Here is a 288,358-nt window from a genome sequence, read left to right as displayed (position 1 = left end):
AATCAGCAATTAATTAAATAGCAGACATTTTCATGCAGAATTTACACCTGTTGAATTCCCCCAGGACTGTCTAAGCCTCACAAATGTATTGAACCAAACAGTCAGAAAAGCCACGTAAGCAAGCTTAGCATTTAAAATAGACAATTAAGTTTTAAGCTCATTTAAACATTGACCATTCAGAAAGTTCAACGTTTCCTGAACAGTGTTATGTAGTGAAGAATTATGTCAAGAAAACAAAATAGTACAGATGGTGGCAAAAAGAAGCATCGTGAAATTTTATCTGATTAAAGTACAAAAATAGTATTCATACTTAACTTTTCATATGCACTTTATCCCAGCTGAAAGATACCACCTATCTTTAAATAAACATAGCCCAATCTTATTTAGCAATGGATGTTTTCTGAAATGTTTGCAAATAATTTAAAAAAACCTATATTTAAAAAGAATAGTTTTGTATGCTTCAAAGCAATTGTCAGGTCTCGGACTGACAAAGACATATTTTCATGTCTTTTTTTAAACAGAGGATTCTGATCCTTCCCATAAAATAAATTTACATCTATTAACCACCTTAGTACGCTGATGACTGCTTTGTATTAAATGCATTGCTAAAGCAAATATCCCCACAGATCTGTCAGGAGTTATTTTCAAATCCAGGAAATTACATGGCACCAACGTAAGCAAGGTATTTTACAGTCCTGCAGCATCTCAGGAATGTTTTCAAGGTAAATATCACAGCTTTCTCAACAGATTGTGTAGACAGACAAAAAAACCCAGCCCCAATTTTATCATTTCTTGAGACTCAACTATACATTTTGGACCTGTGTTCATGATGTAACAAATGAGTACTTTGCCTCCTTACTTGGACACACAGGAAGTAATAAGAATTTTATCTGCCTGACTTTAGATTGATAAAAGAAATAAGTAAACTAAAAATTGACAGAAAAGAGTAGTGAAAGAAAAAAAAGTAGTGAGCTATGCAATTTCCTACATCACAGAACTCAGTATGAAATGAGATTTTTTACCAAAAGAAAAAAAAAGAGCCACCACACTGTCACATATACAAGATATTGTGTTGCACTTTATGTGCACACTACTATAACACACCTGAAACTTCTATTTCTGGACTACTTTATAACATTAATTTTATGACTGAAGCTAAAATTAGAGCCCAGCCTTCAGTAGACTTCCACCAACAGAAATGACTGCATGTTAACTCAGACCATTAGAATAGTCTGAATATTATATCATTAAAAATAATTAACACCATGAACACTGTAGCTATTATCCAGCAAAAATATCAGAACGTGATAAAATAATGAAGCAAAGATGTGAGTCACCCTGGACTGTTCTTTATGTGCAGAAAATATATTACCTTCAGAAAAGGTACATACATAAAAGTGTGCAACACTTGTATTTCTCTTAAAATCTAGGATTTGACTGAAATGCAGTCTTCTAGTTTTCAAAAGTTCTGAACAAATTATGACATCCCACTGAGAAGCAGCATGACATTACAGTCATATAATCAACTGATAGACGCTGCAGAAATCTATAGAAGAAATGGGGATAGAGCTGACAGTAATGAAGAGGTGCACAGTCTCAGTTATCTGCCTGAAGGTAGGGTGCATTCAGCCAAAGATCCTGATAACATGCACTTGAAGTGTGCAGTGGGAGTGTCAAACTTGACTAAAGCTTGGTACCAAAAGAACACCTTTGTTTCATGATTTTGCTTACAAATCAGAAACCTGAAAAAGAAACGTGCATTTCTTTGCACTACACCACATTAATTCTGCTTAGAGGTTAAACATCTCCACTGAGAAATTGAAACAGTTGAACAGAAACCATAAACTCAGATGTAATTAAGTCAGATCAGCAAAAAGGAAACAACAGTCACAGTTTAACCATTAAAAAGAAAATTCTCAGGAAAATCAACATTTCATTACAAAAACACTTCTTTACTGCTAATTCAAAATATTCTAGATTATTCCTACTTGTGAAGTAAGATTTATTCCACAACTTCATACTTATCCTTTAAATATAAACAAATTTCTCCTTTCTCTAATCTTTTAGATTTACAAGTAGTAACAAAAACATCTCTGTTATTCATGATGTAATTTCAAATATTAAGTCTTGAGATGTATTATACAGCTTGAGACAACTCACATGCCCCTTTCTCTGTATCATTTCCATTCATTTTATCACTCTTTGCAAAGCATTACAAGAATTAACAAGTTTCAAATGACTGTGCCAGAGGGGTTTTATGTGGGCTCGAATTTATTGACATTATTTTCTGTCAGGTATAGAGAAAGCAGATAAAATAAAGCAAATTAATTATTCTCTAGGAATTATAACTGCCATAAATGCTTTGATGCAGAAAATAACAGTAAAAACGTTGGGTCTAGTTCAAATACTCACTAAATATATATGTACTATATATATACATTGGCAAAACGTTCATTAAAATTCAGGCATAGTGAATTCATAAGATATTTACCTTGAATGCTGGTAACAGAAGCTAACAGTCTCAAGGTGCCACTGAGAATTCAGAATGACCTCCTAAGTGCTCTTCTTAATATTATTATTGAATAACTATCTATTAGAAGATACTAATAATTCTCCTCATTTACAGGAAAGCCTCTTAAATACATAGCTCGTTCAATCAGATTAAATTTTGGAGTTCTTGAATTCAAGATTTTTTTTTTCTCTTCAAGTTTTCTTGCCTTCTAGCTGTACTCCACTCTTGTTAAGTTTAAAATATTTTTTTAACATAATATTTTTGAACTTGGAATATTTACATTTATTTAACCAGATTTTTCTACCTGTTGTATTTGCATGTCATTATTGCTATAATTTATATTACACTTACAAAGATGATACAGATTAAGCTATTATCTAAGGTCATGACTTTTTTGTTTAAAGGCTAGAGATAAATTGGAGTTTAACTGACAATTGTGTAGATCCATTGCTTATTTTCTGCTGCAAGTTCCACTCATTATCTAGTCTAACAGTGAAGAGTCCAAATACATTTTACAGCACAAGGCAGGACACATTCTATGCTAACCCCCCATCTCTGCATTCATGAGACAAGAGCAGTACCACAACTACAAGAAAGGATATCAGTAGTAGAAAGTAGGATAAAAGAAGGAATAATAGCAAGTGATAGAGCTAACCACCATTCTTGGAAAGCATTTTCTTGACTGAAATTTAGCAACGGCCTTGGCATGATGTACTGCAAAACACAGTTGTACCAAGAGAGGCTGAGGGCAGACACTGAATTTTTCAGAGGAATTTTGTACTCAGTGAGATGGAGAAGATCAGATTTAAAAATGCTTCAGAAGTCAGTGTTTCTAGAAAGAAACTTTTCTACCATATTAAATAAACTATTTATTGCAATCAAGAAGTTCGTCTTGTTCCAGGGACACGTTTTTCTTTAGCATTTATCCTCATTTACCTTTACCTGCTGCTTCTGCTGGTGGAAGAACAGGGTCAAAATTTATTATCCTGAATTCAGGGCAGCAATGAAAACATTTCCCTTAGGAAAAAGGATGGCTGATGACTTACTGAGAACAGACTCTGAAAAACAAAATAATAAAATCAGTACACTTCAGCTAGTAAAGAGAAATTGTACAGCTATGCAAAAGACTATGTTAAGTGAAGACTGCATGGCTGACATAACCCTCATTCTGAGTTGTCTTTTCAGAAAATGTAATTGAGTAACTGGGTAGAGATTGTGGACTCATGTCACTCTTAGGATAAGCTTCACACCCACCATAAGAGAGCATCAGTAGTCTCCACTGCCTTAAGAAGGGGGCTGCACCAATCCTCTGCCTCTTGTAATCACACATTTCCCAGAAGATGAAATCTTGCCTTCTTTTAAAATTTTAACTAACAAGTACTCTTATTACTTGCTTAACATACCAATTGCATTTTTATAAATGTATTCAACCTTCAACATGTCCTTTCCCCTAAAGCTGTTCATTTCAGACTGTTCAGAAAAGTTCTAGTACTACAGGTTGCCGTCAACGAGCCATAATTTTAAGGTTAAATGATTCACCTTCATGCCCTTCATTATTGCTAGACCAGTTTTATCTGCTGTATGGAAAAATCTCATAGTTTGTTATTTAAGTCTTTTGAATACCTCCCTTTAAAAAGGTCTATTAAAGAAGTGGGGGCTTTCTAAGGAAGCTAAGGATTATTGATGCAAAAGCCTATTATGAAGAACTTGCTTTAAGGTAAAGCCTTGCCTCTTGAGTCTCATTGATTTCATGGCTGCCTACAATTTCACAAGCACTTCACTCAAAGAATTATAGAAAATAAGCAAACAAATGTGCTTGGCTGAATGCATCTATCTCACAGAGACACATGGGACATCATGAACACACAAATACATAATGTACTTCTGCTAGCAACATGAGAAAACAGCAAGAAGGCATCTTTTCTTGGAAAAAATGTGCATGCTCTAAGCCACCAGGACATACGATCTAATTTAGCAATCTTGTGGGATGAGGAATCAGCAATGAAAATAAAATTAAAAACAGAACAAGCAAACAAAAACCTGAGAATTGTTGCTTCCTCGCAAGGTGCCAAAGTCATGACAGTCTGAATTCAGATGCCACTGCTTGCAATGCACTATTCAAAGTTACTTGGAATTCTATACTCCTTGTGATTTTTATTTCTTGGGTGTTGTATTTTGCTCAAGCTTCAACAGACCATATGAGTTAACAGAAGAGCCTGTTGTGATTAAAAGAAAAATGGAAGCTTGTCAAACTAGCAAAATCAAAACATTAGAACAGCAGATGCTATTTAAGGTTAATTTTAAGACTGTCTGTACTGCTGTCAGCTGAGCTTCTTTCTTATTATATTCAGGATTCAAACCTTGGCTTAGATTTTGCTAGAACTGGAAGTATGTGGATTTTATATATAGTAGTTCTTCCTCTGGTAATGAGTTTCCTATGTTTAATCATCTGCATTATACCCAAACTTATGTATGAAAACTGACTATTTACGCCTGGTCAATTTGCCCAGATCTTCCCTCAGCTGTTGCCATCCTGGTACACAATATTTCTGTAAATACATTGAAATTTGACAGATATTGAAAGAAAAACACTCTGTGATCATAAAGATCTTGTTAGTGAAAATGTGGTGTTTTAGTAATGTACAGACAGTATTGCTGTCCTAAACCTGGTACAACAGGTATTTTCTTAAGACATATAACAGGCAACAGAATTCTTTCTCCAGTTTCAAATTCTAAGGAAATCAGATTTTTTTTTTTTTTTTTTTTTTTTTTTACAGAATATTCAATAAAAGCCATTTGTCCTACCTGATTTATTTCATAGGTAATCCCAGAGTCAAGCTACAGGATGCCTAAATTGTTTACCAGTAGCTCAGCCTGATAATCCACCTTCTTCCTTATTTTCCACCACTTTCTGATGTGACAAGTTGTAATCAATATCACTCAATGAACAAAAACTAACAGTTTTCACACCTCTGGATTTTCTTAGTCTTCACTGTAGATGATGTGAAGGTTATATCCAAACTTTCTCATGGAGAGAGAAACCTAGGCTACAGAACCACGGCCTACATAATATCATTACATCCACTAGATAATATAAGGGAAAATTCCTCCCAGACTTTATCTAATATACAGTCAGAGACAGGCCATGCATTAAGCTATCCTATCAGACCAAGATTATTGCTCTTTTCACATAATATATTTTTGTTTGGATGTTTAACTTCAGAAGGAACAAGAATTTCCGAAGCGTGGTCAAGTATTCTACCATTATTTCTATCTGCAGAGCCCTCAGACACAGCATTGTATTTATTTCTGCTCCCCAAACCCTTTCAACTGTGGCACCCATCTCTTTATAGTCCCTGGCTGCAGCTAGTAGCCTGCCCACACAGTAGCAGGAGCCTGTTTAGAGATGTGCTGGAGTGAGGCAGGACAGTATTAAGACAAGTGGAGAGCATTTTTCAAAGGTATTCTGTTCTAGACAAACTGAGGAATGTTAGGTTTAAAAATGTCGTTTTTCTAGAGACACTGATTTTTAAGACATTTCAGTTGTATTAAATGCTTTTAAAAAGAAAACTATCTTTACTCCATGAGATAGAAGTCAGACCTTGACCTGAAACTGCATGAATTTATATTTCCACTTAGATTTAAGCCCTCTTTCAAATAATTGCTCAATAAGTACAGTTCTCATTTCCATCACTTACCAGGAAAGCTGTCAAAGCCAATGTTAACTTCTATTTCAAATTGGAATGAAGAGATTCATCTTATTCGAAGGACATGTTTTTGTTTTGTTTAACATTTATCCTCATTTACCTTTATCTGCTTCTGCTGGTGGAAGAACAGGGTCAAAATTTATTATCCTGAATTCAGGGCAGCAATGAAAACATTCCCCTTAGGGAAAAGGATGGCTGATATCTATTACTGAAAACAGACATTGAAAAACAAAATAATAAAATCAGTACACTTCAGCTAGTAAAGAGAAATTGTACAGCTATGCAAAAGACTATGTTAAGTGAAGACTGCATAGCTGACAACCTTAACTCAGAGTTGTCTTTTCAGAAAACGTAATTGAGTAACTGGGTAGAGATTGTGGACTCATGTCACTCTTAGGATAAGCTTCAGTACCCACCATAAGAAAGTACTAATTGTTTCCACTGCCTTAAGAAGAGGGTTGCACAGATCTGCTTCTTCTGTGCAGGCTATCAGCCTGCCCACATATGAAAAGGAGCCCAGCCAAGGATGTGCTGAAGTAAGCAAGATCTTACTTTGCAATTTGAAAGCATTTGAAGAAAAACCTTCCATTTGAAGAAAAACCTTCAGAACTGACTCAAATTCTCCATCAGTGTTTCACATTTTTCTCATATCTCCTTTCTTTTATAAAGATCAATCAGCCAAAATGACCCCACAACACAGTTTGGATGCCCTAAGACATACTACATAGGTTACTCGAAAAGTAAAGCCTCCTATTTTATTTTTTTTTTCCCCAGGGAACCCACAACAGATGCAAAGTGCACAGTAGCAATATTTTATAGACAAAATCCTCAGTTACAAAAAACTATTCTTCAACATAATCACCACCGTTAGCTCTTCATTTTCATTAGCAGTGATCAAGATCCTGCACAGTCTCCTCGTAAAAATCTGCACCAGTGGAGCTGACCCACTGCCACCACTGCTGAAATGTACCACCCACCACCTCAGTATGCTTATATCCACTGTTAGGTCTCCATCGATGCTCTGTAATGGATGCAATCTTTTTCTGCATGGCTGAATTTAATTCTACATCTCTGTTCCAAGCTCACTTCCACATCAGATACCATTTTGTCAGGCTGTCCCTCCGCTGCCATCTGTCGCATGGCAACAAAATGCAACTGAATATTTTTAGGAAGGTTCAACCTCTATTACCATTCCACCAACATCCACCTCTGCCATCATGGGCCACCATGGTAAAATAGGATGCATTACTTTTGAAGCAGCCCTTGTACTTCAGGCTTTCCTTCTGTCCTTAAAATCAGGTTCTATAAATGTTTTGTCATTTTTTTATTGCAGTGCCCCTCAAAGAATTTGTTTTTCTCACCTTGAAAAAAACCTTTTCTTTCAAAGTAAAAATATAGCAATCAAAATAAACTGATATGAAACTAACTTTTCAAAGCAAGTTTAATTAAATTGGAGTTTTTCCTCTTTTTCACATGAAATAATGTACTGCCATGTTTTTTTTTCCTTTTCTCTCTCTCCTCAGTGAACAAAGAATATCAGATCTTCAAAGTCAGCATTCTATAGTAAATGCATTGTTTTCAGTTATTATTAGAGTTAAGTCAAAAATTTGTATTTCTTGGGCAAAAGGTTATCAATGCACCTTTTTAAAAGCCTTCAATTGCTACCTGTAATCTTGTTTGTTTGACACTTCTACAGAACGTCTTGAAAATTAGTCTTTAACATTTTGACTCAAATATTTGATGACTATCTACATCATTACTATTCACATAAACCCTTAAGATTCAAATAGGCTTATTGTACTAAGAAAGCAGCATTATGCTGCATGAGTTGTGTTGCAGGGTAAACAACAATATCTATATCTAAAATTCAATTCAAAGTTTCTCTCAGTGCTTCATGCAGTATAGCATAAGCAAATTTAACATGGAGATGCGTGCATCCCCCTACACTCACTCAAAGACCCAGATCCTTCTCCAAACTCATCTGAATTGTACATCATCTGTGCAGTTAAAAAAAAGGGCTATTTCAATGACTGTTATATAACCCCAGGCCAAACTCTGGTAAAAAGCTCTGTGTGTATTTGCCTCCAATTCCAGTAGCTAATACACACCCTCTAAAGCTAGAAAAGCAGCATGAGAACCTTGCTGAATGGCACTGTCTGGAGTCCTGCATTTTCCTTCATCTATTTGAAAGAAAATGGAAAAAAAATTTTTAAAGTCACAGAAATATGTCAGGTGCTGCTTTAGGCTGTAATTAGTAAGACTTCATGCAGTAAATTACACAAGCTGTGGTATGGAAGCATATCTACATTAAACTGTAAGGATAAAATTCATTTTCTGTCCTCACCCAAGACTTGAACGAACAGGTATTTACAGAACTGAAAATGTCCATTACATATAGCTCCATGACTACCTCATTTCTACAAGGAAAACAAAACAGATCACAGTGCACTACAAAAGAACGAGCACGAAGGCTTAAGGAGACTGTAATTACTAGAGCTACCAGATGCTGTCATTTTACAGTATTTCAGTTTTCCCAGCCTGATATTTTAACAGTAGCTTTAAAGGCAAAAGAAATAAAGATGACATCTCAATTGTGCAGCAAAAATAAGTCATACTATATCAAGACATCCACTGTAGACTCTGTTTTTATCACTGAGTTTTTTCCTTTGTAATCTTAATGTACAGGTTTCCTTGGTGCCAGGAAACAGTCAATAAGAAGCTTTTGTTCTTGAAAAGCACCTTTGCTATTCCCAAAACTTAACAATTGTTAGTTAGTTCACGGAAGCAATAAGATCAGAAGACAAGGACAGAGGGAGTGTGGAAGAACTCCTTATTGCCTACCTGAGTCCACCTTTAGTCTCGTATCTGTCACTAAACCATAATGTGTAAATAAGATGAATACACTGGAAGTAGTTCTGCATTATCAACCTGTGATTAAAAATCCATCACGATTTCAGAGGCCTCTATTAACACTAGCTTCCAAACTGCAAAACTCTGTCCCTATTGACAAAACCACTAAAAATAGTAAAATGCACCTTCCTTCTTCTACTGTTTATTTCAGATCACATCCCTTGCTCGAGTTAAGCACTGTCTGACGTAAGTTTTCTGCAACTGTAAGAGATACAAATTTTTAAATCGAATTCATTGGGCTCAGCAAGCTTTACTAAGTAGCTAGATTAAATACAGGATATTAAATTTCCTATCCAGATTTTGTTGAGAAATTCATGATCAGACCAGAGAGCTTCAATACAAAATCTGTTCAAAGCTGAGGAAGGACCGAACATTCCTCAATTCTCAGCCTGTAACTAAGTTAAAAAAGGTAAGAACCATAGATTCATAGAATGGCCTGGTTATAACCTGAAATATCATCTCTGAAATATCATATAGATCCAGCCATGGGCAGGGCTGCCAGCCAGCAGCTCAAGTTGCCCAGTGCCCCATCCAACCTGGCCTTATAGATTCATAGATACATTAGGTTGGGAAGGACCTACAAGATCATCTAGTCCAACCATCCTCCTATCACCATCCCTACCCACTGAACTACTAAATCAAATCCCTTAGCACCTCATCTAAATGCTTCTTGAACAGCCCTAGGGATGGCCTTCTATGCCTTCAGGGCATCCACAGCTTCTCTGGGCAACCTGCTCCTCTGCCTCAGCACCCTCAGAGTAAAAAATTTCCTCCTAATATCCAATCTTAATCTCCCCTCATTCGAAAAAAAATCAAAACACTTCCACTCCATTCTATCGCTATTACACCATGTAAAAAGTCAGTCTCCCTCCATCCCCTGAAGTTTACCAGATCTTGGGAGATCTTTCCATGCCCCTCTCTGTATGTACTTTTAGCCTCTTCAGTCTTCTGCTCCTGGTAACCATCTCTTCATTCGTGCATACAGATAATTATCACCTCCACATAAGCGAGACTACTGACAAAAAAGCATATACTGGCATTCAGAGAAGAAATATGCCCAAGTTAGCTTGATACAAATGTTGAGAGTAGTGCATTCTTCATTATTTGACACTTCCTGCATTAAAAGCAGATTTTCTTTTAAACAGCTGTATAAATGCTTATAGCTAAGTGAAAATTCTTTGAAAAATTGATTTTTGTGCAAAACCATAAATGACAGCAGATGATAATCCCAGATTTTAAAGCACATTAATTTACCCACAACTTTATAACTACAGATGCATATTTATATTCTTTTTAAACATAACTGTGAGGACTCCAAATGAATGATCCCACAAAATAGTTCTGCTTGCTTCCTACACAGGAATTATTCCTGTGTCCCTTTCTTACTGGTTGAGAGGACAGTGATTTTATTCTGTGGGTAAAACGTAAGTAATAATGGACTTGTTTTACTTTCAATAACTACAAACATTAACTCAAATTTATCAACAATCCACTAAAAGCTTGTTATATTAAATTTCTTGATTACTACAAATACCGAGGGCATCCAATAACTTTTATTTAAAACAGCCAGCTGATGCTGAAATATTGTTTTAAGCTACTTGAGACATCAGGTGACTAGTTAAAGCTATACTAATAATGTTCTTCTACACATAAAAAAATGTTAGTATTGAAATGAGTTTCTTCTTCAATATGGGAATTTTGCAGAATCACTGAATCACGGGAGTTGGACTGATAGTCCAGCTATGGGATGGTCAGCAACTGAAAGCTTCAGAGTTAGTATTTCCCATGGGGTTACTTCAAATGAAACCAAAGAGATTAAGAAAACAATTCAAAATCCTCAGAGAAAAAAAAGCTACTTACACTGGTCTCCAACAAAGTCTCCAGTGGTTTAAATTATTTCACTATGAATTTAGCTTTAGGTTTTTTTTGTGTATGTATGCTAAGTTACGACTCCTTTTGAGAGCCCTTTATGTATTTGTCAGCAACTAATTTATGTTCAGACTACAACCCAAAAGAGGCTTAAAAAGAACAAGGATGTCTCTGCTGAACACCATGCAGAGTCTCAAAAAGAACAACAGGAAAGACACCTCTGGGGAAGGACTCACTCTCCCAGCAACTTCCTACTTTATTACCAAAATCCCTTTCAAGTACAGAAGAATGATAACTCTGCACCATTTCTGTTTACAGTGCCAACATAGCTGCCAGCAACATGCAATGCAGTGGATTTTGAAAACCTGAATCAAGACAGAAGATATTGGCCTTCTTTGGCAAATGGCCAGCTTTCAAGCAATCATCCTGCAAAGAGATTTTGTTTTAATCACTTCCATTCAGCTTCAAAGCTCTGGACAATGAAAATATATAAATGATCAGGTTTGCAATCCATAACCAATTTAGTATGTTTGTAAATAAGGTTTTACATTAGATGCACTCACCAGAAGAATATAAACAACTCCTCAAGGAAGGTGGTCCCATCTGTCAGTGATGAAAGAGATGCACAGAATCCCATGGGTCACTGCAACTAGATTCTAACACCTCACACGCTACATGACTTTCCTGACAGCCTTGAAGAATTTTAGAGAACTGTAGAGGCTATATGCTGTGCACTATGAGAAGAGAAAAGCCTGAAAACCAGGGAAATCACTCAAAGCAAATCCAGCAAGGAAAAAAAAGAGTAAAGGATACTTAGGATTGGAAGGGACCTCTGGAGGTCATCTCATCCAACCTCCCTCCTTCCAAAGGGACACCTAAGGCAGGTTGTCATGCTAAGACTGTAGTTCAGACTGAATGTATACTGCTTGTAGATCAAGAAGAGCAACTGGCAGAAGACTGGCCTAGAAACAGCACTGCAGGTGGTCAATAGGTAATGGATGGATGGAAAATGTCCGCACATAACATCACAAGGCTGCATTCTTTTGAAAGACATACAGTCAAACCAACAAAAACAGAATAACAAACAATACTTGGTAGGTTTATTCAAGTTGGTTACTACTGACCTTTCCGTCTTCAGTACCTCAGCTACAAATCCTGAAGTAGATGTGTGCAGTTGCAAGGTTGATAAGCTTTCTGAAACAATATTCTTGATGTTCTCCTCTGAAATATCCTACATGCCTCAGTAGCATTAAACAAAAACAAAAATGGCACATGCTTCTTCATCACTACAGTCATCAAGCTCTTTATCAAGAAAATGATGAAATTATTCATATTCCTGTACAGTTCCTGGTCATGTCAATCCACAGAGAAGCTATACCAGCATGACATGCATGTCCATAGATTATTTTATAACTCAGTTTCATCCTCTACACAAATATAACATACACATTCCTCATAACATCACTCGGCTGTAAACCAGAAATAAATGAAGTCTATTTGGAAAGATGGTTTCCTCTTTCTGGAAGAAGTAAATAACCATCAGCAGTTCACATGCCAAAAATCTAAGTATTTCTAGTCATAAATCAAGGGTTAGATTGGGTACACAAACACCACAAGAAACATTAGACCGATCAACTGCTCCATAGGTAAGGTGTACAGCTTCTCAAATTGTACAAACAGTGCTGACTCAGCAGCCTTGGTTTCACAACAGTATGATGATCCTAACACGAATAAAAGTGTCTCATGCAAAACAGCAAAGAGATCACACACAAAAAAAGGAACGATTAAAAAATCTGCAGAACTCTAACTCAAAACGATGATTATTGTGAAAGCAAAAAGTTCCTGGAACCTGTCAGGGGAAAAAAAAAAAAGAAAAATGCCAGTGACCAAAGATTCTTTTCAAGGCAAAACAGCAGAGAATTGGTCTGAAACCTTCCCAAAGCCTTTTGTGAATCAATTCCAGTTTCATAGCTTTTTCTTTCTGTATTAGATGTTTTAGGGTTCTGATCTACCCAAATACATGATAACAGATTCCACTCCTTGTAGTACTGGATGATAACCTTTCAAGTCTTCTATCACAATGAAGGGCAGATAGGTCACTTCCAGAGAAATACTTGGGGAAGTGTACAGAGAGCTGTTCCTCATGCCTGTGCTGCAGAATGCCCTATTTTAGCTCTAGCAGCCAATCTAATGGGGATTGTAACAAACTCACAGTGCACACTACCACAACAAAGCCAATAAAAAAGAAACACGATGCAGACACGCTTGTCTGAGAAGTCAAGAGATGAGCACATCTTCTGTATCCCTGCCTTTTTCTAATCAAGCAAATCTCCTATTCTTTTGCTCCAAGTATTCTTATGTTACTCTTACTCTTAAGGTCTTATGACCTTATGTTGATAAATAAATGAAACAAGTTTCACAAACTGGAGCATCTTTTTCTTCTGGACTAACGTAAGAAAGAACATAGGAATTATTGTTACTCACTTGGATTCAGTAGCATTCGCAATGACACACCAGTTAGGACTTTTTGCTCAATAACCTGAATAAATATCAAATAAATGACAGTTCCTGTGAAGTAGATGATACTAAGATGTCCACAACTACTTTGATCAGTACAAATGACTAGCTAAGAAATGACACATTCTCCTTCAGGAAAAAGGGTTAATTTTAGTAATATAAACTTAAAAAAAAACCCAAAAACATAGCTGTATATGCTGAAGATGAATAAGCAGAAATCAGTGACACATCTGCAAAGTACATCTACTGCCCATAAAAAAGTTTTTGTAAAAATCTGGATGAACTTCTCAGAAGAAAAAAAATCCAATCGTGTTTTGAATTTACAGCTTTGTGCTGTATTTCACACACTAATCTCTAGCTGTGCATTCCCAAGAAGAGCAGGAAAAGGAAATTCTGGTACTTGAGGCTCCAGACTGTTAAGACTGAGGAGTCGGGGAGCTTGGCAACAGAGGCATGAGTAATCTTTAACATCCCATCCATTTAAGGACTCTCAGTGAGCTGAGGTTGCAACTAAAAGTGATAGTACAGCACCTACAGTAACTGATCAATTTAAGAATGTAATAAAAAAAAACATTTAGAATGATTGAAAGTAGTACAGAACTTCAAATAAAATGCTTTTTTTCCTTTCAGGATTACTCTGTTTCACAGATAAGCAATGAGTATCTGTTACCTAGAAGACCCCTGGAGAGTAATTTTTACAGTGTTGTATAGTCTTAATTCAGGGTAGGCTTCAATTCCTTGAAATTTCAATTTCCTTGAAACACTGGCATCTCAGTAGAGTTACAGAAATAAAAGTACCCTTTCATACAGTTGAGTGAGAATTTTACCTGAAAAACTGATGGAGAAGATATCCAAATTAAACCAGCATTGCTATTGTTAAAAACTATAAAAGACTTCCTCCCATCCCCAGACAAGAAATTTACTCCTAAATGTAATTGTTATATATCACTATCTGCATCTTGCAAGGCTTAAACTCTTTTAGACAAGCGTACTCTTCACTGGGGGGATGGCTAGGCCCAGAAGGCAGTAGTGGAGTAAAATCCATCTGGTGATGGATGACCAGTGTCGCTTCCCAGGGGTCAATATTGGAGCTGGTGTTGTTTAACATCTTTTTTGATGATGTGCACCCTCAGTAAGTTTGCAGATGACACCAAGCTGGGAGGAAGTGTCGATATACATGGGGATAGGAAGGTATTACAGATGGATCTGGACAGGCAGGATTAATAGGCTAATGCCAATTGTATGAGTTTCAACAAGACCCTGTACCTGGGTCACCACAACCCCGTGCAACACTAAAGGCTGGAAATGCAATGGAAAAGAACCTGGAGATATGTTCAGCTGGATGTCAGCTAACACGAGCCAGTACTGTGCCATGGTGGTAAAGAAGGCCAGTGGCACCCTGGCCCTTACCAGAAATAGCCTTGTCAACTGGACTAGGGAAGTGATCATGGTTACTCCCCTGCATTTGGTACTGGTGATGCTGCACCTTCAATACCACATTCAGTGTTGGGCCCCTCACTACAAAAAAAAGCCATAGAGCACATCCAAAGGGCAACAAAACTGTGAAGGGTCCAGAACACAAATCTTATGAGGAGTGCTGGAGGAAACTGGGGTGGTTTTATCTAGAGTAAATGAAGTTCAGGGGAAAGACTTTATCACTCTCTACTACTATCTGAAAAGAGGTGGTGACGAGACAAGGATCAGCCTCTTCTCCCAGGTAAATGGCAATAGGACATGAGGGAATGGCCTCAAGATACACCAGGAGACGTTCAAGCTGGATATTAGCAAAGAGTGGTGATGCAGTTGAACAGGCTGCCACCCAATGAAGAAGCGGAGTCACCATCCCCAGAAGAGCTCAAGAAACATGTAGACAATGCAGAAGGTAGGGACATGATTCAGTGGACATGACGGGTTGACAGTTAGACTAGATTACCCTAGATGATGTCTTTTCCAACCTTAATGATTCTATGATTTGTGCATTTGATAGGTAACTTTTTGCCTGAAAGGTGTTAGATAGAATTTGTATTTGTTTAAAGCATGTTTTCTTTTTTTTCTTCCCAGATCAGGAGAGAAAGGGAAGGGAGAAGAAAAGAGTGGAAGCTTGTGATGGTGTGCTCCCCCAACACCTTCCTCCTTCAGCTTGGGCATTACACCCAAGGCCTTCCTCAGGACTGATAGCACTGTTCTGCTAAGAGAGACAACCACATTTTGTACAAAACTGGGTGGGGCTGAAAGAATGTGCTTCAACAGCTGAAGGTCAACTGTGGATTCAGCCACACCTAGGCTTCTTGTATCTGTGCCTAAAGGAGTACAGAAAGCAATACAGTCTGCTCTGAACCTCATCACTCAATGGGAAGGTCCCCGGATAAGTGTTTAACCCTATCAATCTATGCTGTTAATAACCAAATGTACCAAGGAAAAGCACCGTTCTACCTTTCTCTGCTACCTTTCCCCACATCAATTTGTGCAATATCTTCTTCAGATCAAGACTCTGCTTTATCTCCACAGCTACCCTCTCACTGCTCCTGTCCAGATGATAAAGAGATCTTCCAACTCATCCCTTCCTCCTCCCTAAGGGCTGAGATCCCTGACAGATCTAGAACTTCTGCTGCCATTCAGAGAAAACCTCCAAGTCTCGCTACAATAATTCAACTTGCAAATACTTAGGATGCTGTTGGTGGCAACTCTAGTTAGTATCACTTAAAGGAAGCATCCTTGGTGAATTTAGAGCCTATGAACAAGTAGAACATGAGTAATATCACTGTCACTCCTAAAAAAGATCAAATCCAATGAATCAACTGTGTGGGAACCAAAATATCATAGTAACAGGCACTTCAGAACTACATCATAAAGTCTCTTTTGTAAATATTATGGGTTAAATCTTAGTCCTATTGAAGTGAAAGCTCATTCAAAAATCAAAGAACAGAGTAGTAGCATACTTTTGGGAAATAATTTGATCAAAAGCTTTCCTTGCTAGCAGAGTCAGGCCTCCTCTCACACCTTGCTCTGCCTGCCAGCAGGCTGCACCTGCTGTGCAGCCTTCAATAATTCACTCACCTCTCACCTCTGAGCCATCAACCTCTCTCTCAGGCTGAAGCTATGCTTTAAATAGCAGACAGGTTATGTCTTGCAATGTCAGCTTCTACTCAGTACCCAAATGCTGCTGCCTTATGGCTTCTAGTAACAACAGCAGAAGTGTCACACCTATTTTATCTTTAGAGAGTTGGAGATGATTACGTTTGTTTTGCTGCTGCCATCCTAACAACAGTATCTTCTCCTTCCACTCGTGAATCCAGTTGACATAAAAGACAAACTGACTAACGAAAAGTGAAGCCATGAAAGGAATTGCAGATCTAACCACTGCAGCCTGGTCCATGTGCTGTAGAGCAGTGTGACAGCATGTACAAAATTGAAGTAGTGCATTCTGAATAACAAAAGAATAGCAGACACTTGTAAAGAAAAAAACCATCATTGCTACTAAAAGCTGCTTGCAACAATTTCATCCTTCAAACAAGGAACAAGTTAATCTCTATGAAACCAGAGAGGGTCACCCAAAGTTGGCAGTCACATCACTGAGCACACAGTTCAGATGTCCGTACAAGCAACCAAACAGAAAGCATTTTTGCAATCAAACAAGCAACTGCTGGAAAACAGTTTGAAGAATGTGACAGAAATCATGGCAACAGCACCACATGAACAAAGCCTACATTTTCAGTAAACGTTTATCCCAGTGACACTGCCACTACAACTACAACCCGAGGCCATTCAGACCTGTGGAAGAACTTCACTCGAAATACTCAGACATGGAACTGAATTGTTTCCCTGCACTAACATCCTCATGAAGCTACAGTGGGCTCCTGAACAAAAAGAGGACACGGTGTTACAAACAAACTTTCAGATTAATATTTGGCTTATGTGAAATGACTACTGATTCTCTTGGCATGGGTCACAGAGAGAAAAAGGTTCTGCAATAATTCTCATCCACGGATGTCTGCATCTGCCCCTTCACAAACACTTAATGCATCTCTCATTCTTTCGCAGCATTGGCATAGTTGTCCTGAATCCTATCTATACTTCAATGCTTATATTTTCTTACTGACCACAAAAAGACTTACTGCTTTCAGCTACTCTTCTCACAAGCGTAAAATATTTTCCTGGTGAAAAAAGAGCAGTATAGTTCATTCAGTTCCAAATAACGTCAGTATCTATTACATATTTCTGCAGCTAAAACCTAGCAACAAAAAAGAAAACAAGTATTCACCTCTTCCTTAAAATTACATCAGCATACAAAAATATAGAGATTATTTTCTGTGACAAGGCATCAGTCTAAAAACATTTGACCTCTCTATGAGGTTACATCCACATACATAGTAATGACCCCTACTGAGACCTGCATTAGTTAGCACAGCAAAATAACACAGGATTTAGTGCATAACCTTATAGGTGAGCTTACATAGCCATAGGAAAGGACACTGAAGCCATAGATAAGAAGCAGAAATGGGGGACAGGGAAAACTCACATCTCTGTACTGGGACTGGTAAAGAAGGTTAAAGAAAAATTAACTCAGTAGGATTAAAAACTTGATGAAAAAAATCTAGCAGTGTTATTAGCATTTTTCTTTCCAATTCCTTTAGAGTTTTAATTTCCTCCTGTTATCACAAATTTGCTTTTTAAATCAGCTGAGGGTATTATGAACAGGAATACAAGCAGTATTTAGCTGTAAAGTATCACAGAATACTTATGTGGTGGGTAGTTCTTCCACAGATGCTCAGAAGCAGTTTTAGTGTCAGCTAAAGCCAGCTTCTCCTTAATCCTCTTTGTTTTTCTATTCTAACATCTGTTTGGAGTAGCAAGGGGTTAACCTCATCTTTCGCTCTGTTGACTACAGTACATTATATTTACAACCTCGATTCTACATATAAGGCCTTGATTTTCTTTTTTTTTTTCCTTAAAATATTTCTTCTGCTATGCTTCACTTCTTTGTTCTTTTCTTGTACTTATTTTCCCTGGAAACGTCTGGGACATCAGCTCTAGTTTTGCTTCACCTGACAAAGACCTCCTCTGAGATTTCTAAGTTATATTTCTGACTTCTGGAAATGACATGCCAAAAACTGATTAAGCAAAATATTAATCCTTTACGAGGTTGAATAAGTCTGAAGCGTGCTCCTCGTTCAATAAAATTCTACTTTGGTGACTATCAACATAAGTTTTTGAGATCATTGGAGTACTGACCATTCTCGACAAAACAGTTGTTTGGCTCTTCTCACAACTAACCACCATCTTCTTTTGCCAAAGAATAAGCAACACCAGGAAAGAAAGCATTGTTGCTTTATACAGTCAGGCACTGACACAGAGCGTGCACTGCATCACCTTACAGCACACTCATAAGGTAAGGTAGCATGAAAAAAAGCATTCCATACCACATGAAAGATCAGAATGTACTGAAGTTAGCTGAAAGTGGTAGCCTATTTTCTCATATTCCTCTAGACCTCAACATCCACCTCCTGATCTAACAATTCGGTTCTCCTTCCAATAGACTTGCTTTTGTCCTTAACCACTGTATATACAATAGGAACATTAGATATCAATGCATTTTTGAAATATCTATTTTTCTTTATTCTAGTCTGTCTTTTCTTATCACATGAAATTACATAGTTCCCAGTCTTTTCTGTAGGGAGCAATAGAATTTACATGTTTTATGCTACCGCTAGTACATTTTTCCCTACATTGCTCCCTGTGGTTCAAGCAGGAAGCTAATATGCAAACCCAGTTCCTTTGAGGTAGAAAGCAAAATTACATACCGAGTCAGACTTATTACTTAGTATACTCTTATTTCTAAACAAGATAATAAAAATAATAATCTGTTTCTTCCACACTGAGGAATAATAACAAAGCATGCTTATTTCCCAGGAGGTCATAGAAGTGAATGAAGGTCTAGTTTCTGTATTTAGAAATCCTCAAAGCTGTCACCCCAGAGAGCCATATGCCAAGACAACCAATCTGTTCCGTTTTCTTCCCTTTCTTACCTTTACACCCTTGCTCTTGTGGTTCTTAGTGGATCCTGCAGCTCAAACACTACATGCATTAATGCTTTTCTGCTTTACTCCTTCCTCTATGGTAGGGCAGCACAAGCATTCAGTGAAGTAAAATAAAACCAAATGTTGTTCTAGGAAAAAAGAAATAAGCTGCTGAAGTTGTTATTGCCCCTATGAGACTATCGGCCAAACTTCATCTTTAGACCAAAAACTCATCTGAGGGCACTATTCGTACCTAACTTCTCCCGCATAGAGGCTGCTTCAGTGCTTGGCACAGTAACCCTCCTCTCCCCTGTGAAAAGTCACTGTGGTCAGCAGCTTCCAGCAAGTGGAAAGAGACTCCACTAAGTAGGGTACACCAAGTTCTGGAGTACACAGGAACTACTTGCTCATGAATACACACAAGAGGTGCCTAGGCCTAAGGAGCGGGATCACACACACTTAATATGGTATCTCTTGCCACAAGAGACCTCTACTGTTCCTCAGAATGAGCTAATCCTCAGCCTTGCTAAGCTGTCAACTTCTAATTCCCTACTCTTTCCCTTACAGTTTAATATTTCCTTCACGTTAGCATTCTTCCTCTCAAACTTTTCACAGTAATGTTAAACTCTCAATCACACACTGCTGGACCTCCAGCTGGGAGTTGTGGTACCTCCTACATGGAATCTCACACCCTTACGTATTTAAATTCCCCTGCCTAGGATGAAAAGGGCTTTTGTTACAGAACCTACCCAAATAATCATCCACATCTAAGCGTTCAGCTCAATTCACTCACAGTACAAGCAGGCAGCACGAGACCACCTCCAAACTAGTTGGATCTCAGTGATGCTTTCACTGTGCTCTGCGGGCTGAAAGAGCCTTCTTCACACGACCGTGTTCTGCACATGCAAGAAAGAGGGCCTCTATTGTCTAGAATTAATAACCATTAATTACAATTATACTTTTCAGCACAGTGGCATACACCTGGTGAAACTAGAAGTCCTCAGAAAGGATGTTCCCTCAGACTGTGAACTGAAAACTGTGTCTACCTTTTTTTTCAGTTCAGGTGTATCCTGAAGCACTTAAAATGATCAACAAGATCAAGTCTCCAAGTTCTTATCCTTGGGAGATGAAGGTGACCTATGGTTAAAGGCTATAGAATATACTTTTCTGTTGTTATGCATATCATACTGCTTTTTGTTTAGAAACATGCCAGGATTAAGCCTCAGAAGCTAGATCCCATTGATGAGTATTACTAACACTACAGGACACTTTCTGTGCACTGTAATAAAAGCACATTTGCTTTATGTCTCCATCTGCAGAAAAGTCATGTGGACCTGAAACCCCTGTAGAACAATAGTAATAAGTATTTACAGAAATAAGAACAGTATTTGAAACACCCTTAACTCCAAAAGCATTTCTATAAAAAACAGCATTCCCAGATCTTCAATGCACACTTATCTCCTCGTGTAACAAGATTCTTCTTGAAGTTACACCTCCCTGCAAGAAAATCTTCCTCTAACCAAGGTGTATAAAAAGAAATAAAACTGCAATGGTAGGAAATGATTTTCTAGTCTCACCAGCAGTTCATGAAGCATGCAGATTTCAGGTCACTGAGGAATCCATTTTGAGCTTTGTTTCTCCATAGAACACCAAGGTCTGTCAAGACAACCGAAGCACAGAAGTAAAACGCTATACCTGTAAATGCCTAGGTGAAAACATGCAATAATTCAGAGGATCAGAGCTTTCTGTTTGAAATTTAAGTCAAAATGAAATAAGAGGCCTCTATTACATCAGCATTTAGCTTCTTGTTCCTGTATAACTTCGCAATCATCCCACATTTTTAATCATAATTTAGGCAGACAAAAAGCCCCAATGCATTCCACAGATTCTGTTAGTAAGAATCTACTAGGAAAAAAAAAAAAGGAAACACAAAAGGAAGAAATGAAGCCTCTGCTGTGAGAACTCATACCAGAAACACGAAGAAAAAAATCACACAACTTGGAAGACCTACCCACTGTAAGGTTTTGTAAAGGACTAAACAAGAAAACCTTTCCATAACTGTCATTTATGGCCATCCATAGAAAACATATCTGAACTCCTCGTAACAAGTAGCTCCTGTAAGAGCCACGTCACGTTATCCATCTTACTAGAAACTTTTCATTCCCAAGAGATAAAAACAAATACTGGAGCTATGCCAAGACCCATGTGGTTCCTGACAGAGCACCCACGGTTGTTCTAATTGTTGTTGGTTTGTTTTTTTTTTTTTACCAAAGCAAACAACATGAATAAGGGACAGAAGGAAAATAATTTCAGTGAATTCAACCATAGCTTTTACATTGAGTATGACACTTTTTAAAGGAGCTTCTCTATTAAAGTCAGAACCACTATAGACTCAAGTTACCTGAAGCACAGCAAGTCCTTGTATCCTAAACTACAAACCCAGAAGCATTTAATTGGGAAAATATTAGAAATCAATTTAGTGAGCCAGAGAATCATAATTTCCTATTTACAAAAGACTTGAAAGACATGAATCTGAAATATAGGAAACTGAGCTTAATACAAAGGATATTAAATTTCTTATGTAAATGCATACTAGCAAGTGCTGAATACTAATGCGAATGCATACTGAATCTTTCTTTCAAATTCTTATGAATTTACAGTTTTCTTCTTCATATTGATACCAATTTGTTCATTTTTTTTATTATTATTATTTATTTTTACCAGAAGTAAAACATTAAGAGATATGTAAGATGAACCCTATCAAAAAAAAATTCATCCCTGATAAAGAGAGGATTTGTTGCCCAAGGTTACTTTGGAAAACTGGTATCTAAACCAAAAAAAGCATAGCTTCAGTGATTTTCTGCATCTCTTACTAAATTACAATTGCCTCAGAGCCAGTCATGAGTCCTTGTTTATTCATTGACATCCTCTATTCTAAGAATAAAGGAAAACATCACCACTTACCTGCATTAGTGATTAGCTACCTATAAGAACTCAGCCACTTCTGTAAGTCTTTCCACTTTAAAGATTAATAAAAATACTAGAATGAGCCTAGAAATCTGATGGATAATCAAAGCAAGTCTTAGAGCTATGGGTGCTCAGTTGCAAACAGTTTGATGCTAAGACATCTGCAGCTCTACAGGTACACATCTAGCACTGATGTCTACAAAAATACCTTGTTCCAGAGTTCAGCATCTCACACCAGTGCTAGAACACTCCTTTCACAAGTCTTTAGGTGTCTGAAACACAATTTTGTTAAGCTCCAAAATCAGGTTACAGTTCTTACTGTCAAGTCTTTCGGCACCATAAAGATATACATCTGTAATAATTCTACCTTTAGATTTATTTGGTTTTAATCACATCCTATGGAAAAAAAATTCCACTGTCAAAGAGTATCGTAATGATCAGTGAACAGTAAAGCGTGCAAAAATTAAGGACTGACAAGATTAAGCATGCATTTAGAGAGACTTCATCCACAGGATGCTAAGAAAGTTCAAGTTCAAATAGCTTATCAATGAAAGACTCAAGTCTTGCTCACACCATAAAAGTTACCAATATGCTGTGACAATACAGTCTGAGAAGTGCACCATGAAAAGATTTGGGTTTGTCCCCAGATGCCTAGTAACTGCATGATGAAAACAGGTAAATCAGTTTAGTCTAATTTTCAGAATGGAATTAACCTCCTGAGAAGTCAAATCAATATTCTGCATGTCAGCAAGTCCAACATTTTCAAGTCTCATTTGCATCAGCAGTCAATGCAAGTAATATCATTATATCAACATTACAAAACAAAAGAAAAAAAACATCTGATTTCTCTAGTATTTTCTGTGCCAGTCTCTCTCAAAGCAGACTGTGGGACCATGGGAAAAGAAAGTCAGGGAATTTGAACATATTTCCTATTGAACTTCAAGGAAGATATAAATCTGAATCCCAAATACTTAAAGTATAAGCTGACTTAATTTGCTTTTCTCAGGCCCCAGATAGCGCACATCAAAGAACTATCAGCAATAACTCAGTTTTTCTACTCTCTCCAGTGTTTTGCCTCACACATCTTTCACGCTCAACAGCTTTCTTAATACAACAGAATAAATGACAAGTAAATGTCAAGCAATGCGCAAATCACAACTATGAATTAGATTAGTCCACTAATACAGAGTTTCAATAATATATTGAAGATGCTTCATCCTCTGGAGATGGTGAGTTTTGGTTGTTGTACATTGTTGTTTGTTGAGTCTATAAGGATGCTGCATTCAATAACATGGTATGTTGTGGCCAAGAGGTAACTTCACTAACCAAGTTATCTGCAGAAATAACAAGAATTACACAATAAAACACATGCAACAAAAATGAGCCTTTAATGGTTTATCTGGTTTACATTCAGAAGCATGGGAAAACAGGAATCTAGTGGCTCATCCTGAGGTCTTGTCCAAAACACACATTGAATTTCTCTGCACAGGGACCATTTAATGTTCTCCAAACATCCGTTCTGCTTTTGAATGGACTCCCCAAGCCAAGCACAGCACACAAGACACATGACCTAAGTTGTGTCAAGACTAGAGTAAACTTCTCATGAAAGGACAATTAATGTTTAACTCACCTTCCATCATATTCCACGTATTCCATCATATATCACATCACGTTTCCAAGATGGAACTTAATACAAAATATTTCACCTACAAAAACAAAATTTGACAAACACCATAGCTTTTCACTGTTTCCCCCTTCTTCCTATTTGAGGGGACAGTTGATTTACCTAAGAAATTGAAGGTTACAAGTTAATGATTTAAATGCCATAGGCTCTCACACCCAAGACCCACTCAATTTTGGGGGGCCTCCTTCCTTCTAAGTTCATCAAGTCTTTCTTTTTTCATTGGAGTGGAGTAGTGAAACAAACAGCAAACAGCTCTCTACTTACAGACTAAAAAGCATAATGACCTACATAACTTACCCGAGGCTGCATTGTCCTCTAGAGTAGAGGAATTGTTTCCACCTCAAACTCTATTATCATCATTTAATCACCTTATGCTGGAAAGGAAAATCTTCACAGGCTGAGCTATTTGAGGGCCAGAAAAGTACTAACACCAAAAAGTAAGTATACTATGAAGAGAAAGAGAACACAAATTATATACTACGTACCCTGTAAGGGAAAATATAAGCAGCCAATGACCAAAAGGAAAATCTAGTTGTAAATATATAACAGGAAAAATGTAACAGAGAGCCAAGCATTCAACTAAAGGTCTCAGTTGAAACCCCTAAACGTACTCGAATTCAGTCTTCAAGGAAATATTTAGTCACTTCAGACCTCAAATTCACACAATCCTCACAAACGAGGCCAAAAGTTACCAAATTAAATATCAAAAACAGAGTGAAGGTCATTAAATAAATACAGGTAAAGACATTTTTCCTTTTCATATAGGAAGCCTTACTTGCATCACTTCTTCCAAAAACATAAATCTCAGTGGAAAGTTAGTCTGAAATTAAGTAGCAGATCGCTCTTGATATCAAGAAATCTCCATGTTCTTTGTTTCCTGCTTCTCACAGAACCTAGCAGCCAAATGCTTCTTGTTCAGAACACTAATCAAGTCACAGCATTTGAGACTTAGTATACACAAATGTAGATACTCCATAACCACCATCACTCCCTATATTAGTTCCAGTGCTTGACAGAGCCCACTATTTTGTGCCCGTGTAATGTGTACTCAGATTACTCTTCATGCAGGCACAGAAGAGCCAGAGAGAGAAAATTCTATTCCCCAGTTCAGAGGTAGAATATTTGACTGCTCCCCTACGCTGGCTCTGCATATAGGTGTCTGAGTTTGTACTAATGGCGGGCATTAAGCACTATTACTCTACGTTTTAGACCTCAGAATTCATACCGAAAATTCTAATGAAGCGTTTTTGTTTAATCATTACCTGGAAAAATGTGTCAGATTCAGAGACAAGCCAACAATAATACACTTCCATAGTTACCACAGATTTAATTTACAGCAAATGAGCACTACTCTGCATCATCATTCAGTAATGTTGAATACACTCCAGTGACTGACAAAGAGAGCAGCATTCGTTCCTTCCAAAATCATATAGTCACCCTGAATGGCCAGCTGCACTGCATGTCTGGTGCTACGCTTACAGAACTATTTTATTACCTACAAAAATATCTGCTAATTCCTACTTTTCATCTACGTCTCGCTATTATTCACGTTGTTATGAGCATTCAGCATGATTCTAAAGGTCTTCTCTCTGGCAAACACCCCTGTATTAGAGAATACTTGTTAAAACATAATTCTCCTTCTTGTTTCAAATAAAACATTTTAGGTACTGTTATTCATTACAGCATTCTCCAAATAAATTGCACAGTACAAAATGTTTTACCCCCTAAGAGAAAATGACAGCAACTGAGACTTTCATTAGCATTAGTTCCCAAACAACTAATAAAGAAACAATTCTTTAAATCAGCTCACATCCAGCAAAGCAGCAGTCATTACCTCCCACAGCAAGTCCAACTTTTAGCACAGCGTGTGTCATTTAGATACAAGTATCCACAGGATAATGAAACCGTACTGCAGTACAAATGAAAAGCCAGCCTTCCTAAACACCAGATATTCAGGTTGGACTACTCATCCCCTTCAGTATTTACAGACAAGGTCTCTAATAAGAGGACATTGTCAGAAGAGTGACTATGGCAAAGAGAACTTAGGTTGGAACAGCCATCTCAGTACCCTCTGGCTCAGCTCTCCACTTAAAAGAAGACACTTGCCCAAAGCCAACTCCTGGAATGTCAACTCCTCACCTCACTGCTCAACCGATGGCAGTGCGTGCTCTCTCACAACCCACAGCACCCTTCAGTGCTTCAAATAACTTATTTTTTTCCCTTTGCTGTCCACCTCCAGCAAAAGCCTGACCCCTTTCCACCAGCTCTCGATCAAACCGGATCATCCGCCAGCAAAACACTGATGTTGATTTTCAAGTTAAAGAGCAAAGTCATCAGCTATGTGATTCCACTTCTCATTTTCCCATGTTACCATAGCTACAGTCATTTATACAGTAAATAGTTTACTGCATCCATACTCATATTTGTAAAACTCAACCTTTAGAGTAATTGCTGCCAACTTTCTCCATAAGCCTCTGCTTTTCCCTGACTCTCTGCTCTCCTGCTCTTCATCCATCCATGCCTTATGAGCTCACTACAAGGTGAAGGCCATAAAAAAACCATCAAATCCTATAAAGGAATAAAAAAAACAGATCAACTCCAAGCAAAGTTCCTACAGTGTGACAAAACACCTGTAAGTTGTGTTTCAACAACAAAACAGCACACGCATGCAACAAAAACAGCATTGCAGAGGATATCCAAGCATTAAAAACTGAGCTTACACCACAACAAATCTGTTACACTAGGTAACCTAGCTTCTTATATGTGCATGTATTTTTGCGTGCAAAATCTTCACGGGGAAACAACTGTTAACAAAAAATCTCAACAGTAGTAATAGTTAAAATCAGTGTATGCATACTCCCCATCGTCTCACTGGTTTTCTTGACCTCACGTTTCCTCAACTGCTTCTCTGGGTCTTAACAGACAGCTTTGCCCAAGGGTATACAGCAGATACTAGCATCCCAAGACCAAACGTGATGATGAAGGCTGCTTCTTCCATCTACCATCCACCTGGACTCACTCCCACATTTGCTCAGTCATGACACATTGCCCTTTTCTCACTTGTCTGCATATTCACAAATACGTAACTTTTCCCCTCCACCAGCCCGTGCTCTCTTGATCTCCTAAGTACTCTTCAATATCATATCCGGCAAGCCTGCATCCAAGGCTCCTCCCAGAACACCAGAACTGTATGCCACTAATGCCACAAATGCCCCACACTACACAAAATAAACACTTGTTCCTACTAGCTGTATTAAAACTGTGTATACAGTACGAGTACGCAGCAAATTAATCACATCCATCCAGTCATTAACAATTTGCTGTTACAGCTAAACAAAGTAAAAACAAAACTCCAGCTGAGTCAACTCAACCTGCAGCTATATTGAGAACCCAATACAAAGCCTAACACGTAACACCCCAACAGTAATACTTGGATTTCAATTCAGACAAAAGCTTACCTTCCTCCTTCTTCTGCAAAATGCATGCATTAACAATAAACAAATACTGGACAGTTTTCTTAGGATGAAAAAATACCTGTAAGAACCAAACGTTACTATTCTGAAACAGAATTGGATGCATATATACATATAGGCATTTCCTGTTTACTATCATACCTGATATCTGTGCAGCCTTCTCAAGTGCATGCCCAAGGAACAAGTCCTAGAGAATTGATTTCAGTATATAAAAGAAATTAAATCTGTAATTAAATTCTAATTCATAATTAACGGTCTCTTTACATGACAATTCTCATCTACCTGTTAAAGCCTTGCTTCATTCTTATTCAGAATTAGAGATAAGAAGCAATACCTGCAGAGCTTAATTAGCCTGTAAGTATTTATCCAAAGAACCTAATGAGGCCAATGTGTCTGAGAATAAAAATACTTGCTGCACAAGTCTATAAACAATGATTAGTTATATAACTAATACTGATATTTCCAATGTGAAAAAAGCCACCTTGAAGGTGTTTATCCTGTCTCCCCCAACTCCTTATGCAGGGCAAAGTTTTCTATTCTAGTCAATAAGGTAAAGCCACTTCCCTGGAGACTACGAAATTGCAACTGTAAGATTACAAACTAATTATAAACCTAGATTAAAAATCAGGTCTGATTTTTATTTTCCATATAAATAATCTTAAAATTTGCCAAAAATAAAAGGATAGTTTAGCATAGCAGCATATATCTGATCTAAGACTATTAAAACACCTATGCCCAATATCCCTGATTAGCACAGAACAGTGATTACATGAATTCCATTTATTACTGAACAGATTCCAACCACTACACAGCAGTCTCCAAAGTTTTTATTTGTTAGCATCCTCAGCTGGTAAACGTTATAAAAATAAACCAATATTTGATAATCTGTTATTCTTTACCATACAATTTTCTTCTTTGAAACAAAAAGAATATAGAAATGAAATATTTTCTGTGGACATCCCACAAAGTATTAAACTCTGCTTTCCTTTCACTGTTGCAGAAAAAAATGACCATCACTGAAATATGCAAACGTGTTCTTGGCAGCCTGTTCTTCCTCCCCTTAAAATGCAACATCCTATGCATGTTCATGGGAACTTAGTAAGGCCTGAACTGAGAAGGATGGCTATCTGGAGGAGGGGGAGGAGGCAGCTGCGGAGTGGGCAGAAACGGGTACGACGAGTTGTACATGTTTGGGCCTGTCCAGATCAGATTGGGATTTGAAGGAGGAAGGTGAAATGGATGCATCTCATGAACAGAGCCAAAAACCGGAGGAGGAAAGGGATACTGTTGCATCACTGGATGTTCCTTCCTATGAGGTTGTGGAAACACTGGAGATTCCTGATGCATTCTGCTGCCTGAAGAGTAGAGGTGTGGTGGTCTAATGGGTGGTCTAGGAAATCCTGGGGGTCCTGATGGAGAAGGAAACGGATCCCCAGAGAAACTTCTGCCGTGGTATCCCCTTGGATAACTTGAAGCAGGCTGCTGCATTGATTGATGAAGTCCTTTATTCTCACCTTAAAAATAAAAATGCTTAACATCATCCAAAGTTTAAGTTCAGTGCTCACAAATCTTTCAAAATTCTTTCGTCTTCAAATACGAACACAAATACATAATCTGTATGGAGAAACCTACAACTGGGTAGAGACACCCCCACTAAAATCATGCATGGAGCTGAGGAAATGTGAAGAGTGACCTTTTCAAACAACAATACTGACAAATAAGATTAAAAAACTCCTTAGATGTCTACCATTTAGCATCTCATCCTGATTTACTAGAGAAATATAGAAAGCATGATCCTGAGGGCTGCAAATACAGCCATCACAACGGGCATTTCATGTTTTCTTTCACGCACTTTCCTCCATATTAACAGAAGTGAACACTCAAACTGAAGCTTCAAAATACTTGCAGTTTAAAATAAGATTTAGAAGTAGCACACTCTAAAACAGAAGATAAGTCAGTAGTCCTTATTTCATCTTGAGATTCCCACATGTCCATTTTGCTGCAATATGTGCTATTGGTCAGGCTGAATGAGGCACTGAGCAACCTGATGTAGCTGTAGATGTCCCTGTTCATTGCAGAGGGCTTGAACTAAACAGCCTTTAGGAGTCCCAATTCTAACAATTCTTTTGATTCTGTGATTCTATCACTTAACCAATATAAAGCATGTAAGTATATTTCCATATATACCCTCCAAAATTTCAAGTTAAATTAACACAAGCAAACCCATGTGCTTATGTGCAGAAGGTCAGAAGGTAGAAGTTATAGTTCAACAGTAACTGTCCAAGTAAAACGTCAAAACTTATTTTAGCATTGACTTATTAACTAAAGCATATCTAGGCAGACAGATAGGACAAACAAATCATTCACCACCTATCAGAGGCCTTGCATCCCACAAAGGTGATAAACAGCTTTCTGACCTGAGTCTGTGTAACAGCACAAGAGACAAATACTTTCAAGTCTAATTTGCTTGTTGATTTTATTAAATATATCAAGAAAAAAGGGCAGGCCATATCTTTTTTTTTCCTACTGCAGAAGTCACATAAGCAATCGTTTAAGGTTCATAATAAACTTACTGCTATTTTGTATTCCTGTTCTTTCTCCTTCCTATTGAAGGCAATAACAAGGAGCCAGTATTAATATACAGAGAGTTTTATGAAAATGCAACCAAGCAAAACTCCAGTTGCAATTGAGTTTCTGTTTCAACCCGCCAGCTGTCCTTGCTGCTGAATTCCACAGCCAGAAGGAAACTGCAGACAATGTCAGCTTTAAAGCATGTTATTTACAGAAAAACACTGCTCATCATAACTCATACTCCCTTGACACACTGAGACAGTTCCTCCTGTTGTGTTCTCACTCAAGCAAGGTAGTTTAGTAACAGTCTCAGCAAGCCCTAGGCAAATACAGCTCTGCAATTAATTGGCAGAATAGGAATGATAGAAAATATGCCTTATGCAATGCAAGGAAGCAGAAACCAGGAGAAAATAGCCATCTGCAATGAGGGGGATAAACTGTACACAGAAGAAAGCAGTTAACAGGACAGTTGCTGACACCCCAGTTAAGGAGAAAAGGAATTCAGTGGGAGGGCACTGTCTAGCAGATGTACAAAGGAAAAGCAGCAAAATCCTGATGGTAGGAGTCAGTCTGAGAAACATCAGAAATCACATCAGAAATGAAGCAGTAAGCCGATATACGAGCACAGCATGAGAAAGGAAGAGTGGTCTGTAGTACTTAAAAGGAGCAGTACAAAAAAACCCCATAACTGAAGCAGATCAGCAAGAATAAAGAAAGAACCATTTTTCAATCAAAATGGCATTCATAAAGATTTTTTCATCATTAGAGAGGCATGAGAAAAAGACACTGGAAAAACGTGGCTACTGCAAACAGAACACAGTTGCAATTGCAGCCAACCTCAATGGCTGGGGAAAGAAACTCGGAGAAGACTGTGTAATAAAAAGTAATAGTTTCTACTGAGAAAAACTATACCAGTTTATCTCTCTAATGACTATGTCAGGTGAAAAGAGGTTCTAAGTGAGCTAGACAACTTTTTAAAGGAGAGATATTAATAAGTCTTGGGTGAAAACAAACTTCTTTTTCAGGTAAATAAATTCTCCATTGAAGTTATCTGCTCCCCAGATCTCAAAAAAAAAAGTTTCCAAACACCATTCGTGGCACTCATCTGTATTCTCCCTGCACTCAAAGTCTTAGGTTGAACTTGGACCACAATGATCTCTGCAATAAGCAATTTCCAGACTTCAAAAGGTGGTATCTGTTCTATAACCTTACTGTGTTAGTTGATACTATCTTCAAGTCTCAGCTGACAACCCTCCTGCTCTGTACTACTTCCCTTTCTCCATTTAACGTTCAAACAGAAATTGCCTTATTAAAAAAAACATTAACAGCCACAAATTCACAAATACAACTTTGGAAAAAAAATGGAAACACTGACAAGCTGTAGGAAAGCTTAATTTTTTAAGGTAGATACCACTGTGTTCTCCAAACAGTTTAAGAGATGACAGTATTCTCCCATAGCATTCACTCACTTGATGCATTTGTGTCTGTTTTGACTTTCTTCCTTCCTTGACTTTGAGGCTTCTTTTTCTTTTGTTTTGCCTCTCTTTCTTTTTCATCATCACTGAAGTCCAAGGCCTGGTGAAAAAAAGTTAAAAAAAAAAGCTATATAAAACAAAACTGCATAGAGAATTTCAGATCTACAAATAAATCTTCGTTTAGAAAATAATCCATCCTGCAGTCAGCTGAGAAGAATATTATTACTGCTCTTTATTATTTTGCATTCGGAGAGTGTGGACTAGGTAAATTATGGATTTTCTTCTTAATTTATTTTATGACCAACAGATTTATGACTCACAGTTAAATTTAATTTCATTAAAACCAATACTGAGAATGCGGATATATTGACTACTAAAGTTCCAATAACATTGCTCCTATTAAACTTCCAAAAGCAACGTTATTCCAAAAGAAATTTAAGGCGAGAAGAATGCCATAATTTACAACAGATTCAATTTCACTGGAACTCTGTTCCTTTTGTGTGAGGGTTTGCTTCCTTTAGAAGAAGAATGAAGTTAATAATGGCAGGAAAGAGCTCTGTCAGTAACCAAAGACCAGCTCCTTTTTGTGACTCAAGGGAGCAAAAAGATCACATGCTGTCATCATATTACCTCAAAGAAAGGCCTAGAGAAACCACACTACTGTGCTTGGAATTTAACAAGCTGGTAAAGAAGAGTACGGACTAAGTATTCCTAAGAAAGGTGGGAAGCATGAAAGGCCTAACACAGATTAATTTAAGACCTGTGCAAAAATAAACCTTCACAGCAACAAAAAGAACCAGCTCCAGAACTTACACGCAGCTCACCACTGAGTTTGCCAGACGAGCTTTAAAACCAGTCACCAGCAGAACATGTTACATGTTAGTTGCATTTCTACAAACCAGCACACACCCACCAAGTCAAAGCAAACACAAAGGTGTCACATGAAGCAACTAAGTTGCTGTCTTTGCCATTACTGATTTCCTTTAAATTCTCTTCCTTTGTTCCTATAGTGAAGGACAGTAAATAAAGCTCCCCCAGTAATTTCAGGTTCTAATGCACAGAGGATATAAAAAAAAACCAAGCTGCTAATTAGTTACTCTGCACAGAAATTTGTCTGTGTATTTTCTGCAATCAAAAATAACAAAAAACAGTAGTTACCTCAGGTGGTGGTTCTTGGTCATTCTTCCAAGATGCATCTGACCCTTTTTCCCTAAAAGAGAAAAAAAAAATTATTTGTAAAGAAATATTAACTTAGGTGTTAACTTAGAACTTTACCACGTATACCACTTGAAAAACATGGCTCCGTTGAATTGGGATGGTTCACTGCAACGTTATTACACTAACTAAAGCCACAGTATTTCTCCTTGAAAAATGGAGCCACATACTTACATGGCGTTCAATGGGATCAGCTCTACTTGCTAAGGGTTGTTACATACTTAAACAAGTTAGAAACAATCAGGCAGCAACATCAAAGCACGGGGCAGCCAATGACATCAGGCAGCTTTGGCTTAAATATCTTGAAGAGCCCACGGGAATACAGGAAAGTCACCTGGAGGTGCTTTGTGCCCCAACCCCTAAAGCTCAATCTCAATCTTTATGCATCACTAGAAAGCCACGAAGACAGCACTTTTGTCATTATCAGCAAACGTTGGAATGCAAATCATTTTAAATGTAACTTCATACACTGCAAGCAAATGGCATGGCAGCTCTCGAATCCTGAGGACAGGCTTCAGTTCTAGATGTGGTAAGCAGATGCCTAACATGTGTGCAGTTACTGTACTAAGCAACAAAGTTTACCAGTGCAAATCAAAGACCAGCTGGCGCCCAAACGCTGCAGAAAATCAAAGCAGCACCATGAGAGTTACTTCAGTATTTGCCAGAACAAAGAAAATAAGAAAAAGGTTTAAACACTTCCACAGGAGGAAATAAGAAAAAAATCTGCAGATACTCAAGTTGTAATTAACACAGGCATTAAGGACTACATTTTTTTCTATTAAATAGTCAGTAGGCCAGATGAGAACTAATACTAACAGAAACTGCCACACGTGACAGAACTTTCTTCAAACTGTAGCTGCTTCAGGTAATTCATGATGATTAAGATAATTAAGGTGTAATAATGGACTGCTAAACATTATTCTTATATTTCAGTCTTATTATTTGAATAACGAGTCCTATTTGTATACAGAGTCAATGGATAAAGGAAGAGCATCTGTCCAGGCAACACTGATAGTGGGATCAAGGGAGCACTTCCCTGCAGGGCAGGCTGAGTGACCTGGGGTTCCTCCTTCTGGGGAAGAGAAGGCTCCAAGGAGACCTTACAGCGGCCTTCCAGGACCTTAAGAGGATCTAGAGGAAAGCTGGGGAGGAACATTTTAGAAGGACAGGTAGCAACAGAATGAGGGGGAATGGCTTTAAAGTGGGAGAGGGTAGATATAGGCTAGGCATCAGGAATAAATTTATTGTGAGGATGGCAATACACTGGAACAGGCTGCACAGTGAGGTTGTGGATGCCCCTTCCCTGGAAGCATTGAAGACCAGGCAGGATAGGGCTGCAAGCAACCTGGTGTGGTGGGAGGTGTCCCTGACTATAGCAGGGAGCTGGACCTGGGTGATCTTAAAGGTCCCTTCCAACCCAAACCATTCTATGATTCTATTTGCCTCAGGCATACAAATACAACTGAAAAGTTTCTGATCATCACCCCCTACAGCCACCAACAAATTGACAGCAAGCCATTTCCATGCAGAGCTGTTCTCCATCTGCTTAAGAGATTCTTTTATAATTAAGTTTCAGTTCTGGCCTTGTAATTGAAAATAGTAAGTAAATGCCAGCTTGTTCAGAATTCAAACAAGGTATTAAACGACATTAAGGATGCCACTAAACAACTTCCTAACAACAGAATGCAGAAGAGTTCATCTTGCCAAACTCATCCAAATATACGTGTGTGGGAGGGTACAAGCATGAAAATACATATTTTTATTCCTCAAAAAAACCTACTAATTCTGTTTACAATATTTTAGGTAACAGTAAGAAGAATTAAAACTTAATATTAAATTGAATCAAGAGCTACCAAGCCTCAGTAATCATAATGCTTTAGAAACTTGCAGTTATTCCATACTTTTCTGAAAAGCAGAACTGTATGACCCCGTTATTACAGTACAGTTGAGAATAACTAAAGACAATTGTGTCAAGCTAAGTCTTACAGTTTCTCACTCAAGTCTAAACTGAAATTCATAATTTTCAGCTATATTAAGAAATCAGACTCACTGTTGTAGTTTCTCTGCAAATATATACTGGGTGAAGTCCTCCACTGACGGAGCAAAATACATGTTGTCTTGCACATTAATACCTCTTGCTTTAATATGCTCAGAGCTGTTAAACCGTAATACATAAAAGGGATGTTGAACAGGACCAAACACCTCAAATACCTGAAACACACAATTCAAATAGCCATTATTAGATTACGCCTCTCTCTGTACACAACTGCAAAGCTTCAAGATGTTTTGTATTTAAGAATCTTGAGGTGTTTTCAAACTGCATCAAATAAGTTACCCTCATGTCATACCTTTATTGCTAAACAAGTATTTCCCTAGCTACTGTGAGTCAAAACATGGAAAGTTTTTTCATGCTGATTTCATCCTTTGCCCACCCAAATGCACTGCCTTCAACTTCCTTTACTTCAGTCATCTTTACCCTTCATTCTGATTTCCTCTCTCCATTTTGCTTTCAAATCCAAACACCTGATCACCTGATTTTTTTTTTTTTTTAGAAATAAGCACTTTAGAAATAAACACAAGATGCCTTTACGTTAGTTCCCACATCCATTCTCCAACTCTGTGGAGAGAGTATTGGTATGTTGTGTTGAACATTGTGACTTCATGCTACATTTTCCTATGTTCCACTCACATCTAGCACTGAGAGATGTGATGGCAGTGACAGATGCCTTTCTACAGAAAATACACAAAACTCAGTCCACCATCACTCTCTGCAAACATTCTTCATCACAGTTCCATAAAGCACACGCTGGCCTAAAATGACAACATCAGAGCACAGCTACATAAATATTTCCCATATTTCCTGAAACTCAACTCAAATTCCCATGGCAACAAAAGAACACAGCTTATTAAAGACATCGTATCTGAAAGTAATCACATGCATGTTCACCAAATGTCAGAAATTCAATACATGCTGTCATTCCATACGGGTGCAATGAATTCCAGGATAGGATGCTTGAAATTAAAGACCAGAAGCAATGCTGACAGGAGTCAAAACCACAAAGAAAAGTAACGGATCAAGAAAACACTATTTCATTTAGATGACCTGAACAGCATTCATTGGAACATAAACTAATACCTTGAATTTAACACTAGAATAACATGTTATTACACTTCACACACACCTTTCCTGCTGCTTGTCGATCCTCTTTGAAGATAATGCTTTCCTCGTTAATTGGAGGTAGACCTCTCAGAGACTCCACTATTACTAAAAGGGCAAAAAAGAAAAATCACAGAGAACTATAAGTAGCAACAGCATGCAATCAATTGCAAGGAAATATAACAAACCACATTTACAAAGCAAATATAGCTTCTCCTAAAAATTCTTGTATGCATGCACAGTAGCATCATTTGCGTGCAGATACCCAGTTTGTAACTCCTGCACTTGCAGGTCATATAATAGTTTCATACTACATTTGGGCCTAACTCATGATTAGTGATAGCATGAGCAGCCAAGCTGTGCAAGTCACTTCAGTACCTTGAAAAATGAAGCATTTGAGACTTGAACGCTTTGAAAGAGAGACAGAAGTATTCTTCCTGTGTTAAATACATACATTGAAATACAGGCTATGATTGAAATACAGGCTATGAATGAATTCCATTTTTCTGTTTTCCAGACTCAAAGGGATTATCTTCACTGAAGCTTTTAGAATCATTTACTTTCACCTTTGTTTTCTGCTTATCTATCCCATTATGCAACGGAAATATTCTGTCTTGACTCCCAGCAGGAGTTACCTTTAAAGATGTCAAAAGACACAGCAGCATTAAACTCAATTCTGATTCTGAAGGTGATCTTCTCCACCCTAAAACATAATGCTCAATTAAGCATTCTCAATGCCTCTCAATCAAAGTCATTCAAGCACTTAGTTTTTGGTAGAGTCTTACGTTGACACTAATAGAACTCTCTCTTCTAAACTTACATAACTTAAGAAATGCTTCCCTGAGCTAAAACGCTTCAAGCTTTTCTGCAATTTAAAACTGCAAACATGCCAAGCAAGACTACAACAATGCTACATGCTTTATAGTCCAAATTTTGACAGTTAGGTTGCTCATAGCCCCACACAGCCTGGCCTTGAATACTTCCAGGGAGGGGGCATCCATACCATCCAGACTGGGCAACCTGTTCCAGCGCCTGACCACTCTTACAGTAAAGCATTCCTTCCTGATACGTGGCCCCTATCTACCCTCTCCCAGTTTAACGCCATCTCTTCCTGTCACTCTCTGTCCTTCTAAAAAGTCCCTCCCCAGCTTTCCTAACTATTGCTTCAGCAGAAAATCATCTTTACAATGAATAAGAAAGGACAAGAAGAAAAACAGGACAATCAGTGAAGAAACCACCACCTTCAGCCAGCTTCTTGTACATGAATGAGATGAACCCCAAGCAAATGGGACAGAAAACTACTGCAAAGGAATTGCCCATATTATCTAGAGCCTTTTATGATAAAAGGAATGTTAGTAGAAAAGGTTATTCTTCTGTTTCCCACTCAACAGAAGTGTACTGTTTTTGATTTCTATGTTTCATAAGCAAGTCGCTTTAAAAGCAATTCAAGCAGCACAGAGCACTTCAAGGAAGTTTAAGACAAATCTTCTATTTCACACACCAAAAAACTGAGATCCTAGGTAAAGCTGAAAAAATCTTGAAGTGCCTACTGCCCACAGAAAAGCTTATGTATATTATGTCTATTCATAAGTTCACTTTCCAGTACCTATAAATAGCATTAGTCATGCTGCCCTATGGCTGCTGACAGTAGCTGCTTGTACTCGGTCAAGGTGGCAGAAGTGGGATGAAGAGGGGGCAGGAAACAGTGAACGTACACAAAGTACCAGTTCCCAAGAAGCCCTCCCCACAAAACAAGGCTTTTCTGTCCTCATTTATTAACAAGCACTTGGGTCTGTATCCGTGCTTTCAATTACACATATCAAATATTATTCAAATATAGCACATAAAACATCACAACTTCTTGAAATACTACAAATAATCTTACTGTTGCCAGGATTCATAGGAAGGCCATAACACAAAGCAATGAAAGCCTTTTGATGAAACAACTAAAAGCCACACGAGAAATCACATACATATAATACTATCTTACATTTATCAACACTGCCACCTAACTAAAAGAGAATTCAGCACAAATGCCATTCTGCAGCCTGGTCGTTAGATCAGTTCTCAACCAGAAATCTGCTGACCCTTTCCTGAACCAAGGGCAGAGAATCAACAGAAGGGCTTAGCAGCAGCGTGACACAAAGCAGCAGTACTGAAACCTTGAGGGAAAGAGTTAAGACACAGCTAACGTAAAGATATACAAAAATAGTTCAGTTCAAAAGTAACATTTAGTTCAAAGTATGTTGCCTACCTAGCTGCTCAATGATACTGGAAACTGTCCCAAAAAGCTTCAGTTCAACATTATCAGGCAGAACTACGGTTAAGTCTTCAACAGGAGGCAGTTCCTGAAAGTAGCAAATCATTCAGAATGAAATCACACTTCACCACTGAAACAGAGGAAAAGAACACATTTTGACCTATTAACTGAGCTATGTATCTGAACTAGAGCAAAAAATGTGCATATAATCACAATTTTCTTCCCTGACAACTTAATTCATAAACTATTTCACACTGGGTTACAAGGACATTTCAAAGGCACCATTTTCTACTTACATCAAGGGGCAACTCATCTTTTGTTCTAATGCAGTACGTTCTGTTATCCTTCTCGTTTGGCTGATCATCATCATCAGACAGAGCTGAAGGAGAGCACGAAGAGGACGAAGTGGTGGATGAGCTGTCTGAATCGGTGTCACTGAATGGGAAAAAAAAAATGGCCTTAAGCATTGACACAAGCAAACTTCTGAAAGTTGCACTTAGCCTTTATTATATGACCTGGCAGCTAACAACGCAGAATTGAGAAATAACAATGAACAGAATACAGCACAGAAAGGCAAAATAAAGTTTGACAGATCAAACTGTGGAGGGATGAGGGAAAAAGCAACTCCATGATGCTATGTGAGGTAGCTTAAAGCCTTCAGATTAATGCTTACAATGAACTTACAGCAACAGATAGTGGAAGCAAGACTACAGGTAATGCCCCAGGCAGGCAACTCGCTCTCCGTCCTTCGTGACAAGCTAGGAAAACTTGAAATGAGCTAACAACACAGACCCACATCCAAGCTGCACACCAGCAGCTGTAAAAAAAAAAAAAAAAAAACCTCAAGAGGAGACCCTCAGACTTCCCAGCCACCTCCCCTAGTTTGAAGGCGCCCACCTCGACCCGGCGTTACCAAACCGCAACCAAAGGAAAGCACAGATCTCCCTGCAGCTCTGAAGAAGCGTGCTGCTTCCAGAGGCCCATGCTTAACCCCTCCATCACGAACCCACACGCTGAGGGGGCTGGGGGGAGGTGCCCACAAAGCGCCTCACCTCCCCGAGTCCGAAGCGGCTGCGGGCGGCGTGCACGGACGCGCTCCCTCGGCGGAAGGCGGCCGATCCGGGCTACCCTTCTCACCGTCTGCGGGGCCCGGGGAGCCGGCCGACCTCTGCTCCAGCTCTGCACCCGGTTCATGGCCGGCGCAGCCGGGCTCCACCGTCAGGGTCTGCAGCCGCTCCAGCACTTCCCGCTGCGCCGCCATCTCCCCACGCGACTTCCGGTCGCCTCACGGCCAGCGAGCCCGGTGAGGGGGCAGGGCGCATGCGCGGGAGGCGTGCCTCGGCTGTGCTTCCCGCTCTTTGCGGGCTCCTCAGTGAGGCGTGACTGACGCCGCTGTGATTCCCCCGAAGAACGTTCGGGCACCTGTGGGGTGCCTCACACAACATGCCGGGGGATCCCACATCAAGGGTCACCCCTCTTAATGTCCAGTGATCTGGCAGACACGTAGCTTCCCTGCAAGAGAGAGAAGGGAGGGATTCCTCCTGCCCTCACCTGGCTTTGGGGTGAGGCAGAGGCAATGCATTTCCCAATACACTATTCCCACATAACAAACTTCCCCTCCAGCCCTGCACAGAGCGTGCTCAAAGGGTATGCAAACCAATTGCTTCACCTCCAGACTGTCTGAGCAATGCTGATGAAAGCATCAGAAGATTGCTTCACAAATACCCCAAGCGCACTGACATGAGCTCCTGCCTGGAAATAGACATCTTTGACTATTCCACTCTTTATCCACAACACACAAGAGCACACATCACCTGAATTTACTAGGAGCACAAAACACGTATACGTAACTGTATTTTCACTTACTGCTATCTAAAATAATACGCAGGCTAGGCAAGATAGACTAAGATCAGTTTCCACAAAAAGTTTAAACATCATGAGCACATGGTATTTTTTGAACTGTCTATACATGTCCCCCCCCTACATATAAACAACAGGCAGAAGTGCACTCTCACTGCATAATGAATCAAAACACCTTGGTTGGGAATTCAAACAATACAATACAATGGAAAGTACCACAATAATAGTAGAGTTGCAAAAGCTTTGGCTACAGCAAGTGAGAACAAGCCCAAATACAGCAGCTATAGATACAGAAATGAAGGGGGAAAAAAAGGCTACTTACCTGTGGATGACCTCAAGTAGGCAGGGAGCTCCAGCGAAATATTCTCACCTCCACTGCCAACCCTTAAATGAGGTCTGGGAAGAGGTGGATCCTGGCTCCACCTTTCCAACCACTCAGATTGCACACACCTGAGCTCCCCCAGGTTGGCCCTGCCTTCCCACCAGGTGCTCTGATGCTGTTTCAGGCCATGATGGCATTTCTGCTGCAGGAACTTTCTCCAATGACCACACTGAAGTCCTGAAGTACGTAAAGCATATGGTCTAAATATTACTGCCCTGCTGTTCAGTAAAATTGGCCTTTGGAAAATCATACAAGGATGATGCACAAGGATTAAATATTGCACATTCCTAAAATCGGTTTGTATTGAATCTCAGTGGCAAATACATTCTCATCCCTAATAAAATGAGTAAAATTATGTATACATACGAAAGTAGAAAAAGGCAGAAAGCTATTAAAACCCAACTCCCCAAAAATAGAACCTGTAGGGATTTAATTTTAAAATAAAGGAGCTTATTAATTTTAAAATAAGGGAGCTTATTATTAATTTGAGGGGGTTTAAAATGTATTTGTCTGCTTTTCACAACTGAGACTGGAGAGTCACACTGGATTTTCGTGCAGGATTTGAGTTTCTGGATGGAAGTTGATCAGCATGGCTGGGAGGTAATTATTTCCCAAAGAAGACAAAGCTTTATATACATTTAATCATTTTCTAGCAAAAGGAAGGTGTCAGTGTCATTGGTGTCAGTCATTGGTGTCAATATGCGACTGATGTTGTTGAGTCATGAGGTAATGAAAATCAATTTTATTTCCTAAATATAAACCTCTTATAATGCAAAAGCATATTCAGGTTTCTACTTGCCCTTATGTAAGAAAAATCATTCAACTGTCGTGGTCTGTCTTTCCTGCTTTTTAAACTATTTCAGTTAAGTGTTTTGTAGTTGTACACTGGCAACTAGATTGTGCTTTGACAGTTCCCTCCATATTTGTGCAGAGCCCACAGCATTTTTCCAACAAGAAGATGCTTCATTTCATCTGAACACTGCAGCTTGGTCTCCAGCATTTAAGATAGCATTCCTGTTGGAATGAGGGTAGTGAAAAGCATGGTGTACAGTAAACATCATCATCCATTCAACCAGGATATTTTTAACTAATCTGCGACATAGCAACACAAGCATGAAGATGTTCTGTGAAAAGAATAATTTCATAGATGAGCGCTTGAATCACAGTAGCAGTAAAACTAACCTTCAAGATTTAGACAGTTGGGAAATATTACTGCTAGGACTGGAATTCAACATCAGCTGTCAAGACAGGGCTAAACACGACCGTAGGCCTGTTTTCTGCCTGCAGTTTCTTTGATTAAGCTCTCTGGAGGTGTTGTTTTATAAACGTATTTGATTGATTGCTTCTGCTAAGACTGGTGTGTATAATTGTCTCCATCATACTTTTAAGGCTAAAATGACACCATTCTAATTATTATTGCAACCTGCTGCTAAATTTCCTTGCAGTTGAGGAATCAGTTAAGAAACATAGCTTAATCTCGATGTTTCTCCTGGACTTGAAGGTTGAAAACTGCCCAGAGATTTCAGTATATGGTTTTTTTATGCCTTCAGTGGGAAGTTAAAAACAAACAACCATGATTAAGAAGGAAAAGCGTGTTTCCTAACAAACCTAAAACATGAAAATTCAGTCCTGACAGCTTCATCTCCCATATACTCTTCCCTTTCTTATTACCACCCAATTTACCTCTCACCCAACTGTAGCCTTATTAACTGAAGCTGCGGTCGGTTCATAGTGACAGATTGCTCCTCATTAATAGATTGTTCAGAGATGTTGTGTGAGTGGATTAACAAAATAATTTTGTTTTCTTCTTACCTAATATCCTGGGTTGGGTCAGAGGAGACTCTTGAGAAGATAACTTCTTCTGACCACTTGTCACTATTTCGGGTCGAGAGGTGTCTGAAATTCTGTTAGCACTGATTCAAGAATAAAGCTTGTGCTGGAGAACGGAATCACATCACCAAAATACTTTCACATGGGCAAAGGTTTAAAAAAGACTTTGGCCTTTTTGTTAGGACTGGTCAGAGCAGAACGTGCTGCTCCTTCACACAGTGTGAGTATAGGCAGCTTGTCAACTCTCCAGCTTAGGTCAGCACTAGTCCTTCTGCAAACGTAGGGAGAAAAGAGGAAGAGATAATGTATGAATTTGATGAGTGCAGAAATAATGATACTGAAAAAGCATTTGATACTGAGAAAACTGCAGTTACAGTGGGGCTTTTTGCCACTGCATCAAAAAATCACATCTGTATGTGTCTTTGCATCAAGTTGCTTCTTCTTCGTCTTTCACCTAGCGGTCCATAGCAAAAGGATGGCCCTTCACATCACTCCTTATAATGCTTCACTTTTTAAATTGATAAAAGGAAAGAAAATTGTTCCTACAGTCCCTGAAATTGCTTTCATTCCGACCTACAAAAATAGGTACCTACATGAGCTGAATGCCTTGTAAAATGACCAGCAATTTTAAGCGCTGACATCCGAATTGCTACACTGGCATCTGAGTATAATTACTCCAGGGAACTGAACAGTCCCCTTTGAACCTTCCTTGGGATTCTGTTTGCAGACTCAATATAAATAAATAAATAACCCCTCAGAAAACTATTTTTTTGCTCTTACAACAAGTAGTCTTAAGCTGCGTGTGGACTTCATCCTTTGCAGAACAGATAGCTGCAGTGTCTGAGGCACGGACTCAGATATGGACGATCCAAATCATTTACTACAGGTTCTAACATCCCTTATATACATTCACAAGTTTCCTCTTGTAACTTTCCCGCCTGCCTTTACATGTCAAAAAAATACTTCTCAAAGTAGTAATGACTGTAGCGTCTGTTCACCGTTACATATTCATGTTGTTTCTTATGTAAAGTCAGTTTTTAAGGGGATAATGCAGACTTAGATTTGCAACAATTATGAAAACACTGCTCGCATCTCAGAGCATTTTTTTCACCGTGAGTTAAACAACTGAAAGAGAGGTTGGGGTAATCCTGGTCAGGAGCAGTGAAGGGAGAGGAAACCAGATTAGCAGAACTTTCTGTATCACTGTTGCTAGTCGCATTTAATTCCATTCAGGTGAATCAATACTGTAGCTTGCACAGCTGAGGTATCTTGTTCTGAAGTGTGATTTAAATAGTTACAGCACAGAATAATTTGCTCACTTCAGAGTTTCAAATTATTGTCCAGAGTTAACGTGAACTCTTTATGCATGAACAGTTGGGGAGCTATAACAAGATGGAAAGAAGCAGTGATTTCAAAGTGTACCGTATATTTTCCCAACTCATGTGTTTTCATATACAGAAAAATACACAGCTCCATTTTACAGTCTTATATTCTTCTTTTACTTTATTCTTCCAAATATAACCAGCAATTTTCTGATGGCTGAGCTGCCCACAGTCAATTTCATCAGGACCAACTCAACTCCCTTCACTAATGGGCTGAATGCATCACCTCATTACTCTCTCAGAGTTTGTGCAACTCATTTATCAACTTCAAGAACTGATTGCATTCTTTTTCTACTTATGATATTAGTTCAGTGTTTGATTTTATAACAGTATAAGCATAGCTTGGTTAGTTGCCAAACCAACTGCATCCAAGCTGCATCTCTAAATGCCACTGATTCTAGTGCACATGAATAGCTCAGGCATTTCAAATATCTGCATAGCTGAAATCTGCATACTGGACACGTGGGGAGCCATGTTCGAACAGAATAGTATGCTTTGTAAAACTGAGCGTGGCTTCCACATAAAGACCTCAAGATAAAAAATAAGGACAAGAGAAGTTTCATTAACCTTGTTTGCCTGATTATTGAATGTGCTCGTGCTTCAGGCACGTCTCCCACAAACTTCTGCACAGCTTTTGTGGCGTTTCAACATTTTAACTGACTGTCTCTGGAACGTGGACAACCTTTTTTTTCCTGTCCTGATGAGCATTCTCTACCAATCCATTTCATTTTGGCTGCACAGCCAAGTGTTCTTTCAGTGCTTGCAATAATGTTTTTGGTAGACAGGCACTTATTAAAGCTTCAATATGTGATAGACATTAGTGAATAAATTAAAGAAAGGCATTTTTAATCCACTTATGTAATAATGGAATCTTAACAGATCTTTCTGCATGCAGATGGTTTGCTTTAGATTTCTCTACGTCTCGGCTTGTATTTCTTACAATGTAGTTTCAGAATTTTAACGCAGCAGAAACTGACACTGCTGACAAAATAGATGGTTTTGCCCTGCCCCCATTTTTCATTTGCTGGCCTGTTCCTTGTGCCAGCACTAATGTTCACACAGACACCAATGGCTGAGGATAGCGAACCAGTGGAATTTAACACACACAGGTTACTTATTTGCCAGACCAGTCCCAGACCCCACATGTCACTGAAGCATAAAGGGGCTTCAGGATATGAAATGAGCAGGTAGGAAGGAGGCGAAAACATGACTATCACGTTCGTTGGCAGTGCCAATCTGCACTGGATTTCAGGGCAGTTTAATTGGGGAAAAAAAGACGAAACAAAAGAAAAAAGAAAAACAAAAACATAAGAATAAATGAAACAAATGCTGCACAGCACAGTTTTCACCACCAGCCAACCGATGCCCAGTCAGTCTCCAAGCAGCAGCAACAGCCCCCTGCCTACCTTCCCCCACATTTATTGCTGAGCACGACACCATGTGGTACGGGGCATCCCTTTGCCAGTCTGGGTGTGTTGTCTTGGTTTTGTCTCCTCTCCTTCCTTGTGCACCCCAGCTCCTCACAGGCAGGGTAACATGAGAAGCTGAGAAGTCCTTGACTTGCTGAACAGTGATTACACCAACAGCCAAAATATCATCAGTGTGTTATCAACATTATCCTCATCATAAATCCAATGCCATACTAGCTACTAGGAGAAAAATTAACTCTATCCCAGCAAAAATGAGGAGAATATGTGGCTAACCAAGAGACAAGGCACTGAAGAGTTAAGGAGCAACATCCAAGCTCCTAACTGAAAATTGTGCCTCCTCCCTCTCACGATGAACTAGCCTGTTAATTTTTGTCTTTTTTCCCCCCCTGAAGACCATTGTTAAAAAACAGAAGAACAAAAGGACTGAAAAACTCAAAAACCTCCCTTTGAGACAAAAACTGTTCTGTATGGAAAGCCAGAAAAGGCACATCTTTGAAGTGTTTGAAGAAAGCAGACTAACCTAAGATAACAAGAAGGTTCAGGAAATCAGCAGGTGAGAAAGCTGCAAATTTAGACTCATTGTTGGATACTTTTGAGAAACTATTATGTATTTATGAATTTTATGCATACTTATTTGTCCTTCACCTTCCTTTTGGTACTCAGGGAGCTCCTTTCACAAAATGCACTGATTTCTCCATCTGTTTGGCAGGAGTATGATTATCTTGGCATTCAAAATTAACCACTGGGACAGCAAAAAGAAATCGAAAACATCTCAGGAAACAGAAACACATCTGCCTAGCAAAAGTAACTACTGAAAGCACATTGCCTTAGTGCTCGAATCTCATCGCCGATTCCTCACTAGCAGGTGTAGCCAGTGATCACGGAAAGATTCTGCTCACAAGGAATGTAGGGGGTGATCACAGAAGAATTCCACCCTCAAGGGGTTGCCAATAGTAACCAGATAAGGGAGTAGTGCTAATTGTGACCAAATAAGGTAATAATGCCTGTAGCACCTAGATAAGGAGGTAATTATGCAAGCGCCTGAGGGGCGTAAACGAAACTATGGTAAACTATAAAAGTTGTTGTTAAGAACAAATAAAGGCCATTTTACCACCCACCACATTGGTGTGCACCGAGGTAAATGGACAGACCGATGAGTCCCTAACGAACACGAACACCTGAATGAAGCCGACGGCGGGTCCGAAAGGCTTCATCTGGTGACCCCGACGTGATAATTAGGGAATAGTGGTCGGGCCACAGGCGGCGTGGCGTTCCTGCTCTCTTCCGTCTCCCTTGGGGAAGGAGATGATGACCCTCGGGTAGAGGGGGCTGCGGCTTACGAGAGTGGAAGCTGGGTAGCGTCGGAGGGGGCTCTAAGCGCGCTAGAGCCCGTGAACCTGCCGAGGACCCAGGCGGCTATTTGGTGGCGATCCCCGGTAGCTGCGTCGTGGACCTGGAAGTCATTCGGCGGCGATCCCCGGTGACTGATTCGTGAGGACGCGACATGGAGGCCGTCATAAAGGTGATTTCGTCCGCGTGTAAGACCTATTGCGGGAAAACTTCTCCTTGTGGGAAAACGTCTCCTTCTAAGAAGGAAATAGGGGCAATGTTGTCCCTTTTACAAAAGGAGGGACTGCTTACATCTCCCTCAGATTTGTATACCCCGGGGTCCTGGGATCTCATCACCGCAACGCTTTCTCAGCGGGCGATGGTGCTTGGGAAGTCAGGAGAGTTGAAAACCTGGGGGTTGGTCTTGGGGGCGCTGAAAACAGCGCGGGATGAACGGATTACATCTGAGCAGGCGAAGTTTTGGCAGGGTTTGGGGGGAGGAAAGGTGTCTCCCACAGATTCCACAATGAGACCGCTTGTGGAGCCTCCAGATGGAGAGAAGAAGGACAAGATGCCCACGTGGCAAGACGCTAAGGTGGCGCGCGGAGAGGCGACCGCGCCCAAGACCGCGGAGCGGATTGCGCCACAGGCTGCTGAAACATCCCGCAATTGTTGCAAGACAGATAACAGCTGCTCTTGCTCAACTTCTGCTCCTCCTTCTGCCCCCGCCGCCCCTCCTCCTTATGTGGGGAGCGGCTTGTATCCTTCTTTGGAGGGGTTGGGAGGGGCGGAGAAGGAGGGTGTGGCTATGTTATCAGCGGGGCGGGATGGTGTGCCCCGAGGGGTTGGACGGAGGGCGGAGTCCGGGTGCTCTGACTCAGCCCCTGGGCCGGCTTTAACTGATTGGGTTGGACAGAGGGCGGAGTCGGGGGGCTCTGGCTCAGCCCCTGGGCCGGCTTTAACTGATTGGGCAAGGATTAGGGAGGAACTTACAACAGAGAGCACATCCGTAGTGGCAATGCCTGTGGTGATTAAAACAGAGGGACCGGCTTGGACCCCTCTGGAGCCAAAACTGATTACGCGATTGGCTGACACGGTCAGGACCAAGGGTTTACGATCTCCAGTCACTATGGCAGAGGTGGAAGCTCTTATGTCTTCCCCGCTGCTGCCGCATGATGTTACGAATCTTATGAGGGTTCTACTAGCTCCCGCCCAATATGCTTTGTGGATGGATGCGTGGAGTATCCAGCTGCAGACGGTAGTGGCGGCAGCTACCCGGGACCCTCGACATCCCGCTAACGGTCAGGGGCGGGGGGAGCGAACCAACTTAGACCGCTTACGGGGTCTGGCGGATGGAATGACTGGGAACCCAGAGGGCCAGGCCGCACTTTTGAGACCGGGAGAGCTGGTTGCCATCACAGCGTCCGCTCTCCAAGCACTCAGAGAAGTTGCCCGGTTAGCGGAGCCTGCTGACCCTTGGGCAGACATTACACAGGGCCCATCCGAATCCTTTGTGGATTTTGCCAATCGCCTCATAAAAGCGGTTGAAGGGTCGGATCTCCCATCAGACGCACGGGCTCCTGTGATTATTGACTGCTTTAGGCAGAAAACACACTCAGACATTCAACAGCTTAAAAGAGCAGCGCCCTCCACACTAATGACACCTGGAGAGATAATCAAATATGTTTTAGACAGACGGAAAATTACCCCACTCACAGACCAGAGAACAGCCGTGGTCGCGATCCTTCATGTGCGCAGTCACTCTGATGTGCCAGGATTTTTTACAGAGGGGAATATCGAGGCTGACGCACGGGCCACCCTCCAGGCATACCCACTGAGGGAAGCCAAAGACCTCCATACGGCCTTCCACATCGGGCCTCGTGCTTTGTCCAGAGCATGTAATATATCTATGCAGCAGGCGAGGGAAGTGATCCAGGCCTGTCCTTACTGCAATTCGGCCCCTGCGCTAGAGGCTGGAGTAAACCCCAGGGGCCTGGGACCCTTACAGATATGGCAGACAGACTTTACGCTTGAACCGAGAATGGCACCGCGCTCTTGGTTAGCTGTCACTGTAGATACTGCTTCGTCAGTGGTGGTAGCAACCCAACATTGTCGTGTAACATCAACGGCGGCTCAGCATCACTGGGCCACAGCTATTGCCGCGCTAGGAAAACCTAAGGCAGTAAAAACAGACAATGGGTCATGCTTCACCTCAAAATCCACCCGAGAATGGTTGGCACGGTGGGGAATAGCACATACAACGGGAATTCCTGGGAATTCCCAAGGTCAGGCTATGGTAGAGCAAGCCAATCGACTTTTGAAAGACAAGATCCGTGTGCTCGCGGAAGGAGATGGCTTTATGAAAAGGATCTCAACGAATAGGCAAGGAGAAATATTAGCAAAAGCACTGTATGCATTGAATCATTTTGAGCGAGGTGAGAATGTTAAGACCCCAGTGCAGAAACATTGGAAACCAACTGTTCTCACTGAAGGGCCACCTGTCAAAGTACGTACGGAAGCGGGTAGTTGGGAGAAGGGATGGAACGTCTTAGTATGGGGTCGAGGTTATGTAGCGGTTAAGAATGCGGAGACAGATAAAATTATCTGGATTCCTTCTAGAAAGGTCAAACCGGACATAAGTCGTGGGGATAGTATGACGAGGAAAGATGAGGCGAGTTCTCTTTTTGCAGGCATTTTGGATTGGATACCCAAAGAAGGCGAGCGAAAAGGACCCAGGGAAGAAGATGAGCGGGAAGGACCCGGAGAAGAAGCCCTTGCTGCCAACGAGAATGAACAGTATTACAATGTGACCACAGTGAATCCATACATAAGAAGTTGCAGCTTATGAAGGAACACGTCAACAAAATCGGCGTGGAAGAGGACCCAATTGGAGATTGGCTGCGTGGACTGTTCGGAGACATTGGGGGATGGACTGTGCATTTACTGAAGGGTCTGCTTTTGGGACTTATAATTATGTTGCTTCTGCTAGTATGTTTGCCTTGCTTCTTGCAAATTCTGTTAGGTTGCGCGCAACGGATGATTGATCGTACAATCAATTATCACATAGAGTATAGAAAGATGCAGAATAGCTTGTAAAGGAGCGCGTAATAGGGTTGTAGAGGCTAGGCTATTTAGCGTATCGGGATGTAACGGGTTAAGGCTTGCCGGAGAGGACAATAGCATGTATAGGCGTAAAGCGGGGATTTCGGGATGTACGCGAGTAGAGTCCTCTCTGATTACAGTAGGGAAATTAATGCATCGGGAGGGGGAAATGTAGCCAGTGATCACGGAAAGATTCTGCTCACAAGGAATGTAGGGGGTGATCACAGAAGAATTCCACCCTCAAGGGGTTGCCAATAGTAACCAGATAAGGGAGTAGTGCTAATTGTGACCAAATAAGGTAATAATGCCTGTAGCACCTAGATAAGGAGGTAATTATGCAAGCGCCTGAGGGGCGTAAACGAAACTATGGTAAACTATAAAAGTTGTTGTTAAGAACAAATAAAGGCCATTTTACCACCCACCACATTGGTGTGCACCGAGGTAAATGGACAGACCGATGAGTCCCTAACGAACACGAACACCTGAATGAAGCCGACGGCGGGTCCGAAAGGCTTCAGCAGGTAAGGTCCGTGGCACACTCTTTCCAATAGGAGAGCAACAAGCAAATAGCAAAGCTCCCCAGTAAGGCCTGTGTCTGTAAGAAGCAGCTTTTTTGGTAAAGAAACTTCGAATTCATACCTCTGAGCTCAACGCCTATAGCAAATTGAAAGTCTTGTAGACAAAGCCGTCTTCCTGCCAGTAGAACACACTGGAAACAAACACAACTCAGAGCAATTATGTAATGATTTTTCAGAGGTAGTAGAGATCAAATCCTCTCTTTTTGATAGTGGTATTTTTTTGTTGCATATACAAGGTCCTTTGGGAGCCAAGGATCAGAGACCTGGCTCATCAATTCCAGTCTCCTGCAATCTTGGACAATCACATAACTCTTGTTTGGTCCAGAAGGGCTAGAACAATATCCACTCTCTGCATCACAAAATAGAGGATATCTTTTTGTTCCATGAACTGTGCAACAAAAAGCAATACTAACAAGGCATGCTAGCCTTGTTAACTATGCGTTCCTTTAGACAGTCAACATCATCTATTCCTGCAGACAAGTTACTCAGCTAGGTGAGCCTTTGTCTAAACAAAGACATGTTTTTGAGTTCTTTCTCAGAGCTGCAGCTCCGGGGTGCCTGCTTCCTGGCAAGCAGAAATCCTGAAGCATTGGCTACTGCATAGGAACTCTCTGCCTGATCTACTTAGGTGCAGATACAGAAGCAATGCTCTGACGTACACACTCAGATCAACTTATATATCCACAATTGTCATGATATTGCCTAAGAGTCAGATATATGTGTATTGCATAGGTATTTTGTTTTATGTGCAGAATTCCCCTGAGACATATTTTGCTTTTGCTGTTCAAGATGGAATCAGAAAAAATGCTGGATAAGTATTGGCTGATGCATGCACTAAGTTAGCATATAAACTTTGTTTCTATTCTTAACAGAAGTTACAGTTGTACAGATCTATCCTCATCCACTGGACAAGATCTGTAGATAGGTTCAGACATTTGGGAAAGGGTAACAACCAAGAGCAGAGGAGATCTCTATTAGTGTGCAAGTGAGGGGAAGACAATAATCAAGAAGTAGGGATGGCTTCTGCAGTCCACATACCCATATTAATTTCAAAATTAAAAATAATAAATAAAACTAGCCAGAAGATAGAGTACAATTGAATTAAAAAAGAAACATTAATTTTGCAACTGTATTATTTCAGTACTTTTTTTTTATTTACGTTTTTAGAATCTATTTCATTTACTCCTAGTAACCTTCGTACACAGAATGAGAATAAACTGCAAAGGTTCTTGAAGGACAGTCACTAAAGCAAATAAACAGCATGTACTTCATTTGATTTATTACTTACTGTCTCTTGCTATCAATCCTTTCTGCGCTCAGTCCCTTCTTTATTACTTTTATGCCATATATTAAAATTCATCTTTTATTTAAGATCAGTAACCATGTAGGGTAGGGTCCTGTTGCCCCTCTTGAAGCTGACCAATATTAAATAAAGGAATAGTATTAACACAACCTTTATTGTGCTGAAAAGAGTTTGATTAGGTAATGCAGTGATTAATCAGCTAGGTACTCAGACTATTCTTCTCAATATGAAGCTGTAAGTATAAGGAAAAACTAGGTTTTCATGTCAGGCAAAATTTTCATTTCTGTGCAAAGTATATTGTGATGTTCATCATGCATCCAAAATGCTAGGTAACATATAGATTCCAGTAATATCAGTAAATTCAAATGTGAAACTTTGGCATTTTATCAAATTGCTGATAACTCCATATGATATAGTCGTATCTGAAGGAAGCATTTTCAGAGCACAAGTTCAGCAATTACAGTTGCTTGTTCTGACTTAAAACGTTTTCACAGGCAAACTGTTCCATTTTCTGATCTCCATTTAGTTACCATATAATCAGGATAAATCTACACCAGCTGATCCCCTTTTGAAGAAAGACAGCATTGATGTATTGTTGCATTTTTCAAGTACTGTGTTTCCTGGACATTTCAGTTCATGAGATATAAAAATTGGCTGAGAGGTCTTAACAACAGTACTTCTTCATGGTGTTTACCAAACAAAATGTATGCTTTAGGCACATATTCACTGACATTCATATGAAAGTAGAAGGCCAGCTTACAGAGAAGTTTGGCAGGCAAGCTGGGCAACGACCAATTGCAATTCCTAGCCTGCTTGCAGCCCGTTACAGAGTTGTCTTTGCTACCTGCTATGAACTGCCTGAATGGGAGCTCGAATCCTAAGTGTTCTACACTCTCAGGAAGGATTTGCTAGTCGTAACAGTTGATGTATTTTCCAACAGCAGACTCATACTAAGGCTAAGCAGAAATAACATCCTTTCCACTCACGCAGGTGAGTATAAGTTTAGACTCCCTGACATCTAAACAAGGTTTGTGTTGTGTTGTTTTTTTAAAGCATTTAAGTGAGAGAACTCCCCTGCTTTATTCCTAAGTCCAGTATTCCTCTTGTCACTCCATCGCAGAAAATGGATTAGATCAAGAACTTCTTGTATTTTACATCCTGACCTCCCAAAGAATACTAACAGCTTCTTGATCTCTCTGCCATCAGAAGTATTGATATTACGCATCAAAGTCAAGTACTCAACCCCATACCTTTTCTCAGATCTTCTGGGGGATTTGCTGGTTCGTAACAGAAAGGTGTTGTGTTTTTCATTGTTTTGTCTACAACCTTATTTTCTTGCAGTATGATTTAAAGATAACATTCCTTTGATGAAAAATTGTTATCCATTACTTCTCAGAATTTGTGACCTTCCTCCAAATACATTCTACTTCACATCAGCCATAACTATTCATTAGATGAGTATAGGTATTATCAGAATAGGGTGATACAAAATAAGAGAAAATAGTGTTTTCCTTGCCACAAAAATCTGCAAGTTTTTCTCAACTTCCCTCAAGGAACACAATGCTCTTTCAGAAGTGGAAGTAGATCCTGCAGGACAGTTTTGGAAGTCTGGACAGTCTAAACTGTTGCCTCCATGTTGACAATTGAAAGCGCAACTACAGAGAGCAGGCCCTTGAGTTTGGGACAGGGCTCCAGGGCATTTACCTAAGGGCACCTAGGTACTACCTTCTACCTTCTGTGACTTTGGTAGATGCTGGCTGTGAGGATGAGAAGGTCCTGAGTAGAAGGAGTGCTGAATTGTGCCAGAGTAACAGAGGACCCAAGCAGATAGGACGGTTGTGAAGCAGTGGAGATAGTTGATTTGTGTCTGAAGGAGGGTGGAACATTTTGTCTGACCATTCTAACTCTGTGCTGTCCCACTCCTGCCATTCTCACCCCTTTCTTCTTTCAGCTGCAAGCCCTGAGGAAGAAGAAGAAGAAGGTATTTTCCCATAATCCGGGGAATTATAACCACAAGAATTCTGAGATAAGCACCCACAGCTGTTTGCTCAAATTTGAGCAATCTTCCACCATTCCTCACATTCCTGGAAACAGCAGAATCTGCTGTTTTGTGTGCAACTGCTACAGCGTATGATTTGAAGCCTTGCACTTGGCTTCTCACTGTGAAATTTCAAGCATTCAAGGTTGTAAATGGGCCTTGCTGATGGAACTGGGCCCCGAGATAATCACGTCATTCAAGATTTAAAATGTCCTTTCAACATTACAACGTGCACAGAAAGCCTTGAAAGAGTCATTACTTCTGGTCAACTCATGGAAAAGAAAGAATGAGTGACACTTTAGATATGAGAGACATTACTCATGAATAAAAGGACTTGCAGAAAGCCCTTGAGAGAAGAACAGATTATTGGCCCCTTGAAAGGGAATATCAGCTTCCATTAAATGAGGCCTTGAAAACAAATTTATGTAAGTGAAATTCTAAGAACTGGTGACGAAGATATTTCACATCAGCACTGTTGGATGTATGGGCTTCTTATCTGCACATGTGTACTTACAGTCATGCAAGGCTCTTAGGTAAAGCTTAGAACTTATGGAAAGCATTGCATCGAGTACCACAATAACTAATATAACTGCTTTATAAAACAGTGTGATACAGACTCGCATCTCAAGCCACAAGCCAACTCTGATCCTAAAGATAACAACAGTGCCAAGTGTTGGCTCAGCAAGTAGTCTGAGAATGGCTTAGTTAGATTGACTTCTTCAGATTTTTAGTTTTCTTGCAAAATGAGGCTGACCTGAATAACCACCCTGCAGCAGACCTACCTCGTTTGATTAATAACTGAAAACTGTGCTGGTGTGTCAAAATGCTGCTGGCTGTTCCAGCAGTGCGTTGGAAAAGAGCACAAAGACTTTTTCTGATCTGATGTCCTGGCCACTTTTTCTTCCTTGTGGAGCTTATTTTCGCTACAAAAATCGTGCTGTTCTTACTTCCTCACTTCACTTTCTTATACCAGCAAGAAGACGAAAGTGGTAGGCAAGGAAAAATTATATCTGCAAAAAGACTAAGGCCCAGTTCTCTTCAACTACATACCCCTGGAGTGAAGTTACTACCTCCACTGGTGTGAGATGATTCATATTATGCAGTCATTCCTATTCCTGGTTTAATAAAGATGGAGATAAGCAAGCTATTTATAGGAGTCTACCTGAGATACCAGGAAAAGGCAAGTAACTGTGGATTGCCGTGGATTTCAAGACTCTTTAATTTCAAAGCTTCTTTTTGGGATGAAGCTTCTACGTTGTGCAAGAACCACCACATATGCTCCAGCTAAGGTAAAACTATTTTTACAGAAATATTTTGTTATGTTTTAGCAATATATAATTACTAATACAATCATTAGTAAATGCAAGACAGTGCATGCTTTTTTCCCCTACGCATATTTATTCAAATAAATTTAGGTAGAAAAAGACCTTGAAGCTCCATGTGGTTTTGGCTGATGGTAACAATGATATGAACTGCCACAGAAGTCTGTTTTCCATTGCGTCCTAAACTGACAGAACACTGTTTCAAATTTCTGTTTCTCTTGAGTGGTTATAGAATTAGTATCAGATCTGTATTAAGCTATATTTTTCCAATAATTAAATACGGGCATGAAGGTGCAGTGTTCAATATCTAATGTTAGCACCACTGAACTTGTAAAGATAGCATTTCTTCCTGTTAAGGCAAAAATCAGAAAAGCCAACACTGGCTCCTAAGATATGTTTTTGCTTGCAGGTTTCTGTCTGAAAACACTTCTTTCTTCTTCCATTCCTTGCTCTCTCAGTGCGCATTCCTAACACTGCTGCAGCAATCTTTATCACACAGATTCAGCACAGAAAGACTGAAAAAGTTTTAGACACAGTCTTCGAATACAAGGGCTCTTCCTGTCAGCTCTGATTTTGAGTCTTAACGGGGATCTATTTTCATCATTTTCTCCTGTACTGTCCACATATGGCTATTTGAGGAGACAGTGTGGAGCAATAGACATCAGTAGTAGCAGCAAACTGTTAATCTCATTGTCTGTGGACAGTCGGGGCATCCCATAGAGATCTTTGTTCAAGATCGAAGTGGCATTTTGAAGGATTAATGGATGTAAATGTTTACCTTTCCAGGCAGATTCAAGCCACATAACTGTACAGAACAGTTTCAATTATTCAGATGACATATCTCATTTGAAGCAATGTCAGTACTAATTAAGTAGTATTTGGAGATTATTGACTATCTTTGAATAGAATGCAATAAGGATTCTTCATCTTGAAGTTTGAAAACCCCAAAACTAAATGCAGAGGTATTTTTTAACTGTTAAAGGTGAATACTCCATTGCCAATGCTATAGGGACTACAGTGATATAGCATCTAAGATTTGAAACGTTACGATACACAGCCCATCTCTTTGACAAGAGGCAAGATTGCTCAGATGTAAGATCTTAAAACCTGTGCAAGCTTCCCCAGAGAGGCTTCTAGAGAAATCTATATGCAACGCTTACGTTTTGCTAGGAAAAAAAGACATCACATCACTCAGCTCATATATCACAGTCCCGTGAATATGTTACCAGCTTTTCTAGGCACATCATCACTCTAAAATATAAGCACACACACAAAAAAAATCATTCTTAGTAATGTGGAGAGTTTAATGCATGCAGATATATGACTTGAATAAAGCCAGGAAAGGCACAGAGGAACTTTTAATTAAGGAATTATGTTATGTTGCTTCCTAAAACATGTATATACAACACTGCATGACCCTCAACTCAGTATCATATTTTTGGCATGTTTTCTATTGATGACACTATGGTTTGCTGTCCTGTCATCGTATGCTTTATACTGTGAGCATAAGAAACAGAAAAGGGGAATATCTAGAGGTAGATAGGTACAGAGAGGTACAGGTTTGAAAAGGTAACAGTTACTCTCAGTTGTGAAACTCAAGTTTGGCAAAAGTAGAGTTGAGAGTTCTAGCACTAAGAAAATGTTCAGACAGGAGCAAGACATTAAATAATCACAGCCTGGGAAGTTCTTCTGAAGGTTACTATTACTGTGCCAAACTGACCTTATTCACTTTCCTGGTCTACTGTAGCATGAAATTAAACAAAATTTTTATAGACCAGTTCTGGGTTCCCTCTCAGTATGTGTCTACATAGGGTATTCACGCGTCAGAACACAGAGTTAAGGGATGTCAGATCATGAAGAATGATTGAAATGAGTCATTAGTCAAATTAGTGGTTTTATGGAGACTAAGAAATGCCATGTCCACGAGGGCATGCCTTCTGAATCTTCTGTGGTGGGAGTGTGCACGGACAGCACAAGTTATTAGGATGTGGTCATTCATGCCAGACGCCTGAATTTTCAGCAACCTGGGCTAAACCACCAACGTAGGCCAAATCTGGTCTGAATCAAGTTGCTGAAGATCTGGAAATCCTAAAGAAGCAACTGCCCAAAGTAGGACCAATGTCCTGAGCACTGTACAGATGAGCTTATTTCAACAACACCGACTGTGCTAATGCTTAGATTATTATGCACCTAGAAGTAAAATGAACATCGCCAACACACAGCTACCAACACGTTCACTAATGAAAGGGAGGAAAACTCACGCTGTGGATAGTTTGACTTGAAGACCTGGATGTCTTATAAAAATTGTAGAAGTCATTAAGAAAAATCCATTGTTTTCAGAATTATTATTTCCCTGCTGAGAAAACATTCTCCAGTCTGCAAAACCAGCATATTAGCTTAGTGTGCAGAATAATCTCATGGCATTTAAATCAGCTAGGATGCTCAAAACTCTAGGGAGAAACCGAATGTGCAAAGGTGCTTATTGATGGGAAGGAAACAGGCTTAGAGAACAGGAAGTTGCTGTGGGGTTTTTTTTTGATAGTCAGGGTTTCATCTAATCCCACAGAAACGGACTGCTTAATGACACCTTTAACTCACACTGAGTAAGAGCGAAGCTGGAGAGACCCTTGCAGCTACTACTGAGAATGTATTTGGTACTGCACAAGGTTGAAATCTTAACTACAGACTCTCAGAAGTTGCTAAGAGAACCTCGTGCACATTTCCTGAGACACATCAGCTTAACCGTGCTAAACACGTACTGCTCTGAGCTGCTCACATCTGGAACCTTCTGACTGCTTTCAGCTACAATCCCAGCCAGGGCGATCGGGCAGAACACGTTCTCTGAGCACATAACATTTTTTGGTGTTCAGAGATTTCTTTACTGTAAGTGACAGATCCAGTTCCACTTACTAACCTCGTGCTGCATAATAACAACCTTGTCAGGATGTTTCCTTATGTATGAAGCAATCTAGATGCAGAAAGTACATGTTTTTCAAGCAATACCTTCCAGTATAAAAGGCAATTAGGCAACTCTGTAAAGTGCACGTCTGTCAGATTGATTTGAAAAAACTATACTTCAAACAGGAAATAATTTAGAATAATAATCATTTCAAATATGAAATGTAATCAAGGAGAGGGCAGCTGAGACAAATTTGATCTATTTACAGTGGAGGCAGGTGAGACAGTTACGTTATCTCCATAAATTCAGCTTTGTTGCTTTCTGTGAGTTGTTCAAGGTTTCAGAAAAGTCATACCAGAAAGTGGGAAGATATCCCCATGGAAAGTTTTTTTTTTTTTGTGTGTGTGTTATGACTTTGTTTGTTTCTTTAATATTAAATTATTGGGAGCATGATTTCCTACCCTTTCCTACGTGAATGCTAGTACATTTAAAAGGATTCCTTCATCGTTACTCAGTCTGCAGTGAAGCTGTGCTTGCTTTCAGCTCACAAGGTTCTGTAGGTGGGTGTACATGTTTAAATAGCGCCAGGCTTGCGAGGAAGTGATATAGATAATTATGCCACACAATAATGAACAGGAATTGTAACCTTGAAAGCAGAGCAATGGCTATTTTGTTTAGACTTTACAGCACGGTTTGTCACTCTGACAAAGCCAACACATGACGTGGATTTTGAGTGGTGCTCATAATTGAATCAACGCTATCTTGTCAGAATATCGGCCATCTCAATTCCACACTGATAAATAGAGAAAATATAATTATTATGCTAAATGGGTGTGACGGGCTCATAAGCAATTATTTTCACCACGCTTAGCAATCAGCTTCCTGGTTGTCTAATACAGTCTGTCAGTATAATTAAAACTAGCTGGATGGGGGAAAGAAAAAGATCACTTGTTCTAAAAGTAACAGAGGTAAGGGGAAGCAAAGCACCAGGTTGGACATGCAGATACTATCTATCCATACTATATACTGATATATACAAAAGCCAGGGAAACAAAGGAGGCAAAGAGCCACTTATGGAACAAATCTAGTAGCTGATGATTCTGTCTGTATAAATCATTGTTGCTTAAAGAGAAAGGAACCTTACAAAAAACCAAGTGTGCCTGATTTCAGTTAGGTTGCACAGTTATATCTGCTCTTCTCAAGTTCTGATTTTAGCATTGCTGTGGAATGCTCTTCCAGAAGCTCACTGGCAACATGACTGGCACTTATTATGGAGTATTTCATTAGAGAGCTTATTTTCCTGCATTTTGTGCTAACTGCACCCAAAATAAGCTAACTGACCATTTGCCAGCATCAAAATTTCAAGGAAGAGCTGTAACTTCCATATTTTCTCCAACCTTTTGCATTTCATTCCCCACCCACAAATGCATTCAGCATACTCTGGCTCTCTGTACTTTTCCTCTTTCTTGAAAGAAATCAAAGAGGAACTTCCAGTATCATAAAACTCATGTAGCTTGTGGGCATGAACTACAGTGCTTAATCTAATACCTTCTGTCCGTTACCTAAAAGAATTTCAGTTAATGGTACTGCAAAAGCAAATTATTGGTATTGCAAAAGCAATTTGTTCTCCTTTAGATTACTTCCAGCACTTTTGTTTAATTTATAAGGCCTACAGAAAAATACCTCCCTAAATAAACAAGAGAAGAACAAAGAAAAACTCTGCTATTGCAGAGGACTTGCATCCATAACCAAGGTCGTCTCTTCTAACACAGTACACCCCAAGAAGAGCCCAGAGAAAAAGCCACTTCAGAAGCTGAATTTCCAGAAATCTCAGACTGCAACTTTTTTCCCATTCTAATTAAACAGTGTTTGAGACATAGTAATGGATATGGTCAAAATTAAATGAGACTTGGTGAGGTTAAAAAATATACTGCACACAATCTACACACGACGCTTGATATGGATTGCAGAACTGGGAAGTAAACCAATGCTGCTTCTTCACAGTGCAGTGACAGAGCACTGGCACAGGCTGCCCAGAGAAGTGGTGGAGTCTCCTTCTCTGGAGATGCTCCAGACCTGCCTGGATGCCTACTGGGCAACCTGGGTTAGGGAGCTGCTTTGGCAGGGGGGTTGGGCTCCACGATCTCTAGAGGTCCCTTCCAACCCCTACACTTCTGTGATTCTGTGACTTGTTCCTTCCTATTTATAAACATATTTTTTAAATTGAGTTTTCAAAACGGTACAGTGGCACGTGGCAAGTTTAGATCATTGCCATGGTGACTAGAGCTTGTTTCCCAAGCTTAGTCTTTCTACAATAACAAAGTTATCGCCCACACATCTCTGAGCTTGTTATTCCTTGTATAAACATTTTAATACAAAATGCCACAGAATAAGCACAGTATGCATTGGATTGGACTTTTTTTGTGCGCTTAGAGCAGGTCTTTGACGTGTGAAAAAACAACAAAAACAGAAAAGAGTGAACTCCACATGTATTATTGTGGAAACAGAATCACCAAGGTCGGAGAAGAACTCCAAGATCATCTAGTCCAAATGTCCACCTATCACCAATAGTTCTCTAAACCACGTCCCTCAACACAACACATAAACGTTCCTAGAAGATCTCCAGGGTCAGTGACACCACCACCTCGCTGGGCAGCCCCTTCCAGAAAAGTATTTCCTAACATCCAGTCTGAATCGCCCCAGCACAACTCTAAGTGATCCCCTCCAGTCTTATCACTACAAGGACAGGAGTTTAGCAGGCATTCAAGACTTTTTGCAGCTTTCACCTAATTTTATACGAAAACGCCTCTGGACACAATTGAGAAAAGAACACATTTATATACATATATTTGTAGGGTGAATAACCCAAAATAATATACCCACAGAAAGTAACGGGGCTTGATGTTACATTTCATATGGCTTATCTGGGTGGTAAACAGACAACCAGCAAATAAAGAAAGGCTCACCTGTCACTGATGGTCGAGGCTCACCCAGAACTCCACAAGGGAGGGACCTCCAACAAAAAATCTTTCCCCAGTGGTGGTCAGCCCTTAAATGGGGTCTGGGAGAGGTGGAGCCAGACTCCACCCCTTCTGGTCACACAGGTGCATTGCCTTCACCTGTGCTCCTGCAGCTGACTCAGTGCTCACCTCAGGTGATCCATCAGTGGTTCAGGCCATGATTCAACAGTTCCCATACAATATTTTCCCATTTTTCTGAGATTGTATTCAGCTTAGGCAATTTACAATTTTTTTTGTATCCATCACAGCCTTATAGATGCTAAGATGTTATTTTTGTTTTTTAGTTGAATTGTCCTTTAGGAAATGAGATGAAAAGCTGCATTTTCAATTTTGTGATTCTCCTGCCCCATTCTACATAGAACGGTCCTGCTGGGACTTCGTAGTCCCTTGCCATAATTTAGGAGATACTGTGTGATAATGGGATACCCAACTAAATGAAGTCCCATATTCCATGAACAATTTCTCTAATACTGTCACCCACAGGCATGGAGTGCTGTAACATTTCATGCAGAAAAATCACAGAAGACAAATTGTTTTAATTTAACCTAGAAGAGCTGGAATTTATTGTGAGTTTTCCTTGAACATCAGAAATATTATGAGAGTGGATAAGGGCTGTCAGTGTATCTTTGTAAAATAAGAAAGACACAAGGAAATTTAACTTGTTTGGAACAAAATCGACTGTTATTTCACCAATAGCTTTTGGTTTGTTTGGGAGAAGGGATTATAAACACATGCTACAGTTAACTACAGTTAATTTCATGGTATTGTGAGAACATTGTATTTAACTTGAAAAATACTGAAAATTAATTTTGCGCATATAAAACTGATGTTGTTTTCTTTTTTCACAAGTATTTCTTTGATTAACTTTTCTCAAGACAGAAAAAAAGCATGTTTTAAACATTTTACAAACCCTTGAGAGTACAAAAATCTTTTTTTTTTTTTTTCTGAATTAAATCCAACTCTGGAATTTTCACACAATCCAAACCATTTTTTTCCCTGATCCTTTTTCAGCTTGATCACAAAACAAAAGGATCTGTTATCACTTCAACACCTATTTCAGTGTCCATTTAAGCTACTTTCTGTTTTCCCTCACATGTTCACCATAATGTCTATTTACCAAAGGGTTTCCTTGCTCTGTTGGCAGCCTGACAGCTGTATAGAGTTGGTCACACATAATGTTTCTCTCTGACCTCTAGTCATAAAAGACATTGATAATAAATCAAAAAGTTAAAAGGCTTGTTGTCAAAACTACTTCTGCCCCTCTTTTCATCATTCTACCAGTTCCTTATTGATAGCTGCCTTCTTTAACTTCTGATATTCTTGCTTTATTTTGTGTAGAGTTGTGATAATGTGATTTTATGGGTTCGGTGCTTACCATGACAGAACGGTATTCTGTCCTTATTCATCTTACTTGAATATAAAAGTACTCCTTCCAGCTACGAAACTTCATGAGCTCCAGGCTCACGAAGAAAGCTTCACTAAAAGACCTATCTAAAGGTAACATAGATCACGTACATATGGAGGTAACTCCTGTCTTGGCACTTCCAATTGCCACCCATTACCTCCATAACAGTTGAAGGCAATTACAAATGTGGGATGCACTGTTCAACAAGGTCGTAAAGAACACAGGTCTCACACTGCTATTAATTCTCTTTCCCTATGGACTTTGGGAGACCCCACAGGGGGCCTTGATACGTAATAGCCAATCAACTGTTAGTTCTACATTTAAAGCTGCTATTATCACAAACTACAGATTCAAATCAATTCCGAGATGTTGCTGGAGGGGACCGGCAGGGAATAAAAACTAAGACGTTCAAATAAATGGCTAGTGATAAGAATTGTGCTGAACCTACACCAAACTGTTAAAACTGAAATGTAGAGGAGGCTTTATTTTTACTTGAAGAGCTTAGGGCAGAGAGCGTGGGGACAGAAATGGGCCAGCTGTTTTGTGTACTGACACAGTCTGTAGCCCGGTTATCTTAATCCCCCAGGTTGCAGAAGACAAACATAGCAGCTGTTACCTACATCATCTAAAACATACTCACAGTGCATGGCAAAGTCCCAAAGAGCCCCATACCACAACAGGCTACATTTCTTATGGAAAATACTGACCAACTTCTCTACAAAAATAGTTTGCTGGGTTTATTTCATACACTGTTTAACCATGCATTTTTCTTCCGTGACCACCATAAAGTGTATCTTAAATTTTAGAAAACTGGCCATCAAATTCTTTGCATGTTGCAAGTGAGCGAACAAGGGAGACCATTTGAGCAGAAAAAATATATTTTTTTTATAACAGTGGGATGAAACAGAAGGAAAACAAATGAAGAAACTCCACAAAAGAGAAGGAGGATAACTGGGAGTAGGGCAGCGTTAACACGGTACCGATAGACGTGGCAAATAAAGGCAAAGCCACCGACTCGTCCTGCACTTTTCTCTGGCAAAACCAGTACTGATAACGGAGGGGAACTCCATTTGGATCTCTCACACTGTATGAACCAGAACTTACTGGGAAGAAGGACTTCAAAATATCAGTTTAGCCCATTTTCTCCTTGAACATTCATTTTTCAGTTAAGCGTGACTGGGTCAAAGTTCTGTTTTACTGTGAAACTTTTGAAAAATCAAGTAGCACCATTCAAGAAGCACTTAGATTTTTGTTTCAGTGACTCCTACTCAAAATGATCAAAATGAATGATACAATCCAGCCTCAGTGGGCGCAGTAAATAAGTTCATACTCACTCATAGACTCTCTCCGTGTAGTAAAATCATATTCTGTGGGACTTCACAGGAGAGGCATGCTGAGTGACGTGAGATTTCATAGGTCAAGCTAGCCAAAGTGAGGAGACTCCAAGTGAGCTCAAAATTGGATTGTGCAGCTGTTCAACACAGTAGCAGTAGTTGCTGGTAAAAGTCTCACACCAATTTAAGCGAGGCAGTTTGTGCCTACTTGCGTTACTCCTATTAATAAATCACCAGAATATATTTGGAGCAAGCTTGAATATCAGAGCTAGTTGCCTGGCCTCCTCTTCAAACAGGAATCTCTACCACTACACTTTCCTGAATGCATACCTACGGATTCAGAGACATTACCATTTTCTTTTCTCATTGGATGTACCCTGCAGCAATCAGTTTCTTCCAGGTAGTTTCCAATTAAGGGGGACAAAAATAAAACCACAGGAATACCAGTCTTTGGAATCTGGAGACCCACCCCATGGCTGTAGAGCTCACTGGAAAAACACATGCCTCCATGATTACTGAATTTCTTGGAACTGAGTTTATAGCTCCTGCCACATAGCATACAAGGACAGTTTTGTATGGAAAAGCAGTAACAATTGTCATCACATAAGGCTTAAACAAAAAGAGGAACATTTGAAACAATAAGCCAACCAGCGGTGCCAGGTAAAGGCCAATCCAGTCTTGCGAAAGCAGCTATTCCTAAGATGGTGGACACCCAAAATCCAGGTCAGAGCTAACACTAATGGACAGACAAGTATTTTCCCTACGATTATTTTAATAACCATGCACAAACAACACTTGCATCTTTATTATGCAGCTAGCATTATTGCTTATATATTCATCAGAAACACTGCTTCATCTGTAGCCTTTTAAAAATACTTTGCACCAAGTAAGCACAGTGTATTAGAGCAATCAGAACTCTTTCAAATTCAGCTGGCTTTAAAGTTGCAGAAGTATAATTTGTGCTGTCAGCATCTGCACTGACAAGTTCTTTCTCCAACACGAGAACTGTGCTAAACTGGATTTTAATTGCAGAAACTAATACGTTTTATTAAAAAAATAAAATAAAATTGAAAATACCAGAACAGAGTGTGTGACAGCGAGGAGTAAGTGGCAATGCTTCAAGAGGGCTACTCGGATCTCGCCTAACGGGTTAGTAACACGGATACATCACGTAACACGTTAGCACCAAAATGTTTACAGAGTAAAAAGGCTTTCTGCAGAGACCCGTGTCTTTCCAGAGATTAGCACAAATCAGATCGCATTTCTCAAGATGCTTAAAGAATTGGCATTTGATAACATCGTCTCAGGTGGTGCTTTAACGCCGCAGTAAAATGAATGGAAAGCTGACAATAACCACGGCATAGCAAATAAAATTGCCAAGAGATACAATTTGCAAACACACAGTAATTCACAGCTCGGAGATAAAAAGAACCAACCAGCTCCCTAAACGCTTTACTTAAAGAGAGAAACTGCTCCATTCCGTGAAGCAGCCTTTGAGCCTGTAGTTCACAGGCACACACAACGCTTGAGGTTGGAAGGGAGGCTCAGCCGGTCTGACCTGCTCCTGCAGAGCGCAGGACCTTGCCCAAATGGCTATTTTAGGACCTTGGACATCATTTTCTCAAGGAACAGAAGAGTTAAACATCCAAGGACGTATCCTCATCCTAGGTAAAAGGGACCTAAAAGACAACTGACAACCTTCGTGGGCTGATCTCCCTTACGTGCCTTATCTACATCACAATCCCAGCAGTGTTAGAAGAGCAACCGCCCCACTGAATGAATATAAGTTATAATAACATAAATTATATTTTATAATAACAAATACTATAAGTTATAACCCTAACAGACAAAACCCACACTTGTAGCAGTGAATAATCTGTGACTACGTATAGTTGTGGAGAGCCAAAACTACGTTCAGCAGTGCTAGTGCCCTCTTCCATTTTCTGAGAAGCACATTAAAGTCAGCAAGCTAGGCAAGCTGGCATGAGGAGCCCCACATGTAACTGTAATAATAATGGGATAAAAAAAATAGAGAAGATATTCCAGTCATCTCTTAAACGAACAACATTTACTAGTCTGTAAGAGAAAGAAGTGAGCACTTCTGCTTTATAGCCAAATGCATTACAGACAGTGAGAAGCTCGTAGGCAATCACAGAGGCCATAAGTAAGGAAATAAGTTGTCACCAAGTGTTTCCCAGAAGCTAGATGCCTCCAGAGACTGGTCACCAAGCAGGAACACTGAGTGCATGGACTTAGGTGGCTTTTAAATTGCATGAAATCAAACTGTAATCCCCTCCTCCCCCTCCCCCCCCCCCCAAAAAAAAAAAGAGAGAAAAAAGGCTGAATAACAGCACGTAACAAATACATTTGCTTCTTTTCCATACCCTGAAATACCAACTCAGGGCACATTCCTTCAAATCCTGTGAAGCCTTTCACCCACGTGTTCAAGCACAGGTAGAACAGGACCTTGCAAGAACTTTTTTTTTTCTTTTCCACAGAGAACTTTTATTAAGAAAGAATATAAACAGGATAATAAAAATGGTGTCACTTTGGAGGGCAAACAAAAGAAGACTGCACAGTGAAAAACAGCAGTGCGGTATCAGTGTGAACAAGCAGAGCTCTGAGCAGGTTGCTCCTCCTGCCAGAAACAAATGTTCTGTATTTTGCACAGAAGTGAAAGGAAGCAGACCCAAACTCTATTCTCTGCATCTCCAAAAGTCAGCATGATTTGTGGGAAGTTAGTGTCCCCTGTGCAGTGACCTCGGAAACCATTGCATCTGGTGCAAGTTTCTTGCAACAAAGACTCATCCACAGCAGAAAAACAGAGCTTTGGGAATCATGGATCAGCACAGGAGCAGGATATTCAGGATGGATGTATTTCCAACCTACATAGGCTTTGTAAATTATGGACTTACACGGAGGGTAGATGCTGAGAAACTTGCCTACCAGGAGCTTGCTGAGCTCACGTTTCCAGCACTGCCCCCAGCAGAGCTGAGTTTTACCCAGGAGCATCACAAAACCAAATTCCTGGGTCTTCCTCAGGAAACACCTTCCAAAGGTACAGGGAACATCACAGAGCGTGGAAGAAGGGAGGCAGAACTCAGCAGTGCCTGCCCTGGAAGCCGGCCATGCCTACGTGGGTTACTCACTCACATGTAACCCTCAAACGCCCGCCTTCATCCTGCACGGATTGCTTTGGTGAATTCTTTTAACCAAGAAATGAGGACACAGTTGAACTGAGGCAGTAACCTCAAGCACTGTCAAGCACTTACAAAGAATAAGCTGGAGAAAAGAAAATAATAAAAGATTGCCATTAATTTATTTCTGTGATAATCTGAAATCCAAAATCAGTTTTCTGGGGTTATTTTTTTTTTTAAGGAAAGAACGTGAACTCCCAGGCAGCAGCTCACCACCACTCAGAGTGCTCAGGCCAACAACTGAGCAAATTCTCCAGTCTCGTTATTTCATCTCAGTACATTCACATGAATGAGAAATGAATGAACACAGCTGGGTTTAAACATATACGTGGAAGCTGTGGTGTGCATAAATGCCGAGACACCTCACAGATCCCTCACTGCACGTGTTTCTGTCAGATTCCTTTGGTTTCTAGCAGTCAGAAAGAGGAAGGGAAGTCTTCAGGCTTTAGGGATAGGAATCGGTACACGCTCAAGCGGGCAGAGTTAGACAGAACAGCACAGAGGAGGGACACATATCAAAACAGAATGACTGAAAAAATGATTCAGAAATGCGAAACCCAACAATTTGCCCTATAGAGAAATGCAGCATATACAGGTTGAACAGCTGTGCTGGAGATCTGAAAGCGAAAAAGGATTAGTGCTGTAGCCAGGCATCCAGAAGAAAACGTCTCCAGCAGCTTTTGGGGCCTCTAGAGTCAGCTCGTACAACCAGGGACAAAAATACTGCTCTCGGTAGATGCCATCTGCACTCTGCAGATGTCAGGTCAGCACCTCAGGAAGGCTTCTTTTATCTATGTCCTTGTAAGAGATTCTTTTCAACAGCAACGATTCTGCTTCTGAATTTCTCCGAATGCTCTCTCCTGCACCGTGCTCACTGCCAACGCGGGCAGCACGAGCAATGCTGTGTGTACAGACCCAAACCCTTGGCGGAGCCTTCGGAAAGGCCGGCGTGGGATGGACTGTGCTGCCGGCCCATTGAGCACCTGCGAATCTTAGCACATGCTTTTAGGCCTCCATACTCCATGTAATACATCTTACACATTCTATGTTTTCAAGTACAGAAACTTCCTTTTTTAATCAAATTATCTGTCAGTAAAGAAATACATGGGGTTATAATGCACAAGAACACGTTGCTACTTGAATAGTCTATGCGGTTGATAAGACCGCACAAGGCAGGGTTCTTGACTTTTAAATACTGGCAAACCAAATGATTTTCCTTTCCTAGGCAGTTATCCACATCGAATTTAGAGAGAGTATTAAATTCCCCATCACATCCCAAGATCTTTTTGTTCAGAAAGGTTTCAGGTTTGATTCCCACTGATGCTACATTTACACCTCTTTTAAAGACACTCTTCCATGTCAGAAGGGTATAAAGCGACCTGTAAAAGAGACACTATCTTGTATTTTAAAAAGCTGATGACACAAAAAGGCATTGATTATAGAGCAACACTATATGACGTAGAGCCTCAGCTGGCTGATATTGTTTCATTTACAGCAGCCGAGTTATGCAGGTTTCCCTCAGCTGGGGATCTAGTTGCGTACAATTCGTGTAATCACAGGATATATATTTTAAGCAGTAACACACAGAGCTCTCCTGTGTATTTGTGGCAAGTATCCCCCCACTTCAGTCAACTGTAGGAGCCGTGAGTTTGGAAGCAAAGCGTACCAACCGCAACCACGCTGTATCCTTTAAAGTCCTGTCCATCACCTTGGAGATAATCCGGGTTTATGTCACTGCATCCGAACACAGGATGTGATGAGGCTATACATCATTTATACAGATCAGCGCTAACTATTATGAAAAGATTCAGGCAGTTGCAGCTGTGTTGTTTGGTTGTTTTTTTAAGACCTGAACCTGTCTTGTGACATCACCTGCGAGGTTGGAATCACACCTTGGTCAGGAAGCAAACATTGCCACTTCCTGCCAGATTCCTGACATCCATACGTGGGACATCAGGAGAGTTTACATGGTTCATATGCTGGGGACCAACAGCTAATTTCATGCCAGTCTTCCGGCGATGGCAGATAAAAATGTTTGTTTAATTAAAAAGCCCGTAATATTAACATCAGCTATAATCATGTGGGATTAAAGGCTCATTTGTGCTTTCATTTGCTGTCGTTAAAGCCAAAGTTATCCCATTGCGCTCTGCGGAATTACTCCAGGTTTTTCTTCTTGTAAATGAGAACAGAATTTCTCCCCTAATCCTGCCTTTGAGCCTCAGCAATCACAGTCTGAACTGCCTCTCTGAGACAAAGGCACATCCCCATTGAACGTAGTCTAAAGGTTACTCAGAGTCCTTTTGTGCATGCCTCCGCTGCTGGCACAGGATTTTAACACCGATCAAAAGACAGATTAAGAACAACTGAAAACAGAGAAAGGAACACCTCTTCATGATGAAACGTCCTGATTTCCTGCTGGGATGGGTGCCCTCTGTAGCAGGTCCTCCCTGGGGCTCATATCGCTCCTAATGCTCTTAGATTGACAATCCTGAGAACTACTTATTCAGAAAAATTAAAAAAAAAAAAAAAAAAAAAACAACAACAACAAAAAGATTAATAATATTTTTAAAAGATCAGTAAAAGTGTCTTTGTGCTAAAGCACGTCTTTGTGCAAAGGAACAGGGCAAGAGATAGTAGATGAAAACTGTAGGTAGCAGCACGTCCAGCTACTTCTTATTATAAGATTCAGATATAACTGCTGTGAACATTAAAGGAGCGAGAGGGGCAAAAATGCACAGCACAACATTTCAAAGTGACAACAATCAAAGTTCCTCGGAAAAAAGAAGAAAGGCATTACCCACTGTGTACTTGTTACATAACCACGCTTGTCCTTGGGCACATTTCACCCGCGGGCGCACTTCCAAAGGTTGGGTGCAGAATTATTGTTCCTTCTTTATATTTTGTCATCATCCTCACTATTTATTTTCTTAAACGCGACCGGGCTTGCCTGCTTCAGGGAAGTTTTTGAGACATCTGTGTGCATGGTGGACATGGCTATCGTCTCGTAATCTTCTTCACGGGAGCGGAAGTGGCAGAAATGAAACAAAAACTGCAGGTCCCTCTGGAAGTTCTTGTTGAGAAACCCATAGAAGATAGGGTTCACGCAGGTGGAGATCATGGCAGTGAGGTGGCAGAGCAGGAACAGCAGATTGTGGCTGCAGGTAGCAACGGGCAGAATTTCGTGGTTCCAATCAAACACGATATTGAAAATGGTGAGAGGCAGCCAGCAAACCGCAAAGGCGACCACTATCGAGATCAGCATGACGTTGATCCTTTTGGTTTCAGAGGATCTGTACTTACTGTCTCTCATCTTGTCCATCATGGTGCTCCTCTTTTTCAGTCGGAAGTATATCTGCAGGAAAGGCAACAAAGAGAAGCGCGTGGGATAAATTAACCTACAACCATAGCTGTTCTAAGATAAGCAAGCATCAGACAAGAGGCACATATCAGAGAGGGAGCTCTCTCTTACCTTTAAGTAGCAAATAAATATAAAACAAAGCGGTCCAAAGTACTGAATCACCAAAAGAGTGGTGGTATACGAAAGCCGGGCAGTGTCCAAGGGGAAGAGGTCCAGGCACACGTATTTGTCCTTATATTCATCAAACGTTATGTTTCTGAAGGGTTCGTCTGTTAGCACGTGGTAGATCAAGAAAGGCAAGGAGGAAGCCGTGGCCAAGAGCCATATGGCAGCGATCCCCATGTAGGCATGCCTGTTGTTTGGCCTCCAGCCACGGGGGTTGATGATCAGCTGATGGCGTTCGATAGCAATAAGGACTAAAGAGAAGACCGAGACGGTGATCGAGGCGCACTGCACAAAAGGGTTCAATTTGCACATGGCCTCCCCAAAAATCCAATGGTCCATTAAAGTGTACACAAAGGTAAAGGGAAGACACATGATGGTCACTAGAAGGTCAGAAAAGGACAGGTTGACAATGAGGATGTTAGTAACGTTGCGCATTTCCTTTTGTTTCAAAATGATGACAATCAGAGCCAGATTCCCAGAGACTCCCAGGATTATCACGGTCCCGTAAGCCAAGGCCAAGGTGAAGACCATGGCCAAAGGCACGTGGCAGTCCTCATCTTCAAACTGCAAGATCTGCGAGCTCTTCTCTGAAAAGTTGACGTGTCTGGAGCTATTTCCCAGAGGATCAAGAACCGAAGCGTTCATATTTTTTCCAGCTCACTCTTCAATATTCCTAGCCACCACAGGTCTCATCCAAACCGCTCCTGACCTTTGATACTTGTTCGTCAGCCCACCAGGACCCCCTCAGCAGAGCCCACTTCTCGATGCCGCATCTTGCTGGCAAGACCTGAGGGGAGGAGGAGGACCGGTCACACAGTCTACCCCAGCACCCCAAAACCCTGCGGTGACCGCCACCCACCCCCACGCACCAGCCCCTTGGCACCACTGGGCTCGGGGGCCAGGGATTGCTGAGCAGACCGGAGGCAAAGGCACTGTGGGAGGCTGGCGGTCATGGCCTTGTGTCCCAAGAGGGAGCAGGGGCTGCAGGACAGGGAAAGGAAGGGAACTGAGTCTAAGTGCGGGTCTGCAGGAACAGCCCTTCCCAGCCCTGCCTCTGAGTGACAGAAAACAACAGGGTGTGAATCAATTTCAGTCTTACACCTGAGCAGCCTTTGTTTGAGGCTTCACGTCTCCTTCCTGCAAGTTGAACGGCTGCTCTAAGTGCAGTTATACCCAGCTATAGCACAAAAGAGGGGAAAACTCCACCCGAGGGCTAGAAAAGCTACTAAAAAACCAAAACAAAACAACCCTACATTCTTTTTTACCTGAAGTACACACGATGCTGAGTGACTAAGCTGCCAGAAAGCGTTTTTGTTGGCCTTTCACACTGTTCTGACACTGAGTCAAAAGCAAACCAGGACCTCCAAACACCTCAGTCTTAGCTAGCGGGGTTGCACCGCGAAGAAAGAACAGAACAAAATGAGAAACAAAAAATATCAGCAGAAATTAAACACTGCAGACCACATACCCACGCAGCACATATAGCAGTGCCTAAATAAGAACCCCTTTGCAAGGCCTCTGATATTAAAAATCAGAGAAACTCAAGCATTAAAGGCAAGAAAAGAAGAAAAATCAAATAACCTGACACAGTTCTACTCCAGCTTGCTGTTATCAGCAGCCACCCTGAATCTGGAAGTTTCCCTCAGCCCCCTCTCCCATGTGCTAAATTTATCGCTCACTTAACCTCAGGTTGTGCTAATGAAAGCGATGCCACTTAAAATTCGCACAAGTGGGCTCTAAACCTGGCTCCATATGGCACTAATCACTAAAGCTGTAATAACAGAGCTCACTGGAATGTACTTCAACCCAAGTGAGAATGGGTGAGCGTTGCTCTGAAGCCATACTGCGTGTAAGTCTAGGTGCTGCCTAAGCTGACATCTTGCTCGCAGAGTTAACAGCAGTGGCCTGGGAGAAAAAGCATCTCAGCTTGAGGTTTGGCTGCTCTAATTTTCTAGCTAGCCAGAGCAGGCACCTGAGAATTATTTCTCAGAATCGCTGTCTCTGCTAACTAAATTCACCAGGTCTCCCTAGCCCATGTAGACTGCTTTGGGGTCCAGCAGATAAAGGCTCCCCCAGGGCCTCCTGAAGCATCACTTCAGCCAGAGTCACAGGAAAGTGCTTTATCTGAAGGACAAGCGTGAGAGCTATGTGGAATCGGGACTCCATTTCCAACAGGTCTGATTTTGCTCCAGCCTGAACATCACCATCAGGATTTAATCCTGTCCCTGTCACTTGCAACGCACAAGACTGGCAGCGCAGCAAGGCGTCCTTCCACCCAGCCCTCCCCTCCAAAGCGGACCTGGCATCGGTCGGGGTGCAGCTGCCTCTCCTGGGACAAGGCGCTGCTCCCCCACCTCACCCCGTCCCCTCCAAGCTCTCCAAGGGTTTCGGACAAAAGTTTCGCACCCACTCGTCGGAAGGGTAAAGGAACTGACCGGCAACTCGCTATTAGGAGAGTTATCGAGGGGAAACCCAAAACGCTGGCAGCCCGAGCCGCTCGCAAGCACAGCCTGGCACTGCTCCTCCCTGCCTTGTGGCACCTGCCCCGAGAAGCGACCGCGGGGAAACTCACCTCGCAACTGCTCCGCCTATCCGCGGTCTCCTCGGGGGCCGCAGGGAGGAGAGGGAACGGGGGAAGGGGAAGGATCCTCCGCCGCTCCTCCAACCGAGGTGCCAAGGGTTGGTGGGGAAGGCTGGAGACTCCCCCTTAAAGCCGAACTCCACCTTATCGCAGCATCACATGGTGGGGCTCTGCAGAGCAGGACCCGAAAATCTCGTTGCGAGCACATCACCTTTCAGTTACACATCTGGGGGCGGGTTGCCTAGTAATTCTGAAATACATGCAATTAAACATCGAAACAAAAGAAGAGGGGAAGAGAGCCGGGAGAGAGGGAGTTTCGCATCGCTCTTAGGGCAGCTCCGGCGCTTTGTTTGCAAGTTATTGCCACCGTGTGGCCAGACTCAAGTCGGAGGAAAAGCTCTGCTGCAAAGCGAAGTTCGGCGCTGGCTTTTTAAACCAGCATCACCTCCAGCTGCCGGCAAGCAGACTTGGCCTTGCAGGCTCAGTACCAGTTACAGCAGGTTAGTGCGCTGCTTGCCGAGCAGCCTCACGGAAATGCTGCGTGAGTCACTCTGTCAGACATGTATGCTATATATGATATATGCCACAACAAGGTTTTACTACAAAGCTCCTGCTCTGCCACGGTTGCTCTGTGCTCACCTCAGATGGCTGAACCAGCCCTCACCAAAGCTTTTCAAGCACTAACACACGCTGACCAACAATCGCTCTAATAACGAGATGCGTTCTTTTCAAAGGCTTTCCATTCTGCCGTGCAGTAAACGCCTCATAACATCAGGTAAGTTGCGAAGGAAGCTCAGGTCTCAGCACTTCTCAGCTCTTCTGTGCATGCCCGGTCCCGGCACCACGCTGAGCGCCTCCAAGCGGAGCACCAAGCTCACAGAGGCACCAAGAGATTCCTCAGGAACTCCTGTTGTCTTGCCAGTCATCACCAGGGCACAAATAAACCACAAAATAACCACAGTGTAAGAGCCCATCCTCCTGCCTGAAGTATGTTATTCGAGCACCACAGAGTAAAACAACCTTGAGAGTTGCCTGCGGTTCCTACTGCGTGTAAAACAAGCCGGAGTCACTGCCATTTTGGGTGGAAACACAGAAGGAGTTTTGTTCGCTTGATTTTACTTCTACTATTTGCTTTTATTGTTTTCATTCTCTACTAATGAACTGCAGTACTGCTGAAAGTACGAATTCCCTGTTTGGCTGAGAGCATGTTTATCCTGCAATGACTGCAACCACACCAAACATAACAGCACTTCATTTGACTGCTAATGTCACTAACACAAAGAAGCTGCGTGAATAATTGTGTGGTTAATCTTGTCTGAGTGCCTTGCTGCTGCTGTTCTGCTTTCGGCGACGAAGTGAAGCTAACCAGTGCAAAACTGCCCTGTTTATATGTGATGGTACTTCAAAATGGATTCAGATGTGACTTAAATTATGGCTGCCTGGCTAAAATAGTAAGTCTTCTTTTCTGCTGCAGCCATACTCATGTTTGAGTATCCAACTTGGCTTCAAACAAAGCAGAAATAGGCCCTGCACTTCAGCACGATCATGACAGTGCATGGCACGAGGCAGCAAAAGTGACAAGACCCATCAGATAACAAAAATGCTCACCCTCCAAGTGTTTTATTCATTTAACCAACTGATTACGTTAAGACATTGTTGTTTGTCTCACAAAATGCATCAAACTCCGTAGTAGCTACGTCACTGGCATCAAACTTTGCATTAACATCGGACTCTGGCTCACAGCAAGTTTTGATTCAAGGCAGCTGTGCACTGTGGAAGTTAGGTGACTTTGAGCTTGATTTTTCACTGGCATTCCTCAGTTCTCTTTGACATTAGCTGGAGCTTTGTGTCCTCATGCCTTTAATAGCTAACATTGGGAAGCCACATTTTCAAAGACATTAGGACGATTCTCAAGGATGCATTCCCCTCAGGAGTACGAGGGAAGAAACACTCCAGCGTTAATTTGTATTCCTTGGCATGGCCGAATTCTGTCCTGTATTTTCTGTTGTGCCCTTCTGACTCACAAATCTCTCACTGATACGCTGGTTTTCTCTGCCAGCTCCTCCATCATCATCATCTCTGACTTTCTCAAGGTCTCCTCTAAGGTTTCAACAGCCCTACAGAGGGAACCTGTACTGTCATCTGTTGCCAGTGCTGATACATCTCTAGTGTCGATGCCTTTCCTATCTCTCGCTCACCTCTTTTATTATTCTGCAGTATTACTGGCAATTCCAAGGTCAGCACAGAGGAAAGGTTTTTTGTTTTGTTTTGTTTTTTTACCTTACAAAGTTACAGTGGCATCCTACATAAATCACAGCTGTGGGAAGCAAATTCCCATTTGTGGGCTTTGCCAGAGCCAACCTCAGGTTGGTTTCTTTGTTTTTGAAAGGCCATGTCAGTTTGCTATGGCCAGAAGTACTCATGAAAAGGTTCAGTGCCTCTAAAGCTCCTCACTTTCCCGAGGGGAACCTGTCAAGCAGCAGGGTCAGCAGGGTGGGAAACTGCCTCGATTCAGGGAGCACCCAGCTAAATAGCTGCCCTGGGAGATGGTCTTAAACACAGGGTGGGTTTCTGTCTTCAGCGCAAAAAGTTTCCAAGCACCAGAGCACGAGAAGACAGTCAAAAATGTTAGGAACTGCTGCTCAGCCCTAAAAATGATTAATTCGGTTCTCCTTTATGACTAACAGGAGAGCTGTCCTAAAGTGATGAGCTGGATTGGCACGTCACTTCCACCTGGCAGCTCCCTGTGCTCCACTTGCACATGCAGTGATTCACCAGCAGTGGGTGGCGAATAGCACAGGCGCGGATGAAAAGAACATGGGATGCAATCTTCCCTGCCGTACAGAGCTCACCCCGTGAAGGTTATTGTTCCCTTAGCTCTCACCCCCTAAAATGTGTACTTTAAAAACGCAATTAAATCAGGAATCTAGCTGGACTTTCAGGGTTGTGAAGCCATTTCACAAGTCCGTTGATGCAGCTGGTTCGCCTGCGTGCAGTGCACTTTTTTTCACCTGCTAATTACACTGATTACGCGAATTACACTGACAGCCTTTCTGCAGTACTCTGTTAATACCAACTGCCTAAGGAGGGCCTTGGCAGATCTAAAAGTCATTCATTCCATTCCCGTGTCACACCTGTGCTCCCAGAGACCTGCACGTCCCCTTGTAATTGGGCTATGATCAATGCAGCTTCGTGTGCTAGAGGACAGCAGCTGGTGCAGACCACAGCACTGCTTTTCATCCGGTGGGATGTGACGTACCCAACCATTTTTAGACTTCAAAATATTGGTCGCTTAAAAAAAAAATAAGAAGAAAAGTGTCCAGCCTTCCCACTGACGGCCCAGAACAAATTAAAACCACCTTTTAGATATTTGCATCTGGGGAAAACTGAGTTACTCACTTCAGAGAGGAAAACTGATGGGGGAATCCATCGCCTCCCACCCGCTCTGAACTAATGAACGCGTCGATAAATGCCACCGAGGCTGTGCTCCAACCGAGGTGAAGGGAACAGCACGGTGCTCAGCGATGGGCAGGCCTCCCCACAGCACGGGGAGCACTTCACCTTTGCGAAACGCTGCGTCCTGATACATACAGCCCCGAAGGGAAGGGGGAGGAGGGGGAGGAAGGGAAGAAAGAAAGAAAGAGAGCGCATCCCTTCGGCGCTGCCGAGCCCGGGATTTGTTTACGGTCTCGCTGTATTTCCATGGAAACTCTAATTGTCATAGCATGCAACGGGGAAATAACAGGCTCCGGCCCCGCACGGAGCGCTCTCCCGAAATGCACCCGCCCGGCATCCTCAGCAGAGCAGCGAGCCCGAGCCGCCGCTCCCGCAGTCCCCGCGTACGATGCGGCTCGGAGGGAGCTCTGAGCTCCGCGGCTGCAGGTGAGCGCGGCCTCGGTTGCCATCCTATCCCATCGTGTCTCCCATCCTATCTCATCCCATCCCGGACGCGGGCTGCCGGGAGGGCACCGTGCCGGGCTGTCTCGAGAGGGACGCGGGAGGGCAAGGCAGAGCCCGTCCCGCCCGCGGCTGAGCCGTTGTCGTTCGCGCAGCGCGTTGCAAGTTTTACCGAGGTTGTTTTGTTTTGGGAAGCCATGTTCTGGTTTTTTCCGGAACAGCCTTGCAGTCCTTTCTTTAGTTGGGCACGGATAGAGGCGTAGGGCTGGCGCTCACCAAAAGCCGTTTTTTGGACGGGTGAAGCGATGTCAGTGAGAACTCGGGCCATTCCCAGCCCAGCTTGTGCTGCTGCATTTGAAAAGCGGCTGCGATCGATCTTCAGTGGTTTCAGCCTGGGGTTTTCAGTTCAGTCTGTGCTGAGATGAGGGCATCGCCTTCCAGCTCAGTGCTTCCCTTAAGCTCTGGAGGCCAGGTGGGCACAGCTTGTCTGCCTTAGCCACTGTGCACCACCTTGTGTGAGTTGAGAAAAAGACTCTGACTTCTCTTTCCCTCGACACTGCTGTATTAGGACAGAAAGGGACTTCTGAGACCGTAAATCGTTGTCAGCAGTGTGCAGGCACCCTGACACAGACTGAACAAGGCAGTGGGTATTAATACTGTGGGATATGAGATGCTGTCCGTAAACAAGCCTTGATTTGAACAACCCATAGAGTTGAAGGAAGATCTTCTGAGAGGGCAGTTACCTTTGGGGGAGTAAGACTGCCTGCCTAACTTCCATGTTCTTGTAAATCTCCCTTGAAGCAGGAATAGCCAGTGTGTTCATTCTGCTGAACAGTGGCTGATAGAGTTTGTATTTTAAGCAGCAGCTTCAGGTGGAATACGAATTTGAAGATTTTAAATATCAAGCTAGCACACTTGAGGCTACCAGATATCTTAATTCAGCCAAACCTGAGAAATGAAATTTCAAGTTCTGCCTGTCACACACAAACCTTCAATCAGCTGCAGCTGGGTACCTGCAGACTGATTCCGTTTGATCTTGGGTGCTGGAACACTTGGGCATTGTAGTGCATTTAGTGTAGAAATACACTTCAAAAATGAGGACAAATGTACTCAGAAGAGGCTGTAGCACTTAATTCTGTTCCCCCACAGTGGGCTTCTCAAGGTCAACCATTGCTTCTCGTCTTTGCAGCATTACACCCACTGAACACAGGAGATAAATTCACTTTCCACACAGCGACGAATCCTGTCCAAGTCAGTCACGCCAAGAAGCTTAGGTAGGGAACTGCAGTTCTGGCACGTGGAGCAACAAAACTTTCACACATCCCTGGCTGTCCTGGGAGGTCTTCCAAGTCTTCATCAGCTGAAGAGCGTTTCATGTATTTGTGAGGTTTTTCTCAGTATCAAGATGCTGCTGGATTTCTTTCCCTCTTTCTTATCCGTCTTCCTGTTCTCAGGAAGTGACTGTGTGGTTAGGCAGTGAGATCTGGACAGGTCCAGCTCTTGGCTAAAGGTTCATTTCCCTTTCTCACACAACTCCTGCTTGGTTTCGTATCTGCAAGCAGTCAAAGAAATGCTCAGCTCACGATGGCCTCTTCATCTGAGTGAAATACAAACTGGCAAAGGAAGGCAAGCAAAAAAGAAAATTATCTAGAATTCCACCGATGGCTTTTTCATTATTAACTCCTCAGCTGGAAAGGTTTTTCCTCCACACTTCTCAGCCTAGATAATGCTTTTGTACAAAGATAATGGATTGTTCTCCCCGAAAACGATGGTCAGGTAGCATTTCATACGGAAACAAAATGTACAGTTGAAATGGTTTTCATGAATAATAAAAAGTCTGCAGAACTATCGGTCATTACCCAAAGCCATGCATCCTCCATGCTGAATAAAATACTTGTATATGCATGAGATATAATTCCATAAGATGAGGTAGGGTATGTATTTTATCCGAGGCAGAGACCTGCTCACAGAACTGTAGGGGTTGGAAGGGACCTCTAGAGATCATCAGTCCAACCTCCCTGTCAAAGCAGCTCCCAGCCCAGGTTGCACAGATGGGCATCCAGGCGGGCCTTGAACACCTCCAGAGGCTTACTCCTTAAGATGGCTCACATTTAAAGAATAGAAAGGAATTTCAGGTGGTTGTGAAAGTCTGCAGATGATATTGTTTTCAGATGATTGCTAGCAACACAGAGACACTGAAAAAAGAATAAGTAAAAAGCAATATACTTTTTTAGCCAATAGTTCTGTAAGGAGAAATTCCACCAAAGTGGAAACTGCTGGTAACAACAGTATCAAAATAGAGAGACCTTGGATCACTTACAGTCTTCAGTGTGCTTCCTTTAAAGATGGCTGAGACAAGGGAGGCTTCAGGTCATGTGATTTATCTGTTAAATGAGTTTTCAGTATTTCACATGAGACTGGGGAAAAAATCAAACAGAAATCATTTGCATCAGTGCCACCAGCTCATACAAACACAACTGTAATATTTCGATGACCCGAATTCATGTATCCACTGCTTACATCTCCTTTAGATGTTCTTAAAAAGCACTTCAGCTCAACACCTGGTGAAGCTGGCAAGGCTTAGTTCTCCCCAACACATCAGCGAAGATGTTGAAAGCTTTCCATCTTATTTTTAAGTCAATATTTCTCATACATTCAACAGACATATGAGGAAATACGTAGAGGATGGCTGGTACAGGCACCATATTTGGAGTTCTGTCTTGGGGTGCTGACAGTAGGTGTCTTTAGAAACTGATTGTTTTTGAAAGCTCTTACCTACTTTGTGTCAAGTTTCTACTAGCAAGCTAAGAAATACTGCGACGGTTGCTAACATATGTCAAAACTTCATATGTTTTCAGGTGCTCTCATTATAGTTTGCTGTCATGTAACGACTAGGCACATGCCCAGATGGTAGTTGTAATTTCCTTACTCATTCAAATGAGCTGTTATTCACATGAGTAATCTCACTGACTGTAAATGGATTGCTTCTATAGCTAACTGCTCCTTCAAGAAAAGTCTGGCAATACGGTCTATAGCAAAGCACAGCTAAAAACCACCTTCCTAATGCCAGTCTTAAAGTTTTAATCGTGCAATCGTAGAATGGTTTGGGTTGGAAGGGACCTTCAAGGTCACCTAGCTCCGACCCCCTGCTCCAGGCAGGGACACCTCCCTCTAGACCAGGTTGCTCACAGCCCCGTGCAGCCTGGCCTCGAGTGCTTCCAGGGAGGGGGCATCCACAACTTCACTGGGCAACCTGATCCAGTGCCTCACCGCCCTCACAGGAAATAATTTCTTCCCAATATCTTGTCTAAATCTGCCCTCTTCCAGTTTAAAGCTATTTCCCCTCATCCTGCCACTACCTGCCCTTCTAAAAAGTCCCTCCCAATGAGCAGCCAGCTACTAGATCTGGGTGTGCTGAATGCCTCATGAGAAAACCTACTGAAAATTTTTGCATTAGCCTGAAGTTATGCCATTGCCTTACAGCATAATAACACCTCTAATTAATTCACTTGTAATTTTACCTTGTATCACCTTAATGCATTTCTCTACAGTCTACTGTGCACCACTATCGTATTTCCTTCGGTCGCTCACCACTGCCTCTCTTGTTCCAAGCAGGACTATAGAATGGATTTAGGATTCAGAGACTATACCAACAGGACACCTACCAAGAACACTTCTGCTGCTACAAAGAATTTTTCTGCCTGGGAGGACTACAAGAGCAGCGTCGATGACATACAGTACTTTCTTATTGGGCTGTACACTCTTATAAGTCTGGCTGGCTTTGTGGGAAACCTGCTTGTACTGACAGCTCTAACCAAACGCAAGAAGAAGACAATAATAAACGTTCTCATCGGTAACCTGGCCTTTTCTGACATCTTAGTTGTGCTGTTTTGCTCTCCTTTCACGCTGACGTCTGTCCTGCTTGACCGGTGGATGTTTGGCACCGTCATGTGCCACGTAATGCCCTTCCTCCAGTGTACGTCCGTTCTGGTTTCAACTTTAATGCTAATATCTATTGCTGCAGTCAGGTACCGAATGATAAAATATCCCCTCTCCAGCAACCTAACAGCAAAACATGGCTACTTCTTAATAGCTATCATTTGGGCCGCTGGCTGCGCCATTTGCTCCCCTCTCCCGGTTTTCCACAAAATCGTGGACCTCCACAAAGCCCTCAGTTTAGGGGCGCTGGAGAACAGGCTCTTGTGTATTGAGTCGTGGCCCTCTGACTCATACAGAATCGCCTTTACCATATGCTTACTGCTCCTGCAGTACGTACTGCCTCTGGCGTGCTTAACTGCCAGCCACACCAGTGTCTGCAGGAGCGTGGGTTCCCGGCTGTCCAGCAAGGAGGGCAAGTTCCAGGAAAATGAGATGATAAACCTCACGCTTCACCCGTCCAAGAGCGCGGGCACTGAGGTGCAGCCCTCCAGCCACGCCAGCTGGAGCTGTGCCCTGCTCCAAAAGCACCACAGAAGGTACAGCAGAAAGACATCAACTGTGACGCCAGCTATTTTAAGGCACCATCAGGATGCTGATTTCAGAGACCTCCCCGAAACCTCTGGCACAGAAAAAAGCCAGCTTTCTGCCTCTAGTAAATTCATTCCAGGGGTACCTATCTGTTTCGAGATGAAACCGGAGGAAAATACAGAGATCCAGGACATGATTACAGTATCCCAATCGATCATCAGAATTAAAACAAGATCCAGGCGAGTGTTCTGCAGGCTGACAGTGCTGATCCTAGCTTTTGGTTTTAGTTGGATGCCTCTTCACCTTTTCCACATTGTGACAGATTTTAATGCCACTCTCATTTCTAACAGACATTTTAAATTAGTATATTGCATATGTCATTTACTTGGCATGATGTCCTGCTGCTTGAATCCCATCCTCTACGGGTTCCTTAACAACAGCATAAAAGCTGACTTAATGTCACTTATTCCGTGTTGCCAAATACTGTAATTTTATGAGCCTCCAGATAAAATAAAACAAAGAAGGTTGGGCTTCAAGCATCCTAATGCATATAGCTGTAAGAGCTGTATTAAGCTTAATTAGTCTGCTTGTGATTAGTTGCATCTCGTGTCAATGGGTAGCTGTAAGGCTGCATGTATTTCTTGCATTGGCCAGACAGTATGAGTGCATTGTTATGTTCTTCTATCTGCTGCACTTAGGAAATCATGCCCAGTGTACAAAACCAGAGGACAAATTTCATTACCTGAAATACTGTCAGTCTGTACTTTGGAAATACACAAAATATATGACGAGTCATAAATGTGAAAATACCTAGACTTATCAGTATTAACCATCATACATCTAATTATAATAAATCACATATCTTTTACTAAGTCACCTGTTGAGACTACTTCAGTACCAACTTTGACTGTTCTCTAAATTAACAGAAAGTCTGTTCCTGGAAGGGATTGGAAAAATATTTGTCCCTTTCTCTTTACCTTATTTTGCCATACCTTCACACTACCTTCTGCTGCTCCTTCCCAAGCTGCCTCATTCCCTGAGACGAGTCTGGGGGCAGTTAGTATTGTTGAGATTATTTCTGTCTCGCTCTGTTTACCCGTTACAACTGACAGCCTTAGCCAGTTTTCACTCTGGCCTGTCATTTCATGGAATTATCAGCCAGGTTTGAACTTACCTACAGCCATGCCTTTGTGCTTGCACTCGATGGCTCCATGGACACGCAGCATGTTCCTGATCAGAGTAAGACTTCGTTATCTGGGAAACCAATAGTGGAAAGAAAAAGAAGATAAGTACTTTCTCCTCCACAGTTAAATCATGTTCATCTTCCCTAAGTCATAATGCATTTCATAGCAGAAAATGAAAAAAAATATATATATACACACACACACATTTCCCATGGGTTACTCTTAATTTCATAACCCACCTCAGCCCTCAGGGTTCAATAAATGTACAAAGCTCTGAGTTTTCAGCTGTCTAATTTCTCACCAGGTCTGGCTGGTGACTCTTTCTCCATTTGAATTCCCAATCTGATAGTCTCTTTAACATAGCATTTCCAGTCCGTAAAATGAAGTTACTTTTATAAATGAGTGGATGGGAAGGCTTGTTGTGACTTTTTTTTGCCTTGAGATATGGCCCTTGTCCCTCTTCTTTCTGCTGTGAAGAAACAGGAGCCTGTTAGGATGTGCCCCTCAGACGGGTCACTCTCAGGCCAGCACACCAAAAGCTTAGTGTGGGCTGACACTACAGTCTGTTTCTATAGGGGAAGACACTGGAGCCACTGCGGTCCTCCAGAGTACTATGGCACACCAGTGGCTGAGGTAAAGGTTTATATCCCATACATCTGCATCAGTCACAGTCCTATTGGGCACTGCCTTGTTCGAGCAGCAAGGAGCACCAGCTCTAGGCAGGGCAGCAGCCACTGAAGAGCAGGCAGTGGAGAAACAGTAGAAACAGAGAGGAAAACCACGCTGCTGCTGTGTTCCCTGGTGGTTGCAGCCTTTGCGGGCATGCTGCCCTGCTCCTGGAGCCCGGAAGCTCATAATATGATGTTTCCTCCCCAGCAGCATGATCTCCTGAAGAATGAAAGATAAATCACTCACCTGAAGGTGTGGGAGAGCCAAGAAGAGGAGCGCAGTAAGAGAAAAAACTCTGCACTACTGATCAGGCTGAGGCAGGCACCGTCTGTCCTTGTGAGAAATAGGATAGGTGGCATAGAAACTTCCCCTTGTGCTGATGTTTGTGATAATTAATGTTACCTAAACATTATTAATAGATCACACAGCCCTTCTGCAATCCCTGGGGTTCCATCATCTATCATTGCACGTCTGGAAGTAAAAAAATGAAGTTAAGTCATTTTTCCACAGCAGCCACAATATCTATCTGTGCAGCATAACAAAACCAAACAGCCATAAACAGCACAGCCTGTGGAAAAACATCCTTCATAAATACAGCTGGGACCAGGAACTTAGCCTTTGAGTTTGAAGAAAGCCAAGCTATGCCTATGCAATTTATTATAAGTCCTAGCAATAAAACATAGTGATAGCATCTGGAAGAAAAAAATTCAGCCTGGGAACAGCCTTAATGCAGTGACTGTGGTGCAAGACAGGCCTCTTCTTCTTCTGCCCTCACAGGCTGAGGTAATTATATAAAATCACGAGACTCATGGAAGTCATTTATCAAGATTATTAGGTAAAGTTGGAGACCATTTTTGAGCATGATGCATCATTTGGAATCTCTAAGATCAGATTTTTCTTCCACTTAATGTCTTTTATATACTTCTGAATCAGAAAGAAACAAACCTTCCTTTCTAAGGCACGCTACAGAACGGAGGCTCCTGAAATGGACTGGTTTTGATGCAGCTGTATACTTCTTTTTCTTACCAGAGGCTAATGTAACTGGTTAAGCACTGCCTTCCCAATGAAGGCAGACAGAGCTGCTGGTTTTATTTGTTTTCAATTAAATTTTGATAGGAAGGGAAATGAAAGTCAGAAAGAAAAAGAAACAAAACAACACACATTCCTGCTGAGATGATCTAGCCATCCTGTGCCAGTGACAAGGGAACGCATCCGAGCCAGACCCTGCTGAAGTATCTGCCCCTGATGTCACCACTGAACGCTGTTAATCCCACACCTGACCAGGAAGCCTATAGCAAGTTTTTAAATGTTAGGAAGTAACAAGCAACAAATGAACACGTGTACATGTCCCTACCCCTCTCAGACTGCTTCTCTACAGTACAAGCATTTTCTTTCCAACCATGTGATGAGGACAGTTTTTCCCTGTGATGGTTCACAATGCACCATTCTATGCCATTAAGATGATCCCTGTCATACTGCGCTATGCCGTTATCCCAATTGGAGAGTCCAACCCAGGCACCTTAAAACCCTGCCATCTCAGAGAAAACTGTGACTTCTGCTGTACTCCAAAGGTTACCACGACCTCCTGGTCTCCTCAACAAACTTTGTCTCATTTTATAGTATGTTCATGGAAGAAATAGCCATTGATTTTGACACACAATTGGTCAAAATCATTATTTCCCCAGAAAGAGTCCTACTAGTGACAGGAAGATGTAGGCATAGTCTGTGTCAAAAAGCTAAGCCACGCATTAATGGTATAACTAGCATCACTGCTAAAAATATTTTATAGTTATGCAGTATTTACATTAATCTTACTTGTTGTTGAAGAGAAGTACTCCATAATCTTTGAAATTCAATACCTTTTTTCATTACAGACTAGTATAAGGAAATACAAGAACAGATAACGTTGTCACATTCAAATTTAGTTCTTTCAAATAAATAGGAACACTCCTTTGTGCCTTGTAGTCAAATTCTTATGACGATTCAGTTAATAAAGCACTCATCTGGGAAATTAACAGAATAGTAATTTGACATTTAAGACTGAAATACACTGCTCTTATGTCCAGTTGATCACATATTTGCTTTACCTTATCAGGAGAAGGGTCACGTCTATACTACTTGATTGCCACAGTAGGACACTTTTAGCAGGAAACATTTACTCCTGTCCCTGCGAACAAAGCAGTGCACAGAAGGATTTTCAAGGCTACTTCTAGCACAAAATTCCCTCAGAGGATTAAGTTGGCACTGGTCAAACAGACCCAAAGGTTTTCATCTCCTCATAGTCGGAAGGAATCAGAAAGACACCAACTCCAAAACAGATCACTAATAATAATTTTAACTACATAACTGTTCGTGGGTTTTGTTTTGTATTTTTTTTTTTGGGGGGGGGGGGGGGGGTGGTATGACAAGAAAAAGAGCTGAGCAATACCCCTGCAAGAAGCAACTCTTCATAACAAATGTCCACATTTACTTAGGCTGAGAGAGAAGACAGTCTGACTCCTTAAACAGCTAGTAATTCTCTCGGCTTCATGAGGACCTCCATGCAATTAGGGTTCATTTAGTATTCATAAGGATACTGGCCTCTTGGCCTGGGGGTTAAAGAGCCACACAAGAGATCTGCATGCAATATCAACCTTGGCTTTCTGCTGATTTTTTCTTCTTGTGGCGTTAGAAGTGTAAGCTGTTCACCGCAGGAATTAAATTCATTTTTATGTAACTACTGGGACTCAGTACAGGCAAAACAATTAGCTATTTTTTAAGGCTCCATCAGTTCCAACACACATCCCATAAAGGTAATTGTTTGAAGCCCTGATGGTACATTCCCTGAATTATTATCCTGGAGTATCAGAGCACATTTCAGATAGCATAGCCCCCTCCGGTCCTCACTGCAAATTGTGATGGGTGAAGTTCAGAGCTCTATTCCTACAGCAGAACTGAACTGCAATATGCTCCACACGCAACCATTTCTTAAGGTCATTTGGTGAGTAAAGCTCATTCAGCGTGCAGCTGATCTCTCACTGGTTCTGTAGGAGCCCACACTTCAGAAAACAACTCCTCCAAGGCCATTAACATCATGTTAGGTCCTGCCAGCTCTCCGGGCACATAACACGTCACCTCCTCACACACTGACTCAAGCACCTTTGCATTGGAATACAGATTGAAGACCAAACACATCTGTCAAAATGAGAAGTTGAATGGACCAAGCTACCCCTAACAAGCTATGGGAACACTTCAGCATATTTAACTGACATTTCCTCAAATACTTGAAAAGTAAAGGCTTATTTCCCACAGTCTGGCAGTTGCTTTTTCTGAAACAACTTCTGGCTCTGAAAGTTTATAAAAAAAAAGATATGACTACACTCAGAATTTTACGACCAGGAACAACAGGGAAGAACAGAATAGAAAAAGGTTCTGTTTAAAGATGGATATAAATTAATAATAGCGTATTTCCTTTGCTTCTATTACTGACTGCATGCATTGCCATAAACTGATTTCTACTTTCCATGAAATAACTTACAGGGGTAATGCTCACAGTAGACTTCAAGCAGAGCAAACCCCATAATTTGCAATAGTAAACAATAACTAAAAGGCAGAGTTCACTTAATTGCCATAAGAAACACAAATAGCCTTGCTTTGCTTCGTTTAAAGCAGAAATGAAGGCAGCATCCACTACACACTTTGAGCAGTAGTATTCATAAAAATAAATACAGTAGAACCTTTCTAAGAAATAAGACGTGTAATCAGAATCATAGAATGGTTTGGGTTGGAAGAGCTCTTTAAGATCATCCATTTCCAGCTCCCTGCTATAGTCAGGGACACCTCCCTCTAGACCAGGTTGATCACAGCCCCGTGCAGCCTGGCCTTGGATGCTTCCAGGGAGGGTGTACCCACACCATCACTGGGCAGCATGTTCCAGGGTCTCACCACCCTCATAGTAAAGAATCTCTTCCCATTATCTAATCTAAATCTGCCCTCTTCCAGTTTAAAGCCATTTCTCCTCTTCCCCCCCACCCTTATAAGAAGCTCTCCCTGTCTTTGCTGCAGAGCCCCTTCAGGTACTGGAAGGAGTTGGCTGATTCTGTGTTTCTATCCCAGTATAAATTCATCTTCATTGCAAAAGATCCTGTTTCCCATATGAACCATACATTTCTACTCATTTTCCTGTAGCAATTAAGTCACGTTAAGCACCCCAAAACGAAGGGACTTCATAAGCCTCCGGAATTCCTTTGGCAAAAGCAAGCATTGTGCAGTTGATCTGCACAGCTACACGTCTCACTGTTGGCAAAGATGATTTCTGCCATACCATTCAGATGCTGTTTGGCAACATTTGGCAGAGCCAAGTTGCAACAGCATCCACCCCCTCCTCCCCAGCCACGGGCTGTGGTCACAGCAGCAAGCTGCGGGGGACCTCTGCTGATGACTGCAATTTATTGCCCAGCAGCTGCTGCTTGCAGACCGGAGATAATAGTGTCTGGAGCTTCTAATGTTACATATACATATTAAATTTATTAATACTTTTTCAAGTTAAAGAACAAAAAAAGGCTCCATTTCTCTAATTCCACCTTACAAATAGAACTTCTTGAACTAATAAAAGCTTCAAAGTACAGTCGTACCAGTGGCAATTCTGCATGGCTGTGGCATTTTAAAAGGGGCTATACAAGCTTACTCCTAATCAGTCAAGGTATGAAAAACGCAATAGTGGAAGTGTCATTCAGTCCTTTAAATTAATGCTATGTTTTCATTTGGAATTGCACATACCATTCTGTTCACCTGTACCTGAATAAACAGAAGATGTTTGAAGAATCAGATAAACTCCAGCAGGTACATTACTAGCAAAAAGGTACACTGACAATTCTACATCTGTCAGTACTGCTAAAAACAAATACCTTAAAGTCGTGCAATAGCAGGAAAAACAAACAAAAACACAACTTAGAAAAGATCCAGGTAAAAAGCATATTTGCGAGAGTTCACTCAGCAGTTAGCAAGTGTGAATTAGAAAAGACAGCTCAACTTCCCTACCAAAATTGCTCCATTACAGAAGAACAACAGCACAAAGGAGAGCAGTTTCCCAAAGAGTGAGCCTCACAGATAGATGTTTCAGTTGGGTTCCTCCAATCACATCAACCCAGCGAGAATCTAAGGTAATTTCAGAGTGTGTCTTCCCCTTCCTGTCACTAAGAGGTAAACATCCAGTTGTCAAAGAGTCTGTGTAACTCACTGAATGACACAACAAAACAAAGACAACCAAACCAAGACAAGATGTGTTTGGCATGAGAAATACTTCAAAAAGCTACGGTGGCAATTATAGTTTGGGGATAGAGAGGAATGACACAGTTCTCCTTGCTCACATTAGCATGATGCTGCACCACTTGCAGCCCAGCTGCCCTGCCTGCTCTCTCTGTGAGTATTCAGGATGCATAGAGCAATACTGCCTCTCTCTTACACTGCTACTTACCCTGAAGTATGAAAATCTACTTTATTTTACAGTCGTACACTTTCAACTCTGAAAAGAACTTTTGCCAAATTGTGAAGTTTCTTAAAACCTGACACTATTTGTCCATGAAAACTGCATCCCTAAAGGAAAGAATCTGCTCATAGCATTCATTGAAATGTTGCTTTTAAAGTGTCTGTTCTTGCCGCGTTGTTAGGTAGCACTTAAATTGTGCTGTGGCAACAATAAATCGCATTAGCTGGTGATGAATAGGTTATTATTTGAAGTGGCAGATGAACAGAACAAACAGCTTTACAGTGAAAGTGGCAAAAGCCCATCAAGTATAAAACTGTTCTCCAAGACATTAGACTTTTAGAAAAGGAACCCAATTCTTCCGGCTGAAATCATCACATTTAGGAACAGGATTTCTCTGAAGAGTCTGAAAAGGAAATCGCTTACCTGACAAAGGATATTTTGCACTTTGAAATTTAAACAGCAGGTGAAAGGAGCAAAAACAGTACATTAGCAGACAATTATAAAGCCTGCTTAAAATCGTGTGAAACAGAATGGAAAGTACTCTCAAATAATTTCAGGTTTCCTCTCTGTTTGAGCTATAACACCTTTATGCTGATTTTATTACCAGTGGGAACTACTGACAAGTTATCCTCATAGGACTTAAAGGCGAAACAAAAGCTGAAGAACTTCTTCCTGTTCCTCCTACCACACCTAAAGTAATCAACAAATGTGAAACACTTGACTTTCAAGTCATGCATTAGCCTGGGTTTTAAAAAGGGTCTGCCTCCATTTCCTTTGATCAGGCTGCCTGCTGGGAGATGGTGCCACTGCTTCCTAAGAAGTCCTCATGTCCATCTTCTAGAAAACATCCCCCTCAGTGCATATACACTTCCTCCTGTAAAAATCTGACAGGCCCTACAATCCTGTGAGCAAACCACAGAGAAGGCCTCTCTGGATGTTTCTGATGGTATGCTGTGACTCCCCAAAAAGAGCTATTACAGAGAAACCACCAAATTCGCAAATCATTCTGTATGTGCATGCCCAGCGAGCAGTAACAACCTCCGCACTCAATCGTGTGCTTTCAGGATTCATTAGTTATGGGACAAGCAAGATTACTGTAATTATTTATGCCCTGTTTACCACTGAGGGAGCCCAGAGCTCCTGCTAACTAAGTACTCTCTGCAAACTCAGAACGTGTTCAGTTCTCACATCCAGATAAATTATAAAAATATTGAAGAGAACTTGGCTCCTAAAATGCACCTAACAGAGCAGCGAGATGTCAGCATGTAAACATCCTTCATAAACACATTTTTTATCTCATAGGAAAATTGCATATGAGTTTCAGTGATCAAATGGAGAGCTTCCCTCCATAGACAGAATCAGCTGTGTGCAGCATGCATCCACCCAGGTGCTCCCAGGCTGCACAAATGCAGAGTGCCCAGCATCTGAAGGGATATAAAAACACATTCATGTTCTCTATTCCTCTCCTTATTCTGCCTCTTTGCAGCAGCTACCTTATGAGGCCATTTGTTGCAACTAGCCAGCAGAAAATGGTCAAAAAAACCCAAAAAACAAAAAAACCCACAACAACAACAAATTGCTGAGATGAACTGGAAAGCTGAACAGGAAAGGAGATTAACTTCTAAATGCATGCAGCTGGGCATAACACTGAAGCTTAAGTAAGCAAAGGAATGTTCTTCTGAACTTACTCAAATCCTATTCTGGTGCAATTTTTGTTTATTTATTAAGAGCATTAGAGAGAAGAACTGCAGGTTAATTTAGCTCTTGGATTCCATGTGGTGCCATACAATAAACTTGCATCTCCCTGTTCTGGCACTGTTTCTCTATACACTAATTGAGACTGCAGTAGAGGACATGTATTTTTAATATCCTTCCAATTTCCTCTGAGAAATTAAGGAAAAGTAAATTTAGAAGAAAATCATAAGGAGATTAAATGCTACCTCTTCTTTTTTTGCAGCACCGAAGTCACTGTCTGACTACATTATTTGTTTTGCTTCTCTGCTTATAAAAAGCAAATTGTTTCCAGATGGTTCTAAGGAGGATTATCTGCCTGTAAAACAAAGGGAGGAAGGGGCAAAGTGTCTGGCTTTACCTATCAGGAAACAGATAAGTGAGAAACTCAAATTTATTGACGTGCATCTATATTTGCCCATGGAGTTCATTGTAACACTGAGTAATTTGTGTAAATTAAGCAGATTGTCTATTTCTTGTACCAAAGTAGGCACAGAACTTTGTGCTGCGAAGCTTCTAGTTCTGGTTGTTATCATGAAAATAAAAAATGAAATTAAAAATAAGAACAGTATTTGTACAATTGATATGTTTCGTGACAGATATCATGACTGGAAGACATTCAGACAAACAAGTTCCTTTCACGCAATAAATTCTTCTCTTTTTCTGCAGCCCTGAGTTTTATTCTCATGCAGTATGAACAGGCTATGTGAATACTTACTGTAAGGCTCCTGTGTCTGGTCCCATCTCAAGAAAGCCAAATAAACTCGTGTCCAACATCATCAAGTGCTTCAAGGTTTCTGGAGAAGAGAAGAGCCAAGGTGGTTACACAGCTCAACCACCGATCCCAGGCCACCCCAAAACAGCTTTGTGGTTTGCAGACACAAGACAACACCACGTTGAATTTTAACAAACCTCAAGCCAGTTTGTGCTGCACATTGAATTTGGACGATTTTGATACGTAGCAGTTCTGCTTAGATTTTAGTGCAAGTCAGGGTTACGTTTGTTTGCAGTGCAGGGAAAATATGCTACCATTTTTGTTTACTGTTTAATAAAGCCTACAAAATTGTGAGTATGGAATTTTGTGGTTTTCAGCACTCTTGATGGATTAGGAATGATGTACACAGTGTGCTTTTAAGTGTTTCCTGATACCACATTACGAAGTTCAGTTTAGTTCACACATCACTCTTCAAACTTAAAACAGCCAAGGCATCACGTTAAGATTTCCTACCAGGATGAACTTAACCCTCTCTAATTTCACCACGCCTCTATTTCCATATATATATATATATGTTGCTACAACACAGCATTTCATTACCCACGAGCTAGAACTCTGCCATTTAAACACCAAGAAATCGATGTGCTTGAGCAGGTCTTAAATGGTAGAAGTATGGATGAGAGTGAGATGCTTGTGTGGAAAAGTGTAATAGCTGTACCCAAGATTCAGTGCTGCCTAGCAGCTAGGAGCAGACAGTTGTATCTCTCCCAGATATACTGTCTGCACTGATGCAGCAATGCTTAGTAACATTTCACACAGCCCCAGAAGACACCATTCCTTTCTATGAATTTACTTTTACAGCTGAAAACAACATGACAAAATTGTTTTTGTATTCCTAAACACGTACAAACCTATTGTGCTGTGTCAGTTAAGGTCACTGTGGTTTTAGATTGCATTAGCCCAGAAGTAAAGGGGGAACTATTTTGAGGGCACGGCTTCAGGGTGAGGTCCCAGAGCCGGACCCGCGCGCCCGCTGCTTCTGCTCCCGCCCGGACCGCTTTGGCGGGAACACTTCCGCTGAGGGGACGCGTCCGCCATGGTGCGCGTGGGGGGGAGCTGCTCGTGGTTGCCGAGCGAGGGGCTAAGGGGGGGGAGGGGAGAGGCGTGGGGCGGCATACGGCTTACACCGCTTATCTCCTTCCAGCCCAAACTGGCGAAAACCAAAGGGGGGAAGCAAGAGAAGAAAGCCGTGCACCCGTACAGCAGGAAGGCTGCGCAGCTCGCGAGGGAAGCGCATAAGCAGGAGAAGAAAGAGAAGTAAGCACCGCGCGACTGTGCTGTGAGGGGCAGGGAAAGAGACCGAGAGGTGCGGGTGCCCCATCCCTGGAGGCATTCAATGCAAGGCTGGATGTGGCTCTGGGCAGCCTGCTCTGCTGCTTGGCCGCCCTGCCCGCGGCACGGGCTTGAATCTACCTGATCTAGATACCCATAGCGACTAATTCTTGCTTAAGTGCTTATTTTTGTTCCCTTTCAGACCAGAAAGAAGCAGTGTTACCTGGTATAGGAAACCTGCTCTGGCAGGGGGTTGGACTCAATGATCTCTAGAGGTCCCTTCCAACCCCTACAATTCTGTGATATTAACAATAAACAGCCCATCTCCTGGAACATCGCTCTCCCGTTTTGATCTACCCTTTATTACTTTACTTCCTGGAAAAGGTAACTTTGTAAACATAATTGCTTTTTATCAAGAAAACTTACAGAAAGGAAGTAAAATTATTTATAAATAGGTTTCTTACTTGATTAAGAGATGTAACAGCACAGGTAGCCTTTCTTTCCCATGGAAGGGCAGCAAAAGGAGCTGGTCATGGCAACAGCATTCTCCAAATGAAACAGACGCCCTTTTATTATGTATAGTGGGCTAACCTGAGGAAAAGGCACCATTTTATGGAGAGCCATTAAGCACTGGCTGCCCAGGTGGTTAATTAAGGGTGTGCTTCTAACAAGCCTGTGAAAGAGCACCTGTTTCCTCCTGAAGGCTGTGTGGGATCAGTGAAGAGTAGTGTCTTCACAGAATGTTCCAGTTCAAGATTACACAGTGTAGAGAGCTGTCTTCTCTTTTAAGCCCTCTTTGTTTTGAATGTTTAAAGTTTTGGGCTTTTTTTGTCCTTTTTAATAAGCAGTCATGCTCAACAGTTTAAGATTAGAGGGTGTAGATTGCTGTCTTAGGTTCCTTTTCCATGCTTTCTTCTTGTTTCCACTGTGAGTTCTTTAGGCTGATAGTAACCAACATAGCTCTTTGGTAATCATACAGAAACTGTTCTGCCAGAAGTAGTGTGTCAACCTGGACCATCCAGAGCTTATTGTGATAGCAGTATGTTCCATCTATAAACTGTCCAAATCAAAGAGGGTGCTGCAAGGTTGAATCTGACCTTATCCTTTCTTCCCTTGAGTAAAGTATTGTGTGGAAGGAAATGAGAGGAGCTGCCTTTGCCTTGCCTTATTTGATTAGCTTCCCTGCTGATACTAGTGTTTTCCAGCAGGCATTTGAGGTAGTGCTCTTAGGAAGATACATTGAGATAGTATCTGATCCTGTCTTCTGGCATTTTTCATTCTGAGATAAGTTGTGTACATCTCAACTGAGGGCTTTTCTGTCACAAAATAAGCTTGATATGTACACAGTTGCCTAGACAGATAAGTGATCTGTTGACCACTGCAGGTCCAAACGGTGGCTTCTAGTGTTTTCAACCATAAACAGATGGTGTTTGTTATTTATGATTTTTTTAAAGAGAAAACTTTTCTTGATGGAATTGTAGGGTTTGGAAGGAACCTCTGGAGATCACTGAGTACATTCTGTTTCATTTTCTTAACACATTAACTCTTCACATAAACTTTAACAGCTCACTAAGCACTAACTTTGATTTTTTAGAGGTTTATTAAATAGTAGCGTGGTATTTTGTTCTACATTTGGTGGGTATTTCTGTTTGCAATTTGACCGTGACTTCCATCTGAAGAAGAAAAAATGAAGGTAACTACTTGTACTGTACTCTTTCCTGGCTAACATTTGTTTCAATTCCTTAGGTTGAAGACTGAGAAAGCTTTACGTTTGGGTCTTATTGGTAAGCAGAAACTCTTACTGCTGAATGCATTACTCAGCTTTCTATGATAAAATTTTGTTGCTGACTGTGTAGCTATTCCAGTTGGAGTTTCTTTCTCTGCACTGCGACTGTAATTGTAAAGTAGACTTTGTAGAAGTGCTGAAGCACCTGACATATCCTCTGAAGTATAACGTGGGAGAGCTGAAGTTGGATTTTTGACAAAAGATTAGGCTGTACAGAAAGGTTAGATAAAGCGTAATTAAGCTTGTTCATAGTGGGTCAGTGTAAGCCAGACCTGTGCTTTTGGATCTGTATTTGTCGTCACTGTCTCCATGCTTTTCAGAAACACTTGTGAGAGAATATATAGATGAACAAACACATAGTGCTCCGAAGTGAACACAAGACTTCAAGACAATATAAATTGATTTTCTTTTATTCAGTCTATTTAAAAACTGTGCTAACAGGAACTCTTGTTCAGCCATGGTTCTGATTTGATTTCTGTCAATGGTTTACAGGCTGGTTCGGCCCTATTCCGTGACTATTGGTACAGGGGACACACAGATCCATGCCCTGGGAAAGGGGGAAAGGGAGAAGGGCCTAGAAACAAAACAGCGGCAACAATCTGAGGAGGAAAGCTCATTTACTAAATGAGATAACGGAAAGCAAAATAAGACAATATAATACAATATAATAGGAATTCAAAATAAGACAATATAATACAATATAATAGGAATTAAAGCTAATACATTAAATAAAATGAGCAAGAGAGAGTGTCCAATAAACCAGAGGCCTTATGCTTAATGCTAAAGGTGAGACAGCAGCGAGCACCTGCTGCTGGGTTGATCCAGAAGGAAAGGGAGGGTCTCATGACATACAAACAGTTTTTATTTTTCCCTCTGAATGGAAAAATGTAAAGATACAAAGCAATGCAAAGTCCTCTGGGGAATGTAGTTCTTCTGAGACAGATATACCCATAACTATTGATGATCCACAGAGCTGGAGCATTAACCCTTTAACTCCCAATACCCTACATGATGTTATGATGTGGAATACCAATACCAAAAATCATAAAACCATGACATTCCACCTCTTAATCCACATCACTACATCATGCTCAATATATGTATATATACAGAACAATGATTACCATGTTTTAAATACACACGCCATATATACACATGTATATTCATGGAATTACTGACTGCACTCCCCCAACATCAAATTCCCCTGTGGTACACATTGAACATCCCCATTCTTCTGCATCACCCACCAAGTGGACCCAGGTTCCTGAGCAAGACAGTTCCACGGAGAGGTTTGCCCTTTCCAGAAGCTGGAAGGACCCAGACTGCTTTCCCAAGTATGTTCTTTACACGTACCACAGGGACCTTATCTCCCTTTACAGTAGGTAGAGATCTGGATTGGGCAGGACCATCATGATTGATGAATCCTCGAGTGTTGACCAACCAGGTGACTTCTGACAAACGCATCTCGTATTTATACTTTTGCCATCTCCCTTCCCCCCAAAGAGGTTTCATCCTCTTGGCTTGTTTAGTTATGGCACATGTATCACAGTCATGGATAATCTGTGCAGTAGCATGCATAGTTGAGTCCTCCCCTCAGTATCTAACCCACTTATATGTTGCATTCCTTCATGGCTGGAGGTCTCATGGGCCCACCAAGCTAGAAATAATTCACTGTTATTTTGCCAGTCCAGGTCTGCCTGAGCCACCTTAACTTTTGCAGCTCGATCTACCTGATGGTTATGTTGTTGTTCTTCAGTAGCTCAACTCTTGGGCACACGAGCATCTACATGGCACACCTTTACAACCATATTCTTTATTCGGGCTGCAATGTCTCTCCACAGTTCAGCAGCCCAAATAGGCCCCAGCACAAGCTGTCTCCTGCTTAATTTGCTCAAAAGCCTGCTGCTGCTCAGGGCCCCTAGCAACATGATTCTTCTTCTGTGTTGCCTGATAAAGGGTGCTCACAATGAGACTAGCTTGGAACATGCATTCTCCAAAAGCCCACTACACCCAAAAAAGCTTGGGTCTCTGTCTTACTAGTGGGTGGAGACATGGCAATGATTTTGTCACTTAATAGTGAAAGAAGCCAGTTCACAGGAGGATCTGCATTATTCTCTCTCCTTTCTTGAAAACTTCCCCTGCTGTACTGCCCCACACAGTGATATCATCAATGTATTGTAAGTGCTCAGGAGCACCGCCCTGTTCCAATGCAGCTTGGATCAACCCATGGCAGATGGGTTAAAATACCCCCTTTTCAGGTAATCAAAATCAAGTACACATGGAGCCCCTGGGCCAGTCACAATAGGATGTTTTTGCCAATCTTTACCAGTGGGGCTTATTTCAGCCTCTGACATGGTCAACTCTTGGGAACCCCCAGTCACCCCAGAAATATAGAAAGATTAATTCTGTCCCTTGGTGACTCAAGGGCACTAGAGTGCAGTGGGTACAGGTGTCCACCAGTGAACCAAGCCATTGAATCCACACAGTCCAATACACTCTGTTATCCCTTTCGCCCACCTGGCTGGGGGGCAGGGGCTATTGTGGCTGGTAGGTACCTCGCTCAGTTCTGAAGGAGTACCATTCAGACAGGAGGGTGTCTCGCTCATACTGGAGGGTGTGTCTTTCAGGTTGGAGACTGACTTGCTTAGACTGAGGGTTGTTGAGTTGGGACTGGAGGCCATCTCTTTCAGTCTGGAGGGCATCTTTCTCAAACCGGAAAGGATCTCACGTGGTCTGGAAGGTGTCCATGTTGGATTGGAGAGCGCCTTGGTCAGACTGGAGGGTGTCTAAATTGGGCTGGAGTCTGTTTGTCAGCTAAAAGACTCTTTCTGGATCTGGAGACTGTCCCTTTCAGCTTAGAGACTCTCCCACTCTATTTCAGAAACTCTGTGCCTTTCTGGGATAGTATTGAATAAGGTCTGATTGGCATAAGTCGGACCCCAAACAATTTGGGCCTCCTCAGATCTGTCTGAGCTGCAACATACCTGCCTCAAATATCTACTTAGGTTCTTAAGATCTTGCAGGTGTTAGGGAGGAAAGCCCCATGGCACCAGTGATGCCCATTTCTCTAAAGTCTCTCCTAAGTCCCGGTATATTTTCAGCATTAAAAGGGAAAAAAACAATGAAATGCAGTCCCTTTAAGAGCAGTTTTAAAAGATAAAGCTTTTCTTTTTCCTCTTTACTAAAACAAGCTGGCAGTACCCAAAAAAGTTTACAAATATCCCAGAAAAATTAGCAGTACATGTGGACTTTAAGGCCATGTTTTGCAGTACAGCAACTTCAGTACAGATAAGCTTCCTAACGAGAGGAGATTCACTCTAAAAGTACGTCTCTATCTGGCTAAGACAGCTAGTTTGCCCCATGTTGGGTACCTGTAGGGTGAATACCCCAAAAGAATAGTACCCCCACAAAATAATGAAGGTGCACAGTCTATTTTTGTATGGCTTATCCAGATGGCATAAAGACAACCAGTAAATAAGGAAAGGCTCACCTGGAACTCCACAGGGGAGGGATCTCCAACAGAAAATCCTTTACCACTGGTGGTCAGCCCTTAAATGGGGTCTGGGAGAGGTGGAGCCAGACTCCACCCCTTCTGGTCACACAGTGCATTTCCAAAAGGAAAGAGCCAGTCTCTCATGTCACACAAACAGTTTTTTTCTTTCCCTCTGAGCAGAAAAACGTAAAAATACAAAACAGTGCAAAGTCCTCTGGGGAATGTAGTTCTTCTCTTCTGAGACAGGTATACCCATAACTATCAATCCACGGAGCTGAAGTGTTTCCATTATAGCTGCCTTCATACCCAGCCAGATCTTTATGATGCCATTCAAATTCTTGAAGAAAAAAAAAAGTTCATTTCATAAACTTTGAAGAACTTTAATCTTTCCTGGTGCTGCTGTGACGATATAATCAGCATTAACTTTGTTCTTGTAGGAGAAAAACTGCAATGGTTCCAAAGTCACCTTGACCCCAATAAAACTGACTACACAAAGAAGGAAGCTTGTGAACTAATCGAAGAGTAAGTCTGGGTTTAAAAGAGAACAGAAGAGCTTGATTTGCCTTTAAAAATAACGTTGCTAAGTAAGATCTCTGTAGTAACTCAGCTCTGAGTTGCTTTTTATGTATGCCTGTTAATAATACCAAGTAGCGAACTTTGTTAAAATTGAAAATAGTTCTGTACTAAAATGTATTTATTTGCATTGAAATTGTTGAAATGACCCTTGTGCTTTTATTAAAGCACATCCCTGCTTTTGCAGTGTGGAGGACTAATGATGTGGAAAGGTGTGTAATTGTCTGGGTTTGAAAGTTGGGTTATTCAGTGAAACTTAAATGGACGAATTTAATTCTACTTTTTAATCCTTTTATTTTCTTTGCTGAGAAGATAAATCAGTACGCAGGTGGACAATGCTGCAAATTAAATAAAGAAAAACACAACACCTTTCTGGAAGCAGCAGGTGATTCAAATGTAGTTCTAAATGGAGCTTCCAATTCGAAGATTAAAGTTGTTTTTATTAGACTTGAACTATATCTGACTAAGTTTGAAAATATAATTTGCAAAATAGCTCCTTTGATTGTCCAGGTAATTGTTTTGCAAAAATGTCACAGCTGCATCTAGCGTGAATGAACTGTTTTTCCTTCAGATACATGGAACGATTCAGTGCTGAGTTGGAGCAGATTGAATTACGGAACAGTATTAAAGGTAGACAGGGAAGACAGCATGGATCAAGGGAAGCTGTCATCAAGCAGACCATGGAACGTGAACGGCAGCTCTATGAAGGCTATGGGATAGGTATGTAAAAGCATTAGTCATAATCCTGTGGTCATAACTCTCTTCCTGCTGTCAAGGCCAAAATCAAACTAAAATTTCTAAGTATTAGGTTTTTCCCTCCTCAAAGGAGTTAACTAACTGCTAGGGATTTATGGAGTACCTTACAGAGAAGTTGGGCAGGGTGAAGCAGGGGCACTTGGGAGGGAGTGGAAGGATGACAGATCTGACGTATTTCCTCTCTATTAATTGACCTTTGCCTGTGCCTTTAGTACAGGTAAGTATAATATCTTCTTCGAGTGCAAGTGGCATTTAATGTACCAGTCTCAAATACATATTGCGTTCAGCAGCGTGCCTGGATCTTCGTGTTAGACAAAGATCTTTATATAAAGAATGCATTTCAGTCCGTGTGCATGCTTTAATGTGTATTGGCATGAAGGCTGTTTTCCCATATGGGGAATAAACAGCGTTTTCCTCTGCAAATTAATTAGGTTTTGGGTGGGCTTGTGCTAACGAAATCTGTGTGAACAGCTTGCTTTAATACCCCTTCAGTAATGAAAGTGTTAATCCTGTGGCCCAGCTTGTACCTTTCCACCAAAGTATACCAGTGACACGAGGGGCTTCAGCAGTTTTAATATCATGAGAGAGTGGGCGTTAGGGCTTATGAACCTGAAGACAACCAAAGCCTCCACAAACTCAGAGCAGAAAAGGCCTTCAGGGGGAGGCCTGTCGTTCCTCTGCATTCAAGGTGTGCTACGTGTGGGAAAATGATCAAAAGTTGTACTGCTGATACATTTCCAAAGCTTGAATACTTCTGGAGCATTCCTATTAGAATTAATGTTGGACTGTTACAACATGCCTACTCTGCAGACTCTATTCTAGAGGCACAAATGATGGTCACCAAGTGGGAAAAACACATTTTCCCTCTTGTTCTCAAGTAGAGGTGCTGTGCTTCCTTTAAATTATGGGAGGTGGTATCGGAGGGAATACACGAGAAGGCCCTAACACTCAACCTCAAGTCGAACACGAATTCTGAAGATTTCAAGTTAAGCCTTGCTAATGAGGTTTGGATTGTGTGTCATATTCCTTTATTGTATTTTACCAGTAGAGTAAATGAGTATGTCTCAGAATATTAGAAGTGTTACATAGTACGTTCATACCTGGCCGTCACGGGCGAATTCAGGAATATGTTTATGACTTCATGCATAATGGAAAACCATATTGTTTACTCAGAGGAAAAAGTGAGAGGGAAATAGATGCTATGGATGTTACCGCGTGGCTGGGATCTTCCTTTTTTCCTCTGTTGCCTTGTGGAAAGCTGACAGAACAACTGAGTCTAGATAGAAAGACATCAAATGCGCAAGCACAACAGAAAAATAAAGAAGAATCCAGAAATACCATAAGCAAAATTGGAGGTTATTAAAGTAATAAGTAAGTAAAGCATTCGGAGAGCATGGTGCAACTTCACATATTAAATATGCTCTCAAATCAGTCATTATTTGTTATCACAGCTGCTGCAGGTTTTGCTCTATGTCTAGGGCAGTGTTCATTCACAGAAAATAGTTGCTGCTAAATACTGTAATTACAGATTGGAGATAAGTGGGAATCAGCTGGAAACAGCTTTTATGCTTCTACGTAATTATTGTCACTGGAAGCTGTAGCAAGAGGGGCTTTTATAGCTCAGTATTTGTTGAGGTTTTACACCCATTCCTGAGCTCAGTTCTTGTAGACACACATTTGCTGTGCACAAGCTACGTGATATGAATTGTTTATTCTGAAGAAATTATTGTAGAAATTGATATACATAAGTTCATAAGTTCATAAGTTCATAAGTTCATAAGGTTGGAAAGGACCTATAAGATCATCTAGTCCAACCATCCTCCTATCACTATCTCTACCCAACTAAATTAAGTCCTTTAGCACCTCATCTAAACGCTTCTTGAACAGCGCTAGGGATGGTGCCTCAACCACCTCCCTAGGCAGGCCATTCCAGTGCCTGACCACTCTTTCAGAAAAGAAATGCTTCCTGAGGTCTAAAGATCAGATAACATGTAAATGGAGAAGTACTTCCTTTTTACTGGCTGTTTACAGAAGTGATAGCAAGTGATAGCATAGTAACTTTTAGTCTGGGAGAAAAAATATGGTTTCTACACAGGGAACATTCAGCCTGAGAGGTTGTTCAGTTTTCTCAGCAGTTCCTTATCACTCCCTTATTCCTTGAATACATCTAAATTAGTTTTACTGCCATTTTCTTCCTGATGTATCATCATTTGTGTCAAACCTGATCCTACGTGTTCGTAGGAAAGCTTGTGAAAGGGAATCCTAAATCATTATGTGACATTCCCTTGGAACTTAGAATTAATGCACTGTCTGTTGGAAAGCATCACTGTTATTTCATCTGATGATCTAAGCTATAATCTTAGCAAAGCTAACGAAGTTTAACATGAACTACTAATCACCGTGGATCTGTATCAGCAGGATGCCTTGATACCGAGGTACAAGGGGTCTCTGCAGTAGCTGTAACTGGAAGAGGTATTCCTGCTCAAGGGGAAAATCACGCCTGTAATCTACTACTACATAGAAGGACCCAGCAGGGTCTTGGGCTACTCTCTGACTCTGGTGCTCAGAGGAACTTTTAAGGAACCTGGTTGGCTTCTTCATCCAATCAGTTGTAAAGGGGTTGACTTGCCAGTATTTCCCAAAAGCTCTGTTACAAATATAGCTCAGCTCCTTGTCACAAAATGCTGTTCAGCACTAGCATCCTCATGACAGAACTTGAGAGCCATCACAGTTTGTTCTCCCACAGAAGAAAATCAGTAAAACAACGTATCTGAGAGTGTCAGAAATGTGGGAAAAAATACATCTTTCACTGCAGCAAATAAGTTGCTGAATGCTTCATCTTAGAAGTGCAGATGGTATCTGTTCCCTACAGTACTTCATTTCTTTTTCACTAGCTCTTATGTCTGACACTTTTTCCTGTTTCTATCTCAGAAAACACACTCTTAGGGCTTTAACATTTTCAAAGCAAATGAAGTTCAGAAATGGCAGCAGAACCCAAAGAAATCAGGACAGTGTTTCTTTGCTTTGCCTTACTCAGCTGAGTTCGCTATCACTATACCTGTTCACCAAGAAGCAGTGAAAAAGTCAAAGTAATTGGTATCAAGATTTGTTGCATATATTATTAGTCATCAGCTGTCTCTGTAACCCTGTGTAAAGGGAAGAGCATTTTTCTGAATTGCAAAGACTATCTGGCCACGAAGATAAGTGCTAAGTATTCTGCATTCTGTAGCAAAACCATCTATAATCCTGCATTGATAGCATCATCTCATTGATCCCTGTAAGACCCAAGAATGCTGACAGATGAATGAAGGCAGAACTGCATGTTTGGGGCTTGCTCAAGGACAGTGTAAGATGTAGGTAAAATGTTGGATTTTTAAGAGCTAAAATAGTAAACTAAACATTTCAGAGGCAGCAAGCAGCACGTCTTCTTGAGACTGTGAAATGTACAGCACAGAATGCTGTCTGTGAACAGTCTGTTTTAACTACATGATTTATTTAATAGGTTTTAAAGAAAATTCAAGTCTAAGTCCCCACAAGTTAGTGATGATATTAAGCACAGGTTGCATGCCGTGTTTGGGGCTTGAATGAGAAGAGTGGCACTGAACGAAAGCAAAAGCAGCACAGGCCCTCTGGGTAAAATTCTGCATGAGTTACAACACTTGTAGTAGGAACATTGTGGATTCTCAGGGAGTAAGAAAAACCAAAAAACCAAACCTCTGTGCCATATGTAACTGTGCTGCTTGCCTTCCTTTTTTTGCACTACCGATGGTAATAAAGATTTGCAGTCAATATATTTCTCTCAAATTAGGTTTGGGAAAGACGCTTCATCTTCATGAAAATTTTTAGTCTAAAACCGCCTCGGGTGCCAACATCCTTATAAATATTACTTTGCATTTAGTGCAGCATTGAACTGTCAGTACAGCAACAACAAGAAGCTTCCCAGTAACAAGAGTGGTTTGTGGAGCACACGTCTAACAGCATAAGAGTGGAATAGTTCCTGAGTGTAATTTCACTTCTGTTGAGAGGTCTTCCTATCGATGTATCTCTCCAGGAGCTCTGTGGTCAGAGTCCCTCCTCTCATTCTCTCTAATACTGCATCCAGCCCTTAGCTCACTTTTTTCTTTCTTTGAAAAGGGACCCACTTGAATAACATAGCACATCTAACAGCATTTAATTTCACTCCCTTTAGAAATCCCAGACATTGTGAACAGCAAGCACCTGAAGTTTTTCAGGTAAGTTCTTTTTCATCTCACTACTGAGTAATCTGTTTACGCAAAACACTGTCCGAATTTGCCCTATTGCGTATCGTTTTTTCTTAAAGAATACTACCTGCAGCCTGCTGAAGGATTGGCCATTTGCAAAGCCTCCTCCTTTATGCAGCCTTTTGAAGCAGTGCTTACTAACATTTTGCATCCCCACGAAGTCAGTCACGGAATCGGGAGGGTTTGGGCTGGAAGAGACCTTAAAGATCACCCAGCTGCAGCCCCACTGCTGTGGGCAGGGACACCAGGTTGCCTGAAGTCACACAAAACACGTTGGCAATCGTCATGAAGCACTTCATGTACCTGTGATGCCAGCTTGGCAAACTGAGCATCCCAATGAAAGAAACTTCTCCAAGCTGCTCTCCCATTACTTAGAAGACCAGAGGTTTAATGTGTGAAACCTAATAACAGTTGGCCAAACGGGCTGTGGGAATAAGGTGAATCAATGTTATTTCTGCTTTTTTGTTCACAATGTCAGAGCTGAAAAGTACTTAATGCTTTGGAGCTGCTGTGGTGTGCAAGATGAGGTAAAAACACAGATACCCGTGCTGCAGTTGGTCTGACGATCTGATTTTAAGCAGCAGCCCCCTGATGTGAGAAGGCCCTCGCTTCTAAAAGAACGTGAACTGATTGTGCTGCTCTTTCCTGCCACTTCTATCGCTGGTTGTTTTTCACGAGTTCTTTTTTTCTTCCTTAAGGGAGTGGGATGGTGATCTGAAGAAGCTGCCGAACATCAAAATGAGAAAGCTGTCGTTCAGGGACTCTGTGTGCATTCATACTGATGTGGAAGCTGAAGAAGAACTGAATAAAGCAGAAGACGTGGCAACATGAAGATGCCAGCACTGAAACAGCTGAAGGGAACTCTAAGAAATTCCAACTCTAAACAGCTGCAATGAGAAACATTACTGCGTTCTTTGCTCTCATGAATTTGCTGAGGCAATACCTTGAAATGCTGTTTACTTGTAAGGTTAATGTTAAAATAAACACACACAGGAGCCTATGAACTGATATTATAGGTTCATAGGTTCATAAGGTTGGAAAGGACCTACAAGATCACCTAGTCCAACCATCCTCCTATCACTATCCCTACCCAACTACTAAATCAAATCCCTCAGCACCTCATCTAAACGCTTCTTGAACAGAATGAATGGTCTTTAGAGTTGGCAGGGTTTTTTTGTTGTTCTGGTTAGGTTATTTTGATGGATGACTTCTTAATTTGGTCAGACTGCTGCTTCACCACCTCTCTTACTTAATTGTGACCTGCCAAGTTGTAATGGTTACAGCTCAAATTGCTTTAACTGTCAGGGCTCAAGTTAAACCAACACATACACACAAGGTAGTGCTTTAATACAGAAGCCCGCTTGTATGTGAGACCTTTGTGGTTTGGGTTTTCTTTGAAGGAAACTGACTCTTTGATTTGTTACACCATCCTTTGCAGCATACTTCCTGAGCTACACCTTTATTCCTGACAGCCTTGGGGAGCTAAAGCTTCTCTGAGGAACTGGGTGTATTATTCAGGTTTCCTCAGTAGCAGCAGAGCTGTTGTGCTTCTAGAGCTCACTGTATTGATGGTCTTGGCTGGAAAGAACTAGCTGACTTTGGTTCCAGCAGTAATCAGATTTTGGTTCACATGCACTAAGCAAACAGCCATCAGATGCTGATTTAAGAAAGGAAAGAAAAAAAATACCCTTCTCAGGGCTGGTTTTATGCAGTGTACCATCTAGCATCCTTCTTCATGCATAGAGAGCAAACTGAACAGAAAAGTAGTGAGTTTCTGGGTGGTCCCCTGCTTGACCAAGAGATGCTAACTCTAGTGATGCCTAAAAATAGACACGGTTGTATTTTTGTCTTTGTTAACACACCATTACATACTTAGTACTAGTCTATTTTTGGTTATGCCCTTTCTTCGGTTTCCTGTCTTAGAGAGATTCATGAACCCATATTTGATTTAAATGGTGAGCTAGGCAGGGCAGCATGAACAGAATGAACAGCCTGTTAGCACTGGATGCAGGGAATGTAATTTGTTAGAAACACTTTTCCTATGTTTTGATCGTATCTGTAGCAGGCAGCAGCCACACGATGACCTACTCCAGCTAGAACACCGAAGACTGGAAACTCAGCCCACGTCCTCTCCAGCTGACAGCAGTGATCTGGGGTGCATGGATGCAGTCCTCTTCAGGAAACAAATGATGTAGCGTGGCTGGAGCTGTTTATCGAGTTAGACAGGTACAGTTAGCTCTGAACTGTTCATAACAAACTGACAATCATACAGTACTACACAAATCTGGATCATTTCTTTATTACAAATACATTATTTTGTTCCACAACAATAAGCAGATATATTACTTCTTGTTTCCCTTACCTCCTGGTCTTTCAGTACACATTCACCCACAAAAAACAGACATTTTTTTTCTTTTGCAAAAGAGAGGGAGTCGAACAAGTAACACAAACTCGTAGTTCCAAATATTATACACACTGATACTTTCATCATCAAGTTTCATCATGGTATTAGAAATTATAAACGGTTTGTCTTGGTGGATGGGGAAACTTACTATTTCTACACAATAAAAATAAGTGCTGCTTTCAGATAAAGCAGCATGTGAATGGCACAGTTGGACTAGTTGAGGATCTCTGTAATGCTACTGGTAGTCGAAAGCGGTACACTTATGCTGGGTGGAAATAAACTTCATAATGCTTGCAGCTTAAACCAAAAGAAACGCACACGGCCACAGGTTAGAAGTGTCTTGTTTGTAAAACTTGAGCTCTCATGCCAGATTACTTCCACCTACCTTCATGGAAACTTTGCCTCAGCAGATCAGGTTCTTCTCAGTAACGGCAGCTTGGAGCAGGGTTCAGCCCTTGGAGGACTGGAGCTCAGCTACGTGCCTCTTGTCAGGGTGCCTGCGTGCCTGGGACGTACCTGAGTGGCTACACAGGTAGCTTGACAGCCATCTGTATTTCATATCTCATTAAACAAAAACCTTAGAATGCCTCTTAACTGTTAGCAGCCTGAAAGTTTTAATACAGAAAGCTGCCCTTTTTGTGAGAAAAAACACTCCCTGGGTGATGAGCAGCTGTCTGCCATCTGAATTCAGGCACCACAGTTACTCGTGCAGACCTGCATCTAAGGCGTGTTGGTGTGGATAGCTCCTTGCCCTTGCAAAGAGGTCTCCCCCTGCTACAGAAACAAATTCCAACCCAGCAGGAAATCCCTGACAGCTCTAAAATACCCACTGCACCTCAGGAGAAGGGAATGCATGGGCTAATACTGTAATGCTTAACAGAGTGTCAGTGCTGTTTCAAAGCTGCTGTAATCTCTCTTACTGCTGCACACTGCAGCAGCCAGTGCCTCATTCCACTGCTTTTCCTGCTGTCCAATAAATATTTTAAAGGGAGAGGAAGAATTTCAACCAAAGCCTTCCTCCACTCTTACATTTATCTGTAAGCTCAGCTGCACATATACTTGAGTGCCAGAATGGTGTTTTGAAGCTGTCAGTATAGAATGGCTTTACAAGTCGCTCTGTTGCTGACTCTTCAGCGTACATCCAAAAGAGCCGTGCTGGATGCCACGGATCTGCTTTGAGAAGCCTCAAGTATTTATTTTTCTTTAGTTTGAATTTCATGTTCGTTCAAGAAAAGAACAACAGATTAGTCTCTGGTAAGCTGCCAAAACAGGGTGCACTCTCTGGGGTTGTGACACTACAGCAGGTTAAGGTACACGCTGCCTCTTAGCTGACAGCAGAACACCTTCCAGTACTTATCTTATGTGCCAGTGCTATTTTTGGTCAACCAACTTTGCTGTGATCGATCAGGTTTAACTGCAGTCAAAATTCCAAAAGTGTAGATGCATCTGTGCATCTCAAGTGTCTGACTTGCTTCAGGTACCTTGAGATTTACCTTTTAGCAGGTGGGTACTGTGAGAAAACCACCTTAAGCATGTGCAGTTACGAGGCATTCCTTAGTACTTGCCACTGTTTCCTACAGACCTTGTAAAATCTTCACAATTCTGAACAGAAATTATTTGGTTACTCGCTTATCTGATTTCAGATGTAAGCTGTTAGAATTCCAACTCTACCAGTGTGTAATTGCAAAGCTGTTTTATATGAAAAGACTCAAACATCAATCCAACTCACGCAGAACAACTGTGAGCAGATATTAATACATACTGGAGACCTACTCAGGCACCAAGAGTTTGAGTCCTGTCTAGCCAGATGGCACTTAAGTCACAGCCAGATCACACCAGTGTTTCTAAAAGAGGAATGCACTGCTCTGAGAAAAGATAAATTCTCACTAATGCTGCTATTTCCAGTAGTCCCTGAGCCTTAAGCCATTAAACACAGTCACAAAGAAACACGTAACAGACAAATTCTTAGGCCCAGCACCCTTTGTATTTGGGAGAACGCAATGGTTCTGTTATTTAACTGGAGATGTTTGAACACGTGAAAAAGAAACTTACCACTGTGTTCTTTATGGCATTCAGCCTGTTGGACACAGTATGACATCTACCTTCATTTCTCTATTGCACACTTCAGTGCTACCTGCACTTCATTTCTGTATGAGAATGCTCAAAACACGAAGTTAATGACTGAACTGCTGAATACCTAACATTTCAAGTTCACCCGCACAGACAGAAACCACTGGTTTATTTCTGCAGTCAGGGAGGTAAAAACTAACTTTTCAGAACAGGGAATGAAAACTAACGTTCCTTTAAGACACCTACTTATATTCTTTCATGTCTACCTTTCTGTATCACAAAGCTTACGGGACCGAAATGAAAAATCCTTCCCACCTTCCCAGTGTCATCATCCTTTCTAACAACAATTCACTCGTACAGTTTTGCAGTAAAAAAGCACTGTGTATCCAATTTATGAAAGAAATGAATCAATTTGCTCTCACAGAATAAAACAAGCAGCCGAGCTGCTGCTCTTGGTACATTTTTCTCCTTCCTGCACTTGTTCTGCTGACGGCTGCAGTTACGTATGTGCAGCCTACAGAGATGAGTTTTTACTGGCTGGAACTGCTTACTTGTCCAGAATTCAGGCATGTTCAGAAACAACGCTGCCCTTCCAGTGTTTCTCTATCCTCAGGTGACACAGCTGCCCAAACATGTGTTAGTTCACGAGGTGTAGGGAGCACAGCTCTTAATCCCTCAATTCACTTAATGCATACATCTCGTAGGGTACTCTTCTGTATCTTTCAGAGGGTAAATAGCAAATACAGCTTTCAGTAGTAAACAGGTGAAGGGTTTGGTTTTGTTTCCTGTAAACAGAGTGGTTAGAGCAGGTCTGTGTCTACTTGCCCAGCCATCCCATTTTCTATTGTTAAAAAAAATACTCTGGTCACGGTCAGTTTGGCATCGTCTGTTACACCTGTTCTTGACTGCACTTTCTGTGCTTTCACTACGCTTGCTGACTAGCTGAGAAACTAACTTCACAAGTGGTCACGCTCCATACAGTAACAAGTTGCTTTGCCAGATCCATTTTCCTCATAGGGATTTCTTTTTTGTGGTGTGTTTTTTTTTAAACTCCAAAAAAAAACAAAAAACAAAAAAGCACAGTCGTTTCTACTCTCTTTCAGCATTTGTAGTGTAGAAAACACTATGCCTTATTCTGCAGGGAAGAAGCAGTGCTGTCTCTGTCAAACCGGCATGACCTCAGGTGCCATTTCTTCAGCTGAGTTTGTACCTGTCTGTGCTACTGGCACCACCACCGCATCCTTGACGTCCGAGCTGTGAGTGCACAAGGAGCTCTTCTCCTCCAGTTTTTTGGCGGTGTCTGGGCAGTTCTGAACAAAGATGACTCTGTTGTAGGCTTTCAGCCTGCGCCACAGCTGCACGTAAACCTTACACTGCACGTACATGAAGACGAGGCCTCCCGTGAATCCAATGGCCACCACCACGAGTTTTGTCCAAAACGGCCATTCCAGGACACCTCGGAAATAAAACATGGACCTGTGTTACCACGCGGCAAGCACCGAGTATCAGGGAGATGCACTGAAAAGAAGCCAGGTGCTAAGCACTGCCCAGATGCAGATGTGCTCCTGAGCAGCAGCTGGAGCCTCTTCTGCCATATCCTGATGTTGCGAGCCAACACAATAAAACAGGAGGTATTACTTTCGGATCAGCCCTCATGGATTACCTCCTAATTCATTAGCATATTAACTGACGGTGCTGGCCAGTTAATAACTGAAATCTGCAGCTGAGCCAACGTAAATCACTTTGTGCAGCACTAGTTCAACATGACATGGAGAAATCTATTTAGGTTTGTTGAACCTGTTCATCTGTTCCCGGGAAGAACAACGACCCGAGTGCTGTTAGCTGAGGTCGCACATCCAGCAGAGAGTTCTCTCCTGGGAGAAACACCTGCAACAGCTGCTCTCAGAAAACACCATCTCCTTCCTGCTCTTAACCATGAAAACAGCACGGTTGGCATCTAAGCCTATGACATTTAGGACCAGCAAGCTGCAGCTGGAGTGCTGAGCACAGAACGCAGATGGATAAACAGCTCAGCTTTCGTGCAGCGTGCTCCACTGTGAGGGTGTGCCACACAGGAGGCATCATCTCTTGCTTAAACCACAACGTGGCACAGTGAATTCCACACTTCTCAGTGCATTCCAACACTGCCATATTTCCAAAGATCTGAGCGTTATTAGAAGAGACACAGCTCAGCCAAGCCCGGGCTTCAAGCAAGCAAATTTATCTGAAACTTGATTCCCTAGCGTTGGTGCCATATTAGTCCTTGAATATTTAAAATACGTATTTTCAGTCGTCATTCCACAAAGCACAACAGGTTTCCCAATTACACAGTGCATACTTTTATGTATCTGCACTTGCAAAGGGAAAAAGAAAGCTTAAATATTTGAGCGTGGGGAATCACCCACAACATTCAGTGAACGCTCCAAGCTTAAATACTTTCTGAGCCTCCCGAGATTAAAGAAGGCTATTCTCGCACACTTAGTGGCTGCTGTTTTGTTGTGTAAATTCAGCTCACCCGCAGCCCATACCTTGCTCCTTTTGAAGGCATGGGATGGTTGATGCTGCACTACCACGAACTACAAAGCCTTCCTCATCCTGTCCTCGGGAAAGAAAGAAGGCACACCGACGCTTTGTATTATATATTTATGTGTGACTTCGTGAGGCTTGCTACATATTTTTCTTGCATACGCCAGAAATGAGTATTGAATATTTATCTAACGAGGAAGGCAAAAAGCTCTGCCTGTTTCACTTTCCCTTGTCTAATTCTTCAGGTCAATTCAGATAAAAAACGAGAAGTTTTTAATCAACGTCCTCATCAGAATCATATGTAAGACTGAATCTAAGATTGAACAGAGGGATACTTAAATGCAGACTTGAAACAGAAAGCAGTGGATCAGTTCACAGTGTAATCCCCACACACAAAGAAGTGCAGCCTAAAATGTTTCACCTGCTTAGGCGAAACATGCATTTGTAAGGGTCGGTTCCATAACCAGTTGATTTCCTTTCCAAATGCATGACACATCCTTATTTTAACTTCTCAGAATTTGTACAGGATCAACTAGAGCATGACTGCCTGTGTGATCACAGGTGACTCTGAGGAAGGGGAGAGCTCTGCCACCTCAGTGTGGCAGGCAGAGCAGTGCTTCAGTGCCACTAGCAGGGGCAGCGCTGCATAAGACATCCCACTAAAAATATATGTGTGTATGTGGGATACAGAGGTTCAGGGGGGGAATATATTCTTATTTTGTGAACTGAACTTGCACTGAGCTGTTTGATTTTGACTCGTCTTTTTGTGTGAGCTCTTCCCAACACCGGGGGATTCAGTTAAGGAGCAGCAGCGGGCTAGTTACGCTGTCCCTAATGGTTAACACTTGTTGAGATCTCTCTGCAGGGGCTTAAGAAAGCTTTTAACACAGGCGTGTTCATCTGATGTAGCCCCGAATCAGTGAGGAATGCCGTGAGGACAGAATGTAACTGGTTAGGTAGCTGCATTTCAAATCCATCCACTGCACTGTCAACAAGACAGAAGATGAAAGGCACTCACCATTATCATTGCCTTGCTTAATTTCCTCAGCGGTTCTATCAATTAAGACATACAATGACCACACAACACAGGTAATTGCAATTACGTGGAACGTGACTGAGCAAACTATTTTCCTCCTCTCACTCGTCGTCATCTGTAGTTTCTCCCACTACAATTGAAAACAAAAGGATAGAAAGACAGAAAATTAGACGAGTGAACTATGACAAGAAACTGATCAGGCCGCTAACTAACCAGGGAGCAGAATGGTAGAGACCACCACACCATGGCTGCTTACGGAGCTGAGCTCCACGCAGAGCACCTCCTGCTCCCAACTGCAACAGAAAGGAGGGGCACGGGCAGGACCCCGCTCACTGGAATGGGCGCAGAGGGATCAGAGCTTCGTTGGCCGGGGCCCTGTAGACGCTAAAGCTGGATGGTACACCTGGCAGCTGCTGCCACATCACACAGCACAAACTCCCAGTACATCCCGCGTGCACCGTGCTCTGCAAACCACTGGAGGGCGGTGGGAGACCGCATACACGCTGCAGAAGTTCCCACCGAGGGCAAGCCAAGCGTCAAGGGAAGCCAACAGCATCGCTACGGCCGTCGGAAAACCAATCCGTGCCCTGCAGCGCTCCTCCCAGCACAGTCAGCGCCTGCAGCTGCTCGCTGCCAGGAAGACTGGCATCAGCTCGTGCCCTGCTGCTGGTTTCCCCGCTGTGTTTTGCTCCTTGCCAGCCGTCTTACTCAGAAATGCACAGGGGATGCTGTTCCTGGCTTTGTAACTCACTCCTGCAATTAAGGAGTTTTCTGGGGGTGAGAGAGAGAAAGAAAAGCCGTGAACAGCAACATCTACATCATGTGCTGACAAACACTTCCCGTGGCATGGCCTGAGAAAATCCCTGACGTCTGTGTTGAAGGACCTAATCTGCCACCGCACGTGACATTAATCAAACCTCAGTGTCATGGTTTTAAAACCGCCCATGTCACACGGCCTCATCCATGCGCAGCCCTACCTTGACCTACTTAGCTCATTAGATTAACTGCTACAAATCCTTCTCAGGCAAACCTGCCTCAAGTTTACATAAAATCTATTCCTGTCCCCCCATGTGACACTGAACAAACCCGGCTGGAAGGCAAATGAATGCCCGTGTTGTGTTTTGAACACCTTGAAAGTTTGAACCCCAAATGGGCCCATCTCTACAGGCAGACACCTCAACTCACTTTTATGTGCACTACACGTATGCCTGTGCTATGAACAGAAGCACTCACGGAGAAATCTCACTTAGCTGCATACTTGGAGATGATCACCTGTGTAGAACTGGTATCTCAGTGCCATCAACATGAAGACAGCCCTGTATTCCTGTTCAACGTGACAGCTGAAAGGGCTGGACTCGAGTGATATAATCAGTGTGCACACTTGACAAACTTACGGGAGCTTCAACGATTAGCAGCCCCTTAACAAAGTGCAAAATAGGGATATTAAGCAATTTGAGACGATCGTTTCTAAAACGAAGTAGCTGTTTTTTTCAATCTGGAAGAACCATTGAGAACACTTGTCATTTACCAACCAGAACTTCAGTACCTGCATCCTAATCGTTCCAACACAAACTGAATGAAGAAATACCACGTTTCAGAAATACGAGGGTTGCCAGTCCTTCTCATACAATATTCTGTCTCTGACAGTGGCCAACGCCAGATGCTTCAGAGAAATGTGTAAGAAACCCCATGGCAAGTAATTATACTATAGCAGGAGAGAAATAGGAAAAGAAATCAGAGAGGTGGACAGCAACATGCCTGAGGTCAACATCCCATTACATAAGACAAAGAGAGACAAGTACAGGAGCAAGCCAGGGAGAGAAGGGCACAGAAGCGAGTTAGAATACGAAGGAGTCTTGTGGACTACAACTCAGCTGTAGCTCAGTTTCTGTCCTTTTCCCATACAGATCAAATGAACTTGTCACAATCCTTTCTTCCCTTCCTCCCACCCACTAAACTCATAGTGCAAGTGCTCCTGAACAACAAGGTGGTATTTTTTCTTCTTGTTTTAAGCATGTTACGTTGTTGTCATATCCTGAAGTTGAGAGCAAGTGACCTACACTGCAAGTAACACATAACCTCTGATCTTCCTTTGACTAAATCAGTCTGAACTATCAGAGAAGTGTGACAGTTATCCCAAATGATCACAGTTTTGATCAAGATCCATACGCCCAGTTGCTGCACTCAAGAGAATCCTTTTTTTTGCACGTGTTCCAGCAGCGCGCCAGCATCAGCTTGCGAACTGAAACACACTGCAGCTCGTTCCCACACCAACAGCTCTCACACAGAATAAATTTCATGCAAATAACCACTGTAAAATGGTGTGTGTTAGTAAGGGAGAGACTAATGAACCAGACTGTGACACAGGAGCCCGCTCCCATTAGAGCACGGATAGCAACAGCTATTTAAGTGAATGCCTGGGTTCCTTGTGTTACTTAAACTTGGTATTGCTAACTACACCCTGTGCCATTCACCTTTTCTTCAATCGTAAAGCCTGTATTAAGGGAGTGTCTTAATTACTTTCAGTGCCCGAGGCAGCCCGACCCTCCCCTGCTATGAGCAATCCATGAAGTCAGGCTATAAAAATGAAACACCAGAATGACTGAGATTTAAAAGGAAAAGTGGACTCTGATTACTTAAAACATAACAGAGAAAGCAATGAGCTGCAGGATAGAGCATTTGTAAATGCTGCTGAGCAGCAGAAGTAGCAGACTTGGATACCAGCAGTTCATTAGAAAAGAAAGCAGCTGTCACGTCAGTCTCTGGTGGAAGACTTTTGTTTGCCAGCATCCCGGACAAGTGCCACACAAAGATGATTCTTGCAAGCCTAGGCTATGTCACGATGGGCTCGGAGTGTGACAAACAAGTCAGCATCCCTAGCCCTCAGGATCTGGAACAGCCATGTACATAAAAGCTGTGCTGAGTGACAGGGAAATAAATAAAGAGATGCAAGGCTAACCAGATTCCACCATCCCAAGCATGGGAAGATATTCTTCTTATGGCACAGTACACAAGACAACAGTGGGAGCTACAGCATCAGTACACATCAGTACAGTATCTGCACACAGATAAATTAGCAGCAATGCTGTATTGCTCTCTCAAATATTACACCACAGTTGTCTGAACAAAGTAGTTCCTTGCATCCTCGAGGCATCACAGTGCGATACAAACGCTACAGAATTATTTTAACTTGAAAAGCTTTAATACACACTCTTTCCCCGAGCACAGAGTTATTCACCACAGTGACGTGATAGCCAATACGAAAGTAACAGCTCTGTGCCTCTGTGCATAGTGCTGCAGTATGTGACCCTGCACATTACGAGGAAGTATCTGAGGCTAGCAGTGTTGTGAGATGGTTTACTCGAAGAAAACACTGAAGCAGGTTGCCTTGACAACACCGTGCAGCTACACCAGAAATTAAAAGGAAATGTAGGATCTTCTGCTATGTTAATGACTGCAAAGTATTCACCAAATGGGGTTAAAAGGGAACTAATCCCACGGCAAGTCAGTGCTACCTGACCTATGCGATATCAGCTATTGCTTCTTATCATAAGCCTCATTAGAAAGCTGGGGACAAAGCCAGGTGGCGCGTACCTCAGAGCTGGGGGCAGGAAGAAGTAAACGACCAGCTACACGGCAATGCAGCCAGGTCCGAGTTTCATCTGCTCCCAGGAGACTGCAGGTCATGTCTGGCTCTGAGCATGTGCTCCGGGAGCAGGAGTTGTTTCTAATGGTGACCAGGCTTGATTTCACAACCACATCCCTGCAGGCTACTTCACTTCCAGCAGGCAGCAGCATATTCCTAACTGAAGAGCGTAAACACAAGCTCCTCAAGTTTTTAACCAAAAATAAATTGATTCCCTTAACACATTTTGCCCTCCCTGAATTTATCACACATGCCACCAGATTTCTTCAAATAAAGATTTATCCACACAGCATCCAGTTCTGAATGAGTCCCTGCAGGCAGACGTATTTCTTAAGATTTACTCTCTATATGGGATTGCACTGAGTACCAGGAAGGGAGCTCCATCTGTTAACATTAGCTAAGATCTCTACAAACTGGACTTAGAGTAGTGTTGGTGACAACTGGTCTGTAAAAAGAAGGCACCCTGTGCTCTCTCCACTCAGGCAGAGGGAGCAGAAGCAGATGTGCCCCTGCACGTACGGTCTGGGTGACAAATGGACACCAAGACTTTGCTTTTGTCCATCTCAGCGCTGAAAGCACAATTCTGACTGTCTTCTGCTGTTTCTGTAGGCAATCAACCTTTAATTAAGGGGCCTTCATGGAATCATCATCATTTGTATTACAAGCTGCTGATTTGTAAAATAAATGGTACCAAGGAGAGAGAGAGCATTCCTTCTAATGACAGCAGATGGGGACACGAGGAGCTCCACAGAGCTCAGGGGGCAAGACCACAGAAACACACCTTTTGTCAGACTGAAGAGCGCTCTTCATCAGCACACACACACACAAAACACAGAATGCAAAGGGTGTAAACACACAGAAGATGCATATACGCATTCAAAAGAAGTTTCTTGCATTATCACGAGACTTAGACTGGATTTTCGTCCATTTCATTTAACGGAAACATTATCGTTCAACTCTAAATTAACACCTCCAGTCCTCTTTTACTTAAAAGAGGTAAATTCAGATGGCTTTTCAGATCAGGAACACAATGTACATTAACTGGGATGTGCTTCCCTAAGCAAAAAAAAAGACTTGTTCTTTCTTAATGACTTACAGCATGGCAGCAATGCCACATCACTTATGCCATGCCTAAGTAGGGCCCTATCTCTGAATCGTTTCAGAGGGAAAACAAAATCAGGAGAGCAAACAGACGTATCTGACACCCCAGAATAATCTGTGGGGATAAGACATCGAAGGAAGGCATCTCATCAGATACCAGAAGTCTTAAACGGACTGCCAAAGTTAAATATGAAAAGTATCCTGAAGGGCAGCAAGATGTGGTGGGCAAATATCCACTGGAAGATATTTCTGCATTTTAAGTGCTTTAATCCATTTCATACTCAAATATTTTGAAGCAGTTCCTGTTTCTATTCTGCTTCAGATACCAAATTCGGGAGGTAGAGCAAGGCAGGTGATACTCTATCAGGATCTCATCCTTTTTAATGAAAAAGTGATTTGCTCAGGATGGAGCTATTACCTGAGGAAGCTCAGTAAGAAACTGACACAGGCTTATTGTCACTTGGTAATTCCTTGCTTGATAAACAAGGTTATTATAGACACAAATTTCTGCACTATGCATTGCAAATCCTAACAAGTGCAGCAACCGTATTGCCACCGACAGTCACAATCGAGAGCAGGAGAAACAAAACCAGACATACTGAGCAATGCTTCATATTTCATCTCTGAATTTATGTTTAGACAAGTAATTTGGCCTCCCAAAATACATGAGACATGTGCACCGCCTGTTGATCGTTACTTAGAAAGATTACACCAACGCAAAAATTCACTAAAATGATTAACCTGAGCTGCATTCGATGCCCGATGCTTTCAGGGAGCCTGTAGTTAAATCTCTGGGGTTCCTTCCAACCCGAGCCATTCTGTGATCCCATGATGAAATTCATCAGAACGAAGCAATGTACAAACAAGAACCTAAGTTTTGCTACGTTGGAAATCAAAACCGTACCTGACAGTCTCATCTCATAAAAGAAGAGATTAACAACGTGCTAATCATTCAATTAAGAAACTACAGACTTTAAGGAACAGCACGGACAGTACTGTGTTCATTTAGGCATGTTTTACAGAAAGATGTGGGTGGGTGGCAGTGATAACGCACACAGTTAAAAGTGACCACTTGTGATATCAGTACACGTTTTCTCCCTTCTTTTGGATTGGATGCTATACATTTTATTTCCTGACTTGTAGAACTCTCATTATATCTGACATAATGCTTTAAACACTGCTACCTGCTAAAAAGAAATGGCAACAGGCAGGGGATTTTCTACCATCATCTCCTTCCTGTCACATTATTGAAAATTTATCGGTTATTACTAAAAAGTGAGTCAATGTAATTGTATTTTTAGTCATCACCTTTTGATTTACATCTGTTTCAATTGCCAGGCTACCTGGAAAGACCTGCCAGGCATTTGAAATCTGCATTCCTTCCTAACACAGCCTTCGCCTGATAAATCAGCTCCAGCACTCTCTCACCAGGGACTTAATGGACAATTTCTGTGGGTGGGAAGTGAGCAGAACGCTTCACATTCTCTCGAGTACTACCAATGCAAGGCTGACGTGACAAAACGGCTTCTGCCTTCAAAGCACCATCACATCTGCATATGCTAGCTGTAAGCAAATAGCATCTAAATATTTCTCAAGGCATCTCACACTGAAATTTAAGTCAAAAGTTGCCATGTTCTCGGTTGACTCAGACTTCAAAGATACAGCAAAACCCAAAATGGATGAGAGCATCTTTATGGAAAACCTACAGGAGAAATTCACTCCAAAGAGAACAAAAGCCACGTATGCTTAAGAAACCCTTTGCTTTCCCTACACTGATAACCCTTGTGCCACAAAGTTGATTTACCCTGGAAAACAGACGAGTATAACACAGATTTGACTTTCAAGATGCAAGATCACTCTGTAGTTTAGATGCCATCAGCTCAACTTAATGTGCGAGTGATTAAATTGCCCACTAGTGTAACAGAGCAGATGCAGCTAAATTGATTGACTGTCTTATTTCATGACTGCCATCTCCACACTCGTATGGGCACAATTCTCAAGCAGAAGTTACATGCTCAACGTTAAGAACTACTGGCCAAAGAGAGCTGTGTGCAATTCAGGAGTAAAGGGGGATGAGTAGGATTTCTTTCCAGCTTAAAAACAGGCAGATTAGACTTAGGGCAAAAAGCAGAAGATAAACACTGAATGGAAAAAGCTATTATCCGCACAGTCCTATTGCATGCATGTGGCAAGGGAGTATTTGCCAACAACAAAATCTCTGGTCTGATAGTAACAGAAACATCGCGGACACTTCTTTAAATGTGCTGGCACACTGTGCAGCCATTCCAGCCTGCTGACACTCCAGTGTAATTCATTTCAAAAGCACCGTACCTTCCGAAGCGGTTTGAGCTTGGTCTCCATTATGAAGTCGTACTTGCAGAGTTCACAGCAGCGTGTGTCTGAGCTCTTAATCCACTGGTGCAGGCAGGCCTGATGAACAAAGCGCAAGGTCCCTGTGCAGCGACACGGCGTGATGAGGGGACTTTCATCATCTCCCTCACAGTGACAGATCCTGACAAGGAAGACAGCAAGAGCCAGTGAGGAAACTTTCCCATCAGCACTGCAACGGCACTGGTTTATTCTCATTTTCAGACCTGACATTTGTCAGACACAAGCTATACGACCTTTCAGACTAAGGCCCGTGAACATACTCCTTGCTCCCTTCTGCCACTTGCACTCTCTCCTGCACTTCCTAGCAGGCAGGTGTTAGGAAGTTATGATCCTTTCTCTCCGTCAGTCTTCACTAACCCTTGGAAGGAGATATCTGCCTTATCCGGGACCACAAAAACCTTAGCTGACCCTAAGACAGATGCTGGTCTCAGAAGTGTCACCACCTCGTAATGGGATACAGAGCTTTTCACACTGCAGTTCTGCATACAGTATGTGGCATAACGTTACAATCTGATGGCATTTTTCCTGTGACATATGTCCAGATGTGTGGGTGATCCTCCCCTGCTCCAGACAGACTCCTGATTACAGCACAACAGTCGCTCACTGAAACCAAGGCCAGCTTGATGTGTAAGCATCCCTGTGAGGGCAGGAAGCACGAGGCCCAACCGAGCACCTGAAGGAAAGGAGCATCTGCCTCAGGGAAGAGTAACTCCCTCCCATCAGCACCTTGGATAAAACACAGCGGAGCACTCAAGGCTCACTGCACATCTAAGAGTCAGACTGCCATGGAAGGAGGGGAAAAAAAAGTTTGCGTACTGTTAGTTCAAAACAGGGAAGTAATCAGTGACAGCACAGATTCTCGTGTCACGCAAGCAAAACTTTCAGCACAGCCCTTAGGAAAGGCACGCTCACAGACGTGCATGCACATGTCTGAGCTGAGGAACAGCTGTGGAACGGTGGCCACGTTGCTCCTGGGGTTGAAAAAGGGCTGAGAGACAATCAGCCTTCCCAGAGCGGGGTAAGGAAAGCAGGGTGATCAACTCACCCACGGGAGCAGCGGGCCCCACTTATGGATCAAGAACAGCAGCTTCGCTGCTCTCTTGTGGCACATCCTGGTTCCGAGGCAGACATTTTACAAGAGCTCCATTTGCAGTCCTGTCTTCACTAACTCAGCCAGGCTGAACGCACCGGTGGCTCAGCCCTGACACAGAAACATGCCGTGTGCTGTCTACGGATTGAACCTGCAGCTGAAGTAGAATACATTTGTCAAAACAGGGAATAGTTATCCCTCTAATAAATTCCCATTCCCAGCTGAGAGCCACACAAAAAACATCATTTTCTTTTTAAATTAAAGCTATTTCCCCAAAGAAAGCCAGTATTCTTTCTCGTTTAAATTCAAGCTACACTTAATTTATCTTACAGGCTTAGTATTTAAACCATTTAGAAATTACACAACTAAACTAGGTACCCAAGAGTGTTTTTTCTGCTATTGCCAGAATTGTTTTAAATTACTGCAAGAGCTAAAATACAATCCCAAAGCCCTGCTGGGATCTTCAGATAAAGTGACATCGCAAATCTGAAATGAATGAAAAGTATTCTTCTGCAGAAATAATTACATCAAAAAGCAGTGTATGAATTATACATTCTATTTGTGCCTCTGTTGTATGGAAGTTACAAGCTAAATACATAAATAACAGGATGACATTAAGTATGTACAACACACAGAACTTCCAGCTAAATAATCTACTGGTCCCTTCTAGCTTTCTAACCAAGAAATATGTGATGAGAAGAAAAATAAACTTCAAATGGGATTAAAGTGCAGAGAACATCACCAAGGGCATGGTTTCCGTTAGCCTGAACGCTCTTAGGTGCCATTTAGATCTTCATCATTTGTTTATACAAAAGAAGGGATGCGAAGCACAGCCTGACCTGAAGCAGAGCTGAACCTGGTCGCGAGCAGAGCACTTCCATTCTGGTCAGCTACTGTTACATCACCACAGCCAACACGAGACTTTAAAGGCCTGACCTCATCCTGGGAGTAACGCTGGCTTACGTCCTTCAGGAGCGAGTTGATGGGAGATTTATTTACAAGCTGCAGCACAGCACTGATTGTGGTTAATAGCTCAGGCAGGCTCACAGGATTTGTGGAGTCAGCTTTTCTCAACTTTCCAGTCCGCAGCTAGAAAAATGGCCTTCATTATACAGCAATACTTCTGACACTCTGGAGATGGGAAGGAAGACAGCTGTCTGACTGAAACCCTTGTGTCAGAGTCCCTTTACAATCAAGCACTGAGCCTGCAATTCTATTTTTTTTTTGGTAGGTTTGCCAGCTTCTAAAATTCCTGGACTGTCTAAGGAAAAAGATGAGTACTGTGGCTGTGCTGAGGCTCCAAAAGCCATGGGTACACCATGCAACAGGGCACACGCGAGCTATCAGACTACCACACACGTTGTGTGTGTTTTCATTTATTTTCCATTTAAAAAAGCTCACTATGAAATTGGAGTAGATAATATCTCACAGTGCACAGCCCTCCTTATGCTCGAGTTCTTGTTTTATGTGACAGACTTTTCACATGTTCCCTACGCAAAACCCAATTCCTAAGCAGAAACGTAGAACAGCTCAAGTCAGAAATCTTTCAGAGGCTGAAGAAAGTACACCGAGAAGAAACAACTCAAAATAATTCCTCAGCATTTCTTTCTGTTTGAATTAATCCATTCAGATGATCATCCAAATGATGCTGGAAACTTCACTGACAACACAGTGCTGGATTGCATGTGACACATTAAACTTGGTACCACAGTGACTATGCAAAAGGAGCTGCTAGTTGATTTAAGGTCTATCATCTCCTTCCCTGAAGGGCATTTTGACACTGCAGATACATGGATTTATTGTATTCAAACCGTGAGGTGCTGCTAAACACAACACCCAGGCATCCTGAGAATTTAGTACTACCTTTAAATTCACATTGACAAACTATTTTCCCCTCTTTCCCTGGTCCTGCTCCTTGCAGAAGTGAGGAGACAGGAAGAGTATTAAAAGTATTAAGCAGAGAGCTCGGATGGAAAAGCTTCAGTTTTTCCTCACAGTGGTTTAGTTTGGCAAAATCACAGAAACCAAAATCAGGATCTTGAAATACTATAGGTAACCTTACGTGGTTGCTCGTTACCTGAGATGCTTATTACACGAGGCACAAAAAGATTTAAACAGGTATGGAGCTTTTTCATCACGTGCAAGGTGACAATTTTACTAAAGAGAACAGCTGCTAATCTCTACTCTCATTGGAGAAGCAGCAGTTGTCCAAACCTGTCTTTCACTAATCCACTTTTCTCTTTGGTAATTAAGAAAACAGGCCAATTTCTGTGCTGCTGCAGCCAAGTAGAAAATGCACATATTCTGCAGGAATCTTATGTGAAGTATGAAAGTTGATTGGCAAGCACTCCTCCACAACATTACGTATACAGCTGATTTCTGTAGACTACTGTCAAAGAGATTAAGGAGAAGAACTGATCGGCATGCTCCTGTTAGGCCTTCAAGCTATATAAGAATGTCATAATTGGCAGCTAGAAAAGAGTTAGCAGCAATTTTACATCACCAGGACTCCTTCATTGGATTTGTACTAGAGAATGAAGAAGCCATTCAAGCGGCCAAAACAATTTTCAAGGATTTTTTGGCCACTGCTTGTAGACAAAGGGCTTTGCTGCAGCAAGGAAGCGCAGAGAGCTTCACTAAGCTTTCTCAAAAACGTGTCTATTCCAAAAGGTATTATTCTTGGTGGGAAAAGACTGAAAAAAAAATCAAAGTGTTTCCCATCACAGGAAAGCACATCTGGACTCATAATGATAATGCAATGACGGACTGCTGCCTGGTTGGGTGAGCGCATCTCATAGCAATATCTGACTGTTTCCGAAGAGAGCTTAGTCGGGGGGGAGCACCATAGCTGTAAAACGCTGGGCCAAGTGGGTCCCTGGCTTTGATCAGAGCTGTGCAGAAGATTAGCTGCCAGCATCAATTACCTCGTGCTCCTAGGCTATCTTACTTAGACCAAAAGGAACAAACTCCACAGGTTTCAAAAGGTTCAACACAATTGCTCATTGCTATCTGATACATTTAAATAACCCAATCTGTTCTGTCCAAAAAGAAATGAACGTTCTCTCCCTTTCCTCCAGCTTATATGCTGCCTGTAGTGCTTTTAAGACCGCAGCCTGCCACGTCTCTCTTGCTTGCATTTTGCAAGCTGTTTTTGTTTTCTTTCTTCCTGGTTTCACTTCCACTTTTCTTCCAGTGTTAAACCTTAAAGCGATCAAAACGTGAACCCGTTTTCCTCTCTGGTCTGAATGGAGCACATTAATTCTGCATACCAAACATAATCCATTTCTATACCTCTCCCTGTCGCTCCTGCCCTTCCATTATTCCAGGCAGTCAGCTGCCTTTATCTGACTACAGAAACTCACCCTCAAAATGTTACCCCACACCAGTGTCACTTGCTAACAGTTGAGGCAACACTGTCTCTTCATTTCTGTTAATGTGATCCACATTTGCCAGAGACCCAAGAGCAAATCGCGTTAGCAGAAGTACACCAAATCATTTATTTTGTCAGCATTCCTTGTCCTTCCATTCATCTTCCATACAGGTGATAAATAGGATATCTAACCATCTAAAGTTACAAGCAATTTCTGCCTCAGATGCACTGTCAATACAATTCAATGTACACGTCAGAGAAGATTTACTGCACTGAGCCAGAGCCAAAGCAACTGAGGACTGCATCTTACGGAAGATTTCCTTCTACCCATCTACTTAAATAACAAAACTGCCTATAGAACAGTTGTGATCTTTAAGTACGTAATAATAGGATCCTTCAAAACTCCTCTCAACCAAACTTTCTGTCAGGAAATTGTGTTATTTAGTCAACAAGATGTTAGATAAAGAAAATAATGGGTTTTGAGAGAAAGAAACAGAAACAGAACTCCCTTCTTCCTCTGTACGCAACCCCAACCACAACAAAGACGTGCTTGCCTTCTTTCAGGTATTCTTGCATTGTACTGAACCACAGAGAGCTTCCATGAGATATGCATGACCAGATGGCTGAACAGGTGACAGATGGGGCTCTGAACCATCAGGCACAGAAGAAAATTAACCAGGATTTCATAGTGCTTCAAAGGTTGATGAGCCACCGTTATCTAGATGAGGAGATTCCTATCAAAAAGTCACTTGTAACAAGAAAGCTTTAAACAGGAAAGGAAACAGCAATAGTAGCTCTTATGAGGAGCCAACAGGTGGGAAAGGAGGTAAGGAAGATGTGCTGAACAGCCCCTTCAGCCAAGCACTGCAGGCATCCTCCAGTTCCTGGAGATTCGGGAGGACTCTGGATGCTATTTCAAGTCATTCTGCACTACAGTTTAAATTATTCACTGGATCCAACTTCACTGTTGCACTATAAATATTTCAAACGTGTGTTCAATTTCAATGGCTGTATTCAAGTCTACGTATCTTTCTCTGTTTACCTTTATCTTCTTCCCTCACGGCCAATCTCTGAAGATCTGTTCCTTCCCAAGAGGCTTCTTGTCTGTTGAGTTTGAGAGCACTCTACCACACAAATAACGGAGGATTTTAGGGTTTTTAATGCAGCATACTACTTTTTCAGTTTCTGCTAAATAATGCGATGAAAAAAAGTGTTAAAAAACTTGATTTCACAGAGCAGATTACTACTCAGTCACACCGTGTCCTGTATAATGCAGTGCATACCATTTCTTCCTATCTAGGGTTGTGGTAACACAGAAATATCCACTCCTATATCAATAACTACGTTTTAATTCACGTCCCAGAGTTCGAAGATGATTTTTAAAAGAGATACTTGAAAATGGATTCTGCAGATTTCATTATCCAGCTTCATTAATCCACTCAGCACTTCTAGCAATTCTGAACAGCCTTCTTCTATGCTCTGCTGTGCTATTTAGTCCTCTAACGAGGGCATTCCTCTACCTCACTATATATAAAGCCATTATGGAGTTCAAAGTAATTAGCGTTCTACTTCCATTATGCATTCTTTTCGTAGTGAGGAAGTGAATCTTATCTAAATGCCTGTGGTTTCTTTCAGATAATTACAGCTCAGTGTTACTGCTGGCATGACTGTATCAGCGCTACAAAAAGATTTTACACTGAAAACGTAACTTTCAATTCTTCCAACATAGGCAAGAAATATACCGTACAATTAACTCAAAGAGTCGATACACAAAGCACTTACAATACACTATTACTGTAATATCAACTAATCCTCTTTCTTGGCCTAGTAGGTCCTATCTGAAAAACCACGGGGCTAAATCCTTTATCGTGTCCCATACACAGCTTCTTCCTCCAGGGACATAACCCTCCTCCTGCAAAGCAGAGAAAGATACTTCTGAGGCTGCTCTTTAAGCCACATGGCAAACTGCATACACAAGGAGAATCTCAGAAATAAGACAGAAATAGCAAACCCACTTTGTGCATCTCACAAATCAACAGTTAGATGGACAGACAGCAGGTGCTACAACCACTCAGAACTGGGAGAACATAGGGAGCTGTCTGTAATCACAGAGGTGGAAACCTTCCTTCGTACGGGCTCAAGAAGAAATAGGTTCAGAGGAGAGGTTGTAGAGATCATCATTAATGTCACGTCATTGTTTCATCGTTTTGGAAACAGAGAAAGAGCAATACAGATAGGTAAGTGGCTCACTGAAGTGACCGAGAGGCTTGAGTCAGAGCAGCTCAAGTATATGTTGTGCCACAGCACTGCACTTCTGTCTTCCTGTCACATTCCCACCCATGCAGCTACAAGCAAATAGAGGAAACTGCTTGAACTCCTTCCTGCAAATATAAATGTGTTCCACTGCCAGTAATGTATGAGGAAGTAAAGCAAAACATGTGAAGAAAAAAAACTGGCACCAGGATGGGTTTAAGACTCCTCTGCTGTCTTCACACACTCGCCCCATTGAGGTGAGAGACACTCCTCACAGCCAGTTCTGTCACATCAATGAGAAGACAGGAATATCTTTGATGAAAACCTTCAGAAACACTTCAAGAAAATACAATTTCCACATCACGACCAGCTGTGTTAATTCCAGTCTCGGAACAACCAGAACAAAAAAGCCTTTTATAATTCTCATGCAGAAAAAATGGTCCCTGTACACATGCACATCTCAACCGAAATGACTTTTCTGTTTGTTTCAGAAGAAGCGAGATTGTGAATCTGAAGAAAAAAATGCCACAGATCAGTTAAGCAAGTGCACCAAAAAACAGAACCCGTAGCAGTAAAAACACATCTTCCTTTTTCTGCCTATTAAGACAACTTAGCAGCTAGTCATCCTAAGAGCACTGACAGCCAGCATAGGAACTCGTCCCCACCAGAAGTTTTCAATCTTCCCCTACTAAACAAGAGCTGCGCTGAAAAGTTTGCACGCACACCCCAAAAGTCCATCCCTCATCAAGCTCCACGTCTTACAAAAAGTGCCTGAGTCGTTATAATGAAATCGAGTGAGTTAAGAAGACAGACACAAAGACTGGAGTTCACTTTCCATCTGAAAGCAAAGTCTAAGTTTGGGGACTTAGGTGACAGAATTAATGTGCACGTGAGAAAGTTAGAAAGCCCTGACTTTTACCTTCAGTGTTGTAGTCAAGCCTGTAGAAAGATCCACAGTAAAAAAAATACTTCATTTCTTGAGTATTTCTATTCAGTTACTAAGGTTCTATTATATACGCACTGACACTGGATGATAGAATCGTATCTTCAGTACTTGCTGGCTTGGTAATTCACAAATTTAAGACAACTCTGCAGTTGTTGAAGAAGTTATCTCTGCACATTTCTGCATTGTTCCAGGCAGATGTATTTCAAGTGCTTCAAAAATCTATAGCACAGCTACAGAAATACAAAGACAGCTGTGGTGGTAAGGTGAAGAGGTCCCAAGCCCATGGTGCAGTAGAATAGTGCAAGCTCACATACAGACACAGGGGAACTTCACTCAGAAGACCCTTAAATTACCATAGGAGACGACTGTCAGACAATTGAAATGTCCCTTCTTACTTGTAAGTGTAACAAGGAGCACAGGACTACCTGTATGAGTAAGGGCTTCCATCTCTGCCCACCAAAAGCACAGTGCCTGCCTGTTATCCTGTTTTCTTTTCAACGCTGGGATCTCTGAAATCTGTTACTAGGTTGAAGTATGCCCTGAAACTGCACGCCATGGTGTACTCAACATCCTCATTCTGACCACTTACGTTTTCACACACATTTCTTCACAGCAAACAGAATAAGACGTTTCTGGAAATTAAGCCTGGTCCTCATCTACGCTCTGTAGAGGAGAGTCAATGCTGGCACACAAGTTTTAAAAGAGAAAACAGTCTTGTTTCAACTCTGACAAACATAGGGGATAGCACTTTTTCATTTACCACCAGACTGAGTAACTCAGTTTTGTAATCCAAACTCAGATACTAGCTCAAAGTGGGAAGCCTGCCTTTGTTTCCATGGAAAACACACACCTTCCGATTGCATGCTTCACCATAAGGATATGAAACAGTCAGATACCAATTCTTCTCTAAAGTAAAGAGAACTGCTGGTGTTGCTTTTTCTTTCCCAAAGCTTATTCTAACACTTAACTCTGCCCAAATATCCTTTGTGTCATTCCAGTCCTCGCGATGGCTGATGAACCAACAGCCTCTATGCATTCACAGTGCTCAGCAGAGCAAAGCAGTGCACAACTCAGACGTGACTGGAAAGACAGTTTTGCATACACCATCCATCAGATTGCTGTGGTAATGGTGCTGAGTCAACACCAGAAATTGATTTTGTGTAAGTCGATGAAAAATGACACAGAGGGACCACAGCTGGATTCAGACTCAGAGTGAAAAACTCTATATCCCATTGCACTGAGCTGCCTGGCACTTGTGCTCCTTCTCTGGCTTGGAGATGTGAAACAGTAACACACTGACAGAGCACACAATGCTCTTCCCGTGGAAAAGCCTAGCACAGGAAAACACTTGGTCGCCTTGCAGAATTGCTGGTTTTAAGTAAGGGAAGTATACCTTCAGGCTGATACCTGCTAACTTCTCTGTAGCAGAGGTTTTGTGTTACTTCTCACAGCCTGTCTAGCAGTTTACCACACAGAAACAAAGACAGAAGGCAATCAGCAGAAGGGCACTTAGTCCACGGCGGTAGGAAATTCCTTGTACGAACGTCAAATCTTTCTTATCAAGGACTAACCTGCATACTTCTAAATCATCAGACCAGTCATCATACAACACCGGGGGCTTCTGAGCAGTGGCAGTCACTGCGGGCCCTGTCCCAAACGGTGCTGCACTGTCTGGGGCAGCCAGAGCACCACGGCCAGAGCCTGCCTCTGCAAAGCAGCGCTTCACGTCTTTATCGCGTCCGAGGCTCGGAGATGTGGGCCGCCGACCACTGCAATAGCTTTTCCCTTTGCTTTTTGCACACTTCTGTGAGGAAATCCTTGCTTCCTGAGACGACGCTGAGGACTGCGACTCCTTAAACCTAGGAATCCTTTGTCTGCGATGACTTAAAGTTGGATTCTCGGGGTCAGATTTGTCTTGCTTCTTTCTGCCCGCTGTCCCCAGCGTGCCGAGTTCGACAGCATTAATGTTTGAGGACCCATCCTGGTTACTGCACGATCCCTTATTCCTTCTCTCTCTCCTGGACATCCTGGCTTTTTCTCTTGCTCTCCTCCTAGCCTGAGCCCAGTGACTCTCATCTGAAGACGACGATGTATCAGATGCATGCCAGCTGGGTTTTGCAGCCTCGGGATGCCATTTGCAGTCTTTCCCCTTTCCTTGCTTTTCCACATGCTCTCCATTGTCTCCAGTCTCTCTTTTCCGCCTAAACCTTCGTTTCACTTGTCTCTTACCAGACTCCCTATTAGAAGGGGTCAGCACCGTGACAGGGGTTGCATGTTCAAGCTCATCTTCTGACAAATCATGCAAAGTAGTAGATCTAGACAAGGTGGTAAGCAAAGGAAAGGGATGGAAATGGTATGGGAGGGTGGAGATAAAGAGAAATCACACAAAAAAAGGATGAAAATGAGAACGTGAACTGCGATAGGAAAACACGAGACTGAAAAGACAAAACAGATCAAAAGAAAATAAACCTAAAGTCTACGAAACGGTGAACAGCATTATGCAGAAGCAAGAGCTACACGTGCTACATATTACTTAACGAAGGCAATCACAAACGAGTCGCAGCCTGATTAAATACATTTTTCCCAGCACGTACCTACAAATGTCCTGAGTGGAAGGGCAGACAGACAATCGTGACTGACTCCTGGGAGCTGCTCCCGTTGTAGGGCTGCTTGCCTGTTGAAATAAGTTAGACAGTTTGGAATCTTTGTCCATGAAATACATTGCAGATATTTTACTGCTTTGCCACATGATTACAAAATTAAAGTAACTGCTGCTGCTGCTGCTGCTTTTCATTGCGTACTGCTGAACAAATGCAACTTCAAAAATACAGGAAGCCTGACCAAAAGCAAAACCTATTTGTGGAACTAAATACGACTGAAGTGTTTCAGCTGTCACTTGCTCATGACTGCTTCTTGTCAGTGTTTGAGGAAGCAGCTTTCAACATCTGAGACTTCAGTTTGGTTTCCATCTACTGTAAACGTCTGGTGGGAAAGGATCTTGTTTTTATTTCATGCAGACAAACAATCACGGCGATTCCTTTCAAAACAAAGTAAAGGGCATTTACATTACGCTGAGTGAAGATGAGCACAAGGCAAACCTACGCTGAGCGGACGGACGAAACAACAGGAGAATTAAAAGCATGTTTTAAAAGGTTTTCAAGGCAATGGCATCTTCAAGAAGAACAGAAAAACATCAAACCAACGAGCCTGGAAGGATCAGTGTGAGGGATGCAGCTCTACAGGCTGATCATGTTTTACAAAAAGCAGGAGAGAGACAGAAGGCATTCAGTACATAACATTTTGCTCATAACACTGTTGCTACAAATTGCAAACTGTTGCTCAATACCTCTGCTGAAAACTTCTGAGGGCGTTAACAGAAAACCCTTTCAATCTATCTCACGTTACCAGTTCTTTAATACTAAGCCCTCAGAATGAATCCTGGAGGTATGGAAACGAAGCTAACGTGAGAAATCACACTGAAAAAAGCGTTTGGGCACAACATTCAAAAGGTATTTCGGTGCTCTGGTCCACCAGGCAATGGAGGAACACTAGAACATCTGCACAACAACCATCACATCAGATCTCTTTTTCTACATCTCATCACCCGTTCCCTGAAGGAACGTGATTACACGCACTATGAACAACTGGTACATGCATGGTTGTGTACATGAGCTTTCTCCACCTCAGCCTATACGATCAGTTTTAAGTGGCACCCCTGGAGCTGTCTGCACAGCTACCTCAAGGGGAAAAAAGATGACACAATCACCCAGAGCTCACACTGGGCTCCGTGCTGATGCAGTTTGAAGAAGTGACCCTCCAGATAAACAGCAGGTGAAGGAGTGCTGGAGAAATCAAGCCCCGCTCTGAGGTGGACTACTGAATTCACCCCTATTTCCCCCTTTTTTAAGTTTTTATTTTCTTATTTTTTTTTAACTTAGCAGCTGCAGGCTTTTATCAGTGCTTCTCCCTGGATCTGAGTCACATATAGCTCAGGCCTGATCTTCAGCAGCAGTCAGGTTACACGAGATCTACCCCTGGGATGGATAGAGAGAACACCAGAACAGCACAGTAACTGCACAGCAGTTCTGCAGAAGTTCAAGAACCTTCCAGCAGCGATTAAAGCAGGAAGTCAGCCCAGCAAATCTTAGGATGGTTGGGTTCAAGCCAAGAATTAAAACAAATTGTTTGAAAAGCTTTTACACTTGTTATTTGGGGCTGGAGACAGGTGGAAATCTAATTATTTTAAGACAAAAATTACATTAGCAGCTTGATTGCTTAAATCTTACGTTTCACTCTCAGCTGCAGAGCTCTGGACAGAGCTCATCCAGAGTTTCAGCCCTGCTCAGTCACGTGTACTTTTTAGTTCCCCTGCACTGCCACAACGATGTTTCGTTCAGCTGCACGTAACTCAGAAGACAGTTTCTTTTCTTCTAAAACAAATTTCAATGGCAGAATGAGCTGATGGAGTGATTTCCAAAACTGAAAACATTACTCAGGATAATGGTGGACCCTTTGTTCCTCGCAGGCACCGGGGGGGGGGGGGTGTCTTATTTCACATATCATTCCAGATTTATCTCTCTCAACTACAAAGAAGTGGAAGTACCTGCCAATGTCAAGTTTGTCTGTGCTACCACATGAATGTAATCATGCTTAAGGACTGATCTGTGGTTGGATGGGGGAACCACCCCTGCCAGTCAACCAAACTGTGCCACGATGGACAAGAACTAGCTAGTAACTTGTACCTGCTGGACAACACATGGGGACGCTGGGGTGGTGACCTCATTGGAGTTGTGGTGGGGAAAAACATGTGAATTTCAAGCTTGGCTGGAAGACCACTCTGGAAGTTTACCCCAAATCTCTTTGCACTTTCACCCCACCCACATTCTGACAGCACGGCCTGCAGTGACCCAGCAGTGAGTTAATGATGTGTACAGTGCTGTGCTACCTTGGGCTGCCCGCTGCACTGCGATGCCACACAGAGCAGCTCTGAACAGCTCCATCATCCCCACTCATAAAGCAGGCTTGCTGGTTTTTAACCATCTTCAGTGCTAGTCACAGTAACAAAATACAAAATTCAAGTTTATTTTACAGGTATGTCGGTCAAGCCACGATCATTTGTATATATTCTGCTCATATCCATCTTGATAATGAGCTCTTATGGGAATGTATATATAACAGATGATGGAAGCAGTCCCAGGCACGCAGACCTTACTGTCAGAACTGCTACCACACTGCTACATGGCTATTTAGCATGCTGAGTATTTTCAGACACTGCGTTCACTGAACAGAGGGATCAGACCGATGCTGTGGACTCCAATTCCACTTGGCAGGCTGAACAATGAGCTCTTTTAAAAATAGTATTCCTTGAGCTGATGTCTATTTCAGACAGCAACACTGCACAGCTCGTGGGAATGAGAGAACTGAACTAGTGGAAGTTGGTCTTATGTTTCTCAAACACAGTACTGCTAAAATGTGGTACTTTCAGGGCAAGTAAGATAACTGCTTATTTCTCACAACGGGCATCTAACATCACGAGCACGCCTCCATGTTGAAGGACTGCAGCAAAGACCAAGAAGGGGAGGACACAATGATGTGCAAGTGACAAAAAAGGAAGAATTTAAAACCCTCACTGCCTCGTAAGGGGTGTTCAGAATCTGACAGCTCCCAGTTAACAGAGCCCTTCCTGACCAACTACTGCTTAGCACTGCATGCTGAACCTAATCCAGCAACAGGGATCGCATTCCCAAGAGCAGAGGAGCTCAGTGAAGGTGTTTCACCAGCACAAAACATCCCTGTCTGAACGGAGGCAGGCTTTAGCAAAACAACCCAGCTGATATCGGATGGCCTCGCAGATACCCCCAGAAGGTTAACCAACTTTAACCAACTACTGATGCCTCTGTTCAGAAGAAAGAAGGCCAGAGGCACTTCCAAAAGCTGCTCAGCCTACAGCACCGCTCCGTTAGGAGCTCACAGAAAACTGACAGAGGTCGGGCAGGCAGGGAATATGACTAATGCTTTTATGCTCGCACTAAGTGTGCTTTATAGCAGCAATGCATCACAGAATCCTCCAGATCCCACCTGCTAACACGGTTAAAAAGCTGAAGCTTTATCCTATTAAAATAATGGTACCCCAAGGAACAGATACCTTAGGAGATTATAGCAGTTAGCACAGCAATAAAGCTCAGCAGGAGATCCAGTCTGCATATTTACACCTGAAAATCCTATTTGGTAAACAACGTAGCTTTTTATAGAACACATCAGTCTTGTTTATAAAGTTTCTAAGATAGTAAGGTAATTTCTCAGGTCTAAAAAGACCAAAAACATGGCTGAAATAACTCAGGCTCAAATCCTGACCTACAGCCAGCTGTACCTTACAACATGCCCCCATGTGCTGTGTTCAGTTTTGGGCACCTCAGTACAGAGAGGACATGGAGGTGCTGGAGCAGGTCCAAAGAAGGGCAACGAGGCTGTGAAGGGCTTGGAGAGTGTGCCCTACGAGGAGAGGCTGAAGGAACTGGGGCTGTATGACCTGGGGAAGAGGAGGTGACAGTGACAGGACGAGGGGAAACGGCCGTAAGTTGCACCACGGTAAGTTTAGGTTGGATATCAGGCAACGTTTCTTTACAGAAAGGGTTGTTAGGCACTGGAACGGGCTCAGCAGGGAAGTGGTGCAGTCACCATCCCTGGGTGTGATTAAAATCTGTTTGGATGTGGTGCTCAGGGACATGGCTTAGAGGAGGGCTGTTCAGAGTGAGGGCAGTATGCCTGGTTCGTGGTTGGACTCGATGATCTTTGAGGTCTTTTTCCAGCCTGAGTGATTCTGTGATTCTTTGTCTTCTGAGATTCTGTTTCCATTTGGAACTGAAACCATTAGGCAATTCAGGATGGAGCTCCTGCTTTAAAACCTCGACATCGTTGCTGTCTGACCGATGGCTTTCCAGCAACCATTAAAGGAACTGCTAACTCCATTTGTTACATTTGCTTTCACAGCAAGGCTGGTTTTGTGATCTTTTTGGCATGCTTCATCCACAAGTCTTTCATTTCTCTCCTGTCGTCTTTCCCTTCCTCCCACCAACCTCTGAAGGGAAGCAATAAATAATAACATTGCTCTTCATTCTTTTCAGGGATCTCTTTTAGGCATTAATGCTTCGTTAGCTAAAAAATATCATATAGTTCCTAGAAAAACTTGCACTGTTTCACCACTCACTGAATTATGCAACTGAAACCCCAGAGGGAGCTGCTCTTCTTGCAGAAGATGCAGAGCCCTGAAGCCCGCAGCTCCTGACTGTCCACAAGGGGCCCAGCACAAACGCTGCCCAAGGTGAAGCACAAAGCATGCACCTCCTTGCTACTGAATGCTGTAGAATTTTACTTCCAAAGCAGCCAATATCAGCATTCAGTGTTTAGATCATTCCAAAGAGGGTATGCACTTCTACATACCCTCCACCTCCTGGACATAAAGCCTCAAAATGTGTCTGCATACTAAGCAGTTTCCAATCATATGGCATTGCTGCAGTTCTCCCGTGTGTGCACACGTGGGGACGTCATGGTTACATCTGAGCAACCTGCTGTCTATGTGACACTTGTTTATTCTGGCCCTAAGGAACAAAGAGGTCAAAAGTCCCAGAGCGAAAGAGCTGCTGGAAGAATATTTATATGACTAAGACCTAAGACATAAATAAAATAAATCACAGCTTCCTCACCTATCCATTACTGTGCTGCACAGGACAGGGCTGAAACGGGTTATAAAACAGCATCACCTCTCCATCTACAGAAGTGGAAATTTATATAGAGAGGCATAAGGCACAAAGAGCACTTGTACTGACATAAAATCTGCAGTTCAAATATATGCCCAGCTGCGCCTGGGTGAGTTGGTGTGGGGCAGTTAGGAAAACTCAGCACACAATGTTGGCAAGAATTATGACGTAAGAAGACAGAAGTCTGTGTGAAATATTACACTGTATTGCTGCACGTATTCCTTCTTGCTGGAGCACTTGTTTAAAACACGTTTGCTGCATCCCAGAACAAACTGGACATGCATTATCTTCTGCTGGTTGGCCCCTGAAACTGAGACACAGGCAACGTCCACATGTCAGGCTGCCAGAATAATCCTGCACTCATTCCCATTTTTAAGCTTACTGTAAACATGGAATGAACTCCATGACAAGCCACAAAGCATTGTGTTGTCAAAGAAATCACATATTTGCATCTAATTGGCAAGAAATCAGTCATCATTTTTATGCTACTGCACCTAGTTGTAGTTTGCCTTTTTGGCTCTACGTTTTGATGAACAAAAGCCTTTCCACTAACTTGTTTGCTCTGTACTGTTGTTTTCTACAGTAACAGAATCATAACGAGCGTTAAGAGCTAAGCTACTTTGGAAAATAATGACCTTGTTTATGAGCAAGAAGAATCATTTAGATGACTAAGATAACATTTACACTCAAATTTTAATGCCAGTTTTGTATACATTATACTATTCATTTTAACAGTGCTTTTGAAGGCTGACATTTTGCACCTTACAAGAGCAAGGGCTTATTTGTTCTTGGCTTATTTTCTTTCTCCAAAGCTCTATGCTTTCCTTCTGTTCTGTTAAGATGGAGCATTACATTGATTTTATATCAACTTAGTATCTTTATTTTAAAATAAAGCTCATTAGAGTCAGCTAAGAGTTATGCTTTGAAAAGAACTGAAGAAGAAGAAGAATCCATGGTGATCTGAAGAGCACTGCCACTGGTAAGCGGTGTGAGACTGGCCAAGAACAGGAAGAACAGCATGAACTGATCTCATTTCAGCTGTACAGTCCCCTGATCAAAACACAAGGGGCCCTGGATCAAAACCTTTAGCATTCAACTGTGCAACTGCTACCCTGGAAGAGTCCTCTCTCTACAAACTGAGCATCTCTAAACAGTAAACTGGCAACGACACATCCTTCATCTAAAACTATATGTTACTGAGAGGAGCCAGAGCTGACCTAAGAAATCAGTACAGAAATTGTGGGAACAAACGTATAGTGGAACCAGTTCTTTCCTTCTTTACTTCCCCAGCTGGTTTTCACATATTAAATCAGTCTAATGGATGTCATCACAATGACTATTCCAAAACAATCATCTCACTGATGTAAATTAACTGAATTTTATCAGAGAGCTGCTTCAGAGACCTGTGAACAAGAAGTGTAATGACACCTGCTTCTGAGAAGCACTTGAGCTCAAATGAAAATCCACTCCAAGTCTGAGGTTCGCTGAAAAATAAGCCCAAAGCTCCCGACAGAGAATTTGGAATTCGAAACTCTTCTCTGAGGAGCTCCTGATTTGTACTTAACATGCAGAAAGTTAATTATGACCTGCTAGAAACACTTCTCCCTCAAAGCAATTTTTTTTCACACAACCAGGCAGCCTCACAAACACATACAGGCATAACTTCGATGGGCTGTAATTCAAGCACAACAATTTCTCCTCTGGTTAATCACAACAGAAAAATGACTCCACCAGTTCCTTCTCAGATTACATTTCCTCTTTGTTACTTGTGTTATTTAGGAAGACAGTTTACAGAGCAAAGCTACAAGGCGCAGAACTGACCCGTGGCAATTCTATTATAACAGATGAGCTCTGAAAGCCACCATCAGTAATTAGGGCTCCAGCTCAACGCTGTGAGATAATATGGAGATCAGTTCCAAGTAAGGTCCATCAATCCCAGTGCTAGCCATGCAGAAGGCAAGCAGACCTATTTATTGATTTATTGAGCCTATGGAAGAAGTCTGGGTTACTGCCAGAAGGGCAAAACAAGCAGGACACCGATACATTTTTCCAAACCATCTCTGCTTGGAAAACCAACTCAAGTACTTGCTTTTGGAATCCCAGGGCAATTTTAATGAGGTGCAGGCTGAAGCTAATGAGCAAATACCCCAGGTGGATATTCAGTGAGCAGAGCCATAGCCGCCTGTCAGTCAGAAGCACTGGGACAAAGGCAGCGTATAGGGAGGGGAAAATTATGCAACATTACGTTTAAAAACCTGCAGTTAACTCAGTGACTACCACACAGGTGGTCACAGTATTGTGGTGGGGAACACAGAGAGCAGGTTAGAATCCATCCTCACCTCTAGCTACTGAAATTTCTTATCAGAAACATACGTGCAAGATGTACAAGTGTTTCCAGGTACATGTACACACATGCACTTATTGTACCAAAATCAAAGCATTCTGAATCAAACAATAACCTGCTAACTAGATTTGTAATCAAGCATTAGTGAAACATCACTAGTAGGTAGCTTGACCTACAACAGAAGGAGAGTGAGTTCACGGCATGCACAAAAATCCTGCTCATTAAAATGCCACTTAAAAAGCTGCAAACACTTCTAGTAAGCATCCAGATTGATTTCTGTACAAAATACTTCAATATAATTGACACTGTTGTGTCTTACATTAGTGAACGCAGATATGATTTGCTATGGTGTAACCTGCACCACTGAATTTTATACAAGTAGAAAAAAATACCAAATCCACATCACTTGATAACAGCTACAGACGTGCACTTAAAACTCTTACACTGTAAATGAGCAGAACCTAACAAGCACTTTGCTTCTCTAAGTAAGGAATCTTTTTTTAGGGCTCTGAGAATTGCTGCTTACGTGCGCTCTGCTGACAGCGTTGTAGGGGAGGCAACATACTGCATCAGAGGCAAAATATTCCATGTTTAGATGCAGACACAAAACATGGCAGACAATGGGATTGGGATTCCATAACAGTGAGTTCTGAGCTTCCACCTCCTCCAAATCCTGGCCTTCCAGAACGTGTTTCAGCCACATGGGAACCAAAAGTACACGAAAATAGGACTACAAATCACTGCACTCCAAAACTCATTTTACCTTTCCCTACATCTTCCCTTCTCTGTGTGTTAAGGTAAGACTGAGCAACTGTGGAAAGGAGGTGAAACAAGTGAGTGCACTCGTTGTTTACTTATTACTACTGCTACGTGTTACAGTAACACCTAACTCTCTCTTGATACTTCAAGATGGATTTGCCCTGGTAATCGTAATAATCATCAGCAAGAAACTAAAACTTCACGTCTACGAAGGAAACATCAGAATATGCACACAGTTAAACAGAGCACTGCACTGTATTTCATCAACACAGGGCTTCTTGAATCTCTCATCAAGGTGACAGATTTCACATACCTTTGAAATATTACTCGATCGACTTGTGGAACGCCCTGGGGATTTCTCACTCTGCAAAACAAAGTCAGAAGATGAAAACAGTTATGTCATAATAACTTCACACCTATGAAGAAGCGCTCTACTTTGTGATTGCAAACAGACCTACTCAAAAAGTTGACCTCACCATTCAGGGAAATTAAACAGCACTACATGACTTTGTGGCCAGATGTACTCCAAGAACAACAGACTGTTCACAGTGCATGCATCACTGCAGCAGGCAGACAGCTAAGATAGTAATTTCCTATGTATAGGTCAATAAAAGCCACACTATGATCCACCTCTCCTCACCCTTCATTTAAAGAGTGAAAGAAAAATACAGGAGCTGTCCATTAAAACGTTTAAATCTGCTACATCTCTAATGCTGATTCTAGCCTAGAAATAAATATTTGCCCATTAATTTGTAGCACGGGACTGATATGCAATGGCAAGCATAGAAAAGTAATAAGAAAAAAAAGAAGCTTAGGTAGCACTCGTTGTACCTTGTCCTTGAAGCTGGCCTTGCTTTGAGCAGGGAACTGAACCACACAACTCCTTCTGACCCGATATATTCTTTGGTTTTACCGTTACATCCATGACATATTATGCACTGCAGCTTTGGTATATATGCTCAATAAATTACAGTTTTCGTACACTTTCTAGACAACATTCAATATACACACTTTTGAATGTCTTCATTTATATCCATAAAAATACACTTCATAGTTTCTGGGCTAATGTTCAGAGAAGCTCAGATTTGACCTCAAAATAATCAAAGTTACAGACCCATGAAATTAATTCCCCTTTCACCATTAGGAAATATGAAAGGGGGTCACACAGTTGAGAAACTCCCTGCTGGAAGTACGCAACCTTTGTCCTCCATCACTAGGACTAAAGAAATATTTCCTACTTTCTGACAGCACAGAGAACTCTGGCAGTCTAACTTCCTCTCTTTTAATTGTCTGTCATCAAAGATTCATTTCTAGATCCTGTGCCCTGGCCGCAGCGATCCAGGATTTTCACGATGTGTTCTTCAGTACAGCATGCATCTCCTTTAGTTACAACAAGCTCCAGATCCTCCAGCTGACAACTGGCACCCGAACTGCAGAGCAGCAGGCACCCACTGACTGGTCTAATCGAGAGAAAGAATGCTGGCACTGCAACTTTTGGAAATCAAGAGGGAAAAAATAAATACTTCCCGTCATGATTCCCCATTTCAGGTATTTCATGGCAATTTATCCCAAGGAGAACTTTAAATAAAACAAAAATAAAACTGCACTAAATAAACACACGGAAATTGAAGACAGAATTCATCGTTCACATTGAACTCACCATGAGTGCTCATGCAAAGAAAGCACAGAATAGAAAAGTTACAGAAACATCTCTGTTGAGATTTTGTCCTTAAAGAATGCCCGTGTGCCTCCAATACAGTGGTTTATCTTCATGAAATATATCTTTAAGAACAACTGATTCCTTTTCATGCCATAAGTTAGGAGGAACTTTCTGTATTGAAGAATGTTTTCCTTGTAGGCTTGCTAAACAGTGAGAATAAAGATTGTTTTCCCACTCATTCAGTAATATTTTACATTTGAAAGGTTAAATCCAAGTGAGGGTGGAAGTGAATAAGAGAAAAAAAATCTATTTTGTTTTAACATAAGAAATAATTGATCTCCCTTCTTTTAAGCAAATAAATCACTATTTTGATAAATTTTAAGGGGTTTAATCACAAAGAAGCTCAACATTAATGTCAAACCACCTGCAACGTCCCTAGGCAAGAAGCCGCATACAAAGTTAACATTAGCAGCCTGGGGGCCTACACCGTACAGCTGTATAGAAACAGCTGATCATCAGAGATAAAGCCTCCTAAGAAGCCAAAAGCACTTCAAATGTGCCTCTCTGGCTACCACCTGCAGGAACAACTGAATCCAGCATGACACAAAGCAGTTACCTAGATGTATTATCCTACAAGTTTCTTATTTTCCATGCTATTTGCACAAAATATAGCATACACATGGGTAGAATAGTAGCTAGCCACCATACAGCATATAGTCCAGTTCTTTCAGCCTGCCTTCGAAGGAGAAATGGATAAAATAAAACAAACTTTTACAAAATTATTCCCTTCATCAGCATTTTCTCCTTTAAGGAGAAACCCATAATGCCAAGAGCATGATGCAGAGGTATGACAGTGCTACTACACCTGCTCCTTCACAGGTATTTCTAAAGCATTTGGGCCCCTTTCCCTCTTACTTTACATCCCATTGGTCCCACTGGACAGTCCAGCAGCTTATGTGTAGCACAAGCCGATAACAAGCATGACACACATCCTGGAAACTGATATGGTATCCTCTTACCTTGAAAATGCTAATTGAAATTTAATGAGGCTCAGAACAACTTTCCTCAGGGGCCAGGACGAATCATTAGCAGGTTAGCTGTTACAGTACTACGGTTTCACAATTACACTTCCACCTGCAATTGCATGGGGAATTTCCATGTTACAGAAACTAGCTACTTGCTCTGCATTTCCTCAGATGTCAAGGTCAGAAGCGGTTTAAATATACAAAATAAATATAAAGATACCATTATATTTAAAAGAATATCCAACAGCGAATCAGTGCTGAAACATCAGCATGGAAATACTGCCAGAAAACATCACACACCAAACACTGGAAACTGCCTTGAAGCAGAAAGACATCATCACCTGGCCAAGCTTCAATCCCTCCTGCAGCTCACATCAAGAGCCACTTTTCGGCTTAGTTGAGCCATCCTAAGGAAAAGTGAGGAGTTGCTAGAAATCCCTGCCAAAATCTCAAAGGGAAGATTCAGAAGGTTGGAAAGAAATGCTCCACAATTTGATAAACTTGCAGCGTGTGTCACATACCTGTCCCTGATTCACTGTTCTCTCAGAAAATGATTTCTGGCAATGCCTTATACTAATGAGATTAAGGTTAAAGGAACAGAACTAAACATGCATAAGGCTGAGATTTCAGAGCATCAGCATGCGAGGTGAGCAGGAACAACAGAAGGGATGCACAGGAGCCAAAGGGTGTTTAACTCGTTTGGCTCAACAGTACCTCCTGCCTACAGAAAGCACAGGTCTCTTACTCATACAGCAATCAGGATGACCAGGAACTGGGAGCCAGAATCTCTCTCTGCACCTTCAGACCAAAGAGAAGCTGTTTGATTCAGATCAGAGGCTGAAGAAGATCTCCCTGAGCAAATAAATGAGCAAACAAATCTTAAACTGATCGAAGAACAGTCTTCCATGCTGTTTTTTTATGAAGCTCTGGTATGTCAAAAACATCACAAGTCGCATACGTATCCCTCAGCAACAGAGCACCATTCAGAAAGAATATCCAAAGCAAACAAGATGCTGAAACATCTCAAACATACGTAGCAAGCAGCACACAGCCCAGGGCCACTGCTGTAATTAGCTGCCATTACTCTTCAGTTTGTACCCTGGCAGAAGGAGGTAGCTGCCAAAGTGACGACTCCTGGTGGCCCTTCTCTGGATGCTCACCAACAGCTTTATGTCCCTGTGCTGGGGGCCCCAAATCTGGATGCAGTACTCCAGGTGGAGTCTCATGGGAGCAGAGCAGAGGGGCAGAACCAAATACACAGCTCTCACTTCTCTGACACACCATCTACAGAAGATTAATTTATCACATTTACAATTAAATCTTTTCCTCCAGACACCTTCCTAACATTTTGTGTTACACTTCCACTGTGCTGAAAAGATACTTCTTTTCAGCAAAAATAGTTTTGTTATTATAATACCAGTGTCTAACTACAGCCTATTTAATGTCTATCATTTGACTACGTTAATCAGACTGCTTTAGTTACAACAGATAGAAATGCAATTTACGATAGATTCCCACATGTCAAAACCACCTTCTACTTGGTTGCTATTGTCTACATCTCCTGCCAGTGACACACAGCCTGTGTGAGTGCACTAATCCTTGATTCGTATTCATTCATTACCAGGGACACGTTATGAGAAGTGTGTTTGGGTGGAGTCGGTAAGGATACCTTATCTTGGAAAACTGCAAATGCTATTTTTAAATCATTTTTCCTTCCTTTATTTCTCCTCCAATTATCGCTTTATCCCTTGTATGATGAACAGAAATGTGACACAAGCCTCACTGCAGCGTTCTGGAATCGAGCAGTACTATCACTGACATCACTATCACTGCAGATAACACATTGAATCATTTTTATCCCTGCTCAATAAGCAGCTGGTCATTTCTTTTGTCATTGCTACCAAGTACTGATTTACAGATGCTACCCCTATTTTCCAAAGCTCACATTACATAATAAAACTTTGCTTTTCCACAAGACTCTGAAGCAACTCAATAGAGACAGTTGCGAACCACGTTATCCACACTTTAATCCGCAGTGTGAAATGCATTCCATTTGTTAAAGCATCAATAAATTCACATCCTTTAATGAAAAGACAAACTAATTTCTGCCAGAGGCCAGAACTCAAAGGTCACTCAGTTGTCTCCCAGCTACTGTGATCTGCTGGATTTCAGCCAATTAATACCAGAGATGAAAGGCTCTGGCTGGCCAAGTACTTGCCTAACAGCCGAATACTTATCAAAGGACAAAAGACTAATTAAATATACAAAGTCAAAGTGTCTCAATTAAAACAGAGTTATAAAAAATTCCTTGATTACATGCTGTATGTTCCCCCATCACCATTTTTACATCTATCTTTTATCTGACTCCAAGTTTTAAGCTGTCATTGTCTCTACAAACTCAACCCCCAACCCCCCAGAAAAAGAAAGGCTATCCGTAGGTACAGATGGCTCAGGACAACAGAATAAAAAAATGAATGAAATGAGCTGAACAACACAGAAATGAATTGCAGAGCAGAGAATACTGATATATGGTACTTATGTATCACAATAAGTAAGTGTATGTGACAGGCCAGAATCTTAACACATTGCATTATAAATACTACTGCCATAAGAATTCAGAACAGCTTGATTTTCAACTCACCCATGCCCCCTCCCCCACGTCGAAGTATTTTCTCTCTCACAGCCTCATGTTACTATAACCACTGGCCATTGTAAGTCAGTATCAGGCTAAACTTCAACAAGAACGGGAAAAAAAACTATGGATGAAGTTAAGTTCTTGATCTAAAATCTTGATACACATCAGTAGAGGGCTGCTGCCGCACTTCAGTGTTCTTAAGCAGAAGATGTAATTCAAGAAGCGGTAATTCCTGAATTATTCTCCAGCTACTTTGTAGGATGCCCTGAATTACACAGCACACACATCTTACCCCTAAGCTAAGAGATTATTTTTAATGCCAATATGCAGCATCTCGACCAAGTTCTCCTTTCAGTCACACTAATGTAAACAACTCAGCAGACTGAGCTCTGATCCCACAAACGCTAAGAACAATTTGGTTACGCCTACATCAGTACTTTCCAAATCCTCTCAATATTCACTGAGTTGGAATAAGGAAGGTGCAGCCTGGGCTGGGGAGCTGCTCTGGCAGGGGGTTGGACTCAATGATCTCTGGAGGTCTCTTCCAACCCCTACAGTTCTGTGGTTCTGTAATATATATTAACCATTCTGGGAAATTCCAGTGTACTTCCACTCCTCGTATTACAGTATACTGAAAGAGAGAGAACTTGGCTTCATCCCTGCTGACTGCTAATGCCAGAGGCAGCCACAAACTCAGAAAGAATACCAGCTGCATCATTTGTGGACCTGTCAGCCTAGATGCAAAGGCCCCTAACTCTTACCACTATGGCCTTAGTATGTCTGAAAGCCTAGAACACAAAGTGAAAACAATAAATACAAGAACACGAAGACATGCCATACCAAGTGAATCCAAGATGCACACAGTTTCCGCAGGCTCGTTTACCAGCAACTTTCTCCTGTAAATCCCTAAGTACAACTTACTGCCAGATTTACTGAGGTTAATAGTAATATCAGATATAATTTGGGGCTCGTCGTTTAATTATGCCCTCATTAAGTTAGTCAATTAGAGAGTCTGTGGTTTTCAACTTACAATTTGAACGTCACAACTCCTTCTCTAAATGTCAAAGCAAAATGTAAACTTCAGTGCTTGGATAACAAAGATCCATCAAAGGTTTATTTTCACCACAGCTCCATACATTTATTCATACTAATCTGAAAAAGAACTGGACGAAACAGACAGCTTCAGGTTGAAAATAATAATTTGAAAAAGGCAACGCATTTCCATCTGCCTCAGAACTAATTCTGAAGTTGGTACGTTATTTGATCCAGTCAGCATCCTTCCCACAGGACACGTTGCTTGTCAAGGTGGACGCACTTTCAGACCAGGAATTTCTCATGTGTCACCACAGAGCTTCATTACAGAACCAATTATTTTGTTACCTTTGTTTGATTGGCAGCTGTAAAGTTAATAAAAATACTTATAAGGAATAGAGTGACAAAATGAATATGGGTTTACTACTGGAAAAACTCATGAATGTTTCATTTATTCACATTCTTAGTAAAGCTGGCATGACAATGGCTGGATCCTTCTTTATGTCTGCAGTATTTTAGGTCAGCAAGGCTCAGGACTGAGGTCACAGACGTTTCATTTAGTCTTTTATTCCTCTTTTTTGGTCTTCCTTATGCATTCCCTCTACTCAGTAGAGGTGGAGAACTCATAGCTGAGTTGGGCTTATTCTTAGCACTCGAAGCCTGCCTATTAATATCCTTTATTCAGCCAGAGGGTGGAAGGAAACCATTATACAAAAGTGGCTGCTGCTTTTTGATGCGTTTTCTTTAGAGCTACATTAATGTTTAATGAAAGGGCTACATTTTCCACGCACAATAATGTAAATGAAAACAAGTGTGGAACCTACATCACTTACAATACACCTATTTCTTAGCAGACTTGAACAGCAAGTCAGAAACATTCACCTCAGAGGCTTTTCCTCCCAGACAGATGAGACCTACAAATTCATCTCAGAGATGGGTTGAGAGACAGACACGTACACCATACCTCTTTCTGACTGCCCCTCCCTGTCAGATTCTGTGTTGTAACAGAAATATGGAAAGGAATGGAAGGAGAAACACCAAGGGGAAGAAAAGGAGGAGGTCTAGGGAAAGAGATAATGAGAAGGTGCTCTTATTTAAGTTAAGGGAAGGTTATGCAGTTGATAGCACCATTTCACATTCCAGATGTGACTAATAAACTAAAGAAGAGAAAAATAAAACTGAAATTTCAAAAGAGGCTCTGCCAAATTATCTGATTAGCTATAATGTAGAGACATTGTAAGCAGCTGTTAATTAGTCCCAGTCAGACCTTCAAACCTAATAAAAAAGTCCTTGGCATAATTAGGACAGACAATAATTCAAACTTTCCTGGAGCAGCTATAAATAGCTACTTACCAGGATACAGAATGGACTGTATTTATTTTATTCATATCTGTTAATTACTGCACAGAATTTAAACTAATGAGTTGGGAGCAACATCCTGACGCTGTAAACAGTGTTTGCACACAAGATTCTATGCATTTCTGTTTGTATGCACAGGCTCTAGCTAAAAACACTGCTGAAATTTAGTCTCTGATTCGTGAGACCTTGTAATTACTGTCTGAGGTATCAGTTAATACCTTCTGCTTTGCCTTTTTTTTTTTCTCCTATACTGCAGGCAGCAATGAAGCATGTTTGATGCCATTGGATTCCCTTATGCAACTTCTCCATGTGATGCCACCTAGCACGATGAGGAACGTAGCCTCAAGCTGCGATCAGCACGAGAAATTTCACTGACAATAAAAGAGGGACATCTAATCCCCAGTAGCAATAGTTACTTGATGATTTCTCTTTAAAAACCACTGGATGCTTACTAACTTGTAATTACATCAATTGTTGGGGTTTTTTTAATCAATAAAATCCTTCTACTGTTTTCTTTTTATTGCTAGTTCTACGGGACTGTAACAAATGGGAAGTACTGAACTGTGACTACCACTTACACATCATCTAGATGGAACGGGTAATGGAAGTCTTCTCTCTGTAGTGCACACCAAGACAGCCATAATCACAGTGCTGGTGAACACAGCCATCTTAGCCACCCCAATTATCTCAGCTTGCACTGCTCCAAGTAAGCACAGAGTGAGATCCTTCCCTTCCCTGGATCATGCTTCCTAAATAAATAATATCTCAGTATGCTCAGCAGATCTAAATAAAAGACAGAAGATGAAGTATTACAGAGATAAAATATGTCAAGCCTATGTCAGAACTGTTGGGGCTGGAAAGGACTTCACTGACCTCCGAGTCCAAGCCCCTGCTAAAGCAGGCTCCCTGCAGCAGGTCACACAGCTAGACGCCCAGACTGGTCATGACTGCCTCCATAGGAGGAGATATTCATATTCATAACCCCGCAGTCACTCTCTCACTACTTTATTTCATCGTATGCAAGTAATTGGTTGTCTGCAATTAGTTGCAGTTCTTTCACTGCAAAAAGCATTACTAGGAGCACTGAGCCAGCTGGAAGAGCAAGAAAGCCCTCCCCATGCTACAGCAGAGGCACCCCAAGAGCAGCAAGGATCTGATCTTCCAATTCAGTCTAAATCAAGCAACATCTTTTCCTCAAATCAAACACGCACTGCATTCAAAGCTCAGTTCCAGCCTTAAGTGCCTCAGGGAACGAAGCTTTGAGTTCATATTGACAGCAGCTTTTCCGTGCAGTTTTTCAGCGCACCCCTCTGATGGCTGCAAATGGTGTGTGTCCTTTCACAGCATGAGAAAACACGACGTGAAACACGAGCAGAGGATGAAAAGCTGCACGCCTTCTCCAAATCCTCACTGAAATCTGACAGTAGATACTGGGATACCAGTAACCTCCATTGCAGCCTAAAATAAACGACCCCCACCGTTTATTTGGCTATTCACTGTAGTCAAATGTTCACCTGATAACCCATTAAGGTGCTCCCTTCAGGGGAACTGCAGCAGCACTGGGTGAGTCAGCTGTGTGCCGATCTCCACGGAAACAAGGCAACTAAAAACCTGGTAAATTAAGGGTAATTTCCTCTCCTCTTGCACTCTCACGCACTTTAGACAGCGTAAAAAGGAAATAAAGAGAAACATAATAAACAGCTCGTGATATTTTTAGGATGAAAAATTCCACGTACCACTGCAGGTATTATTTGCCAGTAAAGAGTTAGCACTAAAAGGCAGTGTTTTATATAATTACTAATTTCAATACATTTATTCAGACAAGGATCATACCTGTCACATAAGCATTCACTGCTGTATCACTAGTTTATTAATTATGCACTTCCAATGTATTATAAACTGCCATCTCTGCTGTAACAAAGACTTGCTAGAAAATGCTCTGTATTGCGTTCTGTCTTCTTAGTGGAGCAGCAAGGAAAGAAAAGCACTCTTCTGCCAAAGCTTCTTTGCTGTAATCTTTGCAAATTCATCTGTGGCCACCACAGAGCAATGTGTCTCTTTATCAGACCACCTGCTCTCTTCTCCTGTTATCATTAAGCTGCTTGTGAGGCACTTTGTCAATAAAGTTAGCAAAGGCAAGCAGTTCTTTTTTGATTCCTTCCCCTGTATCCTCCTTTAGAGTTGCTGCTGACCTGCCTCTGCAGCTATTCTTATTGGTACACACAAGTCAGCCTCAAATATTAGAAAAGGCATCATGATTCTAAGCTATACATACACCCTTTCAAATCTGCAGAGAGTAATAATATTAATCCCTATGAAGATAGCTGAGATTCACCTCTGGAGATGAAATTTATCAAAAAGAAATTCTGCCTCTTGGCTCACGGGACGGTTGGACATGAGCTCCTTTGCCTTAACATTTATGTATTTGTTCCAGACTTCAGAAACTGAGAATCTCAGTTTCCCCCCACATTTTTTTTTATTGCATTCAGTACCTCTGTGCAGGGAAAGGAAAAAAAAAAAAGCCTGGTATTTGTCTTCACGATAACCAAGGCAGGATGGATGCACAGGAACATTTCACATCACTCAACAGAGCTGTTGTACAAGCATTACATCTACAAAATAGCATCCTGCCAATTTTCAAGTATGGGACCAATAACAGAATTGTGACAGCACCTGAGCATCCCCTTGATGCTTAAAGCTTTAAGCAGAAGTTTCAAAGCTAGCATCCCTTGCACATCCTGCTTAAGATATCACTCTACAGACCATGTTCTTGCTCTCCAAGTGCCATCTGAAAATACTTACACGTGTAAAGTAGCAGACAATAAGTGAATTAGCACTGAGATACAAACCCCAGAAACCAAATCCCCAGATGTCATCCTTAATTTCCTGTGTGCACACATAGCTACAGGTTTTAACAGCAGCAGATCCTATTCTGCAGGCCAGCCACAGAACAGCAACGAGGAAGACAGTGGGGAGGAAAGAGGAATAAAGAAATATGACAGTCTTGGTTTCATCCTACTCTGAACACTGAACAGGGAAACACATTTTGTTGTTGCGTCTTCCCTTCATTCTTCCTTCTGTCCAAGATTAGAAGTGCAATTTCTGTCTTAACAAACGATACATCCATTTTTGCACAGCAGTTCATATAAGGAACATTTAATTCAAAATCCTCAATGACAGTTTTCCTCACCTTCCTTGATTAAACGATAATAAAAGAAAGATGAATGCTTTCTGACAAGTACCAGGACAACGTTACCCTTGTTGCACTAGGCCCTGATGAGATCACATCTAGAATAGCACAGACAAGGACAGTCACATAAGAAAGATTAATTGAAAATGGAACGGGGCAGAGAGGCCAGTGGAATCATTAGAGAAATGAAAGCCTGCTTTCCAAGTGTGGCTTAAAGAGTTTGACTGCTTCCGATTAGCAAAAAACCAAGGCTGAGATGGGAAATCTACTGTGTGTAAATACTTCTGCAGTGCATCATCAGGGATGGGAAAAATCCCTGTGCCAAAGTTGGCACAAAATATGGGGGCCTAAAGTATATGCAGATTAAATTCACGCAAGGCATCAAGACTTTATTTACAACAGAGAAAGCAACATGTAAAACTTCCATTCAATTGGGTATCAATCTAAAAAGCTTTCGTGCAAACCTACGCGTTACATGTAAAGCTTCGGCTTGAACGATTAGAACTGACAATTATTTTGCTTTCATTTATTCCACTCACACATTGAAACCTGCCTCGAGGCCACGGCTACGTAGCTGCATAATTGCAATGAGGTCGCTGTAATATTGCAAATACAAGAATTAATACATCGTGCCTGCTGATGCTCCCAGTGAAAGCTACCACCAGCGTTCACCACAAGTCCTGTGCTACCCTGTTATTAGAAACCTTTCCCTACATCACCTTTTTCCAAAGACCAGATTTGTTTTGAAGTTCAAATCTGTTTTAAGAAAATACAGAAGCTACCCTGCACATCCCCAGCCCCTCTCCAAACAGCCTGGCCATGCTTACAGCCACTCAGGTAAGAACTGAAAAAGAAACAGGGCTGACCGTTAATACTGGTTCGCCTTTTTTTGACGAAAGCTTGTTTTAATTTCTTCACAAATGAATATCTTATTCTGAAAAAACAGTACTGTGGTTATCAATTTTAACAACAGTTGACAATTTTAACTGAGAGCCGAGGGACCTTAACGTATACTTCAGCATAGCAAGCATACAACAGAAAAGTGCAATTATTAAATGATTTCCACATTACCACAATCATAAAAAAACAGCTTGCTGCCCAGTATAACACATTAGCTGGGTAGCTGCTTAAACGTGCTGCAGTTACACATCCTAACATCTCTGTGACACGGCACAACAAAAAGGACATTCAACATTCATCCCAACCTACAAAGCCCTGAGCTATTTCTAGAACAGGCTGAGCGTTTCATAAATGCTTCAAGATTCTCTTACAAAAGCTAAGTGTACCATTTCTAAGGCTGTAAGATCCCACTTAGAAATGTTAATTTAAAATACTCAGGGGCTACTGGTGTAGGATAAGGAAAAAAATGAAATTAAGTGTACACTCAACTAAGAGAAGGCTTAAATAAAAAATACCTGCTTCTGAATACAAGAGCACAATCTCAAGGACTGCACAACAGGCACAAAAGTAATAGGGAACCGTATGGAAACTCTCCATCCAACTGTGAACTTGGCTGTCTATGCACTTTTAGCCAAAAAAACCATCATGGTGTCTCCCAAGTGTGGGCTAAAAATGCTACGGAGTGAAAGTCGACAGGTCACCTGCAGTTCTAGCTCCACAACTAGCCTTTCTCCTTTCAGAATGGATTGTCTTGATCTCCACCCTTTTAGCTTTTCATCTCAATAAAATCACATCAAAAATGTAATTATTATTTCGCAGTGAGAGAGCTTCTAGTGATAGCGTATGGTTCCAGTAAAGGCTTTGAACATAAAGCCTTTCCCACCTTTGCATAATAACTCAGCTGTCTGCATAATTCACCAAGACAGATGAAAGCCTTCTTCCCATGTAAACACGTCAGGCAGAAAAATAACTATGAAATAAAACTGAGGGAAAGATTTAGATCAGACTTTGGGAATTAAAGCAGAAAGCCACATGTCTAGCAAGTGTTACAGCATTTATATGCTGCAGCACACGTCACAGGCCAGATTCAGCCTCATACCTACACCAACATTTGTTGTTCAGCCAACCATACCACGCGGAGCTAAATAATCAAGTGCACTACGAAAGATAAAGCACATCAATCAATGAAAACGAAACATGAATTACCTCTAAGATTACTGGTTTTTTTTTGTTTTTTTGTTTTTTTTTTTGCAAAATTCACACAACTCAAAAGTGTCCAGAGACAGTAAATTAGCAAATGTATGCTAGGCCCTCAGGGACTTCCATTTTTTATTTTATTTTTTAATTTAGGCTATAAAGGAGACATTAAGAGCAATCTTTTTAAAGGACCTATATCAGTTTTGATAACTGATATCAGCACACACCAAAGAAGGAGCCTGGGGACTCTGGTTAACAGTAGCAAAATGCAGTCATTCTTCACACGGTCAGTAATTAAACACTGGAATGCTGCTACAGAATGCGAGCACTGTTAGAAGTTAACACTCGATGGATACTGAAAGTGAAGCAACAGGAGGAATTAACCAAAGTAAAAACATTTAACAAGGGCTTTTAAGTACCCTATGACATTCCTTGAGGTGGACTTGTGTCTGCAAATCTCTTCAAACTTGAAGAGCACAGCGTGGAGAGTGATATATTTGTACATCCTACTGCAGGCAGCTGTAGGAGACTTGACAATGGGTAAGATGCATCTAGTGGTAACCACACAAGTCACTGGATTCTGGATCAATCTGGCTCTGATAACCATGGTTATTTTTTTTCCAGCTTTTCTGTGCAGATAGAAGATGTATAGGTCTTCAGCTTTGAATTTCGTTTCTCACTGCTCAACAAAAAGAAAGAAGAGCTGATGCACCATCAAATCAGCATAAATCTTTACCACTCACAGCTAAACCTTCTGCAGTTGAGTTTTGTACATACTGGTTTTGCCCAAACCTCTTCCAACCTGGGAATCAGATTTTGCAAACCAGGACAAATGTTTTTCTGAAGCGTAGTTTTTAAGCATCGATGACATAGTGAAGCTCATTTCCAAAAAAACATAAAACATTCCTCTCAGAAAACAGCAACAACTTGCAGAACGATGTGAGTTGAAGTATATTTAAAGTTTGTATGAAGTTGAAAGGTAAAAGAGTACAAAAGGAGTACAAATTTCTTGTCAGTACAGGAGTTACTGGGAAATACAAAACAGTTTCAGTATCTTCATGAATATAACTACCTCAGACTATCCAAAGCTAGAGGCAGCAGCTGGAGGACTATCAGACAACAGCAGAGACTTTCTGGAACAGACATTATTCACAAACACACTTCTGAGTCTGTTTTTTTCTTTAATACTCTGTTTCCAAGATAACCCATAGGTCAAGTGCACTGAAATAAATACCTTCAATCTTCACTCTCATTTTTCAAAGTAATGCTTTTTAAAAGCAGGCATTTCTTAGAATTGGACTTCACTGAGCACTGAGGTTGAAGGAGAAAGGAGTAAATACGTAAACACCTTGCGTTTCTGTTTCACAGAGCTGACCCTCCCCACATCCCCCATTTGAAAGAAAAGTTTATTCTCTTTTCAATCTGTATCATGGCACGTGAAACAGTAGCTAATTCTCATGTCTGAAATGTGAATACGAGTCCTTTTACAAAGTACTTATAAACCACATAATCACAGAACTGAAGAGGTTGGAAGGGACCTCTAGAGATCATCGAGTCCAACCCAACAAAGGAAGCACTGAAACAATAAAGGGAATGGTGTCACTCTTCGTTTTTATGTAATTAATACAAATGATAACAATTTAGCCTTGGAGCAGCTTTGGATGGTATATGGTCCAGCAGACTCAAGTCAACGCTCAGCCAAGAAATCTACAAGTTACGCTTTCCAGGGGCTACAGTCAGTGCAAAGCAATTGAATAGTTTCTGAAGGGTTTCTGGATAACTTTTTTACCCCATTCTTGTATACCAAATGCTAATGATTCCCGTTGCCTTTGAAAAGCACTCCTTCACAGTGCAGTGATGGAGCACTGGCACAGGTTGCCCAGAGAGGTGGTGGAGTCTCCTCCAGAGAAGTTCAAGACAAGCCTGGATGCCTACTTGTGCAACCTGGGCTAGGGAGCTGCTTTGGCAGGGGTGTTGGACTCAATGATCTAGAGGTCACAATCTGTACTGTCTGAGCAAAATGTAAGTTCCCAATGAGGAAAATACAAATCGTGGGTTTCTAGTGTCTCATGTCAGAAGAGATACAGATAACGTGGCGTTCATCCACTGTTCTGCTTTGAGTGTAAACAGAAGCAAACCAAACCACCACCAACTCCAAAAGACTGGGGAGCTTATTCTGATCCCCAGTACACTATCAGAAAGCAACGTGTTCAGAAACAGAAAGTAACCTTTATGCAGATTTTGGTATAGAAACAGCTCGCCTATACTACACAATGAGAAAATGAGAAATAAAAGAAGGAAAACCTCAGCCGACGGCCCCAACAAAAGAAAAAATCAAAAGAATGTGAGTAGATCCCTAGATGACTAATGTTTTAAAAACAAAAGTGTATACCTGTAGAGATTGGTGGCTTTTTTTTTTTATAATTAAAGCACATTCTGGACCTAAGCATGCTATCTTAGGTGGACAGTTTTATAGTCACTTCTGAACACGCTGATAGAGACAGGCAGGAGCAGATACTATTCCAGCTGCTTTCTGTATATCTCATACATCTGAGAAGTTGTTAAGCAATGCATTTTTAACGACAGGCATTTGCAAATTAATTAATGACGATAGTCTGCATTTTTACAGTGTGTTTTAAACACATCTGCAATTGAAACTTACACTACCACAAGAGCGTAGGCCCTCATGGAACATCTCCAAACCCTACCTAGATTTGAGTGTCAACATATTGACTATTGAGCCTTGAGATGGTACTGCCCAACCCTATTGCTCAATACATGAGCTGAATTATGAACATACAATGACTGAAAAGTAAGTATGGAAGAAAAGGATCAGGTTTTTTGTTTTTTTTTTTAACTGGGAAGAAAACCAAACAGAACAAAAAATAACCTTCTGACTGAATCGTGTTATTTCAAACAGTTCACTGCAGAATCCTGATTGGAGCTTCACACCTAAAAATCACACTCGGACAAATCACCGAACTCAAACATTTAATCCCGGATTTCCTAAGCACATAATTTCAATCTTCAGGACTTTATCATCTCAGTTTTAATTAAAACGGCCTTAAACCACATATGTAAAGAAACTGAAGGAATATCATACTTCTTCTCTACAAAATATTCAAACCACCCTAATACTACAACAGGAAACATTATCGATGTTTTGAAGATCTAGTAATTATCTAAGCAGTTATAAAATCAGTATAAACTGATTAATTCAATCGCTCATTTTTCCACATTTTGTTTTTATCAGCTGTTATTAACATTTCATGAGCATTAATATTTATAGATTACAAAGATTACAAGAAGCAATTAGCACATTCTGAAATAATATTACCCAGAGAAAACAAACATCAACCATGATTAAGTAAACTCAGGTTTTCATAATAAAAAAATAAATTCAATTATTTCCGCATCAGGAAATACTGTAGTCTGAATTACTGTCATTTACCTAGAAGAATATGTGCTTACATATGAATTACTATAATTCTATTTGCCTACTACAGATGAAGTCTGAGTGTATCATTTTTACGCTCCACACGCCCAGACTCCCAAGAGAACCATCTGAGAGCCTTCAGAAGCACCTGCAATGCCTGCTCTTCCTCTATCTACAGTGGGTGCAAAGCCCATTGGGTCTACATGTCTCCCAGTTCAGTGCTCGCATCGTCAGTTATGCTATACACTACTACAAACCTCCTCAACCTACCCTCAAACTTGCACTAGGCTGAGCTTGTACTCAGTTTTTATGTGAAACACAAGTAGTGGCAATTCTGCAGCTACTTCACACTTGGGAGATTTTTTTTCTTTGTTTTCAGTGGTTTCTTCGTAAGGGGAAATCGCAAGGTTCAAATTAGTCACCTAATCAGTAAATAACTTTTTATTCTACAACACACCTTTTCTCCCTATTTATACATCCCTATTAAATATTTCTTTCAGTGAAAGCAATAATTATGAACTTCTGGCCAGTGAAGACTGCTTCACAATGGAGTACTGATTCTCACTTGGAACTTCTAGACGCCAGAAGAATAAAATTGAACTCTACTGAAAGTACACAATCTCTTATCACAGAACTGTAGGGGTTGGAAGGGACCTCCAGAGATCACTGAGTCCAACCCCCCCGCAGAAGAACATCTGTGCAACATGGAAAACCTTCCCTCGCACAGAAGCAAAGAAGTGAAAAAAGTGCAATAAAAAAAAATTCAAAGAAATCATTACTGAGGAAAGAAAAACTGGGACGTATTTCCTTCTGTGATAAGGGGTGGGAAAAACAAACATGTAGACAGAAAATCAGGAACAGTAAAACAGTACCACAGAAATCACAAATGTTTTCATTCCAGATTTCACATTTAGCCTGATTTTTCGCCTCTTAATCTCATCCTATTACTCTTATAGTTTCATATTTATGAAAGGGTATGGGGATTAACGTCAGATTTAATTAGCCTAACGTGGTCAGGCGGATTTCTTTCTCACCCAGCACTCTCAGAATCACTGAATTTAAGGGGTTGGAAGGGACCTCAAGAGATCATCCAGTCCAACTCCTCTGTTGAAGCAGGTTCCCTACAACAGGTCACACAGGTAGGCATCCAGATGGGTCTTGAATATCTCCATAGAGGAGACTCCACCACCTCTCGGCGCAGCCTGCTCCAGCACCCTTACCATCAAGTTCTGCTTCACGTTAGTACAGAACATCCTACGTTCCAGTTTTAGTCCATTAGGTCAACAGATGCAATACAACACTCACATATATACATCTTTGACCAGGGATCCATTTATAATTTAACTGATAGCACTGGTTTTCCTACAAATCCAGGTCAACACTTGAATCAATAATGAGAATCTGTATGGCAGTACCTAGCTCACGTTGTTAATTCCTTGGCCTGCCTGAAGTTTCATCTCTAGAAAGCCTCTCTGCCTACCGTGCTTGCCTTCTCCTCCACTGTACTAGTTTCCCAAACTTACTTAATTTTTCCCACTATCAACCAAGACAGGACTAATGTGTTTGTACCTACAGGATTTAAGTACCTTACAATCGTAAGTGAAATTTTATCTGGAATTATTATCACTATTATACAATTATATAACTTGCATTTTTATATATATATAAATTATAACATTATGGAACTTACTATCATTAGTTGATATTACAGAGGCTGAAGTAATAAAGTAGAAGCGACTCCCACAGAGTTACATGGAAGTTGCCTACAGTGCAAGTCAGCATTTTAAGTTGCATAATGATCATAATCATTCTTCCTTTTCAGTTCCCTACTCTAGCATCTCTTATGGCTGTTCTTTGCGATAAAAGGGAGGCCATAAGTGCAGCTGCAACCAAGCTAAACAAAACTAGGTACTGATATTGTCCTTACCTCTAGAAAAGAGGATCTTTTAATATACATTCAGTGTTAACAGTCTCCTTTAGTAGCTACAGAGTACTGTATTTAAAGTACTAATTTGAAAGCTAAACCTGCACCTTTAAGTGACTCCAAGATTGTCCTCATATGTGCAGATTCATCACGCTGCAGGAAAGCCCACCAACACATTGGGTGGAATATGGCACAAGATGTGGGCTGAGCTGGCTCCAGGGTACTTTGCTGTAACATGGCATCAGAAGAATAGCCAGCTGCAGTGATGGCATGTGCTTTACACCAAACTACTCCACCAAACAAACACCATATAAGTTACAGTGTTCTGAAGACTTACAGAGGATACCATAGTGGAGGAATGCATTAGGGATGCAGTTGACCACTTTCTTCCTTGCCCACCTCAGTCTGTAGCAGAACTCACACACTGCTAGAAATGCATGAAAAGCCTTCTCCATTTGGTCATACAAGCTCATTCTATATTAATATTTTTGGAAGCATTTGTGAAAGGCTTAACGGTGAGAATGAATCCAGCTGCAGAAACCACACAAACTGATGAGATTAGGTACAACTTAAACTAAGGAGAAGTTCAAAGAAAGTGAGGGAAATCCTGACTCCTGCCCTTCCCTACCAATTCTCTGACCAGCTGCTGCACGTGCTTCAAGCAGGTGACAGTGTAAGTATACAGCCTTCAGAGGAAATTACATATGCACGTTTCTGCTTTATAGGACAGAGCTGCACAGACTGTGGCAGTGAGCACAGCACAAAGCTTATCCTGCACCTGCCTCTCCATGCTGGAATTCAACTAATGCTGTACTGCAAAACACCGTGCAAACAACACGGGTCCTTGGGAGTGGCAGTACTGTGCAAACCTGTAATTTAACCTAAGCATCCAATCTTACCACCATGAAATTTTACAAGCTGCAGGACCATCTCTCATCACTTCCTTTCAACTTAAGTACAACTCTTAGCTTTCCTTGCCTGTACTACTCTTGCAACAAAGAATAAGCAGAGACATTTCTTAGATGCTTCCCATAGTCTTTGCTTCCTCATTAGAAGACAGGTGCTCAGGTAATAACCAGCCTGAAGGCTGCACACAGCTAAAATGAGATTAACCCATTTCACCTCATCAAGAATTTAGGTTCATCACTTGGCCCTGTCTGGTTTTCTCATTTTCTAGAACTTACTCTCCAGATAGAAACTGTAACAGTGATCTGGCAATGGTCTCTTACTTTCACCATCTATAACACTACGACATATCACCCGGAGCACTTCATGCTTTTGACCAAACCTACAATATTTATGGAAATATTAAGAAGTGACTAGAAAAATCAAATCATTTTTGAGCTTTCAGCCATAAGTTAGGTGAACAGCTCTAGCATACTGAGACTTAGCTCATTAATCCAAAGCTCCAGAAAGGTAGCACCTTCAGAATTCCACACTTAAAGGGTAAGCCTTCTTCCCAAGTGAAGGAGGCTAACCAGACAGCTTCAACTGTATTAGAAGGAAGAAACTAATTATGAATAACTGACACAAAAGGCATTTGAATCAATCTTGGGAATCCATGTTGCTATGAGAAATAAAGTGCATCGAATATTCTGGTCCAAGAGTAAAGGAACTGAACACACTCTATTCCAACAGCTACATGGACAGTTAATGAATGAAGACACATTGCAAATGCCTTCTTATCGATCCACAAAAAGGAACTTCTTGCAAATTCCACGAACCAAAATGTTTTCAAAAGCAAATACTTAGTGCCTAGAAAACAGAAAGATTATGTTTAAGAATAAAGCTAAATAAAACCTTCCTTGAATAAATAACAGTGTATTCCGTCAGTGAAGCCAGCACTCAGGAAAGCTCTGTTCAAGAGCATCCAAGGAAAGAAAATAAAAAGTGAAGTGAATTAAAAAACACAGAGAAAATAGCAACAAGAATTTTAGTGTAAGAATACAAGAATAAATGGTGACCTGAACTGTAATTTGGCAGAAGCTTAACAATGCCTACAAGAGGTAAACCAAGACTTTAAGTGACTCTTACACCTTCTCAGGACCAGAACAAAAGAAAGGATCAGTCCAGCTGAGGCACAATCCCACAGCACTAGCTAATGTGAGATAGTTAGAATTCCCCACACCCCAAAAATTTATTCAGATCTCATACATCACTACACGAGCAATCTAATACAGAATGTATCGGTGACTCATCTGAACCTCACATAATAGTATTTTTAACAGTTATTTTTAACAGGTCCTTTTTTTCAGTGTGTAATTCAATATGCTGCGTGCTGCATCCAGCAGCATTCTTGTGAAGCCTCAGTGAAGGTTTAAACAGCATATAATTGATTATGCTGAGTGAATAATACTGGTTCTTTTGGAACCACAATTTCTTCCACAGTTTTATCCACATATGCACTCCTGCTACTACACTAAAAGTAGATTTTCAAAGGCAGTGCCTATGTAGAATTTTGTACGTATAGGACTGCTGAATTACAAGCTGGTTGTTCAGCCTAATGAATGTAATGTGTACTTAGTAGTTATGCAAATATGAAAGTAATTCAGATAAAACCAACTCCATCAGAGGCAATTACTTTTTTTTTTTATCACTTACAACTAGTTTTAAGGTATTAACTACACCATTTTTTTTAACAAATTAAAATGCTGATCTTAAACATCCCCTCAACCCATCAGACGAACAGTAACGGACTTGCACTGTTAGCAGAAACCTACAGGAGTCCCATTTCACAGGACTTTCAGCAAGGAATTATACTACCTTAGTGAAAATCAGGCAGCCAAACAGGTACAGCTCAGATGGAGACCCTCTGTGTTAAATTTTGCATTTAATCCAGGTCTAGTACATACGCTATGCAGAACAGCCTTTACATAACTATTTAAGAGCAGGCATTCTGATAACGCCCATGTTCTGAACTAGGACCTGAATGCACACTAGTCACTGGGCAAACGCATGCAAAGACCCAGCTCAGCTTCTACTGAAACTGTTTAATCAATATTAAAAATATTTATCCACCTCAAATCACTGGGGGTTGGACTCAGTCATCTCTAGAGGTCCCTTCCAAACCCTACAATTCTGTGATCTGAACTAACAGTACACACACATCCTCACAGGATCACTGTATAAAAAGATACGTGCAGTATGGAAATAAGTGACTCATGAAGGAAGAATTTAAAATTGAGAATTTTTAATCGTATCCATTAATCTTTCAGAAGACAAAAAGGAATGCAAATACTACTGCATAGCATTAGGAGCTTTGAAGATCCAGAATCTTTTCAATTATGGAAGAAAACATTACTCTTTTCTCAATCTAGCACAAGTCAGAGAAAGGGAAAGATGAAAAAGATGAATTTGCATTTAAGAAAGGAAGAAACTAACAACTTTGTTCGTGTGAATGAACATACATTTCAGAAAAGACAAACTTGGTAGATAAAATCTTAAGGACAGAAGAAAAAAACATACTAAGAAGCACTGTATAAAGTAGTATTTATGAGGAAAACAAAACCAACCATCTGAATAGGCAAACAAATAAACTAAAGTAACCCACAAAAATTAAACTTTTGGAACAAAATTAAATAGAAATGGGTCTTTTTGCAAACTTGAAGTAAAAACTAATGATTGAGAAAGAGGGGCAATTACACTGAGAATTGATACAGCCTTCGTGCATCGATCAAGACTTACCATAGTATAAGCTTGGCTTCAAATTAATATTCATTTATGTAAATATAACGATGAAGTGATTCTAAGCCCTTTCAGTACGACAGTTATGGTACTGGATGTGGAATGATTAGTAACACAGTGGTTAGAGGAAGATTTGATATGGAACACTGTGTACAAACAGTCTCATTCAAGTTTGAGCAGGATACATACAAGAACTTTTATGACATATACATGAACGTGGAAACTATTCTAAAAAGCTGTAGTGGTAGAGTACAGCTCCCCAGCAGATCTCACTATGAACATCAGGAAAGATGAACGTTTAGTATTTGGAAACAGCCTATGCAGGAACAAGGAGCTCAGAGTCAGCTTGCTGTTGTCTGCTGAATCTAGAGTTCCATCTAGAATTGAACATTCCAGTCTGCAAGTGAATTAGACTGAAGTTAGGAAGTCTGGGGATAATATGCTGTTTATTTTGAAAAGTGTAATTGAGTAATAATGGAAAATGTTTCCAATATATTTTTCCTGAAATACTTCAGAATTTATTTGATTTGAGTAAAGCTAGAAGAGCTTGGCATCAGTTAAACCAAGACTGTCTAACTGATATAATTAAACTCTGTTATTTCAGTGATTTCATGGGGCAACTTTCCTTTCTATTCCCCTTCTGCATTGCCTTTCAGCACCCCTGTTACTTAATGAAAAAAACAGCTAATTTTAGCAAGCTATTAGTTAACGATGGTAATCTGCTTCCTACTCCACGAGACTCCTTGCTGTCACTATGACAGAAAACATTTCACTTCATAAAACTTAATAAAACGTGTTGGCAATTTTCAGATTATTACCCTTTGGGAAAGTGGCACTGTGAAGTGACAGCCTGGGGTTCTGCTGTTCAAGGGAAACAGAAGTCCTGAAAAGGAGCTTTAAAGACAACTTTTCTATTTAAAACGCAGAACACGAATTGCAGCTTTTGATTATTATTATTTTTTTTTTCCAAGCAGCGTGTTTATTAGCTAGCTAGGAAAGGGAAATCCAGTTACACTATGAAACAGCTATTCAAATCCATACTTCAGAACCAGGCACACGTGGCTACATCCCCGTTTGACTGCACAAGCCTGTTGTCATGGCGAAGAGTAATTACCATTGCTATCAACTACATGCAAACTGTAGCATTTTTACAGTCTATTTTTACACTACTACATCCAATCTCCTGCAGGATTCAAAAAATACACAATCCTTAGAGCAGCAGAGAGTTTGAGAAGCTGGATGGAAATACAAGAACTGCAACGATCCAGTTCCCGAAGCATCGCTGTAGCAGGCAACGAAGGCAGCGAGGCTGGAAGAACTATTTCTGGCACAGCTGCACTATTTGCAGATGTGCCCTACAGAAGACATTCTGATTAATCAGAAGTGTACACAAATATGAAGGTGAAAAAAGACATCCCGGCAAAAGCAGACTGGTCACCTGCAGTCTATCTTCACTCATGACCAGAAGGAAAATGTTTCGACAATGGAAGACTACAGCTTATCAAAACTCGTTTGAAAAGAGATTTTATACTTCCTAGTGAGTTACATGGGCATTTTCAGCCTACAGTCCACAAGTTAGAAAGACGCTGACAGCAGAAGATAGATAGAAATCATCTCCCTAATGACAAAGCATACTATAGGAGAGGAATCAAGGCTGAGACCAATCATGACATCACAGGACATATGTTATCATCTTCAACTCTTCATATCCCTGTTCTTTATAGGCACTTTATCAACTATGCAGCAATCTAGCTTTTCACCCAAGTCAGTTTTTGATTTAACTTTGATATTACTAACATCAACACATGCTAACACTACCGATTCAATTCTTATGAACAGTATTCCTGGTTTATCATCACTAAATCCCATCTGGAAGATTTGCATGCTCGCCTCTGGAATACCAAACAGAGCTAAGTGACTAGCAATCATGCAGAAATCAAAATATGCATATTTTTACATATTTAAATTCATAGGTAGCTGCCTCCTTTTACTGGTATTACAGAGACTCTATTTTTAATTAAATAAAAGCAAGAAAATAATTAAAAAGAACAATTAAATAGGAAGGTAAGATACATTAAATGTCTTATTTCATGACTCATTGCTTTTCCTATCTTAAATAACTCCAGATAAAGATGAGTTATAAAACAAGTAGCCTTGTATACTAAGTAAACTAAAAACCTACAGTTTTAGTGCCTTTTATTTGTTTTCTCCCTTAGCAGAAGCTTACTTTCTGTATGATCTAGCAATGAGCTAGAGAATTTTGCCATATTAAGTAGGGTTTTTTCTTAACAAGATGTCAACAAATTTCAAACAGCATCTTAACTTGTAACTCCCCATTCTCTTCAGAATACCACATTCATCAGTGGTTATAAGGAATCATCCACTTTTCCATTTAGATGTTACTGTGACAGAGTTTCAACACCAGAAGGGCAGCTCTTCCTGACACCTCGTGCTAAACGTTGTGCCAGTTTTAAAGCTAGTAACAAACTGGATGAGGCATATTTAACTGAAAAAGTCTCAGACGTGGTTTTAGTACAGACCGACAATTTCTGAACACTCTAAGAGAAGGAAATACACATTCAATTTCTGTTCCTACACATTTTGGGGCACTTCATAAATAACTGTTCTTACTCACCTGGGAAGGTCTACTGATGGAAGTGGATTTACATGAATGAGTGAAAACTGCAGGATTAAAATAATCATCAGTGAGGCTCTTTATTCACCTCGACACAATTCAAGATAACTTCAGAATGTGATTAGTCAGAATTTGGTCTGAACACCCTCTATCAATAGTTTTGCATGCAAAACACTCACCATCCACTTTAGCATCACGCGAAATAATGTTAAGATCAATTAAAACCCCATCTCCCTAACACAACTGTAGACTACCATACTTAGTTCCTGCTACGGGCAGGAGCAAAGAGCAAGCAAGGTACCTGTAGATAAAGTCCAGCTGTAACCATCAGGAAGCAAATGTCGCTGCATTGATTGGGATTGCAAAGAATCTAAGCAACCCAAATCAGTTCATCTCCTGTATAAAGACTTCATCATTCACAAAACATCAATACTGACTTACAGACACAGCATGCAAGTCAGAACGGACCACACGTCACAGAAAAGGTGAAGAAACAGCAAAGAGCATGTAGACGTAACATCAGAAGGTCTCATGCAGTCAGAGGCAAACACTGCATTTACAAAAATGAACTGAAGACCACCGAAGTTCATCTGCGCATGCAACCATCGTAAAATGCAACTTTTCACTCACCAGAGCAGAGTTATGCGAAGCATCACCTGAGACCTCGGGTGTTCTTGTGCTGTTTGGAAGTCTGTGAGGGTTACGAGCTATCGCTTGGCACCAGCCCAACATTTTCTCCTTCCACTTATCCCTTCTCAATTTCTGAAATTCTGAAAATAATTTAGAGTCCCTGAAACATGGACACTTTGGATGTATTGCGTGCTCGTCTCTGGATGCATGCCTTTAAAAAACAGCTTTTAAAGTTGCATATAAACAAGCTAATAAAGACATTTGTAGAACATGTTTATTTGAAGCACTCTGAAGGGTTATGCCATGCAGGATAGAAGAGAGCTGTGCACTTTCAGCACAGGGTACACGTATTAATACTGTTCTAGTGTCAGCAAATTCAGTGCCTTCTCCCCACGTTCCCATCTCTCCTAAGTTGTCACTTCTCTATTAAAGTGTTATTTTAAAGGATATTCACATCAAGATAACTTAGCAATAAATAGTACATGCCAACTGTAAGCTACACGTGCACTTCCTTTTAGTTTGTAACAGTAATAAAGTGCCTTTTAAGTAACACTAACACATTCCAGAAATACAGTACTACTAAGTTTGACATTTCTTAAATAAAAGAAACTTCCATCAGCAACGATTTGTTTTTCCCAGTTGTCATACATAATGCAGGACTTTCAGAGCAAAACACTGTTAATTAATTACAAAATATAACTTGAAGCTTATGTCTTTTTCATCCTCTACATAGAGGATTTGTAACCTGGTTGTCTACAACATTTCAAACTCACAGTGTTTTACTCTGTGACATCAAATAGAGTAACCAAAACAATAACTTATCAGGTTGCCTGACTAGTACTTCAACACTACACTGAATAGATCTGGAACAACGCTACAGACCCTACGGGGCAAAGTAGCATCTACTTAATGTGATTAGCATTATGCACTTCAACTTTTTTATCCATTTTACCATTACAAAATATTTCCGTCGTAGACTTCCATGATCTCAGTCCTTCAGGACAGGCATACAGATCAGCAAAGGCCTCAAAACAAGGAGTCTAAGGAAGCTCTGACTAAACCCAGTGCCACCCTATTTAGCAGTAGTTTCCAATGCCACTGGATCAGGGCCACCCACTGTCATGCAAAGTTTAAGAGGCTGTTTATTTTCACGGATTTTGTGAACACTGCTAGCAGAACATTGCATACCAAGTGCTTCAACACTTTTCACTGTATATCCAACACATCATGAAGTAAATCCAGGGAATCAGAACCAGTAACAGAAGGGAAAACACCTGTACATGTCCTATTGTGCAACTTGGGATAGACAAGCAGTAAGAAAAGGCAAACAATTTGTATTTTTTTGAGCTCCTACTGTGTGCTCATTTCTACGTGGTTTGGGCTGAAATATCAACTGAGCAGGGCTGAAACAACAGCACAATCAGATTTCTGCTTCTGGTAGTGTCTTTACTCATCTCCCTTTTCTGACTGGAGAACATAAAACCTTCTGAGGAAATTGAATGCCTGCAGAAGCATTTTGATGCCTCCGGAATTTCCTGGTTTTCATTCCAAATTTCAAGTAGTAATGATTTCAGTATTATTTAGAGCTTTCAAAAGGAGACAAACCATTTGGCTCTGCTGCTCTGGAACCTGTCATGGCGTTTCCTTCACATATAGTCACAGAAATGAAGTTATGGAAAAGAGAGGATTTATGATGCTGTACGAGCTATGACACTGGTCAGTTCGACCTGCGTGAAAAGAGACGAGCTGCTGCTGCTCTGTTTATGACTGCACCAGAGGCCAGGCAAAGAGCTGTCACTTGCTATACGATGAGCAAGTGAAATCTACAGAAGGGATATTGAGTCAAACATTCCACTCGAATCTTCACAGAGAGAAAAAGCAGCTTTGGGGAAGTGGGTCTCCATTTCAGTTAACGTCCACCTGTAACTCGCTAAAAGAACTTTTCACTATACACATGGGTGGTGGGGTTTTTGGTGCAGGCACATGGAAACTAGAGATTAATTTTGGCTGGAGGAAAAACAACAGAAAAACACCTACTTAAAAAAAATACATTTCAAATAATTGTATTAGTTTGCTTTACGTCTCCTCCTGAAGAATACAACATAAAGAGCAAAAGGTGTGAGGTCTTCACTGAAGAGCCTTTCTAACCCAACCCTAACTATAACCCCATTCTACTCTTATTATTTATTATCTTATATTCATTTTAGGCTTGCATTTTAAAGTAGCTTTATGCATCGAGCTACTTCCTCTGCTTCCAAACCTCCGCTGTCTACCAAATGTCAGGTAAATTGTGAGCAGAAACAAACCTATACTGCTGCACACTTCAGTGTATAGTGAATCCTTCCGGAGATGTGTCAGCGTAGAGTCAAAGTCCACCATCTCTGAAGCCACGTAATCCTCGTATTTGGGATAAGCACAAGCCAATTTAACCTGAGAATGCTATTCCACACACCACGTAATAGCATACAGTGTTTTGTACCACACAGTTTGGATGTGACCACAGATGTACCAGATTATGCTACGAAATGACTTTCTGCACAGATGGATATCCCTAGTACTTAAAACTGACCCAGCAGCATAAACAATAAGCAACAGCTGTAGTTCAGCGTGACAAAGGTAACTACCTGAAGCCGTTATGAGTTTCTAAGCATTTGAGCCTACCACATTTTAACAATTTCCCCCTCTATGATGGCAGCTGGCAAGAAGTCCAGGCTCTTGGAAAGTTTATAACCTATCTCAAACAGACGTTAGTTCAGAGCTCCCAGGGTCTGTGTGAGCCACAGTCGCAGTGAGAAGCAGATGTTTGGCAGCAGGGCGTGCAGTCCACTTGCAGTCTCATCCCAAGGAGACCATTCTAAAGACTACCACTAACATCACACCTCAAGAAGAGATCATTACACCCCTCAAATGTTGCCTGTACTTGAGAAGATACGAAACCTCCTTAAATCCACAGTCCTATCCTGGTTCCTCTGAGGACGCAGAATTACTCAGAATGGTTGCAACTCTTGCTTTTGCCCTGCAAAGTCAAACTGATGTCTACAGCCATAAAGACTGAAACTGAAATGTCTTTGCATTTGTTTATTCGACTGAAGAACAAACACCCCAAATAAACTGCCTGAAAAAAAAAATCGTAATTCAGTTCCTACAAATTATGCATATTTCCTTGGGGAAACAATTTTTACTTAGAATTTTGGCAAGGAAAGGGATATAGAGAATTAGAGATTCAAGTTCTTGCACAACACTAATACTAAAGAGAGTAGAAAGTAACTGGTTACGTGAAATAAAAGTGGAACATCTCAGAACAAAATAGTTCATTAATATCATGAGGGAAAAGAAATGCTGAGCTTAACATTCAGGTAACAAAGGCCTCGACAAAGGCTGAATTAAGATGGTTATGCTTTTTCCAGGGTTCATCAGGATCCAGCAACCTCCATAAATCAGAAGTTCATCAAGCACAAAACATTCTGCTCCTTACCTAAGCTGAACTGCTTTGTTCCCTGTGTTTGAAGACTGCCAAGAGCAATGAAGTAACAGTAATTGTCCTGCACCTTAACACATGACTCGGCACGTCAGCAAAATATTCCAGGAGCAGAGCTGCAGGAATATTTAAATGCAAATAGCTTTACATTTGCAGAGCTCTGGCAAGAGAAATACAGTCCCTGTTCCTTGCATATCACTTGTTTAAGTCTTACCAAGCTGCGACTTCCAATCAATTATTCTGATTTGAATAGAAATGCAAATTCTTGGTCTGGAGGTATTAGAAAGCTCCAGGAGCTTGCGCTGCTTTTGTATCACAAGGGAGCCATAGGCTTTACTTAACCAGCTAGTCAATAACATCCTACAACTGCTGTGTATCTCAAGAACAATTCGGGGCAACCACAGTTTAACTGCGTAATGACCGAATCTCTGTTTTCAGACATAAGAAGCTGACATTCAAGCTTGAAAAACAGCTTGAAAATTTTTATTTAAATAAATCATATTAGAAAACACACAATTTCAATGCTGTATTCCAGGTCAATATAATTCAGAAGAAAAAAAACAAAACAAGCACACGTGGCCAAAAATAATTCAAATGACATCCAGAAAGACATCACCAGTGTTCTTGCATAGATACTGCATGTACACATCTAACTCCTCTGAACCAAGCAGATGCAAGCCTCTGAATTCAAACACATTCCCATCTTCCTTAATGACAGATTTCAGCACTACACGAAGGACTCAACTGTGCCCAAGTAAATACATTTCCTATCAGTAATGACAAAACAAAGCTGTTGTGTAACTTAACTGTGTTTAAAAAATGCGTCATTTCAGCAATTCTTCAAAAATATAACCACAGTGACAACACGCATCTCTAGAGCAGGCGTTCTTCTTTCCCCTTGGTGTGTTCTCAGTATTACAATTTTACCTCTTTGCATTTGTGAAAATAGCAAGAGAATGCCAACACATAAGAAGAAACTACTATTTAGGGCTACTTATTCTATGTATTATTTCTTTATGTATGTATATGTTGCCAAGTTCGTATTTTCCTATGCAGAGCTTAATTTTGTTGCTTGAAACCATACTAATAAGCAACCTCTGTACAACTTCTTTTTTTTCCTAAAGGTTCTTGCTCTCAATCACTCTCAGGAATGTTTTGCTCAACAAAAGTTAAATATCACTATTCTCTTCAGAGATTTCCACATCAAAGCAACAGCACGCACTCCTTGCATGTTTCTGTCTACAGGTGAGTGACAAAGGGCTGCTTTAATCCTTCCTCAGCATCTCTGCATGCAAATTCAGGACTCAACCAAGTCCCGAGCACAAAGCAAAACAGCCCGGAAAAAAATCATAGTTCTGAGAATAAGAATAAATAACATGTTTTCGCTTTGTGAGTTTGCATATATTTAACTACACACCATTGCCAAGCTGCTTAAGCCAAAGCTTCACATCAACCCTAAAGGCACGACTGGGAAGTGCATCAGTTAAAGCCACACCGAGTGCTTGGCAGATGGACGTCCTTCAGGGGAGTCGTAAGATCAGCAGTAAGTCTAACGTCCAGAAAATCCAGGAAGTAAAGCATTAACTAGCACCTTTCTGGATTTCAGTTAAGCTTTCAATAGCATGTTGCAATATATCCTTCCAGACAAAATGTCCAGCTCTACAAAAATATAACGCGATGAGAAAACAAGAAGCGTTCTGTTCAAGAAGCGTTTAGATGAGGTGCTAAGGGATTTGATTTAGTAGTTGGGTAGGGATAAGTGATAGGAGGATGGTTGGACTAGAGGATCTTGTAGGTCCTTTCCAACCTTATGAACCTATGAACAACTGGTGGATAAATTGGGCCCAAAGGGTTATAGTAAATGAGGTCACACCAGGCTGGTGGTTAGGCACTATCTCCACAGCTCCATTTTAGGGCTATTACTCTTTTATGTTTTCATAAATAACTCGGATATAGAAGTTCTGGTGGTTTGAGAAAGTCTGCCGATGATGCTAAACTGGGAAAAGCTGTTGACTCTGTCAAGGGTGAAGAGGCCTTGCAGAGAGATCTAGACAAACTGAAGAGCTGAGTAACCACCAACCACGTGAAGCTGAACAATAACAAGTGCCAGATTCTGCACTTGGGAAGGAGCAGCCCTGGCTATGCATACAGACTGGGGGATGCTTGAGCTTTCTGAAGAGTCTGGAGAACACTCTCAGTCACATGGTCTGATTTTTGGGCCACGCTGTGTGGAGCAAGGAGTAATACTGAGTGACCTTTATGAGTCCCTTCGAACTCAGGATTTTCTATGATTCTATGAAATCACAAAGTTATGCATGAATGCCAACACCCGAGGCAGAGGGGGCTAAGATAGGTCTTTAAAGGTCTTCTTTTCTGTATATGTAAAAGGAAAGTCTACATTTCAAAGCTTTCCCACATGCTTTATTTAGAAAAGTGTGCTTACTGCATAAGATAAAATCACCTTGAATAAGGCAGAGGTCACACCTGACAAAATATAACGACAGAAATATAGGGTTTTGCAGCCCAATAAAGGTTAGACGTCTGAAAAGCATCATTAAGCCACCAAATACCCCTATTTCAAATGACAAGCAACAGATACTGAATTCAAATGGATTTTAAAGAAAAGGGAAAATCATATTTCACTGAAGTGCCCAACTACAAATGCCACGTTGGACCACAGCTGGTCCAAAAGGAGAAGCATCTCCTCTTAGTCAGAGAAGTATTTTTAATGCTTCAAGTTCTTCTGTCAAATATTATGTTTCAAGCAGACATGAACCATCTTTCCCTGACAACTAACTATGGAAAAGCTCATTCCTGTGACCAGTTCGGTTACTGTTTCCGTGACAGGCCTGTCACACTGCATCTATAGCAGATAAAGGTCATCACAAGGCAACCACTGCACCTCAACTCAACTGGAAGAAATACTTCAGAGAAATTCAATGCTGTTCTGGTTGGTTCACATCTTATTATGAAACGGGAAGAAACAAAAGCAGGGGTTAAATAATAAATCTGGGAATAACAATTAAACCCACTACAGCCAGCCTACTCCCTGCATGTATACTCTGCTGATTCTTCAAGGACAGAGTATGTGCCTAGATATTACTGTTGATATGTTTTAATTAAAAGCACTTCAGTAAGTATTATTTAATGGTTTTTTTTTTCTATTCCATGCATTATTTATTTCTCAAACAACCACAGTGCAAAAAAAAATCATCACTAAATATTTACTCATTAGTTGTTACCATTTTGAAGTGTTTTCTTACTATGTATTTCTGTCTTGTGAATTAGGCTTTTCAGTCTGGCTCTGTTGTTTTGTTTTTTTTTTTATAAAGCTTATAATAGATTAAATTCAGGCTTGATCTGAATCTATTTGAGGAGACCCTTGCTAAGTCCACTAATTTCAGGTCAGAGAACTATGCTGACCTGTACCCAACCTTCTGGCCCCTCTTTGGGTTTATTCATCTATTCAGCAGAGCACTCATATTCATTTCACTACATTAACCACAAACATAAGAACTAGGAGGGCCACCTCATGCTTCCACCTTTTTCCCTTTTGTTACCAATTTACTTTTCGACAGCTGCCAGACCAACAAGACTGTTACTAATAGTTGTTCTCTAATTAGAGCTCCATTAAAATAAAGCATTATGATAGTTTTTCAAGTCTCAGTGTTAACTTCAACTTCACTCTAATGCCTTCTTTTCTGTCTCTTTTATGGAAATTAACAAAAAATGACTCAATTTCAGGCTAACATATAATGCATTTCTGTGAGGGAACAGTTATTTAAGCTGTTACCAGAGACTGCAGCATTAGGCCAGTAATTATTTATAACCAAATGAGTGGAATCCGTTTACCCTGGGACACCCTGGAGAGGCCACCTGCCACGGTGTCACGTTTGGAGAGATCAGATCCTAAGTGATGATCTTCATAAAATAAATCAGAAGTACTGGGAGGTGTTGGAAGGACAAATCTAATGGTATGAGAAAGGATTACTTGCAACAGTATATTTCAGTTAGTTCAGTGGTTTAATGAACTTGTTTCATCTTCACTGAGAAGGAATCTGAGTTTTCTGCCTTCGATTGCTCTGTTTTCATCAAATACAACATGGCTCTTTTTTGGGAAGTACAACCAGTTGATCCTTGATAACATCAGCCTTCCTCAAAACATTTTGCAGGATTTTCTTTATTATGAACTATACAACTCTAATTTGTGTTTTAATAAATAAACTTCCAGAAGAGTACCAAACTGCACCTTTTCAAGTATGTAAAGTCTGTAGTTTTTAGAAAACATCATCTCAGATTCCAAAGGTGTCTGAATTTGGTGTCAGCCAGCATCCAAAGTAACTATTTCATGACTATTCAGTCACAGAATAGCTATAAATTTGTATTGGTAGGGTAGATAAGCAGGAGTAAATTTCTCACAAGCATTACCTATTAAAAACAGTAAGATAAATGCAGCAATCCTGTTCAGGCACTGGGATGGCCTGCCTAGGGAGGTGGGTGAGGCACCGTCCCTAGCGCTGTTTAAGAAGCGTTTACATGAGGTGCTAAGGGATTTGATTTAGTAGTTGGGTAGGGATGGTGATAGGAGGATGGTTGGACTAGATGATCTTGTAGGTCCTTTCCAACCCTATGAACCTATCACAAGGAATATGAGGGCAAATGACTAACGAGCTGACAGCGGAACAAAACTAAAGACATAACACAAGCCCGTAATGATTTACTAATTATTTCCTATACAAAATATTGATTCTGCTTCTTTATATTTAGGTCGATCTGAAGGTAATGCCTCCTGGTTATTTCCATGGAAACAACAGATATCACCACCTCATGTGGTTACAGCTTCCTCCGACCAGACAACACATTCACTCTGTGCCCAACGCTGGCGCTGAGGCTGAGAGGAAGGCAAGGAGCACAGCACGGTGCAGAGATGCTGGACGTGACCTGGCCCAGCTACATAACACAGAGCCGTGCTGCAAGAAAGACTGCTCCAAAAGCTGTTTACCTCCACGGCTAAGCTCTAAGCCTTGCCCTTGCAGGAACCTCTTCTCAGCAGTGGGAGCCTTCCTTAAGCAGTCACGTGGGGTCCCAAATCAGCTCAGTGCTGTCCTAAGCAAGCTCTGCCGTGTCATTTCATAAGCTACCTGCGTTTCATGGGCCCTCATCCCACAGTGCTTGAGCACTCCATCATTTTAAATGATTTGTTTTCCCACGCTCCCTACGAGATGAGCAGATAGACACTGCGTCCTCAGAAGGGAGGCATTGAACATATTGATTTTCTGAGTATGCATTCACTTCACTTGTTTCACTGACAACCCAGGGGACTACAGTTTAATGAGTGTTAATGCCTGCCGTTATTACAGACTGGTATCGTGTATTTAAATGTAATGCACTTCCTGCACTGAAAGAAACTGGGACATATGAAAGTAGAAAATATATTTGCACTAAAATTCTAGGTGATACCCGCGATCACTTTACCAAGCAAAACACGTACAGCTTTTCTCAGATTTTTTTTTCCGAGGATGTTTAAATGCAAGTTCCACAAGAGAACAAAAAGAAGCATATCTGAGTCGTTAGCATTCATACAAAACCTTATTCCAGACTGTTACTTTTCCACCACACTAAAAACCCACTAGGGGAGCAGCACAGCATGAGGGTCCCAGCTTGCATTTGCTTTCAAGTGGTGCAGTAGCTCTGCTACAGAAGGCAAGCACTAAACTCTATGGGAGTTTACTGATGAGTCTTGTACGTTACAGTTACCAGTCATGTCAGAGGACGCTGGTTATGTAAAGCTAATTAAATGTTAAGAAAACACTGTACAGACACACTTTGCTGACAACCACTAATCAGTCTAGGCAATTTATCAGATCAGCAGAAAGCTATCGCAGGCTTACAGTATAAAACATATGGCAGCAGAACTAAACACGCTCACCAAATACGAAACATTTCACACTCATCAATTTTTGTCCCCCCTCTTTAGAAACGAACTGCAAACAGGAGTGAGAATTATATGCCCCAAGATTTAAATCTTTTTCTCTCAAGATAAGAGCTACCAGTAAACAACCCGCAGCATTCTCAGCATGGCATCAATTAAAATTCCCCACTAATAGTTTAGACTCATCGTTCAAGCTTTGCTTGTACAGAATAATTTCCCTCTCCTTCATTCATCAAGCAGCAGATAAATATGTCAAATATTCTCCTGAAAATGAAGCAGCTGCTCAATCTCCCAATTTGTGTCAAGTCGAAACCAAATCAAGATTGCTTGGTAGGTAAGAGGTGAGATAGGAAGATTCTTATTCCCATTAACAGCACCCCAAGGAGTTTTTCACCATCTCTATATATTTCTGTTTTGTGACTGTTAGGTTAACAGCAGTAGTCCTTAGAGGGAAATCTAATAGGATCTTCTAAACATTTTTAAGCTACTTACAGAACCCCCCCACCCCCAGTGATCTCCAGACACCTCTCCAGCATATTCTGAACTCATCACATAATCAGAATTGATGAACTACACACTGCTAAGGGAATCATTATGCTAAAAGCGTTTTACAATAAGTCATAACAGAGCAATTGTTGGAACAAATCTAAATTTCAGACATATGCTTATTACAATGCTGAAGATCCAGTGTCTCCCAATATTTAAATGACAAAGTCGAGTTTTCAACAAGGGTTGAATTAAGATCACTGAAAACTATGATTAATTCATTTTAGATGGCAGAATCTCAGGTTAAGAGCAAATAGGCTTTAAACATTGGAGACAGGTTCACCTGACAGTATAGTTTGCCAACAGAGAGGTCTAACAACATCCGTAAGGAACAAAAGCTGCAAGTATCCAAGTTCTTCTGCACAACTGGATAATGCTGTTTGGATTAGTTACAACTTACACCGAGATGAAAGCTGGCCTTGGCTCCTTGGATCCCTGCAAAAGCTGGAGGTTACCTGAGAAATTAAGCAATTTCATCAAAACTCTCTGACAAAGACCTTCAGAGCTCACTGAGAATTGATGTCAGTGCCACTGAACCATGCGTTAAGTTTCACAAAAACAAGGTGACAGATCCCACTAGTTTTATCATTTCCTTTCTTCTTCCGTAATCTTATAAAGAAAAATGACTAAAAATTACAATGGTTTGTTACTTCCATATTGACAATACCATAAATTTTACAAGGGCTGCTCTGAAAGCAATGCCTCCTACCTTGCTTTGCCAGCCCACAGTGTCTGAGGCAGACAGTGGTGATAGGGCACAAGAGGTTGAACCTTCCACCAATATTCTGTTTTGTGGCTGTGTGACAGATGGCAGCAGAGAGACTCTGACCAAATGGTGCCTGACACTGAAGTGCTTCTAAGGAAAGGTGCATAACTGAACTCTTTCGTGCAGAAAAAACAGCACCCGTTGACATTCATTGTCATTTGGAGACCGAACTGTGGGTGTCAGCACACTGAGGGGGAGGCTGGTGCATTTCAGCAGTGGTGACAGCAGTGTAAAAGACAAGCCACGTTCTGGATGGCCATGCAGATTTTTTTTTGTCCATCACTGGTGAAAATGCATAGCTGATGGTGGTGAATAGATCGAAAAATGGAGTTTTGTAGTTGAGAACGTGCTCTATCAAACAGCATTATTGAGCTCTTTGTACATGCTGTTGTTTCCATGGCAATAAATAGGAGGCATTACTTTCAGAGTAACTTATGTATATATGGCCCCAGACAATTCCTCTTCACACACAGTGGCCCTAACAAGCCAAAAGGTTGGAGACACATTCTTTACAGCATCATTATCTGGAAAAGATATTTAAGTAACTATTCACAACCAATATGCAAAGCTTCATGTGGCATAGAAATCAGTCACAGGTGAGCAACAGTGCACAGGAATAAAGGAACTATTTCTACTGAGGAAGGAGTACAGCTCCAAGGTTTAACACTACGATCTTGCAATTGCACCAATTACAAAGTGTTGCTTGAAGGCAGCCAGTGAAGTTGACAAATAAAACTAACAAACTGGAAAAAAAACCCACTAAAATCCACACAACTCAAAACAAAACCAGCCTACTTCCTCAAAGCTTGGAATACAGCACTGATCAATGCACACCAAGGTCTCCATCATCCACACAGCACTCACCACAGAGGTGGTGAATCACCTGCACATCACGTATTGCCACAGGATGCTGCCACATCCCTGCAGCATGTCTTCACCACAGCTCCAAACACCCTGGATCTCAGCACTGCCACATCCTACCTGAGCTGTCAGGAATTCTCAAGTAGCCAACAGAAATAAAAACTCTACTGGATTTCAGCGCCCACCGCTCCTTGGCTACAGACTGAAACCCTTCATGCACGCCCATGGAACCATGCATCTTGCTCAGCTATCTAGTTCCACTCGACATCTGAAGTTTTAATTGGCTTTGTTCCCTCTGAACAGTTCTGCACAGCATGAGGAACATATGGGCTTAGGCATTTGAGAAGGATTTCTAAGAGTTGGAAAAAAAAAACTAAAACCTAAAAATCTCATAATTCAAGATAATGTTTCACCTAATTAAGCAAATCCGTATTATTTGGTTTCAGAACTGACTCAATGAAATCTGTCATTGCCACGGTTTTGAGGACCACGTACACGTGTGCAGGACTTTTTAGGGAGAAGCCCACGGGAACACAGCTGGTGATATTTTACAGCAACTTTTGAAGGCTATGCAAAGTATAAGCTTCATCACCTCTACCACATCCTGCAATTGGTGTCTCACACAGGAGACAACATCTGCTCCAGAAATAAACTATTTTTTTCTTTATTTTATTTGTCAAGAGATTTCTCAGCTCAGTAGAAAAAAAAACTGTCGATAACCAAGCTAATCAGTCTTCAGCATCAATAACATTTAAAGAAAATATAAACACAAGGACGCTTTTCCAGCAAGTTTCGTAATAGGGAAAACAAAAAATCAGAGGAGTGGAGGGTGGGGAAAGGAGGGGAGAAAGACATTATGATTTCTGAAAGAGCTCCCAACATTACAGTTGTTTTTAAGTAAGCAAGCAGACAGCACCTCAGTACAGAGAGGACATGGAGATGCTGGAGCGGGTCCAAAGAAGGGCAACAAGGCTGTGAAGGGCTTGGAGAGTGTGCCCTACTAGGAGAGGCTGAAGGAGCTGGGGCTGTATGGTCAGGGGAAGAGGAGGCTGAGGGGAGACCTCATTGCTCTCTTCCAGTACCTGAAAGGTAATTGCAGTGACAGCGGGGTTGGGCTCTTCTCACTGGTGACAGGACAAGGACCTTGAGTTGTACCAGGGGAGGCTAAGGTTGGATATAAGGAAAACCTTACAGAAAGGCTTGTTAAGCACTGCAACAGGCTCCGCAGGGAGGTGCTGGAGTCACCATCCCTGGATGCATTTAAAATCCATTTGGATGTGGTGCTCAGGGACATCATTTAGCAGAAGGTTTTAAGAGTTAAGGTAGTATAGTTTGGTTGAGGTTGGACTTGATGAACTGATTATGTCCTTCTGTGTGAATGAGCACTTCCAGTAAAATAATTCAGAAATGAAGAGGACATCGTGATGGCCTCTCACCTGACACACCTTCCTTACCTCATTTTTGTGCTAGATCCAATAAAGAAAATGGATAACTGATTTTCATAGAAAATGTACTTGTCCTGCACGTGATGCTATTAGTAAATCACTATCTCACTGCCTCATCTTAATTGTAGTCGAAGAGTTGAGGATTTCTAACCAAGTACAAAATCGCGTTTGTGCAACTCAGGTTAAAGAATTCAGAGGAACTTGTATGAAAATGGGATGAAACCAAATTGCACAAACATTTCAGAAAGGACCTCTGCATTCTCTCTGCTATAACCATAGGACTTAGCAAGCCTCAGGAAAGACAAATCCTTCCTTATTAAAGGATGGGAACCAAATACATTGTGGATGGCACGGCATTCTACATATTAAAGCATCAGCCTCAGGTGTTATAATCAGAAATCAACAACCTATCCACCTACACTAAACACATCAGCACGTAACACCTCTTGGGTGGTGATTTGAACAGCATCATGACAAGACTATTAGCTAAAGCTGTAATTTATAAATTATTTGATTCTAAATGCCTTGTTCTTTAAGGGAGTCTTGAATATTTGAAACGTTTACCTTTCCAGCTGACACTGAATGTCTGCAGATCCTTCTTCCTCGTGAAATCCTTCTGGTTTTAAAAACATAAAGGAACGAAGTACAGTTTCTGTTGGCTCTGAATTTGTCAAAAAAAAATATATGCCACAAGAAGGAGGGTGTGATTCAGCAGGAAAGCAGTTCTTCAGAGAAACTTAGATTTGAAACGAAGAACAAGTTGAAATCTGGCCTGGCAAACACACACTTTGCCAAGAGGCCCAGCTTTAAAGGGATGGGGAACAGTATATACGATCAGATCTCCTTCTTTACTGCATATGCTGTGCTCTTCTGCTCATGACTATGCCCAGACACACTCTGGGAGGAAAGAAACACAAAGTACTGAGGTGGACATAAGGCACTGGCAAAGAGTAATGAGATAGAAACAAAACAACACTTCAGTCAATAGACAACAGTGTGGTAAGAGTTTGGAGCAGGAAAAACAATCAGAGCATTTGGGAAACCTGCTTTTTTCAGGCAGTTTTAACATCAGTATAAACACTTCTGTAAGAAAAATCCTGCTAAGAACAAGTGTACTTCAACAGATTGGTAAAATTTGCAGCAAGTCGTGCACGAAGATGTGTTACATTTTGTACGGCATGGAGAGGAAGGGAGACCAAAAAAATGACTAATCCAGCAATGAAAAGGCACATCATATTTCAGGTACTGATCTCCATGTGGATACCCTCCACGGTGTGCCCATCACTTTCCATTACAGGACTTATCTAATACCTTCACAGCGGTAGCAGAATATTGCTGAAAACAGGATCTCTAAGGCACCCTGCAACTCGCAACCCTGGTTTTGAATTTGGTGCACTGACAGCAGCGAGCCAATTCTACAGTGAAAGAGCTATTTTAAAGTACTCTCACTTTCTCCTCCTGCCATATTACGTTACTGGAACCACTCAGATGGCAGCGAAGCTGCCCAGTTAGGCGTCATCAATTAAATAGTTAAGCAGAACAGAATTTAGCTGTACTGCAATTCGTCTCTGATTAGCAACTGTAAAAATGGGGGTGTGATCTCAGAATTTCAGCCTGTGCTGCAAAATGTTGAATACAGCAAATTTACCTAAGGTGAACGCTACCCAGTCTGCCTAGGCTTGGAAAACCAGCTTCTGTCTTCTCATGTATCACCCCAAAAAAATCCACCAGCTACACAATACTCTCTCCTCCATAGCTTTGCAATTCTACTCTTTTTCATACAGATAAAAATGCCTGGAGATCTGCAAAGCAGTACTAACTGCACACAAAGAGTAGAATCGAGGCTATCGCTTTGTAGCGTCTTCTGTTTTAACAGTGCAATTAAAAGCAACCAACGGATACTTCTCCAAGTGAAAAACCTGGTGTCACTCCACATGCATTTACTGTCTGGGAAATATACAAAAATTGGGGACAAAAGGAGAGATTTGTGAAATGCCAATAAATTACTGTGTAAAACGTGCACCAGAGGTTAAAGGTAAGACTGGAGAACACTAAGGAAGACATATCAAAACAGGTAGCCCTGTTTCAACTCATCTGCTGGCATTTGCCAATGTAAGCTAGTCGCAGCTCATAACAATCTCACAGCAAAAGGTAAGCAATTGACTGATAGGGCACAACATCTATGTGAAACTGTTTTTAACTATTCAGAATAACAATTTCAGATACTTCTGTACGGTAGTTTGTAAATCCTATATTAAAGATGTGAGAATTCCACGTTTTCACAGTCATGAACACTGACAGAAGGAATAAAATTATTATTACTGCCATCACTCTACAGCTTATTCATTCCAACACAAAGCACATAGCTACACAGACACTACTCAAAAACACAACTTTGTTATTCAGAGAGTCTTTGTTAAGACCTCCCACAGTACTTTCATTCAGCATATCCCTCTTCTTTAAACACGTAATCCACCAGAAATAATTCATCTTATTAGTCAGAAACATCAAAAATAGATTGCCTTGTATCTTTGATATCTTATTCTGGCCCTTCAAAAAAAACCCAAGCCCTTATGTTTTACATTTTTTCCTATCTAAATGTGGTTGGAGAATACCCCCCTACGGAAGAGGTGAACTACTAACAAAAACAGAACTTTTCTTCTTGAAATATATGTTGTGAAAACAAAGTAAACGAAGGAAATCGAATGAAGAAGATTTCAAACCAACTCCTTGTAGTGGTGTCCCAGAAGGTTTATTTAATATACATTCTGAGAGCTTCAAACACGCACAGAAGTACTGTACTCTGAAGCAATAAATGCAGTACTTCCAAACTCAGCCAACTTTGACCTACTGTAATATCTGAATACTTCCTTTTGGGGAAAAAAAGTATGGTAGTTTTCTTAAAAGTCATAACTTAGAATTAAATACAAGAGTTTTGTTACACTGAATTAAAACTAAAATTAGACAAAATAAAGAAATAATGCACCTAACTGAGAAATACTTTTGTTAACTCGTGCTACCTTCTTGAATTCTTTAAGGACTCTCTACATACATGGACTACTTAACTAGCAAAGTTAGAGATGTAATCAATTCTCCTATACTTTCCTATGCTGTTAATACCTACTGTAATCAGTACTATATGCCACAGAATAATACGATCACTGAAGTTGGGAAAGACCCTCAAGATGACTGTGCAATCATCAAGCTGACCTACCAAGCCCCACCACTAGACCATGTTTCAAGGCTACAAAGTGAGGAGTGAGAAAGCTTCCTCCAGCTTTACCACTCTTTTCTGCACAAGTTTGAGCAAGTCCCACAGTAATCGGTCCAAAGTTCAACACACCATTTAATCCGGGGTTTGCAGAATGTCAAATTCTAACCTGCTCTTTCTTTAATATCACTTACAAGGTAACATCAAACCAGTTTTACAATTCGGAGACTTCACACATGCAACATCTGTCCCATTCACATCCATTTTTGCCCCAAATTTATTTTCTCCCACACAGAAAAATCCACGAAATCACGATCCTTCTTTTCCTGCTTCTGATTCCTACCAGCAGACTGACCATACATTAATCAGCTAAGCAACCCTCTTTTCCAAGAGACCAAAAAATCCCAGTCTCTACAGCACCTTTCTCCTTCATTTGGAATAATCAAATACAAGACAAAGATAGTGGGAACATTACAACTGTAACAGCCTATGTCATCAAAAAGAGGGCAAGGAAATAAACCGTACTTCCAGGAAATGTGCTTACTCCTCTGAGACTTGTATAAGGAAAAGACAACACCAGGAATCTGCATATCCCATATGGTTTACCAGTAGTCTTACTGCAAGATGGTATTAAAACACGTATTATGTAAGTACACTAATGGGGATAAGAGGGTTGCTTAACCTCCCAGGGTAATTATAGCTAATCTAGTTTCTTGGAAACACGCTACCACAGGCCAATTAAAATAGGTTCTTACTGCTTTTCCTGCTTATAAAATCCCCTCGATATGCTTGTTCAATATCAAATCTACTTTCCATGCTATGTTTTCAACAATAAAAACAAACACGTATTTTAGAGTAACCTTAAAATTAAGAACTTAGTGTCCCAATAAACATTTCTCTGCCTTCAAGTAACTGACTCTGCTCCTGCTCTCTGGTTGCGAAGTACTAGCAAACATGAAGAACAGCATTAAGCTCTAGAACATCTCTACCAAAAGCACTTCACTTTAACTACACAACATGAAATACATGCAAATTTCTAAGGCTACGCCTCAAACTCAAGATTTATGAAAAGATTCAGTACCCAAATCCGTGTGAGAACAGTTTGGGCACAGAGATATTTTGGTCTATCAGAGCCTAACCATCATCAGTTCCTGAAAATGGGGTACGGTAACTTAGCAACACTAAGTTCAATTATAGCTTTGTAATCTTCACTACTTCAGGCCCAGTTTATTCTTTTGATTGCTTTGCTATTCTATCATTTTAGTTCATGTGTAGTTTATGGGGTCACGTCACATCCTGAGTATAAGGCAGTAAAGCTACTGTGCCAACTGCAGACCAGAACTCTGCATTAGCTGTACATGCATTTTTCTGCTCTCTTACTACACACAATCACAAAGAGCCATAATCATAAAGAGAAAATGTACCTTATTTGGAGCAAAAGGTCAAGCTCCTATGATAAAAGCAACAATGACGTAGAGAATATAGTGCTATATAGGTGGAACGTGGGCAAACAAACTGCAAAGATTAAAAAGTTGTTAATAAAAAGCCATTACACTTGCTGTTAATAATAACACAGCAACTGTAGTGCATTAATAATGATTAGAAACTGGGATGTCATTGAGAAAATAAAGCATTCTGGACTGCAAATAGCAATTCAGATCAAAATTCAATTCAACTAATGTTTGTTTCCACTTTCTACTTATTGCTTACTCTGATGCTCTAGGATCTACTGAAAACACACTGAACATGCTGGCTGAAACGAGGAATGCCATGCTGTTTACCCCATGGGGGAAGGAAAAACTTGCCGCTGCCAGTGATTCCCAGGGATATTGATTGAAACATTTACTACTTTCTGTTTGTGGAGAAAGAAGGGGATCTGGTAAACTCTGTTAAGATTAACTACTTTTTTAAACAAACTAATTACGATTCAACTTTTATAAGCAACTTTCAACACGACTTCACTCTTTTGTGAAGGGAAGTGATATTCTTGGTCACCTACCAATATTTCCCACTAAACCACATCTCTTAGTACAACATCTAGAAGTATTTTGAACACCTCCAGGGTCGCTGACTCCACCACCTCCCTGGGCCAGCCATTCCAGCGCCTGACCACTCTCAGAAAGTAGTTATTTCCTAACGTCCAACTTGAACCTCCCCTGGCAGAACTTGAGGCCATTCCCAAACCACAGTTACATGGGAGAAGAGATTGATCCCCACCTCACCTGATAAGGTCACCCCTGATCCTCTCCTTCTCCAGAATGAATAGTCTCAGCTCCTTCAGGCACTTCTCATAATGCCTGCACTCCAAACCCACACCAGCTTTATTGCCCATCTCTGAACACACTCCAGGGCCTCAATGTCTTTCTTGCAGTGAGGGGCCCAAAACTGAATGCAGCACTCGGGGTGCAGTCTCACCAGGGCTGAGTACAGAGAGATGATCACCTCCTTGCTCCTGCTGGCTACACTACTGATCCAACACGGGATGCCACTGTCCTTCAGGGCCACCTGGGCACCCTGCTGGCTCATGCTCAGCTGAGTGCTGACCAATAACCCCAGGTCTGTTTCCTCTACACAGCCTTCCAGCCACTCTGCCCCAAGCAAAACTATGGACTGCCATAACGGATCCACTTTCCATAAATTGCTTATTTGGTTGTATCATCTTTGTCATCGTTTTTCATCTATTTTTGCTATGCTTCTCAGCAAGAAATGCTGGCACTTCTTGGTGTCATTCTAGTTATGTACAGTAATTACAAGTAAAGGAGCACAGGGAAAATGTTTGCAGTATCAACATTACATTGCCATTAGATACACTGAAAAAAGACTGAAGGGATTTAAGAAACTGTACATTTGTGTATCAGTCTAATATGGTTAGAAAGTTTCATCCTATTGAAATTATAGATTTAAAGCCTCCTATTAGTTTCTCACATGATACTGCATTCTCTTTTTGTTTATTGTGATTTTGACTCATGATTAGGAACTGATGCAAGGAATCCAGCACTGCATTCCCAGCACAGTGTAACCTGCAGCAGACTGCCAAATGCGTTTTCCTCAGATGACCAGGGCTGTAAATTTTGCTGGTGTGCCTATCCAAATTTATTTTTACTGTTTACTGTTCAACAGCATGAAAGTCTTTTGCATTCTGGAACCAAAACAAGCTTAAAGCTCTTGAATAACAAATTCTGGAGAGCAAGATGGAAGTTTTTAAGGTGTATTCTGAAGGTATTATGGAAAGCACAGGGTACTTAGCCTGAACATTTAATGACCAGCAAAATCATTAGCAACTGAAGACATCTTCAAAATGGGAAGTGCTGAGCGTAGATATCATTATCTGTTGTACTGCATTTGTTCATGTTACCAAGCTTCTTTAAAAGGAATAAATACACTCAGAGAGGCGAGCTGGGGGCTATGCAACCCATGAGGCAATTGGGAACTTACATTGACCACCTATGTTCAGCAGCAATAAAAAGTGCAGATAAGAGTCCACTCAGCCATCATCTCACTTTTAAGCTACCCTCCTGAGAGAAGGGAGCTGGACTGGACCAGCAAGAGCGATGAGCAAAGATCCAGAGCACTTTCTTTCTATTTCAAGACCATAGGTTTCTCAATTAGACTTGCTTATTTCATCATAAATACTACTTACAATTCTGGAAACAGAACACCGCCTGCTGTATTTCATCTCTGCATTTAACAGCTTTGTAATATTTCAGATTTAACATTTGCTCTTTTTCTTCCTGACTCTCTTTACTCCAGAACTGAAAAGCAGAAGCCATATTAAGTATTAGGAAGTTTCCTTTCTAAAAACCAAATAGGAAATAAGGTACAGGCTTTAAGCATTCATGTGGAACACACAAACTGAATGAGCAAAATGTAATAATCTGACATAAATCTTTGAAAATAATTTCCCACACATCAATTCCATCTGCCCTAGGTAAAAACAACACAGGTATACCAAGTATTCGATCACAAGCTTCTACTTTTGTTTGAAATACGGCTGTTGATCTATTCTCCATTATTTGATGAGTTATTGCTTCATTGTTATGTGCAAATTCTGTCTTACTTGAAGCTACAGTTTTATATTTAAAAAAAGGCTAAATGCAATTGCAGAAATAAGTTCAAATGTCCATGGCAGCATGAAAAAGTAATTACGTTAGATAATTACTATACATGGCAGAGGCTTTTGTGTACTCAAGGGGGGACTCTGGGGACTTGCAGGCATATACACACACATTTCACTCTTCTGGCACCTTCAAGTCACGGATTCTTGCTCCCAAATATTACAAAAGTTGTACAAACTCAAAGTAACACGTGATCATTATGGGCACTGATGTCAATGGGCACCTTCTACCAGCTGCTCAGCTCACCAGAGGGATTATTTTGGGAAAGCTTTTTACTTCACACCTTTTGTTCTTGCGTAGAAAAAACCACACAAAATTACAGGCACTTTTGCTGCACAGTTCTTTACTGCCTATGCATCTATTTCCTTTTGTGTAAGATGAATTTCATAGCACATTTATTGAGCGCTCTGTGTTTAGAACTGATTTTCATTATGACACGCTCCGCTGTTTTTATACCCACAATTTTACATGCATGACAAATAATAGCTCGTTAGACATATTATTTTCAGGTGCAGAAGTGAAGGCCAATGTTTCACAACGTGGTTTTCTTTTTGGTGGCCTTAACACCATATGAATTATAACCAATTTTATGAGGACATCTGGTAGAAGTACTGTTTTGTGCACAAAGCAGAACGTGTCCTTCACCCTGAAACAGAATCACAGAACTGTAGGGGTTGGAAGGGGCCTCTAGAGACCATCAAGTCCAACCCCCTGCCAAAGCAGCTCCCCAGCCCAGGTTGCACAGACAGGCATCCAGGCAGGTCTTGAATGCCTCCAGAGAAGGAGACTCCACCACCTCTCTGGGCAACCTGTGCCAGTGCTCCATCACCTGCCCTGGAGCAGTCACTGTTCCTCTGACAGCCTCAATTTGTTAAGATTTTAGAAAGCTTTATCGCCAGGTAGCTGCACGGAGGCATCAAATAAAACCCTTTTGGGATTATCATTAAGGACAAGATCCCGCAAGAAGCTCAAACACATAGAAAAGCAATCCATATGCAATACAGAAAAGGATTCTTAGCACAGAATAGACTTAACACTTTGTTACAGAACTCATCTTACAGGCAAAGCACTTCCTTCACACGTTATTCAACAACATGAAATGATTGATTGCGTTTGATGAAGTCAAGATAACAGCGGTGTAAAGCAGTAAAACGCATGAGAGAAAAAAAATTCAAAAATTATATTCAAATACCTTTAATCAAAACACGTTGATTGAATGTTTATGTTCTTTTTTCCTGCTGAGGGATTTGCGCTTCGATATTTGTCTAGTACCTATCCCAAAGGCAAATCTACTGCTATAAATGACATCTGAAACTACTCAGCACTAAAGCATCTCTGCAGCAACTCAGGCAGAGTAATAGTGAGGAAATACTCTGACCTCATTCTCATTAAACTAAAGCAGCATAAAACTGGGAACAGATATTTGCAATAGAGTTGAGAAATCTGTCACCTTACTGCATCATGTAACATCAGTTGCGTTTCCACAAGGTAAGGTTTCATTACCAGTTTTTAGTGTTACCAGAACATCCATTATTAGCAATATAACAATACATAAAATGTGTTCTGCAATCTCATTATTTGATTTCCAAGGTAAGTACACATTGACTAATTGCTTCATAAAGCAGTTAGAGTAACAACTTGATGTTCTGTTTTTAAACAGAGTAAGTTTAACACTTATTTCTCCAATTCTATCTGGTTGCAAATGCTACTATGCCATAAAGTGAAGGATAAGTGAAATACAGAATCATTAAGGTTGGAAAAGATCTTCAGGATCATCAAGTGCAACCATTCACCCACCACCAAGACTGCCCACTAAACCATGACCGTAATTACTTCAACTAACCTTTCCTTAAATATCTCCAAGGATGGTGACCCCACCACTCCCCCGTACAGCTTGCTCCAATGCCTCACCACTATTCCTGAGTAGAAATTCTAATACCCAGCCTGAATGCCCCCCCAGCACACCTGAAAGCCATTTCTTCCAGTCCTGTCTGTATTTAGCTCAAAGTAAAGGTCAACCCAACACCTCTCTACAACCTCCATTCAGGTTGTCGTAGCGATTGATAAGATCTCCCCCGAGCCTCCTCTTCTCCATGCTGAACAGTCCCAGCTCTCTCTCAGCATTGTATAAAAACAGATGTGTCACTTGTCTGTGGCAGCACTGTGCTCTGCACTGCAGATACCAACAGTGAAATAGCAGAATAATTATTTTTAGGTACGTCACAAACTATTTGACAATATAGATGACATTATCTTCAGAGTGAAAATCAATTCTGTCATATTTCTCCCGTAACACCTGGACTACAACAACTCATAAGAATAGCAAATTCTGTATTAAAATCTCAAATGAATTCAAAATTTTCCATCCAGCTTCACTGGTAACAGATGTTCAGGTGATGAAATCTCAGAGTAAGGAACGTTAAGCTTATTCTTACGTCTATGTTATTAAGAAACAACGCCAAACGTCTTAAAACATATAGTCTTGCAATTAGCTTGTTAATGCAATCTGAACATACACTAAAACTTACATATACATATTTTTAATCGGAGCAGGCTGCCAAACGAGGCCCAGCAAGGAGCCAGGAACGACTCAAATAATCCACTGCAGCTTAGGAGGGCCAGACAGCTCTACCTACAGACACTGGCTTTCAGTAGGGATTCCTCACTAATTATACTTACAGCACATTTTGCAAGGCATGCCGTGAGGCTGAGCTCACAGCAGTACTGTCTCCACGTGTGCTGTGGCCTCCTTTCCTCACTGCAGGCACAAGCAGACCACTGGAGGTCCATTTCCAACCCTACACTTCTGTGATCCTGTGAAATGAAAACGTTGTAAACTAAGAACAGCTTTGGAGTAGGGGAGGGAAAGCGCACACAAGCTCCCTCAAATTTTCTATTTACTGGGACTGGGAATTTCAAAGATAAAAAGGATTATGGACATCACACTTTCTTCTAGCCAAAACTCAGCTGCGTCAGAAAATGTGTGTCAGCAGATTCTAAGCACCATCTATAAATGTACAGGAAGCAAGTTACTGAGATATGGAATAATCTTAGGCTTCAAATCCTTTACCAGTGAGAAGACCAGTTTTAAAATCAATACTGCTATTTGACACACGGTCAATACACAGCAACTCAAGTTGGTGAAATATGCTTCTACCATCTCCCTTTCATAAAAAGCCTGACAATCATACTATGCAATCAGTATCATTTATGTAATCTTATCAGAAAGAGCAGCCTGTAAATAACTGGCATCATCTTACCATAAGTGAATAAAAGCACACTGAGAAAAACCCTAATTTCTAACCGGTAACAAAAGAAATAGGCTTTATTCATAAGAAATAAAAAAGATAAAAGGACCCAAAATTAGTAGAACAAATCTAGCCTCTGTTAAGTAACACCTCCCTTTTCTCTTGCTGTCATGAAATTGCATGTTCAAAGTAGTAACAGTTCCTGAACAGCAGTCTGAAGACTTAGCTAATTTCTTTCTTAGAACACTGAAAGGACCTCACAGACAGACTTACAGCTGTAACTGTTTGGGAACATAAACCATGAAAAACAGCAATAATTTCTCATTGCAGCATTACAGAACATCACCAGCAAGATGTAAGTGTCTAATAACTGCAGATACTAGTGGATTTCCATGCAAGCAGAGCATAGCTGTCCAAACAGTGGTCATGTCAAAAAAAAAAAAGAAGAGTAACATCCCACGTCTTTGAAGAAATAAAATATTGACACGCACAGGGCTAGAAATTTTGTCATGTATCCTATTTAAATAGGTGCATACCATTCAAACAAGGAAGAAAAAGCACCATGTGTCAAACCATGTCAGTAAGCATGCACTGGAGTTCAACCCGTGCCTCCCCATCCTCCCCAGCATCTCTTGCTGAATGAAAGTTACGTGCCCGAAAGACAGGAATTACACCGTGCATCAGAGGCAGCTATACTTGAAATCAAACTCCTTACGCTTCCTGTAACAATATTTCTGTATGTTAGGTGAGGGATGACTGTATCTACTCGACTGTTAAATCACAAAAACAAAAATTCAAGAGCAGAATGCAAGACAATCATCACCGGAAACACAAACATCTGTTGTCTGCATTAAAGATTATTTTATTAATTTCCTGGAAATCTAAGACATTTATTCTGTGTTCTCAGCCCATGCAGAAAAGAAAATGAACAAAGATGTATTTTATTAGCACTCATCTCAGGGACATTTTGGCATATCACACTGATTTTACATTTACAAACTTAACTACACTAAACACTGTACCTCCTTATCTAACCAAATCTGATGTGCTGCTTGACTTCAGGTTGTAAGGCAATAAAACAATCAGTAGATACGTAAAACATCTCTATTTTTCTCCAATTACAGACAGGTTTCAGGTATCAAATATCTCTGCACTTCACAACTGCCACAAAAATAATTTCATATTTTTTTTGTAGCACACAAGAAAACAGTTAAAAACGTTATCTGCTAATTAATACCTGCTTAAAGTTAAGCAAGTAGGGGTGCATATTAAAAAATGTACTCCCATTAATAACACTGAGCTGCCATCTCTCCCTCAAAATCATGGCAACATCTCTTAACCTATTTATCAGCTTTAAGGAAAACATCAGCTTTAGCTCTGGTCTGGCATTTAAATTAAATGTTAGCAGCTACTCTAAAGTGGCATTTGAAATCAACATTGGGTCTCAGCTTCAATTCTGACTTAAGAAGACCTGTTTACCAAAAAAAAAACAAAATGCATGCTCTTCACAATAAATAGACATAAATCACATAAGAAAAAAATCATTTGTATTTGTGTGGTTTTTTTTAAGGTACAAGCATCACAGCAAAAATAACAGGTTCAAATCTAATGAATCAGACTGTGTCCCTAAATGTCAAATATTACTCAGACTCCAAAGTTGCAGTCTTTCTGCCTTGGAGATGGCAGAACGTGGAATCCCTGCTGAAAAAGAAAGTGAAGTCCTACGCCTGCTCCGTAACACAAAGCTGTGTGATATACAGAAGTAAAATTAATTTCAAGTATGATAAACGTTGGGATGGGGATCTGCAGGGCAAAGAGAAAGACGTCTGAGCTGACACATTCACAAACTGATGTAGCAGCAGTTTTTATGCATGATGAAGAAAAAGTTCTTCCTTCTACTTTATTACACACTACCAAGTCCAATGAAGGAAAGCAAGGTTCATCATCACCTCTGTCAGAACAATAACAGTGAGAATACAGGAATGTAATAGGCATGAGAAGAAAATAAGATTATCAACATTTACTGAAACTAACAGCTGTATTTTCCATTCCTAAAGACTCCAAGCTAAAAATAAAGCAACAACACCACAGGAAAATCACTGTTTGCTAATACTAACTACAGAATTTCAAGTGCTACAATATCTAGAGACACCGGGTTTGGTTTTCTGTCAAAGGAGATAGGAATCATCACTACACAGGTAACGTGCCATAATTCCAAAAGCTGTATTATTGTTCCAAAGGAGCAAATTCTTGCAAGGTAATCATACCAAGTACTGACTAGTGTCTGCCACCACCCTGTACTCTCTGAGACAATTACTCTCAGATGAACAAAAATCATTTTTGCTTCTTGTGGATTATTCATCATGGACAGCTCATTATGTCAATCCCTTTTAAAAAAGGTAAGCGTAAGTTTTCCAGTACCATCTTCTAAAAACTACTAGTTCAGTTAACAGATACAGTGTCTACAACATCATAACAACTGCAAAAGTATTTTGGTGTCCAGGAGTAACTTCTTTGCTACACCACGTTGTGTACTGATGGCTTTTATAAACGTACTACCATTTATTTTTTGCATAGTAGCCATGGGAGTACAGCAAGCATTTTATCACCTGTGTTATTGAAGAAACGAGAATACGTTCCTTCAGGAAACATACACATTGCATTTCTCTAGCCTTCATCACCAGAACCAAGAGAATCAGAAATCCACAACTGTTTAAATATTATGTAAATATGAAATGGGGAACATTTATTTACGTAGCCCAATGCAATCACGTCAATGTTTACAAAAACTAAAAGATTTGGAGTCCTGACAGCCTTGTTTGATTTCATTCACTTTGACTAAGAGTCTTACAAACGAACTTCTCCAACACTGACTAAAGTTCAATTAACTACTGAATACCAAAGAAGTCCACATCACGTTGTGAATACATCCAATATTCTACACTTCAGTCTTCATTACTGCAACAATCTTTTCCAACAGCATTAATCTATTAATAAAGTTAATAAATAGATCTTGCTCAAACAAGAGATGTTGTACAAAAGGATGACTTTTAAAAAGCTCCCTCTAGCCATTGTTACCACATTGGCATTCCTAACTTATACCACTTTCCATTACAGGCACCTATGGCCTATAACTAATAATGAAGCAGCCCATACGTAATTCTGCACTTCACATTGTAAACATTTGGCATGCATTTGTAAGCACGTGGGTGGACCCCCGTGAAGCTTTCAGACAAAGCACATCTGCAAGCAACTACAACCACAGAAGAGCATTATAAAATGAGCTGCATCACGAGTCGTACGCAACAGAGGTTCTTACGTCAGCCAAACCTACACATTTCACTGTGAACCTGGAGGACCACTCTCTGCAGAGAGCTCTGCCTTAAGCAGAAGATGAACACTTCTTCACAAGCTGCTGTAAGGAAATCTCATGCAAAATCCCCTAGCAATAGTAGAAGTTGGCGCACGGTCCTAAGAGCTATTACCCTAGCAATCGGAGAACACAACTTCTGCACACATTGATGCCCTCACCGCCCTGGGAAGATCTTTAACTCCTTTCTCTAGCTCTTGCACTTCAAGACCCTTGCTGGTGGAAAGGCAGAGGAAGCAGGTACTCACACAAACACTATCAGTGAATAACACGAACCCAGAACAGCCGAACAGCAGTAAACCAAGCCACACAAAAACTGAGCAGGAGCATCAAAGCTTCCCTTTGTGAGAACCATGCTGTGAAGGGAAGGCAGAGAGAGAAGACTTAACAAGCTGGAGAAGTTTCTTTCAGGACAGCAAGAAACCTGGCTCACTACACCCAAATCACACTCACAAAACAACCTTTGTCTTCATCATTTACTTAAGGGGTAGGTATAACGTGAGAAGCAGTGTACCTGAGCTGCCACATCCATCACTCTGTGTACACGGCAGTCATTACAAAAGTACCAAGAAAAGATTCTTGTTTTTCTGAGATACTCAAGTATTAATGAAATCATGCAACCAAGCTCTCAGGGGAAAAATAAACAAATAAATAAGGAATTATTCTTCTGATTCAGAAGCTCCACAGTTCCCCCCTGCACACCCTAAATGAACTACCACGCCTATCTGATCTGTGCAGACGTTGCTTGGATTGCTCGGGTAAATCTAACAGACAAGAAACAGCAGATGCCTGTTACATACATTTGGTGCTGGAATTGGGCTGCTTGTTTTTTGGGTGGGGAGGGGTGTCTGGTTTAGCTGGAGATCTCTTTGGGGTGCCTGTATGTTCTAAACAACCAGATTTCTACCTGCAAGTGGTATATGGCATGCATTTTCTGTACTTTGTTTTAACCATTACTGTAATACAAACGGACAATTTCTTAATTGGAACAACAACGTGCATTAGTTACTGGAGGAACACTCGTGTGTTTATGGATCAAAGAACACTGATGCTTTTCAAATGATAATAAAGAGTAAGTTGCTGAGCTCATGCCTACATCTGCTTTGAATAACACACACACACGAGAAAGGCAGGCTTTAACACAATATCTTGCTGTTTTTAAGCAGACAGGAATCTTCTTAAAGCTACTTTTTCATCTCACCCCTAATAAAGCAACTGCTACTTGAAACCTTTAAGGAGCAATGACTGCCAGCAGTAGCGGACGCCATGCATAGAAATTAAAACGTTAACACCTCCCCACTGCAGTTTGAAACTTCTTTTCTTTTCTCCAGCATGCTCCTTCATCCTCACAAAGCTCAGAGGAGCTTGCTTCAGCATGCTAACGCAGGCTGCAATGATCTGTACTGGGTAAAGCTACAGCACAGTGCATCGTGCTGAGCAGCCACAAGCCTTGGCTACAAAAGGCAGACTTGTTCTACCGTACCAAACCGAAGCCCTCCCTCTTACCTCGACCTCCTTGCTCTTCTCTTTGTTTCTGCCCATTGAACTTCTCCCATTGCTGGCAGTCTCCCGCGCTGGAACTACAGAAATCTGTTGGAGGGGCATTTCTACAGTGCTGCAGGTTGCCAAGACCTGATTGGACGCCTTATATCTTCACTCCCCCTGAGCAGCCCACCTGTGTAATTGTTCATATCCTTGCTTTGCCAAGCTCAGCTCTAAATAAAAACGGGAAAACGTTATTTGAGAAACCGTGTAGCATATGCCAGGGTCTTCCTTCAGGAAAAAGGAAAAAAAAAAGTAAAGCACGGCAAACTGGAAACACAAATGAGAATCAGCAAGCAAAGAAGCGAGGTGTAATCACCCGGAGTTTCATCCTCTCAGAGATGAGCTGCTGGAAGTCGGAACTGCTGCGTCCCCAGAGCACCCCTTTCCTCCCTAGCCCTCCAAAGCACTGTGGGAGACGATTCAATTTCTGTGTTACCTAATAACTGTCGTGGAAACCAAGGAAACCTAGGTCTCGCAGGCCCCCATTAGAGATCGCTTCCCTTTAAATGGCACACACTCCCACATCTGCCACTTCTGCTTTTGCTTCCCATCTGATTCCACGGGAGTCCACTAAGCACCCAGAGATACAGCGTCGTGCTGACTAGGTAAAGCAGCATAAGGCTGAAAAGCTTAGTGACCTATTTTGGAGCCAGAATCTCCTCCTTCAAAAGCACGGAGGGCTTGCTTTGTCCTTCATAGGTCTACTGTAATCTGCTTAGGTCAAAGGATCTGCCTTGAAGTGAAGAGCAGTGCTGAGTGAATGAGGTGTAAAAAGGAAGGCAAGACCAGGAGCAATTGCCAATCTGCCTTTCTGAGGCTGATAGTAAAATGTTAACCCTTTGCTGGGCTCTCGCCTACCTGAGACACCCCCAGGAGCAAGCTTGGTAGGGGAAGTCAAAGGCAGTGGTCACCTGCACTGAACACTTGAGTTTACACGAGCTTCACACACCCAACAGCTTCAGCTCCCTGTTATGAAACATGAAAAAACTATTTACCACCTCCCCTGCCTCCAAAATGCAAAGCTACGTTAGAGCATCCAAGGTGCAGCATTACAAAAGCAACTAACAAAGAAGAACATCTGTAACGTTGATACCTCTTAAATATCAACTACTCCTGATGATTACGAATTCATGCAAAACTAAGTTGAATTTTAGAAAAAGGATATATTTAAGATCTGAACTCCAACCCTCAGCATTGTATGAGTAGTACAGGAATGAAGGCAGGGAAAAATAAACAGAGTAAACAGCAACTATGTTTTAAGATGCTGTCAGTTAAAACAGAATGTATTACTCCATCTTGGGATAAATCACCCCCATAGAGAATCATAGGGGTTGGAAGGGACCTCAAGAGATCATCAAGTCCAACCCCCCTGCCAAAGCAGGTTCCCTGCACCAGGTAATATCCAGCTTTAAGCAGTCTAATGCATTCACACGGTTCAGTCAGCACCCCTGAATGTGTTTAAAACACATCTGGATGTGGTGCTCAAGGATGTGGTATAGTGGTGGGTTAGAGTTAGGACAGTATAGCTGGGTTGAGGTTGGACTTGGTGATTACTTGATGTATCTTCAAGACAACCATGTCCTATACAGACTGGTAAATTTTTAACTACTCATCTTAAACTGTACAATAACGTAAAGGAAACTCCTCCTCAGCTTAACAAAAAGTTTTAAAGCTACAGATAAACTCTCTTCTCTCCTGTGAGGAACCAATGGGCTTCCTATTCCTGCATGTCCACGCCCAAAGTTATAAAGAAACAACCTCCCTTTTAACACTGTGCCAATAACCCTCCGTTTTAAATCATCTAAACCTGAAGTTCAAATCAGATTTCTAAGTTATCCAGTAATCTCTAATCTCATCTGTGTCTGAGTCAGTCAGAATAAGGACCTTAAAGGGTGTGATGTGCTTAGTTCTCTTTAAAATTGCTAAGTCTTGTGGCCCCTTTCCCTCCCAATGAACCTAACCATACCACCATTAACATCTACAGAGGGGAAAAAAAAAAGCCTGATCTAGAGGCAGGGACGTGCCTTACTACTGAGCAAATCCATGCTTGCATCCTGCTTAACCTGTACATATGCTTACCACACCAAGATTTCAAGAAGTTAAATGACACCATCCACACTGTTTGTATGCCAAATATTTTGCTTGCCACCCAGAAGAACAGAGAATTAAGTGCTGAGAAAAAAAAACACCCAGATCATCTAGTCCAACCATAAAATGACACTCCAGCAGAGGAGGCACATTTAGAAAGAATGTACAGTGAGATCCTAATGGAAAGAGTGTTGTCTAGCTAGTGCCTAGCATCACTCTATTGGCACACAGCTCTGAACTAAGCTTACACACCACAGATGTCATCATACACTTGCATTTATTACTAAGCACACGCACATAAGTACCTCACCTTCACTAGAAAGCTTTATTGCAGGGTACCTGCTGTGCCTTCCAGTCTGTCCTACATTTGCACCTTAGGTGCAGAGAGAAGTCTGAGCATCTCGGTACATGTGGAAGTGGGTACCTACACTAGATAACAATCAACTGGGATGAACTTGTGTCACCAGCCTTCCATCTTCTCCCATCCCTAAGAGTTCAAAAGAATGAAAATAGAAGTTAAAAACCCACCGCAGTGCAAACTTAATCCTGGAATTAGGGCAAAAGTGAAAGAAATCTTCAGCAAAACATGATTGAGGAGACTGTTTTTATTTGTTCTCATTTTCCTGAAGGGGAAGACTTGTTCTTGTTTGCAGTCTGACTAGTGTGACTTAACCACTGCACCGTGTGCTAGCCTCCAGCAGAGCCACCTCAGGAATGAGAGCTTTAAGCAGAACTCTCATACACATGAAGCCTGGTAAAAAAGCACAACTGACAAGTTGTTTAATCAAGGTGAACCAAAGTTGTCTTCTTTTCAAGTTAGAACATCAGATGACTGTGAGATGTCACATCAGAAGTCACTTCTTAAATACAAGTCTGAGTTGATATGCCTAGCTACCAGACCCTCGTGCAGCTTTCCCCCTGGTCCACCTTCAGGTTCATAACTGAATTAAGTGTGGAGAAGTATCACGTGCTGCAGTATGAATATGGGTGTACTGAAAGTATTAAAGAAGTAATTCATTCAAATAAATAAGTGGGGCTGGATATATTTTTTTATGCTAATGCTTACATATTGCTGTACATCATTTCACTAACAGCATTACTAAGCAGGGGTCGTCCTCTTCAAGAAGATGGTAAACATGGACACAAATCAAGAAAGAAAAGCTGAGAAGAGACCAGATTATTAAAACATGCCTGTTGAAGCAAGCAGACTGCTGCTAGGGTTAACTGTATCTGATGTTAGAATTCCAGCAATTAAACAAGTTATTGTATCAGTACAGTTTCCTGTAAATAAGTTTGGAAACAAGAGTACAAATGCACTTACAAAACTTGCATTAGAAATTCATTAAGTGCCTGTACCTAAGAAACTGGCAGTGTCCCATGACTTTCATAAAAGATTTTAGATATACCATCGTGGTCCTGAAGAGCTTTGGTTTTTAAGAGGCACACACATACTCATTTATTTTATTTTGGTAATTATGATCAGGAATGGCTTAAATTACATCACAGATCACACTAAGAGAAAAAAAAAAGGCAGCATATGGCAGTAAGCAGTGACAACAGAGTGGGGCCAGAACCAAGTGCACGAACATTAAAAGTGTACTCTCAGACAACATCTTTCATGTTTGCTGAGCATTGGCTGCTTTGTCAGCTGGAATGCTCAAGGGACTTGTAAAAAAAATGCAATAGTTAAATTCAAGTGAATATTCATTCAAAACACCTTTTATATTTTCTCAACTTCCCACAGGTGCTTGTTGCTTATTATTCTGCATTTTTTTCTTTTATAATTCTTTCTTCCAAACTTTAAACATTGCCATTTTCCTCCTATTCCCATTTGCAGTGACCCCCTCCTCAGGCCCTCCTTCAGAATAGAGTTTTAGCTCTGACAGTTCATATTACAAGAACCATCATTTCTCCACTTTGTTTTTTATATTCCATATTCATTATGTGTGTACGTATATCTATATTCAATTATTTCCATAATTGAAAATAGTTCCATAAAAGAAATCTTGTGTGAGGAAGTTTTCACCCTTACGTCCAGCCTGAGCCTTGCCTGGCTTTGAGGCTTCTCCTACTGCTTCAGAGAGAGGACGGCTCATTGCCAAAGTGATAAGGACACCATTAAATTAGAGCAGCACAGAGTTCAAAAAGACCTGTGGAAATTTACATTACAGAGGTGGAAAATTCACTTTGAACTCACTGGTGTTTCTGACCCACAAAACCTCCTAGCTTCATAATCTTAAAACAACCGCACGCAAGTGAGATGTATTATGCATCTCTTTAATGCTATGAAACAGATTAAATAAGCTCTAAAACTGATGCTCATTTTACATCTAATTGTAGTGCAGGTACAGGATTAAATAATTTTTAAAGCATATTCTTGAAAAACTGCTCTAAATATCCAAATATTTCATAAATTTAGGACCAAACTGGCCCGCAGAAAGTCAGCACCACTCCTAAACGATTGCTGCCCTCTACGCAATTCATGCTTTGGAGGAGAGAAATTCAGACTTGCTTACTTTGTTACTCAGCACCTCTTTATTTCTTGTGCTAACGAACTGAAACTGCTGCGAATTTAAATGCTGGTGTTTCATTACGTAAGGAAGTTACTGATGTTTTTCAATTAAAAAGTAAGCCCACGAGGAACAGATGCCTGACTGATAGATAAGGTCAGCAGCCTTGTGCGCCTGAGTTAACAGATCCGTAAGAGAAGCAGAGAGGAACTGGGATGCAAATGGGCCACCAGAGGGAGCTCATCCAGCCCTCGGAGGATAACAGGTTTACATTGACATTGGCAAAAAGTTAATTAAACAGTTTTTTAAGGGCTGCTGACTGAGTTCAAAACAAAGCACATTCCCTGGCTGAAACTCTACATGCCTGAGAAGTCTAATGAAAACAGAGCAGGCTGTTTCCTTAACAAATAGAACGCATTTCTGATTAAATAAGATAATTACAATCAGAAACCCACGCTGGAGGCATTCTCCTGCACAGGCTGACATACACAAGCCTTTTCTTCTCCATTTCTCTTTATCTTCTCCAGAAAAAGAAAATTCTGAAGCATTATAAACGATGAGCCAAAAGACAATAAGGTTAGATTTACCTAGCAGCTGTGGATGTGCACCAAAAGCTCAGCTGCATAACCAATAAGAGGATAATTCTAATCAAACTTAACTTCTACAATACTTGCATAACCCTGTAGTTATTGGTTACTTTTAGATGGACACTGCAAGACTGCTTGAGTTTACTACCATCACAGAGCTGTTTTATTTCAAGCTTCTTCTGACAGATCCGATGCTGCTGGTCCTATTGGGCAGCTGGGCACGCTGCTGGCTCATGTTCAGCCAGCTGCTGACTAACACCTCCACATCTTCTCCTCTACACACCTCTCCAGCTGCTAATCGGCACAACTCCCTCACAGGTTGAGTCGACTATTAGTTTGCATAGCCATTATCAGCTTCCTGAACAATGCAAGAGTAATTAAACTGTACTTTTAGCTTACCTCTACCTCGATGTTTTGCTTTCACAGATAAAGCTGAACTATTACATTTCTTTTCGTTCAAGAACTGAATATGCTTCAACACCATATGAAAGCATTGTTTTTATGAGGACACCACAAAAAAAGCCCACTTAGCTCAATAATTGCCAAGTGGGGTTTTTTTTGTTTGCTTTTTGTAGTGTCCTTGCACAGGAGCTTGCAATAAAAACAATGCTTTCATATGGTGTTGAAGAGCATTCAGTTCTTCATCACGAGGACAAAAACCAACCTGAGAAGTCACGTTGTTTAAAGTTTCAGAGAGACAAGCATCCCCACTCAGCTGCTTTATCTTTGCTGAGCAGGATTTTGAATTGTTTGCCCACATCAACCAGGAAAAAAGCTGCCATCCACTACATTTTCTGAAGACATCCTTCCCAAGAACACTAAGACAAAAGAAGCATAGCATCTCACTGAAAAAATTGCTTTTTTAAGGCAGTTAGGTCATTGAGAACTTTAATTTCAGAAGGGTCAGATTTGTCAATCTCTGGCTTGAAAACAGCTATTGGAATTCATTTTCAGGATTGTATTAAAGTGAGATGGACTAGTCAGCCCCCCTTCCCACTTCCTTCACAGCGCATCCTTTAAATAGGTTATTTTGTACTGTATAATATCTTACCACGCTAGTCATTATCACACAGCAGAACAGTTCTAAGACACGCTAGGAATTGAGGGCACAAAATAACATTTATAAAAGCCTCTAAAGACTCTGGTCAGGAAGCAAGGCAATTAGTAGATAGAACAAGACAATCGAAAACTAAAACCTTTAGACTGTTCTCTTCGTGTGAACATTTTGCGTTCGTTACAGGCTAAAATTTGTCCTTGTTCACAAGTGAGTGTTAAGATGACAACATCCCTAAACAAAAGGTAGAATTTAACAGTCTTCCAAATTGCAGTGGAAGAGTGTTTTCCACACAGTCACAATGGCTCTGACACCACTTACACCACACAACGGATAACACCTCTTCATGAAAATAAGGCTGTTTTCCAGTAGCTCGCCATGACACTAACAGGGCCAAGAAGAAATGTGGAAACTGGACAGTGGAAACTGACAGCTGGATTGAGGGCACCCTCAGCAAGCTTGCAGGTCTGCAAGACACCAAGCTGAGTGGTGCAGCTGACACACTAGAAGGAAGGGATGCCATCCAGAGGGACATGGTCAGGTTTGAGAGATGGGCGGCCTATGCCAACCTCATGAAGTTCAACAAGGCCAAGTGCAAGGTCCTGCATCTGGGCTGGGGCAACTGAAACCTGTAGGAAAGCAGGGGAGGGACTTTTTAGAAGGGCAGGTCATCTTAAAATCATAGAATGGTTTGGGTTCAAAGTGACCTTTATGAAACGACTCGCATCTATCCACTTCTGAGATGTAAAAGTTAGTACTCTGCAGAAGAGTTATCATCATTATCATTATGGCACTCAGTACGGCAGACACACAGGAACACCTTCTGCCTCAAAGCAGACACTACATCCAGACAACAGACCATATCACAGGGACTCCAGCTAACGTGTGAAAAAACTGTTGCTTCAGTGTGCAGTGCTTGCTTTGACTAATGAGGCATATACATAAGTGATCATTTTAAAGCCTTGAATATACCAGTGGAAAATATTTGAAACTGCCCAGGGAAATCCAATGTGAAACGAACAGAGGCTTTGGACAGTATTGCTGTTAGACTGTACTGTGTTGGTTTAATAAGCACCAAATGAGAAATGCTGGCTGTAGTATCAAGTAAAATAAAAAAAAATAAAGCATCATCACTTTCCAAATATCCTTGGGAGATTTTCTTGGCTCCTCTCTAATTGAGCCTTCCTCATTATTAAGAATTTACAAATTTTAAGGATTTTATCCTGGTTGTCTCTTGCTCACCTCCTCAAATAACCCTCAGCTGCCTATCGAGATATTTTAAAACCCAGATCTCATTGTACTGCCTCTTTCCAACATAACCAGTGCATTTCTACAAACTTAAATGAAAATCCATTACTCTTACCCCACTGAAACTCTCAGCTCAGACACGAAACAAAAAAGGAGTCCTTGGTGGCAATAAGGAAACCTGAAGCAACAGCACATAGAATCAGACCTGTAATAAGCCTACAATAGCATGCATTTAGCAGAAATACTAGAAACTGGATGCCATTGTGACTCAAAGAAATAAATGAAGCAGCTTTGTTCTCGTCTAAGAATGAAATCTTATTCACAGCCTGGAGACATGGGCGACCTACTAACTTAAAAATGCAGCGCCACGAGACTGGGTCAGCCAAGGCACAGCTATTAGTGGCACTGGGACAAAGTTTCCCTTCCTGCTGCAGGCTGTGATGCCCACTCCTCTGAATTACACAGGCCAGTTTCCTCAACAAACCAAGACCACCATTAATCGCAGGTACTGCCACAACCAAGGCAGACTGCAGTGATGAATCACGTCAAAGTGTATTGCAGATGCAACCTAGCAGGATCCTATCAAAGCTCTGCATATAGCAGAAGGAAGAGAGACTGAAGAAGATGGATGGGCAAAAATTATGCTAGAAACTCAAATGAAATCAAAAATCCATACCGCTCCAATTAATAATCATAAAATATGACTACAGATGTACTGACATGCGTATCTCAAGCACAACAGAACAACTACTCATGGTGACCCTGTTAAAGCACATCTGAATAACTGCTTTATCTCAATTGTTTGAAGTTGAAAATTAGACTCTTCTCGGGGGTGGGGGGAAGGGGGTGAAGTGACTTCTTTTTAATCCGTTTTCCTCATTAAAATTCTGCTTCTGCATTAAGTCTTCTCTATTTCATATGCTCAGCTCCATTTAAACAGTGCTGGCAGGTCTGCCTGACACCATCCCCTCAGTAACCTGCTTGACCAAGACTTTACCTGACATTCGCTCCAGGCATTTCTCATCTGCCTTTTCCCCTGCCTCCCAAGATGTCACTTTTTTTGTTCTGTACCTTCCAATAGTCTTCTGTTTTAAATGACACCGCAAACCATCACGTTATAAAGGAATCACCCACAGTAGGCAAGTCCTACCGGGATTTAACCCTCTATCACAAGCACTACCAGTGGCAGGAACACCATCTCTCCTCTTCATTAATCTTTTCAAAAGCTGTCCTGCAGCAACACAACCTTGCCTTCACATTTGGTATTGATATAACAAGATGTAACAAGCAGGGGGTTTCTCCTTCCTCCAGCTCATTTAAAAATAAATAAATAAGCAGTGTGAGCCTCCGGCTCCTCTGCCCTAGAGTCCCAGTAGTGCTTAACCATACTGAAGAAGTTCCCAGCCCAGTCCACAGCCAGCCATAAAGGCCACTTCTGAGCCAAGACAGGACTGGGAGCTCTGGCAGTCTTCCCCCTAAGTTCAGTCTTCAGCTGTATTTGTACACATACAGGACTTGGGAAGGAAGGCCTGGGACTGAGCTATGTCACGCTAGGAGGTGGCAGTCTTGCACAGAACTTTGTTTTCTCAAGATCTTGCCTAGAACTAGAAAGTATATACTACATATACTGCTGGGCTACTCAAGGGAAAAAAATTGCTAATAGGTTGAAAGAAAGCAGTGGGCAACAACACAGAGTGGTTCTGCCAACTTAGTTTTAGATTATTGACTGCTTCCAGTGACTGGTCACGAAAATAAAAACACACACTGGAAACATCAGTATTCACACTGCCCTCTCATCAGCTGAACAGTTATTTCAGATGTTCTTCTGTAGCTTATTTTCTGCTTAAATAACCCTTCTGTTCATAGCCACGGTCTCTTGGAAATATTACAAAGACCTATATTAAAAAAAAAGGCTAAAGGCTGACAAGTACTAAAGTCAATTCAGGTGAAAGCCAAGAAATCGTACGTACTCCAGGAAGCTACATGAGTGGCAGCAGAAATTAATACCCTTTAGACCATTCTTGCCTTAGTTGGCCTAAAAGAAAACTAACCTGTGGAGGCCTTGGTCAGTTATGTTAAGGAAGTGCTCATAATTATCCCTGTGTGCCCTGTGGAAGGCAAGGAAAATCAAAGGCACTGTGGCCTAGAGGTAGAAAGTTACGTGCTAAGAAGCAACACCCCCACAACTACTTTTGGAGTAACAACACCTTTGTGCCACATCAACACAGAGAAAGAAAACAGCTGCCACAGTGCTGGAAAAGCAGGGAGCCTCTCAGCTACGATGCTCAGCTAGAAGGGACAAACGTAATTCCCATCCCTGCCTTTGTAGTTCAGAAACTTAGAGAAACCCTCCCCTCAGCACTGTATTTGGATTCAGTTGCACTGATGCTTCTGTCTCGCATCACCCCACTTCAACTGTAGGATGTTTCTCTCAACTGCTGTTTTCAAAACTGCTGGTGGAAATCTGGTATCAAGCATTACAAATAACATGTTTTTTTTCAAAGCTTGTCCCACTTTTTCACCCTCAGCAAGTCAAAGCTGTGTCCATCTGATTTTAACAAGGTGTGAAATGATGCCTCAGCAGAGTAATTTAACAAGCAATGCCAGCAACAGGTGTATTTTGTAGCATCCTCAGTTCAGCAATACCAACTTCCCTCAGTAAATCCTTTTTTTTTTTTACATAAGTAATGAAGCAACGGGTGAAAGAACTCATCAATAATTTTATTCTACCTATTCTGCAAGATACCTTGCAAACAGCATGCCATCAGGAATATGATAACAATATGCAAAAACACTATCATTAAAACTGATAGCGCCCTGAACGTATTCACAGGAGTTGACACAGAAGTCACACAGCATATGAGATTGAAGTTCAAGTTTAGTTGAGAAAGACAAGAGGAAAGCACGGGGAGAGCAGCAGGAAACGACCACGGAAACCTTGATTAGAGCTTGAAGTTAATATACTTTCAGGGACTCACAATCTTCTACAATAAAAACCTACTTCAATCCTCTACCCAACCCAATTACTATTGCACCGTTTAATTCTTACTGCTGATTTTGACACCATGTTTTGGGTTACTCATGCGGTTAGTTGCATCCTCTGTGTAGCACGCACTGGACTCTCAAGATGTCCAAGCAAGCGAGCCAATCCTGTATTCTCAGTGGAAACAAGAAGAGGTGTTTCCAACCTTTTATTCCACAAGGCATAAGAAGAACAGGGGGGAAAGCCAAGCGGTGCCTTTCATAGACAGCAATGGTTTACAACGCAACCTGTGCAATCAGAACTGTAAGAGCACAATGTTTGATCAAAAGGAATGTCTGCCATATTAGAAGTTTTCCTGTTTCTATAAACAAATACAAGCAGACCACTGTGTGCTACTATTTATTTTACATACAACTTGCTAAGACATCGAAGGATTTGATATTTCAAAGGACAGACACATTAATAGTCACTAGGTAAATGCAGAAAGCCCAGCTGAGAGTCATGCAAGGCAGAAGAAGACTGTTTTCCTATCCATTCATCAACTAACATTAACAGGAATTATGCAAATTCCCCTTGGAATTAAAATTTAACAGCCACAAAAGTCGTCATCATGAAATAATTACCACTACGATGTACGAAATCAGTAAGTTATACAGTTACTCATCTGCATTTAATGCGAGGCAGTTTTACAATGCTGATTAACTCATTTGGGTTACCACCAGATACAATAAATGTATGACAAATACTTCAATCACTGTCACAATTAACAGTTAGCACGGCATTGTTCCTGGCAGAAAGACTCAAGACAAAGAACTTGGAACTATCTCATGTTTTATAATCTTTGATTTCTCTCCCTTCCAGCAGCTTGTGCTCGGAATATAATACCCTTTTCCTTTCCTGTGTGTTGTCTTTTCTCTGTTGGTATCACTATGACAGGATCAGTCGCAGCCTTGAGTACAAAGCTGCATATACTTGCTTTGAGACATGCCTGTGTGACACAGTCCCCAATTTCTTTAACAAGAACTCATTTTGCAATGGGACAGAGACGTATAGAGGGACTTGAAATAAACCAGCCCAGCCATCTGTGCTGGAGCATACATATATATATATATAATACAAAGTGCTGCTGTAGTTTCATTAACTTACTGGCAACCAATTCCAAAGAAAATTCCAAGAACACAGCACCAGAATTGCTCATCTACAGCTCTCCAAGCAAGACTTAACATCAGCCAGAAGTTATTCCAAACACAAACTACGTTATTACTTTCTGTTAACTGGCCCTTATTAAATCAACAGTCAGTCTCCAGGACCACCTTCCTCTATGAACCGTGCTGTCAAAGCAGGCAGACTTAACAAAAACAGTACATCCAACACCTAACAGAAGATCTGTACTGTTGTCAATCTTAGCAAGCTGCTAGAGCATCCACCTAATCACAGCTTACATTCTTCTTCCTGTTCACCTCTCCCTGGTAAGAGCTGCCTGCACAAATTCTCAGCTACTCCCTTCACATTTTAAATGCCCCTGGTCAGAACAGCACAAGTAGATGGTTTCTGAAGAAATTAAGTTCCTGACAACATTTCAATATAAACGTATCAGAAAAAAAAAGTACATTCTCCTTTCTGTAAGGCCTAAATAAATTCCAGTTGCGAGTACGTCAGCGTGCTGGGAAAGAGATGGAGTGCAGCCTTTGCTCGCTCTTGACAGGGCATCAAACAGCACAGATCGCAGATTAGAGACACAGAAATGGTCACTAGTGCCAAGAACTAATACCTTTCCAGTGCAGCAGGTTTCAGAAGCACAAGCTGTAGCAGCACTTGCTACACAACACAGCTCCTTTGCCCAAATGAATTAGGAGTAGGGGCGTGTTTTTTGCCATCCTTAGCTGCACTGCAGCCCACTCAAATTCTCAAATCCCTGGTCTTCAAAGAAACCTGCTACTGCGTGTAAGAACAGTACCATATGAAAGATTTTTACATTAAGCTTGGATCCACATCACCTAACTTGAACTGCTCAAGTTTGATGTGTAACACACACGGGCTGCATTTACAAGCGAGGCTGTGGGCACGTTATGCTCAGCACAAAACCTAAAGCCTGAATACCTTGCTGATGTTTCTTCCACAAAGCACAATGAGAAAAACTGCTCGGCTAATAGACGAGCACACAGACCCAATCAGCAGTTCAGCTCTAACACTGCTTTTCACAGCCCTGACTAGAAAGCAATGGAACAGGGTCACATTGAAGTAATCTGAATACACTGTACTGAACAATAATACACTGCTAGAAAATCAGGTCCTTTCTACATTGAATATCTTCCAACAGCTATCTCATAAAAAAAACATTCTGAGAAATCATTGAAACGCATTTGCATTTCCTATTAATACTGAACTGAGAAATAATGCATCACCTCTATACTTTATGTTTCATGTTTTCTCAAATGGTTAATATCAGAAAAAGACATCTGCTATTTTCAAACACAGTCAGACCATTAAAATCAGTTGGGAATCTGGATATGTCCAGGACTTGGCACATTTTGTCTGTGAGGCTACACACCTACTTCACGGTGCTCAACATACACCAGGGCTCTCAGCTTCAGCACCCTCCCAGCAGCTCTCCTCCACATTCTCACCTTAGACTTCTCCAAGCCAACCTTTGCCCCACTGTCTTACCTCCAGAGAATGTCTATTTATATAACTGATGTACACCTGCATATACACAAGTATGGAATACTTGCATCTTAAGACAGATGTGAAGAGATAAATAGAGAAATTTAAAAGAGAAGTTGAAGTAAGCTAGTGAACGTTAACCCTATTTCATCTCTTTTCAGTTTGCTTGTGTTCAAGGCTACCATTAAGATGCTGGAAATCCACTTGCCCAAGAAGCACTAAGCAATTCCATCTGGTGAATACTACTGAAGAAGAGACAAGTTCAGTTCTTGAGGCAGCATGATCAGAGCAGCAGTTTCCCTTCTCTCTTCACTAACCACAAGTTTCCTAGAGATGTCCTGGAATATCCCACCCAGATTCTTTAATGAAACCAAAGGACATCCTTCAGTGTCAGTGTGCTTCAGATGACAGAGGTCTGACAGCTCAAGTTCCCAAGCACCATGTGAAAACTAACAGAATGAAGAAAAGAATATTCAATTTTTACTCCCCAACACACAAAAACAGAGCTCAGATTCAGTTTACAACTGATAACTTTGCATCTGCATTTACTTTGTGTTTAATCGTGTCAAAATAACACGGACACACTACTTCAACAAGAACTTTTTCAAGAAAATCGAAAACAAACATGAAAACATTTTCTGATACTTCCCTGAAGAATCTGAATTGCAGAAAACTATTATTTGCAAGCCTCTGTTTAGCTGCAGGTTATGTTAAACTATTAGCTATCAGTCAATGCTTCCTCTCCCACAGTTCTTAAGAACTCGCCATTCCTCGTGGCGTATTTATTTTTTGAATAACAACTCTTGATTGAAACTAAGATCTGAACTCTGCTCTCAGCTCTGCCAAAGGACACATGGATCTGCAAAACCCCACAGGCACTCAGATGCTTTTGTTTTCTGGTGTGAAATGGAACTTCTACTACTCGGGCTCACAGTAGTGTCACAAGGGCAAGTTCTTCTCTCTCATACATTTAAATACTTTTGTGTGGACAACTAAACTCAAGATGAAAGCAAAAGTTTACCTTCTTAGGTGGATTTTGTTTAGCAATGTCCATACAATTCAATGATTTCCCTATAGCTCAAAGAAAAGCACGTTCTACAAATAACAAGACCAGAAGCAGTGCTGTCATATCATTTAATAACTCAGGGAAAACAAGACCATTTCAGAACAGGCTCAGATGCCTGCTGGGACCTATCAGCACAGGCAACCTCTGCTAAATAACTTCTCAACTGAACAGCTTCGTGCCCTAATACAAATTTGGACATTTTCTGTCTTTCATTGGGAATTCCTGAAAAATATGCTACTGCAGCCATGCATGTATTATGCTGCATGCCTAATCTGTAATGGCAGAACCTGAAAAATTTCATTATTCCATTCAAAACCTTAACAGAAAGATGTGCCTATTTGCTCTATGCTGAAATACACTCAATAACAGTACAGATTCCATATTTTCTTCACAGTCAAGATGCAATTCTGAAATAATTTTTATTTTTTTTTCAGAAACGTGAGTATAACTTAGCATTTAACAAGAGAAAAGTAGAACTTACAGGTAAAGCAATCTTTTATCAAATTTCTGCTACGCAGGAGCTTCACATGGCTCTTCACATTACTCCCTGGTTTCATTTCCTAGAATAAACAGAAACAAGTCATATGAAACTAGCCATATTGTGTTGAAACATCATATAAGTTACTTATAAATAGCCTTAAATCACACTGTGAAATTCTGGGGAAAAAATGAATACTGGTGTCTCTTAGATCCCATGAGGGCTGATCTGAAAGTAATGCCTACAATTTTATTATGTTGGCCCACCATGTCAGAGGCATATGGTGGTGGCATGGCAGCCAAGGGAAGGTTGAACCTTCCCACCAATAATCCACTACCTGTTGTGAAAGATAGCAGCAGAGGGGCAGACTGACAAAATGAGCGTCGCCAAATTCCTGCATGAGGAAAAAAATGGCACCCATTGACATTCACCAACACTTATTGAACGCTGATGGTGACCACGCAGTGAATGCGAGCACAGTGAGGCAGAGGGTGGGTGGTGTGCTCCTGCAAGAGCATGGCACATGTACGGGAACTGTTGAATCATGGCCTGAACCACTGATGGATCACCTGAGGTGAGCACTGAGTCAGCTGCAGGAGCACAGGTGAAGGCAATGCACCTGTGTGACCAGAAGGGGTGGAGTCTGGCTGCACCTCTCCCAGACCCCATTTAAGGGCTGACCACCACTGGGGAAGCATCTCTTTCTGGATATCGCTCCTTCGGAGTTTCCTACTGTGAGCCTAGGACATGGCTGAGCACGTTTTCCCTTTATTTTGATCACAGTAATCTGTCTAACTAGACTATCTATTAAGTATCTCGGCTATAATACCATTTAGTATTATTCCATGTGTTAACCTCACACCTTACAGCATGCTTGTTCATTGCTGGTGAAAAATGTGCAGATAACAGTGGTGACTACATCGATAAAAGGCATTTTGTAGCTGAGAATTTATCACGTTGTGCTCTCTGTACCTATTGTAGGTTTCATGGAAATCAATAGGAGGCATTACCTTCCAAGCAACTTAAATACAAATAAACCTAACACAACGCTTCTGGACTTGATCAGTAGTCTTAATATTTACCATTTCCTGTGCTAGATACTGGTTGCCACTCATATTTCTGTAGACTCTCAAACTGATCTCAGATTATTCGTGAGCACAAGAAAACTACCTATGAGTTTCCATTTATGAACCATACCAGTGGAAAAAAAAACCTTTTTACAGACACCTATATATAGCACTGACAAACCATCATTAAAGGACAAATAAAGCTTAATTAAACAAAAAGACCAAAATACATACTTAGTTCACTGGTAATGTTTTTACACATATTTGCTTGCCAAGCAAAGAGCACGATACCCTAGAGATGAAACTGAACTAGCTGTCTTAAAAGGGGAACAAATACAAATTAAGTCTAGCGAAGCACCCAAAGCGGCTAAACAAACCCAAGCCATGCAGGAGCAAGTGCAGGGTGCTCACAGCAGGCAGCTCCATGCTGAGGCCCCCAGCTCATAGCCTGGAGAAGATGGCTTCTTCCTGGGCTTCTTTCCTGCCAGAAAGGCTGCTGTGGACTATCACCCCCTGCTGCTTATACATGAGACAAACAATGACATCAGGAGAGATTGGTGGTGACTACACGGCTGCGTCGGTTCTCTCCGTTCCTTCAGACAAACATGGGAGTGCCCACATACATCAGGGAAATACCTGCATTGGGAGAACACCAGCTCTTCACAAGGAACTCTGCCAGCAGGACAAAGAGGTGGAGTTGTCCTTCCCACGACAGAACAGGGAAAAAGCATGCAGACCCACTTTAAGGACACAAGCCAGCTAAGGATCGACAAGTGAGGATCAGCACATCGTTACACTGACTTCAGCTCATGTTTGCCATTGTTTCACAGAACATTACACAGTTCCTATCCAATACCTGTATCTGTTTTATCTATCTTGGTCCATCTGCTCTGTCACTGTTCTCACAAAGCAGTTTCCCATAGCAACATCAGATATCACAGTCCCAGCCTTTTGCTGAAGTGCTCTAACTGATCCACTCCGGAATTTCAAGCACCGTCTTTTTTTTCTGTGGTACTTAAGTAAATAAGAAATAAATGGAGTCTTCCACCACAGAAAAAGAACAGGTGAATGACAGAAGTGCCCATGAACATGACCCCTGCAATTAGGGTTTTTGTCCTGTATTATCACGCCTTTTTTGAACAGAATTATCTCTAAGCCGTATGTGGTAAAGGTAGGAGATAAAATAACTGAAAACAGATTCCTGGTCTTCCCAAGGAAGTTCTGTATGGGAGACCTGATGTTCTTTGATGCAAAGGTTTCTCTGCCTATCCTGAACAGAAATAATATTATGTACTATATATAGCAAGCAAATCTGGCATTTCTACAGACCACAGCAGATATCTGCTCCAGGAAGACCACTCCACTTGCCCGCTGCATACACTGACAGCCTAGTTTGCTCTATTAATACATGCAGATACTTCTGGGCAGATAAAAGCAAAAAAATATATATACAAAGCTCTTCACCTGCAAGAGCAGTACACCACATGAAATCACAAAACTGTAGGGGTTGGAAGGGACCTCTAAAGATCATCAAGTCCAACCCCCTGCCAAAGCAGTTCCCCAGCCCAGGTTGCACAGTAGGCATCCAGGCGGGTCTGGAGCATCTGCAGAGAAGGAGACTCCACCACCTCTGTGTGCAGCTGTGCCAGTGCTCTGTCACCCTCTATAAATCTCTACGAAAGCATACTACTACTTATCTGAGGTCACCTGCCACCTTCCCAATGATTCTGCGCTACCAAATCAGCCTAAGTACACTGCCTGCAATCACTGGCAACTTCTATCTGCACTTAATTTCTTGAGCAAAACCAAGTAGTAGTGACTTGTCATCAGTCACTAAGGAAAGTGATTTCATTCCTTAACTGCATGAACTTCACATGTGTTGTATTATCCTCCATACAACTTCTGCTTCTGTTTCCTGACAAATTGATCTACGCAGTCAGGACAGATTTCAGCTAAAATTAAGAGTGCTGGTCCGAAGTACACTGCTACATGTCTTCCTTGAGCCTCAATTATTCTGTTTTGCTTTTCCACAGGAGGATTTGAATTCTACTAATTCTAACGTACCATAGCAAAAACATCAGGATGAGCCAGCTTCATGACATGCAACAGATGCATGTGAACTAACTGGCTGGAAGATGAGAACGTTTTGGAAAACAGCTTTCAAATGCACTATGCCAAAAGTAATGACCTGAACTAGGAATAAAACACGAAATCTTACAGGACTAACGCCTTGCTTTCTCTGACGGTGCCTGAAAGACTGTAAAAGCCTTTAAATTATCAGAACCTACCCCAGAAATGAATACGGTAGGGGCTGCTTAGCCATTTATCCTTTGTCCTTTTAAGCTCTCAGGGTGCTGTGTAGCCATAGTAACTCTGCCTTGCCTCTGTGAAATCCATTAGCTGGCTTCAATCTGGAATTCAATGCTACCACAAAATCAAAGGCAAAGATTAAAAAATATATATGATGAAGAGAGATTACTGTGACAAGCATTTATTTTAGAAGCAGCTTCTGCATCTTTATTCTTTATCCACGACACCAAAAGAAACCAGAAGTTTAAAAGGACATCGAAAGATAAACTCAAAATGTCCTTTAAATCTTGGTCACCATCACGAATCCCCCACATTTCCACCTCAAACCAGACCTCACAGCCAAACCAGCAGTCCTCCACATTAATGCAGGCAGCACGGCTGGCTGGCTGGCCACCAGTGACAAAGGACCACGCGTGAGACTGCACCTCCCTTGCAGCAGCAGCCTAAGGGGAAGGTATTGAGAAGTCCAGAAAATATGAGATTGCTCTTCCACGTGGACAACTTTGAAAGAAAGCAAGTGTTGCAGAAGACTAGGCTAAGCTTTATCAGATCAAAATTGGGTGTGATTTTGCCACAGGAGCCCTGAGCATCAGTTTAGTCCTGACAGCAGTTAGACAAGAACTGGCCCTAGTGGCTTTGCCACTGTTTGCTTGACCTCTCCTGGCCAGCAGTTACACACGGGATGTAGCAAGAGCTACATTTTTCAACAAGATGAAATTGGTAGCACTGGAATATACTGCACAAGTCACTAACTTAAAAATTCAGCACCCCTCAAGTCTTCCATGTATTAGTTCATACCTTCCTTAACTAAAAATCTGCACTGTTATCTCAACTGTTGAAGCTGCCGAGTTCAAACTGTACTACATCCATTTTACACTTCGTTCACATCTGCATTAAATAGGGTAGGAAAGCTTTGTCAGTAGCTCTGTCTGCTACCGAATATGTTCCATTTGTGATGGAGTTCCTGAATATCAAAAAAGCTTCTTAATTCACACGGCATTACACAATAAATTGCTGCTTCCACACGCAAACCTTGAAGATCAACTCCTGTACAACCTGGAACAAATAATGGGTGCAAATAATACACCTGAAGGAAAATGTAGGCACAAAAAATTAACACCAAGATTTCATTAGACTTACCCAAATAAAAATAATTCCACTCCCTTCTCATATAATGCACAAGTTGAAGAAAAACTTCTTCACTAACGATGACGGTGCAATTCCACCTACCAGGCTACAGGACAAAGTGCTGCCCACAAATACTGGCAATGTAATCTGTGAACTTGGAGAGAAGAGCAAGATCTGGTCGGACTGGATGATCTTGTAGGTCTCTTCCAACCTCGGTGATTCTATGACTAGCACTTTCCCCACCCAGAATTACTGTTGCAAAGGCCCATATGAGGAAGCAGCACTGATGGGACAACTCACAAGCAATTGAATCAAGCTCTGGGAATAGAAATTAGCCAAGGGTAAGGAGTTGAAAACAAAACTCAAAATCTGGAAAGTCAATACAATATGAATAGGTGTAGGCGTTGACATAAGCATACTGCACACTCTTTGCATGTGCTTATTTCTGTTATCTTAGCACTTACCTACATTTACTCCCTTCTTGATGTTTTTTTTCCCCCTCAAAATTCAATTCTTCCTCCCTTTTTATATTGAACTTCTAGATTATTTAATAAAACTAAAGAAATTCCAAAACAAAGCCAAGTATTTCCACAGCTCTGGGTTTTGCTGCATTAAATTCTAAGGGTTTGATGCCTTTAAAGCCTTAAAAATATTGCAGCAGGTTTGAATTAGGAAGCAGGCATCTCTAAAGCCTGTGGTACTGGTTGAACTTGGAAGAGGACTAGGTCTGGGGAAGCTCGATTTTCCATGACATTTGAAAACAGCAGAAGACCCTATGAATAAAACAACCTGGTATTATCTTTACCAGAGGAATCCTGGAGAGGTTGTTTTCTATGTGTGAGGATATGACTGTTTTCACAGCAGCCTCCCTGCTCACCTCCATTCCAACACGCCGCAGTTGTCATAGCTACCATTTTACACGGCCATAGACTGAGTAATGATCTCACATTCAATAAAACCCCAAAGGCTCTGAGCTCGTCGAATTTTTCAGCATTTGCAAAGAAATCTTGCCATGAAATTCCACCGAAAGATTGGCAGGTGCCAAGGAGCATTCAGACAAAAGCTTGTTCTGAAGAGCAAATATTTCCTTTGCAGTTCAGTCACAATGAAGGCACAGGAACTGAAACCGTGGCGTAACTTGCTGACTGCATTCAGATCATTTAGACAAGGAGCTTTAATGAAAATTCAACAGATTTAAATAATGAATCGGAACCAAACGTAGCCAGGTTTCCCTTCCCAAATTAAAAAAAGAAGAAAGAAAAATCTTCAATTGTTTCCTAAGTCACACCACAGTAAGCAGAACCTGAGCCCTCCCATGGCTCATATAGATTCATGTTCCCCAAAGAGTTTTGGCACATCCAGGTGAATGAGAACCTGAACCAAGAGCACAAAATACACCAACAGCAACAACTCTCCCAAGCTTTAGAGATGACACAAGTCAATGTGATGACAACCTAGAAAGCAGGTGTGATGCCCACAACAGGTAAGTCACTGAATTTAAAACCCACCCAGGTTACTCTGAAATGATGCTGAAGCAAAGTAAAATTCAGTGAGAGGAATGTCACGTCCATCCACCTATGTATGCATTTATTTCTTAGTCTGTCTGGGATCTCCAGAGTCTGCTTCCAACCTCAATTCTTTGATTCTGCTAAGAACTAACAGCTCTGGCTTAAAACAGAACCTGCTTGAGGTTTCCTCTCCCACGGTGAGGATTAATGTGCCAACTCAATGCTCTGTCACAGTCCACTTTGTTGTTGCACGCTGTCAGACATCACGAACAACTAAACTCATATATTCTCATTATTAGCTATTTAAAAGGGACAGTTCTTACATTCACGAGTGCCACCGGTGCCCAACTGATTTCCAAATAAAACTTCAGTCCCTGCTTGGCACTGGTGAACATGAGTGGCGAGGCACATAAACATACCTTAAATTAAAAACAGAGAAGAGGGTTTATAGGAGCAAGCGCTCTGCAATTCCTCAGCTGCCTTGCAGAAGCTGCTTTACCACTCTTGGTAACTTTTGTCTTTGGTATCTCCCACAATTAAGTTCCAAGTGCCCTCAATACTATACAAAATAGATCCTGCATTTCCCTCCACATTTAAGCAAATATTCCCAGCACTTGCAATCCTCTGCGAAGCTAGTGGTGCCTCTGCTTTCATATCTCATGCTTATGAGAAGACTGTTTTAAAATTTAAATGGCATGTTACACATCCGTAACCTCCTTTTATGTTGAGTTGTGATGCTCTGTGAACAGAATTTTCATCAAGCATTTAAACTAATATTTAATTGAAGAAAATTCAGTCCTGCATAGATCATGAATTTGATCATTGCTGATACGTAGCTGTCAAGGGACAGCCAGCAAGCTGTCACATGGTAGCACCACGTGGGGCAATTACTACACATCTCCAAAACACTATTTCCCATTTCAGAAACTAATTCCTCACACAGTTGCTGGGACACGTTCTACCTCTTCTCTCCTATTTCTGAACCCAGATGGATTTTTGTTCCCTCACTTAAAATCACAGCTAGTTTCTTTGCAATCTGCTCAATTCATTTTAACCTCTGCCTTTTCAAACGCTTTCTGTCACAAGAAGGCTGCTCCAACGACTCTTCTAGGCACAAGGAGAAAAGAGACACTAGGGAAATAAAGAAAAAAAGGCCCTTGGGACGTTATTGACTGAGTGTTCATCCTCAGAATCTAAAACTAAGTCTAAGTGAAGATGCATAAGCTTTGCTGAGTTGCACATATGGATGACCAGCACACTAGTAAATACTCATGGAATAACAACACTTCAAACCATTGCAACACTGCATATATTCTACTTTTCATAAACTCAGGCTAAGATATTATTTAGTATTCCCCCGTAGAAGCTTTTCCTGGTGCTGATTTCTGCAGACCAGGAAGGCTTCAACAAAACTGAAGCACCAACTGTCCTTCATACATGCTGACTGATCACCAATTGGGTAGAAAACGTGGGCAATTTCGGACAGGTTTGAATCAATTCTTACGAGAAACACCCAGTTTCTATAGGTCCCTTCCTTGGGTCTCAAGAGCATTTGTTCTTTGTGATGTTTTTCCCATAGATTCTTCCTCCACGAAGCATTACACGCTGGCTAGCATAAGGATCCCATAGCTGAAGCTGGCAGGTTTTTGTTTTTATTACCTCAGATATCAAGCTCTGAATCTTAAAGCTCAGCACCTAAAAGCTCCATCACTGGCTAGCATTTAGATAAACATCCCCATTATAAAGAATATTTTCCACATCACTGTAGGTGCTAAAGACTGTCCTCCTAATTACAGTTTGCTTGAAATTGAACTGAATTGAAAAAGGAAGTGATCATGCTCCCACCCTCTAAGACAGTGCACTCCATGTGCTGGAGGTGCACAGAATAAGACTGACAAAGACCATCCACACATGTATGCATACTGCTTGCATGTTCTTGGGGCTAAATCCTGCTCTGTAACCAGCAACACAAGATGGCAGATCTCACTAGATACCTCCAAATCTCACAGCTGCCACCAGGTGGTCTTACTATAGAGAAACATACTGCTCACACAAAAGAGTTTCCCAGATCATAATTTATTTTTCTCTTTGTGTGATGTAGCATCAAGCATTAGGGTTCAGTCCATAACCTCAAGTGGCCACATGTTCAGCTTCAGTATAGAGATGTGCCTGCAAAAGAACTCAGGAATGAATTAACAGGACAGCTTCCCTCCAGAAGCAAAATAAAATTGCCTGCTACTGCGAACAGCTTATCGGTATAAAACCAGAGTGCTCCAGTTGTAAAGGACTCCTGAACTACTGCAGAAATCATCACAACTCTCCTACAGGCGTTTATGAACTCAACCTTCCAGTACTAGCACAGCACACACCCAAAATCTCCATCTTCCGTATCAATGACAAGAAGGCCACCACAGAAACTTCCTCCCTAAAGACATAAAATGCATGAATAAACCATAGACAGTTTCTAAACTGCTAAGGCAATCTGCATGACAACCAGAGCACAGTTCCCAGTTTGAATATCTGCAGTTGAGAGCTTGGCTTCTATACCAAACACAGAGCTTCAAACCCTGAACAATCAACCAAGCTACTGAACAAAGGAAACAGAAGAGCTCTTCTCCAAAAAATACCAAAGTCAGGTTCAGTATATTGTTTTATCTACCCACGGTCTCCAGATATTTTCACCAGAAATCATTTCATACACAAACAACTAATGACAAACTCCAGTTGCCAACACTTAAATCAGTGAGAAACAAGACAGACCTATCATTGTTAGTAACAGGCAGCTCGCGGTTTTGTGCTTGTTTTGAACAACAGACCAATGTCACAAGACCAAATCCTCACTGTGAGCTGGTAATCCTCAACAGAACCGAAGTCATTTGTAGTAGTACTTCACCTTAAGAACAGTGAAAGTTTCTTTCGTCCTTCTCTCACTTCTGTTAGTTTCTTAAGGACCTCATTTTCCAGTATTTATATATACCCAGGGCAGTACTTTTTCCCCTGCTCCTTCAGATGCATGTTTTAATTATCACAGAAGCTCCAGCATTTCACTTCTGGTTCCTTTGTGAATTAAAGAAAAATAAAGACAGTATCTAGAACTGTTTGTTTCTTCTTTTGCTGTCTCATTGATTACTTTCACCAACGTAGAGTATGGGGCTCAAGGGTCTCGTCTAATTAAGAAGTCAAATTGCTATGCTGATTACAGACACTCCTCTCAAACTTAGCAATCAACTGTTCTCAGAATAATCTCAAATCTTGCATATGAATCCTGGAAACAATTATGCCTTTCGCTTTCATCAGACTATTCCAACCTTCACAGCAGAGAAAATCTTACATGATGAATCTGCTTTCTGCGAGCACCTACCACCACCTTCACTGGACAGCTGATTTGGGAAACTATGAGACATGAAAACAAATGCTTGTGTTGGCATGCATCACGGAAAGCAGAAAGAAACCTCTGGAAGCAGCCATCTGATCCCTTGTCCAGTTCTGATACTCTGCCACTAACTAGCTTCAGCCCCCACCTATTTCAGGAGACAGAGTCCACTTGCAGAAGATGCTATATTTGACTGCAAAATGATACTCTTGTGAACTCAGTTCTATTCCTCATTTTAATTATTCTATTTAACAGGGAGAAATCTATCAGTCTTAATGGAAGACCAACCAAGGGCTGTCACTCAAAATCTCCAATTTAAATAAGGAGCATCCCGAGAGCCTAAAACATTTTCCTTCTGCTCTACCACACAACTACCAACGAACTGTGTGGGTCAGATGACTTAATGACAAAGTGATTGAGCTTGTCATAAATATAAGCCAGCAGTAAGGAGAAGAGATGCAGCCTGAACCACTCTGACTGCTGTCTGGGTCACTCCTTAATAGCTCATTAAGGTCACACACTACTGAAATAAACGCATGCACACGAAGATGGTGTAAAAATGCTGGCTGACATGTTATCCCATTGTCAGTCAGGTTCTTTAAACCAAAGCACACACCAGCAGCTGACCATTTCACTCATTCTGTCAGCTATCAGTTGACTGCTAAAAGTAAAAGCGTAGACACTACCTTCTTTGCCAAAGGATGTAACACAAAGATTTCCATTAGGCACCTACCTGTGAGCATGCAAGAATTTGTCATCAGGCAATATTACACACCCTGTAGTCAACTGATTTCTTTTTTATGCAGTTACACTTGTTCTTAAAAAAAAAAGCAAATAAATATTTATATATAAGTATATAAAAATAATATTAAAATAAGTAAGTAAAGTATAATAAGAAAATAACAATAAGAAAATAAAAAATAAATATAAATAAATAAAGACCCTGAGTACTTCAGTCAAGCAAATAAATAATTTGGGATTCCAGGAAAAAAAAAGATTACTGAAGAAGTACACAAGAGCCAGCCTTTCACTCCAGAGCAAGGAATCCTGCAGGTGCTCCATTGACTCAGCCTCTTCAGGTCAATTTCTACACAAAAATCTCTTAATCTCGAGGGATTTTCGATATGAGAGGCTAGAATTATTTTTTACATTTCTGGAGAGCTGTTTCTTTGCCAGCACTGTTCTTTATGACTTCTTACACTCAGCTCCTACGGTAACTCGAAGTAAACACTGCATTTCCAGGTACATCTGTTCTCTTTTTGTTCTGAGCACTGCTAAAGTAGAAGGGCTCCTCAAAGGTTCAGGTTGTAAACTCACTGTATGCTCTCACTGCCTCAGCTTCTGAACAACAAAATGAATGAATTCAAACATGAAAGTACAACAGTGAAAGAACTCATTAGAAGATCTGAAGACCCTGAGGCATGAGAGATGGGTCTCGGTGCTTACTTGAGCTTCTGCACTTTGCAGCAAACCAGGAATTACAATGGACAGACACCTACTCACAGCTCAGGCATGTGGCACTACCTCCCTTCTGATGGAGGAACTCCATACGTTCATGCATACTTCGTGGTTGGCATTCATATTGCAGAGCTCACAAAAGATGCACCTCAACAAAAGAAAACATTTGCCAAAGCCATGCCATAACTTGATAGAGGAGGTTAATAATAGAGAGATAAACACCCTCTGGGGTAGCGTGGAAGGACAGACGCATGCAATAGCAATCTCACCACTTAATTCCTTCACGATAAGAACAACCCTCACATCCTTTTTTTTCGCTCACGTCAAGGCTTAAGCAGCAGACCAGAGAAACAAGCCCTGTGCACCAGGGATTTCTTCTTTGCTGGGTTGCTTTGTTCAGATTTCTGGGGATTTTTTTTTAAATCAATGCTTTAGAAAGGAACAAGTTTCTGACTAGCATCACTGCACAGCTCAGCACAATGTTCTCACACCACGTGTTCCCAGGGAGAGGAGCTACAACAAAAAGCTCAACCCACAGAAACTGATGACACCAGGATGTTTCTTAAGGGAATGTGCAGTCATGTCAGCTTACGAAATACTTCTCAGCAAAGAACTGAAATAAAGAGTAATTAAAATGCAAAATTAAATCATTTACAACACCAATCATTAGGTGTCTGTCACAAGACTTTTCATCTAATTAAGTGAACACACCCAAAGCAGTTTGAAGCTGTCTAAACCATGAAAGGTGGCAGGACCACAGGCAGTTAACATCACACTGCAGAAGAACTGGCACTGGAATGAGTGAATGTGATCTAACTGGGAACAACCTCACAGAGGCAACCAGAAGGTACAGTTATCCACCAGGAGGTCGAGTTCCTCATCTTATGTCCAAACTCTCTCCAGTTTCCCCGTGCAAGCAAAGAAGAGATTGATCCCAATGGCACATACTCGGCAAACGCATCGTGAAACCACAAAGGTATCAGACTGCACAAGGTGGCAGTGGGCAAATCACTAAACTTCTGGCTTTTTATTTAAAACTCAATCAATAATATCACCTTGTTGCTTTGTTCTTTTCAACCTGTATTGATCAATTTGCCTTCCAGCTCTCCTCCTCTGAGCTGTTTTTTTTCCCTCTTTGGTTGTGTGCTTTGTGCCTCTTAGAGGAGGGGCAGTGATTTGAGGGCTCTCTGATTACATTCTGTCCTGGTTTTGTTTTTGTATCATTAAGTTTCCTGAGGTCTTGGCTCATTACAAAAACTTACAACCCATGGAATAAATCAAATTCAAGACCCCAGAAGAGAACAGTTATGACAAAATTACTTCTCAGGGTTAAATGAGCAGGTTGTAGAGAAAGAAAAATGCTCAGTAAATTGGCTTGGCATTTACAGGTTCTTTAGTCCTTTCTTCTAGTCCAAAAGCCATTCCCTAATATTGAGAATTTATCAAGAAATATGCTTAAAGTAGTAAAGCAATCACATGATTCAGCTGTACAGAGACATAAAAGCTTGTCTATTCCGCAGAAGCTGTCATTAGATAAGCAAAGAAAAATAGCACAAAGAATTATAACTCTGCTCGTACCAGTTTCCTCTGAATCTTGTTTTAATCCATTACACTGGAAGACACTATTAAAGCTGCAGTTACATCTTCTGATTTCAACAAAAAAATAAATGCCTACTGCAGAAAACTCAAAAGCAATGAACTGATAAATAGTTCTCCTTACAGAAAAGGCAGAGGATATGAACAAAACTATCAGTATAAATTTAATTAATTGGAAGGCCCCCCAAAATAAAAAAAGATTGGCAAAGTAAATTTTTAGCTTCTATTTATTAAAGGAGCATAGACTCCAGGATAAGGTTAATTACTGATCAAGAAAACAGCTCCAACGTTAATTAGCCAAAAGCCTGCCTATAATACATGTGCGTGCACTGCACTGTACTCTGTAGCTCACCTCTGTTATTGGAAAATTAATTCCACCTATCTGAGTGAAGATCTTACTGCTGGTGTCCTTTTGCTTTCCAGCCTGGCAGCGACAGCATTTAGTACAAGGAAGTGACAGAATGAAACATTATTTCAGAGAATGAACATGCTTAGAGCAGAAAGACTGTTATTGCAGAAGTGCTCTGAAATGCATGTATTAAGGACAGGCTTAAAAACAATGGGAGAGGAAGCCTGAATTCTATGCTTGTTTTATCAAATGAAAAAAGAAATAAAACCCTTTTAGAAACATTCAGCAATATCTTGGCTTTTGCCCTGTCACACCATTGCCCATGCTATGCAGTTGTGAGAAATAAAGTTTGCTTCATTTTACAGCCATTGCAAATCACAGGACAGCAGGGGGTGGAAGAGACCTCTACAGACCATGGAGTCCAACCCCCATGCCAAAGCAGCTCCCTAGACCAACTCCTATCTTAACCATTCAGTCTGCTCAAACACAAGGAATCTCTAGAGACGACGCTGCAAAGAACCAGGCTTTGCTGAATAAAACTAGATGAAATAAAATTTAATCCACAGATCTTCATGTCATTTCTGAATGAACACCCCCATCCTAATTTCCTGCTCCAATACTGTATCCCTTGTTTACCCCTCTCATAGTAACAAAACTGTACAGAGAACTCCTCACAATCTTATCCAGGAAATTCAAGCTACTGTGTATCTCCTTGAAATTCAAGAGGAAAAATTAAATATGAAAAAAGCATAGCAAAGTTGCATCAACATCATATAAAGTCCCAAAGCAATTTCAAAGGAATAAGTCAAAACATTACTCTACAATCCTTTGCATAATAAGAATGATGAATTACATACATAACCATAAAGCCATCATCTTATTGGATTGTATTTTATAATCGAGTCCAATTTTCTCTAAATTGAGATGCTGCTGACTAAATTGAAGCTGAAATCAGATGACAGATGATTTCTGATACACACGCACAATAAAAGAAAGTATGCCACCCCCAAACTGTTTCCACGCTCGAAACACAACAAACAGCTTGTGAATGTGAATCGAGACACTCTTGAACAAAGAAATAAATGGAAAGTGTGATTAAAGAGAGATGAGAAGGCACCGGTACTGTCAGCCAAGGACTGCCATCTTCTTAAACCTGTAGGCAGGGACAATGACATGGCACGGAAAACAGCAATAGTAGTGAGGCTTCTGTGAACCCAACATTTCAGAAATAGAAATTTAAATGAAGACGACCCACAGGATGTAGCAAGGACTACAAGCTGATCTCCTTGCATGTAAGACCACCATTTTAAACGTGATGAGCTTGACAGCTCTTCTTGCCTGCTCTGTTCCTCTAGTCTGGCCACAGGGCCAGCCATCACACAACCCACTTCACTGGAAAGCACAATGGCAGACACCTGTAAGGCTGCGGCACCCTTGGAAGCGTGACAGCTAGCCAGTTTTCCAAGGAATTACTGGATCATCACATGTACTGACTTGCTCAAATAAAAACATCCTATGGGGTCCTATTTTGACACGTGCAACTGAGAAAAATCAAACCAAAAAATTCAGATGGGAAAAAGACATTTTTCTGCCCTAAAATACACATTGAAGGCTCATGCATACCATCCACTTCACACCGATTCCAGACAGCCATATTAATCACGCTTTAAATTCCAAGACAGTTGAGTGAGAACTATAATTCTATGATTAAATCTTACTGGAAAATATCAGTTTGAGCTGGTTTTGGCTGGGATAGGATTGATTTCCTTCCTAGTAGCTGGTTTAGGATAAAAATAATGGTGACAGCACACTGAGGATTAGCTGCTGCAGAACAGCTGCAAAGAGGCACGGATATTTGAGCTGGTACTGACCTCCCAGCGAGGTGCTGGGGCCACACAAGAGAGGGAAAAGAACCAGAGCAGCTGACCCACACTGGACACAGGGACATCTAAGACTGCACGGGGTCACGTTCAGCAATGAGAACAGGAAGAAAGAAGAATGAGACAAGACAGTCAGAATGATGACACCTGTCTTCCCAAGAAACCATTGCACACGCCAAGCTGTGCTTTCCTCAGGGTGGCTGAACATCTGCCTACTGATGGGAGGAAGTGCATGAACTCCTGCTGTTCATTTGCTTACACAGAGAGATGTCTTAAGTCTCAGTCCCATGGGTTCTCATGCTTTGGTGTTTATGATTCTCTCCCTCATCCTGCTGCAGGGGCAGAAAGTGAGTGGCAGTGTGGTGCTGGGTGAGCTCACAGCACAGTTACTCCACGCCAGAAAACCAACTATAAGGTTTTAATTGGGAAAATATTCATAGTCAAAGTAGAAATTGGGTCAAAAACATGCTCTGACCTATCAGACAAAGCATCAGGTGATTGTCTGGACTCCTGGAGAGACAAAAAATGGCCCACTGCAATTTCTAAATTAAACTGAAACTGCACTTGACATCACGAAGTCAATGACCTCACTTTAAAAATACTGCATACCTTCAGACAGCCGTAGCTTCACATACACATTCTCAAAGGTAAGTTACCACGCTCCTGATAATCCAGAATGAAAGCATTTTTAACAATACTGAACATGTTCTTGAGGATAAAGAATACTGTTCTCCACGCTGTAAGGAGAGACATCCATCACAAAATTAGAGCACAAAAATCCTTATGTTCTAACCTGAGAATACGTTGATTAATTAATAGCCAATATTAGAAAGCTGTTTGGTTGGGGAAAAAAAAGCCTTTATATAAACCCAAATTACTTTTTTAAAACATCAGTTTCCTTTGGAAAGTAAATTCCAAACTTTAGCAGAGCTTTATATGCAGGTTACTGGTAGCTGAAGGTCACCTTGAATTTCCATTGTCTTTATACATTTAACTTGTTGGGTACATCATGTCATATATGTGTATGAAACAAGCTGGAATGCTTGAATTAAAGTGAATAATTACATTCTGCTCGGTAAGTAAGCAACCCTCTAATCTCTTGGGAAAGCATACCTTACAAGTTGGAAGGTGCCTCTGCAATGAATGGTATCTGTACGATACACAAAGCCAGCACACAGACTTCATACAAAGACACTGTGTTTCAAACCAAAACTCAGAGCTGCTACACAGGATCAGGAAAACATGGCTTTGTAACAAACAAACAGAAGAGTATGTATCAGCATTCATAACATCTCTTTTCAGCTTCTTGGTAAGCATTTAAAATGCATTCGTATTTACCAGCTGAGCAGAAGCCATGCACATATGGAGAGCACATCCACAATTCTACCATGAGAAACGGCTACTTGGAGAAATTGTGAAGTATCTACATAAACTGTTTATGCAGACTCACTGCTTTCATTGTGATTTGCAGGAATGAAGTGACACGCTGAAGTTCACTACTGGTGATTTCTTGAACAGAGTTAAGTTTCTGATTCATCTTTCTTGTTTTCTTCCCAATCCCTGATCTAACAGCTTGTCAAAATTTAATACTGACTCCACACTGAAGGAAAACTTTCTGACAGCAAAATAAAGTCCCTGACATTTCAAGTTACACTGCAAGAATCAGCCTTTTGTTACCTACATTCCCCCACCTTCCTCCTTCGATTCATCCTTCTCAAATATCAGTAGTTACAGAGCTCTTGAAGGGCTTCAAAGTACCATCACTGCTCTGAAATCACACTACAGACATTCTGATTTTCTTCTGAAGGATTGGTCTACAAAGCTTTCATACTGCTGCAAGACAAACTGTAAGGCAGTCATCGTTCCCAGGGAGCTGACCAGCAGCTCACTGAACCTCTGATCAACTTCCCCAGGTTAGACTTGGGCCAGCAATGTTATTAGCATACCCAGTACTGCTGTAGTACATTCTCTGTAATATATCACCAAAACACCATTTAGAGCCTCAGATATTTGTTTTCAGATGTTTGCTCCCACAGAGGCTAAAAGCTACCGTCACTTTGATAGCCACTGAAATCATACTACAGTCTTATGTGCCCATCAATTAAGTACAAGTTACACATCACAACTGGAAACTAGAAAACTGAAACACAGCACAGCTGTGAGCACTCATACCCATGTTACTTTCCTTCTGTGAAGGTGCAGAGCTTCCCACGACAGTATTCATATGATGGAGACTACAGACTAACTTCACTACCTCCAAATCACCTGCATAACAACAGCTCTAGTTTTCCGTGTAAATCTGGGATGCTGCATACACCAAAGGTTACGGTGATTTGTTTTCAGTACCTGGAGAGGACTGGTCAAACAAAAATCAAGCACGTGGATTCATCTACAAGCACGCTGGTGTTTCCTCTCCCACCAGTCCTAGGGAAACAGTTACTTATTCCTGGTTAAGCCACAAACAGCTTCTGTCAGTGGCTGTTTACACCACTGAGAAGACATAAAGGATCAATGTGCAAGGAAGGAGTGGGAAGGTAGTTCCACTCCTTATTAAGGGCAATAAATCACAGGCTTTCCTAAGAACCAAAACCATTAGCAGAGTTTCTTTTTTTTCTAACCACTACAAAAGAAAAACTCTGCTATTACCTGGAAAAGTCTTTTTTTTTTTTAACCTTTTGTGTGTGTGAAACTCTACCTGGAAAACAAACAGTTCTGAATGTCCTTCTTCAAATACATTTACAGACCACGTTCTGTCGTCACTCTCAACTCACACTTGAGTACCTTTGAGAGATCCCTCAGCTTTCTGCAACCTACTGCCTGGCTAAAAATATCCATGCTCAGCAGCCAAGAGAAACAAGCTACAAAGAAATGCCATCTACAACAAGCTGTGTTCACATACATGAGATGTCCTACAGCAACCAGACCTTAACCAGGCAGTGCTGCAGCTCCGTGTCGCTCCAAGGCTTCCCATGCTGTGCACAAACCACACTCCCCCTGTGTTTCAGGTCCACGCCAGGACTGTTTGGATACTGGCTACTGAACCATGGCAGAGTTAACGTTTTAACACGTACAGTTAAAACACTGGATGAGCTAATTCCCCCATTGGCTGGATGCTCTGAAACTACCAGCAGTTGTACCCCAGCAAATCTGAAGCTTGAGCAACTTCTACCAGCCATCTTGCATCATTCACTTTGAGAATGCACAGCATGAACTTCTCAGCAGGCAATAACGCCAAAGAAAAATTAAGGCGTTCTCTCAGCTGTCTAACCACACAGGATTGATTCCCCACGTCTCCATCTACACATTCTCAACAGACAGCATTACCCAGTTCTCAGGCTTGGGCTCAGCTTTCATCACTTCTCTTCTTTCCTCTGCAGTATAATTGTATCACGCTTCCTCTCTCCACACCATCCTAGGAAGGTTGAGTATTGATTAGGACAACACAAATGCGAAGTTTCATTGCAGTCTCCCGTATTTTCTTCTCTCTACTGGCTACTACAGAGGATTTGTGATGTTTTGTTGCAGTAACAATGCCTGGGAAGAACAGAGTGGGAGGCAGGGCAGGAAAGAGTTCTGGCAGCTGAATCTAGAAGTAGCTTCAGAATCTGCCTTACCTGCGTAAGAGATAATAGAGATGGTGGAGTAGTCAGCAGTACAAGTACCTACTTGACAGAACCTTTGTTGGCTGAGAATAAATCCTTTGAAGAAACACGACCAGTGGAGGAGAAAGGAAATTGGAACCTAAAACAAATTAAAGGACACTGAAAAGACAGACCTCTGGTATTTGTCCTTCCATGGGAAGAGATGCAACTCTTCCAATTGTTATAAAAAAATGTAGTATGAGATGTAGAGCAACAAATCCAACGTTCCTCCATGCATAATAAAACAACTCCCAGCTTCTGTTCCATTACTGCACACTACCTTGAAGCACTTAGCATTTATTAACCTAGAGAACTGTCTAACCATCAGACAAATGGAAACCAGTCAGATAACAAAAAACAAAGCAGCAACACAGAACAGCTAGTACATAGTGCCCAGAGAAACCCCAAAGATCATTTTATTCTTCCGTGTAATTGCCAAGTCCTGCTCCACAGGATTTATGTGACAGTCACCTGAACGGAAGCATCACAGCTTTTCATTTGAGCAGACCTTCAGGGATGAAAATAAAGCAAACCACATGCCTCACTGCTGTCAGTCAAGCAGCCCAGGGCTCCTGAAGAAGCTGCCTGGGGGACTGCAATGTCCCCAAGGAAGGACACTCAGAATCTGCCCTCTGGCCCACAACTCCTCCTCTGTTACATGTCCAGGTATTCTCCTAACCCGGTGACACTTAAAATGTTCTGAAAACAAATGTGTTACCCATTATCTTTAGCAATCAGTGGTCACCTTCTTTAACCTACCGCAGCGTTCCAGAGATGCAGAGTTTACTGAAGACACTTAGGGAAATCTCCTATCAACCTCCTGCACGCTGGGGAAGCAGCTGGGGTACAGCACTTGTACTCTCTAGGTCCTCTCATCAGCACACGGGGTCAGATACTGTTCTGCCTGTTACCCATTCCATCCCCAAGGAGATCTAAAGTTTCTCTGTGAAAAACACTTCAACCAAAACACAACAGCTTGGAAGAGTACGAACAACAAAAATCGCTAAGCATGGATTACTGACAATTGGTAATCAGTCAGCACAGTGAAACCCTTAAAGATGCTCTCCCTGGCCTAACACTTCATTAGCTCCTGTAAGATTCACAACTTGAACTAACAAGAAGCAAGAAGTCATTACAGCATGCGAATGTTGTTCTGCTCTCAACTACTACATGTCAATAATACTGCAGCTTTCCAGTACTAAAGTGCAAGGTGAAATAAGAACAAGCTCTTCCTGTTCTGTCTGTAGCATTAGGTAATTAGACAGCAGTTTATTCTTCCACAACTTTGCACACTGAATTTTGCATATGATACACTGTCAGCAGAGGCTTTCTGTTTCGATTACGAAGGGTAGGAATGCTTTATTTCATCAAGGATAACTTGCTTTTTATTAATGGTATCACCCTTTCACCATCCTATGATTTTCTTCCTGACCGTGAAGATGGATTGGGAAGGAAAGGAGGAAGGAAAAAGGAGCAGAACAAGGTGAAAGGAAAAACTTTGTTTTAAATGGACTTATTAAATCAGTTTGCAGCAGTAAGAAAAGAAAGTCCGTGAAAGAGGATTTGATCTTTTCCTTAGGTAGTGTATAGGGGATAGGCTGTAACTGTATAATACTTTACAGCAGGTTGATTTTCTCTTAGAGTTTGTGAAATGCAGGTGGTACACGATTAAAGCACTCTACAGCTGCTCACATAGGGGCATTTCTGTAAGCTAAAACCGATATCCTACTTAACAGGAAACCTTAAAGAAACGGGGCTAGAAGTGAAATGAGCAGATAGGATGGGTCAGAGAAACAGAATCACAGAATCAACTGGGTCAGAAAAGACCTTCAAGTTCAAGTCCAACTACGTGATGTATTGATGCTGGATTCAAACACACCTTCTGCTCTTCTCCAAAACCAACTCCGCCACTTCCATACACAGTAGATCTAAAATGTTTCATCTCACACATCCTCTATTATAAATTAACAATCAGAGTCACCTTTTAGCTTCAATTTCAAGTGCTTGCACTCAAGAGCTCTGTTTGAAGGTCAATACTCAGTGTTACAAAGCCTATCTCTGCCACCAAGTCAACCCTCTGCATCCTCCCATCAGACAACAACTGCTCTGAAGATGTTGAAGACCCGCCTGGACACCTACCTGTGCAACCTGGTCCAGGGAGCTGCTCTGTCAGGGGTGGTTGGACTCTATGATCTCTAGAGGTCCCTTCCAACCCCTACAGTTCTGTGATTCTTTAATAAGAAAATCTAAACCATCTCCAAAACTGTGTTGCTGTAAACCAGCGATACTATGAGTTTAGCTTTATCACGTTATACACATATGAAAAACAGGCCTGTCTGAATGCCAGAACACAACAGATATGTTGCAGGGAAAGATGAGTCATATATTTGACAACTCGGCGTATTCAAATTGTAATATTCACAGAAAATTGCAGCAGGCATTGGCACAGGCACTCAGAGCTACGAAGTGCAAACGGAGCGACTGCAACGTTTCTCGACAGACTAAGAACAACCAAGAAAAAAAACTTACTGGAAAATTAATATCAACCCCTCAAAAACTTGCATCTCTGGCACATTTGCAGAGCAGAAGACTTGTGACTTGCAATTGAAGCCAGCAGATACTATTAAACAAAAATATTACTCAATGCTACAGAGCTAACACGGGATGAAGTGAAGTATGCCTAAATGGGAGAGCCAACAGAGTGTCTGGGAGGGAGTTAACACTGCAGAGAAACGAGCAAGAACAGAAAGGAAAGGGAAACACCAAGTCCTACAGTTGGCACTGCTGAAAATGTGGCATAAAAGAGACCAGCAGGAAAGAGAATTAAAAAAAAACCAAACACATTAAACCTGATGGGTTTCTTTCATAGCTTTTGTCCTTTTCTTCTTGGTTGCATGAGGTTCCATATTCCTCCCCACCAGTTCTGTAGAAAGGACAGACAAACACAACATGGGGCAACAACTGAAGATGTAGCTTCTAGAAATGCAAACATAGACCTCTAGTAACTGTGCTTTCTGTCACTCTAGAAGATGCTGGGAAAGCTGCTAGAATTTTGAGTCAAAGTCAAGTGAAAATCCATACATACACAGAGCACACCGTGCCAGGGCTTTCACTAAATTCTGTGCTGGTGAATTCAGTGATCCCACAGCAAACAGATGGATCAAGAAGAGATTCAATTGGTAACACAGGAAGCATCCGCAGGATGATAAATGAATTGCTGCATACACCGCAGCTTAATACAGCTGCTATGTCTTGAGGAAGATGTCTTCAGGAAGATGTTTAGGGTTTAGAAATACCGTGAAGAAAAATTGCCCCCAACCTTCCAACAAAGCATCAGAGCAAACAGCAGCTGTCATAGCAGTTCTCCAGATGCTTGTGTGTCCAGCAAGTAAATGTCAAAGCTGCCATGCACTCTCTCTGTTCCTTTGTGCCATGGCAGTAGTTGAAAAATTCACTAGGCCAATTACGACCATGCTGAGAGATTAAATCACCAGGAAGACAAAGTACACCTGGGGTCAGTCAACCTTGCAGCTGTGCAGCTCTAAATTTAAATAAGCAGTGTGTTTCACAGTGCAAATACTCAAGTTAGTTGAAAACAGCAACGCTGTACTAATCACACTGCCACTGAAGTACAGCTAACAACCAACAGTGAGACTCGGAGGTGCTTACAGATACAGCACTGCAGAAAGTAATCTGCCAGAATAATGATTATGAATACACACAAGTGTTGAAAGGCACGTAACAAAAGTGCCTGCACGAAGAAATGGCATCTTTCTGCTTGTTAAACCATTTGTGCAACTCTGAAGAGCACCTACACCATCAAACTCAGCAAAACTACCGTGCAGCATTTGATACGCCGTGCAGAACTTACAGGAGAAGTGCTAATTAACACAGAGCTTTAATGAGAGTGCCAGCAGAAGAAAACGTTTTCAACTGTTTTACTTATTCCACATGTAAAGATGGGCAAAAAGTAGCAAGCAGAACAAAACAAAACAGAAAAGATTGTTTCAAAGGACTTAATTAAAACTCGGCTGATTTTGCCAGCGCATCAAATCTGATTTAATCAACACTAAGGAAGTTAAGTTTCACAAACGTTTTATTGTAGCTGTTTTATCCTACTCTGTTATATCCCGTTGGGAATCAGCAACCCTGCACTACCACCAGTACACAGAACCCTTGCTTTAATAAAGGCTTCTGAAAACAGATCAGATCCCTTGACCATTTAGGAAGGATATCAAAACACGACTGGCCAAGGGAAATGAGAAACCACTCAGACTTCCTCTCAGCTTGGGGCCCCACACAAACTGCTTTAGCCACAAGCTAAACTGTGCCAAGCAGAGTGAAAAGCAGCAACTATTTTTGTATTGTGCATAGTTAAAAATGGAATTTCTGACAGCAGTAAGTTCACGTCTGAAAGATCATCTACCACTCATGCAGCATCTTGCACAGCTTGTGGAGGATTTGAAGTGCCTCAGTCTGAAACGCTTTAAGAGCTATCCAGTTTTCAGGAATAAAATTCTGAGCACCAAGTTTAAAGTACTTGGAAAATAACTAAACCTTACAACTTCATACCTGTGAAGCTGTGACTCGCTTTAGGTTATCTGTGGCATTCTGATGTGAGCAGGTCACTATCTCAGTACATTACACAAAGTGACTGCAGAGAAACAGATGTAGGTGTCAATGGTTTACGGGACGGTTCTGTGACAAACAGGATGGGGGAACCCATGGACCCACAGCCTGGAAAAGGGAAAAGGGCAGGGAGATGGGCCTGAGGAAAGCTAATTTACTAAATAAGATAGCAGAAAATAACACAACGTAATACAATCTAATTGGAATCACAGCTAATAAATTCCAACCTCCTCCTCAATCCGCTCCATTGTCAAAATCCTCTGCTGGACAACTTCCACAGGTAGAAGTTGAACTCTGTTCAGCCTGAATGAATTATTTTCCCTCTGTTCTAATCTGCTGATGCAGAGCAAAATACATGCAACACAAATCCTGTAAGCACAAAGACTTGCTAAAGCTCAGATAGGAGAGTACAGCCATAAGCAGAATGCTCACTTGTCCCAGGAAAACGTCCCATTGCCATCACACTTCCCAGCACCCTTCCATCTCTCACTGGTATCCATACTGCAACCTTTTCCCAAGCATTCAGTATCTCCCAGAAGTACCAGTACTGCAGATTTATTTTAGACATTCGATTACAAATTGAACCCAAATGCCATCTAAACCTTTAAGCTGCCATTTGTTTTGAAACAGACTGCACTCGAGCAGAGATTGCAGCCCGCAAACCTCCAAAGCCCCTTTCCAAACACCCTCTCCAGCTTGTCTGTAAGAGCACAGGGTGAGCAGCATCACTAAAACAATGGTATTGAACATCATTAGTAAGGACGTGAAGGTGGTGGGATGGACATAGTTTGGCCAGTTTGCCACCAACAGACACGGGGGGGGGGGAGGGTCACACTAGAGGATAAGGGCTGTGGTTCAGAGAGAACTCAACAGCACAAAGAAGCACACTGAAAGATAGCTCACCAGAGCCAACAGGTGAACACACACTACTGGAAATGGTAAAAGAAATCCAACTGGAAGGGAGAGAACAGATGTTCTCACAGCAAAAGAAACCCAGATCAGATGTAAGGAAAAACTTCTCTAATGTGAGCGTCATCAAATCTAGAACAGGAGGCCCTGAAAAACTAGGTGATCTATACCCTTGATAACATTCAGCACCAGCAGACATGGCCCATAACATTTCCCACCTTTGGCTCTGCTCTGGGAAGGCAGCTGCAGCAGATCCATCCCAGATGGTACAGAAATAGCTGGGGACTCCACAGGGCTGGCCAGGCTGGGAAAGTCCTTCACAGCAGCCCTTCTGGTGCCACGTCTGTGGCCAAACAGCACAACTGTGCTTTAGCTATGGCAAAACAGTGCCAACACAGCACCAAGGCAGGAGGATGGGGATGGGAGGAGTACAGCCAACACCGCTGACCATGAGATGCTCGGTAGTGAAAACTCAAGGGAAGAGGAAGGGGACAACTGTGGTTATGGTGTTCCTCTCCCACGTAACAGCTACACATGCTGAGGCCCTGCTTATCCAGAAGTGCCTGGACACCTGCCTGCCTTTGGGAAGCAGAGAATTAATTTATTTTTATGCTCAACTTGAGCACGAGGCTTTTGCTTTCCCTGTCAAGCAATCATTACCTCAAGCAATGAGTGCTCTTACATTGTTTTATCTTCATGCCATAGGAGAGGGGAACGAGCAAGACGTTGGGCTGCACTCGGCTGTAGGCTGAGGTCAACCCACTACAATTACAATTATTCTGTGACCTTTCTCAACACATTTCTCACACATTCTGCAGGCTTCACAGAGAGCATATAATGCGATGAGGAAGAAAATGATCCTTTCCAAACATTTTCAAATGTTCCAAACTTCCTCAAGTTTATTTATCGTGAAAAATGTGACAAATTCTGTACTGGCCAATATCCCAGGAGGGCAACTGATCAGTTGCTATCACAAGCCAAGAATCTTCATGTTTACCTTCCTATGTGCACCACCAAGAAAGAAGAACACAGAGAGGAACAATCTCAAGGAAGTTTTAGCCAAACTAAGAAGAAGGATGAGATGACACACCATTCCCGAAGTTTCTGCGTGGGTCTGTGTGAATTCTGACATATTTAAAAATCTGAATTGCTGTGGGTGTTCACAGAAGAGAGCTGAGCAACTGCTGCAAAATGACAGCCCAACAGGACCAAAAAAATGCCACGGGCACTGGATTTGCCCTTCCTCTCAAGGAAGGAAAAAGAAAATGAAGACAATTCAATGAAGAGTAAGATTTGAAAGGCAAATTATGCCTTACAGAAACACTGCATTTACGTTTTTAAAGGTAGTAACAGGTAGCAGAGGTACACCTCTCCAGGCATGCTCTTCTCTTCCTTCCAGCAGAGCATTACATGCTCTTAAAAGTGTGATCAAATCTTGCAGCAGGAAAACGCTGCTTATCCATACCTGCATTGGTACAATAAGCCAATTCTTGTCACATATGACTTTATAGACAAACTGCACTTGTCTGGAATGTAACTTCCCATCTTCCTGGGAAATACAGCCATGTAAGGAAAGAAGACGAGAGCATGAGAAGAATTCATGATTTGCTTAATTTGAGATCAAAATCATGAATGTTTCTAAGACAAAAAGCGACATGAGCTTATCTCCCTACTCTCTAAAAACACTGCAGTGATACAAGAAGATAAACGTGAAGGTAGTTTTAAAACCAAATTATTAAAAAATTGTAACAGGCAGCTCAGTAAAGGGACATCTACACATGTGGAGTTCAAATATTTTAGGCTATACTCAAGCATGTCTCCAACGTGAATTCAGCAGAAATACATCTGCATCAATGAAATCCTTTTTTTTCATGTTTTAATTAATCAGATTAGAGTTAGATTTGCTCCTCTTGGGCAAAATGCACACATAGACCAAATAATCCTTACGTGGCTGATGCAGAAAGATGAACCACGAACTAAGGAACCTGAACCCCATTACCATGACATCTGTTGAGAAACAGTTAACAGATGCTAACATATGTCAGTAAAAGAACATGCCAGATGAGTTATATTACAATGGATTACATACAGGGAACAGTTCAGGAAGCCAACTGTGACGCCATCAGGTTATTTTTATTGTGGACAGTGGGTGTAGGTTATATTCCTGATTAAGAAATCTAAAATAAGCAAAGTAAGAAAGTGCTACCTTACACATTAAAATTGCTAAGAGATACATTATGCATAAGAAGAAAACAAATGGACTCTACGTAAGATAGTGCCATCAACTTACATTCTCCCTTTCTTCATCGTTTTGCTAAGATTAACTGATCTAGATTCAACTGTCCAACCAATGCAGCTGATATCTCTTAATGTAGAATTTATCGTAATACTAAAGAGCAATCACAATTGACATGTTGAAACAAGGGCCCTGTGCATAGAGAAGACCTACTTTGTGCCTCAGAGAGAAGCAGTTACCATCCAGTATAACACTATTGCTTAACTATTGCCTACATGCTTCAAAACTTAAGTATCTTCTCAACACTCAAAGATTTTGTCAAGTACATCGTCTAAAGGAGCTCACACTTGCTGATCTACTCCGTTTTCCAAACATTATGGAGTTGACTTCATTAGTAGTCACAGCTAACACTACTCATAGAAGTCACAGTAAATTCTTACCTAATACACAGGCACTGACCCGTTTAGGGTGCTAAACTCCTTCAGGCTACCACAGGCTCAAAGAGCACAAGAATACCATTTGAATTCAACAGGTAACAGGATATTGGTGAGAAGGTTCAGCCCTTCCTTCAACACCATCATCATAAGAGGCATTACTTTCAGAGAAGCCCTCATTCTAGTGAATGGCAACGTAACACACGAGCACAGGCACCCTGCCAGTCGTGCTACCCAGATCTGCTGAGTACCACGCATCAAAGCATTCATAAAGACCTAGAGCTCAGCAAAAAATTTAGGGGAGGCTTTTCTCCTCCTTTTGTCACTCCTCTCCAAAAGCCACAATAAAGGTGACAGATGAAAACATTTCCCACCTTTTCTCCTTTTCTCACCTTCTTTCCTTCTTCTTTCAGTAGAAGTTTCACAGCCACCTTGACAATTTTTCAAGATAGATCTCACTTTTCTCTGCATCAGATACTCCGACCCTTAGAACAGGTTCTAAGGTTCTGAAAAAATCAAGTCAGGAGAACAAGTCTTCTCACCGAGCCCTTCACAGATGGCAGCACTAACACAAGAACCAAGGGTCACGTAATTCTTTTAAACTCACAGAGGGAAAAGACCAAGAATATCCAATCTGCACAAATGTTCAGCTGGCTTCTTTGGAATTAAGGTTCATGCCGCCAGAAAAATAAACAGAATTAGTTCTTCACTAAGCCCATAATAAAATAATCACAACATAGCATTTCAGAGCCTCTCATTTCGGTACTTATGATAACTTAACTGATATTTTCCATGAACACCACGTCGCATAAAAATAACCTTTCAAATGTTGTTCTTCCTGAAATATAGGCTTTGAAACCCATAATAAAGGGGGAAAACAAGCCCCACACGATTCTGAGAGTAAGCAATGCCAAATAAAAACCTCACAGGTATCACATGGCAGGTAACGCTGCTTTCCTTTACAAGGTACAGCTCAGCACTCAGACAACGCCATCACACATATTCTAGCACTCTGTATAAGGGGTGCAATCACAGCTGTACGAATATAAGCACTGTTTTGCATTATACAGAGGAAAGACACTTGTAGCATTTGAAGACTGCTATTTTACTCCCTCTGTTCCTAACAGCAGTTCTTAGCTGCTATCAACAAGATATTGTATGATGGTATGCACAGGACAATAGGGTATAAAACTGGGGTGGGAAAAAAAACCTACAGCTATTCCCTATCCCTAGTGCTACAAACAACATTTCCTTCAACCATCTGTTCCCCTTTAGGTATAAAAACTTCCACAACAGATTAGGATATTAAAGAGCCATCATGCAGAAAAGTTTCCTGTTGCTTAGAAACAGGAAGGAAAATAATGGTTGCAAGGTCAACTTGCATCGGATTGAGGCTGATCGCATCTTTGATCCAGTCTGATCTATTTCATACAGGATCACACCGTTCAGGTCACAGTGTTTCCTCCAGGCTCATGTCAGAGGTGGATGCTCACAACAGCACATGCTCAGCAGGCAAGCTCCAGACAACTGCTTCACCTTGCCAGCATGAAATAACACATGAATTTTTGGTTACACCCAGCAAATGGATTCAGCTGCACCCTCCCTGAGCAATTAGGAAGCCCAGAGCATCTCTGCAGTCGACACAAAATAAAACTTCAAATGAAGTATCAACGCAGTTAAATTACCACACTGTCTTCCAGACACTGAACCTCAGAAAGAGCACAGAACAGAACCAAATGTGCTTGCGACAGAAGCAATGAGGAAAAAGATACCAGAGAGGTAATTAAGCACGTGTGAAAAACCAGGATATTATCAAGGAGGTTTAATGGGCTTCCAATAAAAAAAAAGCAACCAAGTATTCATATAAGCACTCTCAATTTAGAAAAAGGTAATAATATTCATGTATGAAAATAAACCTAAAAATGTATGCTGGTGGTAAACACAAAATGCGGAATTCATTCTAAGCCTAATAAAATAGTCAGTAGCAAGTGTTCTGTCCTGTCTTTTCCCTTCTGCTCTGACCTGCCCTCACCTATTGCCTGCAGTTAGGAACATGCTGTCCTACAAGACTTACTTCAACCTTTGTTAATCTTAGGCCAAGTCATTATCTTTCTGATTTTCTTCTTCATTTGGAAGATACAGTGTCACTCTTCTATCTTGCTCTTAGGTTAGCAGGAAAGGAAACCCTATAGCACAAGTCTTGACCTAACACATTTCTCAGTTTTACCACTGGGAATTGTGTTCTGGAGCACTGCTCTTCATCAGTGGCATTAGTCTTCCTCTTAACCCTTCTGCTGATATTCAAGCACACTCCACCACTACTGCATCGTTCATGTCAACCCAATTACAGATCTCTACAAGGGTTTACTAAAGAACACCTGGCCATCACGAACAGCACACACTGGTATTCCCAGAAGCCTCATTAAAGAAGCCCAAATCTGCTGACCCTCAGAAATGAAGCTCTCAAGCCATGCAGCTAAATCCCAAAAGGACTGAGACATCGGAGCTGCCTGAACGAGCTTGTTGTTGCTGCACAAATCCTATCCGACATGTGACTTGGCGAAGAGGAATGCACCTCTAACACCAAACTTGCTAAAAACCAACTGTATTTTCTAGTTGAAATGAGTAAGAACATAAAGAGGCCCAACACAGCCAATTACACATGACTGTCCCTACTCTCTGAGGCTGCATACAGCTGCATCCATATAGCTGGTACAGTTTATCAACTACACATTCTACCAACAGCCAGCAAGGCTGGCATTTAACACTCCTCTGAGAACTCAAGTTCTCAAAGTACAGCGATGATATAGCACATGAACCAGCAAAACTGGAAAAAAGAGCTTATGATTGAAGGAGGGGGATTCCTCGGAGCCACAAATTATTCTATTATTATTAATTAAGAAAACTTTTAAGAGTTAAGTCACGCAAAACATCAAATCCATTTTCAGATCTCCTATTAAATGAGTGAGCACTGACACTGAGAAAGACAATTAGCCCAACAGCTCCAGCTAGGCTTCCTGAAAAAGCTCCGAACTTAGCATTAGTTTCTGCTTTCTTTACAAGGCGTGGTGTCAATGAAGTGATTTCCAGCCCAGATACAAAACTATTCAGGGCATTCTTGTCATGGAAACTTCCTTAATTGGATGCCAGCAACGATTCCTGGCAGAAAACCATACCGTTGTCAAACCTTTAGCTAGCTGAAAAGGCCTCTATTTGTAATTTCAGAGTACTCGCAGTACCTGCCAATTCTGCAATCCTGTAACATTTATAACAGGAAAAACACAAACTCTAAGCTTAAAATGCTGACTGAAAGCTTGATTTCCAACATTTAGGATGCTATGCCAAGAACGGGCAGCAAGTTGCTTCGACTTGAAGTCTTGACACCGTGGTAACGAGAGCTGCAGTAGCACAAGCACTTTTCCAGCATCAAGTTTACAACAATGACTATTCAGTTCGTGTCCTGCAAGCTGTGGGAGCCCATGCCTGCTTGTCCACTCTCCAAGCAGAATAAAGCTTGGTCTATCTGTCTAGTGAGGATGCTGCAATTGTTCAGAGAGAAGCAAATCTCTAGTACTAACCAAGATCTGCCCCTCCTGCAGAGCATGACAGACGGTCTCTCCCCAGCAGTAGCGGCTATCATACAGTTACTGCTGCATGTGGTGGCAAGAAATTACAGTTAGAAGAAAAACATCAGCCACTAACGCAAACATTTTTCATCATATATATGTCTACACACACGTGAATTCCTGATTACAGAATGCTGTTACAGAAGCCCAAAGAGCCTCCATAATATTCAACATCTAACTATCTGCACATCCCACTAACAGCAAAATAAATTCATCTTTGCAGTCTCACGGAGGGAACTACGCAGGCTGGTGATGCAGGACTGCTAACTTCCCCTTCAATTTAACACAGGCCACCTCAGCGTGCAAAAACAGGAAGCTCCAGGATGAGCACTAGCTGTGCTGTCACCAATACGGCTCGTGAAACAGAGCCAGCAAGCTGGATGCGCTCACACCACCTGAGCATCATGCTGCTTTTGATGTAACAGCAGAGCACACACAGCTCTGAATGCTGCAAGACAAAACTCCGGTGTTAAATTAGCCAGGGGTTAGAATGAGGCAGAGATGTCACAGATTTGACCTCAGGTCAGCTGTGTGAAGAGCAAACATTCCAGGATTACAAGCAGAAATGCTTCTCTTAAACACTTCCTCCTCTTCGCCCTTCTACTCCCCTGCTCCCATTTCTGTCACCTCATCCAACCACCTATTTTACCCCTTTTTTTTTTTATTTTATAGAGCTGAGGGACCAACTCAGGTTAACAGCTGCTCTTCTAGCCAGTGAAACACTACCTAGCATCTCCATCAACGCTGCAAGACATTTTCTGTTCCACTTCCTTGCACCTCTCACCTTTGCAAGTGACTTAAAGCAATCTGTGGTGTAAATAATATACAGGACATCCAATATACTTAAAATACTACTGTGTTTTCCTTTATGCTTATAGCATCAAGGACAGGAAACCTCTCCCTCTGTGATTTTTAATTACCACGCTGAGATTATATTACTTGGTGAAACAAAGAAACTGTCCTACCCGAGCAGCAGAACTGCCTGTACCAATTCTAGCCACTTTGTTCACACGCAGGAGTGCAATTTATTGGCCTTGCAATAACAAAGCTTTTGGCACTTCAGGAGCAGGAGAATCATGGCGACGAAGCATAAAATCATAATTTGGAGACCCAAAAATAGGCCTCAATTCTCACTCAATTAAAGGTGAAGCAGGAAAGTAATATATTTCCAAAAAAGATAGGCTGCTCTGCTGCCTATTTCTGTAAGAAATGCAGCAGGACCTGCAACGGTTGCACAAGAAATCAGACAATAATATTTGAATACTACCATGAAACTGCATATCCAATATGGCACTGAGGCACGGAGAACTTTCCAGCTTTATGTTAACTGTATGAAGAGAAGAAAAATGAAAATCACACAGCTGCAAAGGTCCTACAAAGGCCACAGGTACTCGAAAGTGAACCAGAAGGGGAAGCAGAGTCCGTTTTACACAACTCCATGTTAGTATAAGAAGAAAGGTCTGAGGTTATATTAAGTTTAGAGCAGAATTCTCCTTTACATTACCCGTACTGAACCAAAAGCCATCCATCATAAAATCTCCTGAATACTGAGGGTTACTTTAACACACAGACATGATACCTGGCTCAGAAAATCACAGATACTAGCAGGTAGAGCTACCATGCACAATAAAATAAAGCTACAGCTCTACTGATAAAAAGCAGAGTTGTAGACCTTTATCTCCAGCACATCAGAATTTCATGCAATACTTCTACACAGAGAAGGGGAAAAGAAGCTTGGCACAGCTGTAACGCACTCACAGGCATTCAAAGATCCTGTGGAGCACAAGGGTTTGCTGTGCTACTCCAAGCACCAAGGTGTCGCTACCTGTGCCACTGATCAGTCAGATCAGCCATGCCAGCAGCAAACAGGTACACTTGCCTCAAATGGTGCTGAGCCTACACTCTGCTGAACCACCTCCCTGCCACCCTTCTTCAGAGGCCTTCTCTGAATCATGCCCAGCCACATTTTCTTTTCCCTCTTTCTTTTTAACTACATCTCAGTTTTCCAGCTTGGGCTGTGGATCCCACCTCAGCAAGGCTGCACGCACGCACAGCTCAAGTCACTCACACCCGTGGCTTCAGAGTCCTGCTTCACCTCAGCCATTTAACTCTACAGTGGCTTCAGCTAATCAAGTCCAAAGACATCACAGAACAGCTGTTTGCAAGGTCTACTACGTTCCACAAATGATAAATCTTAGGAAGGGAAGAAGCGTATTCCCTACACAAGAACTAATCTGCTTTGTTTCAAGGCCCCATTTTAAAGCACTGGTGCATGTAACTTTCAACAACATTTGACATTTGTCTTCTGGGCTCTGTTTTAATGCAGTAAGAGACATGTTGAAATGCACTGCGTACAACTAGAGCAAGTTTGGCTGTTTAGAAACTCTATTCTAACTCCTAGGGTAAGTTTTTTCCACAGTCCATAAGCTCCTCTGCTCTCTCCCATTGGTATTGTCTTATGGGATTCTTCCCTCATGGAAGCCTAGAATCGCAAGGTTGGAAAGGACCTACAAAATCATTTAGTCCAAGCGTCCACCCATTCCCACTGCTACCATAAGCACTAAACCACATCTCATAGCTCCTCATCCAGACACCTCTTGAACACCGCCACGGGCAGCAACTCCACCAGCTCCCTGTGCAGGCCATCCCAGTGCCTGAGCACTGAGAGAAAATGTTTCTTATGCCCAACCTAAACCTCCTCTGGTACAACTTGTGGCCGTTTCCTCGGGTGCTGTTTGTTGCCTGGGAGAAGAGGCTAATGCCCTCCTCGTCACAATCTCCCTTCAGGAAGTCGTATAGAGCAATGAGGTCTCCCCTGAGCATCCTCCTATGTCCTAAGACACTGGAAAACCCAGTTGTGACGATGAACGCAATCATTCCTGCGTGATTACATCTTAACGGCAGCTCTGCAGAGCTCCATGAACACGGTTTAAAAAGGATTACAACAGTTACAGCTCTTAAAAATAGTCTAAGTTCTTAAAGATGCATAAAGACATGTTTACAGCAATTGTGAAGAAGACAAATGGCATGTCACTCCACCAGCTACAACTCAGCCGCAGGCAGCCATAAGCAATCCTTCAGTTTTTGTTTCATATCTATCATCGTTACCCAGACTCCTCACAGATGTTTAAGCAGCACCTTGACATGCACTGCAGCTCATTGCTACTGACTAGACTTTCAGCTGAGAAATAAACCCTTTCAAGTTTAAAATATAAATCTAATTTCATTAGACTCAGCAGGTCATACAATACATATTGCATGCCACAGCAGAAATCCAGAAGAGGCACCTGCTATATCGCTTCAACATTTCTCTCCTATATATTATTTAACGAAGTACTTTCGTCACAAGCTCGTTCTTTGAAATACCCATAGAAAATGAACATGAAGGAGGTTGTAGAGCATTAAGTTACGTACAAGCATGCCCACAGATGAGGCTGCTTCATCTCTCCCCATCTCCTGGCTCCAATTTGGCATTTCCCCCAGCACAAGCAAAGAAAAGCCTTTTGAAAAGTTGAACTAACTTATGTTCTTCTCCCATTCCATATACAGTGATCATCTTCCATCCTCTGACTCCATTCTGTTCTTTTTTTCTCCACTATCACCCACTCAGATCATTTCACCCACTTAATACCCATCTCCTCTTATCACAGATAATTCCTCCCCTTCTCACTTCCACCCTACCTCGGTTCTCACTGGTTTGTTTTCCTCCAGATTGTTTAGGCCTCTCTCCATTTTCTATAATCTCACATTCATCTTCCTCTTTGTGAAACTCTTTTTTATCATTTCTCTAAACTCTTGAGCATCCTTTCCAGCAGGGATCAAAACTGTCCCTTATATAGTCCGTCATTTCTCCTCAGCTCTCTCCCTGCTTGCCAAAACTCATTCTCTGTAGCATCACCTTTCACTCCTCTTCAAAGAAAAACACATACAATTGAGGCACTCTTCTTCGCACTTCAATAAAACATGGTTATTTTCAAACACTTACTGAGCAAACAGGATCTGTAATTGATTCTTTTTTGTGGGAGGACAGAATAAAATCCACAGCCTATTACAACAAATGTCGTTCAGAAGAGTCACAAAACCCAGAAAGCTGAGTTTCTCACAACATGAGGCTGCTCGTGTAACAAACCCACCACGGAAACACCGTGTTTAACTATTTCTATGGGCAGAAAGGAGACCACTGCCACACACTTTCCCTTCCACAAACTGAATTCTCAGGCTTTAGTAAATCTGCACAAGGCTTAAGTTCTTCAGCAGGAGTTGATCAGAGAGCTTTCATCTTTCTGAAGCATTTTGCCATGTACGAGCAGCCACCCTCTCTCTTTCAGCCCCACTGAATAGCGCATCCATCTGAGTGTGAAGGGTAGCATTCGAGGGCTGTGCTGAGATGAAATTAGTTTGGCTTCTTAGCAAATCCACTAGCATATATTTTGTGTTAGGACACCTACTTGCACTTCACTGAAATTATTTCCACTCCCTAGAGAAACAGTTCAGCCACACTATCTGACCTGTGTTCGGCCTCCCCTAGCAGAAAGGCTTTAAAGAAGAGACCACAGCACTGCAAGCAGACAACATACATCCCTCAAAAGGTTTGGCACTCAGGACTCACGCTTCAGGTTTCTCTCCAAAACAAAACAACATAAAGACTCTCTTTGCCCTGAAATAGTGAAGAAGTGAAACAGCATATTGCCTGCCAGCAGCTGGGACAGGACTCTGCCTGCGTTCACGGATCACACTGCACAGACAGACATCTGGTCACGGAGTCTGATGTGAGTTTGACATACTGAGATTGCTGAAGCATACATGACAGGTCTTCCCTTGGGGACCATAACCACCCCTTTCCCAGGAGAGGCCAAAATCAGGACAGCACTGTAAGATACAGCTCTGCTACACTCCACAAAGGACTCACTCCACAGCCTGCTCCTGCACATGATCTCTCCTTATTCCAGGTGACAGCATCGAGGTCTGTCGAATGGCTGAGCAACAGAGCTCACTGCATGCAGCTAGGCCTGACAGCTAGAGAGCTGGAGTTCACCTTGCACTCATCTGCTATGCAAAAGGCCTCTAGCCAATCGCTTCCAGCAACACACTACGATTCATGCTGAAGTCCCTCACCGACCTTCCACCCATCCTCAAAGCAGACTGCTTTTCACCACCAGCAGCTCCCTGAGTTCAGACAGAACCGATGGCCCTCGCCATCCCTTCAGAGCTGCCGGCACACAGCACGGCCAGCAGGCTCCCAGCAGCACGCTCCAGGCTGCCCCACTCAGCACCACAGAGCAGCAAAGGTATCCTGCAGGCATCCACATCTCAGCACGTCCCAGAGCAGGCCCCTCACACACCCTGGGGACACACAGTCCGGTTCTGGACTGTATCCTTGTGAAGATGCTTCCAGCAGATGAGCAGAGCACATTGCACAGCACTCAGGGAGGAAATGCACAACTCTCCAGTTGAGGAGATCTCAGTTTTGTTTTTTTTCCTTTGGCCCGTGATCACTCTACTCACTTCAAAGGAACACACCTCATTAACTCCGGTAATTAACCAGGTTATTCTCATCGCATAAAAGGCTTAAGTTCCTCTATTAAGTCATTATTTGAATTTGCACTGCTATTAGACAACGAGCTTATTCGGAATTTAATTTCACACAAGGTGTTTCTCTTTAGGGATATTACTATAAAGGCACAATTCCATTGTCACACATGCTACACGATAGGAAATCCACTGGATTAAAGAATAAAAAAATATGCATACAGACATCAAACAAAGGAAAACCAAATTCAGCTTGTGAATCCAACCTTCTCTACACAGTGGAAGTGTAGTAGCGCTCATTTGGGGAATAGTATTCCTACAACACATAGCTGGACTTAGCAGCTACTGAGGTCTACACCATAGCATCCAAACACCTTGAACATAAGTACCTAGCAATGCCAAATTAGAATGAGAATGGTTTGGGTTGGGAGGCACCTTTAACATCACCTAGCTCCAACCCCCTGCTCCAGGCAGGGACACCTCCCTCTAGACCAGGTTGCTCACAGCCCCGTGCAGCCTGGCCTCGAGTGCTTCTAGGGAGGGGGCATCCACAACTTCACTGGGCAACCTGATCCAGTGCCTCACCACTCTCACAGTAAACAACTTCTTCCTCATATTTAATCTGTATCTGCCCTTTTCCAGTTTAAAGCCATTTTCCCTCATCCTGTTGTTACCTGCCCTTCTAAAAAGCTCTCTTGCAGCCCCCTTCAGGTCCTGGCAGGCTGCTATCAGCTTTCCCCAGAGCCCTCACTCCTACAGGATGAAGAGCCCCAGGTCTCATCCTGCCTTTATAGGAAGTTCAAAATAAAGCAGGAAAGTTAGCCATTAGTAATAATAATAATAATAAAACAACTCAAACGCTAGAAGAGGGGAGCAACTTGTGTCTCTGAAGCACCTCAAAAGGGTACCAGTGAAAGAGCCACACGCTGATGTCTTCTTAAATTCTAGAGCAAATAACAGCTCTTGAGCAGAACAGACACCAGCACACGCATCAGATGAATGCAGGGGTAATGGAGAGCAGCAACCAAAGCACCGTGACAGCTTCACGTGTACGTGGATGAACTGAGCTCAGGAATCGGTTGGTCGGATACTTCTTAGCGTTATGTGGAGTGCCGTCATTGTGTCTCCAAACACGCACCATGTGCACGGCTCGTGCGCTGGGAAACGCGCCCGAACCAGTCCCGTAACAGCGAGGGCACACGGCACGCAGCTGCCAGCCCCAAACGGAACGCCTGGTTTCTCCAGCACGAGGTTCAAAAGCTCAACGCATCGCTTCTCCCTTTTCCGCTCGCGTCTAAACAAACACTGCGAAACGCAAGCAAAGCGGCCGCGGCTTAGCTTTAATCGGTTTCAACTCGGGAGAGACGGAGACCCTCATTAAAATCCGGAAGTCCGGCTGCAAGAAACGGCTAATTAGCTCCAACTTCTTAATGAAGCGCTGTGGCTGCGCCCGCATCACCCGTTCAGCGTTTAAAAAGCGAACGCCGCGCAAGATCAGCCATCCCTCGGGCTTTTGTCTCGTCACTTACGCGCATCAGCTGTCACAGGGAGCCGAGGCACCGCGCTGCAACGGTCCCCACGCAGCACGGCGAGGCAGCAGCCGGGGAGCGGAAGGCAGCCCGCTCACCGCCGGCGCGCAAAGCCCCGGCGCCGCGCCGAGCACCCACGGCAGCCCCGCGGGGACGCGCCGCTGCCCGTCGCGAGAGCCCGCAGAGCGCCGAGCCCCGCGGACGCCCACTCACCGGCGGCCTCCGCCACCTCCCGCACTCCGCCGCCGCCCGCCCCGCCCCGCAGCGTCATCCGCCCGCCCCGCACCTGCTCGTGGACGATGGGAATGGCACCTCTGCCCAGCCCAGCCCAGCCCAGCCAGCCCCTCCGGCGATGGGGCGCCCACCGCAGCCAGGGCGGTTTTCCGAACTTAGAGCTTTTTTCTTTTTCCTTCCTCACAGTGCAGTGACGGAGCACTGGAACAGGCTGCACAGAGACGTCGTGCAGTCCCCTAGATGCCTACCTGTGCAACCCGGGCTAGGGAGCTGCTTTTGCAGGGGGTTGGACCCGATGATCTCTAGAGGTCCCTTCCAACCCCTACAATTCCGTGATTCTGATGAACAGCAAAATCATTCCGAACTCCCCTCCCACCGCCTTCTGGTGTTAGTCTGAAACCCTTTTAATTTCCAGCTATTCGGAAGTACATTCTCACTCACATTCAAACCTTGTTTATCTTGCTGGAGATCTCACCTAATCGAGGTTTACAAAAGGAAACTTATACCCTGAAAACATAATTGAAAAGGGAACCACATCAGCCTTAAGTATTGCTGCTTCGCATTACCATTTTAATATCTCACACCATCAGAACCTATTACTTTCTCCTTTCCAAAGAAAGTGTTTGGGCGTTGTATGCTGTTACCTGTCTGAATGGTTTTCTCAAATGCTGGATCAGTAAAAAAGCCATACGCCAAAATCCCTCTCATTTGGGATGCAGAAGCCCTGGGCAGAGACAGCATGAAACCTGCTAGCTACATCAGATAAGTGGGCTATCACTTAGGTTTGGTAAAGGCCACTGACCTCACGGATCCAACGCCATTTCAGCTTCATACGACACTTGCACGTCATTAAATGGAGGACAACATTTAAAAGACAAAAAACACCCCAAATCCACAAACACAACTGCTAGGAAGCGAAAAGCAAGGCAGCCATGGGCATCAGAGGAGGCAACGTTTGGACAGTAACGTCTAACTGAAAAGAAACACACAGAAGATGCATACTAAGAATTCCTTGAGATAAGCTCATGCGAAGAACCGTCTCGATATAACATGGCACAGTGACTTCCTCACAGTGGAAGTCTCAGCAGAGCATCAGCCTGCAGTGGGAAAGGCTCTCCGTAGTTGTTACACTGGACCAGTTAACGGTGGGGAAATGCTAGTTCAGAGAGAGCTGGAAATGTTCTTGGATTCCTATCATTTAGACTAAGTGAGCCATAATCATAGCCTCAACAAATTAACTCCAACTGCAGCTGCTCTGCTTCCTTCTGAAGGAAGCCAAGAACTGCACAGCTGAGATTTAGTAAAACTAAAACCAAAAGGTGGCTGCATTTGTCACTTAGCACACCTGAACGTCTTTGGCTTCAGACATTGAGGTTCAGCATTCTTGCTAACCAGCACACTTGGGCTTTTAAGGAGATGCTGAAGTTATCAAAGAGTTAGTGTTCACCAAGGTCCTAAACAGTAGGAGTTTGAGATCATGGCATTTAGATACACAGCTAAACTCTTACGAGTTAATAAACCTTCCACATAACAAAGATGAATACTGAATTTTCAGAGTTCTCTTAAGTCTGTGAGCAATGGGACAACGACCATTCCTATAGCTACACGTCACAAAATCCATGCACAAACCTATGTCCAATTCCAGGCTGAAAAACAAAAGCACAACACCTTTAACATGGAGAGAACATGGGCAAGCAACAGGGAGGGAAGAAAGAATTGTGCTATGTACATCATTTAAGGCAAAATATAATGTATGAAAATCAAAAGGAATTAAAGTAGCAAGTCTCACAATGAGTATCCCATGATGATTATTGCAACGAGATGCAAATCGATGTACGAAAGCAAGTGAGATTTCCCAGTGCTATCCCCAGATTTAAATCAGGATATGCAGGCTTGATCCAGTAAGTGAAAGATAGAAACAATGTCACTCTCCTGTTCAGCAGACAGAAACTTACTGACTTGAGACTTCACGCTGCCAGGATGTGATTGCGCTGCCAGTTCAAGCCTGAGTCAAGTGCTCCCGCCAAAAGAAGGAACTGTTCATTTCAGGTATTCACAAGCCTCCTGGTGTCCAAATTAATGAATACGTGGCTGATGAACTAAGGAAGATAAGTCTGTCTAGTAGGCCGCCAACAAATCTGGATGGTTAGAAAATTACACCTCTCCCCTCACTTCATCCAGCTGCTGCCAATGGTAACACTCAGACCAGGGCAGCAACCCAGCCCGTGGGTCTGGGTGAGAAAGGGGAGAGAAAGCCTCCAGCAGAAACGCGGCCACGTTGACTCAAGCCATCTGTGAAACACACAAGCAGAAGCAATTATCTCCCCGACAAAGACTGATGGTATTATTGAATGCATTGCACTCCCTTCCTTCTGCTGACATAGTTTCACTAAGTCAAAAACAGGTGTCTTGGAAACTACCCGCACTTCGTAGTGGAAAGGCTCAAAGTAAGAAGGATTAAGTCAGTAGCTCCTCAGAGCTCATCGCAGCTTGGCCACGATATGTATTAATTGCATTTTAACAACCGGTGTAGCAATTGTTCTGTCTGCATGATCAGTCTTGAAATAGCTCTACCTTCCTGTCTCCCACGTTACTTCTTTCTTATTAGCAATTGCTATAGCAATTATTAAAATGCAATAATTACATTTCTATTGTAATTACTTCTGCATTGAGGATTTTCTTCCTTCCAAGATATTTCATTCTTTGTGTCTGGATCAACATAGAACCCAAATAAAAGGTAATCATGGTGCAACGATGCTAGAAATATGTATCTCTAAGACTAGATAAAAGATATTTGTTAGAATAATAAATAAACACAGCACAGAAGCCAGCCATTGATCCCTGTTTCACTGAAGTTCTTCCCTAGCCTGCTCATTGCCTTGCTGCTAGATCTATGAAAGGTGAGTTCACATTCACAATAAGAAGGAGATAACAGAGAAAACAGAAAGGTAGAGCTATTTCATGAATGGCCATTCAGATGCAACAGAGAAAGGACAGAAGTTACTATCCTGTCCTAGAATATCCTGACAGAAGTTACTATCCTATATACTAACCTAAAAATCTCAACCATATTGAGAGCTCATGTTATGCTCCCTACTATACATTCACAGCAACAGAAATTCATACTTTCCCTTGTATAAGATGTGGGATTAACAGAATGAATAATTAACAGAATGAATAATACTAAATAATACTGTCACCAAGGTATTTTACAGATAGATTATTGTGATGGAAAAGAGACAGTTGAAGTAAAATATGCTCACCTGTGTCCTAGGCTCACAAAACAAAACACCAAAGGAGTGATCTCTAAGAAAAGAGGTGCTTCCCCCATGGTGGTCAGCCCTTAAATGGGGTCTGGGAGAGGTGGAGCCAGACTCCACCCCTTCTGGTCACACAGGTGCATTGCCTTCACCTGTGCTCCTGCAGCTGACTCAGGTGATCCATCAGTGGTTCAGGCCATGATTCAACAGTTCCCATACACCTCGTCTGAACTAACCAAGCTAAAAGGAAGTGTCATAACTCATGCTTCTCACTTGGACCATGAGTGTTCACCATCAGCAAAACAGACTGACATCTTGCGCAAGTGACCTCTTCATGTACGTAACCACCACCATAACATTATGCCTGTGAACACCTGACGGGTTTCCTCACCATTTTATTTGGAATGGAGAGATATCTACTCAAAGTACTTCTATTGCTAAATATACGCATATTACCCTTTTCTTAAGTTAAACTTCTATAATTTATTTTCTGTTATACACTTCTGCCATTCCATCCTAAGAAAAACTCCCTTTCCCTCATCTTAACTCAACATAGAATAGCAATCCACTCTTGCAAAGAATACTTGCATATTAAGCTGTTAGCAGCATCAGGTTTTATTAACTTTGTATAATGTAGACATTTGTTTTATTTTGTTCTGCAAATGTGTGCTGAGAGCCAAAACGCAAAAACTTGGATCTGCTGTAAATGAAAGCACTTCAAGCCAAGGACTAAGGGATATCTGGTTCAGGAAACGTTTCCTGCGTGCTGAAGCCACAAGTCCTGGTTCTGAGAAGTGAGTCACTTTGTTACCCTAATACCAAATCCGTGTCATATCCAGTTCTGAAGGTGTGAGGGTTCACCTGCTGAAGTATCCTCACTAACAATGTGAGGAGTATTTGAATAAGAAGATATACAAGTTCACTATGAGGATTAATGGATCGGCAAGGTGCAGCGCAAAGAAATATGCACACTTGAGGATCTGTAAGAGGAAAACCGAGTGTTGCCAATTTAGAATCACAAGCAAGAAATATTAGCTCTCCTGCCAACCTTCCTCTTATTTTATCCTTATCACGCTTACAAATGACACACTTCAAGTTATCTCTCATATAGTTTTAATTCAGACCTACAAATCTACCTACAGCTCCTACTCCATACTTCCTTCTCAAAGCCATTCCTGATTTGAACCTAGGAAAAAAAACAACCTGAATTTGCAAAATTGAACAAAAAAGTTATCATGACAATCTAGAATGAATATCCTGCTCTGAGTACCATCCATGATCTGACAAATAAGATCATTTACGTATTACCAAACCTACTAGTCCGTATCTTCACATTTCAGGTTGCTGGGTAAGTAGATGCCAGGTGTGCCATACTAAAGTTATGGCAGTGAGTGTGTTTGTGTTCAGCATAATTCATAGTTCAGCAGCTTTGAGAGTCAAAGCATGTCAGAAAAAGGACAGTGGGAATAGAAAAGGAAACAATGGGTTGAAATGTACTATCTGCTCAGTACTGCATCATTGTTTGTATGAGTTAACCCCCCCTGTGCACAGCAAATACACATCTCTCAAGATTTTTCTTCTCTCAGTTTTATATACAGCAATTCAACACACAAAGTGCTTCTGTTCGTTCCTCGTGCTTCTCTCAATGGGTGGTTCAGACTCTAGGAACAGTAACCCAAATCCACCCCATGGCATCCAAAGAATGCTTAGAACAAAAACAAGGTTCTCATATATTGTGCTATTCTCTAAGCAGTTTCCCAGCTTCATATATTGTTCCTCTAAGTACCAAGGATGTGTCCTGCTGTACAAGTTCTCCAGCTGCTCAACTGCAGCATAGCACAGCAGCTACGTAAACTTCATTCTTAATATTAAAGCAGTGCAAGCATTTTCCATCACTATAAAAAAAATGTTTTACAACCACATCCTACTCAAACCTCATCAACAGGGTATTTTTTTCTCTCAAAACAATAAATTAATGGGTGTACAGGAACCGTCACAGCTCTTTATAGGCTGGCATTAAGCTAGAGATACTAATCACTTGCATACCCAAACATCATCTGCGATTGCTACATCTGCATCGTTCTCCCAAGCGCTCACTTTGTCAGGATTAACTCTCTGTTGGGATGCTTCCCATTCACTCAGGCATGGAAGAGCAATTCCAGTGTCTAAGCCTGGCCCAGTGAACTTTATTGAATTAGAATGACTGTACTGTGCACAGATGGGCAAAGTACTTCTGATCTTATTCACTTGGTTGATTCCTAGTTTCCACATTTCCACTTGAGTTGAAGATGCACAAAAAAAAATACCCCATGAAGTGAATATCTTAGCTATGCTGGCAATGGGCCATTCTTGCTTAAACGGCTAAATGCTGTATTTCCCCCAGTTTTTCTCTCCTAGTCAGCATACTGGAAGGGATACATGGACAAACTGGTCTCCTGTACTGCTTTTCATTTAGGTACCTAACTTGGAATTGCTGGATTCTCATTCAATTTGTTGTCCTTAATTAACTTCCCTGCAACAGAAACGTTGTCAGTCTCTTTTGTATATATACCCTCCCGGTGACATAAGCTCTGTAATACGTTCCCCTCATGCCTCATTCTTCTTTTTAAGAAAGTAATAACCTAAGTTTAAAAACCACCATGCAGAATTCACGTTGTGGCTTACTAACACCTCCAAATTTGAGAGAGAGAACCGGAATCCCTTCACATTCCACACTGCAGCAACCATTTAAGTAATTAAGATATAGAATTAATCAGTGATGACCGTGAATCACAGAATTATAGGGGTTGGAAGTGACCTCTAGAGATCATCAAGTCCAACCCCCAGTATACACAACTGCTAACAGAAATGAAGTTTGAGATAGGTAACAATTGGAGTATGTGCAGTGTGAACTTGCACACGTGTGTACACGCGTACTAACTGTGTTGGCCCTTTTCCAAGCACAGTGAATTGATTAAACAATTATTTGAGGTTTCACTTCTTAAATAAAGATGTAATGGCATCTTTGCCATTCATGTATCGTGATTTGTGCAGAGGAATAAGTATCTATTAAAATGCACTACCTAGTTAAATAGAGGCTCACATTTACAACCAATTTTGTTGGAGTACACACAAAAAGCAGCGTGTGTTCTGCTACATCCACTGTTAGCTGATATTAACTCATATTATTTCAATAGCAACAACAGTCCAAAAAAAAAAAAGCTGTCTAAATCCTTACAAAAAAAACCCTTCTCTGTAGTATCCAGCTTTGCAAATTTATACAGTGATCACTGTAATCACTGCACGCTATGCCTGTTTTCCACTTTATTCCAGTAATTACAAGTTACTAAAGGATGTGTTTTATTGCTTTTGGTTCAACAGCCTCTTCCACTCATCCCCTCCTCCCCAAGTAAACTGTTGGAATTAAGAGATTTTTTTTACTTATTTACTTGCCATGGGAAAATTCTTTAGCAGATGACCTGACATGAAACCCACACTCCAAAGAGCTGTTAAGATTAATGACCTCTGGCATGTATTGTGGATAACAGCTGATAGAAAGGGTGATATAACAGCAAAGCTATTTTCTACTTTGCAGGCTCGTAGGAAGAGCTCTTACTTTTTCTAGAAGCAAGGGCTCAAACAGAAAGATGTGGATTTTAATGGGATCCTAAGTTTACCCAATCTTACACTTCACAATTTTACTTAGTGCACTAATAATACTTCAGAAAGCCATTAAAAGATCTTTTAGGAAGTGGCAGCAATCAGAATTCAGAAGATGTAGATGCATAAATCCTGCAAGATGCATGGAACCAAGTGCTTATTTTCCACATTGATTCATGTGTGTTTTAAGTCTAAGAACTGTCAGTGCAACCAAATTTTTCTATATTTTCCTACTGTTGCTTTTTGTGTTGCTTTCTGGTTGTTTGTTTTTTAAACGTGGCAGTACCTAGAAACCTAGTTAAGTCATCACAGTTACTCAGAAGAAAGCCAAAACTCCTGCAGAAGGATTTTACAGTCACTGCAGTTATATGTGCATAGTTTCAATGAGCTTTGGCCACTGTGCAAGTCTGCACTACCTTCACTTTCCCTAGAACGAGAAGCTAGTGTTTTAGTTCTCAGAAAATAACTTTTCTATTGCATTTATATTTATATCCTGCTGAGCATTACGTAGCTCAACATGACCCAATTGGAAAGTCTGTTTCAAAAGACATTAACTGCAGCTAACATCATGCAGAGGCCTAGTTTCACAATACAGGTCAATGGAGGATGCCCAGAAGGTGCATCATCAACTGAATGTGATTAAGCAGAACTCTTCCCTCGGAGCTAAGCAATAAGGTTCCTGATCCATCACCTTTCTGCCCTGTGATGCAGTAATCAAGTTTCCCTTGAAGGAAAGGCTTCTTAATGCTACACTTTCTGTTTGATGACCTCCCAGATCACGTGAAGCTCCACCTTGCAGAATCAACATGGAACTATTGAAACTATATGGAGAAAATAAAAGACATCATCAATAGCATTATGGCTGTGCCTGAAGCGTTCATAAATTTTTGTCTCGAAAAAGACTGTGTAGAAACTGAGGTATTACAGGCGTGGAATAAAGTAAAGCATTTTTCTTTCACTGGGCTAGAAGATTTTTCAAAGTTTGCTTTGTATTTCAATAGCACATGCTGTTTTAAGTATTTGCAGCCAGTCTCCTGCCTGCCCACGTGCTTACTACATCTTAAGAAACAAACATTAATTACTTACACGCTCACTGGCTTTGTTAAAGTACAATACTACTGATTTGCACAGCAACTGATACTCACAGATCATGATTGTGAGAAGCTGCCTCATGTTCTCAGCATTATTTATTTTGTTTTGGTTGCTGGTTGCCAGTAAGATTAGCACTTTCAACAGGCACTTCACATAACAATAGAAATAGGTACAACTCTTGTATCATGGAAGTCTCATAACTCTTCCCTAACAGTGGATGCACCTGAAAGGTGGGAAGATATATAAATATACAAACCAGCAAATCTCACTTTTATTGTTAATAACTCATAGCCTTTACTCCTAGTTGGAGATACTAGAGTCCTTCTTCACATCATACCACCCTCACATTCATGAGAACCCACTACCTCCTTCTAGCAGGTTGCATGGAGGAAATTAGTTGTCCTACAGACCCCTTAATTAATGTTAACACTTTGTACAAGAGTGGGAGGCTTCTGCATTCATTAAAAATTGTGGTAAATTGTGTGGGAACTTTTCACTTGTAGGGAATGTTTTAACATTGGGATTTGGTACAATATTTATTTACCTTCTGTAGCATTTCATACTACCACAGTCCTCTGAAACATTAAAAAAACCAAAACTTATGAACATACTGCTTTTAGTCACCCCACTTTCATTGTGTCACACTTAACTGAAATGAAAGGCACAAACAAAAAAGCACACAACTGTTTTAGAAGATGACAGCTTCTTATATGGATTCCATACAGAGGAAGAATTTGAAATGAAGAGGCAAAGATGGGATCTGCATTTTTTCTGCTTTTTTTCCCCTCTATGTTTATATGCTCTAAGTAAGTCTCTAAACGCTTGAAGTTTTTCTTTCTGTACCTGCAGACTACTCTCTGGAAGGATGAGCCTTCTGGGAATGCTTAATTCAGGAAATTTACTTGAAAAAAGGAAAGTAGATGGAGCCCTTCTGCAGAATGCAAAGCCTCCTCTGGCCAGATACTGACCGAAATCAGCTAGTTCTAATAGCCTGCAACTATTTCAATGTCTAGCAACACATTTCACACACCTTTCCCTACCTGGTGCAGAGGAGAGTGGAGGGGTTTGACTTGCAAGGTGGCTGCTGCTTGCGGACTGTCTGGGAACCGGTCTGCTTGATGGATGCAGGGACACTTTTGCCTCACTTTTATTTCCTTTCCCTCTTTGCTGCACTTACTAAGCTGTTTTTATTTCAACCCACGAGGTTTCTTGCTTTTGTTCTTCCTCTTACCTCCCTCCATTCTTCTGAGTAGGAGGGGTGAGCAGGCAGGCATGTGGGTGGCTAACTGCCAGCCAGGGTCAACCAACAGCCCTAAATCAGTCTTTACCAGGACTTGTACTTTCTAGTGTCAAAAACCACAGCCAAGTCCTAAACAGTTCAAGAAAAACAAACAAACCGTGTTTCTTCCATATATCGCCTATGGATGGGGGAGGTAGGAGTGCACAGAAAGAAATTCCTACCTTCCTCTAAACAATTTAAATACAAATCTCTCAGGAAATGAGTTACAGCTGCCCTGAGATGACTAACTGCTAAGACAAATTAATTCTTTCATGAATGGAGCGATGAAGTGATAAGTTTTTACTGTTTATTACCACCCATTTCTAGCATCAGTTTGATCACTGCTTCAAAGCAAATAAATGATTTTCATTGGAACATTTTTCCTTTAATGTGCAACAAATTCTATTATTAATACAGGATATTTTCATGTTTCAACTCAGATTTTTTTCTCTGTTGTAGAAAACTGAACGGAGTACAGTAGTTTTTAGAAATATAACAACAGGCAAAAATGAGGTTCGTGCCAAACTGAAGGAAAAACATTGTACTTTACATATACACCTATATGCACATACTACCCATTAAATGGGCTCGGAAATGACTGACGTTGAACACGAACACCATCTCATTACAGCCATCTTTTCAGAAGGAGCTGGCACCTAACTGTGTATGAAAAATATTCTGTCAGAAAACATTTGCACATTGGTTTGAAGCTTTTTTGTCCTACTGTTTCTTGTAAGCATAAAAAATAAAACCCACAGTGACAAGCTCCTTGTTGTTCCAAATGTATCTGCACAAAGAGATGAGACCACGGGGAAGAACTTAAGATGCTAGATCTGTATATTAAAATGTGCATCTTGAAAAATGTGATTCACTCCTTTGGATCTTTAAAAACCAGACAGATAAGAAACAGGGAAATTGATAAAGACTATATTGACTCAATTACAGAGGAAGCCACTTCCTGCTCACTCATGTGTGTAATTACCGTACTAGGGTTGTTTTGTCAGAAGCAAATTACACTGTCTCATGTTTAATTAAAGAACTTCCAGTACCTGGATATCTGAATTCAATCTTATCAATACATAAAGCATCACTGCTGGTCAAAGGGCTGGGATGCTTTTCCTGTGAAGGAAGCATTCCCCATTGCAGTCTCATCTTGCACTGCACCTCAATCCTGTAAAACACCATGGTGACAAGAGAATTGCATTTGCACCATGAGGTTTTGCAGGGCCTCTGTTCTACGTAGTTTGAATCTATTATTCGTGATGCAGATGACTCGCAACTTGAGAGCAGTGGGGAAACTGTACAGAATCTCCCAATGTGAGATAAATTAGCAAGTGTTACTTTGCTTTTCTATATGCAGCACATAGTCCAATTTACATTCCTAATTTTTTTTACTTCAGTATAAAACATACACTGTTTGGAAGAAAGTGGAATACTTAAAGAGACAGAGGCATCTAGCATTCACTCTGAACTAGGTACTACATGACATCATTTTCTGAATAAGCAAGCTGGGGAGAACCTACATAATTTACAGAACATCTAAGTTGACCTATAGGTGAAAAAGAACGTGACTCAAAGTAGCTTTGGAAGAGCCCAATCTTCAAGGATTGGGAACGTTTGCTCCTTATTGTTAAAAACAAGCAATTTTTGCTTATAAGGCCGTGTAACAGTTTGTATTTAAGACTACATCGTCTGCCAAAAAGGACTGTGCACTTCCAGAAAAAAATAAATACTAAAACTCCGCCAGTATCACTAGAAATTCTTATCTGTGTCCTTAAGTTTCCAATTTTATGTTGGCTTTTTTTCTTCTTAGTGTTACATATATCATGCACTCTAACAAATACGATGCACAAAGCCATTCCCCCATAGGTCACAATGTTGAACTGTAAGGTGCTATTGCTAAATACAAAGGTTTGTTACCTTGGCTGCTGTAAAGATTACATTTCCAGCACTTGGGATTTTTTATGCTTCTTTTTATCCTCTTAACCTGCAGAGGTGAGATGTTTTGTCACAACTTAAAGGGTTAAAACAAGTACTAGATGAGATGGTTGATTCAGGCTTTTGTTGCTCAAAGCAGCCTGAATCTGAGATGCTGCAGATGGTATGGAGGAGGATGAGAATCGTTTTGGCTGAAGTACGTTTAAGACTTTTTTTGTATCATCATCACATGCTGGAACAAGACTCAGATCTACCACTCTGACCCCATTCCTTCTTGCCTTTTCTGCTCTAGGACGTGTGTGTCAGTCATCCTGTGCGAATGAACCTGGCAGATAGGATGAATAATGGGCTGTCATTCAGATGAATGACAAGATCCTTGAATAATGACAGACACTCCATCAGTCTCTGCAGACAGACCATCCAAACTGGATTTCTTATTACAGCACATCAAGCTCTAACCCCAAATCACAACTGTACAAGGTTAGGGTCCAGAGCTTTGAACACACGCCGAAGTTTGAGCTCAGGAAGCAGCCAGGGGAATAAAGAGCCCCTGACAGTAGCTGCATTAGATGCTAAATGACTCTTATTCAGCTAAGAGGAAGACCACCACTTTCTGACCTGAGGGACATGGACTATTTATTTCTTCCAACCACCTCAGACCTTCGTCAGATGACAAATCTGTTAGGTTCCCTAAACTTTTGGCCTTTATTTCATGCCTCCTGAACTACCATGAGCTAGACTGTAGATCAGTTCTCCAGTTTAATTCTTACATCAACTGAGATATCTTCAAACTGTTCTGACAGTGGAACTGTTCACGACAAGCTCAGCAATCACTTTGATTTTCAAACACTTTCATAATTGCTTTCTATTAGTGTAGAACATCAAAAAGTGTTGCACACCACAAAAAAGAAAACCAAATTAAACTGTTCTGAGGCAGCTACTCTGATCTCAAAATAACTGCAGATTTTATTTGTTCACACACAAATACACGCTTGCTTTTTACCTCTGTGCTGCAGATCCACAAGGCTTACTCTCCCTCCCCCTCTCTTCCTCCATGAATGCATCAACCCATATGTAATAGGTAATGATTTAACATAAGTCATTCCTATAGGAATCCTACATAACGTTAATGTAGTAACAATTTTATGCCCATTAACTCTGCTGTTTCTGTCTTTCAGTTCTTTTGGAACATTTCAGGGATTTGAGTTTTGTTTCTCTTCTTTTGAGAAGTAGTGAAAGCCTTTTTACTTCAGTATGAAAACTTTCAGAAGTAGGGGATGTTGTGAGTTACAGATTTTCTGCCATGGTATCTCTTAATGAAATAATAGAAGGTATATTTGCACAAATTACTTTACGTGTATCTGAATACCTCAGTAGCATTTGATTTTGGTTACCAACTTCAGACTTAGGTGACTGAAGAATTACATTACAGCACTAGCTGCCATGGCAGTTACAAAGCCATTAATGTGTACTCAATTGTAAAGGCTGCGTCTTCTAGTACCAAGTAAAAAAACTTCTCCCCATTACAAAAAGCATAAGAGCTTTCTGACCTATTGATCACCTGGGGTCTCTCTTTACTATTCCATACACTGTTTTTGAGCAGCACTGGTTCCTGCTGAAAAAAGCCTGCTTCAGAGTTGAAAATGCTTCATATTCTGCCTGACAAAGTTGAATACATCTCCAGATAGGTGTGGCACAAAGAATAATGCAGATCTAAGCACAAGAATTTGGTAGTAGGTAACACTACTGCTAAGCCCCCCTCCCTTACTTGTGCCCAAGCTGTCTAGGCTGTATCTGAGCACTGGATCCAGTCTAGAATTCCTTGAGGTCCGTCCAGGATCGAAGGCATACAGCACTGCCATAGCAGACACTGGAGCAAAAGGGCTGCCTCACGAGATGGTTGCAGCAAAGATGATTTCTTCTACTGATGAAGTTCTCAGTACTACTAGGCATTTGCATGTACACAAGAGCACCCTGGGTTGTTAGCCCTGGCTCATCGGCTTCAGAAGTTGTTTTTATCTGCTGGAGAGAGTGTACTTAACATGAACAACTTGTAAATACTTTGCCAGAAGGGACTGCAAATGAAACTGCACATAATACAAGAGAGCTTCTAACGCGAGAGTGCTGAACGATCTGGAAACTAATTTCAACACATCAGATTCTAGAAACAGCCTTTTCTCTTGGCATTCTCACAGAGAAATGTTTATCTCCTCCTTGGCTTGGAAAGTTCTCCCCATCCTAACTTAAAAACAACCACAAAATTCTAGGAAAGCCACTCTCCTGTGAAGTCTGAAGGTTCCACTAATAGCAGAACTAAGAACAATAACAAAAACTCACTACCATTGTTAGGGTCAGAAATAGGTTTGTCAGAATTAAACTCGCCTGTTTGTTAATAAGGGGTATTAAGTTCCCAGTGGGTTCCTGCCCTGTATGGGGCAAGAAAGAGGTCATTTCATCTCCGTCCAACAGGGAGCTCAAAACTCTCTGTCAAGATCATTTATTGCTGTCTCCCACACATCTGCCACTGCTGACATAGTAGGCATCAACCACGCTGGGCCAAGACAGTAAATCAAAATAATTCACTTGCAGATTTCTGGAACATCCTTTAGGACAGCTGCTATCCAGTAAAAGCTGAAATACAGGAACCATTGGTATAAAAGCACTGGCAAGCCATTTGTTATTGCCAAAAGCGATGATGGTAGGATGATAGCTGATAAGCTCTGTCTGCCAAAAGCTAACTAAAATGAAAGTAGGAGCATTTGGCAAGTTGAAAAAAATAAAACAAACCCTAAGCAATAGCTGGAAATTGTTACTCTGTGCTACACAAGATCGTACTGTAAAGATGCCAACATCCTAACTCTGGTTATTCTGAACAACATTAAGCTGAGAGTGTTGAACTAGCAATGACAGTAAAAAGAAATAAGTACTTCTGAAATGAAGCAAAGAAAATGCTTCCAAGAGTAGCTAGGGAATTCATCATTTGAATATTTCCCTAACTGGAAATCTACACACCAAGGGAATGCTTCTCCTTATCTGTAACCTACATAAAACCTGAGAATCTCAAAGGAAAAAAGACATGCTCGAGTTGGTGCCTTAGCATTGTTCATATAAATAAAGACTACTCTTTAAGTTTCTACTGGAAAACATCCAGGCAGAGTACAAAGCTGTTTTTCCACAGACTGAAGGACCAAGTTCTTTACTGAGTTTTTACAGTACTTTTACAGAAGATATATCGTGCATCTCTGACTTAAACAACTGAGTTTTGTTTCCTGGTTTTGCTGTTAAATGCTGTTTCATTGCTCTGTGATCTTCCTACCAAAGACAAGTTGAGGAAGACCCTGATCGACAGAAAGAAGCAAACTCAGTCACACCTCAGCCATACCCAGTTGACTCAGTTACCTGAGCACACCATGAGATCACACTGTTCTCTAAACATGAACCTATGAAAACTGAAAAGGAAGATGAACATCCTTTATCTGTGTAAAAATAATGTTAATAATAATAACTTCTTGTTGTGCATGTGCCCGGGATGCTATAAGCCAGACACTGGTGGCAAACAGCAAACACAAACACAACCCAAGCCGTTGCAATAAGCTTTAAAGGACTTTGTTAAGAAACCATCTCCAGTAACAACCGTACACGGCCTCAGAGCTCTTCAAAAACTCTTCCCGTACTCGTGAATTCAGTGCGTGTGAAAAGCTGCTCCATTTGCTGCACAGACATTCAGATCACATCACCCACATAAGAAATAAACAGGAGACAAATCCATACAAAGAGAGCTTCTTATCTAGGGGAGCAGAGGAAACATCCTCTGTTTGGGTGTTTTTTTTGTTGTTGAATTTGATCTCCTGAAACAATTACGTTGAACCGGAGCTAGAAACGCAAAGCAGGCTGCAGTGCATAAAGCTTTCAGGGCTCAGATTTGTGTTCTCCCTTCAGATGTTCAAGATCAGCACAGTTTCCAGACTGGGTAGCAGAAGGAAATCTTTCTCCCTGGATACAGTGGTAGGAGCTGTGCCTGTCACAGGGCAAAGCAAGGGCCTGCTGCTGGCTGTGGAGCGGGACACGGCCCGTTTTCTATGATGAACTAGTTTCCACTCACCAAGAGAAGCTCTGGATTCAGAGTCAGTATCAACCAACACATAGCCTTTACACTTAGCATGCTGACAGCGGGGAGCTTCGCATGACAGATTTGCTAAAGATAACTCCATCAGCTGCCTTCACAAGAAAGATCAAAACGTAGAGCAGACAGCTATGCCTATTAAATGAAAGCCAGCTGATACTGAACAGTGCTTTCCGACCCAGCCCACCTCCATTACAGGGCAATCTAATTCTTCCCTCAACTTAAAACCATTTCCCCTTGTCTACCTTTTCTTTTTCCTCTACCCTTATTTGTTCCACTTAATGGAATATCTCACAGAAAGTAATTCAGATCATCTTAGATTCCCATACCTCTTGCCACTGCAGTTTCTTTCACTCTCTGCAGTCTACGTATCGTATTAGTTGCGCTTGACCTACTTCTACATTTCCATATCTCAGTAATCAACTCCAAATCAGAGTTTTTCCTTATTTCTGCCCCTTCACATCTACCTCCAGAGTCCTGGAATACCCAGTTTGTTCATAATAGAAGAGAAAACACTGCTAAACTACACTGTAAAATATCTAGTCCTGACAAAGGTCAGGAAAATGCTCAGCCACACACCTAGCTACGGTTCAATCACTATTGAAGTCACACCACTTTGAATCTGGGGAGAATGGTCTAAAGGACTAATTTGCCAACAAGTAAATATACTTTTGTTTCCTCCAATAGAGGAAGAGTAAGAATGGAAACAGCAGCAGTATCATAAAAGAAGCAGTGTTTTGAATTATTATTCTTGCCATCTACTTGGTTAATATTTTTCATTACTACTGTTTATGTCCTGGACCTGTCATTTATTTGCCTGCCCAGAGAGAGACAGCTTGTATCACTAGCTAACAGACTAACCTCACAAATTTACCTGCTGTGTCATTGAGAGAGAGCTGCAGATAACAGCTCTGCACCATATCTTCACCTAAGCCAGGAAGAAGCTTCAGTAATAGAAAATATTTGATAAATCAGGTATTTATCCTCTCCCTGCAGAGTGACCAGAGAGAACCCAGCAGCACAGATAGTGATGCTGATGGGAAATAGCAGCTCAGCTTTGAAGTGGTGTGGTTTGCTCTGCTACAGTGACAGCTGTCACAATAGATTTGCTTCTTTTGTGCTAGGAATTTCTCTCTCCTCCTTCTCCCTATGTAGGAGTCGTTCAAAGAGCAGGTGATTCTACCAGGGGATTTTCCTCCCACTAAAAACTACATACTGCATCAGCAAAAAAAAAAAGCATCGTTAGTATTTACTAACAAATGACCCTGAACTCCTTCGACTAAGTAAAAAATTACATACAATTTTGAAAAGAAAATCAGGGCATGCAGCCTGAAAATGCAACAGGATCTTAAAAATGACTATGAGAAGAAGAAAATAGAACAATAAATAAAAAAAATGCTTCAGATATTTATTTCCCATATCAATTCGAGTTCTTTAGTTAAATAGCTCTTAAAATTTTCAGCTGCTGCTCCTCTTTCCTGCCCATTAATCACACCAGTGACTGTACCACAGTGTGTGGGGCTCCAGCCCAAGGAAAATACCTTAGGATCAAAAATATCACATCTAGCCTCAGAGCAACTTTGTAATGAGGGAGTCAAGAGTACGGAGACTAGGGAGAAGGACACTAAATAGGTGATGGATGGAGCACCTGACAAATCTAAGCCAACATGCATATGAAGCACAATAATTATTCTCTTCCTTCGGTGGAGACAAGGAGAACACACGAAGAAGAGCACTGAAAATACAGCATCAGCACAGCTCAAAGGAAACAAACTATAACTGAAAGGCAAAGTGACGACCTGAAAAAAACACATCCCTTTGCTTTTACATTCCATTGAGTTTTCTTTCATGTTGCTTTTCCTTTTGGAATTTGATATTCACAACTTGCAAGTAAATAAGGAAAGCAGCAGTTTTAACGACTGACAATTTCTTTGATAAAGCACAAGCTGTCGAAGTCACGCATAGAAACCCTAAGGCAGAAAGGCAGAGCTTTCAATCACAGTGGTGGATAAAGTCCTTGGCACAGTCTGAGAAAAGGGTACGGCTAGCAAATTCAAGATCTACATACCTCATTGTGAAAGAAAAATCAAAGACATACAAAATTATATTCCTTCGAAACCAAACTGACAAAAGCTTGAACCCTGCTGGGATTTAACTCTACGTAAATCATTTTATTGGGCACAGCTTCACCAATCCAACACATTACCACACTTCTTATCAATACAGATACTCCATGCAGCCACCGCTTGCCTACACGAGTTGCTTCTCCTCTTCTAGTAACAAAACGTCAGAGGAGGTAAACTGAAGATGTAATGCAAATACTTGATAAGTATGGAAAAGAGGATGTTTGTCTTCAGATCTAACTGCTGATTTACCACAGGTGCAATGATAGAATTCTGCAAGTTCCAGTCCTTTGCTTGTACCTAGACGGGTTCAAGCAATGCGTTATTTTGTATTGTTCTCTGCTTCAAGATCACAGTAATAATGCTCTGAAGACTATCAGGGAAGCAAAAATAGAAATCAGAGATTTTAGATGGTGTGTGTTCTTTGGCCCATAACAAGGAACAACCACGAGCCAATTTTCAGGCAGACGAGGCATAAAATAGTGTATTTTGCTTGCTTTTTCAAGCGATAAATCACTCAATATTCTTCTTAAATGTAAGTTCCTTTTAGATGATGAAGATAATTACGCATCAAAGATTTAACAATTCTTCGACCCCAAGAGCGTTAAAGATGTGTTGGACGCCTCAAAAATACAATTCTCCCTCACAGATTTGACTTACTCTCTTTGCAGTGAAATGCAGATGCTCTTCAGTGGACTGCAGATTTGTTTCTATCCCAGTGGGAATTGTCAGTGTTAAATAAAATACAGTAGGGTTTTTCCCGATTACCTCCCACATAAAACAGAAAACATTAGACATAACATAAAGGATTACCAGGAATACCACATTCACACAGTTTCTTCTCCCCTGTTCACACTATATGAACTTATAATGGCAGGAAACATAAAACTAATTTGTGTGTTCACATCTGAGCTCCTTTTTAACGACAGCCCTTGGAATCAGAAATGAGGCACTTTTTTATTCAGCCTCTTGGCACGTGCCAAGAGTAAGGACATTCGCTGTTCATATGGAAGGGCATCTTAAGGACAAATAAAGGGTTTATGTTACAGAAGGTTCACATCACAGTTCCAAGCAATACAGAACAAAGGCTACCAGTGACACATACTATACATCCCCATGTGAAGGAATTCAGCTTCAGACAATTCCATGTCAGGCACCAGTCTGTCCAACTGCCCCTCTGCTGCCATCTGTCACACAGCAACAACACAGCGTGGGATACTGGTGGGAATGTTCAACCTCTACTGCCATCCCACCAACATCTGCCCCTGGTGTTGTGGGCCAATGCCTTCAGAAAAGCTTTCGTACTAGAATCTTAATTTTGAAACGTAAAAATGAATTTTTTTCTTCATATTCATAACAAACGTATAGAAATGTCTTGCATTAATTCATTCAGCTCTGTGCTTTAAAGAGTCCTGTGAAACTGAGTTGCCATGACTACTGCTCCATAGAAGGTCTATTGGATCATCTATTAAAGGAAACTTTGCTTTTCAGATGCTCCAATCCTACACATTGGAAAATCCCCTTCTGCTATTTCCTCCCACCTCCCCTACCACCACATCACACTTCCCATGTAAGCCAAATTCAGCACATACACATGCCCAAAGAACCATGCTTATTTTTCCCATCAGCTATTCAGCAGTGACTCTGTCACCATTCTTGCTAACAAAGTGTTGAGAATTAAAAAAAAGCAGTCCTCCAAAACTGCCTTCATGTTGCCATCACTCAGGGCAGTGTCTCAGAGCAGATCTCAGTGCACAGAGTGAGCAGCTTCTGCCTGGGCCAACCCCCAGCAGCCAGCACGTAGGATTCAGCAAAGTCCTTACAGTATCAGCAGGGAACACAGCAGGGACCTCTCAACGTTTTGGGTGCAAACTACAGGCAAAAAAGTCACCTGGAAACCTCCACGTGAAGAGGAACTGAAAAGGCAGCAGAGTCCACAGGAGTGACTTTGGCCACGGCTGTTCTACAGAAGGAAACACAAATTTGGATGGCTTGATTTACAGTTTGCTCCACAGCAAAGCAAACCAAGTGTATAAGTAACAGAACATGTGATAATGGACATATTTTTAGTGTTATAGGGCTACAGCAAGTATTTCAAACAACGACCCCCTACAAATGTCCACAGTACTTCTGCCTTTCTCAAGAACCATCTTCTTCACAGTTCTCAACTATCCAGTCCAGCCATCTCTGGATATAGGGGGGAAGGGGAGTTGTCTTGAACAAGTGTGACTCGGTTTCACCAACTCTGGATTGAGTATCACCAGCCTTGTTGACACTTCAAGCTCCCTAGTGTGAACGCACTGATCTAGAAAGTATCTTTCCTAATTATACAATCACAAAAACGTGCATCAAATGCTTACCCCACGCCATGCTAATTAACACCAGCCAATCAACTCCATTAGTTGCCAGAATTAACACAGTGACTAAAAAGTATTCTGTTCTAAGTAACACTGAAGGAGAGATTTGAACGAATTTTCATTGCTTACCCTGAGGGAGCGTCACTGCTTCACAACCCTGCAGCCTTACATCCCCCTCATTTTCTTCTGCATCAGAATGAGAGACAACTGTAGGATGGCTGCTTCTGCCTTAGTTTGCCTGGACAGGTTGGCCACTGAGTAACAGCAAACGAGGCTTTCAGCTTCCAGAGACCATCATGATCTGTCTGCCAGCTGACACGGGAACTGTCATTCCACTGCTGCATCTGTAAATGAGCAGGGCACTCCGGTGTAAATTACAGAAATGAGGACTTCCCACATTGCTCAGAAGTCCAAATCCACGTCACACTTTGATTTTCCAACTATTAGTAAGCGTAGGGCCATTAATTAGAAACATCACTTTGCCACAGGTGGAGCTGTTCAATAAACACAGCACTCGGCGCACCAACAGCATCCCTAATTCCTGATTTCAGCACAGTCAAATCATAACCAGGCACTGGGGAGGGGAACAGCTGCTTCCTCTGAATTCATGTTTGAGGGAATTGAAACAAAAAAATAAAAATTAATAATTAAAAAAAACCTCATGGAATAAAACCTCATGCAACGGACAGAAAAACAAACATTGTGGTGATCACATCCTGCATTGTCCTATTTCCAGGAGTACTCTGCTGCCTATTCTACAGCACACAGCAAAAATGTCACATACCAAAACACTCGACTGTAGCCCAAGGAGCATCTACATTCTGGGTGTCAGAGCAACTTCTGATCAATAAGTACTGGCAGAAGGAATGACATACATGTCACAGTGATACGCACACAAGTTGCAGCAGATACTCTATTTCTGAAGATTCTTAGTGCAGGCACAGCATTAGGACTGTATTTTTAACCCACCACTTAAAGTTCTGCAGGAGCTAAAGAAAAAAGTTTCAGCAATTCTATAGCAAACTTGTAGTCAACTACAATGCAAAACAAATGCCAAAGGATCCATTTGCCTGAGCGTTTTGAAGTGAAGCTGTCACTATCTGTATAAAAACAGGATGATAAACTCTGCGTAAGCATACATCCCTTCCTCACCACCCTCTGACAAATGAACACGGGTGCAAACGAAGGAGAAACACGGAAACACAGTCTGCAGTCACACGATATTTCATTAATGATTCACAGAATGACTTGGGATGGAAGGGACCTCAAGGATATCGACTTCCAGCCCCCTGCCACAGCAGGGCCACCAACATCCAGCTCTGGTACTAGACCATGCTGCCCAAGGCCCCACCCAACCTGATCTTGAACACCTCCAGGGATAGGACATCCTCAGCCTCTATGGGCAGTCTGTGCCAGCACCTCACCACCCAGTGCAGAACTTGAGCTTAAAGCCATTCCCCCTTGTTCTAACACTGTCTACCCAAGACTCAGCCAGCCCCATCATTCAAGGTGTGATAACAGCTGGTCTTCCTAGCGTATGACATGCTCCTAGGAAAGTATTAGCACTTCTGGTGATTACACTAAGCATCCACTAATTAATCATGTTTTGTACCAACGTGGTACTGTGACCGTGAGCGGGTGCTCTGAGATTGTCGAAGAATTGTTTGAGGCTGGTGGCACTGTAAGGAATAAGAAACACATTTCCCACACATTCATCTTCCCTACACCAAGCATGGCATCCTACGCTTTGGTTTTGGGAAAAATCCAGTCAGAAATTCTAGATGACATGCTCCCTATGAACTTGGGTATCATAGAAGATGAAAGTGCTATCAATTCCCATTTACACACGTTTTCAATCTATACTGGAATCAGTAGGGAACAAACAGAGGAATTCCAAACACAAAGGGCTTGGAGTTGTTCCAAGACTGTTACCCTATCATCCTCTGTCCGTCCATATCAGAACAAGTGTGAGTTTTCTTATTTGTTTTAGCTGAAATTACTGAGCATAACATTTCTTTCTAATGCGTATGGGTCATAATGTGCCTACACAGAGTGCACGGTTTCTGTGAATCACCTGAATGCTTCCTGGAGCTACAGATAATCCTGATTACTATATTCATTATCCTGTCTGCATAGTTCCAACATTACAACTGTTACATTCTAATACCACATCCCTCCATGTATAACACCATCACACAGCAAAGTAAAATGTGTTGGGGAAATTCCACGTTATCACAGCTGATGGAACTTGAGCTATTTCCTTCTGTCAAAATAGAAACACATCAGATCCACCTACCGGTATTTAGATGAGCTTTCTAATCTTTCAAGTATGCACAAAAATTCAATTTCCATTCCAGAAAGGGGACAGGAACATAGAACCTTCATGTCTTTAACATGCCAAAGTCTCTCAGCCACTTAATGTCACAAAGTGGGTAGCACAGTGTGCCTGACCAGGTGGTGTACAAATATCAGCTGGTCACCTTATCAGGTACATAGAAAGCCATGCACACTCAAGTCATTAGATCATTGATTCAGCAGCTCCAGCATTACAGGCTAACTTTACCTCTGTCAGTCTGGTGAAGTTGGTTGCAATTATTTCCCTATGGGAGCCCAAACATGAGCCTACTTAATGCTCTCCTCATGGAGTTAAGGTTGCCTTTTACTAGTTGAGAAGTACCAGAAGTACCAATCCTTCCAGAATAAAACATATGAATGCTAATGACCTTAATAGCTTAACACAAATTTTGACAGAAGTTTCGTGGTAGCTACACAAGGATTGAAAACCTGTTACACTGGGATGGCATTAATTCTGCAACAAATACGAAGCCTTGGCTGATTTTCAGCTTATTACATTAAATTTCTTACGAAGGAGTTTAAAAGTAGGAACGAGCTTCTCACTTTCCAGAAAAGCAGTCATATTTCATACTTCATCATAATGCATCACACTGGGAGGTGACTGTAGCCACTGTATTGCTTTGCTTTAATTGCATCATATCACAACGAGCCATAACATGATAACACAACACAAATGAAGCTAACAGAACTTGACATGCCAGATCATCTCTACCCTGCTGCATGCCACAGATCTTATTTTAGTTTCTACTCCTACACGGTACACAGGACCACAGTTGGGCTGTAGCACTGCAGGTTGTAAGAAGAAGCTCTCTAGCACAACCTCCCACTCAAAAGATCGTGAACTACAGGTTCAGGAGAGGTTGCTCAGAGGTTTATGCACGCAGGACTTGAAAACTTTCCAGATCAGAGATGGCATGACCTCTTCTTCAACCTCTATCCACCACTGAGAAGTCCGGCTCCGTCTTGCTGACCTCGTAGACACTGAGTAGCTGCAATTAAATGCTTCCCATTTCCCCTTGGTCATCTCCACCTGAACAAAACGGATTATCTCTACCTCTCCAGGGGTTTATAGTCCCTCATTATAGGCACGAGCCCTCCCCTGGCAGCACCATGGATGCCCACATGGACAAGGGGGAGAATTAACCACTAGAGAGCCACACAAGTCCTGCAGAGTCACAGGCACAAGGCCTTACCTAGCAGCAAACCTCTCCAGAGAGATAGCCAGGTCGGGTCAGGTAAGGAGGGCTGAGTCTCCTGCCACAACACCCACTGGTGCTAGCTCATGACTGAGAATGCTACATTTCAGGATGTCCAGAAAGCAATCTGTGTCCAGTAGATATGATCTCCTCCCTGCTTTGATCACCTTGTTGATCTGTGAAGAGGCCTGATGACTTGTTTTTCCTCTGTCTCTTGGCATACATACCACTGATGCAGACATAGGTGAGTGGGGTACATGAAACAGCAACAGAACTGTGCTTGTAACTAGACTGTGAAGGAACTTGCATGCTCTTTTAAGTTAAAAAAAAGTTTAAAATATTAAAGATTAAAAAATGGTTTCACCGATTACGATACAGCTTAAATACGGCCAAGAAAACATTCTCACTGTGGAGGTATATTAAATCCTGAAAGACATCTTGAGAAAACTGGAAATTTGCAATAAGTTACTGGAAGGAAAAAAAAAATTAACTATAAAACAAACTCAATTAGTCTGCGTGAAAGAAGTTAAAAGAAATATTTAGCCAATTTAGTAAAAAAGAGAATAAGAAATGAGCACTGCAGCACCTTTTTTTGGTAAAGACAGCCTGGAGCTTGAAGCTAATTGAGGTTTATGACTTGAATTTAAATGAATGCTTTTCATTCTGTAAGGATTACGGTGTCCAGTGTGGTGTCAAAGGTGCGAGGGCAAATAAACTGAAACTACAACAATAGTGAGATCAGAACCCAGAGCATGTTACATCTCCCAACTACATCACAATCTCCATCCCAGGACACCGTAAGAACTGAATACAATCTAAAACTGCATATTAAGGCTATTAATCTATCAAAACCAGGAGCTTGACACAGAATTAATGGGTTGAAAGCATAGGAGTAACAGATAAAAAAAATAGAAAGGAAATGTGATGGAGGCAGCTGTGTACCTCAGAATATGGCATTAGTAATAGACAAGCCTTACATACATTTAGTGCAGAAACCCTGATTGTAAGCATAGAAGTAAAAACAAAAAAAAGATTAGATGTTAACTTGGTTTTACCTTGCAATTTAGTGCAGACTGATCAGTGTCAGGGCCCCAGGAACACCTCACCTCCAAAAGGTGCAGCTACCTGGGTTTGGGGCCAGTTTGCAAACAGTGCACCTGAGGGCTGCCCCCTTTCTGTTGGAGGCCACTGGCAGCCCAGCAGTCACTGGGCTGGCTGTGTCTAATCCTGGTTGACCTCCCCAGACCTGCTTGCCTCAGTTGCACGCTGTAATACTTGGCCCTTACAAGCACACCACTGACTGCTGGCTGCACTGCAGCTCTAATCCCATTCTCACTTGCCTTGCACACTGTCCAGCTCCCACTGTTTTGACGCTGACAACAGTCCTCCGTGACACTGATCTTGCAGAAAAAACCCAAGTCCAGTTGAATCGTAGGAGGAAATGAATGAATGCAAAACGATGCAGAACTTAGGTTTTGTAAACTACATCAGCAGTTAAAATGACTGTGCGTGAAATAAAACGCTTTGCTTTTTCTCATTTGTTCTTTTTTTTCCTACTCAGAGACTTCTCCCATTTGCTTCATTTCATGCTAAGCAACCACGACCAAAAGGATCAGCTCCTAAGCAAGAGAAGTGTATTTCCTACGAAAAGGCAGCAAGAAAAGTTATAAAGGGTGGGCAACTCTGCTCTCCTTCTCAAACACAGTACTTAAAATCCCAAATCATATCTTATTGAAGTCCTTTGACCGTAATAACCACCTCATATTAACATCCATACAAGCTGTACTGGTAATGGTTTACACTGTTTTCAATAGCAGTCCTAAGTACCCTTCGCTTTCAACATTCATTATTTCAGTAGTCATCAAGACATAAAAAGGGCAAGAATGGGAACAGCTGTGGCCAATGATTTTATGCATTACATATAACAAAGCACAAGAGGAATAATCAATTCCTTCCTAGAAAACTACCTCGTTGTTGCAGAATAGCATCTTCAAAATTGTGCCTAATTTAGGTGCCACCCCTCAACGACTCACTCAATGGACTGTGATTCTGTTGTGCTTCACTTTCAGAGTCTCTGGTAAAATATCACAATCAATTCCTAAAACTTCAGGAAAAAAAAAGCACGCAAGATGGATCAATCTAATCATGAATTAAGCTGCCATTAGCACTCAGTTTCAAAAAATGCTTTTCACCCACTACAAATGTGTTCTATTTATGGGATATCGAAGCCACTAGCTAAAAAATATTAGAGCCTTGGGGGGAAAATACATTTTCCAGATCATTATTCTTTAAGTCTTCCAAAATTTATCACACAAGTCAAGCTAAAATACACTGTGTAAGCCTCCCGTGCAAATACAAACTGCTATAGATGGGCCATATATATAGTAAGTATACTCTGCTACTCTGTCAATAAAGACACAGTGCTTTTCACCTTAATAAATCTCCAGGGGCAGCAAGTAGATGTAACAGAGTTATTGTGCCAGACATAAAAATGGTGTGAGGACTGAAAATCCATGCATTCTTTAATTTATGATGTGCTGCCTAGCAGCCATCTGGATGCTCCAAGAAGGTGCATCTGTCTGTAGGTACCTCGTAACTTCAGAGAGATTCCTCAAGCCTCATAAAAACTTGGAGCACCTGCCCCTTAAAGAAGAGACAAGTCTTTTCTTTTGGACATTTGTACTTTGTCTTGCCTAGGATTTTCCTCCTCTTGCTTAACAGCTATTTAGCATCAAATTTATAGACATCTCCTCATCCGCGTTCTTCTTGCTGGGATTTCACAGCCAATGGAGTTGGAAAATAAGCCCTGGGGATGTTATTTAAATTGCCTTGTTGTTTTGTTGGGTTTTTTTTTCCTTTGTGGTTACTTTTCAAAGCTTGCACGGGAACTTGTGAAATACCAACTGCAAAGCAGTGTCATTGTGGAAAGCAGGAGAGTCCATTCTGCACTGATGAAGAAAACCATATAGTTCAGTTCTCAGCCATAACTTCACATGTATTTTCTAATGTTTCTAAAACCAATCATCCCAATTCTTCACCATTCTAAATATAAGCTAGCAAGAAAAACAGCACTCTCAGCATATCTAGGTTATAAGACTCGCTGAGTTCAAGGACAGCCAAGCAACGCCTGGTTTTGCTTTCTACATTCACTGACTTTCCTAAAATGATCTGTCCATCATAAGTCAAAATAGGAAAACAGTTCTGTCTCCTATCTCCAGCAGAGCAGAAAGGTTGGATGAAGTCATTAGGTTCAAAACGCTGTGTGTTATCTAGCATACAGCAGAAGGCACTTGAAAAATACAAGGAGGGTATTTCAAAAGGGCGAAAGTTGAAGTGATGCCCAAGAGGTACTGAGTTGTTAAGGACATAAGCTCACCAAAGTCATGACCTTGTTCTGTGGAAACCTCTGGAACTCCTAAATACGTGCTACCTGCGTGAAACAAGATGTGCCTTAGACCGTCTATCCAAAGCAATCACAAATAACCCTGTATTAAGATTGTCTTCCAATTCCTTTCTCACAGGATGTGTGTACATGCACACATCCATTCACAGAGCCCTTCCTGAGCTCGGCAGAGTCCTTACAGCTTTCAATCTTCATTCCTGTGAGAATGTGTGCCAACAACCCAAACCTCAGGGTGTGTTTTGCATCTTCACAACAGACAAACGGAGAAAGGGATGCAGTCCTCCATCTCAGAGCACAGAATATCAGCAGAGAAACATTCTGTGACATTTCAGTTCTGCTGCACAAGCAGAACTTTGGGAAAACACCATGGGAAAGAACTGTCTTACTTATATAGGATGTATTTATTGCAAAATGGCATTGGAGTTTTGGAATTGATCCATGTCCACCTCACTCCCCAGGAATGAATGGCATTCACAAGACGGTGTGCTCACTATATCACATCCGGATATTGCTACAGATGAAGTGGGCACCGGGGAAAAATCTCTGCCTATTCCCCCCCGTCACTGCACTCAAAATTCACTCCTCTATTAAACTTAACAGAAGTCAGCAGACTTGTTACCATCTCTTTACCACTCCATGTCCTAATCAGACACTGCTGGAGCCATTAAGACAAGAAAAACCCTATCAGGCTGCCTGGTTGCAGCAGCAGGACATGGAACCCATCCAGGCACGTTCCCCCTCAGCAGATTGCTTCCCTGATCAGCACGTCTCACGTGCGAGGACGTGATGAGCCAAGTTGTGCCCTACTACCTCCACAGGCAGACACGAGGAGCTGTTCCCATGCACACATTTGGCAGCAGCCACTTCCAACCAGTCGGAAAGTGGATATTTCAGTTTCCCACAGCCTGCTTAACAGAGCTTTGCCGTAGCTTCGTATGGATAGAAGGGCATTTAGAACCAAACGGACATAGGAGAGAGGAAAACTGGGAGCAGATGATGAAGCTCTCAGCATATGTTCCTAGAATGCTGCAACCTTTTAGTCTCTGCAAACATGCCAGATGAGTCAGCACGCCTAGATTACAGTTGCCGGGAGTTCTTTATTAAATAGAAGGAAAGAAAATGTTGCTACGACAAATATTTAGCAAACTGCTGCAATGCACTTACAATTCTATGAATGCTCAGTTTTAATGCACACAAAGAATGTCTACAACCCATCGGATACAAGCCTAGCCAACTCCAAACCATCAGAGATCTGTGTTTCTTTTCCTTTAGTCCTTTTTCCCCCTGCAATGCAATACTCTATGGTTTTACTAGAGCAATACATTTCACACTTCAAAGGAATCAGTAGTAAAAAGCTGCACGTGCTGAAATGGAAATGACTATTTAGGCAGAGATCAGGTCTGCAACGCTACCGTGCTGATAAAGACTGTCCCATATTTCAGTGGCATTTTCTGCTGAAGAAAGGGGATACAGCAAAAGGGAGAACAAGCAGCTCTCGTGGCAGAATAGCTCAGGGAATAAAAACCTGTAAGGCTTGGTAAAAGAATAAAGGAGCTAAATGGAAGATGGGAGAAGAGGCAGAAGTTTGGTGAAGAAGTCAGAAAAGCAGTAAGAGCCATTATAAAAGAGCAGAGGAATAAAAAGGGGTGAGGAAGAGGATGAAAAGGGAGTCCAGAGAAAGGGAAATGAGAAAAGGGAGAGGAAACGTGGAGGAACAACTGGAAAATGACAGGGGGAAAAGACACATAACAATCAGGGCGAAGAAGAAACAAGAAGGAATAGGAGCTGCTTGCAGGGGAAGCAGGTCATCATTCCTGAGCAGAGAGAAACAAGAACAAAGATGGGTACAGAAGGCAGGCTAGGTATGGAAGGGAGGAAAATGCTTAGCAGGGAAGAAGTCAAGGGAGAAAAAAAGAAAGGAACTAAACATGAAGGGAACTGTTGAAAATAGAATGGTAACAGTAGTCTGGGTCATCCTGAGCTTGATTCTTTATTTCACATGAGGCTTCTGCACCTCCACTGTTGCTTTTTGTTTAACTGTTAGTTATTTCTTCCCCTTTTCCTAGTCTAGCTATTGCACACACAGCTTGACCGATGCACTTGTATCAGAGCAGACAGAGTACTTCACAGGACAGCAAACAGGAGGGCTATTAGCAAATGCACGCTGATTTCTTTCTCTCTAGCAGTGTGCCAAGATTTAGACATTTCAGCTCTCCCAAGAACAGGCTGTTCTCTACATTAAAAGGAAAGAAAAGAGTCCAGATAGATTCTACTCTGGTCACCAAATCACACTTCCCATTTAACGCTCTGTTAACATCTGCAGTTAGTGTTAAAACAGTACTCCCATTTTGTAACCTCTTTATGCTCAAAACTCACCACAAAAAAGCTGCATACTCAAAGCATATGCCACATTTGGAGGCTACTGGGGAAAACTATGATCAAAACAAAGGAGCACAGCTTTACCTAACAGAAGTGATGACAGCATAAAAACATTCTCTGTCCCCTGTGGAAGAACTACAGGACATTGAAACAATGGATTACAGCTAGGCAGGTCAGAACGCAAGTCCATCCACTTTTCAATACAGCCTACGCATTGCCCTCACTTCTAATTAAGATTTTCTCCCTGCAGTTGACATAGCACAGTGATGCTGATGAAAACCATTTATTTATCATCCCTCATGCCTTAGTTGCAGTGCTCAGGTTTGAGTTTTACTGGTCATTCTTCCAGCTGTGCGTTCCTGAGCAGAACACTGAAGAGAGTTCAGCTTCATGCACCCAACTGTTGTGTGCCTTGGCTACATAACCACGTAGAAGAGAGCTTTGCTGAGCAGGGTTTGATGTGTGCACACACTTAAAATTAAGCACATCAGGGAATCAAATCATCTGCTACATCGTAAGAGGATTTTTATGGAATTTAAAGGCAATTTATGAGATATTAAACACGACAGATAAGGCTTGTGTTACATGTGATGACAATATTTCATCCTGGATTATGCTTAATAGGGTGAAGGCATATTGCTGATTTAACTTCAGGGCTTAAGACTTAGTTTGATGTAATAATAGAGTAAAAGCACTACACAGCCATTCTTGTACTTTGCTTCGGTTTCAATCGATGCTTATACAAAGGCCAAACAGAGCTATGATAAAACCTATGATAAAGCAGAAAAGAAACTTACTCCTATATGAACACCTGCCATATAGAAGCACCCTTCCTTTCTGAGCAACAGCCACACACAACTCCATCTCCCAGGAGACACGGTGTTGAGCTCTGTTCTGACTTCAGCCTTCACACATACCACAAAACACAGGCACCAAGTCCTTCCAGTCCTTCTCTTCTCTTATGACCTTTCCTGAGCTACGTATCTGTATGGGAACTGCTGAATGGTGGTCTGAACTACTGAGTCAGCCATGGGAGCACAGGTGAAGGCAATGGTTCTGCTCTGATTCCAGCTCTCCCAGACCCCATGTCAGGGCTGACCACCACTGGGAAGGATCTCTTTCTGGAGATCACTCCTTCGGAGTTTCCTCCTGTGAGCCTGGGACACAGGTAAGCATTTTCCTTTATTTCGACCATCTCTTTTCCATATCACGATCATCTTTCTAACCATACCATCTGTAAATGTCTTGGCTTAACAATACTATTTGGTATCACTCATCCTGTTAACCATACAGTGTCCACATAACAACAAACTTCATTTACAGTGTGTCCAGATGACTTAACATCTACTACAATGAACATCTACTACAATGACAAACTGACATTTTTACAAGAAACCAATAGGCTGATCAGGAAAAAAAGAGCATTTGTTTTCCTACTCTAATATTTCTAAAATGTTTTTTTTCCTTGTGTTGAATATATTTTCACAAACATCCACTTCAGACTGAGAAAAAAATTAGCCCTGTTCATTCAGAAAGCTAGCCAGAGAAGTAATTACACACAAATCAACTCTCGTCGTGGCGTAGAGACTTGCAGGGTTCCCAGCTGCATAAATGTGTATAAATCAATTTCAGAATAATTTAAAAGTTCTGCTATTTCAACCAAGCCCCTCTGAGACCAAGTTAGAGCCAAGTGCAACGTTTGAGTTTGGGGTAAGTTTCTGGCAGCTTTTTGTAAGACAAAAATATAACAGATGTTTTACTATTCTGTTAGTAGTTTTGGCTTCTGCATGGTAGGGATTGTCACAGAGGAAACAATGCATACAGAAATGCACCTATCTGCATTATCTAGATGATCTTAAGGCAACTTACGGACAGTATGTCTCACTCAGCCACTTTGGTACCCAAGTTGTCATAAAGGAGAAGTTTTTTTTTTATATCCTTTCTGGACCGATTACGTAAAACGGACTGACCAACTTGAAAATTCTTTATCAGAATACTGAAAGTTTTCACATTTGAGATGGCTAAAAGATGATCATAGACAAGTCCAAAGAGGGGTTCAGTCCTGAAGAGAATGTGCAGCAAGAGAAAAAAAACAACTCAGAGTCCCACTATTAACAGCATAAATATTCTCGTTTGAGCATTCAGAGCACTGATCATCTTATACATGGCAATGAATATGTTACCTTTCAGTAAGCACTCTTATTGCTTAATTTTTAGGTAGTCTCATGTGGAGCTACAATTTGGACTCAGTGATACCTATGGGGCCCTTCCAACCAGGTATAGTCTACAACTCTATGCTTCTTACATTCTTAAAGATCAGTAACTGACCCTTTGTTTAGGAAACTCTATCCAGGATCCCTGCCATTTCTCAGTAATTGCAAGCCCCTGAATAAAGTCCATAATGGGGAATAAAACAAGCTTTACGTGCTGAGATAATCCCAAACAGGATTACAGTGACTCATAGATGGATCAGCCCAAGTGAGGAATGTAGAAAAACATCCCTGTCTGCTTTCATAGAATGGCTTGAGTTGGAAGGGACCATAAAACCCATTCGGTCCCAATCCACACAGCAGATTAGACTGCCCATCCAACCTGGGGCCTTGGACACCACCAGGGATGGGGCATCCACAGCTTCTCAGGGCAGCCTGCTCCTGTACCACACCACTCACTGAGTGAAAACTTTATCCCTTGTCCTATCACTGTCTGCACACGTGAAAAGTCAGCCTCCCTCCTACAAGCTCCCTTTAAGAATGGAAGGCAGCAATGAGGTCTCCCTGCTCTTCTCAAGACTGTTCTGATACACTGGATTTGGTAAGGATGCCACATAACAGAAAGGGAAGGCAGAGACCCACACCCATACAGGGCTCGTAATTTCACTGTAGGAGCGTTATCCCTGCATACTGTTTCTGGGTAATACAACCAGTTGAAGTTACCAAATGAACACTGCCCAGTTACTTCCCATTTTGCCTCTTAATTGATGCACACACACTAACTTCATCTTAATACACAGACTGGGAAACACTTTGATCTATCAAAGGATCTGATAGCAGTAGTAGTAGTCAAGTAATTATTAATTAACCTTCTGTGTGCAGATAATACTTAGGAGGGACTGCTTTGGTTGCTGTATTTATGCTCGCACGATGGATTTGCATTAAAAAAAAGAATGTCAAAACACAAATAGTTTTAAGAAATGTTCATTTCTCTACTGCAATCAAAAAAAGTACTAATTACATCAAAAAATTCTGACAAAGTTAATTCCCTAAGAGATACTGCTGTTATTTTGCACCACTTCCAACATATATATTTTTTAAACAAGATGTTCACCTTCTCTCTCAGTGATTTACCACGGTGATATTCCTCGTCATTCTGTAGAGCATTAGGAACTTGCATTCCTGTTGTACAGACCTCACCACAAGCTCGTAAGCCTTCAAGTACACTACAGTCCTGAAGGAGCTCATGGAGGTTGCAGATGGGTCTAAGTACATAACACTGGCTGAGAGATGCTGCTCTACCCACACCACGATTACCAACGCACCCACGGCTGCTGGTTAATGCAGGTGGTCTCCTCACAGCTCATAGAAGGGCTGTGTCACCCTGCTCTGGCATCGTGCACTTAGAGGAGACGACCATCAATTTTTGTTAGAGTAGCAGAACCTAGTGCACATGACCAGCTGTGAGCACTGTTATACTGGCACAGTCACATGGAGTTTAATTCTCCCCAGCTCTGCAGGTGACGTATCATCACATTGCTCCGCTCGAGCCTTTTTAAAAGAACAATTTTGTTCAGAGAAGCTCTGTGGGAATTGTGGAATGAAAGATGCCATATAAATGTGAGATATTAATAATGGTCCTTAGAACACACGCAGGGCTTCCTCTTGATCCCACAGATGACAATGGGATTTTGCCATGCTTTGGTGGGGCTAGAATGGGTTTCATGGTGAGCAAGGAAGAAAATGATTTTAAATGTTTAACAGTTACTTTAAATTCCAGTACCTCACATCAAAGGGCCATCATAACTACAGGGAAACCTACAAACCATAACTTGAAACATGAAACCCACAGACCTGCCTTTACAAAGCCTGTTAAAACAAAGGTAAGCTAAATAAGGAGAGGCATTCCTATGGACATGGCATCCGTGGGTTGAGGTCAGCAAGCCGAGGTTTCTCAGTCCCAAAGCTTGGCTTTTGACCCAGAGGCTTACTCTTAGGATAGCTAACTGATGTTCACCAAAATTGCCATCTCAAGGCACTGCGAATCTGGGTCTTCAACCTAATGCTACTACTAAAAAGCAGGCAATGTAGGACATAGCTATAAATATTAGTGACTAAGCATTACCTAGGAAACCTGACTGTCCCACATAAGGAAGAACGTGGCTTGCTGCATCAGAAACCTATTTCCTCCCACTCTTACTATCTTCTGCTTATTACTACAACAGACTAGCACAAAGAGATGAGAAACTACTTTTCCATATAGCACAACTACTCGTTTGGAGCAGAGCAAGGATGAGTCTAGAAACTGATGTCACATTCAAGTGCTGCGTGTGAATACTGCATGCAACAGTCAGCATCTCTGATGCCTCAACTTTGGTCTTTCTGAACCTGACTCCCTTCTGCTGATTTCTTACCCTACTGTTTTCATCTCTCAATCTCTGTATTTAGCTCTTCCTATTCGTGTCTTCTAACCCAGAACTCCCATTCTGCAGAACAGTTCTTGCCCTCCTAGCAAGGATAGATTTTGTTATACTAACCCAATAAAGAACTGAGTTTTCAGCAGTTTCCCTTCCCTCCTGCATTTCTCTTTTTCTCAGTTTTGTTTTTTGCCCCTTTTGGGGCAACAACAAGAAGGTCCTTACTCCAGCACACCCTAATGAACGGTTTAAAAGCAAAGACACGTGCTCATTCTCTCTTCTGGCACTGAATAGCATGGCGTGCTACAGCAATCAGAACTTCTCCCGAGATCCTTCTCAGCACCAGCATTCTTGAACAAGAGCTCGTTCCCCGCAGATGAAGGCTCAGGTGGTTTTAAACACATCTCTAAAGAATGCATAAAAATGATTATTTTTAGACTAAGAGTTTGTTCTCAAAAAAAACTGGCCGTTAGAAGAGAAGTAAATTGCAGAATCATCTGTTACGTGTCAGGCTTCTAAGTACAGTGGAACATCAGTTTCAGAAACTCAGGCGAAGAAGTGACCTTCCACCACAACGATGGGCAGATAATGGAAAGTGGATGGATGAAAATGCAAATTAGTTCTCAAATCCATTCCTCACTTAGGACTTTGAAAAAAAAAAGGAGCCATAAAGAAATAGAAATGAGGAGATGTTTCAAATGGCTTAGGTCTGACATCAAGTTCTCCGTGACCTCTATTTTTCAGATACACATTTCATTATTTCCCATTGAAATGTACACCAACAAGGAAAGCTTAAGGTAGCATCATTCAACATTGACAGAAACAGACCACAGTCTCTCCTGGTCTCAGAACTTTTTTTAAGAAATGATCGACCTATTCCCATTAAAAGAATCGTAATATTTCTGTTATTACTTCCTCAGAGCACACATATTTGCTATAAAGTTCAGAAAGCAACTCCTACAGCTTGTATCTAAAATCAGAAGAGAACCTAGACAACACAAAAACCAAACAATACGACACTGAGCTATTAAATATCAAGTATCCTACCTAACGAATCCCCTCAGAAAGCAAAACAGCTTTCTCTCATGCCAAAAAGCATGTGTTTTCTGGCTACTGAAGAAATAGAATAGGTAAGCCCAAATGCAGTTCTACAGTTTTTCCTGCTTCTAGCTAACCCCATTAACAGCTGCATTCAGTGAGGCCAAATTCCACCATTTAGCCACTTTATTATCTCTTTATGGCTTACAGGAGTGCAGAACCAGCTTAAACCTGGCTATTACACCAAGCTTCAACCACAGCATCAGTGCTATACCAGCTTTTACCCTTCTGTAACAAAGGATGCCATCACCACACAGCTATGACCAGAGAACATGGTGGAAGGCACTGATCAGAAAAAAAAGGAATGACAAAGAGGAGCTGAAAGTGGTTCCTGCTGAAAGCTGTGCAGCCAAACACTTCTACTGGAGGCAGCTGCAAAGAGTTAGCTCATTAGCACCTAGAAAAATGCAATGAACTCAGCTGTGATGCACAAGTGGAGTGAGTTATAATAACGAGCCCTTCAAACCTGCTTTCCTTTCCTTGAGACATACATGGATTCAGAAGAGAGTAAGGAGAAAAGCAGAGAAGCCTCAGCAACTTCTCCATGAGAAGTTACAACATCAGATGCTAAGCACTTGTAAATAGGCAGAAACAGTCATCCATCACAGATAGCAGAAACCTAAGCTCCATTAGCTTGTTCTCTTCCTGGTATTGTTTTGGGTAACATTTTCCTGTCCTTTTTTGTGCTCTCATTCTTTCATCTTCTCTTCCACGTGGCAGCTATCCCTTGTACTGCCTTGAACCCACCAAATAAAGTAGAGCTCCTTCCTTAGATGGGCCTCCAGCATCCTTTTGCAACAATGAAAATAAGGTGCCTGCATTTTGGTCACATAAGAGGGCTGCTGAAACTTACAAGATTTGCTTCAAAACATGTTAAGACATTGTTTTTATTCTTCACCAGCTATGAACTACAACATCCTCCAAAGCAAGTTTCAGAAAGAAGAAATTCTTGGAATTCTAAAACCGTTGGGTTTTTAATAGCAAAAACGTCCAAATTCGTTTAAAAGAAATCAAACAATCCTACTCAAGTGAAAATATGCCACTGAAAACCCACATTTCAAATTTTCACCACATGAAGTTACAGTGTGTGAAGCTATAATGGGATGGAAAGCACAGCAACAATAACAGAGCAGCACAGTCCCAGGCTGCAGCAAATGAGAACAAGGGCACGTGCAGCAGCCCTGGACACAGAAACAAAGAAAGAAGAACTGCTTACCTTTGGAAGGCCTCAGGTAGGTCCAGACCTCCAGCAGGAAACCCTTACCTCCGCTGCCAGCCCTGAAATGAGGGCTGGGAAGGGGTGGATCCTGGCTCCAGCCCTTCTGGTTGATCAGATACATTGCATGCACCTGAGCTCCCCTGGGTTGGCTCTCCCTGCCTTCCCACCAGCTGCTCCATCACTGCTTCAGGCCCTGACTGAGCATTGCCACTCCACAGTAATTTCTTTTCGTTTAATCCCCTTTAAACATTCGTCAAAATCAGCTGTCTCAAAACAAACTGACTTACCAACATCCCAATGCAACATTCTGCATTCCAGATTTACCACACTTACGTATTTTTTCACACAGTTCACTTTCTAAGATTGAAAGGAATTTTACACTGAAGAAGAACAGTACCCAGGAGAAAATCTTCCAGCAAAACATTCAAATGCATACTTTGCATTAAACATATTTCCCACCACTGCATTCAATTAGTGCCAACTGAAAATGCATGACTGTTTCAAGTACGATTACTTAGTTTGACTTTTGCTTGTTCTACTTTTCATTTCCTCTCAAGAAGAAACCATGAGTTCAGAACAGCCTGCAGTAAAAATCTTGCTGTATCACAGTAAGGAAGTCTGATAGAAATACAGCTGAATCTTGTGTCTACAATAGCCCTCGCTGTCTGACAAATGAAGCTATTTAAACGTTACATATTAAAAATAATAGCAAAGGTTGAAATAGTGAACTATGAGACTCTACTGTAAGCGTGTAGACTGTCAATTTACAAAATCCTTCTGTTAAGGAAAAACAAATTCTGGCACAGATACTGTTAAATAACTTGTTAGCTCTAGCATACGTCATCGCTTGTGTTTCTCTCTTGCTTGATGGTAATGTTCCAGTAAATCTTCTGCTCAAATAATTATACAGGATGACACAAGGCTACCGTATATATGGAGATGATTTATTCTTGGAGCTGGCACTCGCAGATAATTGAGATTAAATCTTGCTCCTTCTTTACTCTTTGCCAAATGATCCTGTAATGACAGGCTGTCCACCTACTGTTTGAGCCAGAAGACACTGCTGAAGTGGTTAGATTGTATTTGTATCACTGAAATTTCATTTCATAGAAAAAAAAGAGAATCTTCCCGAAGAAGACAGAGGGAAGTGGATGAGATTCACCCTCCAGGCGTATCGGAGCAGCACGCCTGTGAAAAACACGTGCTGCCACTGGATGTCACTGATGTGCCACTTACACTCCATACATGATTAACATCCCGTGAAAGAGAGCCAGCATAGGAGACCCTCCCTCACACGCTAAGGAACCAGTAATAAAATGCAGCCTGATAAGAAACCTAAGAGTTAAAGAAGTATCCACCGGCCAGTTCAGCAGCAGCTACTTCACATCTGTTAGAGAATGACTTACAGAGGTGCTCTGAAGCTAGGGAACAAATCTCATTTGGCTCTGCTCCGTTACTGTGTAGCCTGTCCTGACACACCAAGCACTGAATCCCTGTTTCAAAGGCTGGCCCTGAAAACCACCACTACTCCTGACTAAACATCCTCATCTCTCAAGACTAAGCGTCGACTTAACCACGCTGCTTGCTTGGCTAGGGTCATTCTGGCCTGTACATACATGCAATATATGCAAACTGTTTTGTTATGATGCATATAGAAATATACATGCACACACACACACCTATCATCATGTATCTCAAACCTGACATCCTATACATCTGTTCTGTATAGCAATCCTGACAGGAGTGCAAGCTGTGTTGTTTTTCTTCTCCTGTAGCCCGAGAAAAATAGTGGTGGCATTTATGTGGATCAACACCAACAGGTTCACAACTCTGACTTGAGATTCTACACACCAGGATCCCACTAGGAATTCAGGAGTTACTGTGGAGGACAGAAGTGTATTTCCTTTCAAGCACGTGACCATAATGTACTTTACAAAAGAAAATCTTTATTTTGGAACAGCTGCTTGAAACCTGCAACAGCAGCCACAACTAAGAGAGTAAATCTGACACCATCTATTGCAGAACATCTAGTATTGTTGTTCAGTTGGGATAACATATTGTGGGGCCAGTAGATGCACTGGTAACTGCTGATATTCTCAGCCAGTGTTTTCATCTGCTTCCCTGGTTACAATAAGCATCCACGTGTATTAGAGTTAGAAATATCCCCAAAGTTGACCTGCTCCATGCCAGAGTCATTATCTAAACCCTTGATACACAGATAGGAGAAGTAAATTATACCCCCCCTCCTCACGACAGGTAGAAAGAGTTATAATACTGAGCATTTCTTTCCTGCACAGACTCCACTATTTGCTCTTCTTTAAATGGGTGGAAGGAGTTAATCAAACATAGAACGCGGCCCTATCAAAACCTGTCATCAGAGAACAAAAAGCATTTCTCCTTTATGATTAGCATAATCATAAAAAAGCATTTCTCCTTTATGATTCCCTGCTAACAAAGAGTTTTTCAATTCTGAAAAGAGCTATACTTGTCAATCCTTCCCTGAACACCTAAGTCTGTGGCAAAGAGACTGTCATCCATAAGGGATGTAACATCTTCATCATTCGTTTGAACGCAACCAGCCCCATGTCTTTACTTTCCCTTCCAGGTAATTACAGCACAGGAAAAAACTGAAGTCACTATTTTCTAAATATCTTCTCCAATTCCTACATGAATCTCTGCAGAATAGATCATGATACACAACAGTTTATTTCTGTGTTGTACTCTGTATGTTAATAGGATTACAGAACAGTAAAATCAACCAAAAACTACATGCAACTTGGAGACACTTCTGCTAAGTGGAGTAGAAAAGAAGGGACATGTGCAATGACAGTGGAGCCTAAGGACAGTCCTTACTTAATCTCTAAAACAATCCATCTTTATTCTTTTTTTCTGCCATTTGATTTGCCATGATGTCATGAGGTAACAAAATAAAATAGGAAATATGAGTTTCAGAGCAGCCCTCATACATCTGGTTCATGCTCAAGAGGACTTTTTATGGGCTTACCACATACTGGCCTGGATCAGCAGCCATTCTCTTTACTCTGATGAAAACTGTCCTCTTCCTGGAATCTAAAATGAAAACACAACTCAGTATAGTGGTGTGAAGAATTTTCGCTTTATTTCCCCGGTCAGAAAGTTCAGAGACTCCACCACAATTAAAATTCACCCGTTGTTATTACTCAGATCCCTGGAGCTGCAGTAATACATGACTGATACGGTGCTGCAGAGGTACAGACCAGAAAACCAAATAGGACTGGTCTTTTAAACAGTTAAAGAGATTGAAATCTTATATAATCCATGCCTAATGAAATTGCAGTCTTTCAATTAAATTCACTGTCATCAGAGGAGAACTCTCTTGACTCTGTACAATGGAAAGAGGTAGGTAATTTAAAATACCTACATTAGTAAAACCAAGAGGAAATTAAAAAAGTAAAAACGCAATTCAACATTTAATTTACTATACCATGGCTGCCTGATTTATACAGGAATACTGAAATGCTTTTCAAGCTTTTTTTTTTGGGTCCTTGTATACAAAGGCTCTTATGTGTTCAAAGAATGTTTTCCAAATGAATATGAAAAACATAACATACATAGTTTTGAGAGTTACGATCTACAGCTTTTGGGGCAAATCCAGTTTACCCCCTCACTTAGGGTAAATAAGGGTAATGGAATTGCCAAAACAAATCAAACAAAATACATTTTCTGTAGGAGACCTTTTCACAGTGATGTTTTTCTTTTGTTTTAGTCAAAGAGAAACACCCTTTGATTCTGACCTAGCTTACAGAAAGCTAAACTGATCTCAGCTTGCAAAAAGCATCTCCCACTTCATCTCTCCAGAAGCCATTCTTTTGGATAATAATTTTGTGCACTGTGGAGGTGTCACTGGAGAACACAAGGAGTAAGTTTGCAAGGGATATGTCAGCTGGATCTGGAGTTGATAAAAGGAATTTTTTATCCAATGTGGCAGGGGGTAAGAAATGACTTACTACCTCTGCTTTCAGAAAAGGACAAACCTGAAAGAAAAATGCTTTAGGTCTGACTATAATAACAACAGTTAGACCTTTCCATCTTTACACCACTATTAATCTTTGTATCATGTTTCTGTGATCTTCCTTTCTTTTGGTCACTGCCCCTTCAGCTGAACATCTGTATTGTGTTCCTGTCATCTCCCACACGCTCACAAATCCTCCACGTAGGCATAAAGATAAAATATTTCTGTTAGTAACTCGACCATTATTCTTTCTTCATTGTGTGTGGGATAACATACTGTGGTTTCGTTATTCCAGCACATGACACGACGAAGCATCCTTCCCAAAAAATAGTGATAACTTCCAAAAACAAAATACAGACCTCTGTTCTGGCAAATGCTGTCACATTATGTGAATCTAAGGTGATAGATTCTATCCGAGCATATAATCATAGTTTAGAAACTTACAAGTTATCAGCTCAACCTGTTCAGTACATTGCTCAGTGTGCATTTCTCCAGCAGAGCTGAGTCAATGGAACGGAGCGTGCGAGCTTTCCTCACGTACTTCAGTGCTAAATCATCACTCAGAAAGAAGGCTGGGCAGCCCATGAAAAAATACTAAACAAACGTGACTAAACATATTTGTAACGCTCAGTTTCAGGCTTTTGTTTTTCCTTTTGCTACAGATCCTATTGAGGCTGGTGATTTTAACACTAAGCAATGGCAGCAGAAGCAGCTTCAGGTCTTATCTGCACGTCTCCAAGTACTTCATCAACCCACACCTCCAAAGACTGGGTGTCAGTACCACTGGGTGTCAGTACCTGCTTCATTCACAAAGAAAAACTTCAGGTTCCTGAAGTATTCAGCAAGTCAAAAGCATCATTTTTACATCATTTCTTTAAAAGGTGACTGAACTGTGGAGGAGGCTGAAGGAGAGACCGTACTGCTCTCTATGATGACCTGAAAGAAGGATGCAGCAAGGAGTATGGCGGGCTTCTCCCATGTGACAAGCGATCAAAAGGGAGGAAATGGTCTCCAGTTGTGCCAGAGGAAGTTCAGGTTGCCTATCAGCAAGAATTTCTTTAAGGAAAGCGTGATGAAGCACTGGAACTGGCTGACCAAGGAAGCGTGGTAAATTCCGTATTGCTGGAGGTATGCAAAGAGAAACGTGGATGTGGCAAGGGACTCACTAGGCCCAATCACCACTGAACCTGGTGATCTTGAAGGCCTTCTGCAACCCAGATAACTCTGTGATCCTTCTGTATTTCCCAGCACATGCTGTTTGGTTTGCTATATTTTAGATTTCTCATATAAACTCTCTCTCCAGATTGAAACTCCCTTCCACCCCTAAGGATTCTGTGATATCAAAGATGCACAACTGATGAAGATCTCACAGGGCTGCAATTCAAAACACCTTTTTCTTTCCCACCACTCACAGATTATTCTCCAGTCACCTTCATAAAGAATTTCAAAATAATCTTTCATAAATCTCTAATTAGGTTGAGGTCAAACATCTTCTTCCAGCATACAGAAAAAAACACCTGAAAGGACAGTACCTTCAGCCAAAAAATATTTCCATTTTTGGGGGAAGAACAAAATTAAGAGACATAGGTAGTATTTCCATCCTGATTCTATTACCTGGACTCAGAAATAACCAAGAAAATCAACCTGCACAGTTTTTATATCCCTCCAGACATAAATTCTGTTCCTCAGGAAGTGATTTTTTTATTTTTAAGTCATCTATAAAATACAGTTGCTGATGAAAGAAAGATATGACAACATGCTCTGAACCTCAAAAATATCATACCGTAATGAATTAACTGTATATGTTCAACTTTTACCAGCTTAGGTCTTGCTTGATTTACTAGCCCATAAACAGCTCCAATGTCAGAGTTTTATTGTGTCCTGGTATGCAATCTACAGAAAATGATTCCAAAGAATATTTATTGAGTTTGGGTGAAGTACAAACTCAAAACAGGTTGAATACATAAAACATTACCCTTCTCTGCGATGTATCACTCCCACAGGTTAGTAAATCTCAACCGTAAGATGGATCCTTACGGTCAAGCCAAAGGTGTCACAGATCACAGTCCCAGCTCTCAAACTGGTGCTCAGGACTGACAGCTTCAAGTAGAAATGAGATACTTTTAAGAACTGGGCAATTATTAAATACGGAGAAGTTATGGAAGTCATACACAGATTTTAAGATTTGCTGGGGCTCCCATCTCCCAGAAGTTGTGAGGGAATGCCAAATGTGCAAAACACTAACAGAGCAATGCAAGATTCCTACAGCTCTTCCACAACTATGCACTCTTCCTTCACTTGGATTTCTGACTGAGAAGTTACCTAAAATATATTTTTGTGCATTAAAAGAATAGAAGACATAAGCAAGATGAAGCATTAGTTCATGCAAGCCAATAAGCTGATCTGCTTGATGTTATATTTTCTCTTTCAGTTTGCACCCTTGTAGCACAGACATCTGATGTCATTTTAGTTTAAATAAAAATCAGTAGCTACCTACTGGCATAAAGCTAATCACCATACAATGAAAGCTCTTCTTCTCTTATGAAGGCTTTTGTTATGATTTCCCAGTACAAAGGCTTTGCTTGCATTCCTAGAAAATCTCCTTAAAAACAGGAAAATGAGAGTAGCTACTAGAACAAGAAATAATCTGAGGAGCTCAATTCAAACCTACTTAAATGCTCAACCATGCTTCCCAAGTTTTTTTCAACACGAAAAGTCAGTTCAGACGTAGCCTGTATCAGAGGGTGCTCTTCTGGTCTGGTCTGCAAGTACCTTCTCTGCATCAGATGCAACACGTGAAAAGGGATATTACATTAAAAGGGGCTGGGGAGGGGGGGAAGTCCCCACAGTGAAGGATGAGTGACCTTGCTATAGGGATGTTAACAGTAAACACAAACACCTGTTGGAAAATGCAGCAGAAGTTTCCCATAAAGGCATATTTACAGTATACGCTCTCGAGTCAATGGGTACATCTTATATCTGGTTTTCACAAGCACAAGAGACCAACAGGCCTTCCTAACACTTTGCCAGCTACAATTTCTAGCCAGAAAGCCGAGCTCTCCTTGGTCACCACTGAAACTGTCCTCTTAAAAACTTCTGCCTGTGTGGTCCAAAGTACACTTCCTTGGGTTTTTTTTTTGCTGCTTTGAAAAGCCTTCACAAAACAAAACCGTTTTGCTACTAATGTTCAAATTACATTTTCAACTACAAAGTTTGAAACAAGCTTTATTTAGAAACTCCCCATTTTTAAAAACAAAGTGGTGGAAGCAAACCAGTGGGTCACACGAGCACAACAGAAGCGAAAGTCCTGCTGCCAAACCACAGCTGGAACCATGACAGAGTATTTAAAGAAACAGCTTATCAAATCAAGTGATGAAAATGCACTTTCCATCCTCTAATAAGAATGGGTAGTGCTGATCAATCAGGGTACTGCTCGTAATTATATGCATGTGTGAAACAACATGGGAAAAAAAAACAGATTATGGTTATTCTGATTTTATCCAATAGCAAACGCTGCTGAGGAAGTTACATTTAACTTGGAAACAAATTAATGAGGTTTAAACTATTATGTGTCTGTTTTAATAATGAGTTCCCCAGAGAATATCATTAGCTTAAGCAATCCTGAGAGGTATAAAACATAAAAATTAATATTAATTGTACTGTATATACAAATACTGCGATTGCATTAGGAAATCAACACAATGTTCTTATGTGTACAATCAAAGAAGGAAACATTTAATTTACTGTTGGAAATAGTAATTATTATGACTGTGATCACCAAAACTCACTATTAAAGTAAGAAGTCTGGTAAGACACTGAGTTAACCCCTTCCATCTCTAAGCACCTTCCCTCTGCACATTGTGGTTCTGATGATGCTGGGAAACAGAGTCTGCATTCTCTCTCACTTTACTATGAGAGTGGGTTACATCCTCACCCCCATCACCTCTTCTCTAAGATTTCCAGAAGTACCTCCCCAGTCATTTTCTCTGTGGATGCACAGAACTGAACTTCCCTTCCCAGGAGCGACTGAGGCTATGGTAGTGACAACGGCTCCCCCTCGTGAGGAAAAACTGAACGCGGAATCCCTCCTAAATACCGGGCTGCATTCTGAGCGCAGAGCCCTGGTTAGGAAGATAGTGAGAGTCCAAGGGATCAAACCCTGGCTGCTTACTGTATAACCAGCTGAGGACCTCTGCACTTCTTCTATTACAAAGGCATTTGATGTGGAAGCTGGAGGGAAAGCACACGCAGGGAGAAACTGCAAAGTGCTGAAGTGTGGATACAGCTCTTCTGCAAGTGCCGTTATCTGTTTTATTCACATCACCTTCTCAATGCACTTTGCAGAAGAACTTCAACAAAACCTCCATAAAACCTTCCCCAAATACACCCTCCGATTAAAACCAAATTGCCTCTTCCTCTTTTGGAGGTAATTAAAATGCCGTTGTCTGATTTCAGCCAAGTAGGAAAGAAACCCCCGTGTTTGTCTAAGTTAATTTCATTCCCTAAGCAAAGATCATGGAAAACAAATGCAATGAGGTCTGCAGGCATTAAAAAATTCAATACTCTTGAATAAACACATTTTTTCCAGCATTTCCTATTTTCTCCTTTCAAAGGTTAAACCTGAGTAAAAAACTATATCTCTAGTAGGCAGCTGCAAAACCAGATTTCATCCACTGCCTGAAACTTCAACTAAAAGAGATTGGAAATCACAGACAGAACGCCTTGCACGCATCCTTCCAGCTCCCTGCCGCACATCCATGCTTTGCACACATCAACTTTTACTATCCCATCCAACTTCAGTTCAGCCATTTGCTGTCACAAGCACTGCACGTTGCATTCACTGCTAGTGCAAACGCCAAGCTGCCAAGACGACTAGGGACATCCATCCCAGAGATGGCAGACAGAGGCATCTCCTTCAAACGAGTTAATATTGGGCTAACATTGTCTTCACAGAGGAAAACAGAATTTCATCTGCTCCATACAGTTCCTGCTCACAGCAGAACTGAACATTTTCTCACCAGAATGCTTTGAAGTACCCAACTCTCATTTCCCATTTTAGCTTAATCAGTGCTGCTTTTATAGCAACTCCTCTAAAAGTCCAACTGTGCATGATTTTACCTGTGAGTTGAAATAAAGGAATACAGATTCTTCCAAAGAGTACCTTGAATACTGACTTTACACCAGAAACCATGTCAAAACACCTCTTTACTTCCATGTACATTATTTCTGATTCTCTCAGAGCACATTTGAAGCAGCCATCTTCAAATCAGGTTGCCATCTGAGAGGCAGCAGCACAGTAAAATCTGGCACCAAGCTGGAGCACTGCTGTTTCAGACACGTCTCTAGTGGCTGCAGAGTTGCATGCAACACAGAGAGGCATGAGCAGAAAATAACTGGATGCAAGACAAATATCAGTGCACAGTGTTTTAATGCAGACATATTTTTGAGCACGGGGAAGAAAGTTTTT

The 288,358-nt window shown here is 41.4% G+C and overlaps 5 protein-coding genes across 5 annotated transcripts; 2 read left to right on the top strand and 3 right to left on the bottom strand.

Annotated features, from left to right (window-relative positions):
* Nucleotides 1-28,434: 28,434 nt before the first annotated feature.
* Nucleotides 28,435-39,656, bottom strand: NAF1 (nuclear assembly factor 1 ribonucleoprotein). Its single transcript, XM_065736219.1, is given in 9 exon segments — nt 28,435-29,170; nt 31,697-31,802; nt 32,861-32,912; nt 34,968-35,128; nt 36,100-36,182; nt 38,329-38,422; nt 38,631-38,769; nt 39,387-39,596; nt 39,598-39,656. Coding segments are annotated over 9 exon segments (1,323 nt in total). The 3' UTR covers nt 28,435-28,751.
* Nucleotides 39,657-69,638: 29,982 nt separating this feature from the next.
* NPY1R (neuropeptide Y receptor Y1) lies at nt 69,639-70,928 on the bottom strand. Its single transcript, XM_065736046.1, has 2 exons — nt 70,215-70,928; nt 69,639-70,097 (listed from the first exon to the last, which is right to left on the bottom strand). The coding sequence occupies exons 1-2, from the start codon at nt 70,911-70,913 to the stop codon at nt 69,639-69,641; spliced, it is 1,158 nt and encodes a 385-aa protein (XP_065592118.1). The 5' UTR covers nt 70,914-70,928.
* A 9,442-nt stretch (nt 70,929-80,370) lies between these two features.
* On the top strand, nt 80,371-81,702 carry NPY5R (neuropeptide Y receptor Y5). The gene has a single exon (XM_065736222.1). It carries the CDS (start codon nt 80,371-80,373, stop codon nt 81,700-81,702), a length of 1,332 nt encoding a protein of 443 aa, XP_065592294.1.
* Nucleotides 81,703-92,024: 10,322 nt separating this feature from the next.
* On the top strand, nt 92,025-105,266 carry TMA16 (translation machinery associated 16 homolog). The gene is made up of 8 exons (XM_065736218.1): nt 92,025-92,078; nt 92,184-92,296; nt 94,058-94,095; nt 98,028-98,112; nt 98,735-98,883; nt 103,109-103,151; nt 103,880-104,045; nt 105,245-105,266. Exons 1-7 carry the CDS (start codon nt 92,076-92,078, stop codon nt 104,010-104,012), a joined length of 564 nt encoding a protein of 187 aa, XP_065592290.1. The 5' UTR covers nt 92,025-92,075; the 3' UTR covers nt 104,013-104,045; nt 105,245-105,266.
* Nucleotides 105,267-108,718: 3,452 nt separating this feature from the next.
* MARCHF1 (membrane associated ring-CH-type finger 1) lies at nt 108,719-190,792 on the bottom strand. The gene is made up of 8 exons (XM_065736221.1): nt 190,660-190,792; nt 162,182-162,321; nt 137,188-137,238; nt 128,609-128,688; nt 127,586-128,329; nt 118,296-118,476; nt 111,200-111,347; nt 108,719-109,111 (listed from the first exon to the last, which is right to left on the bottom strand). The coding sequence occupies exons 2-8, from the start codon at nt 162,281-162,283 to the stop codon at nt 108,819-108,821; spliced, it is 1,599 nt and encodes a 532-aa protein (XP_065592293.1). The 5' UTR covers nt 162,284-162,321; nt 190,660-190,792; the 3' UTR covers nt 108,719-108,818.
* Between the last annotated feature and the right edge of the window lie 97,566 nt (nt 190,793-288,358).

The sequence above is a fragment of the Cyrtonyx montezumae genome, unplaced genomic scaffold (assembly GCF_038088225.1).
Source record: "Cyrtonyx montezumae isolate F1298 unplaced genomic scaffold, pur_monq_1.0 scaffold_2, whole genome shotgun sequence".
Taxonomy (NCBI): Eukaryota; Metazoa; Chordata; class Aves; order Galliformes; family Odontophoridae; genus Cyrtonyx; species Cyrtonyx montezumae.
This window is presented reverse-complemented; position numbering and strand designations above follow the sequence as displayed.

What these genes read in the sequence shown, in the direction of transcription:
- NPY1R (XM_065736046.1), bottom strand. Translation starts at nt 70,913, where the DNA reads ATGAACGCTTCGGTTCTTGATCCTCTGGGAAATAGCTCCAGACACGTC. An exon ending in TATTTATTTGCTACTTAAAG is followed by an intron (nt 70,098 to 70,214) that starts GTAAGAGAGAGC and finishes CCTTTCCTGCAG; the next exon opens with ATATACTTCCGACTGAAAAA.
- TMA16 (XM_065736218.1), top strand. An exon ending in TTTACGTTTGGGTCTTATTG is followed by an intron (nt 94,096 to 98,027) that starts GTAAGCAGAAAC and finishes TTGTTCTTGTAG; the next exon opens with GAGAAAAACTGCAATGGTTC. An exon ending in GCTTGTGAACTAATCGAAGA is followed by an intron (nt 98,113 to 98,734) that starts GTAAGTCTGGGT and finishes TTTTTCCTTCAG; the next exon opens with ATACATGGAACGATTCAGTG.
- NPY5R (XM_065736222.1), top strand. Translation starts at nt 80,371, where the DNA reads ATGGATTTAGGATTCAGAGACTATACCAACAGGACACCTACCAAGAAC.
- MARCHF1 (XM_065736221.1), bottom strand. Translation starts at nt 162,283, where the DNA reads ATGTTGGGCTGGTGCCAAGCGATAGCTCGTAACCCTCACAGACTTCCA. An exon ending in CTTCGCATAACTCTGCTCTG is followed by an intron (nt 137,239 to 162,181) that starts GTGAGTGAAAAG and finishes TTTGTTTTGCAG; the next exon opens with AGTGAGAAATCCCCAGGGCG. An exon ending in AGCTCAAACCGCTTCGGAAG is followed by an intron (nt 111,348 to 118,295) that starts GTACGGTGCTTT and finishes TTTCAATTGTAG; the next exon opens with TGGGAGAAACTACAGATGAC.